Genomic DNA, 281253 nt, shown 5'->3' with positions numbered 1-281253 from the left:
ATTTTCATATATAAAATCGCACAATATTTATTGTATCATACAAAACTAATAAAGTTTTATTTAATTTCATTACACTTAATTGTATAAATAAAGTTGCAACGTTTAACAAAGATAAAGATACTTTGCTTCCGTTTTCTATCTGTCGTTCGCTCCAGTAATCCACAATCCATTGCCACTAACACTGCTAATTTTATTAATTTTTTTTACTCTCATATATCTATCAATATGCGCCTATTTTTCATTTTTTTTAAAACGAAAATATGCTACTCACAAATTTATTTGTACTTTTACTTCGTTTTCCTGTTTTTTCCTGCTTGACTTCTTGATTCTGCTTCAGAACGTTCCTTCTCTCTAATTTGACGATTTCACTACACTACACTTTTAGTAGACGTTTCCTTTTTTTCTTTTTTTAGGTTTCCAAGGAATACCTAAAAAAAGAAAAAAAGGAAACGTCTACTAAAAATGTAGTGAATAGGCCCAGTGTTACTCGGGCAATAGTAACGACAGCAAAGATTAAGATTATTACATTATAGCCAATCTCATCTTTTTTCACAGAATGCAAGAATTAGGTTTCCCTGTTTCCAGACTAATTAGAGAATTTTTAGATGGGTCTGAAAATATGTTCGATTTTTCGCAAAAACGCATTTGCGCCTGTAAATATTGCGCGTCGCTTTTTCTTAACACTTCCATTGTTAACATTGGGTTTATATCCCTGGGTTTATATCAGGACTCCATGATGGCCGATCAATTACATTAATTTTTTTTCAGCAAACCAATTTTTAGTTGATTTTGATGCATGAATGGCAGCATTATCTTGGAATTGCCAATTTTCTCTCCCAATACGTGATCCAAAAGTTATTAAATTTTGATATTGTTGGAATCAACGATCTAAATTATTGTCAAATGTGATACATCGTTACGTACAACAAATTGTGTCGCGATGTTTTGTAAACGTTCTTCCGTTACGTAATAAAAGGTTAGTGACGCTGCCCTTCGGGGACAGTGACCTCGTTTCACACTCCCCTTTCCAGCGCTGACCTTTCGTGAGTCAAGACAGTGTAATCTGTGTATTCTTTGTTGTATAACCAGTTACTCGAGTCTAACTAGTTTTTACTAATCTCTCCGACAGTCTCTAAACTAGTCTAACAGATACAACAATTCTTGATACAGTGTAAACAGAGAGGCCTTAAAACTGAAAACAAAAGTCGCAGTCGCTAAGTTTCTAAGTTCAAAAAGTGAATCGCCGCGCCTGCGAATGACTCGCTTTGATTTAGAGAAAATTTATGCAGATACACCGAATGTCCATATATATATATATATTACGAACTTATTTCATTAGTAAGTGCATAGTTGCAAAATAATTCATTTTTATTATTTGGGCTACAAACAGTTCAAATCCGCTACTTTTGGAGCACAACCACGCTACTTTTTAACCTTCAAATCTGGCAACTATGGTTCCTTCCACTAGCTCTATAGCAAATCAATATGTTTGGAGTGAATTTTTTATAATTCGTATTAACTATGTGTGTCAAATGGAAAGTATTAAGATTAGAGATTCACTATTAAAACAAATGTTTACAAAAATGTTTATATTTAAAGGACACCATATAACATTTTATTTTTAGCCAGTCTGACATCATATCTGAAGAAATTGCGTTATCATGTTTGCTTTATATTAGTATCTATTTCTTATCCGTTACCAACTAAAAAAGTCTACATTCATTTACATTGCAATTTCCTACGTGTGATAATTATCGAAAGCATATTTTAATCCATAAATATTAACTTACAGCAATTTTTTCGAAATGAAGTATACTGTCGTACTTTGCAAGCGGCGAAATAACTCTGGTAGAGTATAATTTTAATTAATTGTAATTAATTAAGAAGTTATTTAATAAATATTTCAATAACCAGTATAAATACTGTAACAATAGGCCTAATTAACTTATGATAAATCGAAATTAGAGTTAATGTAAAATATTTTATTTATTCTTAAATAAAATATTTTACATTAACTCTAATTTCGATTTATCATAAGTAAATCAGCCTCTCACTAGTGATGGGCACAATTGACTAAAAAAGACGATCGATTTTTCATTCGATTGTAGCAAGAACAATCGACTGAAACAATCGGTTTTTTCAGTTGGATTTAGGGTTTCTCATTTCCCGGTCTTTTGCTTGTCCCGGGATTCCGGGATAAAACTAAACTGTTTCCCGGGATCCCAGGATAGAATTAATTACTTTTAAGATACACAAAATATCTTGAAATCAAATGATACACAATGGAACCTTGCTTAACGAGCACCTCGCACAATGAGCATTTTGCATAACGAGCAAAACAAATTGTAAAAATTTGACTCGCTTAACGAGTGATGAGGAGAGGAGAAGTCCCGAATTCTGTGCATGTGGCATGCTCCATCAGTCTGTGTTTAGCACTCGTTCCGCTAGCATCTTACTGTCGTTTGCGATCACATATTTTTCCAAACTTGTGTTCACACATATTACTTATAAACATCAACAACCATAGTCTGTTATATAATAAACACACCAAACGATATGCCAAATTCTTGGGTCATTAAATTTAATGACCGATTCCAAATTAAATTTTAGAAATGTCTGAACTAAAAATTAACTATTTATAATTATTAAATTTAACACGAGATGCAAACATAACTGCCTACCTCTAGTCTAATTAATTAATTTCTAATATTCAATTATAGCCATTACATAACCCAAGAATTTGGCATATCATTTGGAGTGTTTATCAAACATATTAGCTGTGATTTTTTTTGTTTCTGCAAATCGAATTCTCATTCCAGGATGGTTCATTCCGCGCTAGAAGAAAAGATGATGATGATTCACGCTCCTTAACAGTGTATATTGTATAATTTTTTATAAAGCAGATACTTGCTCAGCAAATAATTAGTCTAATTCACAAAACAACACCTTTACTTGTTGCTGAGATAGTTTTATTGAGAGAACTAACGTTTTCGGCCTACTCAATAGGCCATCCTCAGGCTTAACTTTCGAAAACGGAACATTAGCGTTCCATTTATACATTTGTTTAAAAATTCAAAGCATCAGTAATGGAAAAAAAATAAAAAATAAAAAAAGGAAGAACATGGTAATATATACAAATATAAATATACAATAAGAAGTAAAAGATAAAAATGAATCTACCGCTTTCTCCCATTTAATTATTGAGCCTTGGGTCTGCGCGAACTGTGACAGTACTGTTGCGTTGGAGCCTTTCCTGACGTCATACTTATGTTCTTTAAGTCTTATTCCTAAATTTCTTGTTGTGACTCCAATGTAGTCTTTTTCGATTCCTAGTTCCGTGTTCTCGTAAGGGATTTTGTACACTCCTGCTTTTTCTTCCTTTTTAATGTGATCTTTATCATTTCTTAAAAACGATTCCACCCACATGAATTGAATTGGAAAGGGCATTCTCGGTAGCAGGACTTTTCATTAGTTAAATAAGAACTAGATCGAGTGATTGGAGTATGCAGTTTCCAGCAAACTTTAATGAATTTTTTCTATTTGTGAAAATTTCTACGTAATTCAAAGATAATTTTTAATATATATCTTACATAGCATTATTAATATGATTTTGGAGGTTGCAAAATGTATTAAATTACAGTACTTTAAAAATGAAAAATAATTAGTGGAACCTCGCTTAACGAGCATAACTTGTTTCAGAGTCTTACTCGTAATGCGAAATACTCGTTAAGCGAAAATTTTTTCCCATAGAAATTAATCTCAATAACTAAAATTGTATGTGGCGCCATCTGTTATGAGATTTTGTAATAAAACTTTTACTATTTTATAATACCGTATTTCGCTTATAAGGCGATCTGGCACATAGGACGAGGTGCGACTTTAAAGATCAAAATAAAAATTAGATTTATTAATACAATTCTAATTTTATATCAAATGCACGTAAATGCGCACACACAGTCCCACAAAAATTACTGGCATTTTAAACATTAAGAAAAAAATCTTTAAAATCGACTGTTATATATACTTGTTATTCTTTGTTGTTATTTTATATACACAAATTTCACTTCGTGGCCGTTTTGAAATGACCACAACGCGTTGTGGTCATTTTTTTCGCTCAATGAGCGATTTCGGTCTTTGAGCCTAACATATATACATGACAGCCAGGAAAGTAAAACAAAGCAGTGTATTTAACGTGTGATGACAGCAGCTATATGTGTGTCACAATATTAGGCATGCTAGCAAATGAAACGATATTGATTATGATAGCCCCAGTTTGGGTTGGCTCAGATATTTGAATGAAGTAAACTGGACAGATCCAGTTCAGTCCCTCGCCATCTGGCAGCTCCTAATGCAAGCCTTACCAATTTCACGATAAGGAAAAGTCTCTCTTACTCGTTTGTCCCTGCAGAGCAGAAAAAGTTAAAAGCTACAAATTTGAATATTTTTTTAAATGTTAATTAGAATTATTTAAACCAACTTAAATAATGCAAGGATCTTGTCAGAAAAAATTTCCAGATATATACTTTATTAAAAGAAAATATCTGTACATATCTATATATTATTGTCTCATAAAATGTTTATATATATCCACGGAGGCCAAACTGTGGCTCTTGAGCCACATGCGGCCCTTTTCTAGTATACTTGTGGCTCACTGCAAGATACTTAAATTTACACCAAATTTGTTTTTATTTTAATTTTGCTTTTATTATTTTTTATGTATGATTCCTGGATAATATAAAATAAATAATATATTGTTTGAAATAAAAAAGTCAAAATATGGCAACGTTATACATTATTTATTGAAAAATAAATGTAATATTTATTAAATATCATAATACGTAAAAACATTAGAGAAAAATAATTATAATGCTTATTTATCTAAATCAACATTAAAAATGAATATATAATGAATAACAATCTCTATAACGTTAATAGTTTTGAAATTTATATTTCCTTATCGACAATTGAAACTAGGAAACGTTTTAGCATTTTTTGGTTTTTAAATTTAGATTATGCTACTTAATACGGCAACTATAATTTATTTATTATTAAAAGAATTATATTGTATTATAAAACATAATATAAAATGAAATAATAGCTAAAGTGTTGTTTTTTTTTTATAAATATTTAAATGAATTGCTGTGGAAAAATATGTATATATGTATATGTGGCTCTTCAACGAATTCTGTTTTCAATATATGGCTCAAGTTCTAAAGAGTCTGGCCACCCGATATATATATATATATATAAATTGTTAAAAAAACTAATATATGATGTGAACTTTATTCAACAATCATCATCTGACCACATACAATAAACTATTATTGCTTCTCAGTTTGCCATGTAAAATGAGCAATAAAGAAACTTTGTTATAACACTACTGTGATCAAAAGTATCATTTCAACTGGGCCCGTGCGAGAGGGCACTGTCGTCTTTTTTGGTATGACTATCATCTAGCAGCAATCTGTATGCCTTCGTCTGTTTTCATTTGCAAATAAACGCTTGTTTTGTATTTAAAGAATTTTTGCGCTGCGTCTTTTCAAATGTCAAATGTAATTGAGCAAAGAACGTGCATTAAATTTTGTTTTCGCAACGGAATTACTGCTACAAAAACGATAGAAATGTTGCAAAAAGCCTTTGGTGATGATGTCTGCCAAAAATAAGTTTTCGAGATGGTACAAGATGTTCGAGAAAAGCAAAGAACCCGTCGAAGATGAACCATGCTCTGGTAAACCATTCATTTCAACTGATATAGTCTTTTACAATCTACATTTAATATTGCAGATTTTTGGGAAAATTAGATCTTATTCCTGTAACTATGTTCATTCCTAAAATTTGGATATGTTGTCAAATCATACTATTATAACAGAATTTAGATCGTTTGTACAAATTATGTTAATTGTAGTTTGATATATCTGAGAATAATGCTAAAATTGAATGTTAATACATGTTATCAAAAGATCTACTGTATTTCTATCATTTAAGCTTACATAAAGTTCATATAAAGCAATGTTTCTCAACTCTTTAGTAATCGACACCACTGCGAATCTCAAAACATTGTCTCACCCCCATGAGTGTGTTTTGAGATTCACAAAATATCTTCTCTCGCAACCTTTAACACCACCAAAATTTAATAGCATCAATGCCCTCATATACAAGCCACTATGCCAAATTTTGTTTCTAAATCTTTATCCCATCCTGAGATATTAAGCAAAATAAACGCCAACACGCACAAACGGAAATTTTTTTCTTAACTCTTTCCACCCTGTGGGCACTAAGAGGGTCTCTCTCAGCAAGCGCATTATGGGTTCGGCCAGAGCCAGAATGGTGTGGCCAGGTGGTGAGGGATGTGGCCCGACATATCAGTCGTGTTTATGCAGCGCTCGAAAAGCGCTTTACAGCGAACACTCTGAAACCCATTTCTAAATGAGCGCTGCAAGAGATCGCTGCAGCAAAAATAAAGCAGCTTTTATGTCCGCTACACATGTAAAGCATAATGGACGCTTGTGTGTATAATACGATATTATGCTGTAAAAATAAAGTCTAAGTGACTGTTGATAAAAATATTATGTAAAAATTAAGAAGAATTTTATAAAATGACTGATAGTTATCTAAAGAATAAGAAAATACTATATTTTAAATATAATTATACATCTCCTATCTCTTTACTTCGTTCACATTTTCGGAAAGAGAAATGCTCAATTCTTTATATCTCTTTATTTAAATATTGTAGTTCTTTAACCAAAGCACTACTTTCGGCTGTAACTGGAATTAAAGGATAGATTACTGCGTCCATGTTTCGCTTGAGCAGAAAGCATTTCTAAACTATGATGTAGCGACGTGCAGCGATAGCTGCTTGTGGCGTCATTTTCGCTACACTCTCGCTGTATAAAGAAATGCGGCCATCCGGATGGACCACCCCCCCGAAAAATTTCTAGGGACTTTTCGACCCATCCAGAACGGTAGCTGCCACCTTGACTGCTTGGTCATCCAGCTACCGGCATAAGTGCATTGCAATGGGAGGGGATTACTTTGAAGGGAATGAAATAAATGTTCATGAATAAATTCAAATCTTGCATTTTATTGAACCATTCCTGATACTTTTTGATCACGAGGTATTTAAGTACATTAACTATAAGTTTTAATTTGAAAATTTTAATGAACTAAATTAAACTAAACTAAATTTTATTCCTTAGCAAACCAAAAACTAAAAACAGCAGCAATCATAGGAGGAATTACAACTGGAGCTATTTTAGGACCTCTTGCAGTTGTCGGTGTTGTTGGAGCATTAGGGTTTGGTGCCATCGGTGTCACAGCAGGATCTATAGCAGCAGGAATCCAGTCGGCTGTATATGGAGGGAGCGTTGCCTCTGGAAGCATTTTTGCTATTTGTCAAAGCATTGGAGCTGCTGGGCTTGGAATTGCTGGAACAGCTTCATCTGCAGCAGCAGGTGCTACTGTTGGTGGTATCTTTACTAGCTTAACAACAAAAATTATTGGATCTAATTCAAATAAACTAAAAATTTCAGTATCTGGATTAAGTAAAGTATCCCCTGATAATTTGGTTGCATATATCAATGCACTTATATCTGATTCCAATAAAGCTATCAATATTATTATTATTCAACTTATGGATAAGTCACCTTTTGAAGTAAACAATTATTCAGCAATATTGAAAACTATTGACACATTTGTGGACGCCGACACACTAGATGCCGACAAAACTGCATTTAAAAGCACCGATGTAGTGTTTCTTTTTGATGAAACAACAGACAGAAATGATAATTATAACATATTTAAAGATTTTGGAAAAGATCTAGAACAATATGCTAAAAAAACTGTTAAAGTAATTATAGCTGGCAGCAAAAAATATTGTGAAGAGAACTGCAAGACCTGTTGCGATTTTGCTCCATCAATTCCCAAAGAGAATTTCTTAACTACTATTCTAGATTCATAATCAAGTAAAATGAATGAATTTAAATTGTCTGAAATCTAAATTAACAAAAGTATAAATGTGAAATTAATTTAAAATTCTAAATAAAAATATGGTAAATTCATTCTTTACGAGTTTGTCAATAAACAATTTCTTTTTTGTTTAATAAAGTAAAAATTGCATTACAAATACTAGTCATATCTTGCTTGCTCGATTGGATATGGTGAGCAAGCAAGATACGAAAATTGCATTACAAGATATTTGTAATGCAATTTTTACTTTATTAAATTGTAATTTCCGCCAGCCCTTTTTACAAAAAAATTTCTTTTTTGTTTTACCAGTACATTTAAAAATGATTGTATGATTTTGGCACACTGTTCCTAAAACAATTGCTGTAGGATAAATTACAAATGGATCTTATCAAATACAATATAATGAAAACATTTACATAATTGTAGAACTAGTTGCAAAATCTGAAATACTACTAGATTCTTTTAGGAATTTATTGATATGTAATTTTAAATATTCTAGTAGATTAGTATTTTGGTTTTTATACAAATACAAATGAAAATTGAGAATTTATTATATAAATATCTGTTTTTATATCTGTTCCATTAAAACTATTTTTTTAATTGGTTTTATTAATTCTTTTGAAAAGGGTTTTGTGACTTAAAAAATAATGTATAACAGGATTATCAAAGTTTCAAAAATATAATATTTAAATTGTTTGATGTGTTAAGATATTTCAAAAGAATCACTAAAAAAACTGGTAACTATTGACAATTCTAATTGACATAACCTCATGCTGCTATAACTATTCTTTCTCATAAAGGGATTTGTGTATTGTTTATTTTGCTAGTTCACTTGTTTAAAAACTTAAATGAATAAATATACAACAAGAAGTCAAAAAAATAAATAAAATGTTATATTCTCATATTTAGTTATATTCAGTTGACTTATTTACAGTATTATTCACTTCACCAAACTGAAATATTTTTATTTTAATATTTTCATCAATTACTTCTTTTGAAATATCTTTTCCCAAAGGACATCTGAAAATAATTATTATTACATTAGTAATTATTTTAACAATTATAATGTTTTTAATACTACTATTATATATGATAACAATCTGGTAAACCAGATGTGGCTGAGACACATGCCTACTGCTTTTTGAGGCTCAAACTACAAATTTCCTAGATTATCTAAGCCTGGATATGTTGAACCCTGTCCCTCTTGAACCCTTCTGACCACTTCACTGCTGGCAGAATCAGCAATAGTTGGTCCATCCAGGTCCACAGGATATTTAAGAAAAAAACCACTCTTCATAAAACTAAGTTATTTAACATATTACATACATATTACTGTGTATAAGATCTCTGTTTTTATAAATCTACTCATCAAATTTGTTTCTATTCTCTCTTCCAAAACTATTTCAAAAAGTAGTAAAAATAATTTTTTATATATGAAATTTCCACTTTATGATTAATGTTCTCCATTTTTAACATTTTTTTTTCAACCAGTCCCTTCAAATCCTTGTAAACGGCAATGCTAACATTACCACATTTAACATCTTTTGATTTTGCACATTGCACATTTAATTTCATTCAATTTTGGGATTTAATGGATTGAAAGCTCTATCTCAGATGAAGTCTCATTTCAAATGACATTATAAAAACAGTGCATTTTGTTTTTTGAGTATTCAGTTGGTTAGGAGAGTTATAAATGTTCAACAAATTATCAAGTTTGTTTTGCCACGTTGTGATAATGCGAGACCAACTACATATACCAGACCTTAAGCCAGGAATTGGGATGATGAGAACTTTAACAGAAATGAGAAGACGTCAAAACTTATAATTTTAAATCATTTAGAGAGGAAGTTGTGAAGAGGAATGACAATCTTGTTTCACAATTACTGTAAAAGGACTATGTGGTGATTGTGTGAATAGATGATGATTAAGTGGCACATTCGCTAAGCTTCAAAATAATAAATGATTTGATGGTGTACAGTACATGTTGTATAAGAATATATATTTGCCATCAGAAGTTTAAGCCAGATTTTAGAATCTGAAAATCAGAAGGAATTTAAATGTGACAAGTGGGGTAAGTTTGATTGCTTGGTAAGTCACCTTTAAACATTAGAGACAAAATTAACTTTCCAAATAATCTTTTGAAAGACTCACTCTTATTAGAAACTGACTTGAATGCAGAAAGTATTAACAAAATAAAATTTGCTTTGGAGCAGTTGGAACTGGTTTTAGCAAAACAAGTGAGTATTCTCTAGAGCTGTAAATATGGGCTGCTGCTATTTCATATTCCTTTCCTGATAGTTAGTGTAGTGAGGAATACAATTGTAATGACTACCTTATCCAGTGTACTTGAATAAGTTTTAAACAAAATAGATGCAACAATCCTTGGATTGGATCTAATCCAAGGATTGTTGCATCTACTTTGTAAGTTAATTTTGTCTCTAATGTCTAAAGGTGACTTACCAAGCAATCAAACTTACCCCACTTGTCACATTTAAATTCCTTCTGATTTTCAGATTCTAAAATCTGGCTTAAACTTCTGATGGCAAATATATATTCTTATACAACATGTACTGTACACCATCAAATCATTTATTATTTTGAAGCTTAGCGAATGTGCCACTTAATCATCATCTATTCACACAATCACCACATAGTCCTTTTACAGTAATTGTGAAACAAGATTGTCATTCCTCTTCACAACTTCCTCTCTAAATGATTTAAAATTATAAGTTTTGACGTCTTCTCATTTCTGTTAAAGTTCTCATCATCCCAATTCCTGGCTTAAGGTCTGGTATATGTAGTTGGTCTCGCATTATCACAACGTGGCAAAACAAACTTGATAATTTGTTGAACATTTATAACTCTCCTAACCAACTGAATACTCAAAAAACAAAAATGCACTGTTTTTATAATGTCATTTGAAGTGAGACTTCATCTGAGATAGAGCTTTCAATCCATTAAATCCCAAAATTGAATGAAATTAAATGTGCAATGTGCAAAATCAAAAGATGTTAAATGTGGTAATGTTAGCATTGCCGTTTACAAGGATTTGAAGGGACTGGTTGAAAAAAAAATGTTAAAATTGGAGAACATTGGAGATGCAAATTTAGTAGTGAGTGAGAGGTTGCGAGAGATAGTTCTCACAAAGGAAAACCATGCAGAAGCGAGAAATATCGCTGGTGAGAGCAAATTCCTGGTTCTTGTACATATTTGACAGGATTTGATATTTATTGCATCTTGCCTCTTCTCACCACATATTCTTACTCGCTCAGAAAATTCACTCACTCGCATCTACATAGTCGCACCCTTAGTCTCTTGCAATAAAGGTACTCATGCATCACATAGGAAAAATGTGCCATGTTCATAAAGTTAGCATGGTATGAACCCAAACAGCATAAGAATCAAATTCACATGCATTGCATAATGAATGAATTCCCAACAAAGAAATGCAGATAACATGCTAATTATCAACAACATTTGAAAGTATATCTGGATACACAACAGTCAAGACAAAAAAAAAAAAAAACACTTAGAAATTGAGCAGGGTTGAATTTTTTATCATCCTTATAATTCTGTGTGCTAACAGCTGCTTTAAATGAATGCAAGAAAATAAATTCCTAATGGCAGCTGTATGGAGAAACTACCATATGAAAATTTTGTTATAAAAAATATAGTATCATTTATCATAAAAGTTATTTGAATTTGATTAAAATTTATCATCATCAATAAGAACTTTTTCTTAAGTACAGTACAAATATTTGTACAAGTATTTATACATATAGATGTATTAATACCATCTATCTGTATTTATTTTTAACTTATTATATTACACTGTTCTGCATCAAAATCCTCCCATGAAAGAAAATGTGATTTTTTAATGTATAGTACTTGAGTGTGCTGAATATGAATCTGTAGTCCAAAATCTTCTCTTACCCACAGTTTTTTTTGTTTTAAATAACATGTTTTTGCAGAAAAATGGCAAATTTTTCTGCAAAAACATATCATTTAAAACAAATTGACCTCTTTTAGACAAATTTTCTATTACTGTTGTTTGAACTGTAGTGGAAACTTTAGGAAAAAGGTGTCCTGTTACAGGAAAAGGGAAACGGGAAATGTGAAATTTTTCAATGGAGGACAATCTTGTCTTTTGCAACAAATGTGCACAATAGCACATTTGTTCAAAGAGCTTCAGCTGTCACAACATTCTGCATAGTGGAGACTCTTTATCAACTTATCAAAGTTCAGCCTTAAAGGAGTTTTTCTGTACAATTGCAACAAATGTGCTAACAGGTCTTCAAGGAGGATACATTAAATTCTGCTGTTATGACAACTGATCAAGAACCACTTGGAAAAAAGTGGCCTGATCGTACAGCAAACATACAAGGTCAGAAGAATATTGCTTTTCCTGCTCTGGTGGAGAAAACTAAAATCCTCTTTCTTCTTCTTCATATCAAACTCAGTTCAAGAAAAACTTTGTGAAAGATATGAACAGAGAAGGAGAAGGCTTTGCTTACTTTAAGCAAAAGTTCTCTCATCTGAGTGATGCAAAAATAAGGAAGGGAATTTTTGTTGGTCTCCAAGTAAGACAGCTTTTGAAAGATCCTAGTTCCAAGGTCAAATGTAACCCAGTGGAAAGGCCAATATGGAATTCATTCAAAAAACACAAGGAGGAATTTTTTTGGGGAATATACTAGATAACAACCATGAGGAAATCATGAAGTTAGTAACATCCTACAAAACACTGGGTTGCAATATGTCAGTCAAGATGCATTTCCTGCATTCCCATTTAAATTTTTTTCCTGCCAACCTAGGAGCTATTTCTAATGAACAGAGTCTGACAGAACCTTTGTCCTTCTCAATTGGAAAAGCAATATGGTGGAAGGTGGAATGAGAACATGTTATTACAGAAAATGCTTTTAGCCCTAAGTATAATTAAATTAATTAAAATATCTATAACCGTGAGGCAGATAATAGTAGGGCTTATCACACCAATGATAACGGGCACAAATGCTCAAGAATCAAAGTAAAAACATTTAATAAAACAAAAACAGGGTGTACAATAAGATGATTACAAAAGTATAGAAACCAAAAAATCCAAAATGGAAAAATCCAAAATGTATTTCGGATTTTTACTATACTTTTGTAATCATCTTATTGTACACCTTTCTATACTTTTGTAATCATCTTATTGTACACCCTGTTTTTGTTTTATTAAATGTTTTTACTTTGATTCTTGAGCGTTTGTGCCCATTATCATTGGTGTGATAAGCCCTACTATTACCTGCCTCCCGGTTATAGATATTTTAATTAATTTGAGAACATGTTAGCAAATTACAGCTGGAGTCTACAGTTAGACTTCAGAAGAAGAATATAAAAGGAAGTAAACATGTCATTAAATGTTTCAGTTTTTAAATATATAGAATTAAGAAAAAGGAGTAATTAACAATAATTTATTTGTATCTAATTAGCCAATTAGCAGTGTGTGTGGCCAATAAATATATTTTGAACAGAAAACATTTTTTTCAAAAACCTCATTTTTCTCAAAAGTGCTGGGTGTTAGGCCATTCTGTTGTTAGATTCAGATTCAGCACCATTTAAACTATAAAAACCAGTGAAAATGTTTGATGGGAGCAGAAATAATTTTTTTTGCAGAATAGTGTTATTATGCTTCAAATTTAAAGTCATATTTGTAGTCAAAACTAAATTTAAAAAAGTTCATTCTATTTTTAAATAAATTAATTTACTAACTTTGAAATAACATTAACTTCATCTATACTGTTTGTTATTCCAATTCCAGCTTTCAAACGTTCCATTCCATTCCTGTATAAAAATTTTCATTTCAATTCTAATAATTTGAGTTATTTTTTATCATAAATACAAAGCTGAAAAAATTTATTTTCTAATAGTACAGTTTCTAATAGTAATATTTACTAAAAAATTTACAGCATGTAAAAGTTTGTTAATCTAGCATTTTATAGCCCAGAATGTCTGGCAAACTTGCATGCTAGTATACTGCAAATTCGAAGTTATTTGGACATGTGGTTATATTGAGATGAAGGTAGAAAAGTGGCCATGCATCTCATTGCATGTCAGGAGGTTGACCATAAGATCAAGAGCAATATGAGAAAAAAATTACTCATTTTGTTATGGCACCTTGTTTGTGGTTGGTCAAATGCTTTCACTGGTACTGGTGCCTAATATATGTTTATGCAAAAATCTTTTGGGATTAAGCTGGAAAACATCACCCAATGTTTGCAGGTTTCAACAAGAATTTAATCCTCACCATCTCTAAGGCAGCATCTATAAAAGAAGCTTTTCTCCAAAGTAATTCTAGTCATTTGAGAACTACTCTGTTTCTCTCCAATCATTAAACATTTAGCAATGTCGGCGAATAGAATAAACAGGCTGATACAACTTTTAGGTAACATACCTCATCTCTAAACCAAACTTCAGGCACTATTAACCATCAATATTGACTATCAGCTTCCACTCAATGGTGAAGCCAGCATTTATGCAACATAAGTAATCTGATCATGTGCAGGGAACAAAGTGGCAAAGGTATGAAAAAAAATATACATATACAGTTATAAAATACTGCCACTTAAAACTTGTATATACTTGAATTAAAAACACTAAAACTTATAATCCAGGTGATTTTATAAAAAGTGCAAATATTTTTGCCAGTATTGAATGGGCATCGTCAGGCAAATATTTGTACTTTTTATAAAATCAGCCGGATTATAGGTTTTAGTGTTTTTTAATATATAAGATTAGGTTAGTTATACACCCAGACAGCTATCTGAGTACATAATAATATGTCATTGACAAAAAAGTTATTAACAATAATAATAATAACAGCAGAAATAAAGCAACATGATACAAATAACAATTTTTGTTTATCATTTGCACTAAGTGCATATCAAGCTGGGGTAAAAGCTTATTCGGCTGATGGGAGACTGTGGACAGTCATCCCAGTTGGTGCAGAAAGTGACCTATGGTTTTATCTTCTAAACTAATTGGTCTAGAACAGTGGTTCCCAACCTTTTCTAGGATGCAGAACACTTTTGTGAGCAATTTTCTTTAGTGGAACACTTTCTTAAGTTAATATGAAATACATAAGCTTGTCATCAGTTATTTTATTAGAATTGAGCAGTTATAATTCAAAATCTCTACTCATATTATTAACGCCAATTCTAAGACAGGAAAAAATATACCTAAATAACTTTAATGGGAAACTTGTGCCTGATGTTTTTTACATATTTCATTCAGTTTTTATCATTGCCTTTATCTTATTCGAAACAGTAGTACACTCCATAAGTACGAGTCGTACATATATATTTAAGTTTATGAAAATTTTATGATTTTAATTTTTTGATATTCGGCGGCTCGAATACGATTGTACACTTTCCGATTTGCGACTAAATCTGTGGAACACTTGGGAGATGCTTACGGAACACCAGTGTTCCGCAGAACACCGGTTGGGAACCACTGGTCTAGAAGGAAAAATTGAAGAGCAATTCAAGAAGTGTAATTGGAACATATCTGCATGGTAACAGGGGTTGCAGGTTTGAGTCCAATTATGGGCTGATCTTTTCTTTTAGAACATTCTAAAGTTGTATTAAATTTAATAATTAAAATTTAATTAACTAAGATGGAAACACAATTAATTTGGACTAAAGGTAGGCAATTATCATAATCTCTATATACAGTCAAACCTGTTTTTATGCGGGGGATAGGGACCGCATTAAAAAAGACGCATTAAAAAAAATCGCACGAAACTTCACGAATGGCTGTAAAAAATAGTTTTCGCAACACAATTAAAAAATATTTTTTTTATGCGGTCAACAGGGACCGCATTAAAAAAAGTCTCACATAGAAAATAACTCAAAACCGTACGAAATAGAATTTATTGACAACAGATGTCAGCACTTGACTGCATCGTCTGGTCTATCGTCTGTTTTACATATTTTTGTCCAGGTGGTGTTTTGTTGACTTAAAAACTAAATTATTTCATTTTTCGCATATTCATGCAATAATATTACTATAATAAGTGCATTTATGCTATAATAAGTTTATTTAGCTATAATAAGTCAACGTGAGACATGACGAATCGCACGAGACTAGTCGCCAACTACACCGCACAAATAAAAAAATCGCACAAAAATAACCGCATAAATTAAAAATTCGCATTAAAAAAATCGCACAAATAAAAATCGCACATAAAAAGAGCGCAATTATCATAATCTCTATATATTTAATTAGCCAAGTTATGACCTGATGAATATGGCATTATCATTTGGTTATAGGACAAATGCAGAGAGAACTTGAGAGTATGGAGTGCAAAGGATGTCATTTCATAAAGATTTTTCATAACATTGTGAGAGTAATTTTGACTAAATTGCAGTAAATGATGCACATAAGTATTAGAATATTAGAAGTTTTGATTTGATGGAAATTGAGTAAAAAAATAAAAAATAATTTTCTTAAAAAATTCTCCACAAACTTAATGTTAATTTTCAAAAATGTATTTGAATATCTTACAACCTAGATAATATAATGAAAATTAGTTAATGAAATAAAGACTATTAGTAGATGCTTTTGATATAGTGAGTATGTGCTCCCACAAGAGATTAAAAAAATTTGGGGTTTGGAAAGTTCTAGAATGTTCTAAATGGTTTTGGAATGATTTTGAGTGAAAAATAATTAATTAAAGTTGATGATAAAAGAAAGGTATCTCTATATTTAATACTTCCAAAAATTCTCTTATTGATATTTTTAATGTTGAGGATCAAGAAATATGTAAGAACAAAGATTCCCTTGTAATGAATTGCAAAAAAATTCATTCAAACTTCTCAATAAAATATATTTATAATGAAAACCAATTGATGTTAATTCAATTTTCCTCCTATAATCTAAAAATCATTTTTTTTTTTATTTTTCACATTACCCTCTTGCTAGGTGCACATTCTCACTTATATCAAAATTTACTAATTGTCTTTATTTCATTAATCAATTTTCATTTTATTAGCTAGGTAAGAAGGGATTTAAATAAATTTTTGAAAATAAAAAATTCTGCATAGACATAATGTTAAAGAATATCACTTTTTATTCTTTTACTCTATTTCTGCTAAGTCAAAACTCTAATATTCTAGTATGTACTTTTTAATATATGCAACTCAAAAGCATTCTTCTATTTACCAAGACTTAGTTGAAATTGTTCACACAAAGTTATGAAAAATCCTTATGAAATGACATCCTTTGAGTTTGAAGATATTTGGTATTCTTGCACTTATGATCTTAACAGCCATGTGTGACTTAGATATCATTTTTAATAAATCATTTATTGAAAAAAGCAAAAATGTTCAAAAAATTACACCTACTTGATAACTAAAAAGAAGACAAATCACTATATCAATTTTTATTAGATCATAAATAACATTATAAATGCAAGAATACTGAATACATTTCCAACCATTCAAATTCATAATGCAAATTTGATGTTTTCATGATCTATTATATCCTTTGCTATGGAAAATTCTGATGAAATTAAAGAAAATAAACACTAAGATAATCTATCATCTAGTTATCATCTAGATCCTCCAGCAAATGCTCAAATTCAAGCTCTATAAATATTTTATCATATACAGTGTACAGGTGTGTTGAGTTTTGCAAACATTATGAATATGAGCATTTTAATGAAATATTGCCAAAAAAATAGCCAATAAATAACATCGAATGAACTACTGAGTAATTACTATTAGTCAGAAGTATTTATTTTTATTTTATATTATCTGATTCAATAAAACTAGAATTTCCATTAATTGTAGTCTCATTACTTTCACTGTATAATGTTATTAGTACAAGCTATTCCCAAAGTGACTGCAATAAGCAGCACCTATTGTATTTCACTATTAAAAAATAAGATACTCACCAAGCAATCATGATACCATTATCATTGCATAGTTTGGGAGGAGGACAGGAAAACTGCCAACATGATTGACCACATAATTTATTTAAAGCTGCTCTAATATAAGCATTGCATGCTACACCTCCAGAAAATACCAACGTTCTTTTCTCTTCTGGTATTAAGTTTTTTTTTTCACAGAATATCATAGCTCGCTGAACTTGTCTAACCAGATGTTTTGTAAATGCATGAAGTATTGAAGCACAGAAATCAGAAATATTTGGAATTAAACCATCAGCAAAAAACATCTAATTAATAATGTAAAAGAATTAATTATTTCTTCAATATTTCATACTTATTGATACTGAAAGTAAGAAATACAGTAAGATCTTGTTTTATATGAGATTGATATACACAAATTCATGTCTTTGCAGATGGTAAATGGTTAGGTTAACTTTTGGTTGCACAGAAATAATTCTGACTCTAAACTAAATACACCAATCAAAACCTCGACAATCCAGTAAATAATGTAATGCAAATTTGACAAATGTTTTCAATCTTAAACAAGATCTGCTTCAGGTACATTCTAAATTTAGAATGCAAGATCAAAAATGTTTGTCAAATTTACATTACATTAAATTATTTACTGGATTGTCAGGGCTTTGATTGGTGTACTTATAGTTATCAATCCAGTTAACATGAAGTTAATTTCACTCCGACTATTAATTCACATGCTGATTATTATTATTATTATTATTATGAAATTCAGTATATAGTAAAAGCATAAATAAAATATTTAAACACATTTTAATATTTTTTGTTAATTATAAATGGTTGCATAAGAGTCTAGCTTGAAGTGGAGCTTGCAAAATTTTGTTTTACACAGTACCCAATGACACACAATCCTCTGCATAAAACAAGATCATACTATAATATTGAAATTATATTAATCTATTTCTATTAATGTTTAAATTAAATATATAAAACTGTCTTATTTAATGTACAGTAATAAAAATATAATTTTCTATTTACATTTTAAAATTAGAATAAATCATTAAATTTCCCATTGAATTTAGTAGCCATTAACGGTTCATTATGTTTTGTATTGGACTTAAGTGGAAAAATTAAAGACTATTTAAGCAGATTTATAATTTATTAAAAATTTTTGTTTTTTTTTATTTACCAAATTATACAGTTTTATTTATTAAAATTCAAATCAGCCAACTTATCAAGTAAGTTTTTATAAAACACAAAATAAACCTTGTGAACCATAATTTACATATTATTGTATAAATAATTAATAATTGGCCAGAAGATCTTTTCAACTTCAACTGACTGAATAAATAAAGACTAGTGATCTTCAGATGTGTAGTTTTAATCCATCAATAAGTTAAAAATAATAGTTGTCACCTTTCCATATCATCTAACCCAAAAAAAAAAATTGTAAATTACCTGTAGGAAATAAAAAAATATATTGCAATTACTTTTTGTTTTATATAACAATATCACACTGTTATACAGGGTGTCTGAAATATTACTGTGCAGTGGCAAAGGCTTAAGTTTTAATAAAAATGAAGTTTACGTACAACATTGCTGGCATTTACTGTAGAAGAAACTGCAATGTCCCCCAGAGGCTCCAAACTCCAGGGGAGTGAGGACTGGAGATCTAGACAGGTCAGATTCCACAGGAGATTACGCAAACGAAAAGAACTCTTCCAAAAACACAATTTCCTTCCAGTTTCACAAATGCATAATTCTTATTTGGATTGGTGAAACTGGAAGAAAATTGAATACAAGAATTAAAAAACATATAAATGTCATTAAGAATAATTTCATCTTGCCATCAGTAGCTCAACAGTGAAAGTTAAAATATTGTAAAAAACAGTATAAAATATATTATAATTGAAAATAACCATATAAAAAGGAAACTCCAAGAATATAGAAATTATAAAAGTATCAGAAAAAAACAAATTAATAACAATGTGGGTTTGAGGTTACATGAAAGTTGCAATGGGATTACAGACTGTATTCAGTGAAAAACTTCTCAACAGATGGCACAGCTAAGGAACTTACGCTTCTCATTTTTAACTTCCTGTTGTTGCTAATCAAGGTTATTGTGAGTGTGAATATTTCTAGAAATATTGTTTATGGTGTTTTGAGATAATGAGTGCAAATTTGCATCATAAACATAAATGCAGTACAGTATGTTGCATAGTATATTGGTTTAATTTCATAGGTCAACCATCCAACGATCTCAACAGTCCAGAGTAGGTATCATTGCTTCCTCATAAATCTCAAGATAATATAAAAGATAAAATAGAATGCTACAGTCACTATAAAAGACAAAATGCAGATAACTCTTTCAAAAGTGTGAAAAACAACAACAGTAGTTGAACCATCCTCTAATCATTCCACAGAGGAAAGAAGCACTGAGGAACCAGCATATCACTTACAAAATAATGCAGCTGAAACTGCACTCTACATTAATATCATATTAGAAGAAAATATAAAATTAAAAAAAAATTCTAGTTATATCCAAACAATAGTGAATCTAGGGGGAAAAAATGTTTAAGCTATGTTTGAACAATGTGTATTCATCTAATTGTGTGATCATTATGTGTATTCATCTAATGGGTCTGGAAATTCCAAATCTTTTAAAATATCAAGGAAAAAAAATATAATTTGTTTCAGTATCCTACGAATTAAAATAATTTCCAGACATCATTCACTTGTGTGTTGTTTAATTACAACTAACTGGAATCATGGAACGAAAGTTCAAGCAAGTCTTTTGTACAAAGCATGTGCATGTTTTTGATTATCCAAGAATACAGTCTATATTCAGATCCTTAAGATCAAGATTAACAGAATATATTGGCATCAAGGTTGTAATAACATCTAAGCTTGTAGCATTTAAAGTTGTATTAATATTGTAAAATTGTGATATAGTTCAAACAACATAATGTAAACAGGTAAATTAATGTGTACATTATATAATTAATTGTTTTTGACAAGTCTGTATTAATGATGATAATATAACAGGTTAATATGAATTTAAGTTTACCTATCCTAACAAAGATAACTAAAAGAAAAATTAAAAATTGAGTAAAGTAAGTCATTCAAAATTTTAATTTATTGAAATTAAGTCATAAATGTAACAAATAATAATCTATTAGTGATAGCACAAATATTGTGTTTTATATAATTAAAGAAGACAACAAAATAACTTGTATCATTTGTAATATCAGTCTGTAAACTGAGTTTGTTAGAATATTTTAGATATTTATTGTGTTTAATGCTATATGTTTAACCTTCAATGGGCTAATGAGGGGTCTATGCATCCAAAATGCTTTCCTCAAGTTAAAGTTTTATTTCAATAATTTGAGTCTGGTTCCTTTTCATCTTGATATGATAAGTCCTATCCATTGTAGCCAAATTCTGATAGGCTATTTGTTTAATATGCAAATCTTTCTTATTACAGAGTATTTTGGCACACTCTTTTGGCAGCTTAATTCTATAAATAGATGTAGGGTAGACTCCTAAAGCTTGACACTGCTGAAAATTTCAACTTTTCCATCATTCTAAAATCTGAATAACCAGTTTTCTGTATGTTTTGGCTGGCATGGCCATGAATACTACTACTATTGTAACTGGAGAAACACTGAACTTATGCAATACACACAAATTTATGTTAGGGACACATTGTTCTATAGCAGCGGTCAGCAACTTTTCTGACCTCACGGACCACTAAACTTACAATTTTGAATCCCGCAGACCACTATCATGAATTTTTTTAAACGACACAAATAATAAATAATGATCATAAAAGATTAATTTTATTATATTAATATGAAACTCGCATGTTTAATTATAACAAATTAATGCAAGCCTACAGTTCATTGCTGCTTGTTTGAAAAAAGTTTATGGATTCTTAGCACTTTCCACAAAGGACGACAATCGCACTCACAATATTGTTTATTGTTCAATATTTATTGATAACAGTCACTTCGTATTTGATTTTAGATTCGAATAAAAACCCTCAATGAGTGAAAAAAGCAACTAAGCATTTTGCATTTCTTTCATAATACTTCACATAACCTTCAGTTGATCAATGTCAAAATTTCTCCATAGCCACCCAAATTTTCTCACAAACCATCAATGGTCCACGGACCACCAGTTGCCGACCGCTGTTCTATAGTAGTCCCAGAGTTCCAAGGAAATTACAGGAATGTGGCCCAGTTCACTAATACGCAGTTAGCAAAGTGCTACACATGGAAAAGGCAACCATCTTGACCCATCCACACCTGCATTATTTGCCTTTACCAAGCCACCAAGACACACTTTTACTTGACTTTGTCAATTAAACACCAAATGACATACAAAAAGTATTCTGTATTGAAAGAAAGTTGAAGAAACAATCATATAAACAAATTGTCAAACTTTGAGTTAAATTTTTTCTGACTGCTACAATTGTGGGATAAAGTCTGGATAAGTGATTGGGTTATGCATGTTCAAGTAAGTCCTAACAAACAGCCAAACTTTAAAATTTACTTAAGCACATGTAGCAGCCTTAAATACAAACTTGAAGAATTTTTTAAAAAGTGTGAACACTTTTTTAAAATTCAGATAAAATGGTGGTTTTAAAAATGCAAATTTAATGAAACATGTTAGATCAAAACTTGTGTAAAAAGAGAATATGGTGTATTTGAATAACACACTTTGATGAAACAAAACTGTTAACATTCTTTAAAAGTACAGTATTTAAAATATGTAAAAATATTCTTTTAAATACTTATATATAAATATCTCATGTACAGTACTTTCCATTTAGAGAGTGAGTATTGAATGTATAGGATGCATTACAGCTATTATAATAAATAATTTACAACAGCTCTGTTGCCACTAATAAATCATTGGAGGCAAGACTGACAAAGTAAAAAAATTGACTGGTATTTTTATTTTTTCAATCAACACTAGGCCTATTAACTACACTTTAAGTGTAAAAATTGGTAACTGTAACCTAAGTTTACATAATGAAAGCAAAAGTGTATATTATATATACTGCTTATGGGCACTACTGACTATGATGAGGGGACTTAGCCATCTTGTAGCTCCCATAGCTGCAGGACTGATATATAAATTAATACAAAATTGTGCTGATTAATATTTTCTTTTGGGGATGGTATGAGCATTTTAAAACAACTCTTGTTTCTGCCAATCTTTTTACAGATTTCTAAAGTTGACAACCATAATTAAAGTTAATTATTTTAATTAAACAAAGAAAAGAAAAATGTTAACAAGTGTAAAAAATGAGTACAACATTACCACAGTTATATTAAAATTTGTAATAGGTTTAAAAAGCTGAAAAATACTCCAAATTTCAGACTCACTGTTTTCTTCCTCCTCTTTAATAATTGCTCTTAAAGCTTGTACTTTTAATCCAGAAAAAGAAAAGTCACAACTTCTAAATTTATACAATGGGAGTGTAAAATCGTAAGCATTAGGATTTCCACTTTCACTTAGGTATTCAATAGCTCTTCCACCACACATTGAAGAACATTCTGGAAGATTCTTGAGCTTTAATCGTCTTGCAATCTGAAAAATATATTATTAAATAAATATAATCCATTTATGCTATTTATCAGAATACTAATTATTCATAAATTTTAAATATTTGTTCTAAACAATAAGATTTATTGCATTAAAAAAGTTAGTATTACAGAATGTAGAATTTTGTCAGTCATACTTTCTATGAATTTGCCTGAAATGAAAAACAACTTGAAGTAAAAGTTGCATCTCACTAAGCAAAAATTTAGGCTAGATGGTGATATAATGCAACTACTTGACAGCCTTGGGTGGCATTTTTTCTAAAAAATTTTTCTTAAAAGTACTTTGAATTCTTTATCATAAAAACAAAATGTGTGAGCCTGCAAAGATGCAGGAGGTTGTAAAGGCATAACATTATAAGTTTTTGTTTTCATTATTAATTTTATGTACAATGGGTTAACATTCACAAAGCTTGCCTTGCTATTATTTTATAATCTGGTACTAACAAGAATAACAGATCAACTTTTTTTAAAATTTGAGATATATTGTGAGGCCTATAATTTATGTTATAAATGACTAAGTTAATATAGTTCATAGAAGTAGAATTCATTCTTTAATTAAAAGATTAAAGAGTGTATTTTAATTCTATAATTAATTAATCACCACTTTGAACAAAGTTTAAGGTATCAATTGAAAAATTAAATGAATCTTGGATTAGTTTTCAAGATATTTGTTTAAAATGTTCAAACATGGATTCATGGAAGTAAAACATATGTAATTAAAACAATAAATGTATAAGCAGAGATATATGAGTCAATTCTTGGGTAACCAACACAACCTTCAATTAAAATAAAAAGCTGATCCACAATAATTTGAAAAATCTTTAAAAGTACACTTTTTTTTAAAAAAAACTCTTAACCCATAATGGAGCAGCCAGGTGATGAGGGATGGGGCCTGACATGTCCAGATGGATGACCCCTAAATAATTCTTGTGGTTTTTTTGACTTGTCTGCATTTAATCCTGGGTCCCCAGAGTGGTGGGCTGCCACCTTAACTGCTTTGCCATTGATACGTAATGCACTGCTATAAAGTTTAATTTAAAATAGATCTAACTGAAATATTTAAAAATCAATATATTATGCAATCAGTATTTCACAATTTTCTAAAGAAGTCCTTCATGCAATAAAATATGCAAAATATTTACTAATTTTCAATTTCATATCATTAAACAGCTATTCAAATGAAGTGGTATGTTCTATATAATATTAAAAATTTTCTATTATGTTAAATATAATATTAAATTTATCTTTTAATTTGCCTTTCTACATCTATTTAGTTGATAATTTTTAATTATTTCTTCCAATATTTTTTGCTATGTTCTACTATACTATATACTCATGGTGATCAAACTGCAGTTATTCTATATCCTTATTGTGGCTCCTACTCTTATATACAGTATATACATTGTATATAAAATACCAATCTAATGTAGATGCAGCTCTCACGTATTTCTGATATGATATATGGCAATTATTGTGATAAGGTGTGGCCAACCTGTTATATACCTTATCAAGAGCTTCACCCGGGGGATTATCTAAGTTTTTTCCAAGAAGTAAAAACTTGTCAACTTCTTTAACAACAGCAATTTGACAGTGACCTCCTGAAGCAAGAAGCACGAGGAAAGGAAACTGTATTCTGAAATAAAAATGAAGGTTCTATGAGTAATAAACAGTAGGAATAAAATAGAATTCATTCAATACAAAAAATATTTTTCTGATGTTATAGAATTAAAGTAAAAGTTTTCCAATTATTTAATGATTAGTTATAATAAAATATATTTTCTAAGTGAATTAGCCAAGAAAGATTTGTGAAAGTAAGATTTACAGCATGGAAATAGCTTATACAGAAAAATCAGTCTGTTTTCAAAAAATGTCATTTAATTTCAATATAATATGCATTTATAAAATGTAAACACTCCATGCCAAGCAATGATACAGAATTAGCAACACAACTGTATCAGCATTACAGAGATAATTTATTTAAGCAAGCACTTTTGAAAGTTTATAACCATCCTCTTTAGGCTGTATCATCATACACAAAGAACAGAATACTACTTTTTGAAAAATGGAACACAAATAGTAAAGAACATTTTCCAAAATCATTCCTCACACACAAGCATGAAATGTAATTGAACTATATAAATTACAAAATTTCAAAAGACCAGACTACACAATGAAATAAACTCAATAAAAATCATGCTGAATCAAAAAATACAAAAGTAAATTAAAACAGAAATGCCATTAATGAAATGGGTATTTTGTGTTAAAAAGCATCACAACTTAAGATTTTATAAGCTTAAATAGCACTATCCACAATTCTGGGATGTCAAGCATGGGGAAGTTACATGGTGACACTGACACAAGGAAGAGACTTTCAGATAAATAGCATTCTTTGATTTCCACAATGTCTTAGGAGTGAGGTTTGCGATCAAACTTATCCACTATTACTTGTTTAGCCAGCTCTGTTGTACATCTATTATGCACCACATCCTCATGATGGAGGATGTCCCAATATACCAAAGCAGTTGACCAAGTTAGTGAATTTTGTAAAGGAACAGCATAATCCCAGATTTTTCAAGGAATAGGAAATCATCATTACAACACCTGTGCAATGTGATCTAAACTGTCAAAAGTACTCACTTAAATAAATTGTCTCTGTAATGCCAATAGATAGTTTTATTGTTAATTCTGTATAATATGCATTAGTTCTTAAACACACAAAAGAAGGGAGCTTTTCCTTTAATTTTTATGCAAGTAAATGTTGATGCCCTTTTAACAATTCACTATTCAAATATTGTCATTTCCAGTAAATCTTTTTCTTTTGTTATTACACTGGCATTCCAACATGTTGAACTTTACACCACTGGTGAAAAATATTTGCATTAAATATTAAAAAATAATTGGACCAATTGATTTCTTGAGGTAAGAAAATGATTTAAATATGGCAACTTGAAGAATATAGATTCTAATTACAGTAAAACATCAAAAATCTGGACCCATCCGAATTTACAAATTAGCATTTTAAGCACTGTAAACTTCAAATACACTGTATAAATGTTGTAAGTTCAAGCCAGTATTTCACTAAGAATGTAGAAATATTTACAGATTCAAAATATAATTTTACAGAATCACCATATTTAAACAAAAAATATACTAATTATAAATAAATAAATTCTTTGAACCTGTTAACCGGAGTCTGAGTTTGAAGAATTTATTTATTTACTTATTTTACTGGTGTGTGGAGAGATTATACTAATTATAACTTTGAAATTAAAAAATTCTGAATTCATGTTAGAATATCAACAATGCAAGGAAAGAGAAAGAAAAAAAAACACACACACACAAACAAGTTACCGTTGAAAGTGGTTAATATCCATTTTTCAATGGATGTGTCTGGATTTTTGACACTTCACTGTATATTCTTATGACTATTATAATTCTCCTTAAAACTTTCTTTTCAATAAAGGAAATTTTAAGAACAAATCTGAACACTTAAGGAAAATCGGTGCATTAATTATAAGGACGAGATTACGCTTTCACTAGCATGGCAGGCCCTTATGAATGATAGTTTATGTTAGCCAGTACATGCGCATCAGTATTACGTAAACGGGAAACGTAAATTCGAACATAATTTCGACGAATTTGAAGTGATTCGAACGGCAGTTCCAACGAAATTCGTATTACCTGAGGAAGAACAGACGTTTGTGGTTCGAAAACGTTCGTATACACCTATTTGTGTTACAAGTTTGGACAAAGAGGGATTACACACTGGTAAAGGTTAAGAGGTAGTTATTATTTTCCGGTGTTGAGATGGAATTTAGTAATTTTAAGAACACACAGTAAATGAGCAATTTATTATGACATTATCACAATGCCAGGCTGCAATTTTTAACCATAGTTTTAATTTGTTTAATTTAAAGTATATGTTTTCCACCTCAAATTAGTAGTGTCTTGCCCATGTACAGTACATCATACTTTTCCTTTAACAATAGGGTCATGCCAGTCATCTATCTAACACATTTTATGGGGAAAATTTTTGAATTGAAATAACATGACTTCCAGTTTGCATCGGAAGTTCGTATATAGTTAATCAGGGACTCCTGCCCCTAAGGTTTCCATATCTGGTTTCAGCTTTCATCTATTTAACTCCATTCTTGAGATTAAGGAAAGAAGGACAGACAAACATGGGCAATAGTGGAAATTTATAGGTCTACAATTTTTTCAAATTGCAGCCCAATAACAAAGACCAACCTTAAAGTGACATTTTAATCTATTATTTTAAGCATTACAAATAAAGTCACAGCTGTTTATTATCTTCAAACACAGTTCACCATCTTCAAATTTTATATCTGAACAACAGGGCACACATTGAGCAACATTCCTTATATCAGTAAACAGCCACTGCAGAAGGCATGTCTCTTCCAGAATGAATAGATGTGTTTTCATTGTGTTTTTGTCATTTTGTGTATTTTCTTGTAAAGTACCTCTGGCAGAAGTTTTCAAACTAAATTTTTTTTTGTAAAATCCTTTACTGCATCCACTTGGTTACAGCTACAGAGTGCTCTGAACAGAAAAACTTTACGGCCATCCTGTATATATAATTTATTGATACACAAAAATTTATAAGCAATTTCAACTAATTCAACTAACATAAATATAGCATATGAATTGAATATAAATACAAACAAAGCATTGTTAAATTAACTTAATTTAATTACGTTTTTTACTTTTTGTAATAAAAATATGAAATTTTTTTGAAAATTATCATCAATATGAAGAAGATTCCATATCATAATAAAAAGAAAAAAATAGCTATATTATTGCAATTATAAAAAAGTATACAAATTTTTATGTTCAGTACACATTTATATTTTTTCCTGAAAAGATTATTGAAATTTTTAAAAATAAAAACAAACTTACAATTCAGTCATTCTGACAACTAAAGCATGAGCTTCCATATGATGTATAGGTATAAAGGGCTTTTTACTCTCATTAACAAGAATTTTACTATAATTAAAACCAACTAATAAAGAATGCAATAATCCAGGCTTTACTGTAGTGGCAATTGCAGATATATCCTAAAAAAAATTTTCAGTATATTTGAATAATATAAAATAAAATTGAAATAATATAAAATTAAAAACCATTTTATTATATTATAATATAAACATTAACACTATGAATTAATGGTATAAGCCAGAATAAAATCTAAAAAATAAATAAATAAATTACAAATTCTAATTTTATCTATTACTTGTACTAAATCATTAACTGTTTTCTATGTTTTATATTCATATGAAATATTTCATTTATTTAAAGAAAAACTAAATTATTCAAGTAAAATATTTTATTGCTTTTGGTTTCCCTGTTATCTATTTCATACATCAAGAATAACTATGGATCTTGTTTTCCTACATTACTTATCACTATATTCTACATAAAAGAAGCACCTACTGAAAACAATCATGAATTTTTATTTTTATTGTGTATCATCATTTTGCTTTACTTGGTCTACTTTAAATGTCAGCCAAAAATGTGTCAAGAGTAATTGGTTTCACTACATAATATAGTCCCAAATGTTTTATTCTAAAGTTTATGATATAAAGAAATTCACTTCCTAAGAATATATTCTATGTATCCATAGCAATATAAATTTATACTGTAAATAATAACTATCTTTTCACATAACATTATTCTTAAATATAAATATCCAAGCAGATTTCCAAACACCAACTTGTTATAAAATAATAGATCCCTTAATTTAATGGACTAATTGGGAGAAGCTGTGTCTGCCATTGTTAGAAGTTCATTAAATTGAATGTGTATTAAAAACATATATTAATAATAAGCTTACAAAGTACAGACATATTAAATGTTGTTATAATGTATAAATATGAATAAAACAATATACATTGAGTAAATTGCACTCATTGATTCCTTGATCCACCAACAAAGTACAGATCATTTCATATATCTTGGCTGAGCAATGTGCCGTACTTGGTTGGGCTCTACAGACATTTTTTGTTAAATTTAAAGATTTTCATAAAATGTAAATCCTTACATATATTTATTCAAACTCTTAATTTAAGTAATTACTAATATTAACATTTTTTAATGAAGTAAGCTATGAAATTTAATGAAATCATTTTTAATTAGTGTGATTATAATTCAGGTGATTATTTCAATTATATTTAATGTTATCAACACATCCATGTTTAAATAATCGTGAACTACTTATATTGATTTTATAACAGACAACAAATTCATAAAAATGTGAAATGTCTTTTTTCATCAATATAAAGTTGTACTGTTTACAAGTTGGTTATTCTAATAAATATCAATATCTTCAGAAAACTGTAAAATGCTAAAATTTATTCATAACTTTCACATCCTTGATAAATTTTGAAAATAAATTTCTTATTGCTATGAAAGTAATAGCTTTGTATACAGGGTGTATCAAAAAGAATGACCTGATTTTAAAACTTTATATTTATTGATGGAAACATACTACAAAACAGGGACAAAATGCAAAATACTCACCAAATCTTAAAGTTTCAGCTATGTTATTACAAATACTCTGTGTCCACCAGTAGCCAAATGTACAATATCTAGATGATAGCTAAATTCTTCATACACATTACATAAAATATCTACATTGACAGAAGTCACAGCAGCTCTTATTCTGTTTTTTAGCTCATCTAGGTCACGAGCTAAAAAAGGGATGAAAACTTTCCTTCATATATCCCCACAAGAAAAAAATGTCTGGAGATCTTGGAGCAAGGGCATCACCAGGGGGGGCAGAGGGGCAGCTACCCTCCCCTAGAAATTAGAAAAAATGATTTAAATGCTAAGTTTTAATTAAAATAATCTTCTTAGACTTCTTGTAAGTTAAAAAAAATGTTTTAATTAAGATATTTCTTTTCTGGTACATAGTAAATGATTAAAACTTTATGAATCATTTTTATTTTACCTACATACAATTCATATCTTCTATCAATTTACATCATCTTGCCCCCCCTGGCCCATTGGCTGGCATCGTCCTTGTCTTGGAGGCTAAGAATGGGGGGCAGTATCTCGGGGTCCGATGTGCCCTATCCATCATTGAGGCAGTGTGTCGAGAAATTGTCGTACATTGTGGCATCTAGTGGCGATTCTCTAAAATGGGCCATGCCCATTTGATCAACACACATTTCTTTCCTGGAATGTCTCCTGTTTCGTAATTATAACACACTAAAATCAGGTCTCTTTTTGATACACCCGGTATTTTAACAGATGTCCACTGCACTTTCAATATGCCACGTGTTGAGCATTGGCCTAAAAATGACACCTAAGTCAACCTAGATTCTAGGAGCCCTAGACCTCAAAATCATAAAAATATTCACTTTACTCAAAAACCTCATAACTGATTTCAATAGTTCTTCCAAAGCTTATTATATTTAAACTCAAAATTTAACTTTAATTTTCAAGTATTTCATTAAATACAAAAAAAAAAATAGAATATAGTTTTATGAATATAAATTTATAATATATTAATCAACTATGAATGCATTAAAAAAGTTATATTGCATCAGTAAGTTAATTATCAGAACAACACTACAGATCAGGGGTGGCCAACAAGTTAATCAGCACATCATTTTTGGTTGATCACAGAAAATGTGTCTGTTAAAACACAAATGTCATGGTATCAGTTTAATAGGAATATTAAGTCCATATTTTTCATGTAGATATCTTTTAACTACTCGTAATGGATTGGTAACACTTCATAAAATAATGTGTGATGAATACAAAGAAGTGCTCTTTGCATCAATGGTCATTCCTAGATTATGTCATTTTAGTAATTACTTTGTTGCATCCTAAGCAATTTCAGTTGAGTGCAAAATGATAGCCAAAGAGGAACAAAATTTATGATTTGTGTAAAGAATGGTATGAAATTTGATATGGTATAAAATAAATAGTGTCATTTAAGTTATGTTTTAGTGTATTTACAAAAAAAGCGATAATCTGCAATGTTAATTATTATCCAATAAATAAATATAACTATATTTTGCAGAGTAATTTTATTTGGGTGTATTATTAAGCTTTTATAGAAAAACAGAGATGTGAATTAGATCATTGATGCATTTAAATAATAAAAGTTGATCACAGTAAGTTGGCCAGGCCTGCTATAGATAAACATTGTTCACAAAAAATCATATGGTGACATCTATTTTTTCCCTAAACTGATGAAAGTTCATAATGCTACTCTTACAGAATTAGAAAACAATTTACATTCCCAAGCAAACTTTAATTACATGGATATAATAATCCAAAATTATGTAATATAATTTGCTTAAAAAATAACAATGTAACGAAAAGATATTTTTAAAATATCTTATTAAAATAAATTGTATTTGTAACATTTTATATAACATAATTTTTAATAAATACAAGTTTAATGCTAAGTTTCATTAATTTATAAATTGATCTAATTAAATTTTTCATTTTAATAAAAACTTACTTGCAAACTCATGCCACTTTTCTTTAATGTATTAGTAATTACATATTCTATCTGGTCTTGATGAAGAGACTTGGCTAATCGTGGTATAACTCCTCCATTACTAAGAAAAAAGTTAATAATAGTACACTTATTATTTCTTATTCAGTTTGAATCAATATAGACTAGGACAAACAATTTAATGCAGTGAATGTTGTCATTTTAACACACTTAAGACTGTATTGCAATAAATTAAAAACTGACTTTATTTTTTATTTTTTAAATCTAATTATATTTGAAACTAGCTAAGAATGTCTAGCATTGCCCAAAAACTCAGGGAGGGAGTTGAGTTGCCCTCATTATAGAGGAGCATGTGTTTCCCTTAAGGTGGCAGAGAGTAACTATGAAAAATTTGGTGCAAATCAGAGAGTTTGGCAATTTGTGGGAATGAAATCAGGGGAAGGAGTGAGGGTCTGACTTGTGAGTTTGGAATATATTTTTGGAGTATATTTTTTGGTAGATTGTAGAGACTGACTATGCAAAATTTGTCCAGATTGCTCAAAAAGTTTGGGAGTTTGAGGGTAGGGGAAGAAAGGAGGAGTGAAGGGTCCAAGTTTTATGGTAGCCTATGTTTCCCATAACTATATGGAGTTTGGTCCAGACCAATCAAATAGTTTGGGAGTTTGTAGGGAAGGTCAAATCAGCAGGAAGGAGTGAGGGATCAAAGTTTTAAGGTAGTTTACATACATCGGAAGTAATAAGGTTTCCAATTGTCCCTTGACATGATGTAATTTGTGACAATTGTGATTTTCTTTTAGTCATTTTATTATTGATAAGGCTCATTTGGGATTGTAAGATTGCAGAAGTGAATGACACTGTTGGATCTTAACAGAACTGTAGAGCATGCCCATCAAAGCAAAAAAGTCAAAAGAATCATACCTCTGCATGTGACTTTGCAAGATATAGCCTACCAAAATCAGCCTACTTCCAGGCACTATAGGGAGTCATGCTGTATGTTTCACTAAGCATGTTGCACATTTAACAGACAGCCTAGCAAGGTGGTCAGACATTCTAATGATATTTATCAGTAAAGAATAAAGAAAGACTGACATGCAACCCTTTGTGAGATATTTGCCTTCAAATATGAACACTAATGGCAACAGTTCCAGCTGCCATCTTGTGGATGTCACATTTGCAAGCAGGTTGTTTTAAGCAGTGATCACACGTAGTGATTTCCAGCAGTGCAGCAGACCGCAACTGCATCAAACATGAGTCACATGCATCTTATTTTTGTCACATTGTTCACTGGCATTGCAACTCTGAAACACGTGACCCTATAATAAACCAATAAAATTACAGCAGCTTGTTTTTGACTACTTTTGTGAGTTTACCAACAGTTTACATTCTACTTCAGAGTAATTATGAAATTTTAGCCACTTTTCTTATTAAAATGGCAAGCAGTTCCTTTTCTGCAATGAATAGAAGTAAAAAGGTGAACATTTTGTTAGAGCTGGAGAGAATACACAAAGAGTTCATGCTGTGTTAAAACTTAGCAAAATGAAAATCAATGGGCTAAACAATCATGCTTCCACCAGCTGATGAATGAAATTAAGGCTTTCAGATGCTGAAGGTTATCAGAGATATATCCATATGGATACGAATACTTTCTAAAGTATTTTAAGGAGGATAACCTCAATAATAGCTAAAGAATACACATCTTCAAAGTTCTATTTCACCCAGAGAACGTCTTTCATTGACACTTCATTATTAAGTGACCAGTAAGAATAATATATAGGGTAGATGTACCAGTTTTGGCCAGTGTACCAGTTCTGGCCAGAAAACAAATTTAACTTAAAAATATAATCACCACATATTCAAATCTGTCCAATGAAACAAACTTTTATTGTTAACTGTTCACACAGTTAACAATAAAAGTTTGTTTCATTTGTGATTATATTTTTAAGTTAAATTCGTTTTCTGGCCAGAACTGGTACACTGGCCAAAACTGGTACATCTACCCTATTTTGTATTTAATTTATATTTTATACAATCTTTAAGATTAAAATCATTCATATATAATTTAGGCAAAACATTTTGTAGTTTGGCATACCAATTTAGAGTGGCCCATAATTCAATATCAGTCATTATCCCAGAAGTTTTGGATGCTACTTATCAATCTTATAAAAGTGAATATTTGAGGGTAAGTTTTGTTCAGAGGATAGCTTAAATGATTTAATTCATTTTTAATGAATATATTTTTTCTTTAATATAAGTATTTATTTTATTCAATTGTATATTATTAAAAATAATCAAATCTTTTAAAATAAATCTAACAATAACTTTTATAAATTCAGATTTTATTTATAATCAAATATAGCATTTAATGCAGACGTATACCGTATTTTACGGACTATAAGACGCACTTTTTTCTTTGAAAAATTGCCTCCAAAATTCAGGTGCGTCTTATAGTCCGTAAAATACGGTGTGTGTATATAATATATATAGCATAAATGTACTGAAAAAATATTGTAAATAAAAGAAATATTTTATTCATTGCAACAATACACTATAATAATCTCTACTGCATGCGTATGTGCCATGTTATGTTTCCATAAGAAGTAAACAAAGCTACTTGCATGCAGCGCACTCTCTCAAGGTCTCCTGTGCAGAGCATGTGTGTTTCATAATTGTGTCTTGCTGCACTGTACAAGCCTTGATAAACCGTCATGTCAAATACAAACACATCACATCACATTACACGCAACGGATTGGCTCAACTCGGCATCAATCGAAGATGGAGATTATGGAGAAGCGTCCTTCTACATAGAAGGACGCTTTTCGAGGAGGTCAGAACTTACAAAAAAACTGTCCACCCTAAAGGAGGACGGTTAGTCACATTAATTAATATAAAAATTGCAATGGCGTTAATGAAGGCGCCGACCAACTGCAAGTTTCCTTGTTCGAGGCACTGGCTAGAATTTGAGTTCCAGAGTTCACGAGTTGGTTTGAGGTAGGTTTCATCTCTTTCAGTTCGTTATGATTTTTATATAATGCTTCAAACATCTCCCGAGCCTTACTCAAATTAATTTCTATCTGTTCTCTAATTTCTCTTTTGAGGTTCCTACCGACCTCTAAGGCTGAAACTGCAGCCTCTGCAACTTCAGTCAGGTGAGTGCATTTGGAGTGTTTTCTAAATCTAGCTTAGTAGTATCTATTTAATCGCTATTTTTCTTGTTAATAGTATCGATTTAACCGCTATTTCCTTCTATTAGACGATCTAATCGCTTTTTTCTGTCATTTCCTGTTTGGATTTCATCACTAGACAGGTGGATATGCAAATCGCTTCATTTGCCTGTTAGAAGTATCTAATGTGGAAACTCGATGTTTTCTGCCTCAAAAAGCCTCTATTATCGCCTACTTTTACTCTCTAGCATCAATCATAGCATATCTAGCCGTTTCTACTATTCGAAAACCCCTAAATCTATTCGATTTTCGTCTTTTTTCAGGGTCCAAACTTCCCAATCGGGAATCTTGTCGATCTTGTCAAGCGCAGTTCGAATTTATCTAATAAAACCACTAGGTCTGTCCTCTTACTCTTATACAGTCTTATCCAAAGATGATAATAAATAACCATGAATTCATTGTTTTGCTCGAACATTAAAATCACTTACTCAAGGTGAAATTGTTGCTGTGAGCGAAGAACATCTGAAATGACGTTACCAAATTCGTCAACAATTGCAGCACCTGTATCGTCACAACTAGTTTCGATACCTAAAACAGTTCGATATTTCCTTTCACAATATCTAAACGAATAATTAAAACCTCTTCCATGTCCCGATATAAAAATTCGATTAACTGGAATGAGCATTAATAAAGCTAGCTGTAAATTTCACAACAGTTTATAATCAATTTCAGTAAACCAAACAGCAACACGTGGAAAAAAAAACTAGCGCCGCCACAGTTAAACCTACTAATGTAAATTTTTGTTCAAAATATTTAATTATTAAAATACATTTAAAGTAAAATTAAACATCCTGTAAATATTTAAAATTTTTAACGGGAAATAAAATATTAAAAACAATATTAATAAAATACAGTTTGTAATTATAGAGATACATATAATTAATTAATTATGAACAACCTATACATTAATGTTTTAACATGTTTTTCCACATATACAGTTTTTGGTAATGGTTAATCATACATACTCTGATTTTTTTTAACCAAATATAATATTTCTATTATTCTTTCATATTCAACATGGTTATTTTATCGTAAGTCAAGAATATGCAGGAAAACATGTTGCAATATGAAAGATAAATGTCGACTTAATTTTGACACTCGTATGCATCCGTCTTAAGACTCCAGTCTACCATTCTGGGTGATCCGGGAAGGAATCCGGATGGGTCGAAAACCCCAGGTGGGATGGTTTCTACCGGATATGTCGAGCTCCATCTCTCATCGCTTGGCCGAATCTACAACAGACTTGATATAAAGGTTCTCTTAGTGCCCACAGGACAGGAGGAGTAAAAAAAAAGAAGATATATTAAGCGTCGGTCATCCGACCAAAACCTTTTTGATTAAAAAATAGAAACTTCTATGTTTTGGGATGACTTTAATTATATTTAAAAAGGCTTTCGTCAACAATAGAAATTCAAATAATATATTTGTGAAATTTCATGTATAAATTAGCACTGTCTAAAAAAATTATTTTTTGGGCTGCAATTTGGAAAAAAAAAATTGTAGACCTATAAATTCCCACTGCCGTTCGTCCATTGTCCGTCTGTCTTTCCTTAACCCTTAGGCACTCGCCGGCACATATGTTATCTGGCACGAAACCGGTTTGGTAGGTACTGTACCTTGACTCTCGCCGGAACATATCTGTTCCGGCGTTTTTACTTTAATTTTTCTTGAGAACAATGCATTTTATACATAAGCAGATCACATTATCGTTTTCTTCTGTTTTTATTCTACATCGTAGTATACTTTTTGGATTTTATTTTTAAATAAATTCGTTGCTTTAGATTTTTTAAATAAACGTACTGCTCAGATAGAAGTGTATCATGTTTAGTATTGAAGTAAATGTTTTTTTTTTCTTTCTGTCACTTTAATTTTTTTACTAATTTTTGTTATATTACAAAGTTATATAGTTCATTACATATTTTTATTATATTTTTCATGTTTTCTGGTGATTGTTTTTTTTACGCCAGTTTAAACTTTTCCCGGAACATAAATGGGTTTGCGCAGTATGTTCCGGGGTATTACATTTTATTTTTCTTGAGAACTATATAAGCAGAACACGCCATCGTCGTCTTTTGTTATTATTTTACATAGTTATTTGTTATTCGTCTTCGATTTTCAAATAAATTCGTCATTTTTGATTTTTTAAATAAACATACTGCTTGGATAGAATGGGTCATGTTTAGATTACAATGAAAATTTAAATTACAGTGTAATTGTTGTATTGTACTTGGGGAAATGTTTCTAAGACTTAACAATGTGTTTTGTCAGATTGCGTAATTAAAAAAATATTACAATTAATTAAATTTATTTGCCCTAATAAATGTAAATTATTTATATTATTTTGTCAGTTTTTGTACTAATTTACGCTCTTACATATTTGTTATTCATCGCTTTCTGTAATTTATTACATTTTTATTTAATTTTGTTAATTATTACCAAATATAATAGCAAGAAATGTTGTAAACAAAAACACGTGTTTGTGACAGGTCACGTGACCGCAGAAACCCCTGCGGCAGGTCAGGTGACGCCATTCTATTTCCTGTCACCTTCCTATGACGTAGAAGCTATTTAAGAAATAAAAATAATTTAAAATATTACGTTATTATTTAAATATTACATTATTTAAAAGCATTATTTCAGTAAATAAATTCATTTTTCATTATTTAGTTATTTACCATTAATTGAATTTAAACATAATAAAATAATGAAATTATTATTATTATAATTATAAAATTCATAAAAGTTATCATAATAAAACATAGATAATACTTTCTACTTATTATTGTGTAATATTTAATTAGTTAATTTTTTTTTTGTAATATATAAAATACTATTTGTGTATGTAAAAGAGTTACTATTGTGATCTCTAGATGGCGTCAATGTAAAAGTTTGAAAACTTTCCCTGGCGCAGAAATGCGCTGTCGTTTTTAATTTTATTTTTCCTGAGAATTATACATTTTAGACATTAGCAGATTACACCTTCGTTTTCTTCTGTTTTTATTCTACATAGTAGTATATTTTTTGGATGTTATTTTTAAATAAATTTGCCATTTTTGATTTTTTAACGTTTTTACGTTCGTGAATTCGATTACGTTCTTTTTTAAATTAAAAAATTCAAGTAATTCAACATAATTCAAAATTTGTGAAAATACACAATTCTCAATGTTACTTGTAATTTGGTTCATAAGAATATTTACTTTTTTTTCTATTATTTATGTTAAATGATTTTTTCTATTTTTAAATTAATGTTTAATAAAAAAGAGAGGTTCTAAAAATGTGTGTATAAATATTGTACTTGTTTTAATGCAAACTCACAAAATTTACGCTACAGTGTATTAAAGTAATTTGAGCAGGTCTTTAGTTTACATTATCGTTAAAAGATGGCATAGCTATAGCAAATCGTAAATTTCCATTAAAACACCAGAAATTATTTTTTTTACTTCAAGTTACGATCTACTTTAGTAATTGCATTAATTACCTTTACTGACGGGCGATTAACGCTTAATTGTTTTTAATAGGATTTTTTTAATCAAATTAATTAAATTTACAATTAGTAATGCTTCGAAAAGTATTGTCACAATAATATACTCGACAATTAATAATATTGTTAATTATTAATTAGCTATTTCACGAGAATCAACAACTAAATAAGCAATGACTGAATATTACTGATGTTTAGCATCATCCTTTTGCTTATAATTTCACAAAGTTTGACAGAACAACAGAATATCAACAATGAAAGGATTTTCACTAATGTAACGAATAGTATATTCGGCCAGGAGCGTGGCCGAATGGCCGAATATTCGGCCAAACTATTCGGTTGGATTAACGCACATACGAAAATTGGCGCGCAAACCGCATTATGGCAAGGATCGCGCACCCTGCTCTCTATTGGCCCGCTGTCACTACGATTTTTTCTTCCAGTAGGTCTAAATTATTTAAATTAATTAATTAAATTATAATTATTAAAGTTAATATGAGATGGAGCCTAACGTCTACCTCTACTGCTAAATTGGTTTATAATTTATGTAATAGCCGTAAATAGCCCGATATGATTCGGCAGTTGTTGGTATTTAGATGTAAGTTATAACTTATAAGTTATTTTATTTGCAATCGATCTTTTTAACTCTTTAAAATTTTGTTTTTACTACGTATTTGTAGACTGAATAGTACCCTAAGGATATACTTTAGTGGAGACATATGGTCTAGTTTCTCCCCAGTTGTGGAACAGTTCAAATATATTATTGGGGGGTTTCTATTTGTGAAGTTTTGTGATATTTTGTTGCTATTGTTTTTGTCAATATTTTTAAAATTAACATGATTTCAAATGTTATCTTTTGTATATAATGAGAAATGCTCATTCTTTGCTTTATATATAAAATAAATTATATATTACTTACTCATCTTCTAGAAATAGATAAATAATTCTTTCATTAAATACGATAAGTTTCAATAAAACGTTTCGTAAAAAATATTAAAATACACGCGAATACGAATATAACATAATTAACTAAACAATAACATTAATGCCCGATACATTCTAACCTACACGCCATCAATGCCATAAGATATCGGGCTAGATAAAGGCTATAATAATATTTAATTACGAAATAATTTAATACTAGAGTTAGATGCTATTTCTTATTAACTTTAATAATTATAGTTTAATGTTCAGCATTAATAAAAGTTACCAAAATGATTAATTTACTGTGTTTTTGTTATTTCTTACTCCTGTTTTCAGGTATTCGGCAGAATAGGCCGAATACCGGGTAGTAACCGAATATTCGTTACATCACTAATTTTCACCAAAACAAGCGACATCGATTACACGTTCATTTTCAGCGTTTGTCACCTTGTGTTACAGTTTAATCATTCCTTATCTTAGCCCCACACATGCTCAGGCATGGGCTTCGTTCATCACACTACGGTTCACCGTTAACGCGCGTACCTGCTTGTTCTTGTATGTATTGATTATCACTTATTGTTATACCACTGTAGCACTGTATATCCACTGTATAGCCGCTTCCATTTGCACCCGTGTAACCATTTTCTTGTGTAGTCAAATTTATTTTCTTACTATATAACATATTGTTTCAAATAAAATCCCGGTGCGGCTGGTGACCTCCCCTTCTCACTTCTCTTTCACATTTTCATCCCCTTTGGCCTCTGCCACATATAACTTTTCCTTCTGTCTAACAGCTTCTCAATCCTTTTCATCCCCTTTAAAGGAAATACCATTGAGTAATGCCTTCTAAACTTTCCACCTGTAATTGACATCGATTACGCAGTTACCAAAGTCAAAACGCGTGAAACACTAATTACAGTTCACAAGATTCAGGAAAGGAGAAGAGAAAATTAGAGTGTAAGTTCGCCGACTTTTAGGGGGGGATCGTTAATCCCGCGACAGGATGGTCTAGGGTCGTTCGCGTGTGGGTGTGAGGGAGGATGACACAGACAATAAGTGTCTCACAAAGAAACCCGTTTATTTAAATATAAAACAACTCACACTATGCACAGATCGTTACAAAGGTAAACGTTCGAACGTTTTTGTGCCGATGTGTTTCCTATCGTCGCTCGATAGAAGGCCCCGGGGCAGCGGCAGGTGCAGCGACTCGTCGGTTGGCGTCGGCGGACCTTTCGATGGACACCTTGGAACACCTCTTGTCTCCCTTGAAACCTCTCGGAAAAGTCTCTTGTCCTTCCAATTCGGCGATTACTTCAATCTCTCTTTTTCGTATTGTTCATGTTGATTGGCTCCACGTCCTTCCTTTCTCTCTTCTCGATTGGTCCCTCGCTTGTTTCCAAGCGAAAAACGACCCCTGTTCGAGTCACGAGAAAGAACCGCCTGTACAAATCTACTTGACACCCTCCGTTTACTCAGGATGGAAAGAATTGATGGAACTTTGAAACTTGCGCTCATATTTTCCCTATTGTCGTCTAGTCTGAGAGATTTTTGAAATTCAATGCTTTGATATGAAGTTCCTTTTTATTGAAAACTTTTCCCTTTTTCGAATATTAATTGATCTAAATTTCGTATACGAGCGACTTGTCAAAGGTCCATCTATACTGGAGGACATTCGTCTACAATCATTACTCATTACAATTATTGCGTTTTATTTTACATTAGGCCTTTTTGTCTTTCGACATCTTTCTCCTTTTTTTTCATGCGTCGCGGTTTCAAATGACTAACGCGTCAAATCCGATCTTGGATCGGTTTTTGTCCCTTGTAACAATGGATGATTTTCTACATTCGTTTTAACAATCTTCTAATATAAATAATTAATGTTAACCCGTTTTTGGGACTTCACAGGGCTCCCCGCCATTTAAAAATGTGGCTTCGAGGCTAGCGACATTTTTCCTGGCGGCTCTAGAAGCTGTCAGTCCACGCTTCCGTCTTTTCGGAAGTGACATAACATCAACAATGGTCTACAGTTTTGTTGTTCTTTCGCACGTGTCTGATCTCACGTTACATTGAAATCGGGTGTGTGTGTGCGCGTGTGTTTTTTTTTTAACATCTCATTCTCATTTGATCGTACAAAATTTCAATTGATTGATGAGTTCGTGTAACATCTCTTGACTTCTGTCAAGGTACGGATTATTTTGACAACATAAAATTATTATATTTTTTTTCATTTGGCGTTCGAGCAATCCATATCAATCCCTATGGTTCCAATTTTCTTTCAGAAGGCCGAAAAGGGGTTTGTCTGGTCGGTCTGTCACTCAGAAAATAAGTTTCTTTGCTACTTCCGGGACACGTGGACGTGTTGACTTCATGTCCGATGGTCACGTGTCTTCCGAGGTGCATTTCTTTTTTTTTCTTTGGAAGTTTCCGGTTTCCAACAGAATCTCGTCAAGTACTTTGGAGCGACTGTTCTCCATTTTGTACTAGACAAGGAATGAAAGGATGTCTGCAAGGACGGTGGGTGTCTAACAACCTGGTCATCCTCTGCAGGCAGCGCTTTTTCCGGGTGAATACGTGACAGTTTCTGCTATCGGTTTCCGATGCAGATTACCGCAAATCAAGGTCACGTAGTCCTGAGGGGACATTTTCCTCGATTCTGTTGAATGTTTGACTCTGGGTGGTTGATTTTGATGACGACTTCGACATCTCCGAATATCGTCATGTTTCGTTGAGTCCACTCATTCGACTGTTACAATTCCTTGTGACAGACCTGATTGTCTCGCGCGCGTTTAAAATAGGAGGATCAATTTTCCTCACAGTTGGACTATATGAATCGCTCAATCCATGAGGGATTTTGCTTGATTGTTTTTCGCGACAATGTTTTTCCTGCTGAAGTTTTGTTTCAGATTCGGTTTTAATTTTTTCGGTTTTGATCCACGTGTGTGAATCTTGATTTCACATCTCATTCTTTCCAACAAAACATAATTCCTTTTCTCGACAAAGGTACAAAATTCAAAATTTCGTTGGCGACACATATCAACAAGAACGAGTAAATTTTTACAGTCTTTTCTCCATTATCTATCAAAAAGGTTCACATTACTAAAGTTCCGTTTACGCGACAATTTGTCTAAATGCGCACGCGTTTTTACATTGGACCTCACTCCATCTGGACGATGATATCCTCTCTTTCATAAGAAAGAGAAGCTACCATTTACAACTGGTGAATAATCCGATTGGAGTGTTAGGTGGCAAACGCGGGAGACTTTCAGTTTGTGGCATTTCGGACTCGTCCGCGTCTTGCACCATCGTCACTTTCGGCTGAACAATTCCCGATGATTTAGGGAGGACCCAGGGATAATCACTCACTGGTCCATGACTTCGGAGTGCATAGTGGTGTGCAGGTGGCGACAGGGTCGGGGGCTGATCAGCCTCTGCTTCTCTGGTGGAGCTCGCGATATTTGTCTGTCTCTGCTGCAATGATTCGAGAGATAATCTCATCCCAGGGGTCGACTGGTTCTATCTGTGGTTGGGCTACGATTTGGGGTGACAAATTTATGTCTTGCGCGTTTGTTTTGTCTTCTCTCGCCTCTGGTGGTGCAAATTCTAGCCTAGCGATCGCTGGTTTCAATCTGTTAGCATGTGTGTGCAATTTCTTTCCAGATTGGATGTGTTGTACTATGAAATCTACGGGACTCGTCTCTGCAATTATTCTGTATGGACCGTGCCACCTAGGGGCTAATTTCCGCTTTAAACCGGAGGGAACAGCTACTTCGTTCACGAAAACTCTATCTCCGATTGAAAATTTATAGGGTTTATTTTTGCGCTGATGATATGTGTTCCTATCATTCGCCGCTTTCTCCGCGTGCTCTTGAGCTAACTTGTGAGCTGAGGTCATCCTCGCTTGTAATTCGCTCGCATAATTTTCGCTTATATCATATCGGGGTCTATTGGGTTCTGTCACTATGTCAAAAGGATAAGTCGGATCGCGTCCATATAAAAGGAAGAAGGGTGTTTCATTGGTGCTCGAGTGTACCGTTGTGTTGTACGCAAAGAGAGCATAGGGGATCATCTCATCCCAATTTCTCTGATCCGCGTCAACATAGTGCGTTAGAATGTCGATCAATGTTTTGTTCAATCGCTCGACCATTCCGTTACATTGGGGGTGATAAGCTGTAGTAAGAAGCCTTTCCACGCGTAGTAATTCGCAGACCTCCTTCATGACTTTAGAGACAAAATTTGATCCTCTATCTGTGAGCAATTGCTTTGGGACTGAATGTCTAAGAATAACTTGGGTGACGAACGCTTTCGCCACGGTTTTTGCGGTGATATCAGGCAAAGGGATGGCTTCTGCCCATCTAGAAAAATGATCAATGAAGACTAATAGATACTTGTTGCCGTTGTAAGTATTAGGAAGGGGACCCTGGATATCCAGCGCAGTGCGTTCGAAGAGTCTCGATACTCGAGGGAACGTCTGCAGCGGGGCTTGATGTCCATGTGGGGGCCTTCTCCTCATTGCACATTCCTGGCAACTATCACAGTAATGCGTAATGTTTTTGTTCATCTGAGGCCAAAAGAATTGTGTCTGCAATTTTTTTTTCATTTTTTTCGCGCCTAAATGTCCCGCACTTGGGATATCATGAAATAATTTTAAAACATAGTCGATCATGATTTTGGGTATGACCAATCTATCCCATTTTTCGTTTCTCTCGGGATTTTCTTTCCTATGATAGAGCGTATCATCCGCGTCTAAATAATAATTCCTAATGTCTGAATTTGTTCCAAGGGAGAACGGGTCTCCCTTCAGTTGTTGTCTAATCTGTTCACAAAAGGGGTCCTTTAATTGCTGCTCTTTTATTTGTGCTTTACTGTATATCGGTTGTATTTCGTCTATTTTCGTTATGGGCAAGCGGCTCAGCGCGTCAGCATTCGTATGCGTTTTGCCTGGTTTGTGTATGATCTCAAACTGATATTCCTGGAGCGCTAGGTTCCAACGACTTAGTCTAGAACTTTCATCTCTAACATTAATGAGCCATTTAAGGGGTCTATGATCTGTGATAATTTTAAACTTTTTTCCATACAAATAGGGTCTAAAATGTTTGATTGACCAAATTACAGCTAGACATTCTTTCTCTGTGGTACTATAATTCCTCTCGGCTGGTTTGAGCAACCTGCTTGCGTAAGCCACCGGAAGTTCTCCACGCGCATCTTCCTGCGACAACACCGCACCTATCGCAGTGTTAGATGCATCGGTTGCCAATATGAAGGGGCTATCGAAGTCTGGTGATCGTAGTAATGGGGCTGATATTAATGTTTCTTTTAACCTTTCGAATACTGCTTCATGGTTCTCGGTCCAATGGAATTTCTCATCCTTCTTCAGTAAATCGGAAAGGGGTTTCGAAATCCTTGCATATTGAGAAATATGTCGCCTATAGTAACCTGTTAATCCTAAAAATGCTCTAACGTCCTTCTCACTTTGTGGTCGGGGAAAATTTTTAACGCACTCTATTTTCGTTGGGTCGGGTCGGATGCCTTCTTCCGACACTTCGTGTCCCAAGAATTTTATCTGTCGTTTCAAGAAACTGCATTTTTTGGGTTTAAGTTTTATCCCTGCACTTGCCAGACGTTGAAAGACCAATTCTAAGCGCTCTAAGTGCGATTTGACGTCAGAACTAAACACTAGGATGTCATCCATATAAACCAGACAGATTTTGTGTTTTAAGCCCGTTAGTATCAAATCTGCAAGACGTTGGAAGGTTGCAGCTGCATTGCAAAGTCCCATAGCCATGCGGTTAAACTGGTAATGCCCTGACGGGGTACTGAATCCTGTCTTTTCTTTTGAGTCTGGGTCTAATGGTAACTGCCAATATCCACTTAGGGTGTCCATCGTGGAAAAATATCTTGCCTTTCCTAGTAAACTTAATGACTCTTGAACAAGGGGCAAAGGATAAGGATCTATTTTTGTAATTTTATTCAATTGACGGTAATCTACAACCAATCTATAGCCTTGCGGCCTCTTAGCGACCAATAAGGCCGGTGCTGACCAAGGGGAGGTAGACGGTTCAACCACCCCACTTTTAATCATATTTTCTACTAAATCGTCCATTATTTCTCTTTGCGCGTAAGGGATTCTGTATGGGGCACGACAAATAGGAGGGTTATTCCCTGTCTCTATTTTATGTTCTATTAAATCACAATAGCCCAAGTCGAAATCATCTTTCGCAAACACGTGTTTATATTTGTATAGTAGGTCCAATAAAGGGGTTAGTTTGTCTTTTCCTATTTCGTTAAGGTTAAACAGATTTGCAAACTGAGCTCTAGTTAATTCATTTTCATTTGATCGCATCATTTCATTTCGCTCGGCCTCTTGCTGTGTTTCTTGTTCCGCTAAGACAAAAGTTCCTACTTTACTTCCCTTATTGATTTTTACAGGCCGCGTTTTTGTATTTAAAATTCTAACAGGTATTCTACCTTGCTTCCGGGTATTTACTAATGTACTCGCAACAAAAACTCCTTCTCTTTCAAAGGGTGTAGGTTCAACTACTCCTATCTGATTTGTCGCGTGTGGATGGACTTTTCCCTCTACAATAACCTCTGATCGCGGAGGAACGACGTAATCGTCTGTTAACGTCACTTCCTTTGGGATGTCCTCTCTCTGCTCTATGCTATTAACTGCTGTTTGTTTTTGTTTTTCCCGTCTTAAATTTCGCTTATTCTTTTGCACCCGTTTGTTTTTCTTTTTCATTTCCGCGTTTTTTCTAATTTTATTGTCTTTATTACTAGCTAAATTTTCATCATTTTCTGACGATGCTCGTGTCTTTGAGTTAGCCTGCTCGCTATTAACTTCAACGCTTTCCTTTGGTTTGGAACTGTCGTCGGTTTCTTTTATTTCGGTTAAACCCGAAAAGGTCACCGTGTCTCCTGACGGGAAACTAAGCTTCGCGTTCTTAACCGAGATTGTAACATCGTATTTTTCGAGAACATCTCTACCTAAGATTCCATCATTAGGCTTAGTAATCTCGGGGTTCACTACATAACAATCGTGGAAGAAGATCAAACGCCCGATTTGGAGCTTTAACCTGAACTTTCCGAATGTCTCGATAACATGCCCGGTAACGCTAATTAACTCTACTGCTCTACTTTCAGCGCGCGGTAATTGTGTTATATCGGGAAATAGAGCTCTAGAAATTAAAGTGACAGCTGCGCCTGTGTCTATGGTCAGCTGAAGCTCTCTACCTTCTACCTTGCAAACCATTGTACAAGGAGGCAATTCTCTACTCCTTGATTTATTGATTCCTACTAATTGGGTTGCATTCGGACCTACTGATGGTTGATTTGTTTCGAAATTTTGTTCTCTAAACGTAACCGACGTGACTCTGTCCGAGTCTCGCGTTTGCCTATTGTCTACGCATCTATTTTCCGATGCGGGCAGTGCTAAAAATCGAGGGATAGCCACGTTATTCGGCGCGCGCTCCATCTCGAAGCTGCTTCCGGACCAACCCAGACCATAACAAGGGGGGTAAAAGGGTAACGGAACACCTTGTCCATTGTTTTCGTATGCAAATTGTCTAAATTGTGTAGGGAAAAAGGGTGTCGGCTCGGACCGATTCATTCTAAAAGGGTTCGGCAGATTTCTAACGGGGTTTTGCCATTTGGGTGCTTCTCGACTCTCTCTCCACCTCTCGTGATATTGAGGAGAAACATTTCCTCCATACCACTCGAGGGGTGTTGGCGTGGACTCTCCGTGTCCTGCCCAACTAGGGTTCCTTGAGTGAAAGTTTACAAATCTACTCCCACCTCCTCGCCAAGGGGACATCAAACCTTGTCCCGAGTTCCGATTAGAAGGGAAGCTGTAGCAAGGATATCGCGCGCGGGGTTGTCCTTGCTGGGCAGCAGGCTGTGATCGCGGGGGAAATCGATATGCTTCGCGGCGCGGGAGGCTCGGGGGATAACGCGGATTTCTCGTCTCATTATTTGTCCTTTCAGTTCCTTGTGTCCGGTTAACGCGGGAGGGTTCCTCTCTTGGGGACTTATTTGTAGGCTTGGGCGCTGACGGTTGATCGAGTCTTTTTCCTAAGGTTTCTAATTGTGTCGACAGTTGCGCGATTTTTGCATCGAGAGCCGATTCTCTCCGCGAATTGACATCTTCTGTCTGTGCGTCGTGACTCTCTACTGCATCGTCTATGCTGGCGACTACATTTCGCGTTTTTCCCACTAGCTGATCTATTGTTTCCTCGCGGATTGCTACTCTCAGCGCTTCCGCAAAGGTCGGAGGGTCATGGGTCATCACCTTCCTCTTTAGTTTATCGGACAGTCCATGCAGGAATTGGACACGCAATTTTTCATCCAGTTCCTGTTGCTGACAGCGCTTGATAACTGCGTTTTCCTGTTCATTTGCGCCTGCATGCTCTATCATTGTTGTGCTGGCCAGACTTTGCAATCGGACCGCGAATTCTTGTACCCTTTCGTCTCTTCCCTGCGCGCACGCATGAAATTTCTGGACCCTAATCGAGTAAGGCTCTTGATCAAATCGAGTGATCATCGAGCGTTTGAACTGCCCGAAGTCGGTCACGCACTTCATACTGAGATCGTGCCACGCAAAATCTCGAGCTATGCCTGCGAGCTTGCATTTCGCAATACTCAAGCACTGTCTAGGCGTCCATCCTGCTAGACTCGCGATCTCTTCTAGCGTGTCGAAAAAGTCCGTGACACGTCCTGTTTCACCCGCGAAGGTCGGGATCATTCCTCCGAACGCGGAAAAGGAGGAAAGAGAACCGCTATTGCCACCGTCCCGAGGTCGCGTGGGGACACTTGCGTCTGCCTCCATTTTTCAACCCACTTTGGAAAAAAAATTTCTCTTGTCAGCGTAACTTACGGAAATTTTGGTGGGATTAAAATATCCCAAGCTTCTGACACCAGTGTAAGTTCGCCGACTTTTAGGGGGGGATCGTTAATCCCGCGACAGGATGGTCTAGGGTCGTTCGCGTGTGGGTGTGAGGGAGGATGACACAGACAATAAGTGTCTCACAAAGAAACCCGTTTATTTAAATATAAAACAACTCACACTATGCACAGATCGTTACAAAGGTAAACGTTCGAACGTTTTTGTGCCGATGTGTTTCCTATCGTCGCTCGATAGAAGGCCCCGGGGCAGCGGCAGGTGCAGCGACTCGTCGGTTGGCGTCGGCGGACCTTTCGATGGACACCTTGGAACACCTCTTGTCTCCCTTGAAACCTCTCGGAAAAGTCTCTTGTCCTTCCAATTCGGCGATTACTTCAATCTCTCTTTTTCGTATTGTTCATGTTGATTGGCTCCACGTCCTTCCTTTCTCTCTTCTCGATTGGTCCCTCGCTTGTTTCCAAGCGAAAAACGACCCCTGTTCGAGTCACGAGAAAGAACCGCCTGTACAAATCTACTTGACACCCTCCGTTTACTCAGGATGGAAAGAATTGATGGAACTTTGAAACTTGCGCTCATATTTTCCCTATTGTCGTCTAGTCTGAGAGATTTTTGAAATTCAATGCTTTGATATGAAGTTCCTTTTTATTGAAAACTTTTCCCTTTTTCGAATATTAATTGATCTAAATTTCGTATACGAGCGACTTGTCAAAGGTCCATCTATACTGGAGGACATTCGTCTACAATCATTACTCATTACAATTATTGCGTTTTATTTTACATTAGGCCTTTTTGTCTTTCGACATCTTTCTCCTTTTTTTTCATGCGTCGCGGTTTCAAATGACTAACGCGTCAAATCCGATCTTGGATCGGTTTTTGTCCCTTGTAACAATGGATGATTTTCTACATTCGTTTTAACAATCTTCTAATATAAATAATTAATGTTAACCCGTTTTTGGGACTTCACAAGAGGATATCTTCAATGCACTAGAGAAAAATGATCCTAAGGATGGAGAAGGACTAGAAGGATATTACTTTATGAGCGCGTGTGCCTTTTTCATGTATTGTGACTTACAAAAAACAATCGGAAATGATTTTTGTTATGGTTGTCTCGTCACCCCTACTTCGATTACGCATTCCAACCTTCTCGAAAGATCGTTTAGCCTATATTATTATAATTTAAATTAGTCTTCGATTAATAATACTTCGAACCAGTGGCGTGCCGTCATTGGAAGCGGTGGAAGCGCCGCATCCACCTTTCAATGACCTTCCCTTGTATTTTCTAAAATATAAATTTTCATATTTTAACGTACTTTGAATTAATTAAAATTAATATTTTATTATAACTGCATTATGTAGCTTATTAAAAAATTTTATGCTATATGTGAAAAAAACGATAAGATTGCTATTGTATATTCGAATGTCAGTGGCGGAATGGAAGCGCTCCCGAGACAGCTTTCAAGGCGAGAATAACTGAATGGTGTAAAGCAGCCAGAGAGCATTGGCGCATGCGCTTTACAGAGCACCAACCTCAGTCGGTTTAGCTGGTGGAAGCTACACACGTGTAACGCTTCCAACGATTCTATCCCTTAGCCACTGAGTAGGAAGCTTTCTAAGTGAATTGTTTAAGATTTAAAAAGTAAAGAGTATTCAATGTTATTTTTATGTACGTTTTATTGCAAAGTTATATTTAATTACAGTATAATTAAAATAAAATTATAATTATATTGACAGATTTTGAGACAAAATCTTTAGAATTTTTATCACTTGTAGATGTTTTTCATAATATTAAAATTATTAACAATTTTTCCGAGCGTGTTTTAATTCTTTAAATTAAGTAAATTTTATGGGAAATTTTTTGATTGATCTAAATTACGTAGCGAATCGCAATATTTATATTCATGTCTGGACTATATTGATAAGTAACTCTTAAACATAAAACATATTATAATTGATGTCAATCCGAACAAAGACATACTAAAAGAATTATATGATTTAATATTATTAATTTTTATGGTATCATCTACCAGTGCGTCTGTTGAGCGCAGTTTTTCGACCACGGAGCGAATTCATACATTGGCCAGGAACACTCGGTCGGAGGAAAAATTGTCGTCGCTAGCGTTGCTTTTGATATAAAAAGTGCTTTTAAATACGTTGATGGAGTCGACGACCAGCGACTTTTATGATAAAGTAATTAACGACTTTGCGGAAAAAATCGCCGAATAGAGTTAGTTTATAAAAAAATTTAAAAAGTTTTTCTATCGTTGTTTGTATCGTATCGATTTGTATTATGTATGTATTATTTGTATTTTAGAACTAAAATACATAAATTGTTTATTTTTGTCATTTCCAGTATTTGTTTAAAACTTTTATGGAAATGTGATGTACCGGACAGGTCTGACCCGTCACGAAAGACGCGAAAAACGGTTAATTTAGAGAAAAATTTATTAGTTTAAAAAAACATAGGTAAAAGTCGCTTGTAGTCGGACACCCATTGTTTATATCAAACTGCCGGGCAGAAACCATAAATCGCGGAAGGAAGTCGTCCTATGATCGGTGGAAGATCGAATTCGTCTTCGATTTTGACTTTTCTCCCGCTCCAGGTAAGAGTCTCGTAACGTTTAGTAACCAGGGACCAAGCACTCGGGAAACGTGTTTGAGGGAGAACGACCAATCAAAATGGACGAAAGAAAGAACGGAGATTGATATAATCTCCTACAATCGAGGACACCTGGCACTCGGTTAACGTTCCGAATAACCAAAACACCGTGTGTCAACGCGCAAAAAAAAAAACAATTTCTCGTCTATTGTGCCAACCTGTAACCCGTAGGCCAGATGGCCGAGCGGTCAAGGTGGCAGCCCACCGCTCTGGAAGACCCGGGTTCGAATCCCGACGGTCGAAAAATCCCCAGGAATTTTTCGGGGGGTGGTCCGTCCAGTTACGTCTGGCCCCCGTCCCTCACCACCCGGTCGCCCCATTGTGGGCTTGGCCGAACCCATAATGGCTTGCAAAAAGAGGCCCTCTTAGTGCCCACAGGGCGGAAAGAGTTTTAAAAAAAACCTGTAACCCGTGCCACTTCGGACTTAGACCGGGTCCCCGACTCCAACGGACGAAGTCTCCCCGTGCCTTACAGACTCGTTAACGCCACTGTCCCGGGGCCACTTTCGATCGACCATCAAAGAACCACATCGACGCTCAGGACGTCGGAACGGCCGATTGTCCTAAAGCAAACTATTTTGTACATAGTGTATGTTTATTTTATGTTAAAATAAACGGGTTTTGTCAGATACTTGTCGTCTTTGTCTCTATAGCCACCACCTATGTACGAATGAATCCTAGATTATTACTGAAGCGGAATTAACTGATTGCCCCTGGAAGTCGGCTTCTTACAGAAACACAGCTTCCCTATCATCAAATGTCACGGCACGCCACTGCTTCGAACCAAATATTTGGTATCAAAGGACGACGCAATTTCTGAAATTACTAAGACGCGGCTGTTCTGTTGGTTTCGTTAGAACTACATTCATTCTGAGATACAAAAATCGACGAATCTATATCTATACTACTATATAAAGAGACAGCGTATTTTTCGTTTTTTTTTTTTTTTTAACTCTTTCCGCCCTGTGGGCACTAAGAGGGCCTCTTTTAGTAGGCCCATTATGGGTTCGGCCAGGCCCACAATGGGGCGACCGGGTGGTGAGGGACGGGGCCCGACATATCCGAACGGACCACCCCCGAAAAATTCCTGGGGATTATTCGACCCGTTCGGATTCGATCCCGGGTCCCCCAGAGCGGTAGGCTGCCACCTTTACCGCTCGGCCATCCGGCCGTCGCGTATTTTTCGTTTGTGACCACTAACCGTGAAAACTACTGAACCAATCGTTTTAACTGTGGCATATTTCTCAGTGGCGTGCCGTCATTGGAAGCGATGGAAGCGCCGATTCCACCTTCCAATGACCTTCCCTTGTATTTTATAAAATATAAATTTTCATATTTTAACGTACTTTGCATTAATTAAAATTAATATTTTATTATAACTGCATTATGTATCTTTTACACATTTATCGTTTTTTTCACATGTAGTATAGAAGAATTCAGTGGCGGAAGGAATGTCGAAACCGGGCCAGTTTCCAATCAGCCAGATTATATAGGCATTGGCACATGCGGTTTACAGAGCACCAACCTCACCCGGTTTAGCTGGTAGAAGCAACACACGCATAAAGCAGCTAATTTTATATCCCGGACCGGTTCTGAGCTGTTAGCCGCCTGCCTGTCAACTTCCAAGCAGCCAGATTATAGGCATTAGCGCATGCGCTTTACAGAGCACCAACATCACCCGGTGTAGCTGGTGGATGCTTCACACGTAAAGCTTCTAATTTTATATCCCGGACCGGTTGTTGGCTGTTAGCCGCCTGCCTGCTAGATATTCGGCCGCCTTCGCCCGATTATGTGAATCATGAGTAGACTAGATCAACGGTGGGCAACCCCCGGCCCGCGGGCCAGCTACGGCTCGCGAAAAGTTTCTATCCAGCCCGCGAGATCTTTAATAGGTTATTAAATTGGAAAAATAACTAATTAATAGTTATTTTTCCAATTCTTTGTAATTTTCGAAAACGATAAGAGAAATAAATGTAGTAATTAACTTTTTATTTATTTATTTCATATTTGCAGACTAAAAAAATTACAGACCACAAGAAGGCGTCAATTAACTACTACGGCCCGCGGTAAAAACGTAAAATTTATTCTGGCCCGTGTTATAAAAAAGGTTGCCACCCTTGGACTAGATTTATAACTTAACCCAACCGATAGGAGTTTACTGGCATGTTTTTATGATAGTTCTGTATAGTTGACAGGAGTTTAAAAAAAATTTATTAAAATATTTAATATATTTATTCTGCGTTTATTCTGCTCTCCCATCTTATATTACTTACGGATTTCAATGTTAAACCAGTGATATTACGATTATAGTATGTCCCATCTGTAAGGGGATGCAGAAAAAACGTGTACAATTCTAGTAGTGTTAAAAAATTAATTGTTACTTTCGCAGCATCATTTACAACCAAATTTAATGAACGAGACGTATGCAATGGTACGAAAAAAAGCTCTAGAATTTATTTTCCTTAAATTTACGATTTATGTATCGCAGTGGCGTGCCGTGACATTTGATGACAGGGAAGCTGTGTTTCTGTAAGAAGCCGACTTCCAGGGGCAATCAGTTAATTGCGCGTCAGTGATGGTCTAGGGCAGTGGTTCTTAACCTTTTTATACTCGCGGCCCACCAAATATTTCATAATTTTTTGTGACCCCCATTTTTTAATAATAATTTATATTTGATAATTTATCTATAATAAATTGATTTTTTATTATTGCTTTATTTTTTATATAATAAATGTAAATCATAACTTTATTATTTCATTATCTATTTAAATAACATTCAAACTTCACAATTAAACATGAAAACTCATTAATTTTTAACAGAAAATAAAATAAGAAACATGCCGATAAATCGATCCAATGTCGATGCTAAAACTAAACTAAAACTAAAACGCCCACTTGTGGTAAGGATTTTGCATAACTTTTGCAAAAATATTTAAATTTTCAAAGCCTACTATTTTTCCTAATTATTTTTAAAATTCCAAGCATTAATAGTTTCTTAAAATTGCTTTGGAATAAAAGAAGTAAATACTGCGGTGTAAGTAGCATATTTGCATTTATTTCTTCTGTACTAACAAAGTTGTATGTAGGAAGAAATACAAAATAAATAAATAAAAACTAAATAGGAAAACTATCTTTCTTAGTTCACTTTTCAATACGATATTCGGATTATACATCAATTTTCTTTTTATTATATTCTGAAGGAAATTTTGCATAATTTGGCGGCCCCGGCAAACTTCTTATGGACCCCCAGGGACCGCGGCCCCCTGTTACGAATCACTGGTCTAGGGTCCATTCGTATTCATTTGTTCGATAAGCCAGTAAAAACTGTAGACTTCTCTAAATGTATTTTTAATATCACAATTACATTCTGAATCGCTAGCCACGATATAAGGGCTAAAATTAAAAATAAATTATAAAAACTTACTCGATGAAATAAAATGTGCGGTGGATATACATACCTGGTACAATGTATTGTTCGATTGTATTAATATACTTTTAAAGAAAATTATAATTAAAATATAGCTTTGTAAAGAAACGTACATAAAAATAACATAAAATATTCTTTACTTTTTAAATCTTAAAACAATCCACTTAGTCAAATATCTTGATACGAGTAGCTAATGGATGGAACTAGTGACGGTCCAGGTAGGTGTGTAGTGAGTGTGTGCGTGCCAAATCCCGAGGGTGCCGATACCGGTCAATGTCAAATGCCTCTTTTGTCGCATCACTAGTATATCTCAAAGGACGCCACAGGGCTGTTGTAAATTTTAAACGTTTCTCACCGTAGCTGTAAAAATCTAACTATGTTAAACTTAATAGTCATTCGTTTTCTAACTAATTCGTTTTAATACCAGGTGTACACGGAAATCAGTTTCCCACTGTGCTGAGCGAGTGATTGGTTCTGTTAAGCTTTTGTTGAAGTAAAATTCTGGCTCTTTCAACAGGATTTTATTTATGTCCCCATTCCCTAATCTCTTAATTATTTAGTCACTTCTTAAGTAGAAATAAGTCGAAACCAGTTACTTTGTACCTGAATATCTGTAGTCTTGGGAAAACAGTGGAAAGACAAATTTTTATGACAACGGATATATAAATCGTAAATTTAAGGAAAATAAATTCTAGAGCTTTTTTTTGTACCATTGTATGTACTGTACGTCTCATTCATTAAATTTGGTTGTAAATGATGCTGCCAAAGTAACAGTTAATTTTTAACACTGTACTAGAATTGTACACGTTTTTTCTGCATCCCCTTACAGATGGGACATACTAAATCGTAATATCACCGGTTTAACATTGAAATCCGTAAGTAATATAAGATGGGAGAGCGGAATAAACGCAGAATAAATATATCAAATATTTTAATGGAGTTTTTTTAAACTCCTGTCAACTATACAGAACTATCATAAAAACGTGCCAGTAAACTCCTATCGGTTGGGTTGTTATAAATCTAGTCTAGGGTGGGCAACCCTTTTTATATCATGGGCCAGAATAAAGTTTACGTTTTTTTCCGCGCCGTAGTAGTTAATTGACGCCTTCTTGTGGTCTGTAATTTTTTTAGTCTGCAAATATGAAATAAATAAATAAAAAGTTAATTACTACATTTATTTCTCTTATCGTTTTCGAAAATTACAAAGAATTGGAAAAATAACTAATTAATAGTTATTTTTCCAATTTAATAATCTATTAAAGATCTCGCGGGCCGGATAGAAACTTTTCGCCAGCCGTAGCTGACCCGCTGGTTGCCCCCCGTTGATCTAGTCTGCTCGTGATTCACATAATCGGGCGAGGGTGGCCAGGGCCGGATTTTAGGCGATTGGAGCGATTGGTACCAATCGGGCCCCGCATCACGTCAAAATTTATATATTTAAAAATAGTACATGTTACAAAAATAAATATCTAGGTATATTATTATTAAAAAAAAAACCCAACATATTTCAATATGTAAATTAACAGTTAATTTTGTTATCTAAAGTTTGAGGGGCCCCGCAAAAAAAAATTCAATCGGGCCTCGCACCTATTGGATCCGGCGCTGAGGGTGGCCGAATATCTAGCAGGCGGCTAACAGCCCACAACCGCTCCGGGATATAAAGTCGCGTACTCTTTATGCGTGTGTCGTTTCTACCAGCTAAACCGTGACGTTTGTGCTATGTAAAGCGCATGCGCCAATGCCTATAATCTGGCTGCTTGGAAGTTGACAGGCAGGCGGATAACAGCCCACAACTGCTCCGGGATATAAAGCTGTACTCTTTACGAGTGTGTCGCTTCTACCAGCTAAACCGGGCGAGGTTGGTGCACTGTAAACCGCATGTGCTAATGCCTATATAATCTGGCTGATTGGAGACTGACCCGGTTTCGACATTCCTTCCGCCACCGAATTATTCGAATATACAATAGCAATCTTATCGTTTTTTTCACATGTAGTATAGAAATTTGTAAAAGATACATAATGCAGTTATAATAAAATGTTAATTTTAATTAATTCAAAGTACGTTAAAATATGAAAATTTATATTTTATAAAATTCAAGGGAAGGTCATTGAAAGGTGGAATCGGCGCTTCCATCGCTTCCAATGACGGCACGCCACTGATGTATCGGTTGTCATAAAAATTTCTTTCCGCTTCTTTCCCAAGACTACAGATATTCGAGTACAAAGTACCCGGTTTCGACTTATTTCTACTAAGAAGTAGTTAAATAATTAAGCGATTAGGGAATTAGAAACAAATAAAACCCCGATGAAAAAGCCGAAATTTTACTTTATCAGAAGCTTAACCGAACCAATCTCTTGCCGATACAGTGGGGTCTGATCTCTTCGTAATATTAGACGTAATAAAGACAGAAATTTTTCCGGTTCAACGAGAGTGACAGAGAAGTTGTAAATTTTGGAAATTTCCATGAACACTTGGTCCTAAAACGAATTAGGTAGAAAACGAACGACCGGCAATCTGTTAAGTTTAACATATTTAGATTTTTACAGCTATGGTGAGAAACGTTTAAAATCTACAACAACCCCGTCGCGTCCTTTGATATATACTAGTGATGCGACAAAAGAGGCATTTGACATTGACCGGTATCGGCACCCTCGGGATTTGGCAACCCGCGTGCATGCACGCGCCGCACACCTACCAGGACGTCTCTGATTCCATTCATTAGCCACTCGTAGGGAGCTATTTCACTAAGTGGATTGTTTCAATATTTAAAAAGTAAAGAATATTTTGTTATTTTTATGTACGTTTTTTCACAAAGTTATATTTAATTATAAGTTTCTTTAAAAGTATATTCGTACAATTGAAGAATTTTTGTACTAGGCATGTATATTCGTCACATATTTTGTTTTACCAAGTAAGTTTTTCTGATAATTTTAATTTTAGCCCTTATATCGTGGCTAGTGACTCAAAAATTTATTTTAAAAAAGTTTTGGCTCGAGACCATGTAATGAAAAAGAAAACATTATTAAAAGAGAAAGACCAATGCCTAAATTAAATATAAATACATCGACAAAAAAATTTCGACATTTTGACGATAAAATTTATGACGAATGACGATTCTTTCGTAAAACTGAAGCAATTTGGAAATCAAAGCGGAATAGAATTTAACATTGGTAGACAATATAAAATAAATATTGAAAATTATAACAAGATAATTACGATTAATAGATATATCTAAATTAATAGATGTTATATGTTTTTTCTCAAAGCAAGAATTGGCATTTAGGGGCCATAGGGAATTTATTGAATCTAATAACGGAGGTAATTATATTGAACTTTTTTATTTATTAAGTACGTCAGATAATCTATTAAAAATACATTTAAAGAAGTATATGGTTTTTACTGGTTTATCGAACAAACGAATACGAACGGGCCCTGACGCGCAATTAATCGATTGCCCCTGTAAGTCGGCTTCTTACAGAAACACAGCTTCCCTATCATCAAATGTCACGGCACGCCACTGATCTGTAGAGATTTCCGAGAAAGTCAGACTTCTCAGGTTAAAACAATAGATGAATTTGATGCTTAGATCGAACATCTTCGGTAGGAATCGAATTGTCAGCCGATGTTGACTCATCTAACGACCTGGGTTCCGATCTCGTTGCAATTCGTAGCGAAGGGGGGACCAATTAGAGAGCGGAGGCAAGTCGGCATTGACCTATCGGAATGTTCGATCTGGGACTCAAAGGAAAGTTATAAAACACCAAGAAAAAGAGGTGGTGACGCTCTCGGTTATTAGTTCTCTCAGTTCTTGGATCGTCTAGCTTGGACGGGTGTGCTTTCGTAAAATTAGGAGGGAACTTTTCGGACATCGTGGAAACAACCTCCTCTGTCGTGTCGCCTAGTGCCATCCAGGTTCCTCGGAGAAAATTCGCCTGAAGTCGTGCCCAACGCCTCGGGGTCTACGATCATTTCACCGTCCACATTGAACTGTAGGAAAAGAAATCCCGAACATTCGAACTTTATTTGGACTTAATTCTCGTGTTTTGTGCTGTGTTACCCCTGTATTCAAGGAAATATTGTAAGAAATTTTTATTTTATTAAACGGTTTTGAGATGGAAAACCTGTCTCAGTGAAATTCTTCCACTCCCACACGGCAGTGTTGACCGCTCGATTGTCGTGACATCTTTTCACCCAATTGGCTAACCTCACGTTATTATTACATAACTAATAATTCTGCTCTGTTTTAAATGGTCTAATCTCTTTCATGTCTTAAACAAAATTGAAATATAATTATTTACATCAAGACATTAGACATCTTATGTTGCATCTGACATATATATTATGATGATAAATATTAATCATGATAGAATTATTGTCGTTAGTCAGCGGTTTTACCTTTGTTGCTTCATATAGTCAATAATAATAATAAGTCGTTTCTAATAACAAAAAAAATTTAATAGTATATTATGATCTATCACGTGATGTCTCCAAAGTTCAGAGAATTCTTCGCAAAAAGAATAAATTCTCAGGAAACACGTTAAAGATGAGTAGTCACGTGACCGAATAGCGCCGACAAATGTCACGTGACACTCCGCGACAAAAACAAGCTTAAGCAATGGCGTCTTCGAATGGGGTACATTCGATAAGTATTCCGACAATTTTTGTTCGTAGCATATTTTATATCGATCATTTCCAACAAATTATACGTGTTTTGGAAATATTCGAGTGAAATCAGTCTAGATTTGATTAATTTTATGGACGAAAACCTCTCAAACAGTCGTACACCCTAAACTGCACAAGTGCCTCTGCGTCCAATAACAGCCAAGAAATTGGGTACCCATCTATCCTATAATCCTTCTTACTTCCCCTTTTTTCTTCTATCCCTTTCTAGTAGTTTAAGTCCGATTAAATTTTGCGCGCGTTAGTTAAGTAGTATTGTTGGGCGGCATTTGTAACGGAACTGTACTACGCGGATTACGGTTACGATACCAACACCGAGGAACAGCAGGAATCTATAAAGAATTTGTACCATTTATTTCCGGCTCAGTTCTAGGTCCAAATGACGCGGTTGGGACTTTAACAGAGCTGTAGAGCATACTGATAGGAACAAAAAAGTCTAATGAACCATGGGTATACGAGCGCGCCTTCGCGAGATATAGGCCCCCAAAATGACTATATGTGAACTTTTCGAGACCCTCAAATATGTAGTAAAATTTAAAAGTGAAAATTTTCGCAAGTACAACTAAAAATTGCGTTTCGAACGCTTTCTGTTACAACTGACTAGAGACTCCTAAAAACCCCCTAAACACGAGGGTGCCACCTCTCGACCGCCACTTCCGGGGAGCTCTGTCGGGACTCGCGCCGCTCTCTCCGCTAAGCCTGTTTGCGCGTTTAACAGGCAGCAAGCCCTATTCTAACGACAGTCGTCGGCAAAGGCCAAAGAAAAGCCCGATTAACAAGACTAATTAGGCAACGCTTTCTCCGACGCCGCTCCTATGTAAACAGAGCGCGCTTCTATTTCGAGCTATCTCTAACACGTTCTAACTACCGAAAAGGCCAAGAAAACAGATCCTGTACTCACCTTCGACAGAGTCTCCTCCTCTCGCTACCTGACGACGTCTAGCCTGTTTCCGATCTTGTGTAGAACGGGGTGAGGTCGCCGGTCGCCGCCTCCTCCTCGGCTATGTCCCGGAGTTCGACGACGACGAAGATGGTGTCCGAACAATCGCATATAATCCAGGTTTCGCATACAAGTATCCTTCGGTCACGCGCACCATATATATATATATATATATATATATATATATATACATACACACACACAAGCTTCACTGTTTGCTGGGCATTCTTCTTGTTGGTTAAAACGCTTGCCCGACGTTATGCAAATGGAATGGATGTTCAGATTAGGCACCCATTCCATTCCAACGACATCGGGCAATCCTTTAACGAAATCCTTGGCATAAAAACTTTTCCTTGCGTTAACACTCAAAGCTGCAAAGAGCAATGCTTTTCGAACATCAGATGTCTTCTATTCAGCTTCGATCTAAACCCGATCGCGCTTCTATTTCGCTATCTCTAACACATTCTAACTACCGATGGAAAAGGACAAGAAAACAGATTCTGCACTCACCTTCAACAGCGTCTCCTCTTGTTTCTCCCGCGACGTCTTCCTCTCGCTACCTGGCGACGCCTAGCCTGTTCCTGATGTTCTGTAGGTGAGGACGGGTTGAGGTCGCTGGTCCCCGCCTCGGCTAGGTCCTGGGAGTCGATGACGAAGGTGGTGGTGGTGGTGGTGGTGCCCGATGTTGTCTGAAAAAGCACATAATCCAGGTTTCACATCCGCCAAGAAGTATCCTTCAGTCGCGCGCACTACACACAGGCTGCACTACTCACTGGGCGGTCGTCATCCCCCTGCCGTTCCTCTTCGTCGCCCTCGTGCACGGGAACATCGAAATAGGGCACGTCTGGCGGCAGATGTTGATCCACGGGCACACCGATCGTCTGGAGTTGGAGACCCTGGCGACCGGGGCTCGGGTAGACGGCCACGATGTCCCGTAGAAACTGCCGGAATTTGGCCGATGTTGTCGGCCACTGGGACAGGAACCGCGTCCTGTACACGTAAGTGCAGGCATAGCTTTGCAGGCTCCTGTCCGTGCGGAGCGGCTTTATGGATTTCTTCAGCCAGCGATTTCTGCACTCGATGTTTTGAGTATGGGCCTCGGGATCATCCGTGTCCACGAATCTACCAAAAAAAAAAAAAAAAAAAAAACATAAATGTCGCTTCTCCATAACGCCCGTCCATTTATTTCAATTAGCACATAGCACAGTTTCATGCTTCTTACCTCCCGGGGCCCCGCCGGCTGTGGTTGACGATCTTATGTCCAGAGAAGCCCAAAAAAGTCGCACAACCGCGATACTGGGCCGCGCTGTCGGAAACGATGATGGAACCGGGAGCGATGTATCTGAGCATGTGGCTCCACAGAACACGTCTGCTTTTGTTGTCCACCTGAAAGAATACGAGAAAATATAACACGTCTAAAATGCGCCAATGCCTGCCGGACAGTGTCCCTTCCACGATAACTAAACAATAAAAGGAAGTAATGTTTCGCTACTACTTACATGCCAGTACATCAGCTCTCGCGTTTCCCGACAGTAGGCACCAAATATTGTAATTTGGGTACCTACACCTACGCGGCCGCGGTTGTATTTTCGCCTCCGGGTGAAGGTCACATCGATCTGAAAGAAAGAAAAAAAACATTAATATAGAGAGACATTTCGGCAAAGTCAGCAATGTGGGTCGACGGTCACCTCGACGTGAAATCCTTCACCGCCAAGCTGGATGTTCTGAGCATGGGAGACGAAAACTTCCGCAACTTCCCGGCAGAAGTTGTACCAATCTACCGCTGTCGCGAGGGCCACGCGGCATTGCTCCACGGCGGTGGTGACCGGCAACTGCATGACCCACGAATATACCAAAGTCAGCACCTGTAAAATACAAAGAAAACACATCTGTTATACATACGTCATCGTAATCGGCACGATCAAATTACAGAAATCGGCAATCGACTGTAAGTGTTTCTCAAACTTTTTGGACCGCGACCCCCCTTCTGCACTTAAAAATTTTAAAGGACCCCCAAAGAATAAGTATGTGTCGAAAAACATCCCGGAGGGAGGGGGTTAGGCTCGTATTTAAATATTTATATTATTTATATGTGCAATTTATTTAAGTAAAACTTATTTTATATATTTTTTATTTCTATTATTTCTAAACATGAATCCATAGTAAATTTATAAAATATTTGAAAAAATTGATCTGGCATCAATTTTTCAGCGACCCCCCAAATATTTTTCACGACCCCTTGAGGGTCGCGACTTCCACTTTCAGAATCACTGGACTGTAATATCATACTTCTTGCGCTGACAGTTTCGCCCGTTCAAAGAATGTGTTGTGGGTACATGACAGGCTACCGGTGCACACGGCCCTCCTGACGGTGCCGCCTGTCCGTCGTTTCACTGTTTTCTTTTGTTTCAGTTTTTCGCAGCGGTAGACGAATCCGAACCTCTCAGATGGAGCCGGTTCCTTTTGCATGGAACCTGCAAAATTACGACAAACACATTGAAATTGCTTAGAAACGTACCGAAACGCTGCGCTGCGAATATCGGCTGCTCCTGTACAGTACATGCGAGAATCAAGCGATGCTTACTTCCGCAACGAGGACACGGCGGTATGGAACCGGTGAAGTCCGGATGTGGCACAAGCCCCACAAGATGGCAAAATTTCTGGGCGGCCTCTTCGGGGTGGGGAGGTAGGTACGAAATTCGAATAAAGTGATGTTCTGAAATATGTCGTCGGGATCCACAACGGGAGACGCTGACGGGTCGCACATGAATGGCATTCTGCAAATACAAGCCAAATACAAATACTCCAAATACTGTAAAATACTGCAAAGACAGTAGAGCGCCGTTAAGCCGCGGGCCAGTAACACGCGAATTGGCTGAAGCCGCGGAAAAAACTTGTATCCCAATTTTGCACTATCGCGGATTAAATATTTAAATGCTGGCTTATAACTTCAAAGAGGTATGTATAGAAGATTAGTCTTATATTTATCAATAAACAATAAAATAACTTACAATGAAATTCAAACTAGAATAGCGAAGATCGAGAATAAGAACTAGAATAACGATTATCGAGAACTTAAATCACTTCATTTCTTGTAATTTATGCATTATCATAAAATCTTTCCGCCGCGGCTGAAATATTGAACCATGGGTGTACGGGCGAGCCTTCGCGAGATCCAGGGCCCCCAAAATGACTATATGGGGAATTTTCGAGACCCTCAAAAATGGGGTAAAATTTAAAAATGAAAATTTTCGGAAGTACAACTAAAAATTGCGTTTCGAAGGCTTTCGGCAGTCTGGACCCCAATCACCGCGGGTTAACGGCGCTCTACTGTACTGTAAAAATTGTAAACATAGTGCAAATACCTGTAAACAGTTGTGAAACTAGGAACAATGGCGCCAAGGCGGCCTACAGGCTTATAAAACTTCGGTAGGCCGTGCCGCGGTCACGTGACCCGCGGCCGGCTCGCCATTGGCCGCGCGAGGGGCTGCTTCAATTTCGCGGCCGAGGTGGGGCCGCGTGGTCGGGCGCGCTGCATCTCTGGCGGAGGTGGGGCCGCGTGGACGGCCCGTCATGCGCAGTGCGATCCTCGGGCTCGTGCGTTCCTCCGGTTCCTCGAGCGACCTGGCGGGCGGGTGCGTAGAGAAGTGGAGTGGCGCCTGCCGGGACGGAGGTTCGAGTCCCCGCTCAGGTAAGAGGTGTAATAATAATAGATACTTGTATTTACAGGCAACAGATGGTGACTCCGGACGGTTGCAGGCGGGAGATTTGGCCCGCGGGCCGCGTGCAAGGGGGAAACGGCGGCGGCGGCGCGGACAGGAGGGGGAGGCGCGCGGGGGGCTAGGAGAGGGGGCACGCTTTTTTTAAACAGAGAGGTGGAAAAATCGAAAAAAAAATTGGGTCACGTGACCCGGCTTTTTTGCCCGCGAACCCGTATGACGTAGGCGCATCTTTCGAGGGCTATATCTCGCGAACGCGCACATATACAGGTATGGTTCCTTTGACTTTTTTGCTCCCCCAGGGGGTCGACAATTTGCCCCCCCCGCGTCATTCGGACCTAGAATCTTGCCTTATTTCTAACGCAAAATTAAATTTATTTTAATTGATCAACATGTGTACGTGTTTTTCTTTTGCGTCGTACCTTTTACATGATAATGATAATAATAATAAGCGCAGAGCCCAAACGGTTAGGAGTTGAAATTTGGTACACAGGGTACAGTACGTCATGAGAACGTCTAAGAAGGGATTTTTCGAAATTCCCCCCGGAGGAGGGAAAGTGTTAAGGATTACCCCGAAGAACTCGGCTTCTATTGTACTATTTTAGATTCCATTTTTGCATTTATGCGGGAAATCGAACTTATTTTTAGACGCTTCTAAAAATTCTCAACGATATTTGGTGTTCCAAAGTATATAAAGTTAACACGGGGAACGCCTGCGCATAAGTTCTCTTTATTCGAACTCTTCGTCTTAATGTTCGATTTTATGTTCGAATTTATATTTGTGAATGATTCTGGAAGATCCAGCTTATTTTTCGAATTTATTAAACCTTATTAAACCTGAAGGAAAACCCAGAAAGAGTTACGAAAATGTTTATTAATCATTTAGTGGTACTATGCACCTGTTAGTGGTTGCAGTAAGTCTTATTTGTCGTTTTTCCGGTGTGGTAAGCAAATATCTAAAAATTCTTCAATTAGTCTCGGAAGAGGGGGGACCTAACTCTTTCACTCGATGAAAATGGGTAAGATTGACTATAATCTAATAATCTTAATCTTTGCTATCGTTACTTTTTGTCCGAGCAACGCCGGGCTCATCTGCTAGTCTATATATATAATCGAGACGAGTTGATAATAATAATAATAATCAGTGCAGAGCCCAAACGGTTAGGAGTTGAAAGTTGAAATTTGGTACACAGTTAGGGTACGTCACGAGAACGCACGCTAAGAAGGGATTTTTCGAAATCCCTCCCCACGGGGGAGAGGGACAGGATTAAGTCTTAACACTTCCATCAACGATGGAAGTGTTACGTAACAATGGAAGTGTTAAGAGAAAGCGAAGTGCAAGACGCAGATACAGTTTTTTTCAAAATCGAACATATTTTTAGACCTATCTAAAAATTCTGTAATTAGTCTGGAAACAGGGAGGACCCAATTCTTGCATTCTGTGAAAACGGGTAAGGTTGACTATAACGTAATAATCTTAATATTCGCTAAAACGGTTAGGAGTTGAAAGTTGAAATTTGGTGCACAGTTAGGGTACCAGATATAAGTTCCAAAGTGTTAAGTAACAATGGAAGTGTTAAGTAACAATGGAGAACAAGACAAAGCGACGTGCAAGATTTACGGGCTCTGGAAAAAAAGAAAAAAGAAAAGAGTAATATGTAGGAACATATTCGACTTTCAAATTTAAACAGATTAGTTCGGTTTTTCTCGACCTTTCTTCTTTAGAACATTCGATTTTCAAATTCGATCTTTCTTTAGAAAAACTTAATTCGTTGATGAAATTACTTTCTTTTTTTGTGACTATAATGTCTATAGTGACTATCTTAATCTTCGCTATCGTTACTTTTGCCCGAGCAACGCCGGGCCTACTTGCTAGTATATATATATTTTGTATGTATATTTTCAGAAATTTATTATATAATGCAGTGATTTATAATACAACACACCGTTTCTTTTGGTGAATGCAACGGAATTTGTTGGCGGTGTGGATTTTCGTCAGACCAAATACCACAGTCGTGTGTTCACACCTCGTGCAAATTAAAACGAGTCTTGTCGCAGCACGGAATTTTTCACGACCATGCATCATTAATCCATCATTTGAGCTGCAAATGTTTTCGACTTATATCATTATCACCAGAAAACAATTCTTTACTGTGAAGTATCTAATGTGAATAAAAATTCAAGATTTATCGTAGAACGTTCCACACTGTCATGTAGGGCATGTCTGATTGGCCTGATATTGCACGAGCACAATTCAATTCTGCTATACAAACTCCAATTGGACTCGTATTCAACATTGTTGTAGGTTACTGAACGAAGCGTATTACTCTCTAGTGTGTGCACTTCTTGAATTTAAAATGCGCTCTCGAGAAAGATTGTTTTTCTTTTTCAAGTGTATAAAATCGTTTTATGTTTCTACTGTAATTAGCCTACCTTTAGGTACAGACTAAACGATTAGGAAAAATATTTATCTGTACCCATTCATTATATACTCGTGGACGGCCGGAATGGCAAGGCGTGGGCTTATCCCTCTGGTTGACCCGGGATCGAATCCGAGCAATCAAAAATCCTCAGGAATTTTTCGGGAGTGGTCTGTCCCAGATACGTCGGGCTCCGACTATCGCTACTAATCTCAACAAAATTTGGTATACAAGCTGTCCTGAGTATACAGTTTCGATTTTAGCGGAAAATTTATCTCAAAATTTGGTCGCTAGGTGAAATTTGGCGTTGCTGTTTCCTTAAGTTACATATTATGTACGTTTTCTAGCGAAATTCGGGTATAACTAAGTCAGAAAACGTTCTTCATAATTCTTCGATTGGTGTAAAGTCACGGTGCTCACTTTGCCTGATGGTGGGAATGGGTCATTTGTTAAACTCTTCTATCAACGAAACAGCAATGCCAGCTTGGTACTTATTACGTAAGCAAAAAGTTGCAGACGTGGTGAAAATTGTCTGATTACTGCAAAACTTCGCATTCTGCTATGTCTCAGACAGTGTAACTGATTACAAATTGTAGTTCGATTGCGGCAAGGTAAGGCCACCAGAATGCCTTAAAATCGCTACCCTTGTACGTAATAATTTACAACTTTATTAGAGAGGTTGCGGCCGAAGTTCAAACGTTAAACTTGTACGGCAAGCAGAAGTACAAGTTTGACGTTTGAACTCCAAGTAAAACATGTGCCTCACGTTCACGTCGCACACTGACTCATGGGATATTGTTGAAGAATGGCGGAAACATTTAACAACGATGAATGTTACCAGCAAAGGTAAATAAACAAATTAAACTATTTTAAAATATTTATAGGGTGTTTAATAACACTAAATAATTATTTTTGACTTTGATTAGCGTCGTGTCTCTTACCGTAAGAAACAATAGGAAAGTTCCAATGCGTTTTTCCTGTTGCCACGACATACTTCTGTTGAGGAAAGTAGTGGTTGTAAATCCGTATGCGTATGAAAAACCGAAAACTGCTTGGAAAAATATATCTGAAAATTTACAAACGTATTACGCTGTGGACGATAGAAGCATAGGCGTAGCTAGGGGGCGGTGGGGGCGGCCCGCCCCGGTGTCACCCGGTGGGCCTGTACCTAAACAAAAAAAAAAAAAAAAAAAAAAAGGTCAACGGCTCGCCTCCCATGGCAGTTTCTTCGCTATGAGGAGATGCCACGAGAGCTCGCACCAGCTGAAAATCTTACTGTGATTTATTCTATAAATCTAAACTCATACGTCGCGACATCGCATATTCAATAAAGCGTTCAAGTTGCTCGAGTGCGAAGATATTACAATTCAACAGTGTTTTATAAAAGAGTTAAAAAGGGTGACACCACGATATCCGCACCGGGTGTCACCCATGCTAGCAACGCCACTGGAGAGAATATGCCATAAAAGGACAAATTTATTTCTATAGTATTATGACCTAACTTTTGGGTAGTAGACGGCCATCTTGCCACCCAGATATAGAACCTACCCTATTAAATTATTTTAAATAGAGTATATTAAAACTGTTTTCTTTTCAGAATGACCAAGCCAGTTTGCGAAAATCTGGAACAGAACAGGAATTTACGAAACGTAATGAACTTCTACAAGAAATAAAAGAGTTAAAATATGAGGCCCAGATAACAACTGAGAAATCAACACCACAAACCACTGCTGGGCAGCAAGTCGGGGATGCAGCGATGGCATCTTTAAGAGCATCATCTCCTGAGTTTCATTCTGGTAAATATAAAAACTTAAAAATTCTTTATAATGTAATTATTACAAGAATTGTATAATAATTATACATTTCTAAAGATATATTATTTTTAGATGAAGATACTAATTTCTCAAAAAAAAAGAAAAGAAAAGAAAGAAAACAAAACTTTTTTGTCTCATACTTACAAAGCCAGCAAGACCAACAGCTTCAGTTGAAACAAAAAGAATTAAATTTAAAGAAGGAACAACTGCAGGTAGAGTTGAAAAGACTGAAACTGAAACAAAAAAATTAGATTTGGAAAAAGAAAAATTTGATTTAGAGAGAAATGAGAGAAGCAAGACTGAAGCAGGACTGAGAGGAAAGAAGATTGTTATTAGAATTACTTATAAAGTTTTTATTTAAAGTTTTTATAAAATTGAAAAAAATTCTTTATTTATTTATTGATTACATTCTAAGTATTTCCTTTCCTTTCCTTTCGACAGAGGCGTGTATGGCAACTAGGCCTTGTACGCCGGAAGAAACAGAATAGGAAGAGTCGGCCTTATAGAAGACAGCCAATCCGAGAAGACAGATGAGAGGTCACGGACGCGACCAAAGTCGGCCTTATAGGAGACGGCCCCCGCGAGAAAGGGAGATAGGAATGCCTTCCGGGAGGACTTGGGGGGAAGCTGGCCCCTATTCAGGCGTCATGCGCAAGGAGGAAAACCCGGAAAAACTCCCGCTGCCAGCTCGTCCGAGTGAGGCGCGAACCTCCGATCGAACTCCGGTTTTTAGGGTCTGGTCTCCGCCAGTATGAGTGGAGACGGAGTCCACTCGCCCACATTCTAAGTATTTGTCCAGTTTGGGGTGTAAACATTTAAAATAATCTGATGTTGCACTACCGTATAAGCAATTTATTAACTATTTGTTTAACATAAACTGTTTTGTAAGACACCATAAAACATTTTATAAAATTAATTCATCATAACTCGTTAATATTAACGAAAAGTTTGATAAAAACATAAAAAATTGATTGGAAAATTAAAAAATTAATTCATTTTATGTTTAATTGAATTCTGTAATTAGCATTGTTATTGCAAATCCAACAGAGCCCTAATTGTTTGATATCAAACTAGACGAGCAATCATTTGTTGTGACGTCGCAATGCCGGGCTGCAATTTTTCGTCACAATGCATTTAAGTTTAGTATTATTTTGCCCCTGTAATCATACTTTTCCTGTTAACAATGAAGTAATGCTAGTCATCTAACTCCGTTCAGGAGAAAATTTTTCAATTGAAATAATATGATTTTCAGCCTAAAGCAGAAGTTCCTATATAATTAATCGGGGCATCCTGCCCCTAAACTTTCCATATCTAGTCTGGACTTTCATCTATTATTCCAATACCATTATGCAGTGTTGTGCAAATGCCGCTGTACAACAATGTACCAATATTGTAAAACAATTTTGGTATAAAAAGTAAAAATTCAATATTGGAGCAATAATGGAAATAACAAAATGGAAATAATATTGAAATATTGTAATTTAATATTCAACCAATAAATGCCCAATATTTCTATGCTACTAAGGCATTGGATTTTTTAATTTAAAATGTTATTGAATACAGATTCTCATCAATTTTAGTGACGAATTTTTACGCAAAATGTTTTGATCAAAAAATTAAAAAAGTCGTCTTTAGAATGAAATTACACAGATTTTAATAATTTCCTAAATAGGCACTTTTTAAATAGAGTAAGGAACGTATTCTTGTTCTATTTTAAAAAATACCCAGGATCAAGATTTCGCTTTAAAACTGATGTTAACATGATTGATGCGGTTAAGGCGGCAGTTAAGGGGATTGGATCCGAGAGAGCGACTCCAGGAAGTTTTAATGGGCGGGAAGTCTCGGATAGACCAAACAACGAACTAATTGATAAAACCACTGGACGCTAGTAGTTGCTCGCGAGTTCGCGCCTTGCCAATGGGCTGTCCACTTAGGGTTTTCCGGGTTTTTTCACGTGTCTAATGCCGCTTTCACGCAATTTGGGTGTTTGCCCGGGATAACACCCAAATCATGGTCAATGTCAGTCAATGAGTAGCAAGACATTGCGAGGCATGACTTTTCACACCACAAGTGTCTGTGTCATAAAAAGTTTCATGCCTCGCAACTGGATCAAATGCGCATCGTCACACGATCCGGGTATTTACTCGTCTGTGCAAACACCCGGATCGTGTGAAAGTGGGCTAAAACCAGTTTCCTACAGAAAGTCCTCGTGGGAGGCATCCTTCCCATTCGCAGATTGCCCATATGTCGCGTTTTCATGTTCCATTATCAAACCGTCCTAGATATCTTGGGCCTCGTTCCTCACCATCCGGTCGCCCCATTGTGGGCATGGCCAACCCAGAATGAGTATGGGGGAAAAAGGCTTCTTAGTGCCCAGAGAGCAAAAAGAGCCAAAAATAAAATAATGATAATAGTCAAATAAACATAATTTAAAACTCTCTTCTTACATAACAAGAAAATATTTACATGAAATTTAAATAAATTGAATCTATTAAATATCTAAAATACTATCAGAAACGTATTTATTCGAATAACGAAGTCTACTAAAAAAAAAAAAACAATTAATTATAACAAGTTTGTAAGCAATTTTCTATTGTAATTCATCTCCTGTGTTACGAGTTGTTTTGTACCAAGGTCCTTGGTTTTGTACTGCACAAGCTCCTATAAACGTCACAAACATGTGACAATGACGTCACGAACTATGCTGTTGTAGAAGAAAGAGAAATTAAAACAGAAGGTAAACAATAAATCTTATTCCTTATATATGACCGATGATCTCAAATAATATTAAATCAAAGTAGAATTGTTTAGAAAATATTTATTTATTTATTTTTAATATATATGTGCAAACAATCAACCATTGTATGATGAAGTGTGTTAATGGACCAATCATTACTAGTGAATTGTGGATAACTTTTTTAATCACAGATTAAATCATTCTAAAAAATATTAATAAGCTTTTATTATACTATAGGGAAGTAAATTTGGGGACAGAAGAACAATGAGATTTTGCTGCTATTAATGCAACAATTTGAATTCTTCAAAAACTGATAATTATTTTGAAATTTTTATCTACAAATAGTTTGGTTGTGAATCAAGCATTTAACATTTAATACTGAAATTTTAAAAGAATTCAGTAATTACACAATGTTATTTTTTTCTTTCTTTCTTAGCATTTGTGAATTTTACTGAAATAACCAAATATTGTAACAATAAATGAAAAAAAGGTTTTATTTAGTAAGAAAATCAACACTTTACATAAAGTTCTTTTCAATGTGGATTTAAAAATTATTTACAGAATTGCAGATAATAGTTCTGTAGAATGTGCACTTTCAAAAATATTTACAAATTTTATAGGGGAGCTGGCCAAATTCTTGAGCTTCTTTTCACTCTGTTCCTCTCCGTTGTGTACAATGATGTACTTTTGACAAATCTTGTGTACTTGTATATACAATAGTTCATGAACCCTCCTGACATTGAAGAAAAGACAAAAAAATTCTTCAGATATTTTCTAACTGATAATTTACCCATATGACCATAAGTAGACTCAAGAACAAATTTGTATGTTACTTATACTACTAAAAAAAGTTTACCTTGACCCTCTTCTTCTTCTTCATTGTGTAGGATGATGTACTTTTTGCAATCCCCTCTCTCTCTCTTAAACTGTGCATATAATTTAAGACCCCTAGCCTATATTTTTAGTTTGTAAACCTAAACAATATTACAAAAACAAAAATATATATATATACATTTAAGAAATACAATTTGCTAAAATTAGTACTAAAAATATTTTAAAGTAAATTATGAATATTGTACTTATGTGGTCTTTAGTATATTTTACAATTTTCTCATTTGAATTATTTGACTATGTTTAATGCTTTTAAATTCTTTGTTGCAATGAAAATAAATATTTTTTTTGATAGTATTATTGAGCTTCTAACTTATTTAAAGAAACAAAAAGTATTTGTAATTTCATTTAAAATATGTTTTTGTTCATATTTTCACAAATGAAATGTTTTCATAAATGTCCTTCAACAAAGACTACAAAAACAAAAGGAAACAAATTAATATATCATATGATAAATATTTAAAAATTCATAATAATTAAACAGAAAATTGAATTACTTATATTAGGACAATTGTATTCAACTAGCCAACCTTAAATAATTCAGAAAATTAAAAAGTATTTAAATACATTAGAGTATCAATTATCTAAAATAATCAAGGTGGATAATTTCAGATAACTGACACACTTGGTAGAGAAAGAATGAAAAGTTACATACTTTAAATAAAGCAAAAATATTAATTTTTAATTCTATTACAATAGTAAAAAAAAATTAAGGCATAGCTTTAATACAAACAAATGATAAGAAATTAAAAATAAGCATTAATCTTTCATTGCAATCTACAACATGCTGACGAAACTTTGAATTCAAAGTAAAAAATACATAATAAATAAAATTAATATTAAAGTATAGTACTCATGAAAAACTTATTTCAAAACAAAATACTGTAATAAATAAGTCATTTATTTTGCTTTTTTTAATAGCTTTTTTTAATGCTGCTGAATTCTTTAATTGTCATGAAAGTTAAAAACTCTGCTTCATGTTGCATTTCTAACCATGTTAGTGTTGTTTCTAATGCATCAAATGCTTCATTACATGTAGGCAGAGTGAAGTGCTTGATGCTTTAGAAACCTGTGACTCATTAATTGTGCTTTTCTATTTGTACTGTAACTGTAACAAAACAATAATAAAAAATTTGCTTTATTGGTGATTGTTCAAATAACAGGATTTTCTCATGCACTTTTGGGCAATTAAACCCAAAATCAGGGGAGACACAAGTGAATCATCACAAAAAGTTGACCAATCTTGTTTTGTATTTTGTCTCTTTCTACTCTGTGAGCACTAAGAGAGCCTTTTTAGCCACTAGAGGACTCCTTATAGCCAAGCCAGATTGCAAAACTAAAAAAAATATTCATTAATAAAACAACCAGCAAATTTTTAATTCACCCAAAACAAAAATTAGAACTTATTGCCCTTAAAAAACAATAAAAGCCCACAAGGAGGTGATATTGCCTAGGTTGAGAAACTCTGTTCTAGAGCAATACTCACCTCAGCCATCTGTCCATCCAATCATTTTAGTCATGAAAAAACATTTTGCTTCAGATTAACAAATTTGTTGATAGTTTGGCAAAAAAATAAGACTTTTTGGTAAAAAATGCTTACAATTTATATTTGTCTATTTGTTTTTTGAAATATTTCTTAATACGTAGACTACTTTTAGTATGAAATATTAATTAACCAAAATTATGAAATTTTTTCGAGATCTTTATTATTTTATCTTAAAAGTATATTTTCCTGAATATCAATAGAAAAGATTTTATTTTGATATGTGAAATTTCTCATTTTTTGAAGAAAATGTTATTTTTTTAATTGCAGATATTTATATTTCATCAATGAGTGAATCAAATAAAATATTTAAATATATGTTGAAGTTTTCAGATTATTTCAAATTATTTTATTTTTCACATTATTATGTTTTATTGAATTGCAATTAGGTAATTTTACTACAGTACAATAATTTTTCTTGTAAGCTTTTATTCATTTGTTTAATTTTGTTTTTGTATACATTATGTAATACAGGGTGTCCTATTTGGAGTTGACCCTTTAAAATTGTGAATTACAGTGGGTGATCAGTTAATGAACAGTTCAGACTGCAAACAATGAACACTGGCAAAAGATTTTTATGTTCGGACAACAAACATGTTTGGATAAACACAGAACAAACAAAAGAAGAAGTAATGTAAAATAATGAATACTGATTGGTCTTCTCTTGTCTCCAGGTGATAATTCAAAACCTTTTGGAGATCAGGAGACATCAACATTGACACTCAACTCAATATTTATCAGATATTCCTCCGAACTTTGAAACTCTCCCTTGTAATTCCTTTTGTTTACCTTTCTGACAGAAAGAATTTTTTATAGTCTTCATGAGACTGTTGGGCACTCGTTAAGTTTTGTGTTAGTTTTTATTTTCGACAGGTGGGAGTTTACTGTCCCATTGGATATTCATTAATGTTTTAACACCAAATTTTGAATTCCATCCAGGCCTCACATTTACATAATTTTTTGTGTGCTAGTTGATTTCTGTTTTCTGAATTTTTGTAAGTGCTTTCCTGAACTTTTTATTTAAAAAAAAACTGATAATATTATGGAATCTAAAAAGAGTGGAGTGCCAAGAACTGTGCTCACCATAGAAACCAAGCAAGAGTTAATAGCCAAGGTAGAGAGTGGGAACAAGATGTTTCTAGGCAGTGTGGTTTGAACAGGTCTACAGTAGATACAATCTTAGCTAAGAAAGATATAATCAAGAAGACTCAATGTGGTGATTTCTTATAACCGCGAACGAATCAAAAACAGGGCGAGACGAAAGTAACAAGAACATTTATTAACTCATACACATCCAACTTGGATCTTACACGAAAAAGCGCCTCCTATCGTGAACAATTGACAAATATGATTAACCCTAACACTCCTCCTTAATCATATTACAGCGTAACCTTTCGAATATTACACGATTCAAAGGTTTTGTTAATATGTCAGCAAGCTGATCGACGCTTTTAATATGTTGCAGTTCAACAGTCGTGCCAATATGCTGCTGAATAAATTTTCTCTGAATCTCAATATGCTTTTTACCCTTGGTTATCTTTCCTTGGTGAGCGTTTTTAAGCATGTGAATTGCCGACTGATTGTCGACAAGTAACGGGGTGGGTTTATCATTCTTTAATAATCTCAGTTCAATTCCTATTCTTCGTACCCAGCAGATATCGTCGATAGATAAAACTGCTGCACGGTACTCGGCTTCAGCTGTTGAGTTCGCCACGAGACGCTGCTTTCTTGAATACCATACAATTGGACCTCCTCTCATGATAAGAACTCCACTTGTGGAATGTAGACTATTGGCGTCTCCTCCGTAATCCGCATCTGTATATGCTATCAATTTCGGATCTCGGTTAAAAAATATTCCAAAATGTGTAGTTCCTCTCAAATACTGAAAAATTCTTTTAATCATCTTCCAGTGACTTTTCATGGGTCGATTACTGAATCTGCTCAGATAATTGACGGCGTAGCTTATATCTGGGCGGGAAATTGTTGCTAAATAAAGTAAGCTTCCGACGGCTTCAAGGTAACGATTTTGTTTTTCTAGTGGTTGGTCATTGACAAGATTTTCAGAATTCGTTTTCATTCCTGGCTCCATCGGTGTATTCACGGCGTTCACTTGATCATACCCAAATCGTTTTAATATTCTTTCTGTGTAATCAGGTTGACTCACAAAAATTCCCTCAGACGACACTTTGATCTTCATACCTAAGTATGTCATGTGTGATTGTAAAGTCCTTTTATAAGTAATTTCAAACTTGTCATTCAGTAACTTCAGAATCTTGAAAATGTCCTTCTCATTTTGGGCGGCAATGAACCCGTCGTCTACAACTAATATTATTATCACACTTCTGTCGTTGTTATAATAAACGCACGGGTCGTCGTCGGTATTAGCGAATCCTATCGTGAGAAAAAAGTCAGAGATTTCGTCGTTCCAATCTTTGGCGGCTTGCTTTAAACCGTACAGACTCTTTTCAAGCTTGCAAACTTTTTCTGTCCCATCAGAGAATCCTTCCGGCTGGTTCATATATATCTCTTCTTTGAGATTGGCATGTAGGTAAGCTGTCTTGACATCAAAAACTGTTACTTTCATTTTACTGGATGCTGCATGACTGAGCACGAGTCTGATAGATGCATGTCTGGCCACGGGACTGAAGGTGTCTGAATAATCGATGCCTTGTCTTTGCTCGAATCCTCTCACAACAAGTCTGGCTTTCATCCTGCCGTCCTGCTTACGACGTAACACCCATCTGCATGTAAGAGGTTTTGCATATTTTGGAGGTTCCACCAAGCTCCAAGTCTTCAGTTTGATCAGGCTGTCGTACTCGTTCTGCATAGCCTTATACCATCCTCTGTCCTTCAAAGCCTCCTTAACTGAAATATCCTCGGTTTCTCCTATCATGGCATAGTTGTGAATAAGTCCCATCTCATAATCGTTGAATCTGGTTGGAGCCTTTAGTTTTTGGCGATCTCGTAAACTTCGTTGAGTTTCCTCTGGCGGTTGTGGTCTTTCATTGGTTTCTTCTAGAGTGATGTATCGTGAATGATTCTGTAAACATCTATCATCCGAATCCTCCACGGTTTCGTCTTCAGTTTCAGGCTCTTCTATCTTCTCTCCTGTTCCTTTTTCTTTCATGCAGGTCTCGACTTTGGCAGTGCTTCCTTTAGTTTCAGACTTTTCATTGAAAATCACATTGTCAGAGCAGACAACCTCCTTTTCATCTGGCAAGTAGATTCTATAACAGGGTGAATTGAGATCATATTTGACGAAGATTCCTTTCATAGACTTTCTCTCCATCTTTCTCCTTTTATGATCCTCAATCAACACGTAACACTCACAGCCAAAACTTTTTAATTTTGAGATGTTTACCATACGTCCAAACCAAAGTTCGGCAGGGCTTTTGTCATCTACAGAGCTCTTTCCTGTTTGATTAATGGTGAATACAGCGTAGTTAATAGCTTCAGCCCAAAGATTCTCGTTTAAATTCCTGGCATGTAAAACAGATCAAGCTGACTCTACTATGGTGCGCATCTCCCTTTCTATTCGTCCATTGTGCTGCGGTGTATATGTGTTTGTTCTGGTATGTAAAACTCCAAGCTCCTCCAATAACTCTCTGGTAGTCGAATTTTTGATTTCTGTCCCGTTGTCAGACCTTAGGCTTTTCACTTTTCTTCCAAATTGATTTTCAACTAGTTTCATGTATTTATCCAATGCTGCAGGGGCTTCGTCCTTGGTTCGTAAAAAATAAACAGTTCTAAAATGAGAAAAGTCGTCCTTGAATAAGAGAAAATATCTTGCTTTTCCCAGAGATAAGGTATCCATTTCACCTAAGTCAACATGTATCAGATCCAATACTTCCTTCGCTACCTTGTTATTTCTTGGGTGAGAGATACACAGTGCGGCAATTAAATTCCGGGACTGAAGCTATATCTCAGCAACCAGTAGCAACATCTGTTTAAATTTTATGTCATATGAAGTTTGGACATATATGAACATAACCTAAAACTTTTATTTAAATCGGTTGACATTTATCATTGTTTTTGATATTTTGTTTATCAGTTTATTTTGTTACATGTCGGAAAACAATAATGGAACAACGTGCTGTTATTAAATTTCACGCTAAACTTGGCACAAGTGCCACAGAAACGTTCAAAATGATGCAAAAAGTGTATAGAAGTGAGTGTTTATCACGGTCAAAGACTTTTGAGTGGCACAAGCAATTTTTGGAAGGCAGACAATCACTGGAGGACGACAAATGTGTGGGAAGGCCAATAACAATTCGAACAGCAGATTCGATTCAAAAAGTGCAAGAATTTGTATCCAACGATCGCAATGCAACACTGAGAATGATGGAACAGGCATTAAACATTAACAAAGAGACAATACGACAAATTCTTAAAGAAGATCTGGGCAAAACAAAGGTCTGTGCTAAATTTGTTCCGCACACACTAACCAAAGAGCAAAAATTGATGAGACTAGAACATTCCAGAGAGATTGTACGAGCAGCGAATAACAGCTCAACCTTCCTCAAATCAATTGTTACTGATGACGAGACCTGGTGTTTTCAATATGACCCACAAACAAAACGACAAAGTGCCGAATGGAAGTCAAAATCATCACTTCAAGCCAAGAAAACACGAAAAGTTCCATCAAAAATCAAGACGATGTTCATTGTTTTCTTCGATAGCAAAGGCATCATCCACCGTGAGTTCGTCCCACAGGGTCAAACAGTTACTGTTGCTTTCTACTTGGGAGTTTTACAACGATTAATGAGAAGAATTCGTCGAATTCGACCAGAATATCGCAATTCTGATGACTGGTGTTTGTTACACGATAGTGCACCGAGTTACACATCATTGATTGTTCGTCAATTTTTGGCACGAAATCAAGTCTGTGTGTTGAATCATTCGCCGTATTCCCCCGATTTAGCACCATGTGACTTCTCTTTATTTCCAAAAATGAAAATGAAGTTGAAAGGATGCATTTTTAATGATATTGAAACCATCCAAAGAGAGTCTACGCGCATATTAGAGGCAATACCGAAAATTGAGCTTGAGCAGGCATTTGAATCACTATTGAATCGCTGTAAAAAGTGTATTGAAGCAGGAGGAGAGTATTTTGAATAATTTAATAAAAGGATTTGAATAAAATTGTTTTGTTTCATTTTTATAGATCCAGTCCCGGAATATAATTGCCGCACTGTGTATGATGTTGTTTGCCGTAGACACAGCCAATACAAACGTTGTTGTCCCAGTCATCAATATATCTTATATTGTTTCTGTCCAAAATACTCTTGCAGTACTTCACATTCTGATGTGCCAGTCTTTCGTGCCAGACTTTGATTGAGTTGGCCATCATGCACCTTCCTGTGACCTCTCTGCGGAACATCATTTGATATAATCCTTCGAGTCGTTGTGCTACTGCTATTTGCTCCTTTCTATCAGCCGTTTCGATAACTGACGTGTTGGCATTGGCAATCTGAATAAACCCTTTATCCAACATTTGGGTAACCGAAAATAGATTGAATGATATATTAGGAACATATAAAATGTCTTTCACGGTTGCTGGATACCATTCCCTTCCATTAAAGGCCTCGAGTTCGACATCACCTACTCCGATTCCATTGATTTCTGTGTTGTCTCCGAGTATCACTTTCGTATACTCCTCCAGCGCTTTGTAGTTTGTCAGCCATTCTTTCCTGAAGGTCATGTGCTGTGTGGCAGCACTATCTTGATACCAAGTATCCTGTCGGTTTCATCTTGAGTTCTTGTCATTTATTTTCGTAGACGTCAATCCTACAGTGACAAGAGTTTGTCGTCGTCCTTTGGTCTTATCTCCTTTGTTTGATTCGTCTGACTTCTCATTTTTACATTCCCTTGCAAAATGGCCCTTTTGATTGCAGTTGTTACAATTGTAGGTTTTCCTGCAATATTCGAAATATTTCTGACACGGCTTATTCTTGCAATATTTCTTTACATGTCCCTTTTGTCTACATCTAAAACATTCGACTCCTGAATTTTTCTGCTGACTTCTGTCCTTGTTACCTTGCGTTTTCTGTTTTGAAATGAGGGCATTCTGTGCGATTGGTTCCTTCTTGTCGTCTTCCTTCAGTCTGTCTTCTTCCAGTCGAAGTCGCTCAATTAAAGTGTCAATGTTCTTGTCTCGTTGGATTAGCGTTATCCCATGACGTCCTGAAGTGATATAGTTTCGGTGGCAGTATTCCGAGCATTCTTGTTATAATCCAGCTTTCCTTAATTGTTTCTCCTTCAGCTTTTAAGTCTTCTGCATATTGTTGAACTGATAAGCAATTCTCCACTACAGACTTACTTGAATCATACTTATAATTAAAAAAAATTTCTCTGTAGTCTTTCAATTGTGAGATCAGACCTTTTACCATACAAGGTTTCTAGTTTGTGTATCATACTATACGCAGAGGTGCAATTTGCAATTTTCTTTGCGATATTACTGCTCACATTTAGACCTATACAAGTTTGAGCGTCTAAATCCTTTTTAATCCACGCTGCGACATCTGCTGCATTATTCGCATCTTCAGGTTTAAGAATGATTCCGTTCACAACGTCGTACAAGTCCTTCGATCTCAACGTAAGATTTAGCTTAAACTTCCATGAGATATAATTAATATTTCCCTGCGAGTCTTCTGACAAAGTTTCCATTTGAGATTTCATGATATCCATATTGACAGACTAAATAGTTTACATAATTAGTTTTGTGTCTTATCTAAATACACTTATGGTGATAACGGGAAGCAATTCACGATCACTTACGAACACTGACGAGGTTGACCGACGAGTGAAGTTCGTCAAAGATGGCGATTGCGGACGATGAACGAAGATGTGGCTGACACGTGTCTCGACGCAACTTGCGGTTCTCAATTTATGCAATTTCCTTTCTTTCAGACAAATTCAACTGTTGAGATTCGTTCACGGGACCTGGGCCCATAACCTGTGGTGATTTCTTATAACTGCGAACGAATCAAAAACAGGGCGAGACGAAAGTAACAAGAACATTTATTAACTCATACACATCCAACTTGGATCTTACATGAAAAAGCGCCTCCTATCGTGAACAATTGACAAATATAATTAACCCTAACACTCAAGCAGTTAAAGGAGTAACGAAAATCACATCTGAGAAACAAAGATGAGAAACATTTTTTCGTGGATGAGAAACATCCTTGAAAAAATGGAGAGACTCCTTTTAATTTGCATAAAAGAAAGGGAAATGAAAAGAGATGTAACTAGTATGACTATCATTCAAGAGAAAGCTAGAGAAATTTTGAAGAACTGAAGAAACAAACTTCACATTCATCACATCAGGAGATAGAATTCAAGACTATCACTGAATGGTTGCAAAGTTTAGAAGGAGATCTGGCATTAAACATGTGGTAATCCACAGTGAGTCTGCTAATGAAGATAAAGAAGAAACTGAGAAGTTCTGTCTCAAATTTTAAGAACTCATTAAAAAAGAATGATATTGTCTACAACAAATTTTCAATTGTGATGAAACTGGTTTATTTTGGAAGTGCATGCCAAACTGTACCTGCATCATGAAAGATGAGAAAAATATTCCTGTACATAAACTCATGAAAGACTGATTGACATTACTTTTGGGAGCTAATGCAAGTGGTGATATGAAGCTTATCCTGCTTTTTGTCTATCACTGAGAACCCTAAAGCATTCCAAAAAAATTCCATAATTAAAGAAAGACTGCCAGTGATGTGGAGATCGAATGAAAGGGCATGGGTCACGCTGGCTCTTTCCAAAGAATGGCTATTTGAAGTTTGTGCTCCAAGCATCAAGGATTACCTTCAGACCAATGAATTGCGGATATACTATAGATTACTCCCTATGGAATTTCGTGTGTTTGGATATATATCTGAACTCGGGGTCGAGACGAGTTCAACGATACTCTACTTTTGGACCGGAGACGAAAAATAAAAAAGTTATCATACTTTTTTCCAGCGATCGCGCGATGATAGGGAGTCGCGTCGCTCTCCTCTAAGTCGGCCTTGCTATCGCGATCGGGAGTCCCGTCGCTTGCCGTTAAAATTGCCTTTAGTAAATGTTTTCCCCCTTTTTTTACTTTGTTCAAGAACTACTGTGAATCGATCACTAGTTTAGCACATGGCGGCATGTGGGAGCGCCCATACGAGAGGTCAGTTGGGCCGCCACGTTCGCTGCCATAAGTAACATTAACCGAAATGGCGATCGCGCGATGATCGGAAGTCGCGTCGCTCTCTCCGCTCTCGTGTCGCGTGTTTAACTCTCCAGGAGATGACCGTAGTCTGACTTCACGGTTTGCAGACTTTACTGCAAGATGGCAATACTAGCAACTACGGTGCCGTCTGCATGAGAGCATTAAAAAAGTATGGTAAGTGAAAAAGTGTGATAACTTTTTTATTTTTCGTCTCCGGTCCAAAAATAGGGTACCGTTGAACTCGTCTCGGTCCCGAGTTCCAATATATAATCAAAGTCCTGAAATTCCATAGGGAGTAATCTATAGTACATCCTGAATGGCCATTGAAAGCACTGTTGATGCACCAGGATACCCAAAAGACCTTGAAGATAATTTGCTGGAAGACTTTCCCTGGTTGACAGTTCAGTTTCTGCCTTTGAATACCACTTCGTTGATTCAACCAATGGGTCAAGAGGTTATTGCAGGTTTCAAGAAATTATACATTCAAGCACTGTTTCGTTGGTGTTTTAAAACATGCCAGTTCTCCTCAACAATGACATTAAAAATGTTTTGGAAAGAAAAATTTGATATTCTTGAAGCTATCCTGCTCATTCAAAAGGTGTGGTCAGAAGTCACTTAACAACAGTTGAATTCTAATTGGTGAAAGCTGTGTCCCTGTGTCCTTCCTGCATTCAGGGAGATGGAGATGATGTCCATGAAATTATGGATGAAATTGTAACTACTGCTAGAGATCTTGAATTGGAGGTGAATGAAGATGACATTGAAGAGCTCATAATGGAATCTGAAACTGATCTGATGACAGAAGAACTCCAAGAACTCTTGAATGAAGAACAAGAAACTCAGCAAGATGTGTTTTCTTCTGAAAAAGAGGAAGATGAAAGAGGACCAATGACAATGACATCTGCTATTAAAGATCTTTGAAGAAGTGGGAGGATATCAGAACAAGTCTTAGAATGACATCCAAACCAGATTGAGGTTAATAGGCTTGGGATCTCACAACAACAGTGCTATTAATTACTTCTGAAAAATCTTGAAGAAGGGAGAAAAGCAATTGACATTGGACAGATTCCCATAAATGGAAAAAACATGACTAATAAAAATGCAAGATTGTTAATATATGTATATTTATTATTACATATAAATAAACATAGTAAGAAAGTATAATTTTTATTCTTTGGGGTCTCCATAATGAATTAATCAAATTCTCATAAAAATCTATGATAAATTGATAATAAGTTAACGAACAATTCAGGTAGCAAACATGGTCTTGGAACGATTTATGTTCATTAACTGATTGCCCACTGTACTCTGGAACATGTAAATGTAAAGCATACTGTAAAAAGCTGAACATACCTTATTTAATGCCAAACAAATCCACATTACAAAAGGTGTTGAAAGTGTCACAACTCTAATATATAACAAAATTTGTTGTGTTTTATAGTTCTTATACTAATTTGTAATTTTTAGAAATTGTAAATAATGAAAAAACTTGCAGTATTCTGTTAAATTATCTGATATAACAGTAATTGTTTTAATTGATGATTCTATTCAAAATCTACATTTTGATTAAAAAAACTATGATAATTTTTGTTTTTTATTATTTAATTAAAAAGGATATTTTACAAAATACATACAGTATTATTTTTTATTAAACCTTAAAAATCATTTATTATTAAATTAAGTTATTAACATAAGCTTGAAATGCATAAAATATTTTAAAAATGTGATCTCATTATTATTGTACCATAATGTTAAATTAATATTGTATATCATAATTTATTAGATTGCCATTAATTTAATTTAATTAAAAATATTTCAATTAAATTAAATTCAGGTTATTTACGAAGGCTCGAAACACATCTCGGCAAATAAAAAAAGGGAATTAAATAGACATAAAGAAGGCCTTGTGTCATTTATACTACACTTCAATGTGAGAAATAAAAAAATAAATGTATTTTAATCAATGTTGACTAGCAATAAAAGAAAGCAAGCATTTTATGCAATTGTTCTTTTTGCTATTAAACAGATCCATTTATCTGCTATAACAGAACTGATCTCAGACATGAATATGATTTTCATGTTTAAATGAATCTCTGTTTAATCTCACAAAAAAAATTCTTTTTATCACCACAAATGTTTAATGTGATTAAATTTTTAAATTTTGAATCTATATTATTTATTATATTAACATTATACAATAGAAATTTATTAATCTGGTTCCAATAATCTGAAATATTCTGCAATCCAGCACCTGCTGAAAAATATCCAATTTGGAGTTGGCTAATAATAGCTTGCTAGTATTCTAGAAATTAGAATTTCTTTGGACGTATGGTGTGCTAAGAAATGGACCCTGGGTGGAAATTGAGGCAAATGTGTTCATGCATGTTACTATTAGAGGTGTCAAATTATTGATAATTTAAAAAAAAATAAATTATAAAAATTTTTAAATTAACAATGAATTATCAATAAATTGATAATTTTTATAACTTAAATAACATAAAAATAAAAAAAATGATATTTAATTTTTATAGTGTATTACAAAATGGATTTCAGATGTCATATTGACAGTTTCACAGTTTTAGAATAAAATCTTGTTTGTTTTTACATGACATAATTTGTTTATTTTTTAAATGCACCCTCTAGAGAGGTATGTATAACCTCACTTCAAGCTGTCATGCTGGTTTCAACCATATGGAAATATCTGATTTCGTGGTCTCCCTGGATAGACCAACATGCTGGACAGTCTGTGAAAATATGGTAACATTAAAATGGCCATCAGTCCTGACTTTTCATCTATAGAAAATTGTGGAGTAGAATTAAAAAAGCATCGAGAAAAAGTCCTCAAGGAAAGCAAAAAAAATCGAGCAAATTTAGGATGAAATCACTCCTAATGAATTCAAGACTCTTGTTGACATGATGAATGATCAAGGGTGTATGAAGTGTGATATACAGTGGCCATCAAAGGTAAGTGGTCAGGTGAAATAATGCCAAATGCAAACACTAAATGCAGTTTTTTGCATTACCTGCCAATGCAAATTTACCAACAGTAGCACTTGAAACAATTCAAGTACATAGAAAGAACACTATAATATCAATTATGTTATAGTTTTTGACAAATAATAATCTTAAAATTTATAAAACTTTGCCTAAGTGACTAAAATAAGTTGTTCAAAAGTAAGTAGTCACATCAATAAATTGTCATACAAATCAAAGAAAGAATCAACCTGATCAGCTAAGATCATTTTAGCATTGCTAGAGAACACTTAGGTGAAGTTTCAATAAAGTTATGTCATGTTGGGCAAGTTGGGTAGAATAATCAAGCCATAAGATACTGAAATCTGGAGAACTTACTGTGTTAGTGATCATTGTGCTGTGAAAAGCATCAGGGCAATCACGAGAGAAATTTATTTTCCAAAGATGTTCACAGGTAATAAAGATGGAGAGACTTGGCACTGTCCAAAATCTTTATTGTTCTGGCTGGCCACAATGCACAATGTCACAAGAATTCTGTATCTTCTGTGTGAAGCCTTCACTAATCCACAAACTTCCTCTTAGGCTATCCAATAGAGCTCTGACAACTGTATCAACTGTCCATCATTGACTCGATGAGGTCAGTTTTAAAGGATGTTGAGTATTGTTCATTTTGAAGGTGAACATTATGAAGAGGCTAGCCTTTACAAATGAGCATTTAAAAAAACCTCCTGAGTTTTGGAGTAAAGTGATTTGGTGTGACTAATTGAAATTTGAGCTTGCAGACTTGAGACATCACCAAATTGTATGGTGAAAGAAGAACACCACCTACAAACTAGGCAACTGTAAAAGCATTCCCAATACATGATGATACAAGGGTGTTTCTCTTGTCATGGACTTGGCTGTGTGGCAGAACTCAGTGGTTGCATGGATGCAAAAATGCATAGAGCAATATTAGAAAACAGTGTTTGTTCTTCAACAGAAGATATGGGCATCAAAAACGATTTTGTGTTTCAACACAACAACTCGAAGAATTTGTCCAAGCTTGTCAAGCATTTTTCAGCTTTCAAGGGGTTTTGCAATATCTTTGGGACAAGCTGGATCGAAGAATTCTAAAATTGAAGAGGAAAGAAAAGCTTAAAAGTCTACTGGACGACTTTATTTGATGAATGAAGCAAGATCAACATCAAAGCTCTCAAAAAACTGGTGGATTTGATTCCATGGCATTTAAAAGCTGTCATAGAAGCCAAAGATGGTCCAATGCAGTATTAATCTCTTGTTTTTTTTTTTGTATAGGTAGAATAAATCTGGTATTATTCAGACTGACTACTTACTTTTGACATCAGGTGATATATCAAAAAAACCATTTATTTTAAATAAAGCAATAAGTGTAAACTTAACAAAGACCACAGAAAAAATGTGGGATTTGAATAGTTTCACAATTTAATCCAATTTTCAACAAAGTTTAGTTTGTGCATGCAAACATTTTTCTCTATTTTGCAGCCTGACCATGTCTGACTATCACTGTATGAAGGCTGTTATACATGCCAAAGGTAAAATAACTAAATATTAACATACTATTCAAAGTATTTTTTGTCAGAAATGGCTCTGAGAGTTTTTTGTTGCACATTTTTTTTTTCAACTGCTCATAATTTATTTTATGTATTGGCAAAATGAAAATTTTTTTATGTAAAAATTTTGTTATAATAAAAGTTTACTAATATAAAATAATTAGTGTAAAATATTTTTCTGTTTGATATTATTAAAGAATAAGCTAGAGATTGATTAAAATGACATTCTGTCCAGGGTTTTTTGTTTGGCCGGGATTGTATAATTATCATGCATTAATATTTAATCTAAACTTTTCATTTGACCACAGGGAATTAAAATATTCTTTCTGTATAAGCTGTAGTTCTTGGCAAATAAAACATTAACTCTATTGAATTATTAAAATCTTGGAATTCAAGATCTTTTTCATGCATTACATTAAATGTTTTGACTCATCTGTTAGCTACTGTATTTTATGGCATATAAGGAGCACTCCCACTTCAACATAGACTATTTAGGAAAAAATACTTAGTGTATTTAATTTAAGCCACCATTCACCTTTGGCACTCTGCCCCAAATATTTTTATTGTATTCTGATTAAAAAAGTAAAATTAGAATGTACACTTTTATTTATCAGGGGGAAAAAAAAGGAGTTTAAAAGAAGTAATATACCATTAAAATATAGTGAAGTATGCTAGAATTGGTTCTAGAACCTTGTTTGTTACAGCATCTGTTTTTCTAGTATACATTGAAATATATGTATTTAGGTGTAATCCATTCTGAGTCCCTAGCCTAGACCAAAGTTACCATCTACATAACCATTTAAACAGAAAAAATATAATTCTCAATGTCAGATGTGGTAGCTGTATATAGACATTTATTCACATCACAGAAAAAATATAATACAAAAAAATGTGTGAAAATAATATAAAATTATTTATTTAACTTTTTATACATTATACATATATGTTTCCATCTGTTCTGTGATATTACAATGCAAACTGCTTAATCTGAAGATTCCTTTACAACCTACACACTTTTTATTTTTTTCTTGTTTTTTAAAATTTTTGATTTAGCCATAGCACTGTTCTTCACTTTTTTCACTTTCTCACTTGGAAATTATTTCTATATTAATGTGCAAGTTAATTTTATTAATTTAATATTTAATCTATTTAATATTAGCTTTCTCACCCTGTTTTGCTGGTTTCTGGCTAAAATTATATAGCAGAATAATTTTAAAAAATATATTTCTATTGCTAAAGATGCAAGAAAATAGATATTTGAACCTTAAAAACTATAATAAAGACAATGACTAATGGTCTAATCAAGGCAGGAAAACCTTGATGTGCCATGTGCTATGTCGGCCACATTTGTTGTAACTATTTGATTTTGTAAATAAAAACTGTTGTAACATCATTCATTGTCACATACCCATTGTATTCTCATGAATGAATGAAAAGCCTGCTTAGTTGTAGCAAATAATAATAATAATACTAATATGTTTAATTAAACAATAATAAGAAACTCAACATTACTTTAACATTGGGGGGGGTGATATCAACACTAAATCCGGAACCTGTTACTGGTGTAAATCATGTGAAAAAAACCTTTCTTCACAAACATTTTCGAATTTTTTAAAATAGTTCTTCCTTGGGTAAAAGAATCCAATGGACTACTTCAGAAAAAAGAACATAATGATTTAAAACAAAACGTTTGTGAAGAAAGGTTTTTTTTCACATGATTTACACTAGTAACAGGTTCCGGATTTAGTGTTAATTAAACAATAATATTTTAATTCAAGAATTGAGTTGGACAGAGGTTATCTGCAGACTACTGAAAGTTGTTTGGGAAATTCATTAGTTTATGGGAGATTTTGCAACAACAACAAGACACAGGGTGTTTTTTCCCCTTCCTTTTTTTGTACAAGAGTTGCATCTTATATTGTAAAATATGGTACATCACTTTGAAGGAACTGCAAATGAAGTGCATGGTCAATTGTCCTGTCATTTGCATTTTTCAATCTTTTTTTAGATCAGTCATCAGAGTCAAGTTTGGCAGCAAGTTCTAAGCTGGTTTGTTGGTTAGCTTTTATGTCTGAATCGCTGCTTTCCTATGTTATAGCTTTAGGCTAAAGACTATCTCTCTCTCTCTCTCTCTCTCTCTCTCTCTCTCTTCTCTGTCATCTAAACAGTTGATGATTTCTAATTTTGATTCTATTGTTAGCAAATTATAGTTTCTTTTAGATGTCAATACCATATGAGCACTTTCAAAAATCCAGCAATGAGATACACACTAAGGCACACAACAAATTACAGTAATTTTTACTTTCCTGGCTATTATATATAACAGGGAAAGTATGGCAATTGGTCAAAAAATGGCCCTCAAGATTTTGGACTCTGGACCTTGAAATGTTGAGAAATGCAAAATAGCATTACTTGGAGGTTTCTCCTGTATGTTTGTGTGTGTGTGGGTAACATATGCTTTTGTTCACCCAATTTGATGCTTAATAATTCCAGTGCCTTTTGTTAAAAATTTCTGAAATTTTACAGGGAGGTTTTTGTATTAGGAGGATTGATACAATTATATTTTAAGGGAATGGGGAGATAGAGGAGGGTCATGTGTCATATTGTGAGTGGTTAGACTTAATGATTTTACTCATTATTAGCATTTACAATTTTTTTATAAACCCTCAAAATTATGCTTTTTGCCATTTTATAATAATTAGTAACATAAAAAGTTTTTAAAATAAAATGTCATAACAGATGGTGCCCACATAGTTTTAACTCTTGCCAGGAAAGTTATTCAACTTCTTGCTCAAGTTTTTTTGTAATAGTAATGATCATTTCATAAAACCAGCTTATGCATAACAGTAAAAGGGTAAACATTTTCAAGCATTAAAGTTCAGTTGAAAAAAAGAAACTCAAGCAATTTCATTTTTATATCTAAAACATCTGTAGGAACAACACTTATGAAGTAAGATACATCAAATTAAACTAATCAGATGGAACTGAATTCTTTCTTTGTAAAAGTTTGTTGTTTCAGAACTATTGATGTGTTTCTATATTATTATGTATTATGTATATATATATGTTTCTATAATTTTGTAATTCATTTATTCAAGAGTAATTTTGTAAAGATTACTAAAATTTCAATGCAAATTTTTTCTTTTTCAACTATAGATAATAAATATATGAACCTGCTAATATGATTGAATGAGATTTGATCTGAAATTGGTATAGTATATATAAATATATATATTTTTGATTAATTTTAGTTTTAGGTAATTTTAGTATTAGAAACAAATTCATAATCAGGTACATTGCAAGAAGAAATTTTCAAGTTTAAAGAGTTAACATTAAGCATTTAAAACAATATTGTTCAGTTGTTTTGACTGTTATAAACAATCAATTTAGTTAACCTACATGCTTTTTATTTTTTCTATTTTTTTCCCAAATTATTCTCGTATAATTGATAATTTTACCATAAAGTAAGCTATTTATCTTAATTAACATACTAATCTATATATTAATTTAAAGAGGATTTGAGACTGTAAGACTTAGTTTGAGTAAATGGCTGGGACTAAAAGTACAAGTTCAGGTATCAAATTAAAGCTTTTATGCTGTAAATGATGCTGCTGAAGAAAGATTTGAGAAAGGTGCGATGATTCAGATTGACAATGGCAAAGATACAATGTTAAATCTATGCGAAGGCAAGTTACAAACATTTCAGACAATCACACACTATCTAGTGAGTTAGTTTTTCTTAATCATTTCAACAACCTGTTGCTCACTACTGCTGTGAATTCTTGCTTTGTTTGCTAATTACATGTTATTTAAAAGATATTTTGCATTATTTTTTTTCATTAAATTAGTTTTGTCAATATTGACCACAATGCAGTCTCAACTTTTAGCACCATTCACTGTTTTATTTTACTATTACTTTATGATGAGACCAAAATGTGATTCTAATCATCCAATTTATTTAATACTGATTGATGACTTTCTCAACAAATCTAGTAACTAAAAGAATAAACTTGAACATAACAGGGAGATTATAATTAAAGTTGCCCTACTCAGACCTGTCTAGAGCCCGTTCTTGTGGACTTATTTTGATGAAACTTGGTATATATGTTATATGGAACATGGGGAAAAGGAAAATGCAAAAAAATATTCAGTTTTCAAAACACCTTACAATGCTGTAAGGTGTTTTGAACATGTAATTGATGCAAATGGATTGCACATTGAACAAATGTTGTGAATAAAAACTTTTTGCATGTTTCCGTTTTGTGTTTCTTGTTCTTCATGTGCCATTTTTTCACCTAGTGGTAAAAATTTGAACTAAATAATTTTTTTGCGTTTTCCTTTTCCCCATGGTCCATATAACATATGTATCAAGTTTTATCAAAATACCTCCACGAGAATGGGCTCTAGACAGGTCTGAGTAGGGCAACTTTAATTATAACCACCCTGTACAACTGTTGGTAGATTAAGAATTTGATAACACCCAATGAGGTGTGCTGACACTACCCTCACCATTAATCCAAGACCCTACAAGTTGAACTTGGTTGGCCTTACGAATGCTAAATTGCCATTCTGGGACCTGGGTGCAAAATTGAAAGCAAATTGAGAGGGAGAACTTGTGGGAGGAGCCTCATTGTACCAGAGAACAGGTAGATGCAAATCACCTGCAAATGCACCTGGAAAAGCTATACTGATGATTTTTGTGTAGATCGTCAAATTTTAAATGAGCTCATTATATTTTAATCAAATAAAACTGTCGATTTTGATGGGTTCCTGCTAGTGTGTTTTATTAGTAATTAGCAGGTATGTCTGGCATTGTCTGCCAAAAAGTAAAAAGGATAAATGTTAAAATTAAAACCATACATTACAAGTTTGGTTATTTTTGGTCAATCATTGTTATGTTTATCATGAAGTGTCAAGGAGATAAAATCAGGGAAAAACTAGGGTGTCCAGATTTCATGGATGTCTATATATTTCTCTCAAAGTCCCAGAGAATAAGTATGAAAAATTTGGTGGAGATCAGACAAAAGGTTTAGGAGTTAATAAGAGGGGATAAAAGTGGGAGGGATAGGGTATTCAGGTTTTCATGGTACTCTGTTTTCTTCTAATTTGAGCTGACACATAATTTCACCCACTTAAATAGTATCAAAAACAATTTTGAATAAAAATCTATTTGTTTTGTCAGATCTTTTAAAGCTCAGTTTTGTTTTTTTGTAAAAATAGAAATGGTGATTCAATTTATTTGTGCACATGTTAAGTTATTTGTATGTTTTAAGTTAATTTATTTTCTTTACATTGTTTGATTGTTTTGTATTCATTAAACTTCCATCGGAGGAATGTAAGCTCTTACTATGTTCCAATCAGAATAGCATTTGCTTGTTTGCAGCATATGTGCATGTGGTATACGGGCAATCAAAAATAGCAGTTAAAGAGCAAATCATACTTTCTGGGTTGTGTTTAATTAATGTTTAAGGAGCATAGTCATTCAGTGATGTTATAAAGACAATATTGCACAAACACCCAAAAAAAAAACCCAGTTAAAACACCTGATTTTACTATCACAAACATTATCATTTATCTACAGCAAACATCATCAGGTAATGGAATATAATTAAATAAAGCTCTTTTAAGCATAAAATTTGAACCAAGCAGAACATTTCTGCAAAAGTTATAAAGATAAATGTTGAAGTATTTGGTAACATGAAGTTTAAAATTGGAGTAATGATATCATATTGAAAGCATGGTGGAAGGGGAGCAATGTTTTTGTCCATTTCCCACTGCTTCTGATGGCCTTTTCTCAAAGTGGTGTCTCTGATGATATAAAATATTCCTCTAAAAAAATGTTTTTTGAATAATGATTATAAAATTTTAATAATAACTGCATTTAATGACCAGGGGTTTTTATTTGTTGTACAGATGGGGAGCAGGCCAAATGCACTTCTACTTAAAAGGCCCACAAGAGATTACTTCAAAAGTCTAATCTCTTTAAAACAGACAATAGACCTCTGAAATGGCCAGGAATAGTAAACTTATGTCAAGTGTGTTCAAAATGATACTTGGAAGAATTTGTCTGACTTATAATATGTAATGTGGAAAATGAATTATATACTTCTATCAGAAGAACCCAGATTCAAGCACTATGAGGGCAGATTCTGTTTTTTTCTCTAGCAAGTCCTTAGTCCCGAACTCCTAGAAATCACATGCAGAAACAGATGATGGAAATCTTCAACTGGAACATAAAATGGTATCACTTCTACTGCCAAAGTCAACAGAATACAAAGTTGAAGACAAGATGACAAAAATTTTCAACTTTTGAAAGTGAAACAGTAGAAATTACACCAATAGGAAGGCTATTTAGTAATAATATCATAAACACCATGTGTGAGGATAGCATTTGAACTGTGGCAGTCAGAATGCCTAGAAAGTGTGGTTTGTTGTATTTATTATCTGAATTAAATATTAATTGGTCAAATTTACATCAAAAGGTATTCATCAATGTGTAGTTACAATTTGGATTCTAAAGTATTTGATATTCCTAATCTTGATCTAATTGACTATTTTTCTTGCACAAATTCATCTGTGGCTTTCTTTTTTACTGCCAATATAATCAGAAGTGAAGAATGAAAATTCAATTGATACACACAGCAACATTCTCCAGCACCATTTTTACCAGACAGATGGACGACAGAAGACATATATTTTGGCTTTTCATATTCTGGTTTCCATATGTGAGTATATTTGATGCAGAAAGACAATGGAATAGTAATTCTTAACTTATCTAGTTTCTGTTGTCCATTTTCATGTGTGAGTACTAGGCTTAAGCATATGGAGTAAAAGAGGTTATTTAATATATAATGAAAAAAGAATAATTAATAATTATAATAATCCACTGTTAAATCTTCAAGACATTTCAAAAAAGAAGAGAGAAAGCTAACTGATATGTGGAAATTTATCTGATCTCAATATATATTATTTCAGTTCATTTAATTTTTTAGTTTGGTTTTTTGTTTAGATGTATTATAACCAGTGGTGATATTTGAAATAGTTAACAAAGGGTTCGCTAGCAGAAAATTTTTCCCTAACAATCACCGACAAACGAAATGGAAGTTTTTGCTAGAAATAAATACAATACCTTTTCTTGCGATATATCTAATAATCAGCGGCATATTTGGAATGTAAGGAGCCCTGGGCAAAGACCAGGTAACAATAGTATATTAGTGCTGTCAACCCTTTTTTTTTTTTAGGGAGGGAAATTTTTCACCCCGAATGGCACTGCTCATAATAGACAGATGTCATCATCTCTCGAAATACAATATCCTTTTTATTTCGCTGTCCATAGCCCTGTGAAAAGTGTGAAACGTGATAGGAATACACAGACACGTGAATTCAATTAAAACAAATTTAATTTTGCGATAAACAATCTATACAGATGAGTTCTTTTGGATTCCCTCAGTCCAATTTCTCTTACTGTCCGATAGTAACAATAACCCAAGTAGCTTACCTTCTTGGCAACTACTTGCCTGACAATACTAATGAAACCTGCGCAATCCTTAACTAAATTAAACCTAAGGATAGAAAAGTATAGAGATAGGGAAATGAGAAGAATTGATAGGATAGTGGGGTACCCTTGTTCTCGCTGAACTCCGATGCTGGTTGGTGCTTTGTTCTGCATGTCTCTGGGTTCGTCAATGTTTTAAATTTCTTCTACTATAATTTCTTTTCGGTGTCTCTGATTCTACAGTCCGGATTCTCACCTCACGACTCTCTATTCGGCCCTCGTGGAATTCCGTCTCACGAGCTCGCTGTTTTCGTCCGTGCTTCTTCGTGTCCGGCCGGAGAAAAAGTGACCCTTCGTGACCCAGATTTGACTCGTCCTCCCCTCGAAGTCTTTGTCCCACACAGCCCCCTGGTGGGTGGGGAATGGGAAGCCCCTGTTCCCAGAAGCCAGAACAATGAACAAAGGAAGTTAGAAAGAAGGGTTAAGAAAGAGAGAAAATTATTAAAACTAATTAAATCTATAATACATATGTACAAAAATATATGGCATACAGCCACAGCCCGACACATGTTCCACAGCCATCTTGTATTATCTTGTGCGCATGAGATTGTGGGATCTCTCTTATGACTGGATCTAGTTTCAAGAATTCTCTTGAATCGATCGCGATTAAACCTCGTTTCAGTCAAGATTGAAACGGTCAAGAGAGATTGCACCAAGGCATAGTCCCCGACCTTGCTCACAATCTAGATTGAAATGCTCGGTGCGAATGGGGTATAAGGCTCTAGTTTAGTAGTGTTACAGAGTATAATACGTATATTTTAATATATTTTTTTTAAAAAAACAAAACCACTGAGAAATGTTACGTGTGTTTAACAAGGTTCAGAAAACTGAAAATTTTAACAACAGGTTCGGCTGAACCTGTGCGAACCCGCTGAATATCACCACTGATTATAACTTATATTCAGTTTTTTCCTCTCTAATTTATTCTAATGTAAAATTGTTCAATTCTTTATATATAAAAGGATCATGTAATAATTTTTAATCAATAATTGATGAGTAAAAAAGTGATATGAGTGTTTCTTACTAACATTTTTACAGGTGCTCCACATAGTCTCAGGCCAAGTGTCTGGCAGTTATCATACTCCACTGGCAGAACTGTTTTTAACAGAGTGGATGGACTGCTCTACTGCAACTAGAATTACATTTCCACAAATTCTCACTAACCTGTCAACACAGTCCAGCATTTGTCAAAACTAACATCATCTAATGTTTTTGATCTACTCCAAAGGTCTTATGAATTTGTGTGGAAGTCATCCAGTTTTGAGTAGAGTAACTGTGTGAGGTTCCAAAAACGGGTTGAAATTAAACATTTATTATAGAAATTTATTAAAACAAAAACTAGAAAAAAAAATCTCCACCATTAAAACCAATCGGAGATTGGATCAGCTGTGCTAGTTATATGAAACCGAGACGAGGAAAAAAAAATATTATTAATGTAAAACATGATGCAATAAATGTAAACGAGCATCCTCCAGTAGAGATGAACCTTTGACAAGGCACTTGTATACAAGCAATTAGGACAGGAAAATTTTGAAAAAGGGGAAAGGTTAATTATAAAAGGGGACATTGCGTCAGCTCGTTTAAATTCTAACGTCATAGACTAGATGACAATGAGGGAATATGAGTGCAAGTTCAGAGTTCCATCAACACCTTCTGTCCAGAGTTAACAGATGGTGTCAGCAGTGGCATAGCGTAGTGGGGGCGGCAGGGGCGGCAAAATTTCACAATAAATAATAATATCTTGTAAAAATATCTAAATAAGGGGGCGGCGAAATTTTCCTTCGCCCCGGGCAGCTGACACCCAGTAGCGTGGGTGTCAGCTTCCCGGGTGACGCCACTGGGTGTCGGGTAGATTTTCTGAAGCTGACCCTTCTCGTGACCTGAACAGGTCTTGTCTTTCACTTAGGGACAGACGAGGGACCAATCAGGGAGCGGGAAGAACAGACATGGAACCAATCAGAACGGACAAAAGGGGGAAAATAGAGATTGATATAAGCCCCGGTTGTCAAGGTCATGAGACATTCAGTTAATGGAGTCCAAAGCGAAAAGACACTGTGTGTCAACACACGGAAGATGGAGTTTTCTGCCCTTGTGCCAATACAGAGATCCATGCTGCTGACACCAACAGATGAATTTCCTCATCTGCTGCTACCCTGGGGCCCAACCTTTGAGCGATGTTAGAAAAAACATCAACACTTTAAACTTTTGAACCTTCAACTATTTAAAGAACTTTGTGCATAGTGTATGTTTCCTGTCAAAATAAATGGGTTTTTTGTAAGATACTTGTTATCTTTGTCTCCTTTGCCACATCCATACACGAACATCCCTAGATCATCCTGACATGGGATTAACGATCCTCCCTTAAAAGTCAGCTAACTTACAACTGTTAATAGAATTACATCTGTTGATAGGAATCATTTAACTCATAAAGGCTCCTTTAGTTTCTGGAAAAAGTCAAAATTCCAGACGAGACATGTTGGATGAATAAGACAGATGGATTGCCCAACCCCATTTCTGCAGCAGTGCTGTTATACCAGCAATATGATAGCAAGCATTTTATGTTCAGAATTAGCTATTATTGCACAAGTGAATGTCTCTTGGGACAAAGTGCATGATTTAAGGAATGTTTTACATGATATCAATTCCTATTGAGAGATGCAATTCTAACTACAATAGAGCAGTCCACACATTCTATCAATGAAAATGACTCTGCTAACAGTGTGTGGTGCCTGTCAGAGTATGATTTGACAATGGATGCTATACACATGGTCAAAGACTATGTGAAGGACCTGTAAACACTGGTAAGTACCACTCACTTCATATTTTTTTAACTGATTAATTGGGAAAACGTGTTTTGTTTTTTCCTAAAGTAAGACTGTTAGTTTTATAAGGTCTCGAATAATGGAACCCTATAGTCCTGGGGTTGCTAACTCATTAGATCTGGTCTTTCAGTTCAAGAGCAAAATGGTATTTTAAGGAACTAAGTACCCTAACTAAGGAACCAATGGTTAGCAACAACCAATTGATTAGGCTGGGTTAAAAAAACAAGCTGAAGAGGACAAAAGAAAAAATAAACAACAATACATTTTATTGTGTGAGTATACTAACACAACTGTGTTTTGTAGTATTTATCTAAACAACAAAATTAATGACAAAGATCAATTATAACCACAACTCATACATACAGGGTAATGGAAAAAATCTACTTTTAAATGATAGGAAAGAAATTTCCAGTTGTTCTTTTCTTCAAGTGCAACATTGCTCCTTCATAACCTAACAAGAAAACTTTTCTTTGGTTTCATGGTCAATCATCTACTTATACTATATGATGGGGTGGTGTCACTGTAGGTTTGGGTGGTGCTGTTTCACATGACAGTTATTTATGTAAATTAGTTGGTTATAGGTTGGGTGTGGTTCAACTCAAATTCTCTCTTCCCTCCCAAATTGATGAGAGTGTAAAGTCTCTTCCTCCTAATTGAACATAATACTCAAAAACCAAATAAAATAGGAAAAAAATGAAAGCATTACTAGTAGTAATTGTAGTATTTTTCTTTGAAAGTCTGTATGTAAACTGTAAATAACAGCTTGTATTTTTTTCATTTCTATAAATTAATTTGAAAAAAAACCCAAGGGCATTCTTTAGATCTGAAAAATGAACAACAGGAATGAAGAACTATATATTATAATTTTAATAAAATAATAATTTCTATAGAAAATGATTAGATTAATAAAGGAGTTTGATAAAATCTCAAGAAATATTTTAATTATCTAAATGTATACAGCTTAATTTTTTCTAAAATCTAATGGGCTGAAATTATTTCTTAAAGATATATATCATGCAAATTATACAAAAAAAAATATTTTTATTACAAATTGTTATATAGATATATAGTGTCTTTTATATTATTGGTTTAATTCTTTAAATGTTGTTTATTAATGACTGTATTTGTGAAGGCGCGGAAACTAAAATGAAAGTACAGTAGTGAACCGAAAATCGGAATCAATTGGGGACTGGGGTTGTTCAGATTAGGGATTTGTTCCGATTATGGTTTATGTACGAAAAAATATATTAACCTGTCTGATGTTCAAATTTTTCTATGTTGCGTGTCGCTTACTGTCAATTTTTCGCCATTGTGTGTCGCTTCGTGTTGAATTTTCGTCGATTTTAAGCCTAACGAAAATTTTTATAATAATAATCGAGGCTATCGTATCGTTAAAAATTATTTCTGCATTTTGTACAAACAAAATAAATATATTGAAGAATATAAAAACATGAAAATTATACTTTAGAAGTAAATTTAGTATTAAAAACGTTCGATTCAGCACGACACAGTCCGACTGAAAATCGTGCCGATTACCAGGGTGCCGATTTACGAGTCTCTACTGTACTTGAATTAAAGTTATTTTATTGTTTTATGTATAATTTAATATCTGTAAAGTGAGTTATTTATTACATAATTTGTACAGGAAATCTTCCTTAGTTCAAAATTCAAGGGATGAAAAAATCACAGCTTCAAATTATCGAGTTTTGAATTATCTAAGATTTACATATTTATGTACACTATACCAAATGCCACATAACTGATGTAGTTTATTAAGAAAACAGAATACAGCTACATATACAGAATGCTATTTTCATTAGTTAATAATAATGATAATATAAATGTGAAGGTAAACAGCATGTGTCCGGTGAGAACCTCACAGGTTGTCAGATAAGTTGTTATAAAAAGTAAAGCAGAATTTCTCAAATGTAGCCCAAATTATTTTTAAAGTAGCCAAAAAAGTAGTAAGTTTCTCAAATGTAGTAGCTAGCCCTATAAATATCTCATTCTGCTACTTGTAACCCAATCTTGCAATTCAAACTAATCATATTTTATGAGATATGAGAAAAATAGGGTAGTCCATGGGTAAGGTGACATCTGAAAATGTATTACTGTAAAAGCAAAGCCATATTGATCAGATCAGAGTTGTTTTTGGTTTATTGTTTTCTTATAGCATGGGGCACTTCAATCTAAATGAATCAATTAACATAAGCGTATTACAATTCGGACAGAATTTTCACTTCAAATTTTGAACTAACCGAATTTCTTAGCATGTAAATCTCTATATCCCAGGCAGGGACAAAAGTACAATTATGAACGAATGGGATTTCAAACTATCCGAGCCCAAATTAAGGATTTCCTGTATATCTTATTTAGAAAGCAGAAATTGTTTTAATTTAATTAAAATACTAGTAGCAATTATAGCATTAAAATTATATGGCAAATTTATGTAATAAATTTTTCTTCAGTTGTAGGTAATGAATTCATTGACCCAAAAAACCCCAATTAGTCTTCTTCAAGAACAATGTGCTCGATTAGGGATGACTCCAGATTACAAATTAATGAGTGTAGAAGGAGTGGTGCATGCACCTGTTTTTATGTACAGAGTACAAGTAGGAGATGAATCAGCCACGGCAACAGGTCAGAGTAAGAAGAAAGCAAAGCATGCTGCAGCCAAAGCTATTCTTGAAGTATTAAGTATGAAGGGATTCTTTGGTGAATTAGGATTGTATTCAGATGGTGTCCCAATTGATATATCTTCTCTTGGTTCTGAAAAGTAAATTTCATACTTTTGATCTTTTTAATATTTAATAGTTTAAATATATTTATTATATAAAAAAAATTATGATAAATTAATTTTCCAATAATTAAACAGGGAATCCACCCAAAGCTCAGTAAATGAAGATGGTATACCTGGAAATCCTGTTGGAAAGTTACAAGAACTGTGTATGAAACATCGTTGGCGTCCTCCATATTATGAAACAAAAAAAGAAGAAGGTCTTCCACATGAAAGAACATTTGAAATTGCATGCTATGTAAATGAATTTACTGAAATTGGTAGGATTTTAATTTGCTTTGTTCCAAGACGAGATCTGCTCAAAATTAAATTTACAAGAACATCTTAAATAATAAAGTTACTATAACTTTAGTTTTAGTTTCTTGTATAAAGTGACAATTAAGATAGTTCATTGGAAATTAAAAATATAATGATAACAATTATAATCTCTGCAGTATAATTTTAACAAGGAAAGGACACAGCTGACTTGTCACTAATTTTGATGAGTCTTGCTATAGAACAGCTGCATAAACACATGTTCAAGCATTTGTGTGAATGGACCTTGATAATCAAAATATTGAGCTCTAAAATTTCAAAATTTTTGTGGTATATTTCTTAAATGGAAAAAAGGCCCCTTATTTGTAGATCCAGGTGGTCTTGATTTTGAACAAATATGCTAACATCTATAAGTTTCAAATCAACCAGTCTATTATTATTATTTTTAAAAAACAATTTTAAGTTTTCTTATATTTTTTTATTATATTAATATGCAGTAACTTACAAAATATTTTAAAAATATATTTTATTTCTATAACATGAATAACAATATGAAAATTGAAAATAGAGAGGTTGTGGCCGAAGTTTTCATCTGTAAAACATGAATGTTGAGCACCGCTATCTTGTAATCCTAGAAGTTTGACAGTGGCGTTTGGAATGTTGAGCATGGCGAGTAGAAGTTCAGCTTAAGCGTCTGCATTTTTCTGTGTTTTGGGTTAAAAATTATGACATATTATTAAAATAATGATTATTTAAGCATTTGTGAATAACATTGTAAATAAACAGATGATTTTAATCCAGAAATTATTTAATTATTCAATTTTTTTGCAAGTGATGTGAAGTGCCTATAGAATTTTTATATATTTGTATTCGTAATAGCTTATCATAATTCTTTAGAAGTAGGTTTGTTCTTTCATGGCATCTTCTACCATCAACAGCATAATATGTTTGTAAATTTCTAAAAATAATTTTCCGAGCTACTTTCAGATAAGCCACTACTTCTCTCAACAAAAGTATGTTGTGAGAACAGGCAAAATGCATTGGAATTATCCTACTATTATATATCATACAGTAGGAGACATGATGCTAATTAAAGTCAAAAGTAATTATTTAGTGTTATTAAACATTCTCTAAATATTTTTAAATAGTTTAATTTGTTTATTTACCTTTGCTGGTAATCTTTTTTGCTCTTGAATGTTTCTCCATTTTTCAACAATATCCCTTGAACCCTTGAATCAGTGCACAACGTGAATGTGAGACACAACATATTTTACTTATAGTTTGAACGTGAAACGTGTATTTGTGCTTGCCACACAAGTTTAAAGTTTGAACTTCAGTGGCAACCTCTCTAATAAGTAAATGTGGATTTTCATATTAATATTATACATTTTTAAACTTATCATCATATTTTTGAAAGAATTACTTACAATGTATTGGATGATGCAAATTATAAAAACATAAAATAAACAAATACAAGTGTTTAAATAATAGTCACAGCCTAATTATATTTGTAAAAGGATTGCAGAATTGGTGAAAAGTATATGACCCATTTCTCATTTTGGAAAATAAGGTGAAATTTAATAAACAAAATTCAAATTGTGTATATAACTATTATTAATTTTAACAAAACTTAACTTATTTTAATTATTTAGGTCTTAATGTTTTTTGAAAGTAAAAATGGCAACAGAGCATACAACTTTATGTGAAGAAATGCTGTTCATGAATGCATTGCCATTTGAAGTCATTAAAGTATTTTTTGTAAAGTACTTATATGTGTAGAAAGTGTCTGTTTTTATGATGTGTATCATCTGATGCCTTGTAAGTAATTCTTTTAAAAATACAGTGGAACATCGGTATACGACCTTAATCAGTTCCTGATGTTTGGACTTATACCGAATAAGATGTATACCAGACCAACTTTTCCTATAAGATGTAAAAATGATTAATCCATTCTCATGGAAAAAAAACTCTTTTTGATATGGTATATTAATGGGGTTGTAAAATAATTGAAACACTGTTTGAGCACATTAATAAAAAAATAAATTTTATTATAGATTTTTAAAGTTATTACAGTATATTGTATTATGTTATTTAAATCATTAAATCAAAATCAAATCAAATCAAATCAAACTCTCCTTAATACTAAAATACAAAAACAAAAAATTTACTATTCTATGGAAGAAGAGTTCCATTCTGGGTTTTTTACTTTTCCACCTGTTGCTTTTCACTAGGATCAGCAACTTTTATTAAAAATCTGTCCAAAGAACTTTGTGTTTGTCTTCTCCTCAGGATGTCTCTAAAGTGTGACATTGTCTGATCTTCCCAAGCAATGCTATTGCAATTTGTTTGAACTTTGTTAGGGTGGTATTTTTCTGCAAAAATTTTCACTTCTATCCATTTTGCAAGGATTTCTTTGATTAATGAAGAAGGAGCTTCTATTTCTACCTCCTCTGAGTCAGAAGAGAGTCTATCCATTCTAGTCTGATGCAAATCATTCTCCAGTTCCTGTAACTCCTCAGTGGTCAGTTCTTGATTGTGTTTTTCCACTAATTCTTCCACATCATCATCACATACATCCAGTTTCATAGATCTGGCCAGAGAAACAATATCCTCTATTATAGAGGCCCTAGATTCGACGTCCCTTTCAGTTACTGCTTGTGGCCACAAATTTCTCCAAGCAGAATTCATTGTTCTGTGGGAAACTTTCTGCCAAGCTTTGTCAATGAGTGATATAGAATGTACGATATTAAAGTGATTTTTCCAGAACTCTCTCAGAGTTAATTCTGTCTTGGAGGTTACTTGAAAGCACCTCTGGAATAACATTTTAGTATAAAGTTTCTTGAAATTACTTATGACCTGCTGATCCATAGGCTGAATGAGAGGAGTTGTATTAGGTGGGAGGAACTTTATAGTAATGAAATCGAACTCAGGCAAGACATAATCTTTCAAACTTGGTGGATGAGCAAGTGCATTATCCATTAAGAGAAGAGCCTTCAAAGGTAAATTTTTCTCTTCTAAATAACTTTTTACACTTCGTCCAAACACAACATTAAACCATTCAGTGAAATATTGCCTTGTTACCCAAGCCTTGCTATTTGATCTCCACATAACAGGCAGCTGACACTTTTGGACTTTGTTTTTTAAATGCCCTTGGGTTTTCAAGTGGTAGATCAGTAAAGGCTTCATTTTGCAATCCCCACTAGCATTGCCGCAGAACAAAAGAGTTAGTCTGTTTTTCGTTGGCTTGTGCTCTGGCAATGACGTCTCTTCTTGTGTGATATAGGTCCTGTTTGGCATTTTCTTCCAAAACAGACCAGTTTCATCACAATTGAAAACTTGTTGGGGAATAAAACACTCACTTTCTGCAAACTCTCCAAAATCTTTAACAAATTCTCATGCAGCAACTTTATCGGCACTACCTCCTTCCCCATGTCGTACAACATTGTGAATATTGATCCTTTTTTTTTGAAATTTGCAAACCACCCATGGCTGGCTTTAAACACCTTGCTTTTCTGGCTAGATTTTTCATGAGATCAGCATGTATCATTTTAGCTTTCTCGCAAATAATTGCTTCTGATATGCTGTCGTCAGCACACTGTTTTTCAGTTATCCAAAGCAAAAGCAATTTCTCAACATGATCTAATGTCTCCAATCTCTGTTTAGAAATTGATTTAACCCCTTTTGCAATGTTAGCAGATTTAATAATGTCTTTATTTTTCACGATTGTCGATATTGTCATTCTCGGAATACGGTTTGCAGCAGTTAAATCTCAAACATGCATGCCACCTTCATATTTCTCAACAATCTCTTTTTTCAGTTCCATTGTGATTCTAGTCATTTTTTTTTAGTTTTCTGTTGCTTTTCATTTGCCTTTTTGCAATTCATGATTAATAAAATTAATAAAATTTTACTTACAAATTAAAATCAGAAGAAATTTAACAAAGTTATAGACTGTGGCACCGCAAGCGTCTAGTCTGGTCTAGTACACCGATAGTGCTACTTGTTCATAGATGGCACATATAATTGAATCAAGTCTTATACCAAGCGAAATTTATTTCATCCAAAGAGGATATATTCCAAATTGGATGTATTCTAAAGCAGACGTATACCGAGGTTCCACTGTATGCTAAACATTTAAAAATAAACAATATTAATGCGAAAGTCCATGTTTATTTATTTTCAATTCTTTTATTCTATTAAATTCATGTTATAGGAATAAAATATTTTAAAAAAGATTGCATAAGTTAATTTTTTTAATATTTTTATTATTATAATAAACAATAAGATTATTTTAAAAAAAATAATAATAATAATAAACGACACAAAACTTCATGCATCCACACAAAAACAACTTCATCAACTCTCCTACAAATCACACATTCATACACCAAGGACATACAAATGGAGTTTGGCCTAGACAAATGCAAAACACTTCACATAGAAAAAGGAATCCTGAAGAAAGAAGATTTTGCACTTGGAAATGGAGATGTTATTGAATCCATGAAAGAGGGCAAGTTATACAAGTATTTAGGATTCCAACAGGTCAAACTAACAGAACATACACAAATAAAGCAAAGATTAATTAAAGAATACCAAAATAGGTTAAATGGTATTCTCAGAATGCAGTTAAATGCAAAACACACAGTTGAAGCAATAAACACAAATGTCATCCCAGTACTCGCATATTCTGTTGGAGTTATACATTGGACTCACAGATCTCGAGAAACTCCAAGGAAAACAAGAACAACACGTAATAAGCATAAACATCATCATCATAAATCCACCACAGAAAGATTAACCTTCCATGTAAAGATGGCAGACGTGGCCTGATCGACATAGTTAACCTTCACTACAAACAAATACAGTCACTGCAAGTGTTTTTCCACAGAAAACAAGAAACATCACAGTTACATAAAGCAGTAACTCTAGCAGACTCAAATAACACACCATTAAATTTACACTCACAACATATGGACATGAAACAACATATAAAAAGCATAGACACCATTAAGCAATTGTGGGCTCAAAAGGCACTCCATGGAAGGCATCCTTATGACCTGGCACAGATTTTGTCAACAAAATCTGTGCCAGGTCATAAGGATCAAACAGCTGGTTAGCTCGGGAATGCCTCTTTGGGGAGATAAAAGGATTCATGATTGCCATACAGGATCAGGTCATAAATACTAAAAACTTCAAAAAACACATACTCAAAGATACAACACTCACAAATGACATATGCAGAAAATGTCATATCGTGCCAGAAACTATACAACACATCACCTCTGGTTGCAAGCTGTTGGCACAGACAGATTATTTACATAGACATAATCAAGTAGCAAATATAATACACCAAGAGCTTGCAAAGAAACACAAATTAGTAGACATCCACAAACCATACTACAAATACATTCCACAGACAGTATTGGAAAACAACACGCACAAAATGTACTACGACAAAGCCATAATCACAGATAAAACAATTTACCACAACAGACCAGACATCACACTCATTGACAAACACAATAAAATCACATACATTATAGATATATCCATTCCAAACACTCACAATATACAAAATGCATGCACTGAAAAAATTAGCAAGTACACAGAACTCGCCCAGGAAATAAGGCATCTGTGGAGGATGGATAGGGGTGCTAATTGTGCCTGCTGTCCTCTTCTCTACAGGTGTGATACCACACACACTACACAAAAGCCTGGGCACATTATAATTGAATAGAAACACATACATCACACTACAGAAGTCCACTATATTGAATACATGTCATATTGTGAGAAAATTTCTGAATACAGACACACACACTGATACACTTCTTTAATTTCTGTTTTGGTTACTATGCCTTGACTTTGGTCCAGCATAGTACACAGCCACCAATGTTAACTGAGTATATCTCACATAACCCAAAACATAATAATAATAATAATAATTAATGGTACACTGATTGATTCAAACCTTCAACTTTTCCATTTCAAGCCAGATATGCTAGCAATTACACCATGAACTACAAATAAGGGACCCTTTTTCTCTGTTTAAGAAGTATACTACAAAAATTTTGAAATTTTAGAGTTTAATATACAATACTTATTCTCGCAAATGCTTGGACATGTGTTCATTTATTTTCAAGGTAGATGTTCTGTAGCAAGACTCATCAAAATCAGTGACAAATCAGCTGTGTCCTCCTCTTGTAAGCTATATAAGACTTCAATGTTTATGAATATTAAAAATTGTAAAGATTTATAAAATTCATTTTACTGTTTTGCTTCAAAAAAACAATTTTAACTGTGTCTCATAGTAAGAATTTTCTTATTACCAATAACAATTAGTTTCATAATTTATTCACTTTGATTTCACTAATTTGATATTATATCTAAATATCAGATAGTGTACTGCATTTAAAGTGGTTTATGTTTATTTATTTTTAGATTTAGACTATATATAACTAATCTAATTATTTTCATTTAAATTAAATTTATTCTGAGAGTTATTTTATGAAAACTAAGAGTTAACTGGAGAGAGAGTAAAGAATTGGCTGCTATCAAATATATTAATATAAAGTAAAACATTTTTTCTAATGAATTATTTGGGTATTTTCATTTTGTGAGTTTATGCTGTATATGTTGCACAGCAATGTGCAGCAACATTACTTGCAATTTTTATTATTTTTAAAACATAATGTTTCTGTAGTTTAAAAAAAAACCTGTTAATTTTATGTGTTTGAAATTTTGAGAAAGAATAACCTCTCTATATGTGCTCATTTTAATTTAAAATTAAAAAATGATGTTCCATATTCAATAAGTGGAAAGTGACTTTAATATTATAAAAAATATTACCTTGTGTTTCTGACTCCATATTATTGTCTTTATAAAATGCTTAATTTCAATAGCCAACTGTTTAAATTTTTCACAAAGGAACATTTTTGTCCAGTTTTAGGACAGTTTCAGCTTCTTAACATACAGAAGTTGCTGTTCCAACTGGATTTGAACATTGTTTATGTATCTTCATTTTATAAAGTTTGAAAATGATACATTTTCAAACTTTATAAAATGAAGATACATAAACAAATGGGCTCTACAATGCACAATTTTAATTCAATGGGCCCTAGAAAAAGAAGTAAAAGTATGTTGGAAACAAGTTGTAGTATTTAGAAGCTGGTATGATTGAAATTAAGCATTTTATAAAGATATAAAAATTAGATTGATTGTAATTTCAGAAATTTACAGACATTGCTATATTGATAATTTTTTCTTAGATATAGATAGATAAATATTAATACTTTACTAATTTATTCAATATTTTATATGAAGACTCTTTATTCAGATTTTTTAGTACATTGTTATAAGCTTGGTTTTCAACTTATTTCAACTTATTTTTTATGTACTTTATTGTGTTTATTTCTTTATATACTAATCATTTAATATTGCATTCTTTATTGAATGTGCAGATAATAAATCATAAATGTTCATTCTTCTAATTTGATATTATCATATCGACCATGTTTCAGATGCAAGTGATTTTACACAAAACTATTTTTTAAATCTGCTCTAGTAGCATTTCAAAAATAAATTAATTCATTTGTTAGAAGCAATTTTATTTAACAAAATGCAATATATGCCATGCAATATAAATATGAATTTATTTGTGTTCAATGAGAATAATGTTTGTAGTATAGTATTGACATACACCATGATAACTCTAAGAATATATTCAAAATTCAATTTTTGGTGTCATTTAGGTAACACAAAAATAACAGTTTTTAAAAGATATTTTAAAAAATGTATTCACAAGTGAAGGGAATTCTAGAACGTATATTTTTACTGTATTAATGTATTCATTTGCGCAATGAAAATTGTGTGTTTTTTTTTAATGTAATGAATATATAAAATAAACAATGTAAAATAAAAATTATTTTAAAAGTAAGATAGTGAGAAAATGCAGAATTTAACACTAACACACTAAAAATGTCAGGAAAGTGTAGGAATATGTTAAGACTTTATATTGAATTAGCCAATGGTCTAGAGCAGGCCTGGCCAACCCAAATTGTTTTGCGGGTCACTTTGATCACATGTAACATTACGGTGGGCCACAAATTAGGCAAACATGCTTTTAAAAAAGTAAAACAAATACAAAATGAATAAGATTTTATTGTTATACCAAGCGTTCATACTCGCACTTGCGCATTATAACAATGACACATGCAAATTTTCATTTATTTAATTGTTTTGGTATACACATAATGGGAAACAAAAGTTTTAATAGATATATAATATCGCTTAGAGGGCCACACAACTTAACGTGATGCGTATGGGTTGGCCAGGCCTGGTCTAGAGGACAAAATATAATGATTTGTATTTAAATGACTTAATAGAATGTATATATAATTCCAGTTATGAATGTATTTACATTGATGATATTAATGTCAAAATACTTGTGTATGCAGATGATATTGTTTTGATTTCTAATTCAGTTAGAGGTTTACTGGGACTAATTAATATTTTAGATAATTTAAAATTATTTTTTAATAAATAATTAAGTTTTTTAAAATTTAAAGTTGTTGTTTTTTCTAATGGGAGTAAATGTTCAAAATATGATAAATGGTGGTTTAGGAATAAAGTAATTCAAATAGTTTCACAATATAAATATTTTGAAGTGATATTTAAATGTAATGGAAAATATAATATTCATATTCAGATTTGAAAAAGGAACACCTATATCAAAACTGATAAGGTAATACAGATGTATAGATCTGTCAAATTATGTAATATGAGTGATTATTTGAGGATTTTAATGCTGTTGTTACTTCCTCTCTGTTATGTGTGGGTGAGGTTTGGGATTTTCAATCAGAATATTTTAATATTGTGTTGGCTACATTTATTAAAAAATTGTATGGCTTGTCTTGCACTTTATGATATTCGAATCTTAAGGTATGCACGTTATTATCTTTATCTTTGGTTGTCCTAAATTGGCATTTGAACTGGCTTTTAGAATGATGGATTTGGTTGAAAAACAGTTATTCGTGTGTCTTAACTGTTAAGTTTTTAAGAGATGTTTATGTTATGCTTTGAATAATAGTAATTTTATATGGTCTAAATATTTTTTGAGTAATTGTGTTAATAATAATATTAATTTTGATGAATTATTAAATAATTTTAATAATTGTTATTTATTAAAATTAAATTATTTTGATTGTTATATTTTAGATTTGAATAAGTGTATTAGTTTGAGTTGTTATAATACTTGGTATAAATATTTAAATTGTTTTTAGATAGATATGTTTACAACAATAGTATTACTTGTAATATATATTCTGTCTAATGCAAGTTAGATGTTGTTATTTTCTAAATTTTTTGTGTAATTATTGCTCTGTGCAGATGATCAATGTTTGCATTCTTATCATGTGATAGCTAAATTTGTGACTATTTTTGCAAAATTTTGTGAATATGCTTTTGGTATTTCTATTATTTTCTTTAAACAATTTTTGGAATTTATTGGTAATTCTTACTATTATGAACTATTTTTAGATAAATTCTGTTGTAATATTTTGTTGTTTTTTGTTTCTTACCTATTACCTGGACAGTTTGGCTTACATTTTGGGTTTGTTTCATATTCTGGATTACTTGGTTTTCTCATAGGTATTGTTATTTCATTACTTTATAAGTGTGTTATATGCTGGCAGATTTCAGGAGACTATCTGTTGGATTAACACAATATTAATTTTTTTTCTACTTTTTTAGGTGGTAGTTTTTCCCATGAATTTCATTATTTGATTCCATTTTACTAATTATAGTTTGTTATGTAATATTGCAGTGAATTTGTTTTTGTAATAGTTTTTTTTTTTTTTTTTGTATTCCCCAAATCATGGGTAAAACCGCTCTGGTGAATAAATAAATAAATAATCAGTTATTTAATTTAATACTTACCATTTAATTAAAATTCATACAAAGTTTCTGTAATTTGTCCATTTTCACATTGCAGGAACAATTCTACTTGGCAAAGTTGATCTTTTATAGGCTCTTACCACCTCAATATGATAAAATTGTAAAATGTCCCCTGAAAATGATTATAATTTTAAATAATTCTTTAAAGTTATAACCAGTGTGTATAATTTGAAAGCATAGGATTTCTAGGCTTTTGGATAATTCAAGTGAGAAAATTCTAACCAAATTAATAGCAAGGTTGAGGCCAAAGTTTTAAACGTGAAAGCGCCGCTTTCCTGTAAGCCTAGAAGTTTGACAATGGTGTTTGGAAAGTCAGTGGAGTCATGCTCGACATTCTAAACGCCATTGTCAAACTTCTAGGCTTACAAGAAAGTGGCGCTGAACGTCCGACGTACACGTTTTTGCATTTAAAACTTTGGCCTCAACCTCGCTAATAAAGTAACTATATCCTGCATGACTACTTTCTTTGTGAATTGCTGACAAGCTAATTTAATTTATACAAAAAATTATATTGTGGAGATTCCATGTAAGACCAATTATGGTTGAAAAGTTTTTTGCTAAAACTTCGAGTGTCTGAAATAAAATGTCCAGTCAGGCGACTAACAGGGATTCGGTTTAAAAAATAAAAATGTTGAAAAATTGAGAGGGAGAAAAATGTTAGGGAATCCTCATAGGATGACTCACAGCTTAAAATAGAATTAAATTTCACTGCCACTGAAGATACAAACATATTACTTACTTTTACATGCAAAATTTATGTTAAAATAATGGATTATATCAAATTTATTCTATTGGATGTCATTTAAAATTATGTTAAAATCTGATGATTATGATGTAACTGACAACTTGCTGAGAGGTGATTGATGTTGGATGTTGAGTATTAGGTATGGGATATTATTTTGTTACTAAATTGAGTCTACAGCAAAATAAGAATTAATTAATTAAAACCTGGACAATGAATTTGTTTAAAAATTTACTTAAAGATACACAAAAGTATTTAGATAAGAAGTCAACTTTGCCAAAGAAAATTGTTGTTCTTGTGACACAAGAATGGATGAATTGTAAAAACTTGTGTATATTTAAATGAATTTATTGTCCAGGTTTTAATTAATCAAGAATTTTTGAAACCATAACTATTGTCAGAGAGAGTTTTATAGTTTTAGAATATTGTGGCAGGGAGAGCCTACATAAAAAGTTTGACTTTGTCAAAGAAATTTGTTATTAAAGAAATCCTGTGATGTGAGACAGTATGACTTGTAAAGACTTTTGCGTATCTTTAAGTGAGTACAGTAGAGCATCGATTATCCAACCCCCGATCAACCGTCACATCGGTTAACCGACCGCATTCTAGTCGGCAAATTCAAATGTCCGCTAGTGATGTGGTGCTACAATATTTGGCTATGTCTTGGCTACTTTAATATTATTTTTGTTAAATTTTTGCATATTTTAGCTGGAAACACTGGCTCGACCATGAAAGGGAGGCCAGTATTTAAACCAGTCTTAATTTTCTATTTTTTCTTTATTTCTGTATTTATTTTGTGCAAAATAAAGAAATAATTTAACGATGATTATTATTTAAAAAAAATTTTGTTAGGCTTAACATCAATGAAAATTCAACGCAAAGTAGGTTAATAGCGATATACTAATATGCTTATTACATGGGATATACTAATATACTAATACACTATACTAATAATGTATTTTTTCATACTTTTCGGTTATCCATTTTTTCAGTTATCCGACCAACCTCAGTCCCCAATTGAGTCGGATAATCAATGCTCTACTGTATTATGTGAACTTTTAAAATAAAAAAGTTGGATTACTGGAATTCATAGTTCTTGAGAAATAAATAAATTGACTTTTGGCAAAATGACCTGAGGAACTTCTGAATAAATTTAAGATATTAAATTTTGGAGATATGACTAGCAGATTGATAATCTATACATAATTTCCTGCAAATAATCTGAAACACAGATATGTTTTAAAGCCAGTTTGAAAGCAAATGTGGTTTACACAATGCTGTAAGTTATTTGTTTACTTTAAATTGCAATTATGAGCTCACCCAACAGCTTTGCCTTTGTCTAAACTTACTAAGAGCATCTTTAAAAATTGTGAAAAATCTTTTGTGTTGCACATATTAATCTTCTATCAGAATTTTTCTGGAAACTATCAAAAATGCATATACAAATATATATGTCTCATCTTCAGTTCTCTCCTGTTTTGTACAGCAACATTTTAACTAATGACACTCCCACTTAACCTTTCATTTGGAAAGCTGAAAAATTTCTGGCAATTTACCCCTTTCTATATGATCACTCTCACTACCCCTTCTCTATATGATCACTATGTAGAGGTCAATTATTGATTTTAGTGTATGTTAAATTCTCTGTAGTGAATAACAGCTAAGTGGTTGACTCTTGAACTTGTCATTAGATATTGCACATAGATCCTACAACAATGATAACAACAGTAAGTTTTCAATGGTAAAGCTACACCTATAGCATTGCCATTAAAAACTCATCTTGTCTCCAGATATCGATATACTACAGATATTATTCATGTTAAAATACTTTTCTATTTAATTTTTTGGAGTTTATTTTTGCATTTATTATTATTATGGTTTTTATGGATTGTATGCTACTCAGTTAAAATTCATGTCTAGTGCTATGCTAAACCAAGGCAATAGCATCAAGGCATAGCTACAGAAAAACTTATGCAAACATCACATAACTACAATATGTCTCTGTGTTTGAGAATTTCCTAATTATGTGGCATGAGTTTAGTATGGCTGCTTTCTATAATGCGATTTATATGCTGTTGTTAAGGCCTAAATGCAGGGGTGGCCAAACTTTATGATAGGAGCCATGTATTGCATATTAGAAATATATGAGAGCAACATTCTCTATTAGAACAGTTTATATATATATATATGTTACGTAGTTAAAATACTATAGTATACAGAAGCAGCAGTAAGGGTCTAGAAGAGTTGCAGTTTGGCCACCAGGAGCCTAATGTTTTAAGACTTTTGTGTAATGTATATGATATGATGTGTGACTCTTGTGCAAGAAAGGACTACCGGTATTATATGTACTGGTACCTTATCCATCCTCTACAGATGCTGTATTTCTTGGGTGAGTTCTGGACATTTGCTAAATTTTTCAGTTGTGTATGTATATATTGGTGTTTGTTATAGCTATGTCTATGATGTATGTGATTTTTTTATTTTGTTTGTCAATTAATGTGATATCTAGGCTTTTATAGTGACTTGTTTTTGTTTGACTATGACTCAGTTACAATATATTTTGTGTGTGTTACTTTCTGTGACCATCTGAGGCATGTACTTGTATTTGTAGTATGGTTCCTAGGTGTGTGTAGTAATTTGTGTTTGTGTTTAAGCTTTTGATGTATTATGTTTGCTATTTGGTTTTGTTGATATAAGTAACCTGTTTGTGCTAAAATCTCACAGCCCGATGTGATGTGTTGTGTAGTTTCATACATGATGTGGCATTTCCTACAAGTGTTGTCTTTTATGATGTGCTTTCTGTAATTTTTTTGTATTTCTGACCTGATCTTATATGGAAATCATGAACCCATCCATCCTTCTGAAGAGGCATCTATGAATCATTTCATCAGTTAGATGTAGTTTTGACATGATCCTGGTTGAGATTATTTGGATTCCTACTATGGCTCTCCATTTGAGTCTGAAACTATTTGATGATGTCTATGCATTTGTAAACTGTGTTAGATCCAGGTCAGTTTTGTATTGATTTAATAGTATATTATTTTTGTCTGCAAGAGTTACAGCTTTGTGTAATTTTTATGTTTTTGTTTTCTACAGAAAAAAACTTGTAATGTAGTGTTTGCTGTGTGTTGTTAATGTTTTTTGTATTTTTTTGTTTTAGTTCTGTTTATGTCATATGTATAATTCCAAACGAATATGTGAGTACTGGGATGACATATGTCTTGATTGCTTTAAATATATACTTCGCATTCATCTGTGTTGTTAATATTGAGTTTTATCTGCTATTATATTCTTTTGTTAGTCTCTGTTTCATTTGTAACATGTTCTGTGAGTTTGCCCTGCTATAATCAACATATTTGTAGACTGCCCTCATCAATGGATTCAATGACATCTCCATTTCTGAGTACAAAATTGTCTTTCTTTGAGATTCCTTTTTTCTATTGAAGTATTCCTCATTTGCTTAGGCCAAAATCCATGTTGGTGAAGTAGTGTCTGTGTGTGTAACTGATGATGCAATTTTGGCTGTGCTTGTATGAATACATAGTTTTATATTGTTCATGTACTGTACATGAACAATATAAAATTGTGTTATTTTGTTGTGTTTGGCATAATTTCTGTATTTAGTATCATTTAACCTATTGGAGTGAGTTTAAAGTCAATCAGAATCAGAGTGGACTTAATGAAACTCCCTGTAAAATGTCTAGCCTAATATGTATTTTGTTTATTTTGATGTGTGTTGTGAAATCTTAGGTATATAGCATTGTTTTCTAAAAATGTAATGAGTGTTGGATTTATATTGTGCAGGTATAGTATATGTAATAACCATAAGTGAGCAAGGCTGTCGAATGCCTTCCTGTAATCTATGTATGTCCCTTGCAGGTTTCTATGTTGGTTCTGTGCTTGTTATAGGATGACTGAATCTATGAATAACTATTCTTTGTATTCCTTGTGGTTTATGATAGCCTTTTTGTTGCTCTGTGAAAATGTGTTTAATGTGATGCAAAAAGTGAGGATTGCATTTGTATTGTGTAGGATGTAGGAAATCATGTGATTGGTGTATATTGTATAGGGTCTTTGATGTTATCATTTTGGATTTTGTGTATGTGATGCTCTATGTAAGAAATTTTGACATTACTTGTGGATTGTTGATTGTGAATGTAAAATGTTTGGCTAATTCCTGGTGCAAGATGTAAACTTCTTGTACCAGAAATTGTAAATGTTATCTGTACTAGTTATCCTCTAAAGCTGAGTATCCATATGAGTGAATTTGGCACATGATTTGAATGCTATGCATGCACAACCTAGAAAAAATAAGTATCAGAATTATATGGTTAGGCATGAATTAGATGCTTGAGCTGGATGAAGTTTTTTCTCGTATGAATCAACAATGAGTGAATGTCATTATACAGGTACTCCTCACTTTATGACCGAGTTCCGTTCCGACGACTACATCGTTAAGCGAATTGGTCGATAAGTGAGGAGCTTGTGCCGGGAATATAGGATCATTGTAAAATTATACAAATTATGCAACAAACTTCAAATTTATTCATAAAAAGACTATTATAGTATGCTGTTAGCCTACTATATTGCTATCAGACTATAGCACTATAAGTACTGTTAGACTATTATAGTACAGTACACTTAGTGCGCATGTCACCATCTGCCACTGACTGACACTCAAGCTGAGAAAGGGGATTCCCCGAATTGCAGGTCGAAACTCGATTGGTCGTAAGTGCGAGTGGTCATTAAGCAGATAGGTTGTAAAGTGAGGAGTACGTGTATAGTTTGACGTCATTTTCTACAATATAGCTAGGTGAATGAATGCAGCAACTGAGAATTTAATAGAAATTTGCAAGTCTCCTGAAATTTTTGATAGAAAGGATGGAAAGTATAAAGATGAAAAATGACAATAATAATAATTCAATACTTTGTTTTGTTTTTCTTTTTTTCACAAAGAACAGGCATGTTGCCAAGATGATTGCATCGTCATCATCCATCTTTGGTTTATTCTACTTTTGTCTGCTAGATAGTAAATGAATGAAGCTAGTGAATATCAGCAGTGCAAATTGTGTGGTAGTCACATGATTGTATGCTGGCTTGGGTAAAATCACTTATGTGGATATCCAGCTTAAATATATGTTCTTTGCATGGCATTTTGAATGCTGTGTGTGGTGTTTATTTCAACACACTGCATGATTGGTGTATTCTGCATGTTTTCTTCTTCCTCTTTGATCCAGCTTGCTTCATTTTTGTGCATGATTGGTTTGGACCAAAGAGCAGACTGATTGTTTGTTCTTTAGTCTCATCATCTGAGTGTTATTTTTCTGTGTTATGCTGTTGTCCTGACTGTTTTCATAGCATACAGGTTTTGTGTTGTTTCAGTTTTTGTGACTTGGCAGCTAGTTTTATTTGAGAGTGTCAATGTATTCCTGTGCATGTATATTGTGTTATTTGTGCTGTGTGTGTTTTAATTTTCTTAATGTTTCATTTTGGGATTTTTGTATTTTTATATTGTATCAGCCTGCCTACTTTATTTGTGTTCCCAGTTGTCTTTGCCAAGCAGACTTATGATTTGTCTGTTTTGAGTGTATGTCTGTCTATGATTGTATTTTAAGATTATGGTTTGTAACTAGTTTATTCTGTGTAGTTACTATAATGTATGAATTGTGATTGAAAGTATTTTGGTAATATTTGTGTATTTAGGTAGTGTAGACTTTTCCATACTCATTTTGATGTATGTATTTTGAATATTTGTAGGCCTTGTATGCATCTAATTCAGTATATTTAATGTGTTAATTAATTCTATGTCTATAGTTTCACTAGTTGTTATTATTGTTCATATATGTTATGTTGCTTACATTTTTGTGAGTAATTGTTGTTAAGATATTGTCAGTGAGTATGTGATCTCATTGACAAATTAAGAGTTTTCATTGTTGAAAGAGTACTGCATTACTGCTTCTTAATATATACACTTTGATTTATTTTCCTACATAATCACCATTTCTTTGAAGAAATTTTTCCCATCACTCTGAAGGTCTGAATACACTTCTGCAGGAAAACTCTGATCCCACCATCCAATGACTTTGGAACATTCCAATATGCATCAAATAGCACATCAGTAAACTATGATGTATTAAAATGTATTTTGATATTCACCAACAATTGGGTGCAGTGAATGATGTACATTTCAATCATTGGGCTGTAAATATGGTAAGCTCTGTTGAAACATTATGGCTGGTAAGCTTATATTATTAACACTATTTTTACTACTCATCTGTATTAACCCAAAGTTATTTTGATAAAATAAGTCTGCAAATGCCAATATAGGACTGTTTGCTTTCTCATCTAGTTCAGTTGCCAGATTTTCCAGTAAAAGCTTATTAACCCTAGCTCTAAAAATTATTTCTTTTCATATACATGAAAATGAAATTGTTTTTACTTCTCAGGCTACAAGAGGATTTTGAATAGGAAAACCAGTCAAATAACTTTCCCTTTGGATGATTTTGTCTTGAACAGATTATGCAGATTTTGGCCGATTTCGTGTTTAAAGAATTAAACTGTTCACTGGTGCATTGGTTGATGCATATTGGAATGAACCCACTGATTCACAACTTGCTGGATTGTCTCTCTGTTCTTATAGTGTTGGCCTTGCATCTGGTCCTTCACAAATTCTAAAAGATGATAATTGGAGGGTGCCAGATTCAAATTGTGGAAGAGCTTTCCATTTCTTTCAAGGTGAGAGAAGCCAAGTGGGATGAGCATTGTTATGCTGCAGGATTGTTTCCAGAATGTTTATTGTGCACTATACAACAGAACTGTAAACATCTCTGTATGCACACTGATAATACCTTGTATGAAATCTAAGAAAAATGTTGGAACATTATTCATTTTCTAAATCAAAGAGCATAGCATTTATAGGATTACTCACCAAATAAATTGCAATTTTCTGCAATGCAATAGTTAGAATATTACAGTAAAGGTAATAATACAATAGTAACTTGTCTATTGTCTTGTAGATTCATTATAAACTGCTTGATATACAAATTCTTTCTCTTGTAATATTATTTTTAATTCTCCTTTAAATTATTTAAATTTTATAAAAATATTAATGTTGCTAGGACAACAGAGAAGTATTTTATTATTATCATTTTTTAAATCTTCAGGTTGTGGAAAATCTAAGAGACTGGCTAAACGTCAAGCTGCCCATAACATGCTAGAAAAATTAAAAACAATGATTACAGATAATGCAGATCAGCCAGCAGAAGAGGTAATATCTTAGAAGCAAGTAGAAATTATTGCAGTATGCTTGGTATTAATTACCTTATATGAATTGATTTTAGTCAAAGCAGAATGGCATATCGTATCCTGACGTAACAGAATTATATAATTTGAAAGAAAAAAAAACTACAACCTCCCTTTCGTCGAACTATGCTCAAGAACTATCTACTTTTTTGAAAGATTTGAAATTAAATACAAAAGAAACGCTTATAAGTTTGCAATCAACAAATCTCAATGGAAATAGCTTAGATTTTGTTCGCATGCTTGAAATGATCTCCGAAGAGCAAGACTTCCCAATTAAATATACCATAGTTAGTGATCTTAGTATTAGTGGTAAGTTCATATTGTCACTATATACACCCATTGACAAAATAAAGTTATGCACCAAGAAGGGGGCATTAGAATTGAATGAAACTTTATTATTGCAAATGTAATGGCCATGGTAATAAGTGATTACAATATTATAGCAAAGAGACAATTCCCTGTTAAAAATTGAAAATCTTTAGTACCTTGTAGACCCTCCTCTTGTCTGGAGATTTGTAACAATATGGTCAGGCATAATCTTGTAATAGATTCATAAATGTTGCAACTGCTGTTCCAGGTCTTCACACTCACAGATTGCCAAAGCTCCCATAAATACTCGATGGATGACATAGCTGGAGACTAACCAGGCTAAGGAATTGTGGCAACATGGAGATATTCCTGAGAAATCCTAATTGTGTGACCAAGCTTTTATCTTGCTGGAAAATGACTGACTGTTTTCTACCCTTCTGTGATAGGCAACATAAGGGTGACTGATTTTCTGAACATATACCACTGTCCATCAATGTCCCTCACACCACTACTAGTAGTGATCAATTGTCATAGGTGATGGCTCCCAGATTAGCATACCAGCAGTGGGCCACTGAATAGTTTAAGTAGGGTTGAAATACTCACCAGTGGCCCTCCACATATTTACACAGTAGTTGTTTGTTCCCAAACAGAACACGGATTCATTGCTAAAGACAGTATGCTGTCAGTTCATAGCAGTTTGTGCTTCTCTGTCATAGGATCACTGCAAGTGAACCTGACAATGTTGGGTGATAATGGTGCAATGTGTAATGGTCACTGTGCATACAAATTTTCCTCTGCTAGTCACATACCCCTGCCAGTGGTGTGTGAAAACACAGGGTTCTATAGTGAGGCTTTTACCTGTTTCTGGATGGTAAACAAAGAATGCTATTGCAGCTGTTCATGCTTGTCTCATGATCACGTGATTATCTCTCCTAGTGTCTGCAATACATGTGTGCTCTGATATATCCATTGCCCTCAATACCTTCTCACAATCGGGTTAGAACAGATCAGATGGTGGGCAATTTGGCAAAACAGCCATCCTGCTTCCCTCAGCTTAGTGATGCAACCTTTCTCAAATTCTGTTAGCCATGCAACACAGTCTTTGACTGTCACAAAGGCATGCTTGGCATCAAAGATCTCAATGTACACACTGATAATTCTAAACAGCCTCTGCAAGTGTTTTTATAGGATACTGGGATAGCAATTTTAAGGCACTCTGGTGGTATTACCTGGCATGCAATTGGACCACAAATGTAATCATTTACATACCTGTGTGAGACAAAATTGTCTGATTACTGCAAAACTCTGCCTACAACTATCTAGGTACATAACTTTTTTGTCAAAGAGTGTAGTTGAAGAGTTTGGGGTATATCTGTGATTTATTATATTTTCATGTATTTGAATGCTATTATTTACAAAATTGCAATACTGTTACAAAACTATTTATATAATGCAATTAATTAACATTTTATAATATTTCCTATTTAGGAAAATTTCAATGCTTGGCAGAATTGTCTTCCCATCCTGTCGCAGTATGTTTTGGAACAGGAATCTCCAAAGACGAAGCTAAACAAAATGCTGCCAATAATGCTTTGCATTATTTAAAGATAGTAACCAAAAAATGACCAATGGTATTTCCACAGTGCTAGTTGGCACATGAGTAATTAAATTCCTTGAAAGGTGAGAATGAAGTAAATTAATTATTTTGCCATTTTAAAATAATGAATGACATACTTTAATTTAAATTTTCAGCCGAAAGTTGAGATGCCAGTTTTATCGCGGGCGTGTGTTTCGAGTCCGATTGGCCATTCCTGATTCTGTGCTCTCCTGTTAGAAAACTGCTTCCGTTTTCAGATTTGTTTTTAATTTAATGTTTGATCATTGTCAAAATTAAGAATGTGGAAATGAAAATCGAATCATATCTGCATTCAATTATAACGTGTGACAATACTAGAAACATTATTTTTTTATGTTAAAAATTTTGTAAACTGGGAGTATGTATTATGTCATGCTCCAGAGTCATACTTAGACAACTGCAACTTTTATATTTTTAGTCTCAGACAAATCAAAATTTTGATTTAAAATGTTGGTAATTTAATTAATAAGATCATCTCAACTCTAATGGAGTGATTGAAAATTATTGGAAATATTTGAAAATTACAAATACATGTCACATGTATACTTAAGATTTTTTGGAGAGCAAAGTAAAGGCATTAAAGTTAGATTACAAACTCAAAAAAAGGAGTGATTTTTCATTAATAATTTCTGTATTTTGCAATTTATTTACTATTATGCTATTACCAAAATATATATCTTGATGTCTCCTCTTTTGGATATAAATTATTAACTTTTCCATTAATTGTATTGTGTTATTTATTTTACACCTTACAAGTAAAGCCTTTAGTAAAATGCCTTAAATTCATATAAATTTTATGCTTTCTCCTTATGAGATGTGATATTTTTAATGAAAATGCAAAATCTTTTTTTAAAATGAAATGAATCAATCTAATATTTTGGAAATTTTTAACAGCCCATTGTTGTCATTTAATATAAAATGTAGGAGATCCTAAAGACATTAATGCATTTGTAGTGACATATAAATGTATTTTTTGGGAGAAAGGATGGCAAATATCTGCATTATTTCAATATAAAAGTTTAAAGAAGTTATGGCAAAGTTAAATTCAAAATTGTCATATACAAATTTCAGTTGTAAAATTTGTTTGTTGGTTGGTCTGTAAAAAATTTATATATACAGTCGAGTCCGCATAAGTCAACATCCCAAGGGGAAGTGGAAATGTGTCAAGTTATCTGATGTGACGACTAAAGCAAAGTCAGAAAAAAAACCACAAAACTACAATTAGGAAAATACAGTAGTGCGTTATTCAGTAGTATAGGCTTACTATACATTGTGTCCTCCATTTACAATTACTCTGTAGATGAAAAACTGAAAAATTTGTTTAGTGTGTTTGTTTTGAGCACTTAACTGTCTCGACTTTCTTTTTCAACGATCTTGAACGCCTTGAAAACATCTTTGCAATTGTCAATTGTTGGCAAGTAACGTCTAAGGATTCTTAATGCCTCTAGCATGAGAAAATGCAAAATTGGATTCTGGTGTGACGTTGATGTAGATTGTATATTTTCTTTTTGTTTATCTGTTATTATTTTATACATAAAAATACATAAAATGTTAATATATATATTAATAAAAATGCCTTAAGAAATCAATTATTAATAAATAAATCAACTCCCCCCTCGTAATGAGTTTGCACCACATGTGCAGAGTGAATTCATTTTTTCAGGAGGGGGTGACGACTTATCAGAATGTGGGACGGCAAAAGTATGCCGACTTATCCAGTGGTGACGAGTTAAACGGTGTCGAGTAAACCGGAGTTTTTTAACATTAATGCCTATGTAAGTCGGCCGGGACCACAGAAAACTGACTACTTAACCGATGGTGTCAAGTTATCCGGGTGTCGACTTATGCAGACTTGACTGTATATATATATATTATATATATATATATGTGTGTGTGTGTGTGTGTATAAATTCTAAGTCTACAATTGTGATGAGAAATTTCAAAATGTTAGTTTTAATTTATGAAAACACTATTTTTATTGACAGTGCATATGTGTGCATAGTGTGTACATGCATAACTGCTTCTGCCGATTAAACATATGTACATTCAATTATTATTTTTAGGCTGAATAAGAATGTAATCATAATGCTTGTTTAAGAATTATAGATTAATAAGATTATTCTTACTTGAATGTATAAAAAAAAATTTGAAATAAGTGGCAGTGCATGTCGATGACTGCCTGCATGCATTGCCATTTGTTTTGCTTTTTAAGGATCAAAAATGGACATTATGCTTATTTTGTAAAACTGTTTAATTACAGATTGATTAGATTCCCCTGTCGGTGTTTCTATAATTGCCACACTTCCGTATCTTTCAATGGAAGTGGGGGTTGTGCACAGAGGCAGGAATGGCCAATGCACCTAGGATACAATGCATCTGTTACAAAGAGCATTAATTTACATCATTGCAGAATTTTCTGTAGAATTTTTCTGCATTTATCACATATGGATTGGCATTAAAATCCATCATAATTGAAGATAAGCAAGAAAAAACAATCGTGGTACAAATTTGCTTATTATCCGTATAAGCGGTAGAAAGACAGAGTTCTAATATTAGGTAATTAGAATCTCTTCAAGTGTTTCTTTTTGTTTTTTTTTTATTGATAAATGCACATTAAAATGAGAATAAATAAATATAAAAGGAAATTTACAAATATTTTCTTAAATCTTTTATCAATGTAATAATAATTTTCACTTGTGGTGTATGTTTTAGCACAAATCTTGTGACAAATAAAATCATGTTAGAATGTTTTTATTGTCTCTTCATTCTGTCTATCTAAACATTTCATATAAATATATTAAAATTTTATATGTAGACAGACTGATGCCAGAATATGTTTTGCAGACAATTTTTTCTATCTGAAATATAAAGAAACCATAATGAGAATAGAATAGTTTATTTACTGATATGATAAACATAATTTTTTTTCCTTTATTAAGCTTCCACATATATTCAATATCAAAATTTCTGATGATTTATCACGATATGAAATCTTGGTTTATCCCTCTACCCAACACAATTTGACAATATAAATCATATTTCACAATATGAGTGCATTTATATAATCATCATAAAATAAACTTGGCACTTTGTTTTTATCAAATGTTTTTTTTGTATATTAGAAATAAAACGTTGTTTCTTTTAGATATAATTTACATTAAAAAAAATTGAAGCGTGTCTCAACGTTAAATTTAAATTTATACCGAGGGAGTTGCTACAAATTATTTAACACTCGTCGCCACACACACAAAAGGCATAAAAAGTTTTAGGATCAGATCCTGTTGATGCCGAGTCGACGAGCGAGACAGGAATTAATTTTCAATTACAAATTTTGTAGCCACGAATTACGGGAATTATATAAACTTCGCCGTAATCTCTACTGCTCCGAACTCCGTAATACTCGCTCGTCATTCCTTAATGCAGCACATTGGCAAATTTCATAGATTGTACTTTTTTATTCATATTTACGTAACAATATTTTAATGATTTCTAAACTTTTAGATAATTCAATTTTGAAATCCGAAACTGCACCATCACAGTCAAAACTGTAATTGGTTTTGCATCTTTGACATACAGCAGCAAAAATGTTAATATTCTAATATAATATATATAATTTCTACAATTTTCATATTTTCTAGATATGATTATTTTGAATTTACTTCAGAAAATAAACATTTATAAATCATAAAACATCACCTTTAAAATTTGTAGTTCTGGTCAATGAAATATTTAAAAACAAGGCATTGTGTCAGATTATAGACACGTCAAAATTTGTGTGGAGCATTTCATTATATTACTTGGCATATAAAACAATAAAAAGTTTTTGTTACAATACTTGAAAAATGAATGTATTAAATATTTCGTCAAATGAATAGAGCGGCAATTGACCAGATTTCAAACTGAGGTAGGTTTAAATTTTTTTTTTTTATCATTCTTTTGATAATGAAATCTTTATTTTTTAACCTCTCGGAGATTACAAATAGATCATTATGATTATGCATTGTTCACGTTAAAATTAAACATTAATAAACTTGAAAAACATACAAATAAACTTCACGACAAGAAATTATAACAGGTAATGTATATACAAATGCATATACAACAAAAAGAATAAAATATGATAAAAAGATAAATGTACAAGATGTTACACTAAAATTTCTACATACAAAAATTCATTCTCCAACAATTTTTACTTTTCGCTTTTTCACTTTTTTTTGTGATTTTTCTTTTTTTACAAAATTCCCATTTGTGTTATTGTTTAGGAATGAAGTTTGTGAAATTGCACCAGGAAAAAAAAGCAAAGTGCAAATCTTTAACAGATCACATCTATGTGTTTTTGATGGAATTTCAAGAACATAATTGGAATCAGACAAAAAATATATATATTAAAAAAATGTAGACAAAAATATTTCACTGCATCTAGTTTGATTTAAGCCACAATCAAAACGGAAATCTTCAAACATTGCATAGTCACACAGTTTAAGCGTTTTGAAAGAAAATATTTGTGGAATTATCAGACAACACAAAACAAAGTCAACCATAATTAAGCAACTAGTAAAGAGTATCTCCCTGCTCGGTGCGGCAATGTGACACGGGAAAGGACAAAAGTCTGACGTTTCGTTTGCTGTAGATGCTAGGCATCGTAACAGTTCACTTTTTAAACAGGTTAGGCACAGTACCCATTGTCGGCTCGGAGCAAGCCTCGGAATTCTGTGCGTTGTGGAATGGAAGCTTTATATTCGTGGCTTATTGGCCTTATAAATATTCTGTTTCTTCCATTACAGGAAGGATGCAAAAACATTTATGTGGTATAGAAACTATTTACAATCTGACACGTAATCTCTTCATATGCAAGCCACTTATTTTTGGCTTGTAAAATAGTACTTGTACAGTTTATTATTTTTTTTTGGCCCTGCCAAGATAAGGCATAATGGCACTAAGAAATATTGGAATGACGACTGTATTTGGTGACTTACCGACGTGATTTTTTTAAATTTAACGTAATCGTCCTTAATGCATTTTATTCTAGATAAGTGGAGATGCAATGTTGTATTGTACTTGTCGATTTTGTTCATCCGCATTTTTATCAAATCCAGAAAAAGAAAAATAAATTTCCTTTGCTATGTGAATACTTGTGAAATTGTAATGATGATTTTTACTATTTTTTTCTTTTTTTTGTAGTATTTTCTGGAAAATATATTTTGAGCTTCCTTGTTTTGAAATTTCAATGAGCATATTAAATAAATTTTAATATATACTCTCCCCTTAATATATATATATCTTTTATGTATATTTATAGTATCTATGTGTATGTGTGTGTTGTGTGTGTGTATTTTGTTTGTGTCTATATATTTGTATTTATTAATATATAATATATATCGTGTATAAAACATTTAACATTAATGCCGATAGGTTGTCGTAATAGTCCACTGTCACTATATCTAACCCAAAAACACACTAGAAAGCAACTTCGTAAAAAAGAATCACAGATATAATAAAACAATGCATTCCAAACTGATCTTGACAAATACTCAAATAACTATACCGAAGTTATACACTAGATGACATTATATTTAAGTAAATCAAAAAAATATATATGTGTGTGTATATATATATATTATGTAGTAGTGAAATAAAGCTCAATTTAAAAATTACTATCAGCAAGAATACAAGTCATTCTATTGGTATCCAACTCTAAATGCATTTACATAGATATGTATTGTTAAACTAGACAATAGCAGAATAGTCACTGAAGTCTTTCGTTCTGATCATTAGAAAACGAATGAGACGACGACATGGGTTTGACCGTACTGTCTTGCGGAGAAGTCTTTAAGAGCGGATAGAAAGCCGAGCTCTGACTCGGCTGCAGTACAAATTTCATACTCGGTTTCAGGGAGACGCTACTCGGCCTTTCTTTGGATGAAGATCTGAAACAAAAGCAGTCATTAGAATATGTGGAATAGAAACATTTAAAACTTAGCATTACCAAATTTTGAAATTGATATTATTTAATATAATTTGAAAGTGTTTATAATCAGAGTATCAGTACATTAAAGCATTTATAAGAATATTCAAGTAATTATAATCAATATACAGTTTAACCTGATTATAACGTCATCGGACGTAACAACAACCCTAATATAACGTCAAATTTTTATCAGTCCCACGATTTTACTATACTAGATAATGTTAAAAAACCCTGTTTTAACGTCATACTTGAAGCACTCCCAAATTTAAATAAAATTTGTAATCTAATTTTGTAAAGAAAACACTGTGTGTTCAGTCCTAGAGTGTCAGTGTCAGAGTCCACTTCCTAGAATGACAGGTGGTGAGAGTACCACCCACAGACTTTGCTGGGGTGAGATTTGCCACATTTTTAAATGACGTGTCAGTTATTATGGTATTATGTACTCGTGACGATCGGTTATATCAGTTATTATGCACTCATTTTTAAATTATGCTAAATATATTAAAAATAATAGAATATTTAACAAACATATTTTATCAAATAGTTTATAAAAAACTAATGTACGCCAATTAAAAATGATTCAATTATTTCAACCTTTGTTGCCTTTTGATTCGACATTATTCTCAAAACCAGAAGTTCTACCATTATTGAAACTTAAGACAAATAGAAATTTCTTATAAAAGGTAATTTTTGAAATTTTTATTACATCGATGTAAACTTAGACATAATAATGTAAATAAAGTTGATTTTAAACATGTAGTTTGCATTTTTATACATAGGATAATGAATTATAATCATCATAATAGACACAGTATACTATATTACCATTAAGAAATAATTTTATGGTAATACATACGATGTTAAATTAGAATGGATTTTATGATAGATTCTTAAACACACTTGGTACTTTTTATGGGACTGAAATTACGACCCTGCAGGTAACAACACTTGGTTATAACGTCAAAGAATTGCCAGTCCCATGGATGATGTTATAATCGCATTAAACTGTAATACGTTAAACTGTTATTAGAGTAATATGGAAAAAATCTAATAAAAAAAATGTTTATCATGATTTTTGATTTCTTATATTACTGAACACATTGGTTTGAGACTGTTTTTATAATAAATGGCTGCCAGATATTATCATCAGCCACTATCTTGCAGGCCGGCAGTATTTTTTTTTACAAATGGTAATGGAATTTTACAATTTATAAGAATCATTATTTTGAAGTATCAATTTTCCAGATTAATTATCTGGATAGCATGCCTGGCCAAAAGGGCTGGGGAGAATCCCACTCTTTTGGCCAGGCATTGCAATGTACACTGGTGTGCAAAACTTAAGCAACAATTGTTCTTTTCCATAACTCTACAAGAGTTCACCTGGGAGACATGAAATCCAGAATATACACACAGTATTTTGTACTTAGAGGATAATAAAAGTATACTAGTGCAAAAATGAATAGAACACATACAGTATGGAATCATAGCCAGCTTCTTATTGCAGTCTTGCACTACGCACACTGATTGCACACATTTTGTGTGCCCTCACATCACCTGTGATGTCATCTTCTTGCATATGAATCACCTTTCTACTGAATTGCGTGCTCATTGTACTGTTGCATCAAGCTCTTTTCTACAATTTCATGGCTGTCTGCTTAAAAATTATATCATTGCTTAAGTTTTGCACACCAGTATATAACTCAAAATTAACATGTCAGTACTGGATGAGACATGTACTTTTCATTCAACTGTGAGTTTGGCCTATTACAATCCTAAATATTTATAGACTTCATTCCCATCCATTGATTCACAATGACATCTCCATTTCAGAGTACAAAGTCATCTTTGGAAGTCCTTTTTCTGGGTGAAGCATTCTGCATTTGTCTAGGCCAGCGATGACAAACCTTTTTCTGAAAATGGGTCAAAATTGAATTCAAAATTTATTAATTACAAATTGTAGGTCAAATATTAAAAATTATTAAATTTGAATAATTAAAAAAATATAATAATAATGTGATTATAACAAGTATTTCATTTAATGGGAAATCTGTTGTTTATTTCATTATAATTTTATCTTAGGTTCATAATTAGTGACCTTTAAGACAGCTTTACAATCCCCACTTTGCATATGTAGTGTGAAAGTTTTGAAACTATCAAATATTTATTTTTTAGTAATTTATACAAACCTAATACTTTCTTAAATATTCAATATGGATACCTTGAAATTGTTGCACAAGTCACAGGTTTGCCATCACTGACCTAGACCATACACACTTATTCAAGTGGATTAACTTTTATTAGTTGATTTAGCTGTGCATGTGTGGATACATTGAGTTTTATGTTAGTTATCATATACATGAGGTGAGATATGTATTGTGTTAGTCTGTTGTGTTTGATATATCCATATTTAGCATTGTTTAACCTATTAGACAGTGGGTTCAAGGCCAGACAGAGCTAAAGTGGACTTACAAATCTCCTTGGAAAATATCTTGCCTTATGAGTTGTGAAGTCTAGTGTAGTATTGTATTGTGTTTTCTAGAAAGATTGTAAGTGTTGATGTATTCTGTACAAATGTAGTGTATGCAATAACGATGAGTGTGGAATGCTGTCGAATGTCTTTTGCTAATCTATGAATTTTAAGTGTAGGTTTTAGTGTTTGTTATAGAATGATTGAATCTATGAGTATTATTCTCTACATTCCTTGTGAATTTTTTATTCTTCTGTTCTACATGATAACATACACCCATTGCCATAAAAATTAGAATACCAAGAAGAAGTCATATGACTGCAAAACTTGCTCTCAAGCAGATATGGAAATGATTAGAGTTATAATGTGATGGCTCATTGCATAATGTCAGCAGAGGGTGTTGTTATATTGCAACCCCCTTGGCCTTTAAAAAATCACACAGACATTCTGTCTGTAGTTTACCTGCTGCAGAGTGACACTATCACTAGAAATGCCTTTACATCACAAAGACCATATGAACAACTAATTGAGTTTGAGAGGAGAAGGATCATCAGGTTGACACTTGATGGTCATCTCACTGAATAGCCTGTCACCTAGGCCATTCTAACAACACTTTGAGGTGGTGTTGGGACCAGTGGACAAGAGATAGTTCACACATGGCACCCAGGATCAGAACATCCTTGGCAGATCACTAGCCAACAGGACTGCCTAGTCCTCTGACAAGCATGCAGACAGCTGACTGTATTGTTTGCCATCCAGACACAGGTGGTGCCATCATTACAGGCTCATGTCTGTCCATACCACTTCGAGGTACCTGGGCGAGGAACATTTGGTACTGCGGCAACTATTGTGTGTGCTACCATTGACAGCTACCCATTGTTGCCTCCATTTGGAGTGGTGTCACTCTTGATGGGTTTGGACCACAATGGAATGGAACCAGGTTGTCTACAGCGATGAATCCAGATTCAGTTTAGACACTGATGGCAGCAGTGTCTTTGTATCTGGAGGCCCCATGGTGAACGCCTCAATCCTGCCTATGTTTCAGAGCGGCATACTGCCCATAAAGCTGGTTTGATGGTCTGGAGTGCCATCACATATGACAGCCTCTAGTAGTGATCCAAAAGACCATGGCTAATGGTATGTTAGTGACATCCTGCAGTCACATGTGTTGCCTTTCATAGCAGGGTTTCCAAGAGCCATTTTCCAACAGGACAATGTTTGACTACATTGTGTCATAGGACTAGCTCCCTCCACACATTGCCACACTACCCTGGGATCACCTGGGACACCAAGTTGGACAGCCTAAGAGTTTGGCCGAACTAGAGAATTATTTGCAGCAACTGTGGACTGAGATGCCACAGGACACCATATGGCACCTGTATGCCTCCATACCCACCTGTATCACATCATGTATTCACACTAGAAGTGGCCCAATAGGGCACTAGAATCTGCTTTCGTTTGTAGTTTTTCCTGCAATAAATGATCCTTTTGTTTTCATTTGTAATCACTACTTATCACCATTACACTCACACATGGGCAATATCATTTATGCACTAATTTTTAACTTAATTGATATATATATATATAGATCAATTATTTGTATTAATATCAACTTTTCTACAGAAACATACCTATGGTATTTTTATCATTTAACATTTTTACTGGCACAAATGACAATTTTTTATGCCTGCTATTTTTGGTAGCACTGACCTGAGAATTTCTCATACTTAAAAAAATTTGAATACTATTTGCTGAAACATTTTTTTCTTAAATAGATGTGTCTTGTGGTAATCTTTATTTCATTGTTTTTTCAAATTAATGCATTTTTATTCTTTATCATAAAATTTATAACATTACTCAATGTTAACATATAGTTTTGTCCATAATTTTTAATTACATCAGTAAACATCTTATAACAAATCATAGTAAACTGAAAAGTACTTATCACACTTACATTTTAAGAAAACAAAAAAAAAATTTAAATATTCAAAATAAAGAATTTTAATTAGATGATTTATATAACACCAAAAAATCCAAAACTATTGAAACTTGTCACCAGGCTTTACCAAGAACAAAAACCTGCTAGTGAAAAAGTTAATCATAAGCAAACTAATGCAAAATAATATTCATATTTCCACTTTATCATCTACATTTCTTTCAATAATTGTTAACAATAATAAGTATGAAAGACTAGCAAACTGGTCTTAGAAAGTATTCTTATTGGACAGACTAAAAACAATTTAGAAGTTCATGTCACATATTGTGAACATGTGGATTTTATAAAACCTAAAGCTTCATTTGTAATTGACATGTTGAAGTTTCTATTAAATCTAAATACTAAAGAGAATAAGTCAAAACAGTTGTATAGTGGAAGGAATATATGCCAAAAATAGTAATAATAAAAATTGAAAGAAATTTGTTCCAAACTGTCAATGAATCAATTACAAACATAATATTTAATTATTTCTTGTGCCATTTAATTTTTTGTTTTTCTGAGCCATGGCTCCAGAATCCTGCTGCATGCCATAAGAAATTATTTCCTGTGCCACACTTGGTATACATGTCTCAATTTAGTTTAGGTTAATTTTTATGTATCAAGTAGCCTTTAATCTCTTTGTTTATATAATACAATATACTTTCTACACATATGTAGTACATAATTTTGATTTATGACTCATTGATGAATGAGAAGAACATAAAGCCGTAAGATTTTATTATAGTAATATTGGTGAAACAACACATTTTAGATAATTTGCTGTGTTGTATAATAATTGTGTGTGTTATAATGTTCATCATGTTATTTGTAATGCTGTTGACAGCTAAGCATATGATTTAAATATTTTATTGATTTTTATCATTTTATTTTTATTTTAATGATATTATGTGGTTTATGAAGGTTTGAGTCCTGTAACATTGTTAGAAATTTTTTGCTTTATATTTGATATGATTATCTAACTCATTATCATCATTAACACATTTTAGGAGGCATATAAGGCAATAAAGGTTTCAATTGTATAATAACCCTTCAATAAAATTATGTACTATACATGTATAGAAAGTATATTGTATTATAAAATTTTTAATTTTTTTTGTCTTTTATTTCTTTCCTGTTTAATATACAGTATTTGATTAATTAAAAACAGTAATTATTCATTTACAAAATTAATTATTAAGATAAAATCTTACATTATTAAAGATTAAGTAACACATGACTTTACTAATAATATTTTTAGTAACAAATACACATTTAAAATTCCAGCAAGTTTATTACTTTTTATTTTATTTCATCTTTTATGAGGTCTGTTCAAAAAATAACCAAACTTTATTTTTTAAATTTTTATTCTTCAAGTTACAGATTATTGGTCCTTGTCCCCTTTAAAGTACTCCCCTCCCCTATTCATACACTTATCCCAGAGGTGTTTCCACTTTGCAAAGCAGTCCTGGTAAGCTTGTTTTGGACTGTCCTTCAATGCTTGTGACAAATTTGTTTTAATGTCATCAATTGTGTCAAAACGACCTCCTTTCAGCACTGATTTTAATTTTGGAAACAAGAAAAAAATCTCAAGGAGCCAGGTCTGGTGAGTTGGGAGGCAGGGGAGGACAGTCATTTGATTTTTGGCACAAAACTGGCAAATTGACAAGACTGAGTGAGCAGGCATGTCGTCATGGTGAAGGAACCACGAGTTGTCTTGCCACAACTCTGGTCTCTTTATGCAAACTTTTTCACGCAATTGTTTCAAAACACCTGCATAATACTGACAGTTGACTGTTTGACCTTGAAGCAAAAATTCCAAGTGCATAATTCTGATTTTCTGAACGTGAGGGTCATCTTCAACTAATTGACTTTTGAATCGGGTAACCATTCGGGTAACTCCACTTTTGAATCGGGTAAACCATTCATAGCACTGTGTCCAACCTAGAGTATCACCTCCATAAGCTTGATTCAAAAGTTGAAATGTTTCTGTAAAAGTTTTCCCCAGTTTCATGCAAAACTTCATGTTGCATTGTTGCTCCTGTAAATCACGCATTGCAAAAATCACCATAAACAGAAACACCTTTCACTCAAAAAACAACAACAAGAGAATGAAATGAGATATCAACAATCTGAAAAAAGCAACTTACTCGGTAGATTATCACGAACGTAGCGTTGTCAACTTTACGACACTAGGACACACTGTTTTTTAGTTAATTCAAAAAGTTCAGTTATTTTTTGAATAGACCTTGTATGTTTAAATTTTATAAATAATTGTATGTTCTAATGGTTTTGGATCGAACTAATGTTCTATGATTTAAATTATTCCTGTTTTATTCTTTTATGTATGTTGACATTTGATTAAAAACCCAATGAAGGTCTTTAAACATGGCCAAAAATGTTTATTCTAGTCACTGGAATTTTAAAAGTGTATTTGCTACCATTAAATATCTCCACTTGGTTCTTCAATAATTATAATAAATATATACAAAAATACTTTTTTTATTATTCAAAATTCTATAAGAAAATGCAAAAATTCAACAAAATTAAGGTATAATATATTCAAAAGTCTCAAACCTTGGTTCATCAATAACTTTCACTTTCTCACAACCATCTGGTGGTTCACGTGCTAGAAATTTATTGATATGAGGACTTGTACCTAATTTTGGAACATTTTCTGTATCTGGAGATGCACTAAAATTTTCATCTGAAAAAGAAATTTTTACATTTAATATTAAATCAGTTAAAACTTTGGAATGAATACTTTTAATATAGAATGATTTTGATTTTGTACTACCTATTTTTACTAATTTTTCTATGCTTTAATTAATCTTAAAAAAGATAAACTTTGATAAACATCAATTTTCCAGTTTTATCAATTTTATCTTAATGATACTTCTTTTTAGTATCAACAAATTTCAATTGCAATAGTTCTGCAATTTAAAACTTGAAATAATTTAGACTTGTTCTATTGTTTAATAAATAATATAAACAATTTTTCATAATGTAAACTGCCATTGTAAGAAAATTAAAAAGCAATTCTAACAGGATTATTTCAAAACTTTAAATAGAGTTGTGATAATTTTATCAAGAAAATTAATTCCAAGTTTGTAAACTATTTAATTTGCATCACATAAATAAAAACAAGAATTAATTCTAGAAGTTAATAAATCTAACCTCTATTAACAGATGAGTAAGTATCAAGTGATCCTGGAAAAATGGGTACTAATGGAGATGTTGACTGACTCCGACTTCCACTGCTGGAGAAACTCTCCCTTCCTCCTAAAGGTGTTTGCGTATTCACACTATGAGTTGTATGAAAAAGCTCAGCAATTGGGGCACGATGGCCATCTGGTGTTGGTACTACCACCTAAAAGATTAAATTACCATCAAAATTTTATTTATACTTGTAATATCTTTTCCTCGGAGTGTACTTTCTATTTTTTTTATATAGGGTGCCCAAAAAGTTACCATGCAGTGAAAAATTTGTAATGACACCAAAGTTATACATACAGTATTGCATATGAGACAAAGTTGTATGCACTACTGTAGTGTAATGTTAATGTCATTACAAATTTCTCATTGCACAGTAACTTTTCAGACACCCTAACAAACAGTATCAGTGGGAAAAGAAAGCTTCTCATAAAAATATGTTTTCAGGAAACAAATTAAATATATGGCTGCTCACCACAACTTTTTCAAGGGGGCAGCAAAAAGATATACTTCCATTACCATGAAATTATACCACCTCTGGACCCTCATATGATGGGGTCAGGCAGATGCAGTGAGCCCCAACGTAAAGCTTAGTTTACATTAGTCAAGTAAATGATAGCTTTTAGTGACTTGCCTCTCTATTCTTATCCATTTGGACAATTTTAAACAACTAAGCAATTGGGTGAGTAAATAATCAAGTAAATGGACAAGTTGATTGGTAGAACAGACAACACAATAGCTTGCCCACTCACCCATAAAATTCAAGGTCACTTACAACTTCATTTGTGCCAACATTGCATCTCTCATTTGAGTGTCTTGTTTCTGAATTTTAGGAGCAACCATACATAAAAGTGTTTCAAATTTTTGTGGAGTCACTCATAAACTTCTTAACATCCTCAGCTGCAAGTTCTCAAGAAGAAGAAGTGAAGATGCACCTAAGCTGTCTTTCTTTCCTATCCATTCATGTACCCACAACTTTTTTCTCCTGTTTTTTCCTCTTCAATAATGTAATTTCATCCAATAAAACATTATAAATTCTTGGTAAACACCTTTTTTCAATATAAAACATATATGGCACTGGTCCACATCTGCCATTTTCTGAGAAACTGTCTCTTCTACTGTCACATTAAAATAATATTGTATAAACACCAACAAAAAAATTAAAGGAAAGTCAAGATTGGCTTTTGTTACTGGGTCCAATTCCTAGGCCAAGTTACTTGTACAATGTAAACTAGGCCCACAGACTATCAAAATTCAACAGATAAATCAGGCTACAAGAAGACTTCAAGTCATTTGTTAGGGGCAAATGACATGTTTACATCTGGCAGATGCCCATTAGATATGTTATACATAAACATTTAAATATCTAAGATAAATAAAAAAATTCATAATTAATAAAGTTCAAAAACAAATCTACAAACCAAGTTCTTTCAAATCAAATGTTTGATGTATATTATATGAAAATTTTGTAATATAATTATAACTGAAATTTTAATTATTTGTGTTTGTTATACATAAACATTTAGATATTGAACATATTATAACATTAAAACTAACTCATTAATTTATCCAGTTGGTATCCTGTGAGTTTATAATCATTATAATAAATATCAGTGATATCAAATGAAAAAAAATCTTGAAATTTCTTTTGTATCAATGAGTGATCAATTCTCAAAAACAATATATATATATATAAAAGAGGAAAAACCTGTGAGTTTAAAAATGTATTTAATATCATGTAAAGAAACATTAAATACATTTTTAAACAATTTCTTCACAAGTCAAGTGCACTTCACAAAGCCTTGCATTTACACAGTGCACTTAGCAAAAGTAAGAGCACTTTGAAAGTTAGTCAAATTTCTTTAACATGTTTGCTATATAAAGAGTTTCTTTGGTAAGAGTTTATATGTTATTTGTTAGATACTGTGTATGTAAAATTGGATTTAGAGATAATATTTAAGAGGAATTCAATCATAATGCTAATAAAGTTAGGTGATTAGGCCTCCACCATTAGGTCAAAAATTATGGCAGAAACATTAGGATTGGCTGTTGATTATAATTAGCAACTTCTTTGATACAAATTAGGTGCCTAATTATTTTATAGCTCAAGAAAATATCCCTGTGACTTGTTGGATGAATTAACTAATTTGAATATTTGAAGTAGAGAATGATCTGATGTGTACCATCCTTCTCAATCATAATCTGAATAGAGCAATGATGATCACTCACTAACTTTTTATAATTTAATTTAATTTTTACACATTCAAGAACCCTTTTACAAGGGTCATAACTTGATAAAATAAGTTCACAAGATTACATTCTATGCAAGAGAGATCTAAAAATTGATATCACATTGACAGAAAAACCTCATCCTCCCTGATTAGTTTTGCTTTTATTTTTCAATATCTTAAGTATATTTGTAAACTTATGTACTAAGAAAACCTTCTAATTACAGTAATAATAGTAATACAGTATCAGGTTTTCAGTTTTTAGACTCTGATAGAATGGAGTCTTCATCATGAATGACTTAAGGAAATTGCATTTTTATCACAAAATTTCAACAACAAAATGAAAATAATAATAATAATAATAATTGTTCTTATTTAATGACTTAGAGAAAAATATAAAATATATCACAAATGAGTAAATAAATTTAAAATCGTCTCTTGTATATTTATACATTTATATATAAATTTTTCCCTTGCATATATACAACAAAACATTTCATAAATTACCTTAAATTAAAAAGAAGTGAGTTATCTAATTGATCCTGATGCAATTAAGCTCGGATATTCCGAGGTAAATACATTTGCTAATCAAATAAAATTACAATTCGCAGATCGCTTAATTTATAATTTAATTTTCTGAAGTACTCATAGCAAAATATAATTAATCGGATCACTCTTTTACACACAATATCCTAGTGTTCTTTAATTATAAAAGACAAATACACCTCAAACAATTTCTATAATTCCATTGTGGTTATGGCAATAAATAACGTTTTACTATACAGATGTAAAAATTACAATACTTACACAAGGTAACATGTTTAGCATTATATTCTATAATTTTAAAGTGATATAAGGTTTTTTTTTTTTTAAATATACTTTAAATCTAATTTACAAGTTTCCATGCAATAAAATAGATTTTATTTGGTGTTATACTTTAAAATTTTTTTATGCTTAAAACTTTTTCTATAATCATTACTTCAAATAAATTCTGTATGATTTACTAGCAAAATGATTTGCAACACATGGAAGTATGACTAGTATAATTTCCATAGAATACATTTTGTATGAAATATACACAGAGATATGCAATTGTTTCCTCCCTTTGATTCTAACAATCACTTATACAGGATGTTGACAAAGACATTGCATCAGTTTATATCTTGCCCCCGCCACATGTTAGCCAAACAAAACTGTATAAAACTAATCAGTAGTGGGCCATTCAATGGCATAGTTGCCATCCTGTACTCTAATACACTTGTATCTAGCAGAAGTGATTATATCAATTACCTATACTCTTGTGCAGAGTACAAGATAACCCACTACCGATTACATATAGTCTTGTGCATTTGTATCCAACTAACATGCAGGAGAAGCAAGACAAAGCCTAGTTTTTGCATACACCCTGTATCAGAATACTTTAAATTTTGCATCATAGGAAACAAATTAAATAACTGCACATTCAAATTATACCCTATTTCTTCTATCAACTGTTATCGTAGTAGACATTTTGTTTGTGATGTTATATGTTGTGTTTCTGATATTGTCATTTCTTTGATTCATTAAAATAAAAATTCTTTTAAAGAAATTATCAATATACCACTTGCGTATTCAGAAAGTAGTCAAAGTTTCTCATTATATTTACACCTGTACTTGTCAATGAAACAATTTCTCTTTATTTTATCTTCAAAGACAAATTTTAGATAGTTTTTAGCATCCTCAAACATATATAAGTTTAGTATTTAATATTCTACATCATAATCATCACATCTAATAACAAAGTAAATTTTATATGGCTTCAACTGTCCAAAATCTAAAATGAGTGGAATTTTATCGCACAGTACAAATTTAGGTAACAATTTTTTGTGATTTCATACTTCATGTAAATAATTATCTTCATTCTTAGGACTAAATTATCTCCAAGTGTTGCAAATTTTTTTGCCGACAAGGTAACGTAGTAATCGGGTGCAAAGCCATACTCATCATCATAACATTCTATACTACTGATTTTTCAAATCAGATCAAGCAGTTTACTAAATCTGCAACTCTTACATCAGTTTTACAATAGTTTAATAACAAAAAAGTATTGTAAATTAGGTATTTTATATTTCGACAAGGCATTAAACTTAAATTGTGATTTTCAAGCCTGTTCGTAACTGCACATGATGCCAAGCATGACAACACCAGACCACTAAAGAGTTACCTTCTTATAGAAAAGAATCTATAAACAAAGAGTTAATTTATTTAATAATTTCAATGATTAAATAGCATAATTTTATATATTCTGAAACTAATTTTTGATTGTACTTTATGTATAGTTAATGATAAAGTTGTTCCTGTTGGCAAAACAACATAAATGGCATTAATTGTTCCTTATTAAGTTAAAATCACATCACATTACTAACATCAAAGAACTGAAACTGAAACTTCTTTGTACATAATGAAATTTTAGTAGAATTATCATCTTTTTTGCTTTATTTCAATTTGCAATTTAAGTTTTTAAGATTTAATTTGGTACAATGACAAAGTCTTAAAAAGGTATAATTATGCTTGTTTCAAGATTATTCTTTCCAAAATAGGTATTTATAACTAACACAACTAGGAAAAATAAATTACTTACCTCTCTTAAAAACTCTTGAGTATTATTAAATAACTTGTTTATACAATATTTTATAGAATAATAGTTATAATCACAGAATATTTTTTCATAACAGATTCAATAAAAATGAATCAAAAATAATTATTGCATATTGATTAAATTTAAAGCCTTGTGACTTCATCTTTGTCATCCTCTTCGTCGTCGACTAATGGAGTCTCTTGTTCTAGATCTTCGGCACTCATTTCTTTTCTATTAGGTATGGGAGAATGCGTGTGCGAATCTTGACTAGATGACTCGGAAAAATCTGTGCTTTCGGATAATCCGGTACTAGACTGCGACTCAAGACAGTCCCAGGATCCTTCCGGGGTAGACATAACTCCTTCTCCTGCAACGTGTCTCATCCCCTTTTTTGTTGCTAACGAAGTTTTCGGTAAAGTTGCAAACTGTTTGTGAGTACCTTGAAATGACGATTTGAATCCTGGATCTGAATGAATAGAACATGTCATTAAACTGTTTTTCTCCCAAGAAGATTCCAGAAGACTTGAACAACTACAAGAATCTTCTAAATTTCCACCAACTCCACAAGCCAAAATATCTGAACCAGTACAGCTATGTATACTGCAAGGACTAGAAGGTGTAACCGAACATAATCTTGCAATCAGAAATGGACTCGGTGGCACCCTAACACCTCTATCTTTCCATGCTTGAATTAACTGTTGTTCTTTTTCACATAATTGTGTAATTACAATAATTTTAATTTTCTTTCACTCTTTTAATTGCAAATATTTCATATGTAGTTCAACTTTATGTACACAGTCTTCAAAAAGAACCACCATTCTCATTGTTTTCTCACAACTCTGGATGTAACGAACAAGTGTCTTATGATCAACTTTTTCCATATCGTGCCCATTGATAGATAAAATGACGTCACCTGGTCTCATTCCTGCACGAAAAGCAGGACCATCATATTCCACATAGTCGACATAAGTTATTAATTCAATTTCTCCATCCTTCTTGTGATGAATCCCGTATGTCTGAAGAGTAAAACCAAAAGAGCCATTCTTTCTTTCCACTATGATAGTATGCCTTCGACGATCTTCGTCAGGTTTCGTGACTATTACTCTATCATTTTTCATTCTTTCTAAGATTTGATGCTGTGACGCTTCCAGATGAACAATTTGAGAGTCCTGTGAATGTCGGTGGCGCCGATGATGTTTCTTTGGATGTTTCTTGTTAGGTTTAGGGGACATTCCACCACCCACGAACATAGTCGACGTTGTGCGGTTACGAATTGCATAAAAGGAAAGTGGTAATATCTATCGAGTGACGAAAGGAAAGACATTCACGTCCTTCCCGATCGGAAGCTGGAAACCCTAACTTTTTATAATTACCTTTTGCTAGTTTTGCATTATCCTTAAAATTGTTTGAAAAAGATTATTTGATATTAAAAGTTCTTAATTTGACAAAAAAAATATCCTTTTTTGAATTTTATTAGAATATGGCACGTTTTACTTTATATATAATATTTATCATCAAAACAAGTGTTTGTGCTCCAAATTCATACATAATGGTAGCAGTGCTTTATTTGTATCAGTGTATCTAATATAAAAATGCAGCCAAACTAAGTAACCATAAAATTAGAACATAGCAGCCAACACAAAACAAATGCATTATCTGTAGTAAATAACATTTCTAATGTGTTAATCAATATCTACTTTGTTCTCATCCAATTAATACCATTTATTACTATTAATAAAGCTTTGAATCATTAATTTAACAAATTTAATTAATAAATGCTTATTAATAAATTACATCACTCTTATGATTTAATTTATGTTTACAACAAAGACATTGTTATTCATTACACTTATAAACCATGTAATATATTATTTAGTGTTCAAATATTATATTTAGTTTTCTTACAAGCATAATAATTATCACATTGATAAATTTGAAGAAGAATACAAATTGTAAATCAAATATTTCTAAATTCAAATTAAATTAAATCAATAAACCTAATTCAAAATCAAATCAAATCCCATAAACTTCCAAGAATTCTACATACACACATCTGAATCTGTATGTTTACACACATACACATTAACCCTCATTCAGATTCAATTAGATACAGAGTAATTTAAGTTAAATCAGACAGTACAATACCCTAATTTGGATTCAATCAGAATGTAAAACTGATAATTTATTATGAAATAAAATTACAATATTCGATCTGAAATTAAATTTCCTGTTCAAAAATTTGTCGAACATTTTATTATATTTTCATTTTTCTGAAGACGACCTTTGGAGTAGGTTTAAAACATTAGAAAGGTGATACTGTATTTTTGATTCTTGCTGGATTGAATCCTGAAGTTTGTGGAGATTATATTTCAAAATGAAATTAATAAGTTTTTATATTTGAACAATTAATCAAAAGTTAACTACAACTGTGGCTTAGAACAAGAAGGGCATGTCTCAACTAATATTTCATTATACAAATACAAATACAAATATCTATTAACCTGACGTTTAGATTAATGCCAAATGATTTCTGCATTACATAGGGCTATAATGCTACTATTTAATAATTAAATGTCAAGAAATTTGGCCTAGAGATAGGCATTAGGCACCATCTCTTGATAAATTTAATAATTATAATTATTTAAGATAATTTAGAAGATTATGAAAGAAAATAAAAAAATCAACCCAGAGCAGGACTCAAACCTGCAACTCTCACATAGATGGCTGTGTGCCATGGATGGTAATTACAGAAGCCAGCCCCAGTTGGTATATGAATGACCAGTATGGTTATATCTAAATTAATAGTTATGGAAGTGAAGATCAGACAGAGGTCTGGGTAGCATAATTGGCAATGCATCCACTTGGCATGCAGGGTTGCAGCTTTGAGTCCCACTCCAGGGTGATGAAGAGTGGTTTACACCTGAAATACTTTCAAAAAAGACAATATAAATTGATTAATTTTGCTATGCTCTTTTAAACATACATCCTGTATGTTAAGTCCTACATTTGTCAAATTGTGAGATTTAAGAAGTAGAACAATTGAAGAGAACAAGAAGCTTGAACACATCATGCAAGTACAACAAAACCAAAATGCAGGAAATGTATCAAAGATCATTGAAGAGTTAGATAAATTGAACTCAGACATCTGGTATCTGGGTAAATGTCAAAGTATTAAGTTTTATACTTTCCTTAATTTTACTGCACACTTTATTATTTAACATGCAAAAACATGATGTAAGAAAAGTTACTAGAATTATTATGCAATCCATAATTAATTATAAAAAGTACAAAAATTAAAAAACTTAAAATAAAGCTTAAAAAGATGCAAATATATTTTTAATCTAAATCTTCAAAAATCACATGCCGAGAAAAAATTTAACAAATATAGTTAAAAAATTAAATGCACCCACTGCAAGTAAACAATTAGTGGGAAAAAAATCTAGTCATTAATAAATCTGTGTTATACCAGATTTTGTTCTTAAATTTTTAAAACTTTAAATTATAATTGTCCAGGGAAGTTGAACAAAAATGAGTTATTAGTATAATAAGAGATTAGATAACAAGAGCAGATTTGGCAAAAATGATAAAACAATTCAATAAAAATAACAATTACAAAAAAAAATATGCTAAATTTCAAAATTATATTAAAAGAATTAAAGCATACTTTAAAGACAATAGTTTAAATATAGTTCCAGCTGATAAATTAGAACAGGTGGTTATCTTAGAAACAGATATCCTGAATGAAATTAAAGCAGATATCACATTAACTGATAAGTATGTTCAATTTCCCAAGGATCCTAACTAGTGATATCAGATATTGCCTAGAGAGGAAATTGTAAAAGTTACTTAAACCAAACAAGATTAATAAGAGCAAATATCAATTTATTATGTAATATAAAAGAATATTTGGAAAAAAAATTAAAAGTTATAAAAAATACATTTACAAATACAGTAGCCCCTTGTTATATTGCTCTTGTCAGAAGACAAAGAAAATGCGCAATATATCCGAATACTAAAAATTCTGGGATTTTACTAAACAGATTATACATGCTATGGAATCTCTATCCTCTATTCTTCCATCAGCAAGTGTTTGATATAAAATAAGCTTAGTTTTGCAATACTGAATTTTATTCGTGGTTATATCATATCATATACTTAAACAGATATCACAAATATCCATTTAGCATTATTGTTTCTTTAAGAATGACATTTAAAGACAAATACTGTCAATATAAAAATAACAGTTGAAATTTTATTATACAATACTATAATTCATAATAAATCACTTATTAAAAATTTGTGTAATTTATATTTTTCAATAAAAATTATAAATATGGTAATTGAAAATTTTAAAAATAAATATTGAATGTATAATAGATCATCAAAACTTATAAAATTACAGAGAGTAAAAATTCTCTAAAAAAGCAAAATAAAGTTACTACTGTATAAAAATTTTAGAACTTTCTGTTCTGAAATAAAGAAATCTTTTCCTTAGCATTACTCAGTGAATTTGAAATTTCACACCTTTACCTGAATTGATAGTATTGCATCAATTCATATAAAGGTGTGAAATTTCAAATTCACAAAACTTGAAAATGAGGAGACTGTACTTAAAATCAATAAATAAACGACTTTTAATATCAAAAGGAAACATAAATGATAATTGATCTGTCCAACTGTTTTGCTTTATTTAGATCTTGACAAATTTATTGTTTTGTCTCCAGATGTAGTTTCAGGGACAACATTAGAAATAAAATACCGTATTTCTTAGGTGGGGCATAGCACAAAAAAGGTTGGGAAACACTGTATTAAAATTTATTATAACTTGAGTGCTTTTAAAATTTCAGGGGAAGCATGATATATCTGAATCTGAAATATAACGAGGGACTACTGTATTTTTAAAATGAGTAAAATTTTCATAAAATATGTTTTCAAAGTTCATCATATTTTCTAAAATATGGTAAAAAACAATCTTTAGGAAACAGACAATATAAAAGGTGTAAAAATACATGTAGAGTTATGCAGGTTACACTGTGGTGTTTTTAGTCAAAGCCAATCAGACTGTATATAACCATTAAAATATTTAAAATAGAAAAGCATATCAAAATATTTTGTGTGTTCTATAAAAGAAGGAAGCCCAGTCTGGACCTGGTAACATTCAGATGATAAGGTAATAGGCAAATAAAAAAATATATATATTTGCCAGCATGTAAGACACACCCCATTTTCAGATAGTATTTTTCAGGAAAAAGTGTGCCTTATATGCTGACAAATACTGTAATTATATTATTATATGATATTCATATAAGAACTTACTCTTTCTAATTCTGGATCTTCAGTACTGCTAATTCCTTTCAATACTAATTTTTCTATTTCCTAATTTAAAGATTTTTTTTAATGTAAATATTACTTAAACAAACAATTTTTAATATTTAATAATAAATTTACAAAAATTGTAATTAAAATGTTAAATTACCTGATTCAACCCTTCTACACTATTGCGCATCCTTGGCATCGGAGGTTTCGAGGAAGTGCTTGGAATGGGAATTGGTACTGCATGACTCATGTTAGCTATGAGAGGTGGATGTGAGGGATATGCTAATTGATGGGTTGCAACACCTGTATGAATGGACGGTAAATTAGTGGTATTGGGATAACTAGTGCAGGTAGATGATATGGCTGAATGGTCTCCTTGCACAGGACTATGTCCTCCAGCTCCCCTACTATTTAATGTTGTCCTCTGAAGACGCTGCCTTATTAACTAAGTAGGAAAGAAAAAATATACCAAAATTCATTATATAAAAATACTGACTAATTTCTAATTATATTAATTCTTTCACTATTATAAAATTCTATCATTTATATTATCTCATATAAATATATGTTGTTATTTTTGTGAATACAATTATTATTATTACTGTATTATCAAATAGATCAAATGTAAAAAAATGACAATCCTTTAGCTCAATTAATTAATACACATTCATTACTGCACTACAACTGGGAAAACTACAAGTAAATTGTATTTTTTAAGATTTTTAAATTTTTTTCTTACTACAGTAGAGCATCGATTATCCGACCCCCGATTAACCGACTTATCGGTTAACCGACCACGTTCTAGTCGGCAAATTCAAATGTCCGCTAGTGATGTGGCGCTACAATATTTGGTTATGTCTTGGCTACTTTAATATTATTTTTGTTAAATTTTTGCATGTTTTAGCTGGCAGCACTGGCTCGATCATGAAAGGGAGGCTAGTATTTAGACCAGGGCTAATACACTATACTAATAATGTATTTTTTCATACTTTTCGTTTATCCGACTTTTCAGTTATCCGACCAACTCCAGTCCCCAATTAAGTCGGATAATTGATGCTCTACTGTATTATTATTGTGCCATTACTGCACACACACAATAAAGATTAAAACAAAAAGTGAGAATCTTGGTATTCATCTATGTGCACTCTTCATGAATCTTACCAATATATTTTTTCAATTTCAAAAGTAAATGATTTCAGTTTATACTTATTGTTCTTTCTTCTCTCTGACTATATCGTATTTTCATGGATTGTCTGGCATGTTGGACTATATGGGGAAGGCTGGTTTAGATTAGGTTATACATCCCTCTCCAGAGAGTGCATTAAAAAAAAACAAATGAGTTACATCACATAAAAATAAACAACTTTTTTTTTAAACTGTGAAACTGTCAGCATTACATCAAGAACTACGATTATGTGTTTAATTTATTCATTTTGTCTGCTTTCTAATGATGTAAAATACTTGTGGAATGCCAAAAGTGCATTTTTTTAAAGTTTATTTTATTGTAACTTGATTCAAAAATGAAAAAATAAACATATTAAATTTCAGAAACTTGCTGTAAATTATCTCAACTTACACCTATTAACATCCACTCTGTGTGAAATTTGAGATGGTGTTATTTTTTAAGGTCAGGTAGATGATCAATGCAGCCCACACTGACTATCTACAATTACTACTGTCAATAAGTCATTAATTGTTTTATTACATTGTATTGTAAAGGAAAATTATCTTCCAGATTTTAACTCAGTCAAATTACAATGTTGTTATTTTATTGTACTCAGAAGAATGTTTTCTTTAACATTTAATTAACAACTAGTTTTGTTAGATCTGATTAATTTTATCTTTTAGTCACTTAACTGGCAAGCCAGAAACACACGGGTTACTGGCATGCTAGTCTCCCACAGTTATATGCAGAATACTGTTCATTCTGCAGAAATACAGTATTTATTATGTAAGTACTTTCATTTACTGCTTATTTACTTACATTTTCTACTTTTCGTGGTTCTTTTTAATTGTACATTGATTCAGCTAATGTTTTGTTTATGTAATACTAGCTGACCCGGCCACGCGTTGTTGTGGCTCAAAATGTATCTATTATAAATGTATAACACTTCCCCCGTGGGGGGAATTTCAAAAAATGCCTTCTTAGTGTACATTCTCTTGACGTAACCTATTAAAACGCAAAAAACCGCATCTAAAATAGTATAAAAGAAGCCAAGTTCTTCACGGTAACCCTTAATCCTGTCCATCTCCCCCCAGTGGGGGGAATTTCGACATGTATATTATATAAAAACACGTGTGTATTCAAATGCAACATTGTGTCAAAATTTCAAAGGAATTGGTAGGAACAAATGAACGTTACATTTTATTTATATAGATAGATAGAAAATGATCTGCTTTAGTCCATTCTCACAGAAAAGCATAATGCCTCACAGAAAAGCAAACTTAGGTCGTCAGAGTTAGCACCATCTGTTGGACATAAAAGCCTTAATCCATATATAAAGATATTTTTGGAAGGAGGGAAATGGTGGTCTTCACATATGCCACAAACCTTTGCAGGAGTGTATTAAACAACTTTCCAAAGTTTCATGGCAATCAGATAAATAGTGTAGTAATGCATGAAGGACAGACAGACAGACATACATTCGTTTTTATATAATTAGATTACAAAAATCATTATAAAATGCTATATGTTTAAGGTGGCTGGCAATATCCTCACTCCCGGCTGAGAGACGGCTCTCTGTGCCTTGGTTACACTGATATCATATGTACTATGATATACTGTGCAACTATATTGCATAAAAAACAAAAATAAAATAATCATACCTGATCTAACTGTTTAGTTTTAAAGACAACTTTCTTTTGAGTATAATAAAACAACTCAACAAAGAAAAAGAATTTGTTTCCATTGCTCAAACTGAAAACTATTTATGCCATACAATTCAATGAAAGAATGGAATAGAAGCATATCAGACTATGTGCATATAGTCATATATTTGTACTATTTTACATTTGAACTAAAAATGTTCCTCCCAAACAAGATGGGCTCAAATTGGGTCCCTGGTGGCTAGTGAATTAGCAGAATTATGTTTGACATTTGTCAAGACCAGTTGTAGAGCAATTACATTACAGCCATGTACAGTACATTAATGATATATTTATTATATGGAAGGACATGAAAATGTATAAAGTATTTATGAAATCAATCAACCAAAACAAGATTGGCATTACACTTGAGGTAGAGCAAGCTCATAGGAGTTAAGTTCATTTTTTGAATATTTGTATCATAATTGAAGATGATCAAGTTAAGATGGTAGTGTATAGGAAGCTGGCTGCTGTCCTGTCCTATATACATTTCCATTCTTTGTATAGTCACTATTTGCCCATTGTCAATACATGACTTAAAAATGAGGAGGACAAATGGCCTAAAGATATGTAGAGTGTACAAGATTCCAGTTGCCATGACTGAGTATTAGGCACTCACATATCAAGTGATACATAAGGCAGTACTTTTCACACTGAGAACTAGGATAGGCAAACACAGGGTTGATCCAAAAAAAGGTAATGCAAAGGCATCATTGGTGGAGGAGGTAATGGTTCACATGTTCAATACATCTAGATGGCATTAAGCTAAAGTGATTGTTCTTGAGACAAAGAACTTCCCAATAAGAATCACCAAGGAGTCAGTCATAGTACTTTGACTGAACTCCTTCTGAATATTCAAACAAGAAATGCTGACCTTGACCTCTGAGTCTGGTTGTTCTTGTACAGAAGAAGAAAAATCAGGCAGATAGAATAATCAATCTTCCTTACAGATTCCTTACAACTTTTCAGATAGAATAAGTTCTCACTTATGATGTAGTATCATTTTTCTACATTTTTGTGTTATATTTTATTACATTAGTTGCTTACTTTTACTGTTTACTTTTAAGTTTATTTCCTGTCCATCAACAACTAATGTGGTCTCTATTTTAGTATTAGTAGCAGGTTTACAGTAAAACTTCAGGTGGTTGTGTTGTTGTCTAAAGGAAACTTTTAAAAGTTTTTTGTGTTTTAATTTAATTTACCATTTTGAATGATTTATGAATATTTGTAAGATCTTTAAATTTGAATGTATGATGCCTCCACTCTGGGAGAAACAATGGTTTAAGATACTGACATGTTCTGATGTTTGATTTAGAAAACTGAAGCTGAGACAAATAGTCTCAAAAAACATTTCATCTTTAATAAAAATGAACTCCTTGATAAGTGTAGTGTTTATTTTTTTGTGTGTATCTCATATTTTATTTCAACATATGATAAGAGTGACAATGCTGAATAGAATGTGCAATTTTTCATATTAAAATAAGTCTTATCTTCCAATAGATAGTGCACTTACTATCAAAGGGTCTATTAACTTTTTCATCTTGCAGCTATTGTTTGTTAGATTAAAAAAAAAAAAATAGAAAATTGTGATAATAATAATAATATCACAATTTTCAAATAAAAATATTTAGAAATCTCTATCTTATACTATAAGATTTTGCATAAATTATTAATGAAAAAATGCAACATAGATCTTTTATGTTTTGGGTTTATACTGCCAAATGATCTGCTGGATTATGTTTCAAGCTATATTATGGCTAAGAACTAATTAGATACAAATCAATTTGGCTAGAGGTAGGCAGTTAAGCTGCCATCTCTATAAATTTAACAACTAGAATTAAATTTGGAATATTCTGGAAAAAGAATTGGTCTGAAATAGCATTAATATAGTCCTGACAGGTAAACTGGCAGATCATTTGGCAATATGAGTATAGTGGTTTACTTTGGGTTTATAAGAAAAATTATTCTCAAATTTTTGGCTTTATAATTACAATAATATTTCAAAAAGGAGGGAAGAGGAGGAGGAGAAGAAGAAGAAGAAGAAAAAAAAAATTGAGTATTATTTGATAAATACAGTAAATATAAATATAACTAACCTTCACTTCTAATTGATCTGAAGCTGACATAGGGCTTTTCTTCTGTAATCCTTTCTTCTCATCTATATCATCCCATTCTTCAGGAGTCTGAAAATATAATATAAAATATTTTTAAAAATTTAAAATTAACATTTTCTAATTTAATAATTCATTAAAAAAGAAAAAAACAGAATGTTAATGTTGTGAGGAGAATTCAAAATTAATCTTGAATGGTAATAGTTTTAAATCTTAAATTAATTTTAGTAATGTACAGTTTTGCATAAGTAATTTTTTTTTAAATATCATATCTTTAAACAGAGATGTTCATGTGTAAATTTAACTTTTCTTTTAAAAAAATCTGTTAAATTAGAAAATTAGAAACTTTAAATTATTTTAGAATTAAAAATTTTGATAAAATTTCATAGTTCTCAGTTATAATGAATTCTGTGTCATAATATTATAGCTAATATTGGAAAGTAAAAACATAAATTTGATTTGTTTGCAATTTTATAATTAGATTGTAAGATTTTCATATACATTAAAAAGTATTATAATTTCTACACATTTTTATTCAAATTACTTTTCTAACAAATTATTCACAATCTACTCAGTACAAAAACAGAAATAGATTTGTTAAGAACCACATCATAACAAAATTATATTTTTATTTTGACTATTTACTGTTTGTTTGAAAAATTACTTCATAGATTCACAAGTATTTTCATATCACAGTTAATCACTATTTGCTTTCACAGCATTTTCAAAAAGCTTGTTAAATCTATTTTCTCAATTTCATGAAATGAAACTGTGAAATTTTCTAAATTTCTTTTAACTTCCATGAAATTCATTTCTTTAACAAAATTAATAGCCAATTATTGCAAGTATATAAAAATTTTTGAGATCTAAAAATTTGCATAACTTAGAAAATATGAATATATTTAAAAAATATATATGTACTGTATATTGATCTTTATTTATATTTTTACATGTAAAGCATGGTGCCAAGTAAGGAGGAACTAATTCATGTTATTTTGACAGTGGAACTTGCAGTTGGTAAGAAGTCATTGAAGAGTTTAACAAGTTGTATCCAGATACATGTGTAATTGTGGAAAGTCTGGATACAGACTGTCAAACATTTTTGTTTCTTGCTGATTGCAGATCCCCACCATGGAAATAATGTGAACTTGTTCATTACTTGGCACATGCAAAAGAATAAAGAAAGAAAGATTAATACAATTCCTATGGAGCCAGACTTAAGGATACATATATACAGTATATGAAATATAAATATGTATTATGTATATTGCATTATATTATTATTATATAATTATATAATAAATTACACAATATATTATTATAGTGCACACACCACACACACAATATTATATAAATGCGCATATGAAATAAAAATTAATGAAAAATTATTATTTGATTAAAATTATATGTAACATTAATCTGTAACATAGTAACACATATAACATGTAGCAAGTAAGTATTAGTACCAACAAAAAATAACTTTTTATTGTTTAAAAGTTGTGATGTAAAAAATTGATAATATAAGTAATTATTTAAAATATTTATACTAGGATTGAGTCAAAAGATTACTATTTTAAAAATATATTTATCCTTAACCAGCATATTCAAACATATCAATAATACAAAGTTGATATATCTTGTTATGTATGTATGTATGTATGTATACGTGTGTATGTATATGTATGTGTGTATATGTATATATATATATATGGATAGCGGAACCCCAGGGGGCACCATCCGTTGACAAGAGGAGAACGAGGGAGCGGGAACAAGTAAGGGGAGACGAGACTTGAGGGAAGCCAGATGACGGTTGAAGAAGAAAGGCGAGAAGACGAATCCAGACGGGACTGCTTCTTCCTCTACTAAGACAAAATGATTCAAATTTAATGATTTAATGTTCAACGTTTGTATGTTCGTGTCGTTAATTGTAATGTCTAGTGTCACTATTAAATGTTAGTTTAGCAAGCAATCAAGGTTCTTTCTTGGACTAAACACAAGTGAAGTTACAAAAGTAGGAGACCAGACAGAAAGAAAAATCCTACATATATACATATATTTTGAGAAGAAAACTTTATTCCTACTATTGTATCCATTTAAAAAATTATTTAAAAGTTTAATTTATAATGAAAATTATGATTCATAAAGTAATTTCTACAGTATATCACTCAATCATACACAACTTTGAATAGCAACAAAATGATTTATTCAAAGGAATATAAGTATAATGTCAAGGAAGAAAAAGGAACAAATATAATATTAATAAGTCACTATCTTCCATAGTCTAAGCTGCTTATGCCTAGGGTTACCAGGTACTCGGGGATAAAATCCAGAGTAAAATGAGTTCTTCCTGAAAGATACTGAGACATTTCAATTCCAGGACTGCAGAATGTGTATTTTTACTCTGTCAGTATCAGAAATATATTTAAAATGCAAAAAAAAAAAAAATACTTCATTGTAGGAACAGTTTTTAGAATAAAGTTCTCCTGTCGCTAGATGGTGGTCGGAAAAAATCTGGGACAATCCTGGAAAACTGGGACATCTGACAACCTTATTTATGCCTTGATGATTTGGTCAAGGTTCAATGGGATAAAGGTAAGGTCATCAAGCATATCAGAAACAAACACTGCCTTAGACACATTGAGGCCCTAGAAATCTATAAATCAACATATAAGGGAAACTCTGTCAACTTCAAGGATCTAAACACAATATACAAGGGACATCCAAAAATAAAGAATGTTTGGCTATAAAAAATAAAAAAAGTAATGACAGGAAAAAAAGTTTTATTAAGTAACTAGTACAAGACCAGTTACTTTTCTACATAGTCACCATTATGATTAAAGCACTTGTCAGCACAACACTAGTTTTTAGATTCCTTTATCATAACCTTCCACTGCTAGTTTCTTCAGCCAGTTAGTGACAGCTTTCATCTCATCATCCATTCCAAAGCATTTCAAATCCACCCAAAACCTCTTTCAGCTTGGAAAAGAGGTGAAAGTTGCTGGGGGCCAAGTCAGTACTATAGGGTGGTTGAAAACATCCTACCCAAATTTCCAAAGAACAGCTTCAGTGCATGCATTGGAATGTGATTGCAAGTTATCTTCCTTGATTAAACATTAAACACCATTTTCTCACACTTGCTTCATTCATAATGTGATTGCCATACACTTCTGTGATTTGTTTATGAATTTCTTTAGGACAGAATTCATAAAATTTCTATATTCTTTCTTTGCATTTAGAAAATGAATAACACTTTGCACTTGGTGGGATTTTCAATTTTTGTACAAATTTTAACCCCTTGACAAAACAATAACAATAAGCCTGTATTTACTGAAACTTTACATGTGCTATGCTAACACATCAGAGAACAAATTGACCTTGAATCAATGGCAGTAATTGACCTCTACAGAGTGCTATGCACAAATATCCTTTATTTTCTGGATGCCCCTTGTTCATTGGAATACCTTGTTTGAGGTCTAAACCAGCATTTCTCAAACTATGGGTCATGTTAAAATATTAATGGGTTGCAAAATGATACTATCTTCTGCAGAAATATTTGTAGTACTTCTATTACTGAAATATTCTGTAAGAACTAGGGACAATAGATGCATTTGTTAAGTACTGAAAAATTTTTAACAACTTTTTTCTGATGATTATTATTGGGTTGTTCAGAAAGTAATTTTGTTTTTTACCACAAGAGGGATTAGTTGTATTTTTACCCACCAATTTTATTCTAAATCATATTGTCATTATATATTTTGACAGCTGACATTTCAAGGCTTATTTGTAAAAAATTTTGTTTGATTTTTAAAAAAAATACATCTTACAAAAATACAAATTTTAAAATGTATTTTTAAAATTTTGTTTGATTCCTTGCAGTTTTTTTTTTTTTTTGGTGATCCATCAAATATGGAAAATCAAAAGCAGCATTTTTGGCATCTTTTGCTTTTTTATTACCAAAAAGGTAAGAATGTTGTTCAAGCAAGAAAAAAATTGTGTGATGTGTATGTAGATGATGTATTGACAGAACAACAATGCCAAAACTGGTTCACAAAATTTTGTTCTGGCAATTTCAATATTGAAGATGCACCACATTCTGGAAGGCCAACTGAAGCTGATGAAGTCAAAATAAAGGTACTGATTGAAGCAAACCGCCAAATAACAACACAAGAAATCACTGAGAGATTAAATTTGTTGAATTCAACCATTTATGATCACTTCAAATGACTTGGTTTTGTTTCAGAGCTCTATATATGGGTTCCATACATTCTTAACTCTTTCTTGACCATGGTACTGATTCATCAAAACCCTGTTAAAAATCGATTTTTATAAAATTTATCGGCAACAGATGTCAGCACTTGATGGCAGAGTCTTGTTTATCATCTGTTTCACATATTTTTGTATTTTTGTACAGGTGGTGTTTTGTTGACTTAAAAAATTTTAATTGATGCTTTTTTTTCTTAATTTATTGTTTCCTGGTAATTTTTTATTTCATTTTTAGCATATTCATGCAATAATATTACTATAATAAGTTCATTTATGCTATAATAAGCCAACGTGTTATAAATATTCAAGTTGTGACCTTCAGTTCTGATATTTTATATATATTTTTTTAATTTTTAATTTTTATTTTAATCTAAAATATCAGCAAATGTTACATCTATTACTACTGGTAATCATATTTTTATTACAAAAATTTATATTCTTGTTCAATATGAAGTGAATAAAGTATATTAGTTCATTATATTAGTTGGTAGCAGAATTCACAACGAATAAATGTACATGCATAATTGTTATATTGAGTTGTACAAAACAATATTCTATGTCTTCCTGGCTCAGTGCCAGCAAAAAACTAGGTAACTAGACAATGCTAATTTTGACAAAAAGTTACAAATTAGCAAGTTTAAATGTCAGTTCTGATATATATTATTTTTTTCCTTATAAATTTTTCTAATAAAATGTATTGAAAAATATCGTATTTAAAACTAAAGATATTAATAAATGTATGTGATTTTTTTCATATGAATATAATGATAATTTGATTTTTGGTGAATTTTTAAAATAATATCGCCTAACTGACCTTGACTGATCTATATTGCCCTTGGCCATTTTACAAAATAAACGTAAACAAGGGGGCATAGCAAAGGGTCAAGAAAGAGTTAAAGAAAGAGATTTGCTCCGTTGCATTGACATCTGTGATTTGCTTCTCAAAAATCAAGAAAATGATCCATTTCTGAAGCAAATCATAACTGACGACGAAAATGGACTGTTTATAACAATGTCGAACACAAGCAATCATGGAGCAGAAGAGATGAGCCAGCTAAAAGCACTTCAAAAGTCGATATTCATAAAAAAAAGTGTTGCTCTCTGTTCAGTGGGATTTTAAGGGAATTGTTTTTTTCAAGCTTCTACCAGACAATTCCACAATTGATTGTAGCATATATGAAATTCTAATTACAATTTTTAAAAAGTACATTAAAAGATTCCAAATGCACAGTTTAAATCTTACTGCATAGTTTTTACAACAAATTGAAGAGATGTGACAAATGTTATAATTTTAACTTGCTAATGTATCTTAACATATCAAAAACAAATTTACAAGGAAGAGAAAACACATATTTTTAATAGAAAATAAATAGACAAAATGTATAAACCCTTGTAATTTACAATTATTTTGTATTATAATTTCATTAATTTAAAAAAAATTCTCATTGTAACATAAATCAACCATCTGCAAATATTAGTCAGATATGAGCTGTTGAGCCATGTAGTCATTGGTGAAATGTTCCACAAAACTTACTCATATGCCACATAGCATTTTTTTGAAAGTTCTTGAAACTACTTGAGAAGCATGCTTTCTCCCTTTTCTCAATAAAGGTATAGTACATATCAATATCAAGGCTTATTCATACACACATTATTATTAAAATCTCTGAGAACCACATTGTAACTCCCCTTGTAAATCTATGTGCTTATTTTCATCATTCATATAGGTTGATTCAAATTAGAAACCCAGACCTACACTCATTTTGATGAAAGTTTGAGATGCTTTATCAAAACATGTTGGCAATTGCTTTTAATGTTTTGATAAAAGAAACCATACTGATTGTTAAGGAAAAAAAAAAAAACTTTATTACAAACATTTTTTGCCTACTGTTTGGCCAGCTTCAGCTAAGTACAATGAACTAAAGTGAAGAGCACTTCAATGATAAGATCTCAAGTCTGGTCCACCACAGTTGTACTTTTCATTTAATTGGATGTGGTCAGCTGATGTGGCTAAATGGTAAGCTGAGAACATTTCCAATAACTGGCTTCCTTAATAAGCAGTGTGAGTTTTCTTTTATTTAAATATGGTACCAATTTTCATTCATTTTTATAATATAAATTACAGTTGGATACCAGTTCTTTTTCATCTGTTGAATGTTTAAATTTTACAAAATATTTGATTTTGTAAAATTGTTGAATATCAAATTTTGAAATTCTTTGAAAATTAATACTTTTACTAAATTTTAATACTAAATAGGTTTCATTGTATTTATTTACAAATATTTGTTTATCTGATTAGAATTACATAGAATCTCTATTGTAGTTTTTAATTCATAATTTATATTTTTTGAGTGATGCTTTTTTTACTTTCATTAGCCATAATTTAGAGTTGGAATTTAATTCCAATAATGAAATCAAGCTAATATATTCTCTGCTAAACTGTATGAAAGAAGAAATTTTTGAATTTGAGAATGTCTTTCTTCATTCAGTTTATCAAAGAATACAAAAGAAGCATTCATCAATCTAATACAATTCCAAAGTTAATTTACATATAATACACATCCAGAAAAATTTTTAAATGATCAAATAAAATTTGAAATAGCCTTAAAAGTCACAAACTGCACCCTTCAAAGTTATACTTTTTAACAGTATCAAGTAAGCCCTAAGTTGAATAGCACAGAAGCTATTATTTCCAAAATATATGTGAGGATTTTATAATAATTTTATTTTGCATAGCTGCTTTCCCATGAAAATTTAAAACTACTGTGTTATATAATGCTTGCCACAATTCTTCAAACACATTAGAATAAAACCATGTTATTTAAGTACCTTGCTGCCTGAGGATTGCTGCAATTCTCCAATAGTGTTATAGTGAAATACAGTCAAACCTGTTTTTATGCGCTCTTTTTATGTGCGATTTTTATTTGTGCGATTTTTTAATGCAAATTTTTAATTTATGCGGTTTTTTTTGTGCGATTTTTTATTTGTGCGGTATAGTTGGCGACTAGTTTCGTGCGATTCGTCATGTCTCACGTTGACTTATTATAGCTAAATAAACTTATTATAGCATAAATGCACTTATTATAGTAATATTATTGCATGAATATGCAAAAAATGAAATAATTTACTTTTTAAGTCAACAAAACACCACCTAGACAAAAATATGTAAAACAGACGATAGACCAGACGATGCAGTCAAGTGCTGACATCTGTTGTCAATAAATTCTATTTCGTACGGTTTTGAGTTATTTTCTATGTGAGACTTTTTTTATGCGGTCCCTGTTGACCGCATAAAAAAAATATTTTTTAATTGTGTTGCGAAAACTATTTTTTACAGCCATTCGTGAAGTTTTGTGCGATTTTTTTTTAATGCATCTTTTTTAATGCGGTCCCTATCCCCCGCATAAAAACAGGTTTGACTGTACATTATTTTACAGAGAATGCAATGTTGTACAGTATTACATTACATAAGGGTGCAGAACGCTATTCAATATGTGATCATTACAAATACATAGGAGTGGAATTAAGCCAAGATGGGAGATATAAAAAAAACATTGTAGTAAAACAAATAGTAGTAAAAACAAAAAAAGAATTTAAATGGAATCTGGTGAAATACAAAAGAAAGAAAGAAATATATAACCATAGTGAAAATTATATTACTGTATTTTATTGAGCCAAAACATGAAAAAAAAGAGTTGAAATGAATGCACTAATGAGATCACACTGAATATTATGCATGGAGAAAAAAAGCTGAAGGCAGTACAATAACTAGTTTTTCACATGTCCTGTGCAAGACTATTTTTACCCTCTTTTTTGAAAGGAAAGAAATACAATAGAAATGTTGATTAATTTTTAGCTTTAAACTAAAAACATTATGAAATTGACCCTCATGGCAGCAAAATTTAAAATTTAAAAATTAAAATATAATAAACATCATTTTTTGATACTCCATTTCAAGGCCTCCTTTATACTGGGTCTGTGCATGTGCACACATTGTATCTGCCTAGTTATGACACAGCTTGGAAGGAATCAATTAATGATAAAATAAAAAGAAGATAGTTAATATAGTATGATCATGTGAAAAAATTACAGAATACAAATTGCCAAAGATTGCCATGAAACAAAGTGAATAAGAAGAAGATTGAAAAAGACCTACAAAGAAGATAATCAAAAAATAATAGAGGTGACACATATCAGACTCCAGAAACAAATATTTGTTTTAAAAAAGAGAAAGTGTGTGATTGTATTTCCAAGTACCATGCAACAAAAACTTTTATAATACTTGTCCCATAGATATTAAAAATTTCTGGGGAGAAAACAGACATAATTATTACTTATCTTATTATTATTATTAAAGTAATCTTCACTATACTTAAAGAAAATTTTAAATTACCTGTGTAGCTCGGTCCATCATCAATCTACCACAATGACTGAAATAAAAGGCATCTTGCTGCCACTGACCAGCTAAATAAATAGCATCTAACGATGCAGTTCTTCGAATGTATGGTGATGAATTTACTGGTTTCAAGTTAAGAGTTTTGGCTTTTTCCACTATGATAAAAATAAAATTTATAAAAATAAAAATCTTAAAATAACTATAATTTGTGTTTATGATCTATTATTTTTAAGTTAACTATAATTACTAAATGTATTCACTAACACCTTACTTTAGGCAGAAATTTAAAATTTTTAATACTGAAATCAATAAATAGATTATTTAACTACACTATTTTTAATAAATAAAATACACACACAGTTTATATAATTTATGCAGATGTACAGTACATCAACTCAACTTACAACTTGATTATGTTCTGCCAGATAGTCATAAGTCCATTTATTCATAAATCAATCATTATATAAAAAGTACATAGAGGATGCTTGAGTTTAAAACTTCTTAATATTCTTGAGAATAAACACACTATGATTTATATTCAGAATAAACTAAATGTAAATTAAGAAATAAATATTTGCATACCTAAATATCCCACAATAACAACTTTACTAACATTTTCAGTAAAGTTAAATGGCCTTCTTCAGATAATATTTAAAAAAAACAAAAAAAAAAAAACAACAACAAAATTGTAAAATGGAATGTCACATATATCAACAGCCATGAAGTGTGCAGGGCCAGTTTTGGACTGTTAGCCACTTGCATGATACAGATATTTGGCTCCTCTTATCAATACTGATTGCAAGTAAATTCATAACCTAACCCAATATATGAGAGCCTACTGTTATGATTTATGACAGTTTCATAGAGTTGACAGGAGTTAAAAAATTCCATAAAAATATTTGGTATATATTTAATTTAATTTTATTCAAACCAAGCCACCCCGTGGATAACATTTGCCTTTGTCAAAGTTATATTTTTGTGCCACTATAAAATAAAATTAAAGAAATTTTTCTTATTTAGTATATAAATACTATATATTGTATATGTATGTGTATATAAAAATTAATTTAAATATAAATATTTAAATTAATAACATTCATGTGCATCTCTTTCTTTATTTAAATTTCCTTTTGGTTACTTTAACAATAAAACAATGGTGTAAGTATTGCTTTAAGATTATTGGTATGGAAATAAAAGTCCATTCACAATAAATTACATAAGTGTAACCTTAAACTTAATCATAAGATGTTAACATAAATAAAGCTTGGCATTTGCAAACTTTAAAAGTTTACAAATTCCAAATTTTTATACTTTGTACATGATTTAAAACAAGAATCGTCATAGAGGTTATGGAATTCCCACTGTTGAATTTTTTCTGATTCAATGGATCACCTGTTGCTTGCACTTTTAAGTTTTATAACGCAAAACACCTAACATGTATGCTCTGGAATTATTTATATCCATTAACTGTACAGCTATACTATATCATCAGTCATCACACAAATATCAATCTATTTCATTGCCGACCACTATATTAAAAATAATATTAAATTATACTTTAATTTTATTTTGTAAAGTGCACTATTAGCCACCTACAAATTTGGCTGCCTGCATGCAGGCATGCACTATACACCTATCAGAACTAATCCTGAAAACATGTATCTTAGCAATATAGGGTCTTCCAAAAAATGCTACAATTTTAAATTATTGTAATTATGTTAATTATCATCCAAGAACATTATAATGTACATTAAAACATTGGAAAACCATCCAAGTTTCACGTTTACCCATTACAATTTCTCAATGTCTGTACCTCATGTCACACAGCACACATCTGACTGATACTCAAATTCTTCCCATCTCACTACAGGATATCCATTGTCACTTCTCCCACTAAAGCCACAATTGTATGGTTTCTGCAGATTACTTATGTTCCACAATGACAAGTAATTCCAACTTGTAAACTGCAGAACACAAAACATCTTCTCTGTTACAAATTTTCCATTTTTATTTATGGCACTTCTTTGAGGTAATAGACAAAAGAATTTCAAATGCAGATGGAAGATGAAACTTGGATTGTTACTCTATTGATTGGTGTAAGTCACACACTTTTCATATAAATAATTAACATAATTACAGTAATTTCAAATGGTAGCATTCATTTTGGAAGACCCTGCACATTTCTAAGAATATTGTATAAAATTTAAAAGTTGTCATTGTCAAAAAATTTATTGCTCAACCAAAAGAGAAGTGTTGATAATAGTGTTGAGGATTTATTATTCACAAATTCATTTATCATAGTTTTTTTTGAAAAAATCTAAGTTAAAAAATCAACCTTTATTTTTGTTTTTATGTTGTTTACTTTCAGTTTCTCAAGATTCTGCATTTGTCATATATAAGAAATGCAAAAAAGGATTGTTATTTTCTGTAAACGCCAGCAATGATTAAAGCTTGGACTTTAGAACTAATTCAAAAACATTCTTGTTTGAAATAAATTGTTTCTAAATAATCTTTGAAAATGTTCAATTTAGACTTTAATGTTATTTGCAAACATTTGGTTTAAGCTTTGACATATCATTTAAACTTCAATATATCTAACAAATTCAATTGAAGATACTCCAAAAATATAAGCAAGCAGGTAATTTTAGACTTCTTTAATTTCTTGATATTTTTGTGCTCAATAACAATAACTAATATAAAATGAAAAGTCTACAAATTAAAATAAAAATTTATAGTAATTATATACAAAGATATTAACTCTATCAAAGATGTTTATCTTGGAAAAAATATTTGTAACTATTTTATATTAAGTCTTTACTTTGCTAAAAACACAATAGACATTTTAAGCCTTTTTTTAAATACCTAAACAAAAGTTAGCAAAAATATTTATTGATAAATTTCCAACTAAGAAATTTGTTTTTTCATTAAGTAACTTAAACCCACCTGTGTATTTGTATCTAAGTTATTAATATGAGCACCGGGAGGTTGTAAAATAAGTATCTCTATTTGAAGCTGTCTGCAGCTTGAAGGAGTAATGCAAATGAAACCAAAATTGGTACACTTACAATTTAAGAAGGGGGAAGAAGAATGGAAGAAAAAAAAATATAGTTAAAAAAAACTGCTGCTAAAGAGCCCTATAAAGTTTGAAATGTAATGTATAATACAATAAAAAAGAATTAAGGTGCAAAAACTAATGGCATAGAATATGGAATATCCAACTTTCGAGCATCTGCATGCACTAGGACTGTCCTCTGGAGTCATTGATTCAAAAATTGCACTGGCAATGTCTTCTGTTATTACAGTAAACAATCCAATCTCATCAAATTTTGTTGCCATTCTTCTCGGTGCACACTGCATCAAAGGACCTTTTCCTTTATTCATTCCTTTCACACACCTAAATTCATGTAAAGCAGCTGTAGCATTTGAGCTGTCAATGTACAGTAGAATACTGGTAGTTTTAAAAGTAAAGCATAATCTGGCAAACTGAGAGACATATTGGCCACATAGCTTGCAGACACAAAAGCCAGATTTCTCTTTTGTTAGGTTTTTCCTAATCATGTCAACATTAGTTGAGTTTTGTATTTTAAAAATAATTGTGTTATTCTAATTTTTACTGAAATTTGTAAAATAGTCCTTATTTTTGTAGAAAATCCAGTACTGACAGTTAGTGTGTTGTTTTTTTACTAAAAACTCTGGTGCAAGGCATCTGTTGTCTGACCTTTTTTTTAGCTGCAATAACTTTGTTAGAATGGCCAATACTTAGATATAAACACACAAAAAAAATGCCAAAACCATTAGGCTTATGCAACCTGATGATGTCCATTTGAAATAAACAAAAACATTTTGGTGTTTTTGTGTGTTCATATTTTTGAGCTACTTTGGAAAAATCTTGCATGTCTTCTGATGATTGTCATGCTGAAAGTACTCGTCCTTGATCTACATGCCATTTCTGTATCCACAGGTCACATTCTTTTAAAATCTATTTTTGACAGATATTGAGTAAATGTCATTGAGAACTGTGTGCCTCCTGATCAGATGTGAAGCATTTGCTTTTCAGAAACTTTCTTCAGTTGTAAAAACAAAAAAAATTACATTGGTCTGCCCGGCAAATGTGAAGAAGATATAATTATAATGTAAGTATAACTGAAGTTGTCAACTTTAATTATAATATTGGCTACACAGTATTTTTGAAAGTGTGTGGCTAGTAAATTGTTGTAATGGAGAAACCACTTTACAGTAGCAAAGTCTGAATGTTTGTTTTTTGTGAATGATACAGTGATATTTCATTTTGAAAATCTTAGCCTATGGTTATGCTTAGCTGTACCTTATTCATCATTGTTCCTCAGAACAGTGCATAATTACCTTGAGGAACACAAATAAAACAAGAGCCATGTCTCTTGACATGGCTTGTTTCATTTGTGTTAAAATGACTGTCATTGACAGACATTTTAACACAGATGTTAACTAGGAACATTGTATGGCTTTGTCATATTGCAATAGAATTGAGACAGAGCCACAGAAAGAGGCAATCCTTACACCTGATGGCCGTAGAGGAAGCAATCCAAGAATATAGTAATTGACGTTAATTGCTTTGTTCTCAAATTTTTTTTCCCCCCACACCCATTTTTTGTTAGGCACATGTTATTTTTATTTTTTTCCCCTAAATTCCATTACACACATTCAATTGTGTCAGGGAGAATGGACATTATCAGTTTGACCCCAATATATCTCATGGACTCCCATTTTTTATTAGCTTTTTAGATTCCTTGTCATAATTAATGGAAAATGGCAGAGAAAATACCAAAATAGAAATTGATTAATCAAATTTTGAGAAAAAACAAATTCTGTAAGTCACATATGAGGCCTTGCTAATGCTCTGCCTCAATAAAGAATTATATTATACAAAAAGCACGAATGCCAGAAACTGATCAACTCCTATTGAGGCAGTCATAAGACTTCAATGGAGTATGAAAATACCATTTTTTTCAGAAGTATGTGGGGAGAAAAATGTGAATTCCAGGAACTGAATAATTAGTCTTTTTATAAGAAAAGAGATTTTTCTAAAGGTAAGCTCAATTTATCAGAATTTTGAAAAGAAATGCATCAGTTTTCCTCTTTAAATCCTTTTCAAAAATATTTCACATAACAAAAAAGCATACAAATTTTTTTGGATAATTCCAGCTAAAAATATGATGACTTGTTTTTATCTGCACTCAGAATTACTTTAAATTTCAAACATGTCTGGGATATAAACTTCATTTGAATAAACACTAAAATGGCTTCTAAAGCATCATTATTTGAGTGTTCCTACATTTGGACAATTCTTTGAAAATATGATGATTTACTTGACAAGCGATTAACATTTGTGGCTTTGTTTTATGCAATTAATCTTTTAAGACAAAGCCATAAATGTTAATCGCTTGTTTATCATCTAAAACAGAAAAATAGCATTATTGATTTTTCTTTAAATTTATTATGGCATTTCTGTTTATTAATGTGCAAAGCATTTCACACAAACTGCCATATACAGTAACCATTTGTCAAAGGTTGAAAATTCTTGACCACAAATCAAATTTGGTATTCTCCAATTTTTTACTTGTGACTATGCATGGACTTGAATAACTTAAGTCAAAGATGAATCATAAAAGCATTTAATTATCACTTTTTTTTATAATCAATTTCAAAATCCTTAGATGTCTGGTATTGGGCAAACTTCCTCTACTCTTTTTGAATTCTCCTGTAAAAATAAAGTTATTAAATAGAAGTCACTAGACACACAGAAGTGTTAAGTGTTGGAAAAAAGTGTTAATAATTAAACCAGCTTTTACATCAGACTCGTCAATAGTTTTCATTGTTGAGTGTTGTGAATGATATATCAGTAACGTAGACTGATCAACTAACAATCATCACTGATTTACATAGCTATCTTTTTACAAAATGAAATAAGATTTTGTATTAAAATATTGAAAAAAATATATAATTGTCTTTCTTCTTAGTAAATTCTACACACAAATTTAATTTTCAAGTGTAAGTTAATATTTATTTGAAATGGCATCTGTTAGAGGAATCTCAGCAAACAGTACTAAAATTAAAGCAAAAAGGCTCAATTCACTTAAAGTACTTTAAACAATACATTGAGTTTAGGAATTTACAAAATACCTCATATGTGTTGGTTTGTTTTGATGTATGTGTTGAGAAGTCTGAGGTGTAGTATAGTTTTGCAGTGTTGCATCGTACTTTCTAAAAATGTGAAGAGCATTTGTTATATTTTATACAGATGTAAGTTTCTGTGTATGTTGTAGAATGACAATCTATGAGCAACTGTTCTTGTGGTTACTATGATGGCCTTCATTTTCTTCTTTTTGAAGCACAAGGATACAAATAAGTGAAAACTGCTCAATAAAATTCTGAAGGAAACTGGGGCTTCCATTTCTTGGTGTTAAGCAAGATGGCATAACTTTGAGTATCCACGTTATGTATGTAGAAGATTCATGCTAATATTTTGGCATTAGTCAAAGTTGGCATTATATCAGGCACTAAAATGGGGGTTGATTGTATTAAATTATAATAGCAATTATGTAATATTAAATGATTGGAGGAAATCATAAAATTAATGATATCTATTCATTTTCTTTAAAAAACAGTTTGTAAATTTGTCTTGATTTTATTGCAGTATAGTCTCTCCTTGACTTACAATGAGGTTATGTTCCAAAAAACACATTATAAGTCAAAAATAAAAATATATCATATGCAAGGTTATACAGTACACAATGAGTTTGGTGTATTGTTGACTGCAACAGCTGATACTCATGAGTGATTGCCATAACTGCCTTGCTTAGATATTATCTGAAGTTTCTCATTGAGAGTAATAGCCGCCTTCTTGTTCTCACCAGTAGCAGGAGACACAGCAAAGAATTTTGCAGATATAATGGGTATACTGTAAAAACACAAGAAGATATAAGGTGGTTTATATAAAAAAACAGTCTCAAGAAAGACCATCAACACATCAGTAGAACAGCTTGAATTCAAATTCTGACTATCTCATGCTTCCATTACATTCACATCAACCACTATATGTACAAAATATTGTATGTCAAAACATTGTAAGTCAAAGAGTAATGAGTGTCTGTATATAAAGCATAAAATTGAGCTTTCCTGTATTTATTAGCCAGTAAATTTAGAAAACAATATTCAGTATGTCATTAGAAACAAAGATAAATTTCAGTTTCAGAACTGTCACTGTAGAGTCGAAATAGCACCTAAATTCAAACTTTCCTGCAAATAAAAGGATAATTTCAAAGTTCGAATGTTTTCGGCCACTAATTTTATCGGCCCTCTTCAGGAAATATAAAACAGAAAAATCGTTTTATAAATGGAACGTAGCTGTCTTGTAAATTTTTAAAAGATCAAAAATGGCTGTGATATATCGTATGACGTATATATGAGTCTAGATAGTATTTCCGTGCATTTCATACATGAATGACATCAGTGTTGATGCAGGTTCCACTCCTGCTCACCCTGTAGATCCCAACCGCTTCTAAAATTCTAATATTTTGCCAGTCGAAGACCTTGTGTATTAGCTTGGCCTGGTCCCAACAGGGGAAAACCCCCAGATTGCTGGCGTAACGTGCTAAAGCAGTATTGATGTTTCTTTTTAGTACGTCATATCTGTGATCCTTTAGTCTGGCTTGCAGCAATCTGTACGTTGATCCTATGTATGATAGTATTCTGTCAAACCTCTCGATATGTAGTGGGATGTGGTAAATTCCAGGAACCATTGTGCCCTCAGCGGCGTCCTTTGTGTTAGACAGAAGGCGGAAAACGCTGGGTTTTCTTCTGTACATAACAAATACATTTACATTATTTGCAATCCTTCTATATATGCGAAGCAGCGATGGTTTGTAGTTTAGGACCACCTGATTTGCTTCTGTTTTGTTAACATTGCTAGATGACTGAGCCAGATATTTGGATGCTAGATTGTCGATAAAAGTGCGGCCATATCCATGGTTGGGCACTACCTGTTTGAGATGCTCCAGTTCCTTGTTGGTATCTGACAATTCTGTAGAATGGGAGTAGGCTCTGGCTACTAGTGCAGAGAATGCAGATGCCTTATATGACCATGGGTCCACTGAATTGGCAAGTATGAATAGGGGGGTGTAAGTAGTTTTGTGGTAAATTGTGGTGTTGAACTTGTTATCAGCAACTTGAATCTTGATGTCTAAGAAATTAACGATATTACAGCTTTCCTGATCCAATTTTAGCATTAACACATAGCTGTTATTATTAAACACCTTTAACACCTCCCCAATATCCAATCATCTTCTCCATACAATCAAAATGTCATCCATATAACGGGTGTAAAGAAGGATATTATGCTTGATGATTTTTAATGATCACTCCTCCAACTGTCATAAGACCAATTCACAGAGATCCCCTGAAATGGGGCTACCCATGGGTACTCCCTGTTTTTGGATATAAGTGTATCAATCAAAATAAAAACAGGACGAATAGCATAGTGAGTGAGTAAGCTCAAATACCTGAGAGTGGTACAATTGAGCATCAGGAGTAGAGCTTAGAAAGAAATTTCTCAATTCACAAAAACAAGGTTCCAGCCGTATAGATGGAAACATGGAAACAAAATTGAACACGGTAATATATTCGTCTCCATTTAAATTAATGGCAGCAAGCTAGGAGAGAAGTGCACCTGAATTGGAGATTGTGTATGTATATGAATGAAGGTGGTGCTTTAAGAGGTGATGTATCCGTTGTTCCAATAAAAACATTGGGAATCTGGCTTTATCGATCACTGGACATAATTGTTGACCAGGTTTGTGTGTTTTAGCAAAGGCAAACAGGCGTGGGGTGTCAGGGGAGCTGACCACCGTGTGCTGCAGGCCAAGTGTGGTTGCAAGGCCAGTACGTGTGAACACGACTTTGTAGCTTTGTTATATACGAGGCATCCGAGAGCTGACATTGCATGTCCATTATGTAGTGTTGCAATGTATCAATGTAGGTAGACCTTTTCGTGACCACGACTGCCTTGCTTTTATCAACCTTGACCAATGTGATGTTCTGTGATCTGAGCCAATTTCTACTTAATTCGATGTAGTGCAAAAAAGTATTACTTTCTGAATGGTGTTTGTGTTCCTCAATAGCAAACAGTGCTTTCCATCTAAGATATTCTCTGTGGGAGTCTGGACACTTATTATTTCCAGAAGCTAGTAATTTCTCCATATTCAGTATAACAGAGAAGGTGCTGCAGGTTGAGGCACGAACATCAGACCAAATTGGAAGTTCTTTCGGAAGTATACAGGAAGTGAAATGTTGTCCCAGCAAACTATAACATTGTTGATTTCTGGTTTGGGACATTTTCTTTGCATTTTGTTTATCCACGTGTAGTGGTGATATTCGAAATATTTAACAAAGGGTTCGCTAGCAGAAAATTTTTCCCTAACAATCACTGACAAACAAAATGGAAGTTTTGGCTAGAAATAAATACAATACCTTTTCTTGCGATATATCTAATAATCAGTGGCGTATTTGGAATGTAAGAGGCCCTGGGCAAAGACCAAGAAACAATAGTATATTAGTGCTGTCGACCTTGTTTTTTTCTTTTTTTAGGCAGAGAAATTTTTCACCCCAAATAGACAGATGTCATTCTCTCTCAAAATACAATATCCTTTTTATTTCGCAGTCCATAGCCCGACACATGTTCCACAGCCATCTTGTATTATCTCACGCACATGAGATTGTGGGATCTCTCTTATGACTGGATCTAGTTTCAAGAACTCTCTCTCTTGAATCGATCACGATTAAACCTCGTTTCAGCCGAGATTGAAACAGTCTAGAGAAATCGCACCAAGGCATAGTCCCCAACCTTGCTCGCAATCTAGATTGAAATGCTCAGTGCAAACGGGGTATAAGGCTCTAGTTTAATAGTGTTACAGAGTATAATACGTATATTTTAATATATTTTTTAAAAGAAACAAAACCACTGAGAAATGTTACGTGTGTTTAACAAGGTTCGGAAAACTGAAAATTTTACCAATGGGTTCGGCCGAACCTGTGTGAACCCGCTGAATATCACCACTGTCCACGTGATCTTTTTTTCATATCTATGTTGCAACCTACATCAATTGGATGCTTCTAGATCAATGACCCTCACATTAACATACTTCAGGATGTTGCTGTCCTGTTGATATAATTCCTCCTTTAAGTTAATGAGGAGCTTCAATCTATGGTACATAAGGAGTCTGGTACGTCTAATTGCTTTTCTAAGACAATGAAATCGCACTTTCGGCAGAAGTGCATCACAGTCGTATGGTAACCTTATATGGAAGCTTTTAAAAATTTACAAGGCAGCTACATTCTATTTATAGAACAGTTTTTCCATTTTATATTTCCTGAAGAGGGCCGATAAAATTAGTAGCCGAAAACATTCGAACTTTAAAATTATATTTTTATTTGCTGAAAAGTTTGAATTTAGGTGTTATTTTTGACTACTTTCAATTTCTTTCCAAATTACAACAGGAACTTTAAAAAATGTTAATACTATTATGAATGCACTCTATTCTGAATGAATGATTCTATTCAAGTATGAAAATATTCAAAAATTTATATAAATATTAATCATTTATAAAGCAATAAGATGCAAATACAATAAAAATAACAGCACACACAAAACTGGAATGGTACAAAAATGAAATTAACACCTATATACGATTTCCAGCAAATAACTGTAAAGTTCTAATGTTTTTGGCCACTATTTAGAGGCCCTTATCAGGAAATAAAACAAAAAACAGTTCTATCATTCAACATAGAATACCATTACTTATAAAATAGTAATTCCAAATATTCAAAACTTTGTACGATATATGTTGTGAAACTCAGTTTAAAACATAAAAATAAAAATAAAAGAAAGGCTTTCAACAATTTAATTCTTCACATGGCATGATATTAAATAATAAAATTAAAAACATTAAATTCTGTATGAATCTATAAAATATTTCCATGCTTGTGGTACTGCAATGTTGTGACAGTTAATGCAACATCCTTTCTTCTCAGCTATATAGATTTCTAATGCATCCAATGATTGTAAGTTGTGTCAGTCAAAGACTTTGTGTAAAAGCATTGCTTTATCCCAGCAGGAGGAAACTTCAGGTTTGGCAGCAAAACAGGCAAGCACTGTGTTGAAATTTCTCTTGGTCATGTTGTATTTGTGGTTACGTATTCTGGTTTGCAGGGATCTGTATGTAGATCCTATGTATGACAATCATGTATGAAACCAGCCATCTTGTAATGGGATAAGGTTAGGGATTGCAATTGCCGGATCCCTCATCCAGCAATCCAGCTGGATCCAGCGCATTCTTCGGCCTGCTGGATCCAGCACCAGGTGTTGGATCCAGCGCTGCGGATCCGCAAATACTCGATTAACTTTCTAAATAATGCCACAAAAGTCTACGTTGTCACTTTGCTACATGCGCTATCGCTCGGCGGCAAAAGTGATGTTGCCGTTCAGTGCGACAAGTGCTACACACCCTCTCTACACCGCACCTCCCGCTCTTTTTGCCTCTGCTGATCTAACTGCCAGTTGACTTTCCGCTCTCGCTAAATAAAGTGTCTTCGCGCTAAATAAAATAAGTAACTCCTCTCCTAGTCCTGGTGCATAATTCTAATTTACGGTCGGTTGTGACGTCAATGAATCACGTGACGGAACGATTTATGATTATTTGATGGCCCTGAAACCAATGCTGTAACTAGGGTGGTGCCAGCGGTGCCCAGGCACAGGGTGTAGACCCTGGGGGCGCAGAAATTACCTGGACCAAGTTTTGGGTCATAGTTTTGGTGCTTAGTTACAGATGCTCGTACCGGGTGCATAAAAGGTTAGTTACGGCGCTGCCTGAAATCAACTAACGTAGAGGCAGAAAGGGCCTTCTCCGCAGCGGGATATATATGCAGTTCATTAAGAAGTAGGTTGGGAGACACCACCATCAATACCATTTGTTTCTTGAGATCCTACTTCCAGAAAAGTCAAAAAAATAACAGAAGTGACTGATTTAATTTTATTTAATCCTTTAAAATACTTTATTCAAGACAAGACTAATATTTTAAAACTTCTACTCTAATTCTATTAAGTAAGAGTTTTTAACTTTTCTTCTATAAGTGGTTAGTGGGCTAGGCTAGGCAATTTTATTGTGAAAATTAGTGAGAAACTGAGACTACCTAGTTAGTTAAATAGTTAATTAAATGAATGATTATCAGTATCTTAGATATATGATGATATGAATGTAAGTGATTCTTGATTGTGATAATAATAACTAACTATTAATTACTTACTCACTACTTTACTAACATGAATAATTAAATTAGTTATAAATAACTACAGACTTACATGTAAAGCTTATATAAGAAAACTGGTAAGACTGATAGCCACTTAGCCACTGATTATCCGTTCTTACATTATTATAATATATTAATATAAATTAATTAGTAGAATTACCTTTGCTATTATTTAACTTAACTTAAAGATTACATTATAATTATAATCTAACTAAACATTTAAAGTTAATTATCTCTATCTCAAGTGTTAAACTGAACCAAAGTTAAGTTTACAACCTAAATGTGTAAGAAGTTTTACTGATTTATAGTGACCAGTCTAAATAATAAAAGTTTCTTAAGAATTTAAATAAAAATGTTTTATTTCTTTAAAAAAAACCATAAATTGCTGGATAAATAGATAGATAACACTTTATTGCACCAAAAATACATCTGCACTGGATCCATGCTTGCTGGAATGATGTTGGTCCAGCAAAAATCCAGATGGATTGCAATCCCTAGATAAGGTATATACCCAGTGCTTTAGCACCATCCAGACTATCCTTTGCATTAGATAATAGGCAGAAAACGTTAGGTTTTCTTTTATATGCTAACATCAAATTTAAATCCCCAACAATCTTACAGTAAAGTTGATGCAGACATGGTTCATAACTTAAAACTACACGATTAAAGTCTCCCTGTTAACATGCATTCTGGTGGTAGCTAAATTAGTTTGATGTGTAGAAGCTGAATTTTGCTGTTGAACACCAACAGTGAAATTGAGCACATTAAGCATATGGCTTCCGCCCATGGGTACAGTCATTCTTTTTAATCAATATTCTGGCTTCCGACACAACTTACGATCATTGGAGGTGTTAGAAATCTATATAGCTGAGAAGAAAGGATGTTGCATTAACTGTCACAACATTGCAGTACCGCAAGCATGGAAATATTTTATAGATTCATACAGAATTTAATGTTTTTAATTTTATTATTTAATATCATGCCATGTAAAGAATTGAACTGTTGAAAGCCTTTCTTTTATCTTTATTTTTATGTTTTAAACTGTGTGTCATGACACATATCGAACATATTTTTGAACATTTGGAATTACTATTTTAAACGTAATGTTATTCTCTGTTGAATGGTAGAACTGTTTTTTGTTTTATTTTCTGATGAGGGCCTTCTAAATAGTGGCCGAAACATTAGAACTTTACAGTTATATGCTGGAAATTGCAAATTGGTGCAAATACAATACTGTATATCAGGGGTGGCCAACAAGTCGATCGCGATTGACCGGTCGATCGCCAAGCCAATTTTGGTCGATCGCTCGCGATGTCTTGACTTAATGTATTATATTTGTAACCGAACACAACAGTATGCATGCAGTTATGACTCGACTCATAAGCAGTGCACCACGTACTGAAACACAGTGTATAAACATAGTATGTATTTCACACCTCCCCCTCCCCACTTACACTATGCCTATGACAACAAGTCGATCGCGACGCATTTTTAAGATAAAAAGTAGATCTTATGTATACAAAAGTTGGCCACCCCTGCTGTATATGACATAAAAGAATTATTCTTGGAAGAAATTCTACAGACGTGCACTGCAACTTATATGAACTAAATGTAATGCAAACTACAGTACAGTACACAAGTGCCGGAAATATTTTGCAAAAATTTAATTTAATTTCATCCATACAAGTGATATAAAATAAATAATACTACAGAAATACTGTAATATATATATAATTCAGAGTTTTTATTACAGCATTTATCATTAGACACTAATTATAAATGGTATTCAAATGTATATGAAGTCAGATGCAGAGATACTGGTTAGAACTGTAACTGTATTTGTATATATTATATAATTATTCTATTTGGTTTCAAGAGCATTTAGATCTTGAATATAATGCCAAAAGATTCTAATAAAAATTACATTGACTAGAAAAGTAAATTTTGGATTTTTTAGTAAGAAATGTTTCAATGAGGTTGGATTTTCACTTATTCATAATCAGCTTTATTTACATACTCTCTCTTTGAGTTTTAAAGTGCTTTCCATAAAGCTCTGGACTATTCAAATTTCCTCAAAATCTTTCTTTCTGATAACATTCTTTAACTTTTCATTAGCTTCTTTAAAGAGAATATCAGCTGATTCCTGAGCATTTTTTTCTTGGGATATCAGTTTTGTTTATTCCTGAAGTTTTTGAACAGGCCCTTTCAAATTCAGAACTTCCTGCAACTCTCTGTAGCTTCTCTTGTTTAGCCTTTCACTTTCTTTTTCTTCATTTAATTGCTTCATTTAATGGCTTCCGCCCATGGGTACAGTCATTCTTTTTAATCAATATTCTGGCTTCTGACACAACTTACGATCATTGGAGGTGTTAGAAATCTATTTAGCTCTATATTCAGCATTTTTCTTCTAAATAAGTTTCATATGATTTTTGAACACCTTAGTCAGTAATTCATTTGTAATAGGTACCTGTCCCACTTTGTCATATTTTTTTTAGAGAAACATGAATTATTAGTCTGTCATTTAACATTCATTCTGGAATCAGTGATTCTTCCTCAGTGAGAATTCTCCTTGAATATGAAAATATTTTTTTCCACATTACTATTGCCATGGGTAAGGATAGACATACTTTAAGATGAAAGATTCTGTTTTCTGTACTCCTAGGCTGGTACCACCATATTATTGCATGATTTTCAACTGGAGATTCATTTGAAAACTAAATAAATAAAATAAAAAAACAACTTTTTAATTTAGTTTTCAAACTAATCTCCAGTTGAAAATTGTATGATAGTATGGGGCAGTGCCAGCCAATAAGCATGCTTTAGTTTGTTTAAGAAAGATGCCCTAGGTGATATAAATCATTTTTTGTATAGAATGTCCCACCAAACATGATAAATCCTAATCTGTTTTTTAGGGATAACAACTTGTATGTAGAATGCACATTCATCTCTAATATCTATATCTTTTACTCACAAGAATGGAAATAATTTGCTTACTTCTACTACTGAATGTAAAGTTTTTGCATGGTATATCTTTTTTCATGTGTAAGCAACAGAAATGCAAAAGATTGTCATTTCTTTTCATTATAAGTTTTTGCACATGATAATTATAAGATACAATTTTTCATAAAATTCAAAATCATTATATAGCAAGTCTACCTTTTTCACTCAATATTCTAATCTGGTTGATAGTTTTACAACTGTAATCTATTTCTGAAGGTTTTGAGAGATTCTGATGTATTATCTTTTAATATATATATATATATATATATATATATATATTTTGACCACTAAAAAAGTGTAATGAAATATGAATACAGTTCAGATGTTTCCACAACAAAACTTAATTCCACATTAATACACACACACTTTATGGTTTTTAGTTATTTTATATTTTCTGTGTTTATTAATTTCTTCCCAAACTGGAACAGAAAGTAAATAATACTCTTCAACTGATAACCACTGCTCTAAAAGTCTCTTTGCTGTTGTCCAATAGTCAGCTATCTACTTAAGACATGTGTAATAAGGTGCTGCTTTGATACACCTTTCTTCCTCTGCAATTTTTCAAAATCTTCCGGCTTGAAAAAATTTTGTTAAAAAAATTATGTAAATCATAAATTAATTTACATGCAGCATTACCATATTCTTGCAAGTCTTTTAAGAAAGCATTATAGATCACATTAAGTGACATTTTCCAATGTCTTAATAATAATAATAATCCCATTTCACTCTTTTCAATCAGCCAAGGTGTTTATCAAATTTTACTTTCTTTATTGACATTTGGACCATACAAGTCCAACATCAGCAATTTCTTTACTGACAGTCCTATGTTATTCAATACTTTTTCAATCTGAAACGCAATATCTTCTGCTGTAAAATAACCAAGAAAAGCTGTTTGCAAATGTTTGCATATAACTTTTGTTTTCTGCTTCTGACCAATATCTTATTCTGACTTAGCGTTCTTTTTTTTCAACAATATTAGTTGTTTTATCAAACAGTAATGTATAACAGGATTTCCTAACATCAGATAGAAAGTTTTCTAAAATAGAATCCTAATGCTTCAGAAATAAAATACAATAATTTACCCAATTAAAAATTTTTCTGCTAAATATTACTACAGCTGAATTATGCTGCACTAAAAATATTGCTTGAGATTATTATTCATAATTGCTGCCATATTGAACTAAAATATTCAGAGACCAGATGATTTCAGCCTTTTTAACAACTTCCTTGTTGCTAATATAAACTGAAATTTTTCAGCTTGAGATTGAGATGTGCTCATGCTAGTACTGTTATTAGCCAAATATCTTAATAATGACCATTTGCTAATTAATTTTACAATAGTTGTCCTTATGCATATTGATGGAGACACACGGGGATAATGTTTTGAAAACCTTTTGATCAACAAAAAATGTTTTTCTCAAAAACTGTAGTAAATTTTCTTATCATTCACGTTCTTGCATCAAGGAAAAAGTTTGTCTTAAACTATCAGTTCTTCTGAACCATCCTGAAAGCACATTGTATGGTTTTCCCATTTTCCTACAGTTAACCTGTAATATAAAAACTATGATAAGCACTTCAGTTTTAAAATCCAAGTCAAAACTAATAACAGATTGAAAAGAATTACACATTTTAGTTGCCACAATATTAATATAAAATTGAGAACAATATATAAAAATAAAAAGTAAATAAATAATACTGCCATTTTAAATTTTAATTATCATTTTTTAAATGTTTATTGTGATAATTTTTATTTCATAATATAAAAATTAATTTTTAGAGTTATTTTGATTTTAATGTTGATAAATTTAAGTTTGTCCTTTTGTTGACACATTTATCATAGATGAACAATAAACAGAGTATAAATACAACAGTTCCTAAATGAATAAAACATAACAGACTGCAAAATAAACTTTTAAATCCATCAAATATGTTCTATCACAAAAGCTAATGTATTCAACCTTGATTGAATGGTCACCTTCAGCTTCTAATAGAAACACCAAAATTCCAAAACAGAATCAGAACAAAAACACTCAAAATTACAAAATATTCCATTACATTTCAAACCATTACATTAAAATTTTAGCATTTATAAAGAATTTTCAGAAATTCTTTATAATTTGTCATGAGGTACTTCATCCAACTGCTATATTTCAGTGGTATTTGATATTAGAATTACTGTTTAAGCTAATATCTATATGCAATTTAAAAGTGTGGCATCATCTGTTCTGACAAACAATTTAAACTGTGACACAAGCTGTTCCAAAAATAATTAAAATTGTAAATTGATAGCTTAAGTGTTCCATCAATGTTTAAAAATGTTCCAAATGTTTAGAATATTTTGTAATTTTGAATGTTTTTGTTCTGATTCGATTTTGGAACTTTGATGTTTCTATTAGAAGCTGAAGGTGACCATTCAATCAAGGTTGAAAACACTATCTTTGTAATAAAATCATTTTTGCTGAATTTAAAGATTTATTTTATAGTATCGGTTATAAATAGAGCACTTTATAGTTGTGACAATCAGGAAAATTATTTATAATTATTAAAAATTTAAAACATTTTATTCAGTACTTTTTGTAATTAAAAAATATATTTCAAATTATTTTTATATAATACAATAACTATTATATAAATATATGATTCAATGAACACTATGAGAAATAGATCTCTAATGTCCTAAGCATGCAATCAAAACCAAACAACTAGTTGGAATATTGTATAAAATAAATTTGATTACTTTAGTATCTTGATTTCAATGTGATATAATTAGTGCTCAAACCTCTCAGAAATTAAACATTTATGACAAAATTTAATTAAACTATAATTCGATTATCATACAGGTGCTACCAGCAAGTTTAAAGAAAAAAAAACATTCATATTCTGGGTTTCATAGCTACAAATAGGTAGATAACTCCTACAGTTATATTAAACAAGTTGAAAGGCCCGATGCAGGCACCGGGGCATACTAAATTACAAATAAAAATAATAATATACTGAGTATTATACTGTAAAAATATAAAATAATTTATATTGTTAATTTAAATAATAGCTAGGAATGAGCCTACTGGCTGTTTTTGGCATACCATCACAGAAAGAGACTGCCCATTTTTTCCGCTTTATATAGTATATTTAGTCTGGAAAGTGATAAAGCTTAATTTTACACTATTTCCTATTATTTTTGTGCCTAAAAATGATCAGTGGCACCAGAATGCTGTTAGGGTATAAATGTTGATAGCTGCAATTATGATTCAAAAACATTTTGTACACACTGTAAATAAGAAAATATACTTAGAACTATTTAATAAGCACTTTTATTGCATACCATCTGTATGATAATTAAACCTGAAAAAAGGAGAAAAAAATGAAGCTATTTTTATGTTGCTCCCAGATAAGACTAAAGATTGGGCAAAACTCCAATTGATTGTAACTAATTGTGCATAACAAAAAATAAAATGGCAACATCTGCTTACAAAAAACAGGAATATTTCAAAGAAATGTAATTTTTTATACATGATTATCATAGACCAATGGTTCCAAAACTTTGAAAGGTTGTGAACCCTTTCATAAAAGATATATGAGGCAATTCTAAATGAATAAAACAATTTTTCATAATTAATACAAAGAAACTATTATAGAAAAACATGTTAGCCATCAATGGATAGGAAAACACTCTAAGTTTACATCAGTTCTTGTCATGCATGCTCATGCATTTTTCTCACAGTAAGGGATACTGCTGTTACAAACTAATGAGTATCTAGGAGGAAGGATATGCTGTGTTGGAGTTAGCAAAAAAAAATTCCATTACAATGATGCAATGGTATTTCCACACACATTTTAGTAAAGATCCGCTAAATCAGAACAACATCTACCATCAGAAGAAGCAGTACACCTTGTATAACTCCAGCATATTTAATTAACCAAAAACATTTTCAACCTACTTCCATAGGCCTTCTTTAGTTGGAACATCAAACTTAAACAAAAAAAGAACATTTGGAAAACAATAAATGCAATGGAAATAATTTAAATTAAAAAGAACGAGAAAAATACTCAAAATCAATAAAACATTCATACAATTCAAATACAAGGGATATAATAAATAAATAAACATATATTATAATCAAAATTTAAAAACTTAAATACAAGCAAACATAAATAGTAAAAAAATAAAATAAACAATTATTGGAGATCAAGCTGAAGCTTGTATATAAATTTTCATGTCATTGATAATGTGTCAGCATTCCTGTAATTGATACAAAGGTGTTTTCTATTACTTTAAAAATTTTTATTAACTCCAAGAACTTGATAGAGTTATGGCTCCTGGCAGACCTAATGATCTTAGCCTCATCCCATTTTATACTTACATCCTGCTGGGAGGAATAATCTCCCAGTAGAATGTATCAAATTAGCTGGAAACTCATGTTGCTTGGCAACCTTCTCAATATAATCCAGTTTGATGTAAATGTCAATGATATTAGTGCAGTAGGTGTAAGCTTGTCTTATTAATTACCTGAATGCTAAGTTTCACAGAGAACAGATTGAACAAATTGTGTTGGGATGAGAACAAACACAAGAAGAAGCGACATAAAATAATGAATACCAATTGGTCTTATCTTGTCTTCAGGCAACAATTCAAAACTTTTTGGAGTGCGAGACATCGACATCGATGCTCAACCCGGTACATACTGATCGGATAGTATTCCTCCAAACTTTGAAACACTCCCTTGTAATTCCAGCCCTTTATTTTTCTGACAGAAACAATTCTTTTATAGTATTTGCGAGACTGTCAGATGGGCACTCATTAAGTTTTGCATCGGATTTTATTTTTGAAAGGTGAGAGTATAATGGAAAAGGTAGAGAGTGGGCAGATGTCTGATGTTGTTGGGCAGTATGGCTTGAATAGTTCTACAGTAGGCCACAGTTCAATCTTATCTAAGAAAGATACAGTATAATCAAGAAGATTCAAGCAGCTAAAGGAGTAACAAAAATCACATCTGAGAAATAAAAACATTGAAGAGCTCATAATGGAACCTGAAACTGATCTGACGACAGAAGAACGCTAAAAACTCTTAAATGAAGAACATCAAGAAACTCGGCGAAATATGTTTTCTTCTGAAAAAGAGGATTAATGCTGATATCTGCTCTTAAACATCTTTTGAAAAAGTGGGATGTCAGAACAACGGTCTTAGAATGGCATCCAAACCAAGTTGAGGTTAATAGGTTTGAGATCTCTACAATTACAATGCTATTAATTACTTCTGGAAAATCCTGAAGAGAGAAAAGAAATTCACATTAGACATATTTTTTAACCCCCACAAATGGAAAAAACATGACTAATAAAAATGCAAGACTGTGTATATATGTATTTTTATTATTACATATAAACAAACATAGTAAGAAAGTATACAATTTTTTTTATTTTTTGGGGTCTCCAGAACAAATTAATCAAATTCCCATAAAAACCTATGGTAAATCGATAATTGGTTAACAAATAATTTGGATAGCGAACAAAGTCTTGGAATGGATTATGCTCGTTAACCGATCACCCACTGTAATTCAGTTCAATGTAAGTGTCAACAACATTAGTGCAATACGTATAAGCTTGTCTTATTAATTACTTAAATGCTAAGAGTTTCACAGAGAACAGATTGAACAAATTGTGCTGGGATGAAAACAGGTCAATAAGTGGGCTTACAAGTAATTGCCAGTGTTACTCTCTTGCTCCAAGCTTAATTCATCCATCATGGAAGGCTTCCTGTGTTTGCCTGTGCAAAAATGCATAAATTGGGAATGCAAATATATCCAGTAATTGGGAATGCAAATATATCCAGTAGTTGGGAAATGTTCCTCATTCTTACTTGAGAAGCAGCTTGTCAGGTTTTATAACAGTATAGCCTCACAGTATACATTTACCATCAGTAACTCATTACAGTTGTTGGACCATCTTAATAACATTGAACTTTCAGGCTCTCTACTCTTCTATTAAGCTACCTCCTTGTTTTTGTGCTCTTAGAGATTTCCTTCTCACCAACATCGAGGATGCCTATAAGTATCACCAACACATTCTGGAACTCTCTCATCTTGCATGTTACACATTGTTTTTCACCTTTGACAACACCACCTTCATGCAAGGAAGAGGTGTTCCCATGGACAGTCCCTCCTAAGGAATCTTATGCAAGCTAGTCATCCGCTGTTTAGAAAGGTATATACAGCCGGAGTTTCTGCATCTCAGCATGGTGGTGCTAGATATGTCAATAATGTTTTTATAAAAAAAATCTACACACTCTGAACAGTTATGGTGTGTTATGGTGTGATAACGAAACATCAAAAAAATATCAGAAAAAACAAACATTTTCGAACACCTTCTGGGCTCTGCATCAGGTTCTTAACCGTTCCTAGATGGATATTAGATTAACGAATACCATTTAAATAACAGTTCGATCGTAAGTTCAAAAGGAGTTCGAAAACGTTTGTTTTTTCCAATATTTTTTCGATGTTTCATTATCACACTGTAACTGGTTCCATGTGTGTAGATTTTTTTTTTTTTAAAGTAATTTCAGTGTGGTGAGTACTTATTTAATGTTTTTATATTGTAGTGCAGGAATCCAGCTTTATATCTGTTTCTACATAACCATGAAATTTATTACTACTTTAAAATTATTAATAATTTTTATCAAATTTGTTGGTGGATTTATAAAGGTGTAAGTTTTTTATGTTTCTACATAAACTCAATGATAACCTTTATGGTCGCCTACTAAGCTTGGAGCAAGAAAGTAATACCTCAATCCATTTTTTGGATGTATCCCATCATTTGCAAAGATGATGGGATATACACCAGCATTTACTGTAAGCCCACTTATCGACTTGTTCTCATCCCAACACAATTTGTTCAATCTGTTCTCTGTGAAACTTAGCATTCAGGTAATTAATAAGACAAGCTTACACCTACTGCACTAATATCATTGACATTTACATCAAACTGGATTATATTGAGAAGGTTGCCAAGCAACATGAGTTTCCAGCTAATTTGATACATTCTACTGGGAGATTATTCCTCCCAGCAGGATGTAAGTATAAAATGGGATGAGGCTAAGATCATTAGGTCTGCCAGGAGCCATAACTCTATCAAGTTCTTGGAGTTAATAAAAATTTTTAAAGTAATAGAAAACACCTTTGTATCAATTACAGGAATGCTGACACATTATCAATGACATGAAAATTTATATACAAGCTTCGGCTTGATCTCCAATAATTGTTTATTTTATTTTTTTACTATTTATGTTTGCTTGTATTTAAGTTTTTAAATTTTGATTATAATATATGTTTATTTATTTATTATATCCCTTGTATTTGAATTGTATGAATGTTTTATTGATTTTGAGTATTTTTCTCGTTCTTTTTAATTTAAATTATTTCCATTGCATTTATTGTTTTCCAAATGTTCTTTTTTTGTTTAAGTTTGATGTTCCAACTAAAGAAGGCCTATGGAAGTAGGTTGAAAATGTTTTTGGTTAATTAAATATGCTGGAGTATACAAAGTGTACTGCTTCTTTCATTTGGTTACTTCTCCAGTTTTGTGAAATTATTTTGCTTCTACCAATTGTACCATCAATTCAAAGAGACTGGTTCTGTGATTAAAGGGAAAAGCATAGGATGACCACATTTATCAGATGTGAATGTTGGCAGAATCAGAGAAGTCTTTACATGAAACCTGCAGGAATCTATGTACCAATCCATTCGTGAGCTGCAACTGTCCCAGACAACTAATAACAGTCTTATGAGTGGAGAGTTCTTTGTAAACAGCTTTCCATGAAACCATACAATTGTGGTTGATACAAGCCTTGCAACCAAATGACAAAATTGTACATCATCAGTTCTTGTGGAAATGAAAGCAGACATGGAAGAGGATAAAGATGAAGAGGATGGAAGAGGATAAAGTTTTGTCAGAGAAAATTAGGCAGCCTACATAGGCTGCCTAATTTTCTCTGACAAAACTACATTCCATTTAAGTGGGAAGATCAATCATCATAACATTTGAATATTTGAAAATATTCCACAGCCATCAAAATTGCCTTTAAGATGACTGTGGAACATTGTGGCTAAGACAGAACTACCATAAAACAAAAATTCTAAAGGACATGTTTAAAAGAAAGTTTAAAATGATAACACACAGTATAGTGTGCTTTTTTTTCTTGTCTTTTATTATTTAACTTCAATATGAGACAAATCATTCATATTAAAATATAACTACCATACAATAATACACAATTTTATTTTTAAAACTTTTGTTAAGTATTAGCTGTATAATAAAGGATGTAAAAAATTTTGTTCTTATATGTGATTAAATTCACTAAAATATAAAAATAAGCTCAAGTGATACTATAAATCTTTTATATTCATCATTTTAAATTTGAAATGGCTGTGGCTGTCCATCTTATCAAAGTTTTCAATCATCATATAATTGGGATTCTACTGTATACACAAAATTTACTTTCATGAAATATTCCTGTTCTTATTTTTGTAAGCAAATACGTGCATTTTATTCTTTGTTCTGCATAATTAATGATAATCAATTGGTGTGTTTTCCAACATTTTTTTTCTCTTTATTTAATAGCTAAATAATTGTTTTTATTTAGAGCAGCTTGTAGGCTCACAAATTGCATATGCTTGATTTGACTAATAGAATTCTAAAAATCTTGCAGCTTGTGACTTTATGATCAATAAATATGAAGAAAAAGCAAAATGACCAAAGACAAAAATGACACACATTTCACAACACAATGAAGACTATACATACCTTTCTCTTCTTATCACTGTTCACTCATATCACTGGAGAAAAACCTATGGCCAGAATGTGAAAATTATAGAAAATGTATCATATTCAGTTGATTTCAATGCTGCTAACTAAAGAAGCTTCGTTGCTAGAAATTTGATTATTTTTCTCAAAAGGGTAAATCAAAACTGCATCATGACTACTAGGTAAGTATCATGTTGAAAAAGTCACCTAAAACTGGAAAAAAGTCATTCCGTTCATAAAATCAGTTGCTTATTTGTATTGCTTTTACTCAAAAAAGTCACCATAATTGCCTTTATGCAAAAACAGTTACAAATAGTAATGGTTTAGTCACCTGTGGAAACCTTGCAGTTTACATCAAATTTAATTTTAATATTCATAAAATAACAGACATTTATTTGAGTAGTTTTTTATTTATAAACTTAATAATTTAGGTTGATAAATTCATGATGATGTATTTTTATTATTATATGACGAAAAACACACATTTTACATTAATACATTATCAAACTATAAAAAACTGAAATTATAAAAATAATTGTCTTCAAAATCTAACTCAGCTTTTTCTCCCCATCATATCTGAAAAGGTGAAAGTCATAGTCTACCCACACAAATAAATAATTCATCACAAATATACATAACAAATAAAACAAAACTTAAGGCCAACTTATATTATCCATTCAGACACACAATGGTAACACTTCATTTCTCACGAGACAAAGATTGTCAAATAGTTTTAAATGTAAGTGTTTATACATAGTAGAGCAGTTCCACTCAGATAAGAAACTTCTGACATTCTTTGCTCAAATATTTTTTCTGAACAAGCATGAATTACATTCAAACAGCTTTTGGCTTGCAGTAAGCAACCTCATCCAAAGTACAATTTTATAAAATAATAAAGTAAGTAATGAATTTCAAAAAGCTGAGGCAACTTTACCAGTACTCTAAAGAGGGTCCAGTCTTTTTTGTGATTTTTCTTCTTTTAACATTTTATGAATGTAATCATAATCTAATAATAATGTTACTACATAAATCTTTAAAAAACATGGTCAAATATCACAAAACAGTCACAGGCTGAAAATCTGAATGTATTGCCTGTACAAAACTGGCCATATCTGAAAAGATAATAGAGAGGTTGCGGCCAACATTTACAATGCGAAAACGTGTATGTCGGATTGTTGAGCGCCGCCTTCCTGTAAGCCTAGAAGTTTGACAATGTCGTTTGAAACGTCAGTGGAATCATGCTCGACATTCCAAACACCATTCTCAAACTTCCAGGCTTACAGGACGGTGGTGGTGTAAGTCCGACATACACGTTTTTGCATTGTAAACGTCGGCTGTAACCTCTCTATTGTGAATACATGCATGTCAGATGACGACATTGTCAAAATGTTACCATTATGTGTCTGAACAGATACTATATAATAGATCTTTAGTAGTAACAAACAATGTAGGATATGTGCAAAGTGATATTAATTATTGGAACATTATCATGGAATACTGAAGAAGCAGAAACAAATTTAAATATTTTCATAACTAATTGGAATATAAACATGCTCTTTACAACACCAAAAATTTATAATAAGAATAAAGCAAACTGTATCAGCATTAAAATCATTTACTTGCAAAGTATTTAATTAAAAACAAGTACTTTTGACATTAAAAAATATCATCTTCAGGTTGAGCATATACCATTTGCTATTAAATTTTTAAAAAAGTATGTTTAAAAAACATACTTTTTAAAAAATTGTACTTTAAAAGTACTTGTTTTTAACTAAATACTTTGCAAGTGAACAACTTTAGTGCCAATAGACAGTTTTCTTTATTCTTTTAACTAATTGGAAATATAATTCTTAAGTTACTGATTGACACTGAAACTAGAGTTTCTACAATTTGAAACAAATGTTTCTAAAGCCTTAGGGAAAAAAAAGCAAGCCATGATGGAAGATGAAAACAACAGACACTACTACCATCAAAAATAGCATAAACAAGTTCTTTCAACAAAATATTTATGCTTCTTAAAATTAGTGAACAGCCTATTTTGCATATAATTTAACTTGATTTTGTTTTAACTAAAGATTGAATTTTGTAGTCACAAAAACAAAAAAAGTAACAGTAAAAATTTTGAAAATTAATCTTTATTGTTAACATACACAACAAAAAATTGGAAGAGTATGAACAATTAGTTAACTTTATAATTCCTTTACTATTTTAATTTACTATTTGCTGTATTTTTAAAATAATAAATAATAATATATAATGCTAAGTATATAATATTAATACCTATTTAGTATTACACCTATATATTTTTTTAATTATAATTTACTTTATTTTACTATTTTAATTTATTTTAAATGCACTAGTATAGTGAACCACTATATACGTTTCTGTATATTTTCAGTTACAGTATTGTTATATAATGAAAATAATCTCTCAATGTCAACTGTTGTTACAAATGAATATTTAAATGCAGAAATGATGATTGGATCTGTATTTCATCTTAAGGAAAACTATTACTCAAAAGATTAATAAAAAAACAAAAATGTTAGTACAAAACTGCACTACAGCATATTGTACTTTGTACTGTACTTTATAGTGTATGAAAAAATACAGTATACAATACATTGTAGTACAGTTTTGTACCAACATTTTTTTCAAATAAATTTTTAATTTTTCAAATAATATCAATAGCTTTCCTTTTGTTCTGGGAATTTTTAACAACCATTCTTGAACTGTTTTGATAAGAACAATTTATTTGATGTTTAATGATATTGATAAGAAAATCATACTACATATTTATAAAGACCAGATCAGCATTACAAACATTCTGACATAAAAGCTCTTGAACATTTTAGTTACTATACTGTATATTAAAAATAATAGCAATATTAATACATTATTAACCTTGTGATGTGATGTGATGTGATGGTCTGTCAAAACAGAAAAATATTCATTTATTTTAAAATTATATTTTTTCTAGTGTATAAAATTCCCTTACTTTTTCAAGGAAAAAAAAATTAAAAAGTATCTTTTTTTCTTCACTTTATGGATAGCTCCCTACATGTAGGCAATTTTAGACTTGACAATTCTACACTAAGATTAGTGAAATTTAACACTATCAAATGGTAAATTAATGTTAATGCTTTTTATTGCGAGAGTTCATTTGGAATACAAAAGTTTATAAGTTTGCTAATAAACAAAATGTGTCTGAAAGTTCAAAAGTAGTACAATGGAATTTGTTCAGAAGGATTCTAGAGTCATGTCTGAAAAGCTATACAGATTTTCAAATTTCAAGACTCAAACTTTTGTAAGTTCACCGACCTTTAGGGGGAATCGTTAATTCTGCGACAGGATGGTCTAGGGTCGTTCGCGTGTGGGTGTGAGGGAGGATGACACAGACAATAAGTGTCTCACAAAGAAACCCGTTTATTTAAATATAAAACAACTCACACTATACACAGATCGTTACAAAGGTGAACGTTCGAACGTTTTTGTGCCGATGTGTTTCCTATCGTCGCTTGATAGAAGGCCCCGGGGCAGCGGCTGGTGCAGCGACTCGTCGGTTGGCGTCGGCGGACCTTTCGATGGACACCTTGGAACACCTCTTGTCTCCCTTGAAACCTCTCGGAAAAGTCTCTTGTCCTTCCAATTCGGCGATTACTTCAATCTCTCTTTTTCGTATTGTTCATGTTGATTGGCTCCACGTCCTTCCTTTCTCTCTTCTCGATTGGTCCCTCGCTTGTTTCCAAGCGAAAAACGACCCCTGTTCGAGTCACGAGAAAGAACCACCTCGACAAATCTACTTGACACCCTCCGTTTACTCAGGTTGGAAAGAATTGATGGAACTTTGAAACTTGCGCTCATATTTTCCCCATTGTTGTTTAGTCTGAGAGATTTTTGAAATTTAATGCTTCGATGTGATGTTCCTTTTCATAATTAACTTTTCCCTTTTTCCTAATTTTAATGATCTAAATTTCGTATACGAGCGACTTGTCAAAGGTCCATCTATACTGGAGGACATTCGTCTACAATCATTACTCATTACAATTATTGCGTTTTATTTTACATTAGGCTCTTTTTGTCTTTCGACATCTTTCTCCTTTTTTTTCATGCGTCGCGGTTTCAAATGACTAACGCGTCAAATCCGATCTTTGATCGGTTTTTGTCCCTTGTAACAATGAATGATTTTCTACATTCGTTTTAACAATCTTCTAATATAAATAATTAATGTTAACCCGTTTTTGGGACTTCACACTTTCAATGTAGTAAAGTTGCAAGAGATTTAGAAAATGCAGTTGCCTGTTATCAAGAAATATATAATGAGAAAAAATCAGCACATAAACAAACAACATTTGAGAATTTTTTTTAACATAGGCACTACTGCTGCATCCAGTTGGCCTACAGAAAAGAGTGAGCATTCAGACAAAAACATTTAAAGTAATTTTATTTATTTTTTCTTTGAAAAAAAAGCTAATCTCAATAAATATAATATTTTTATTTTTATTATAACACAAATATAATATTAATAAAAATTTTGTTGCCAAATATTTTTATTGCTTTTCAACATTTTCCTATCTAAAATCCTGAATGCAAGAACATAATTATACATTATTCATTATTTGTAAGAAAAATTAGTTTCCACTTTATTCTAGTACTAACTCTAGTTCTAGAAACCAATTAACTTGTAAAGTCAGAAACTACTTGTACATGCATGCATGCCTCTACTTATTGTAATCAATTTGAGATTTGCTTATACTAATAGCAATAACCAAGCAGAAATAAGTAAATAAAACTACAATTAATAGAAATTCTACTTTTATTAACTGACATTAAAAAGATGTCAAAACAACTAAAAAATTTTATAAATAGAAGATTTATTGATTATAATTATTATTAATAGTAATTCATCCATAGTTGTTTGCAGTATCATCTTTAGCAACAGACAGATTCAAGGATGTAGCCACAAGGAGTATCAAGAAGCAGCATTTCCACACTAACGCTCTTCCATCCCTCACTGTCTGCTGGTCTTCACTGTCACCCCATATGAGCTTGAAAGTAAACAGCATAAAAAGAAATGCCACAGGCAGCTGACCATTGGATAAAACAGAAAACAGGAACATCAGACTCAAATTACTAGGCTACATAAACAGCCATGAGGTAAAGGATAAAATTTAATACTCTTGTTCAGCTTGTCTTTTTTTATTGAGCATTGTCATGTATATCACTGGTTTGTATAATAACATATTGCTAGTAATCTTGGATGATTGCATTTTTACTGTAGCCTTGCTACTTATGCTATCATATGTAAGTCTATGGAAGCAATCAGTGATGCAGGTGTCCAACACTTAGAAATTTCTGGTTACATCCCTGTATAGTATAATTGATGTAAGAAATATTAGCAATTTAACTGCAAGCATATACATGATAAATGTTTAATATTTAAGTACTGGTTAAGACTGCACTATCAGTCTCAGTGTGTGACAATTGAGAATGATAGTGCAAAAAAACAGCTTAAAAACACCTAGTCACCTGAAGATAATGACAATAAAAAACTGATTATGACGATTATAAGTATGTTTTAACTTATGTTTTCGAACAAGTTAAATCTGATAACATTATACAGCTGATAACAATAAGTCAATTCAACAAAAATAAAAGTGAAATTATATATAAGTTTACACACACAATCATTAACAAAAAAAAGTTATGTACTAAGAAGGTTAACTTTTTGTAATAACCTAACCAGTTACTTAAATTTTAGGGCTTATCAGCTGGTTATCACAAAAAGTTCATGTAACTAAAGGGCAAAAAGCAATGAACAATACAAGAAGAAGGTGTTAGAATTGAATGAAATTTTATTAATGAAAATATAATGGTCATGGTAATAAGTAATTAAATTATCATAGCAAAGGAAAATTTCATATGGAACAACAGAACAATTTAAAGCAACTGTTACGACTTCCTTTTGTCAGGATACATATGATAACATGGTCAGACAAAAGCATACAGTGCCTGTATGCTATCTTGCAACAAATTTGCTTACAGATGTTGCAGCTGCAGTCCAGATCCCTCACACTTGTAGATGCCTAAACTGATATCACATCTGGTCTCATAAATGCTTGATGAATGACAAATCTAATCTAGAGACCAGGCAGGCCAAGAATTGTAGAAATGCGGGCGAGACATTCCTAAGAAACTTAAGCTGTGTGCAACCATGTTTTGAACAAGATAATGCAAACTGTGTGTATTATCTTGTTCAAAACTTAAAAAAATGGCTGTTTATAGCCCTGTGTTGCCATATGCATACCCTTATGTGTTGCCATAAAAGGCAACACATAAGGGTGAAGGATTTTCTAAATATACCAATGTGTTGTCTATGTCCCTCACAATATTAATAAGGATGACTGACTGTCATATGAGATGATTCCACAGATCAGCATGCCATAAATGGGAGTACTATGCCATTCAACCATTATAGGCAGGATTGAAATATTCACCAGTGGTCCTCCACACTCTAAAACTAATATGGCTGCTTTCAACTACTGCTGAAAATTGCCATAGATTAATAATTGACTATGCATGAGCATCACTAGTCACTGAACAAAAATATTCAACAAATTAAATATGCTGTTTGTCAAACAAATTGCTTGTGTTTTATCAAGGAACTGATCTTGAGTCCACTACTTTAATTGTATGCAAATTTGCGTCTATGTCGAAGAAGACCAGTTTGCTTCAATAGCAACTCATTTTCACCAAGCTTACCATGGTGGTTGTCCATTCCCAAACAGAACCAAGATTTGTTGCTAAAGATTATATGCTGCCTGTCCATAGAAGTCCATGTTTGTTTGTCATAGCACAACTATAAAGGAGGTTGATGATGCTGGATGCTAATGGCAGGATGTGTAAAAGTTGCCATGCATGCAAATTTGCCTCTGCTAGTCAGCTACCAATGGTACAGGAAGTGACATGGTTCTGTAGCGAGGCACCTGTCTCTGAATGGTGGACAAAGATATCGTTGCAGTTGTTCATGCTTGTCTTGACAATCATTCTTCTGGTGGTCTGTCTGGGAAGTCTAGGCAGACCACCAGACAGAACCTACTCATAGTGAATGTGCCCTAATATATTCACCACCCCAATACCTGCTCATAGTCAGGCCAGAATGGCCCAAATGGCAGGCAATTTGGAAAAACAGCTATCCTCTTTCCTTCAGCCCAATGATGTGGCTTTTCTAAAGCTCCATCAACTGTATATAATGTCTTTGACTGCATCATACTGTCTTTATCATACTGTCTTTGACTGCATCACATATCTCCCAACAACAGATACACTGAAAATTATGAACACAGTAAGACTCTGCAACTCTTTTTATAGGATACTGGAATAGCAATTTTATGGCATTATAGTTGAATTACTAGCATGTAATTGATTCATAAATGTAATAATTTACATAACTTACCTGTCTGAGACATAGCTGTATGCCTAGTTTTACAGTAATTTTACAATTCTATCTGGGTGTATAACTTTTTTGTCAATGACTATATAAATGTCTATGGATCAAATTCTTCAAAACACACACTCAGAGTTACAACACAAATTTTATTTGTTAAATATTGTATAATGCAAGCCTGAAGAAGGTAATTCTGTGCTAAATGAAAAACATTAAAAATACTAATATCAAATAAAATTATCGCTATAAAAACATTTACATCTCAAGAATATACTTTAAATGACAAAGGCAAAAACATCTTCATTTTTATCAAGTTTTATACATTTAGTTACAGATATCATATTATACATTAATATCATTTCTAATTTTTATAAATGCTTTTTGATATTTATATGATTATCTAAGATATCATGATAAAAGTTATATTGAAAATGCTAATATATACCAAAATTTGAATGCACATTTGATGCCAAATTATATAAGCAATGCAATAAACAGCTGAAGACAGTAATGCACCATTGAAAGTATTTGCATATACATTTTGTGTTTACAGTCAACTTGGATTAATATGAATTGATAAGGGAACAGTAGTTAATATAGTTCACTTTATCAAAAATTCTTATTAATAATTTTCAGGGTCAAGATCAAGGTTATATAATTTAGAGAGTTAACACTTAATAGGTGATCACAATCTCTAAATTATAATATTTTGATTTAATTTACTAAATAAAATTAAATACAATTAAATTTATTTGCAAAACCAAATTAATGTTCTAAATGATTTTCAATTCAAACATGGTATTTACAATTTAAGTGTGAAGCAGTATATCAGAGTTATTAAACAAAATAAAGCTAAAAGAAATCTATAATTTTTTTCTGTTGAAGATTGTTTGAAAAAGTAGAAAATTTTTTTTGGCACCAAAAGAGTGAAAAAAAAGGGAGCCAAACTTATCATCACTGTATGCATCCTGTGATATACAAACTGAGGGACTCCACAAAAGTATAGAACCACTCAAAAAATTGGTCTTTTGAGGTCAGAACATGCACTAATACATAGCTAAAAATAAATTTTTTTATGTGTAATTCAGCACCTAACTTATAAAAACATAATTTTAAGAAACTAATTCGTGACTGACTGCAGAATAGTGATGAAGTCAATTTATATACTGCCACATAAATATAGAATTGCCGTATTTCTTGCAAATTTTAAGTGTGAAAGTATTTTTTTTATCATGCCTCTTGGTACTCATTTAACAGATTTTGAGAAAGGACAAATTGTAGCTTTAAGCAACATCGGTTTAAATCATCAGGCAGTAGCAAACAGCATCAAGTGTTCGAAAAAGGTAGTTTAGCATTAATTGTCAAATCCTGCAAATTATGGACCAAAATGTAGAAGTGAATGTTCTTCAAAGCTTACCCTGCAAGACCACAGACAAATTATTAATGCAGCCTCTAATTCCACTGTGTCCACATGCAAAATTTGGGACTATTTGGATATTCAAGTACATCATGAAACCGCTCAAAGGGTTTTACACAGCAACAACATCGTTCGGTCTCAAATGAGAAGTGCCTCCACTCTTAAGCCTGAGCACAAAGCTGCCCAATTTTGCTAGGAAAAATATGGCCACTCAATGGAATAAGTTTTTTGTTTCATTTAGACCTATTGTGCTAGCATGAGAAATAACAACCTTTTTGTTGTATAGGTAGTAATCTTTTTGGAGAAAACAAAATTTGACTTGGATGGGTCAGATGATTTAGCATTCTACTGGTGAGATTTACAAAAAGAGCCCAAATACTTTTTGTGAAGGAATTTCAGTGGTGGAAGTGTTATTAGTAAAGGAGGTGTGCAAATAAATTACTAAATTAAACTTTTTTGTAGTATTTAATGCTTTTTGCATTCATTTACTAGTCAATTCTATACTTTAGTGGTGCTTAAAAGCAGGTTTTTTTTTACAGTTTCTGCTGTTTGCTGCGATATAGGAAACTATGAGTTTCGACAAATTATGTTTTCATAAATCCTAAATAATATAAGAAAGGTAGCTACATCATATGTGTAATTCCTAATCTTCGTATAGTAAATTTGCAGTGGTTCTATCTTTTGTGGCACACTTTAAGCATGTGTTTGCATGGGACCGCATCCATTTAAAAGAGGACATCCTTAAACTTTAACACCTATTTTCTGAGTACAGTAGAATGGTCCATTAAAACCAAATGTTTGAATTGAGATTAAACCCATCTTCGCTTACTAGAAGAAGAAAATCTATTCTACCCAAAATTGAACATTTATTACAGTACCATTATTTTTTATTGTTCATGTCAAAAGGTGTAAAAAGCAACCATTATTGAAAATAGGGTTATTTCTTGAGGGTTGTAAAGGTAGTTTACAGTTTGGTTTAACAAATTCGCTTTAATGCAAGAATTTGCTTTATTGGTGTTCATTTTAAGGCAAATTGACAGTGTTAAAAATTTTAATGCTAAAAGACAGTTTTTTATTGTGTTGCTTCACTAAAATATAGTTTATTCAAAACAAAATCATTAATTTCATACTGTAAAATATTTTAAATTTTTACCTATTTTCGGGTTAAAAAGTACTTGAGTATTTTAATTTAAAAAATTCTAATATAAATTTAATAAAAACTATATTTTACGATAAAGTAACACATTAATTTTTTACTAACATATTTTTTTGATAACTGCGTTATGAAAAGAATATAAAGGTAATATTTTCTTTTTCTAGTTTTTCTAGAATTAATATGACTGAACATTCTATTTTCATGTTTTTACTGTCATATTTATATATAAAAAGCATCATATTATGTTTATATCTTAATTCGTGTTATCATATTATACAAATCATATTACAAAGGGTACTAGTTATATGAGATTTTTGAATTTTTTTTTGAAAATAGCAAAGACATTATTAGAGAATATAAACTGAAAAATTTTATCAACAAAAAATATATATATTAATATTTTAATGATTTTAAATAATAATTTTTATATAATAAAGTTAATATTTTAATATAATTATATTTAAATTACAGTGGAACCTAGCTTAACGAGCACATCACACAATGAGCATTTCGCATAACAAGCAAAACAAATTGTAAAAATTTGCCTCGCTTAATGAGCAATGTTTCGCATAATGAATGATGAGAAGAGGGGAAGTCCCAAATTCTGCGCATGCAGTATGCTCCATCAGTCTGTGTTTAGCACTCATTCTGCTAGCATCTTAATGTTGCTTGTGATCACATATTTTTCCAAACTTGTATTCACACATATTACTTATAAACATCAACAACCATAGCCCGTTATATAATAAACATGCCAAACGATATGCCAAATTCTTAGGTTATTAAATTTAATGACCAATTCCAAATTAAATTTTAGAAATGTCTGAATTAAAAATTAACTATTTATAATTACAGCTGACCCTTGATAATCCGACATGCTCAGTAGTCCGACGCACCTCCCATCAAGGTTACCGTAGTCCCCGTCCTGTTACGTGTCTGCTTGCACAGAAGGATGTCGTGACATGAATCTCCCCACCCAATTCTTACACGATGACACACATTTCTTGTGTTTTCTGTGAGCAGTTCTGTACGTACTGTATTATTTATGCCTATACATACTGTATGTACATTTATTGGCTTTCATATTTCTTTTAATAAACATGTTTTAGTTAATTTTGAGCATCAAACACAAGACCGTGTTATTTATTAAACACTTGGCACTTTTCCACTTCTATTAGTTGACTAATCAACTAATAGAAGTGGAAAAGTGCCAAGTGTTTAATAAATAACACGGTCTTGTGTTTGATGCTCAACATATAAGAAAACACGGTTTCAAGAATACCTAAACTATAAATGTTTTAGTTAACTAAAATGGGTGTTTCATTTCCATATTAACCTAGGCAGCATTTTACTCAAAATGTAGGAATACTGTAGGCTACTGCTAACAAAACAATGCCAAATATGTAATCACTTTCAGTAATCCGGACACTTTTGGTAATCCAACATCCCTTTGGTCTCATACCTGTCGAATTATGAAGGGTCAGCTGTATTAAATTTAATACGAGATGAAAACATAACTGCCCACCTCTAGTCTAATTAATTAATTTCTAATATTTAATTATAGCCTTTACATAACCCAAGAATTTGGCATATCATTTGGAATGTTTATCAGACATATTAGCTGTAATTTTTTTTTTTTCTGCAAATTGAATTCTTATTCCAGGATGGTTCATTCTGCCCTAGAAGAAAAGATGATGATTCACACTCCTTAACAGTGTATATTGTACAATTTTTTTGAATAAACAATATACATAAAGTAACGATAAAGGTGTTATTGGATGCAATGACACACCTAACAATTCTTATGAAACCAACATTAATGTCATCATTGGAAAATGCAGGTATACACCATACATCAATGATATTCACTCCAGCTAAAAAAAATAAAAAACTTTTTTTCCTATAGTTGCAACTTTTTACATTGTAACAATGATAAGCAATTAGTTAAAACAGTTGACATGCACATTGGAAACCGCTAGTTAATAACATTGGAGATTTTATATTAAAAATCTCTAGTTTTACAAAATAGCTTTTATTTTTAATTGCTTTAATAATGAACAATTGAATTACAATATTAAGCATTAATATTAATTTGTAATTTTACAATTAACCTTTTGTCAGGTGCAACCCCATTCTCAAGATGGTATTTTTCTTTTTATGTACACCACATCTTCCAAGTGTATGTGATCAGCTGGAAGAGTAGGTGTATTCTTGAAGGAATATGTGCACTAAACAATACTAAAGTAAGGAGTGTTTTGGTTTCATAAAACAGTTACTTTTTTCATAAGAGATATGTATTACCTGTCTTCATTACGTATTGCGCCTGCTTGTGTTACATGGATGTGTGAAAAAGATGTTAGTAATTCTTTCATTTTTTCCTTTCTTACCTGACTTTTGTTAGTAAAAATTAAAAATTACTTATTTTTGAATAAAAAGCAAACATTTATTTGTATTATAGATAATTGGTAAATAATAAGTTATAACTGTTTACATTATGCTTGTGTTTTTATATTTTTTATTAGAAAAATAGATTACTTCATTTTTACAACTACTTTATACAACTTTTATGCTTTTAATTGCAAGTATGATATTTTTACAAGACATGCCTTGCATTCTTCAAGATCATTTGGAAGAGAAGGAGAGAAATGACAAAACTACTATACAAGATGAAAGTGAAGACAACCTAGGTGCAAAAAAAATTTTAGCAAGTGATCATTAAAATAAATAGCAATGTGTGGTTCCTGTGACAACAACTCTAATAGCACTCAAAGTAGTGATATGTTATATTGTATTTTTACCCTATTTTTCCTTATTGCTTTGTATTTTTTTAATTTTTTTCATATATATTATTATTTTTTCAATAAATAATTATAATGTATGATAACAAATAAAAACAATGATAAACATTATTTAATCTGAAAGAAAAAATTGTCCATCCCCAGGATAGGTTGCACTGACAAAAATTTAAAAATAAACTGTTTCCATTGAAATCCAAGCAAATTTTTAAATTTGTAAAGCTATTTGTATCCAGCTTCTAGATTCAATTTGGTTGCTATGTCAGCCTGTTATATCCAGTAACTTTAATCATTATTCTACCAACTCTAATTGATGTCAAAAATGAGCATCAATTCTTTCTTTAAGCCACGGTAGATATGTGCATCCCTATGTATTGGGTTGAACTGAAAGTTCATTCAAGTGTCCCCTCTGTCGTGCTTATCAAGTTTTAACTTGTTTAGGTGGACATTATAAATATTTGCATATTTAATACGTAAGTTTAGTTACAGCTATTTTTTAAAATTCTGTTAGCTTTTAAGCAAAAAAAAAAAAAATAAATAAAATTAAAATGAAAGGTAAGAAAGTGCATTTTTGATATCTCATGCTCTATTATTTCCAAAAAGGAAAAAATGCGACAAAACTCAAAAGATATGTGCTGTATATGGGAAGGATGCAGTTACTGATCGAACATGCAGAAATAATTTTCAAAATTTAGAGCAGAAGATTTTTCTCTCAAAGATGCATCTCGGTCAGGATGGCCTTCAACCATAGAAGATAAGTCCATAATGGCTTTAATCCAAAATGATCGGCATAAAACAACATGAGAGATAGCCAACATCTTAAAAATATCCCAAACATCTAATGTCAGACATTTGGCTAGTCTTGGATACACTTCCCATTATGATGTTTGAGTTTCAAATCAGTTAAGTGAACGAAACCTTATTGAGCATGTTTCTGTTTGTGATTCACTTTTAAAATGCAATGATGATGATCCATTTTTAAAGCAATTAATAATAGGTCATTTACAACAATATTCAATGCAAGAGATCTTGGAGTAAGCCAAGTGATCCTCCAGTGCCACAACCTAAAGCTGGTTTGCATCCCAGAAAAGTAATAATTTCAGTTTGGTGGGATTGGAAAGGGGTTCTTTTATTACGGGCTTTTACCCAACAACCAAACAATTAATTCCCAATAAATGTTGTCTCCAACTGAATGAATTAAAGGCTGCAGTGCATCAAAAAGTCCTGAACTTGCAAATTGACGGAAAGTGCAAGTGCTCATGATAATGCAAGTCTGCACATATCGTTAAACGTGCGCCAAAAACTTCTAGACTTTAACTGGGACATTTTGAGTCAGCCTGAATATTCTCCAGATATTGCTCCTTAGACTATCATCTTTTTCATTTGTTGCAGAATAATTTAAATGGCATAGAATCTAATCTTTAGAAGGTATCAAAAATCACATTGATAATTTCTTCAATCAGAAACCCACCCAATTCTACACAGATGGAATTATGAAACTACCCATCATATGGCGTAAGGTTATCGAACAGAAAGGTGAATACATTGTGGATTAAAGGTTATTTATTTATTCCAAAATAGTATATTTTCTTTCTTTCTAAAAACCGAACAAACTTTCAGTTCAACCCAATACATTTCTTCTGTGATTTCATTCTTCAAGCCACTATATTTCAATAAAGTATATGTTTAGAGCAATACATAAATTTATTTTAAACATATCCAAACATAGTGAAATAGCTGGAAGAAAATTTAGCTTTAGCCATTTGATGGTATGACCATTGATTTTTTCATAAAGTTTGTATTAAGAAAAGTGCCAATATAACTGGGTTTGACAGTATTTTCTTAAAAATATATAATTTACAGCAATTATCCATTTCAAAAATGTTTCATGAAACAATAATAATTTAATACTAATTTGGAAGTGATTTTATTTGAATATCTATAATAAATTTTCTCTCTATTATAAAATGAATTTTTAAAAATTAACATACTAATTAATTTTATATATAAAATGTAAATTTGTAAGTTATGCTTTGAATTCAAATTATGTGAATTTAAATTTATGAAATAAATTCAATGCTCATAAATAATACAACAAAAACTATGATTATATTAAATCTTTAAAATGATATAATTAAATACTTTTGAATTAAATCAAATATTTTATATAATTATTTAAAAATAAAAAGTTTCTAATGTGTGTATGTGTAAATGTTTTAGTTTGATAATTAAGAATAGTATTTATTCTTCTGCAAAAATATCAACTGTTCTTAAGATTTTACTAAATCTTCAAAATCTGTTAATATTTTAAATTTAAAATCATAATATATTATTCCATATCCTGAAAAACATATAATTGGAATTAAAATCATAACTGTCAAAATTTCTCTATCCATTTAGTTATCAGTTGCATTGTTTTTTTAACTTTTTTTTAATATTTAAAAAATAAAAAGTTGAATTATTTAATGCCATTAAACACTAACAATACAGTGCAAAAAACTTATTAAATTCAAATAAATATTTTATCAAACATAAAACATATTACAAAAGCAAATAAATAAATTGAATCATGAATTAAAGTTCAATTCTGTCTGTTTCAGTGTGTCAATCATAAAAATTTTTGAAAATTCTTATTCATTAGATCTTATCTCTAGCTCTGCTAAAAGTAAAGAAATTACTCTGATGTATTTTATTTATTCCATTTCTTTTATAATCTTTTGGTACCTTCACACATTTACAATACATTGTGCCTAAGTTCTAATTAATTAATCTCCTTGCTCCTTACTTAAAACTATATGGTGATTTTACATATTTGAACAATGTTCTCATCACACTAATACCAAACACAAGAATCCTCATTTAAAAAAAAAGAAAAGCAAACAAAGCTACTCAACAATCATAACAAAATACGTAAAATATAACTTGGTAAGAATCCATCAATAAAGTAACTCTGCCACATTTATTTATAATAGAAATTTGTATAAAAAATAACAACAAAAACAGCTACTTATTAGTACAAAAAATTCAACACAGATATTATATAATACTGAATATGATTTCTCAGTTTATTTAAAAAATATAAAAGATACTTACATATAGGAAGATAACATGTTTAATTACATTCAATAATTTTATAAAATTAAATAAGTAGAAAGTTATTAAGAAAAATAATTTAATCAACAAGCATAAATCTTATGCAAATTATAAAAAACACAAAAATTTAAAATAAAATATTTTATCAATTCATAAATCTTCTAAAATACAAAAATTCATTACATAATAATCATTTAAAAAAGAAATTTTTATTAATTTAACATTTAATGATAATATTAATTTAATAAAACAGAATACAATTAAAAAAAATAAACATATTATATATATAAGTAATTTTTGAGACAAATGATATAATCACTATCATCTAATAATTATTTTAAAAAATGCAAGCAAATACTTTTCGATTAAATACAGTAATAGTAAATATTAACTTTCAATTAGAAGTTCACATGTTAAATTAAAACAGATTTTCTCACTTTAGTGGTCTACATCAAATTTTTAATTCTATTTATGACTTGAATTTAAGAAATGTACGCTTAGCAATATGTCCAATGATTATTACTGTAGCAAATGAAATGCATAATTATCTTAGAAAATTATTTATTGCTATGATATAAAGCATTAGAATATGCAGAGTGAACACCAATCATTAAGCAATCAATAATAAGTCTATTATTTTTAATATTAAATTTCCAACTAAATTAAGACAAATTAACAAGTTATACTATGCATAAGTATATTCTGTTCCAATAATAAAATATTTAAATTATTTAGCACTTTTTTTTTATAAAACTAATTATAATCAAATTAGGAATTCAGAAATTGACAAATTTCAAGAAAAAGATTCAAATATATAAATATTAACAAAACAATTCTAATCAAATTGTGATAATTCAGACTTGATATAATTTTAATATATTATCACCACCTAATAAGTTTTATTATTCTACAACAAGATCTGTAATGTAATTTCTTTAAAATATCATTTCAATTTACTAAATAAATCAGACTATATCAATCTATAAAAATGAATATATATTAGATATATATTTCATAAGTCATATAAATACAGTTATTAAATGTTGATATTCTTCATTTAACTGCGATTTCATTAATTAAAGCATCAACAAAATATTAAAAAAAAGTACAAAATGATTTATTTCAACATTTCTAAAACAATTATTTTAAAATTTTTTGAAATATATCTTGAATTACTATTTTAACAACACTTATTTTATTATTCCATGCTGATAATAATAATGATAATTTTGTAACAAAAACAATCTTTTTATTTCATTAACTAACTTGAGAAATGAACTTGCTTTGTGAAAAATGTTTTGCATTTTTCTCAAAGCAAAAAAATTATATTCTGTCAAAACTGAATTCCATGAAAATTAATTCTCTATGAAATTTCATTATAAAAATTAATTATTATTTGGTCTTTTATTAAAATCAGTTCTAGTTAATATTTAGAAATGATCATAGTATACAAGTATAATATACCTTATATTTACATCATCTGTATACATTACAAAATGTTTGTAAATAGGAAAACAAAAATAAATAATCATTTTCTTTATATAAACAGTGTCAAAGATTAATAGCAAATGTAAAAGGCCTATGTAATCTCCAACTTTGTAAACCAGGCAAAAATTGTTTTTGTATGAAAAGAAATAAAAATGGAAGTCAACGATTTAAAAAAAATTCAGCAAATTAATCACTTGATAAATCTCGAGATTTTTCTATAATAAATAAACACATTGAAATTTTCATTCTTCAGATTCGTGTTTTAGAAAAATATATAAAATTTTAATAAAAACTGTTAAGTTCAGAATCATTAATTCTTATTTGATTATTAGATACTGTAATTATTTCATGAGAATTTCAGTAAATATTTACAAATATTCACTTATCAAAATCAACTCTTAGAAAAGCAATTATAGCAACTAATGGAATATTCTAAATGATTTTCTGATCTCATAAAATTTAAAAACATTGAATAAATATGAAAGCATTTTTAAAAAAATTCCATATTATATTAATGTAGATCATTTTAAAACTGAAATTTTTATTGCAAAAAAAAAAAACACAAGGAAAGTTTTCTATTGATAAATTCAAGGAAATAATTTAATGAAGAATGTATCGACTTATAATACTGAAGTGAGGTTAGTTTGATCATTCATTTGAATATTCACTAATGTTTTTAAAAGACAGAATTGAATTGATGTCTGGATACTGATTCTACATTACCTTTATGGTAACTAACAGTAGTACACCCACAACTTGAATCTGGAGAAAGTCTGTTTCTAAGTCTCGAACCTTCTACTTGATAATGTAATACTGGTGATTTAGTAGAAGTGTTTTTATTAGGACTATGACTTTGTTGCATCAATGTTATTGGCAATGTTGCTTTCATCGGTCCTTGCTTTGTTGTTGATGGACTTAACGTACGACGGACACGTTGGGAGGGTTGGTTCGACATCATTTACGCTTTTTGCGCACACTATGCACTTCTTGAAACAATACTATAATATCTTACGTGATCTTAACAAACCAGAAGAGTTTAAAATTGTTCACTTTAATATTAATTAAGAAAAAGACTTGTCGCAACTAACAGAAACAACCACTCGACCGACATCTGTCCGTCAAGTGATACTCTCGTTCTCAAAACAAAGGACACTCTCGTCAACTCTAGAATTGACGTAATGTAATATATAACAACGGCTATTAAATCTCATGATATTTTTTAAACATTAACGAATAATTTAAAACGTTAACGTATATCTATCGAGAAAAATTACTCGAATAAAATAACTTTCTAATAATTAAATCAATACTTTCCTTTTTTTACCAACAGATGGCGGAGAGTATGACGTCATCAGCGTCGTCTGCTATTTCCCAAATGTCATTCACAGATCAAGGGAAGTGAATTGGAAAAGTTTTTGCTCTAAAGATGTTTATGTTTATTTTCTCTATTAAAAAAATGTCAAATTAGGCATTTATTTCGTCGATTTCTGTATTATTAATTATTATTATTATATATAAGTAAATTCGATTTTTTTTTAAAAAATTTAATAAATAAGCTTATTTTAAGAACCTTAACGTTTAAGGCTTGTGATAGTGCACACTTTTACTTCAATTTGACGTATTTTTTAAACTTGTTCATTGTAAAATTGAAGAGATGACGTCAAATTGACGTTAAAGTGTATAGTTTCTGGACAAACGAACACGGCTTTAATTTCTCAATTAAGAAATAAACGTATAAAATTTTCTTTTAACAATGTAATTTTATTATTAATACTCCTTTCAATTTGTCCTTAAAGCTTTCTATTGAAACTTAGGTATTTATAATATCTATTTGTCTCATCGGTGTCAGCGATGAGTTAAAACTATTGTTCTGTTCTTTCATCTCACTTTAGATTATTTATAGTTTATTTATTTAATTGGTTCAAAAAGTAATCCTATCTGTAAAATTCATCTATCTCTCTTATGTATATATATATATATATATATATATATCATACTAATTTAAATTCGTTTTAAAAATAAATAAGTAGGCCTATATATATAAATTCTTATCCTCAAACTTTAATAACAAAATAAGAAATACTAAATTTAAAAACTAATAAGGTAATTAAACATCATAATTTATATTAAAAATATGCGTAATAATAGTTAAAACGCATAGCGTTATACATAAATTGTTAAATTATATATTGATATATTCGGGGCTATCGAAAGCTTGGTACGGAGTCTGGGTATAGAGACGGCCCTTTTTGTTGCTTGGTGGGCCTTTTTTTTTTTTTTTTTTTTGTAACAATTGAAATGCGGAGAATGTTTCTTAAATATTCGTCTTAAATGTTTTATTTTTTGTTAGTAAAAATAGCTAATTTATAGGGGTAGAAACTACTATGAGGCACCTAAGTTTTCTTCCCAGCTTTCCCATCTCGGACGGCCCTGCGTATATTTTAAACAAATTAAATATATTTCTGGTATGAAACTCATTCTATTTTATTATTTTATAATTAATTTCTTCAAATTTTCTCAATATAAATTTATAATCTATCATTATATTTAACATATAGTTTTTTACATTTTATTTTTCATTCCTTATATTATTATAGTTTTTAAGAGTACAAAGTAGATGCACTATACACAAAACATACAAAATTAATTTAGGTCTATTAAATGGAAATAAAATTTAAAATAAATTAAGAGTTATTGAGTTAAGTAGTACGAAATTTGTGAAATTTTTCAAAATTGAATTATAATTTTTAAATAAATTTCATAGTTTGAATTATTTTACAATCCTACATATCTAGGCCTACTTGATACAGATTAGCTTATGTATTCGTATTACACACATTATCTTAAAATAATATTTAAGTGAAATTAATATAAATTTAGAAAAAGATAAAACACATAATTATATTTGTGAGAGGATCTTCCTCATTTTTCTTCAAGAAATCCGACGATCCATCTTTTCCAACCGGACTTTGATAACTTTGCGTTATTGCTCCTGTGAATTACAAGTGCTTCTTGGATTGCCTTGGGCATCACAGACTAGTTATTTCATAGGTAACGACATAGTTGATGTACAGGATCTCCACCCAAGACTGGGTCATCGATGGAACCAGATAAAACGTCACAGGAATCTCGAATTATTATTGGTGGATTCGATATTATTCAATATCAAACTTCCTTCAAATATAAGTGAACATTGGAGCAGATGATTATTGTTACTTAATCTATTTGGTTCAGAGAAGGCACTAAACGTAAGTAATTACATTTAATCACAAAATTTAACTGATTATTAATTTAACGAGACTTTTTATACTCTTTTAAGTTAGCAATAATATTAACTTCTTTAAAAATTCTCTTATTTATTAAATTTTTTAAAGATGATGCCAAATTATGCTACTGCGACAATGGCACTTCTACTATTAGTAGGAGGCTTTTATAGACACGAAAGGCAAAAGAAAGAATACCAATCGTTAGAAAAAGAAGAAATGATGAAAAGAGAATGTATGTATAAAGTATTAGATTTATTTTTTGAGATTCTATTATTGTATACTTAAATGTCTATTAAAGTCTCTTTAAAAAATCGATGAACTGAAAACATTCCGTATATAATACAAAAACTAACCAGTCACACCTGTCATTTCATAGCAGAGATGTAAAAAGTCATTTCAGTTTTATTCAGAACACCCCTTAACTAGGAAGAAGATCTAAAAACTCTTCCTAGATTTAAAATAAATCTAAGAGCTTGAATTGTACAGTATTATAATTATTAGAAACTAATTATTTAAATCTGGCAAATTAATAAAATTCTACAGTAATATTAACTAAAGAATAGTCGTGTATTTGTACGAAAAATTGCAAATTAATCATTTATCATTTAGATCTGCATTCAAAATTCTTGAGAATTATTAAGCTTTATTTTGTAGAAGATTAATTATGTATGATTTTCCAAATAAAGTCAGTGATTAAATAAAATTCGGTGACATAATACACAATTATAATTGATAACATAAAGAAAATACTTTTTTATTAATGAATAAAATCGGTTTAAATAAGAATTACCATCTTATACATATAATTCCTATTGAAAGAGCTATTTATGTTTAAAATAAAATGAATACGGTAAAATATAGCTTTTTTTTTGTTTTTTTTTTTTAAGTAAAATTACTCACATAGAAGTATATAGGCCTATATAATATAATTACTTAGGCATGTACTGAAATATATTAGTGAAAGAACAATCAGTTTACTTTTAACATGCATTTGTTACCTGTTAAAAATGATCCTAAATTATTATTTTCCTCATAACATAGTAAATTCATTCTTGTAAGAGGAAATAATAAACGCCCTATTTATGGGATAATATAAGCTTACATCAACATAAATTTCAAATAATTAATTTTAATATATGATAATAATCTCTATTTATTTTAAACAATATTTTTCACTAAAAATTTGTCATTATTTTATAAAATCCATAAAGGATAAAAAAAAAACTAAATAAAATTAAACATAATTGCAATAATTATCATTTTGCAATTGTCATTTTATATTTATTAACTTATTAGTTAACTTTAATTTTTTATAAGTTGATAAGCTTTCATTTTTTATCTAGAGAAATTTCATATTCTTAATCATTTCGGGTGGTTTGGATATGATTCGATAGTAGGTGAAGATGAAATACAATTAATTTAATTAAATTTATATTATCTAACTAAAAATAGGGTGAATAAGCCAATAAATGACCATGACATAAATTTTTAAAACAAAAATACAAATTATAATTGAAGAAGCGTGATTATTATAGGTCATGTACCCAAGAAAATATTAGTCGATTTAAAACCGAACCTAATTTTAACTCTCAAATGAAACGATAAAAATCAACAAAAACGCAAACTGATAACATAAATAAAGAGTTGCATTATAAGCCCTGGTTGATTTTTTATGAAGTGTTTTTCTTTATATTATAATAGTTGTTATTATACTGATCCAAATGAATAATATTTAGAACTTCCTCTTTCTTATCGTTAACGAACAATGAAACTCTTAACAGCGGGAAATTTAAAAGAAAAAAATTCCCATCGCATTTAATTGGTAAACGGTTCCAGAGTTTTGACTGCTCGAAAAATCTGAAATTTTAATTTAACTTTCAATAATATGAAAGTTAAATTAGGATTTCAGAGTTTCGGAGCAACTAAGCATATTCAATCGGCTAAAATGAACTTTGATTGTTTGTTTAGTGTAGAATTTCAATAAGTAAGTAATAAGAATAAATTAAAAACAAAGAATGTGTAGTAGGATAATGTTTTAGTTAAACTGGAAAATTTGATGCTTGTTATGAAGACATTTCTTAAAATCAGTAGTGCAAGGGCAAGGGTTATTTTTAGAAAATTATCAATACATTCCAGTCATTATAGCAATATAGGCCTCAGTTTTTTACTATATTTCTAATTATGGGCTAACGAGTCGAGGGAAGAAGGGGCAATTGCCCTCCCAAATTCGGGAAAAGCAAAAACATAAAAAATAAAAAATAAAATCAGAGAAAGCAAAAGTATTTAAAAATTATCAGTGATGAAAAAAACAAAAAAATCGGTACTTGCTCAATCCCCATTAAGCACAGTGTACCCATACGGCATCTTTGTCACTGCCATTTCTGAAATGATTTTAAGTGCGGTATTTTAATACCAAACATTTTACAATATATATGTTATTTTGTATAATATTTATTACTTAGTTATTAGTAATTATGTTTTAATCGTTGTACGCTTTTTCTAGCGGAAAAAGCCACCTCTCAAAAACTCGTGTGTTATTACAAACTAGAAGGAAATTATAGCTATCGCCTTCAACCTGAAGACATCGATCCAAACTTGTGTACCCATTTGATTGCAGGATTTGCTGACACTCGTTATGACCTTATAGTACCTAGATCTGCAGATCATATCGATGGCTACAAACGTTGTTTGGATCTAAAAAATCGTAACCAGGATTTAAAAGTACTTTTATCTATCGGTGCTACTAGTGGAGGAAGATTTTCCAAGATGATTAATTATCAAACTGGTAGAGAAAGGTATAATTTATTGTACAAATATAATAATACGTAATATAATGTAGTATAATATTATAATAGTAAATAGTGTAATTTATTTCTTATTTACTGTTTTGTGTTTGAAAATTTCTGTTATGGTGAAGTTAACTAGATTTACAAAATAAAATTTTAATATCTCATATTAAGTTTGATTTAATTAATTTACTTTCCTAAATAAAAAGTAAACTGAATAATTTTATAGTAGTAAGAGATCAACTCTATTTTGTCTAAACTTTTTACGATTTTTTATTACATAAATAAAAATGTATTATTGTAATAACCTGCTTATTATTTTCAAGGACAAAACTCGTCAAATATTTTACTATAAGCAATATATATTAAGCCTACATTCTGTATAAATATTATGTTATCATTGATTGCAACATTAATATTATCATTAAATTTGAATATTCATTTAAATTATCATTTTCATTTTAATCGAAAGTAATAATTATATATAATCTTTAGGTTTATTCATTCTGTCATATATTTTATTGAAAAATATCCATTCGACGGTTTGGATTTTGACTGGGAATTTCCAGCATGGGAAGGTGGACCAATCACCGATAAAATCAATTTTATCACTCTACTAAAGGTAAAAATGATTACTTTCACATATTAAAATTAATTTAAAAAATTAGTTTATTTCAATGAAAAGTAAAAAGTTAGTTTTAATAAATGAAGTCAAATTGTTAAGAAATATTTCTAGAAAATGATGATGAAATTTTAGTATTAAATAAGTGCAGTTATAATGTAAATCTATTTTGGATATAGACAGGGCCATCGAGAGCTTGTATGTGGCATGAGCAGGGCCGGATTAAGCCTCTAGCGGGCCCTAGACAAAATTTAAATTGGGGCCCCATTTAAATAAGTTGCTTCTAAACAAATCTTATATAATGTGACATTAGCGTAGCTAGCATGGATGACACCCGGTGCGGATATCGTGGTGTCATCCCAAGTCACACCGTAGTGTCACCCTTTTTAACTCTTTTATAAAATACTATTCAATTGTAATATCTTCGCACTCGAGCAACTTGAACGCTATACCGAATATGCGATGTCGCGACGTATAAGTTTAGATTTAGAAACTAAATCATAACCATATATCAGGAATATTTCTAGATGGTGCGTACATTACTTCTGACGTACGGGTTGCTGTTGACTTTTTTTTTTTTTTTAGTCGGGCGGAGCTTAGGAATTCTTAAATACAGCCTTTGTGTCCTATCGAATTTCTTAAATAATTTTTAACTCGTTTTGAAACAGAGAAATCTTCTGCACTGAAGCCGGGCCCCTCCGAATTACGGGCCCTAGACATTTGTCTACTTTGCCTACTCGATAATCCGGCCCTGGGCATGAGGGTAGAACGGATCCTTTAGCGAGCCCCTTTTACTATTTTTAAACAAATGTTTCTTTATTTTAAAAATGCATTCTTAAAAATATTTATGAATAAGCCCTACATCATATCACTAATGAATATTTAAAGTGTATCAGTCTAAAAGTTAACGAGAACTTAAAGAAAGTAATTAAAAATTAGCAAAAAAAACTTAACCTACCTCTAAAAATAGAAAAAAAAATTTAAAGTCAATTTTATCACAAAAGTAATATTTATATTTAAATTTAGTATATATTTAGTAGTATCCTTAGTTATCTCAGAAATTCCGAAATATTTAAAAAAAATATTACCAACTAGACTATTTAACGTTTCGATGCCATTTGTATAATATAAACCATAAAATCATCAAATAAACTTCGACGATCTTGCTTCTTATCATTCATTACTTGCATAAACAACAAACAACTCACTTTAAAACGCAAAACAGTTTTTATGAAACACGAATCGAATAATAAAGATTGGTCTATGTACTTGTATTATTATCTTGAAATAGGATAATCAGTGTTACTACAGGTCGTTCAATTCATTTTTTTTTTTTTTTATCTTATAGAGCGTTTATAAAAATAATAAAAGAAAGAAAATGACAATTTCATTACAAACAACGATGACCTTGAAATTTCCAGAAATGACCTAAAGCAAAAAAATTTTTTATCGTTTATTGCTGTAAACCAAACAACTTCTCACTGATATATAAATATATAATTTATCCCGTAGGCATGTATGGGCTTTAAGACTTCCTCGCATATTGGCCTACATTAACGTGTTTATAATTTATGTTAAGGCAATGGCTTGTAATCGATAGATTTGTTATAATATTTAAATGAAAAGGGAATTGAACTAAAATTTTTTTCGAGATACTATTCTAAATCGCCTGAGGTCAAATCAAAAACATAGATTGTTTTTACGATAACAGTTTTGATATTTAGGATTTAATTATTTCAGTCGAATGAAAGAAACATTTATAACTATTTTAATTATTGTAGAACAGTTATAAATAAAACATTATTCATAATACTCCAGTGTCCCAGTGGATAAAGTCATGAACACTGGTCGCGGATTCGCGCCTGACCAACGGCTGGCTATATGGAGTTTGCCGAATTTTCTTCACGTGTCTAACAAAAACATCTAAATAAAGCTAATTTTCCATAGTAAGTATTCCCGCGAGTAAGATGGCTCACGTGTTGCGTCGCCTTATCTCATCCATCCATGTCCGGATGGCCTAATTAGTTATTCAACCGGGGTGCCACAACACTCCAGGAGTACCGCAAAATACTGTATAGTACTGAGCAGCGTCTTAACTTTTCTTGTGTGTATTACTGAAAGTAAGTAAGGCCAATAAGTCTAATTGACAAAAAAAAAAAATGAGGGTGCTGCAAGGAAAACTTATGAAATTACAGTGCCACTATTAGAAAAAGATTTGAAAACACTGGGTTATGGCGTCCGTCTTCCGCACTGGGGACCAGGGAACGAATCTGGACCAGTCGAAAAACCCCAGGAATTTTTCGGGCGTTATCCGTCCTGGAGATGTCGAGCTCCGTCTCTCACCATCGGGCTCTCCCATTGCGACCCTGGCAGAATCCACTATAGCTTTATTAAGAAGTGCCCACAAGGCGAAAGCCTTAATCAAGAAAGAATAAAAATAATTCCAATCTTAACAATTAAAAATTGATAAGGTCTGCTATAAAAGTTTTTAATAAATTATTTGAAAGACACTTAAAACACAATATTTCCACTGTAAATATTTATATTTGATTTTTTTTTTTTCAGAAAAGGAAAATGTCTAAAATCGCCATTTATGATCTAAATTGTTTTTTATTTTCATATAAATGAACTTATTGAGAGCAACCACGAGTTTCTAGAACATAAAATTTACAGATCTCATTGAAGAAATTTGTAAGATTTTCCTACCTGCAAGAAACTAAAAAACAATATTCTATATCTTTGCATTTTCAGACAACATAACGACAAAAAAATAATATGAATTAAAAACAACTCAAAAATATAATTAGTGAATCAAAATTTAATTGTGTTATAAAAGGATTTAAAGTAAACGTTTCTAAAACTGATTGGGATTATTTGCGGGATCTAATACCTTTTTTAACGCTTTCCGCCCTTTATATATATTTAAACTCTTTCCTGTGGACAATAAAAGGATCTGTTTAGCAAGCCCATTATGGGTTCGGCCAGACCCATAATGGAGCGTCGTAGTGGACCCGACGTATTCGGAACGGTCCACTTCGAAAAATTCCTGGAATTTTTCGGCTCATCCGGATTCTATTCCGTTCTACCGTTAGTCTACCGTTCTGGATAGAACTAACACATCTGACAATTAGTCATTATTGCTATTGTAAGAGTGTAAAATATTTTAAAGGAAACTAAACCTTAAAATCTATGTAAAAGTTTAAAATGTCATATGTTTTCTACAGGTAAGTTGATGAAGTAAAAGTTAATTTTCCTTTCTGGATTCGAATGCATTATATCTTCAATCAATTCCTTACAAAATTTTTTTCTACTCATCATTATTATTTGAATTATCAAGATTTATCACAAGAATTTTTTCCTTCTTTTAAAAATGGCTTTAGTTATTGCATAAACGCTATTAAAATTATGTATGATTTTTATCAACACAGGACGACTCAAAAGTAGTTGATAAAATTTTATGAGGTGATCAATTATTCAATTTACAGTATAAAATATTAATACATTCCTGTCCGATTCTCAAAGATAACCAATTTACAAAGAAAAATCTTTATTTCAAATCAATTTACTATTTCAACATTAATTAGTATAAACTATTTATTATCACTATTTATTAGTTTACAAACAGGATACATTTAGGTAACACTTAAAGAAAAACTAAATTTACTAGAGATGCTCAAAATGACTGTCTTCACTAGCTATACAAGCTTCACATCTACGGATAATATTAATAGAAGCAAGTAAATTATGAAGTTGTTCGGGTCTTTGACGTATTTCTACAGCAATTTCGAGTCTAGCTGTGTTAGCGAAGGAGAAATCTACAAATGCAGCAACGTCATAATCAGTAATCCTAAACCCAGGATTTCGTTTGTCCATACTACATTTACCGAAGCAAATGTAGTTGCAAACGAAACTAACACTTGCAAATAACGTGGCAGTAGCCAATTTATTTGTTTTGTCGTTGTCAGTGCTAGCTGGACTTAAAACTGTAAATGATTTGAAATAAAGTTTTTTTTTTTTTTCTGTAACTCCGTTATCTTTAGAATCGCAGAGAAGTATATTAACATTTTCTATTGGACATTGAATAATTGATCATCCCACAAGTTTTATCCTTTACTTTTGAATCACCGTAGGGAACCCTGACATTTAAAAAAAAACACAAATGATATAAAATAACAAACAGAAACGTTTATTTTCAAACTCAAAATAAGTTTTAGAACTTCTTTAATCATATTAATAAAAAACAAACATTTCTTTATCATTTAAATAATATTTATACAAAACCTTTAGTTTTTATTTTTGGCAATGGAAAAGACGGTGGGTAGCCCCGGACATATTTATTAATTTTAACAATGGCGTAAGCGTTTTTTAGCCTTTCAAACGTCACAATAATAATAGTTATTATTTGATGGATCAATGTCAACATAAGCTTTGTGAGTCTAATCTTTACATTTATGGCATTCTCTTCAAAAGTTTTCCCGCAGATGATGCATTATGTTTCTTGGTCACGATCTTCGCGAAAAAGACTGAGCATTTAGTTTTGTTTTTGGTTTTTTATCTTTTGAAGTTTCCCTTTTTTCTATGTTATTTTTATATGGAGATGATGTCAAAATCTTACTTTTGTGTGTTTTTTGTGAGTGCTCACAATGCACTTTTTAGACGCATCAGGAAGAGGTGACAACTGTTTCAACAAATCAGTTGTGTTAGTTGAAGGTGCTGGTTCAGAAATAGGATGTGACATGGATGTGTAGATGGCTGACTGACATTATTTTCCGTCAAGGCTGATTCGTGCTCAATATCGGTCATCGAAGCTGGTAAAAAAATCTAAACCTCCAAAAATGTCACGATTAAAAGGATAAATTCCCGTGCACTTAAATCTATTTTGGGCAATTTCGAGTCTAGCTGTGTTAGCGAAGGAGAAATCTACAAATGCAGCAACGTCATAATCAGTAATCCTAAACCCAGGATTTCGTTTGTCCATACTACATTTACCGAAGCAAATGCAGATTTAAAGGCTTGAAAAATGTTCCATCGAGAACATCGTTGCAGCTTGTGCATAGTGTGTGGCGGCGTACTCGGCATATGAATGTGATTCTTACGTGCATACTCTATTACTGCCAATTTTTTGGGACTAATATGTCCATCTAAGATTAAGAGGACAGGATCTGTAGGATAAACATGCTGTTTGAAATGGTGCAACCACTGCAAAAATATGTTACCATTCATCCATCCACTCTTCCGTGGAACTGTGATACTCTCTGGTGGAGCTCCAATCCTCAAACGACTAACTTTGACTATTTTTTCCAGGAAAAAAGGAAAAGAGAGGATATAAAATGACCAGTAACATTTATGGCAAACATTAATGTGATATTTCGTCCCTTTTATCCGGGAGGTAATTTGCCTTGTTTCTTTCCTTTTGTGGAAATGACTCATTTTTGTGCACATTTGATACTGCCGTTTCATCAGCATTGTAAATTCGAGAGCTAGGAAATTCGTATTTTTATAACAATTGATTAAGCTGGTCATAAAAATGGTCAACTTCTGCCTTATTAAACTCAACAACTCGCGCAATGCTGATTGACTCCAAAGTTCTTAGAACATCTGGATATTTTTTCTTACACCTGTAAAAAATCTTTTCTTACCATTCTCTTCTCTTTATTAAATCGATGGGGGGTTTTTAGAGTTTCTGCAAAATCGAACGCCAATTTTAAGAACTCCAGTCTAGTTAGTGGTATTAGACGGTTGTCTAGTTCTTTCACATGCTTATAAAGTTGCATTGAATAATCTTCGGAAAATGTGCACTGAAAACGATCTAACTTTGGTTCAATAATTATCTCTTTGCCACTGTTCATTGCTTTTACACGATCTCGAAGCGAGCTTTTTGGCAAATCATCTCTCTCAGCTGCTCGTCTTATCGATAACTTGCCTTCTGTGAGATATTTAGTTGCTGCTTTCATTTTATTTTCGTCCCACTTGCTCCTTTTACTGGTTCTGCCCTTAAATTTTGGCATTTTTGTGCTGGTTCTGTAAATAAAGAAATACATTTTAAGCATTGCCTAGGATAAAGGTAATTGCACAAAAACTATTTTGTTTGTTAAATTTAAAACTTAGAAAAGTGTCCGAGGGTATCCGACTGTTTATAATCTAAGCTTTCATTAATTAATAGTAATTAAATTATAAATGGAATCAAATAAATACTATTATAATCGATACGTTTAATGGTCAGTAACACAATCAATAAATCGAGCCGAAATACTTACAGTTTGTATGTGATATTCTCCTTTGAAGTTTGATAAGTGCGGATGAAAAATTGTTGACGGGAACAAAACTCACTGTAACATGTAACTTGCTCGGCGCTCAAGTCACTACTAATTTGCATTTGCGTTGTGGGACACGTTTAGATATACTCCTTTATATTTGATATGTGCTTGATTGCTCAATAGTTCAAGTGTCCGGGGCTACCCGCACTTCCTCTAAAAGCAAGGCCGTATTAGTAATTTCACGCCTCGGGCAGACTCAGTGTATGATGCCCTTATGGTTTTTTATACCTACGTACTTTCTGATTTATATAAGTACGACCGATTGTGACATCATCGCAATTCTGGGCTGCAATTTTTGTAATCAAATTTTAATTTAAAAAATCACGTGGCTTTCTGTCGAGACTGGAAGTTCGTATATACGTAATCGTGTCTCTGACCCGCAAACTTTCCATATCTGGTTTCGATTTTATCTAACTCAGTTCTCGAGATTAAGGAAGAACAACGGACAGGCTACAGATGGACGACAGTATGAATCTACAGGTCTACAATTTGAAAATTGCAGACCTGTAAGTATTTTTTCAAATTTAGTAATTTCATAACTTCAATATTTCTATTTAAATTTTTATTAACATAGATATATTGTATATAAATAAACACATAAAAGTGATTACAAACATTTATTAATTTCAAACTATAATTTTAATTTCGACAGTTATAATTTAGATATAGGCCTACTGTATTTTGTTTTTTCTTCAATTTAAACCTGGATCTTAGATCTTGATTTATATTTTCTGAACAACGGCATTTTCAACAGATGACAAGGTTAAAGAATTTAATCACTTACTCCATGTTGTCAATCGCAAATATGTTTCCATAACTTTTAATTGGCTAAAATTTCAGCTATTGTTACCATTACAGGGATTGTCAGCAGAATTCGCGATGCAATCCCATGTATTTGTAACTATATTCTGCAAGTTGCTTGCTTTTAAAAACTGTGGAGTTTCTAACAGTAAATTGATGTTTTCCGGAAGTGAACTGTTAGAGATTTAATTTCTTCAAAGAGTTCGTTTCAGTCAATGCCATTACTATTATCTTCAAGACGGCTGGATGGCCGAGCGGTCAAGGTTGCAGCCTGCCGCTCTGGGGATCAGAGATCGAATCCGGACGGGTTGAAAAAGCTCCAGGAATTTTTCAAGTGGTGGTCTGTCTGGATACGTTGGGCCCTATTCCTAACCACCCGGCCGCCCCATTGTGGGCCTGACTGGACCCATAATGGGCTTGCTAAAAAAAAGGCGTTCTTAATGCTTACAGGGCGGAAAAAAGCTTTTAAAAAGCACGTAATTGTGTTCATTTTTTAAATGTAAATCACTGTTACGTAAACAAATTTATTACTACGCTTAATTTAAATTAATCCAAAGTGATTCCAACTGAAGATGGGAGTATTCTAATGCAAGAGTTGAGAACTATTTGATTGCAAAAGTTCTTGTTGGCATTCTTGGATACTATCCTTATGGGCTCACGACAGTGAACAAGCCAATTTGAGTAGCAAAAACTGATGTCTCACTCTATTGTCGGAAATCCTAATTTAATTTCAGTAATACAGAGATCAAGTTATCCCGTGATTTGGCTTCTCAATGAATTTTAATTCTCTGATTAATCATAACCAAACGGTTGCCTTAAATAATCAAGCTGTAACTCCATATTTAATCATTAATACTAAGTAATTTGTTGCAAAAGGTAGACGTTAGGCGCCATCTCTTAACTAAATTAATATTTATAATTTTCTTAATAATTTAGAACCATCTGGAAAAATGGGTTTAGAACCGGGGCGGGTTTGAATCCGCATCCTCCGCTTGCCGTGCGGTGCGCTTGCCAGTTGCACCACCCGGACTCCGAGCAAGCCTTCACTTCCAGAAGTATTTAAATTTAGATATAACCTTACGCTGTTAATCACGGAGCCAGCTGGAAACGACTCCTACGCCCATGGCCTAAGTATAACTCCACAATCAGCCAGCTAACGTTTTACCCGGCGAGGTAGGCCTATATAAGTATATCAAACATCGCGAAATCCGATATACATAACTATTAATCAAACATTGCAAAACCGATAACTTAAAATCTGTAATTATCAACAATGTTAATCGACTTGTTCTCGAATACTCGGTACTTGGTACGAGGCAGATTGTCAGCATGTGCTACCTCATTCTCATTGTTTTCACGAATTAAATTCGTTGCTTGTTCTTGAGAACTCATTCGATTCTTGAAAATTCTCTAATCTTAAAAGTACTCGATGTACCCCCAGTTAATTTCGACAAAGACTAATATTAATAAAGACCTTGGTCCGTACGTCTCCTTGTCATGTAGCCTTCGTTTTTCTGATAGGATTCGAAATCGTTCTCGGAATAGTTTGTCACGCTTTACGATGATGGTTATATCCGGGGGCGATTTAACTTATTTGTTTACAAATGAAATCTTAATTTTACGCTTTATTCAATTTAAGTTACGCTCTTCGCAAACGTAACGTTATTGCTCACATGACCCTTCTCAGAAATAGATTGGAAATCCTTGATCTAGACTAATGTTGAAATATTTATCAAATTTTGTGCTGTCTTGTGTCAAAGAATTTCTAAGTACTTAGCGTTATCAAAACCTTTTAGCTTTCTTTAGTTTTTCTAAATTTTTTGAAAGACTGTATATAGCTAAAGACTTGTTTGATTTAAAGGCCAGTCTCTTCTATTAGTTGGTGTTCTTCGTCATCATCGTTATCGCCTTTAGTTTGCGAGTCTACGATTTCGTTTATATTAACAATTTCTGTGGAAAAAATAGACAATCAGAAAAATAAAAGTTCAAAATAACGATGCAAAAGTACATAGAGGACTCAGTTCTTTAGCATGTTTTGAAACTCCTTCCAATGAAAAATAATTTATTTCCTGACAGATGACACTGCTTCGATGGAAATACAGAACACGCGATTTCCGGCTTTTGCATCTACATTTCCTGGTATTTGGGTTCAATAGTGCAGTTTCTTCTATTCCATCCGAGTCTCCAGGTTCCAGCTTTCAGATAATATTTGTTATGGTAGTATAATCGTTTTGCTGGAAAATACTTTAACTTACCACCTCTGGAAAGTTTCCGCATTATGCAGGTTTTATTTATATAAACTTTTATACGTAAAAACACAGGTTTTTACATCCAAATAGCAAATTTATTCATTTATTTGAGTATGTAACAAGACTTAAAATGAAAATTAAATTAATAAGTTTTTATTAAAACGTAATTATTATGCAATATTAGACTTCTTACCCTGTTTTACGTCTTGAACACTACTGTTTATGAAAATGAGTTTCTCCTATTTGAAATCATCACATTCGTTTAGAATGCTTTCTCAAGCTGATAGATTATATTTTTAGTGATAACGGGATTTTAATTTCATTCTTAAACCAATTTATTTTAATTATAATTTATTTAAGCTTGTCTAATTGGTATAGAAATGAAGATAGGAACGATCAATTGGTTAAGGAATTTACATTTTTTTATTTTTATTTTTTAACTCTCTCTTCCCTTTGGGCACTAAGAGAGCCTTTTACCCTTGTGGGTTCGGCCAGGCCCACGGAGCTGTCGGATGGTGAAGGACAGGGCCAGACATATCCGACAGTCCAACCCCGAAAAATTCCTGGGGTTTTACAATCGCCCGGATTCGATCTCAGGTCCCCACTCTAGGGACCTGAGATCTTAGGCTGATGTCTTAACTACCTTGGAAATCCGGATATGATTAGATTATTTGTGATACAGCTTTTCGCGACATTTACTTGTTAGGAATATCATATGCCTTGTGTTAAAGAATTTCTAAGTATGTAACCTTATCAAAAACTTTTGGCCTTCTTTAGTTTTTCTAAATTTTTTGAAAGCTCTTATGTAGCTAAAGACTTGTTTGATTTAATGCTTACCAAACAGATACCGCATTTCTGCATAGGAAGGACTTCATTGGACAGCTTATATCGTACTGTATATCCATTGTAAATGCCTTATATGTTTAATCTGCTTCTTGACAACTATTATCTCCGATATAAAAAGTATCTCTTAATTTTTTTCAGGCAGATGATGCCTGAAAAAATTTAGTTGATTCGACATATGATAAAATCACGCAGCAGAGTATATATATATATATATATATATATATATATATATATATTTTCATTTTTAATTCATTTTTATCGAACAGTCACTATTATCCTTCATATTGAATTTCTGATTGAATAAATAAACTCGTGTTGTAAAAACCGATTGATCAAACGAATCTCAGGTCATAAAAAGTTAGACAACCGGCTAGTACCTCCTTAATAAACAACTTGAATAGTCGACACTACCATAGGCTAATCTAAAAAATCGTAATAAATCACAATACTGAGCATAGATCCTCGAAAATAAAAATACTATGTACCGTACAGGTACAGTACATATATATATGTATATTGGAATGATCTTTATTATAGAAGCTAAAAATAAAATTTATAGGAAATATTTTTTATTCTTGGAAACTTTTTAATTATCAGAAAAATGTCTTAATTCTGGAATATTTTTCGGTTTATTTTAATTCAAGTCAGCCTACCGCTCTGAGGAATCGGAATCAAATCTGGGCAAGAAATCCTAGGAGTATTTTATGGGCGGTCTGTCTTGAGGCCTCTTACGAGTTAGTGCCTACAGGGCGGATCCAGGAAAAAAATCTATATCTATAAAACATATTTTTGTAAATAAAAACACTCAGAATTTTATAATTATATTATTAAAATTTCAATTATGCGTCATTATTAGTCAAATCTTTGAAAAACGGCCGCTGATGGGAATATTAAAAACTGGCTGATTTCTGGAGGTTATTTTGTCTGCATTTTTGTTTAAATAAAAAGTTTCTGAAAAAATGGTCACTGTTTAGAACTGACCATTGTTGGGAGGTGGCCATTATTCGACTGTATTAATTTAATTCCTTTTTGCAATCACATAAATATCACGAAATGTATGATAATTAGGATAATTTATTTATATATTTCAGTCCAAATCATAATATTGCATCGTATTTTTACAAATAATTTATGCATTTATTTATTTACAATATTCTTACTTTGGTGTATGACGTAACAGAATGACTATTAGATTATATGCAACCGTCTATCTTAAAAGTACAAAATACACTTTAGTCTTTAAAAAATAAGCATCAACATTTATTAAATTATCTATATATTAATTGGAAGAGGATTTCAGTTTGTCCGACTTAGTTTCAGTAAACAGTTGGGACTAATAATACGATTCTGGCGTTACATGAAAGCTCTTATCCTGTGGATCAGTGGTTCTTAACCTTTTTATACTCGCAACCCACCAAATATTTCAATTTTTTTGTTACTCCCATTTTTTAAATAATAATTTATATTTGTTAACTTATCTATAATAAATTGTCTTCTTTTATTATTGCTTTATTTTTTACATAATAAATGTAAATCATAACTTTATTACTTCATTATCTGTTTAAATAACATTCAAACTTCACAATTAAACATGAAAACTCATTAATTTTTAACAGAAAATAAAATAAGAAACATGTCGATAAATCGATCCAATGTCGAACTTAACTAAAACTCCCACAACTTGTCGTAAAGATTTTGCATATCTTTTACAAAAATATTTAAATTTTCAAAGCCTACTACTAAGCCCAGGGCCGGATTTACCAATCCAGGGGCCCTGGGCACAAATTCGGTGGGGGTCCCCCTTTTAAGAGTAGGCAAATTTGATGATTTAGAAAGTTTACACAAAATACTGTACTTTCAATTAGATTTGAACTAGGAAGTTGTAAATTTCATTTAAAAATAAGGTTATTGTAAACATACATATATTTTATTAGCGTAAAACTAATTATTTTAATTTAACTGAAAAATACCTATGTGAAATTTTTTCCCGAAATTTTCCGATTTTTCATAGGTTTTTTCCCGGGTTTGGTTTTCTCTGCCTGTTGCCCTCATGATTAGGCCACACTAGGCTGTCGCGGTAATAGAAAAAAAATTATGTTTAAACATAATTTTTTTTTAGTTTTGCAGGGGCCCTGGGCACAGGCCCCAAATGCCCTTATGTAAATCCGGCCCTGACTAAGCCTACTATTTTTCATAATTATTTTTAAAATTCCAAGCATTGATAGTTTCTTAGAATTGCTTTGGAATAAAAGAAGTAAATACTGCGGTGTAAGTAGCATATTTGCATTTATTTCTTCTGTACTAACAAAGTTGTATGTAGGAAGAAATAAAAAATAAATAAATAAAACTAAATAGGAAAACTTTATCTTTCTTATTTCACTTTTCAATACGACATTCGGTTATACATCAATTATTATTATTATTATTATTATTATATTCTGAAGGAAATTTTGCATAATTTGGCGGCTCCCCGGCAAACTTTCATGGACCCCCAGGGGGGCGCGGCCCCCCTAAGTCCATAAGAAGTTTGCATCACCTACAGTGTAGATGATGATGCTGCTGCTGCTGCTGCTGAAGATAGATTTGAGAAAGATGCAAACAGCAGAATGGCAAAGGTACGATGTTAAATCTATAAGGAACAAACTTGTGAAATGCTCGCGTGCCATCTAGCGATTTAGTGTTTTTTAACCACTCGCTAATTTTTGATCTTTTGCAATTTTTTAAACATTACTAAATTTAAATAAAAAAAAATCACTTTTATTTTTTCACAGATTTAACATTAAGCGTTCATACAATATTGTCATCGTTAAACATTGGTGACTGTTATAAACAAGTTAATGGGAATGAGCTTTATGCCATATGAATTTGCAATTTAGAAAATGCAAAGAAGGCAACTAGCTGCATGCACCTTTCGTTGCTCGGGCTTTTGAGGGAGTGGGGATTGGTGAGGTTAGGATTTTTTTAATCATCCTCTTCCAACACAAACTCACCAATCCTCCACTCCCTCAAAAACCCTGAGCAACACCGAGTGCACCTGCTAGATTTTTATTAATATTGTAATTTGTATAAATACAGTATACATAGTAAAATACGTAATAAAAGAAAAATAAACAAACATTTCTATATTTTATGATAAAATAGTTTTGAATATGTAGAAATATTATATACAGTCATAACAGCGGCTATTTTTTAAACATTTTTTAAATAAAAATGCATACAATTCACTTCCAAACAACGGTTATTTTTGTCTCCGTGGGCGGTCGTTGTTCAGAGGTTTGATTGTATGTATAAGTTATATTAAGACCATTATATATTATGATTTGTTTTTGCCCAAAAATTTCTTCATTCATTTATAGAAAATATAAAAAAATATGTTGTTATAATTTCAAATATAATAAATATTTGTTCGATTGTTCAAGAAAGTATTTTTTATTTTATTTTTTTAAAGAACTATAAAATTATTGGCATCTAACTGAATTTTATTGTTATTGAGAAGTAAATTAAATAACCAAGATTAAGAATCAAATAATTACCAATTACATGTTTAAAATTATTTTATCTGAATTACAATTTATTTACTGATAAAAAGTTTTAAAATATTTTTATCTTGTTTGCAACTTTCAGTTATTGTTTATAATGAAATTCATCAAATATTTTGGATGCATTTCAGTTTCTGCTGGCTATCTTTCAGGTGAATCCTATTTTAAGTTTTCTATTTTCTTATCATGCATGAGTTAAAAACATTTATTGTAGATATACAGAGTGTTCGTAAGTAAAGAGTAGGTGTTCAGTTATGTAAGAAAAAAACTATTGGGTAAATCTCAACCAAATTTGGTATACTTACTGTCCCGAGTATGCGGTTTCATTTTCGGGAAAATATGTTGAAAATTCAGCCGCTAGGGCAAAATTTGGCACTGATCTTGTCTTAATGCGCACATTACGTACGTTTTCCAACGAATTTCAGGCGTTAAGAAACAAAGTGCATCATCGCGTTCACCTGTCTAATTGTGAAGAACGTTTTGATTCCTTTTATACCCGAAATTCGTTAGAAAACATGCTTAACATGCGCATAGGGAGACATCAGTACCAAATTTCGCCCTAGCGGCTAAATTTTGAATAAAAATTTTTCCGAAAATCGAAACCGCATACTCTGGACAGTAGTCTATGTAGGCTATACCAAATTTGGTTGAATTTATCCAAGTATTTAAATTTAAATTTTCGTTGGATTATGTTAATATAGGCCATATATTAAAATAATATAGGCCTATATATTGTATACATTGCATATAAAAATACATAATTACATAATTTATCATTAGACAAATATAATATTGCATTCAATGTAATCAAATTACAAGGAAAATTCTGTTCATTAATAGATCTAAATGAATGTTTATTCAGTTTATTGCTTACAATTGAGATAATTGATTTAAAAAATGAATTTTATTATATTATCATCTTTATGGCTGACTAATTATACCGTTTAAAACAGACTCAAAGAATAAAAACCAAAGATTGCCTTGAATTAGGATATCAATCATAATTAAACTTTCTTCTCCCTAGAAATAGAAACAAATAAAATTTCACGCTTGATTATCGAGTTAATAATGAGGGTACACTGGTCTGTTGAACGCACGAAAACAGTCTAGGTCAAAGTAAAACATGCTAGTAAATTATTCACTTTTGATAATCTTAAATCCACCCATCACGTCGAGGCCTTTCTTTTATGGTGCCCTATTTTTTTTTTTTTTTTTTTTTCTTCTTCCTGGCTTTCAGAAAGCAATGAATTTGATTAAAGTCTTAACGTCAGAAAGTTAATTATGGGAGATGAAGCGCAAAATTCGTGAATAAGTATCTTTTGTTTGTTATTGTTTACGATGATTCTTATTCGCATTCATCGTGCAAAACAGTACAAGACCAAAACAGACAGGAACTCGTCATGACCTAATTGTTCAACCCTGTAATTCTCGGAAATATAAAGTAGACTGACTTTTATTTTAATATTACTTAAAATAAAGTTAGACTTTTTACTATATAAAATTTAAAAATCATAAAGAAACCTATTTACAATTTTTTTGTTTTTACTGTTTCCGCTCAGTAGGCACTAAGAGGGCCATTTTTAATAAAGTCATTCGGCAAGGCCCACAGTGGGAGAGCCGGGTAGTGAGGATGGGGCCCGACGTATCCGGGACAAACTATTTATAACAGTATTACGTAATAGTAAATAAAATGTCATGAATTATCCAAGCAATCTCTAGGTTAATGGCAATGAAACGATAAATTGTTACATAGTATTGATCAGAGCCAGACTTGTGGATTTTGAACTTTGTGGCCCTATTCTGACGAGATGAGGTCTCTCCTCCTTCGCCAAATAATTATGTGCAATATATATAGACGGTTTTTGTGAATAGAACAATGCCTCTCGGAACGTGAGGCCCTAAGTGACAGCGTACTTGGCTTATATATAAATCCGTCCTAGCATTGACTTTTTAATATATATAATTAGACGGATTTACGGATACCAATTCTAAATTTTATTATTATTTTTAACACATTTGAATTTGAATTGTAAAATACTACACGATCTTGACATCGTTTTGAATTATTAAATACATTTAAAAATATGATGATAAAATTTATCATTACGAACGTACTGTACAGTATAAAAATAAATTAATTTAAGTGGAATTTATAGCAAATTTTGAACCACTTATTATAAATTCAACTGACAAATGTTTTAATTTTAGGAGTTCGTCGTCTTATACGATCACAGTCGTCTTGATATCTTGAACAATACGAAAAAAACAACAAATCCAGCAACGAGCTGGATTTGTTTGCAACTTAACTTTTCCGGCAGCATTTGATGGCAACATCTATTATCATATTTTATTTTTTAAAATGTTATATTTTTAACTATTATAAAATGGCAAAAAGCTTAATTTTGACTGCAGGGATGGGTTTTATAAAAAAATTGTAAATGCTAATAACAAGTAAACTCGTCATTAAGTCCGACCCTACTAGAGATACACACGACCTCCTTTTATCTCTCCACCCCTCGACCTTTAATCAACAAAATTTAATAGCATCAATCCCCCTAATAAACAAACCTCTTTGCAAAATTTCAGAAATTTTCGATAAGTATAGGAGTTACTAAACTTCAAAACAGAGTGAACAGAATTGTGCCCTCCACACACACACACATATCCATACACACAGAAAAACCCCCGAATTGTTTTGCATTTCTCGACATTTGAAGGTGTGCTGAGTTCAAAAATATAAAAATCTTAGTGTGTCATTTTTGACCGATTGCCATACTTTCCCTATGTTATATACGACAGCCGGGGAAAGTAAAAATCATTATATAGTCGAACTTCTAATAATGGCCATCTCAGTGGCCTTTTTTCGGAAAATTTCTTTTTTCTGAACAAAAGCGCATACAAACTAACCTCCAAACAATGGCCATTCTTATGTTCTCGTCAATGGCTGTTGTTCAGAGGGTTAACTATATAATATTCTAATATACTCTATCTATTGCAATTTGGCTATTTAAAATTGTATATTATAATAGTATAACTCTATATATCTAGGACCTGCGGCAAGTATTCGAAAAAATGAAAAAGCCATTTTTATTAACCGTTGCTGTTGCTGCTAGAGAACCCATTATTTCAACATCATACGACATTCCTGCTTTAGCAGAGTATGTATAAATATTATCATAATTTTAATAATAATAATAATATATTTTAAAAATTATTTATTGAAGTAATAAAATGTTAAATTATTTTATTCTATTTGATTCGATTCGAGAAATATTCTACGTCGCTTTAGGCAAAATGGAGAATATTTCTCGTTTAAAACATTTTCTGGTTATTGTATTTTTGTTCTGTTTGAGATGAATACGTATTTAATAAGTTATGCAAACCTACAGACATAGTGGGGTGCGAAAACAGACTGACACCCAAAAATTTTGGTAACAGCTACAGGGTAACATTGCGACATAATTTGTTTCCGGATGCAATTTCATGCTTGTAAATTTTAAATACAGTCAAACCTCTGAACAACGACCACTGACGGGAAGATAAAAGTGTCCACTGTTTAGAGGTGGCCGTTATTGGAAGTTCGACTGCATTAGCTATTTCTTAATAATAATAACATAAAAATTACAAATATAATAAAAGTAGTAGCCTAAAGTCTGTTTATAAAAACAAAAATAGCCATTATCAACTGTAGAAGTACGATTCCTGATAATCTTGTTTATCTTTATTTTGTATTTATTTTATCCGCGTTAATAACATGTTGATTTCGATTAACTATGAAAGTGCAAATAATAAATTTATAACACAACTATATAAATATTCATAATATGGATTGAAATACATAAAAATTAAATGCATAAACAAAAACAAAAAAAACTATAATCAAAATAGCGTTTTTCAATCGGTAGTTCCTGGATCACTAATGATTCTTGCTGATAGTCGAGTAAATCTTGAGAGGCGCGAAGGTTTTGCCTTCTGGCTAAGGCTGACCTTATCCACGATGTAGAACATTGAACGATTTCACGTTTAAAAAACAATAAAAATGTATATTGATAATATATAGAATTTAAAATATCACTAAACATGGACGAAAATTTCGTAAATAAATTTGCATTTATCTCACATAAAATTTAATACAAGACTCGTTTTTAATTTAAATGTAACTTATAAATTAGTATATCGAGTTTTAATATGTAAAATATCATCCAATACTTATTTATATTTAAAAAGTACAATTTGATCCTACACAGAATTCTTATCAATTTTCATCAGATCTCACTTCAACATTATGACAACGAACTGATAATACACAATGTCGACTTTTAAACAGGGTTTCTTTTTAAATATTAAGCATTAAAATAAATGTACTGATAAATTAGTATAAAAAGATTAAAAAGTAATTGAATAATTTAATATTTAACTAAACAGCCCATTATTTACATATAGGCTACAGTTTAAGGGGGGTCGCGAAAAGTGCAGGGAAGGTGATCGAGGAACTGCCTTTTTTTATAGTCATATGAATAAGCCTACGTACTAGTCGTGTGAATAAACTATCAGAAAATATTTGCAGAACTTTTTAAAGTCTTTTCTTCAATGTCGGGAGGAGTTCGTGAACTATTGTACACGTAATTAAAGGGCAGAGGTTTACCACGATTACATCGTTGTACACAACTGGAGGAGGGTCAAAAGTGACTCAAAAACTGTACACGTGATCAATGCTTCACATTCTTAAAACATTGTTTCTCAAAATCTATAATAATAATAATAAGTTTTAATTGAAAATAAACATTTAGAAATTTCTAGTTTATTATATCTCATTCCTTTTTCAAAATATAAGTTTAATATCGCATATCATTGTAGTTTTTTTTTTTTTTTAACAATCTAATGTTTATATTTTAAAAATTAACCTATAAAACCGTATGAAGTTACATAATTAACATGTAAATTCACTCAGGTTTGTATTTCTTAAATTTGCTACTTCCCCATAGGATAAAAATGAGATGATTTATGAATTTACTTTTTATGTTGTAATCACATTTTCCTCTTAGATTGAAAGAATAAAACAGATTAAAAGATAACTTTTCATTTAATAAATTTAAAATTTTGAAATATTTTATGCTTCACCCAAATGTATAATATTAGCTTAAATGCAGTCGTCCTTGACACAGAGATTCTCAAATGGAACAATAATGAGAGGAAGTGCAGGAAGCATAAATGATAGCGTTTCTAACGGATGGCTAGAGAAATAATTGGAAAACACTAATGCAATAAGTTTTAAACAGGTTCATGTATCTCGATCATCTAAAAGATTAGAATTTTTAAAAACTAATTGGTTGCAAAATTAGAATCACACTCAAGCGTTTCCTTAACAAAATTTATTAAAATTCGATTAAAAATTAATAATTTATCATAGTGTAACAGCTCCTTTACTTCAGCTCCAAACTTGTCACTTGATGAAACTGTATATTTAATTTAGATATTGATTACATCTTTTTTAGAACATTACATTTAAAATACATTATATGAAGTCACGTAACGTATGCATTTCTCTCAATTAACCCGCTTCGAATTCATACTGAACACTCATTATTCTCAAATCTGCGAATATAACATTTTATCACGCATTCGAATATAGTATTTTGTTGAAGAATATAAAAGGAAATAACAGTTTACCTATATTTAATATAATTTTATTGCAGTAAACTACGTATTCTTACTTTTCCTTATGACTGCATTCCAACTAAACAAAAGATCATAAATCATGAAAGTGAAGTTAAACTTACTGCAAGTTTATTGGCCTCAATGGGTTACTCAAGTTACACAAAACAACAAAATATATACAGTAGAATAATTACATTTTCCTCCCCCTAACATTTAGTGTCCTAAAATACATTGGCTAATTTACAGGATTTGTTTCATTAGAAGCATATTTTGAACAGAAGCATATTTACAATTTTTAAATTATAATATATAATTAAACTTTTAAAACTGAAACCAAAGTAAGTGATGAACAGAGCTAGGAGTCTAGGCGCGTACTAAAAAATCACAGTAATACAGTATTGTACAATATATATACCGATATTAAATGCATTAGTTATAAAAATGGTAACTTTTGATTTTAGTATAATTTTTAGCAATACTTTTTAGTTTGTTATAAAATTAATTTAGCAAATTTCAAAATCTCTAATTAAACATGAGATCGCATGCGTTGTCTCAATTTTTATACGGATTTAAAAATTTTTAACGCTGTTTAAACTGAATAATTATGTTTAATATTAATATACCTATCATAAATTATTAATTTGAATTAAATAATACAGTATTTAACAAGACATTTAAAGTTTATAAAATTACTGTCTACGTCATCATCAATATTAATCTGATACTCGAAATTGGGAATTTAAATATTTCTCTAGTTTGATACTGAAAAATAATTCATTTTAGTCTAATTAATTTTGTTAAAAGTTCATATGATAAACTAATGTTTAATTATTTGAAATCATATTTTAGACGATAAATTTAGCAAGTTTTTTATAGATTTATATAAAAATAAAAAAAGCAGCTCATTATCTCGATTATACGTGTATATATTGATATAAGCCTATTTCAGTGCACAGGCTATGAATTTATACTACTACAGTCATCATCATCATCATCATCTGCCTAATTTAAAGTGTTCTTTCTTATACTACCTTAAGTTTGGTTAGGGCCATATTTAGACATTTATTACTGGGGAATTGACTGATACGATGATTCATATAAAGTACAGTAGAGCATCGATTATCCGACCCCCCGATTAACTGATTTATCGGTTAACCGACCGCGTTCTAGTCGGCAAATTCAAATGTCCGCTAGTGATATGGCGCTACAATATTTGGTTGTCTTGGCTACATTAATATTATTTTTGTTAAATTTTTGCATGTTTTAGCTGGCAGCACTAGCTCGACCATGAAAGGGAGGCTAGTATTTAAACCAGGCCTAATACACTATACTAATAGTGTATTTTTTCATACTTTTCGGTTATCCGAATTTTCAGTTATCCGACCAACCCGAGTCCCCAACTGAGTCGGATAATCGATGCTCTACTGTATTAGACTCTCCCCAATTCTTCTTCTTTATATTGCTGTATTTTTCCTAATTCCGAAAAAATAAGTTATATGTTTTTTTAGTGGCGTGACTCCCCCTCAAGTCCTCAAGTGTTTCGTTCCTGAGTTTGGTCTCTATCATACTAACAATATAATCGTATTCTCACACACTATTCAAGTGTCTCGATGGCCATTCTACCAATTTTGTAGTTATTTGTCATTCTTCTGATAAAACTATGCTGATGTGATATACATTAGAACTTCATTTTAATTTATGAAAATATTATTAAAATTAAAAACAAAAAAACTAAAATTAATAATAGCTTGTTTTTTGGAACATTTATCCTTTTCACCGAACTGAGTCCGTTTATTAGTTTATTTTTCATTCACTAATAGTCAAGTGAAAAAAAATGTAACGCTGGTTTCTTTTAAGGGACCTTACATTACTTACATGTAGAATACAGTTTTTAAGCCACTTTTGAAACCCTTTCCTCCTTGCTGTGTACAATGATGTAGTTTAGGAAAACTCCCTCTCATTTAATTACGTTTACAATAATTCACAGACCCCAGCATATTAGTAACGAGCAGTTAGATGAACCCCTAAGACGACGAAGTTCCCGGCCACATGGTCTTTTTTTTTTTTTTTTAACTCTTTCCGCCCTGTGGGCACTAAGAGGGCCTCTTTTAGTAGGCCCATTATGGGTTCGGCCAGGCCCACAATGGGGCGACCGGGTGGTGAGGGACGGGGCCCGACATATCCGAACGGACCACCCCCCGAAAAATTCCTGGGGATTATTCGACCCGTTCGGATTCGATCCCGGGTCCCCCAGAGCGGTAGGCTGCCACCTTTACCGCTCGGCCGGCCACATGGTCTATGCTCATTCATTTAATACTACCTTGGGTGAGCGTATGATAACAAAAATTCAAAGGAAACTATCATCAGAGGTTTGCCTGGAATGGGAAAGTGGTGGTCGGACTTCCTGAAGCGGAAACCAAAGGACCAGACTCGTTACGCAATGGGACAAATGATTCAATGACGGTGGTCTTTACTTTTAACTTTTAGGCAATAGTTTGCGTATAAATTGCAGTGGCGTAGCGAACATAACTGGCGCCTCTCTCCCCCTCCAGAAACACATATAGTTTGTCTTGGAGACCATTTGGGCGCCTTTCTGCGAGTGGCGCCCGGTGCATGATAAACCCCCTCGCTACGCCACTGATAAATTGCGTTGACTCACTTTCATTTGACTCGTTCTAATACATTGCAACACATTAATTGTAGAAAAATAAAACTTTCCTAACTTAATAGGTTATAATTTTACTTTTTAGTTCTTTAAGAATAGAAATTTCTTCACGACGTGCGACTCTATTGCTCGACTTTCGGACACAGTTTAGGAATTCATTATTTCCGAAACTCAGGGTTTCGAGAAAACTTCTAAATAATAAATTCAATCGTATTCAAATTCATAAACTATAAATAATTAATTAGTAAAAAGTAATACTTTTTTCTTAATTTTAACTTACAGTATTTATGAATATTTTACATCAAATTTAAAAAGTTCTTCATTATCTGTAGTTAACAAGTAATGAAGAACAAAATATAAGAATTAGCAATGGATTTTAGGAAGAAAATTTCATGGCTTTGTAGAGTCACAATAGATTAGATTAATTTAGAGTAGTGATTCCCAAACTTTTTCGAACCACCACCCACTTAATTCACACTTATTTCCCAACGCCCCAACCCATTTTCCCCTGCATGAAGAAGGTTTGGAAATAATCTTAGAGAAGCTTTTCTTCGATCCTCACACTTTGTATCCTTACCATACATTATTCTCCGCATCTAAAAACCATTAAACACGATTTTCTTCTTACCCATTTTAACAGGAAAGGAAAATATCAGCGACTCAAACCCTCGTCTATGATCACCTTTTGGTCAAGGCTTTGCCTCCAGCGCCCACGTGCTTCTTTTCGCCCCCATACATTTACCGACCCCAAGGACGGTAGCTGGTTTAGAGCAAACTACTCTTATTCTAGATAATATGAAAATTATTTTCGTTACAAATCTGAAAGGGAGAAAAATTAAGTACTCTTCAGAGCGGAAATATATGCTAAAAACAATGAATGAAGCCTGCATAAAGATATAAGCAATATCAGAAAGACAAGTATTTTACATTATCAAATACTGCAAAATACAGTGGTGGATCTATATAAGGGTAAATAGAGCTTGAACCCAGGGTCCCAAGACATGAAAAGTATGCCATTCTTAAATAAGCAACAGAACATAGAAATGTAAAACAAAACCAATATAGAAATTTCTTGTTAAAATTGAAAAATAATTATAATGTGGCCACTGGCCACCTAACTTATAACTACTTAATGCTTTCCTTAATTAACTTAATGTTTACAGAGGCAGATCCAAGAATTTCATTTAGGGGGTGCACTTCATGTCAATATCTCCCATTATCATGTAACATAACTAAATCTAGCTTTGTAGTTATACTATAGAAAAATCTTTTCTACTTAGGATTTTAGAGTGTGTTAGAAAGTGCTACAACCCCTGGTTTATAACAGTTAATAATAATCAGTGGTGTAGCTAGCATGGGTGACACCCAGTGTGGATATTGTGGTGTCACCCTTTTTAACTCTTTTATAAAACACTGTTGAATTGTAATATCTTCGCACTCGAGCAACTTGAATGCTATATTCAATATGCGATGTCGCAATGTATGAGTTTAGATTTATAGAATAAATCACAGTAAGATTTTCAGCTGGTGTGAGCTCTCGTGGTGTCTCCTCGTAGCGAAGAAACTGTCATGGGAGGCAAGCTGTTGACCCCCTTTTTTTTTTACTTTTAGGTACAGGCCTACCGGGTGTCACCCGGGGCAGGCTGCCCCCACCGCCCTGCCCTAGCTACGCCTATGATAATATTACTGAATATATAAAATGTCCTTTTCTTTAAATTTATTTTAAAATTTTAAAAACAGCTCTAAAGAAACCTTAAGTTCAGGACTCCTAGAAAGTTAGCTCCACCCTGACAATGACAAAATGAATATAGTCAGATCTTGATTTGCACCCTCATATACTGACCACTCTCAGAGTGTCAATGAATACTCATGAACAGATCTTAGAGCATGTTTCAGTCTCTCTGAGTTACTAAAGTCACTCTGTGAGTTGCATTGCTCATCAAATCACATGACTTTCAAACTCATTTGTGTAGAGTTTATTATTTTATGTAATTGTTATTGTTTGAATTTCTTCAGTTTATTCAATTTAATGCCAATTTCAGAGGTGAACAAATGGTGGTATTATATCAAAGTTTGACTGTAAACATATTTAATTTGATATTAACTGAATTATATTAATTTATTTTGTATACAGATAAATATTTAATATAAATCTGTACATTTATACAATTTAAGTGTCTTTATACAATTGGTCCTGTCTACAACATAAAAAGCAATCATCTAAAGATAAATTGCAAATTTTAGTTCATTCACAAAAACTTCAATTTTCAAACTTAATACGAATAATTAATGCAATAATAAATCATACTTCAAAAATTAATTGTGAAATGTGAGCTTATTGTGGGAAAGTACAAGTTGTTCCATAATAGAAAATTCATAAGATTTCATACTTATCTTGGTTATTTTATTTTCTAGTGCAGTAAATGTGAATTTTACTTTGAGAAACATAAATAATTTTCAGAGTAAAATTACATTTACAAGGTCTAAGAATTAAATAATGAGACAGATGTTATACTGACCAATACATAAATGCAGTACAAGAAACAAAAGCATTCCAGTGTGTTCTGTAATATGCAGTCTGGCAACACACATAGCCTCATACTAAGCAAACAGGGAATCTGCTGTTATTTTGCTGTGATAGTGTAAGAGCATTTTCATGAAAGTGTCATGGAGTAGAGTGAACACATACATGCAAACAGTAGAGCTTCAAAAAAAAGGTGATTTATTAGATCTTTTGTCACTTATATTATTTGCCAATATATACTTTAGCAACTAGAATTAGTGAATTTTTAAGAAAATTATCATAGTAATTACTCATTTATTCTCCAAGACAATAAGTATGTAAGTTACTTCTGAATTTCTCACAAATAACACACAAATTTGAATGAATTACAAAGTTTATCATCTCACAATCACAAAATAAACAGGAAGACATGTAGCCACAGTATATTTGAATATCCAGACAAGAACATAATCAAAATGTCACAATGTAATGCAAACTGTTACTGTAGTACTTTATTAATAAGATGCAATAAATAAAAATGTTAATTCTTATTGAATTTTGTAATGACAGCTGCACAATATGTTGAATTGATAAAAGTCTCTAAACTGAACAATTGCTTTAAACAGTAGAGATAGTCTACCGTTTAAAGCAATTGTTCGGTTTAAAGAGACTTTTATCAATTCATTGTTAATTCTACTGAATTCAACATTCAGTATGAACTGTCCAAATGAACTGTTTTGAAACTAGTCTGGCATCTGATATTTATAAACTGGGTTTTACTGAAACTGATTTTGTTGAAAACTAGTTAACTGATTTCACAAATTTTCAGTTTTTGCCAGTACTAGTTTTTACTTTGGATCTTGTCTTCCAATCAAACAAAACAAAAGGGGAAGTCCTGATATTAAAAAAAAAAAACTGAATATTTTCAATAAATACTCCAATTTATTATTATAACAGACAGGGCTTTGGAACTGGAGCCAGTCAGAACTTCCATTTTTCACTGTAGCTTAGCCATGATCAGGATCTCTGCTTCAAATCCCTGATGGCAAACATGAATAGAGTATTTCTATTCATATACAGTAGTAAGTTTGTTTTTTTTACTTTCCTTGCTGTTATATATAACAGAGGGAAAGTATGGCAATTGGTCAAAAATGACCCCCAAGATTTTTACATTCTTAGACTGAGGAACCCTGAAACATTGAGAGATGAAAAAATCTTTGGGGTTTTTTTTTTCCTGTATGTATAGGTATGTGTGAGTATGTGTGAGTGAGGGCACAATTTTGTTCACCCTCTTTGAAGTTTAATAATTATTACTCCTGTACTTTTTGTTGAAAATTTCTGAAATTTTGTAGGGAGGTTTATGTATTAGGGAAATTGATGCTGTTAAATTTTGGTGGTTAAAAGAAGAGGGGATGGGGAGATAAAGGGAGTTAAATGTAATATCTTGAGTAGAGTCAGACTTAACGATGATTTAACTCATTATTAGTATTTACAATTTTTTTATAAAACCCATCCCTACCCTCAAAATTAAGCTTTTTGTCATTGTTATATTTTTAATTATTATAAAATTTTTAAAATAAAATATAACAACAGATGGCACCATCAAAATTTTAAAAGTTGCTGGGAAAGTTAAGCAACTTGTCTCTGGATTTTTTGGAGAAATATCAAAATTATTGTGATCTAAAACTGAATATTTTAGATCTAAATAATCTTGATGACTGCAATCTAGAGTCAATATATAACATACCAATATTAAGTTTTACTAAATTATTCAATAATTAATAAAAAGTGATTAAGAATTAAATTTTTAAAATTTAAAATACTTTTAAATCACTATAAAATTGAATTCATTATTTTTTATTAACAGAGTGGTGGATTTTGTTAATTTGCTCTCTTATGATTTTCATTATTACCATCCTGGATTAAGTTATACACATCATCACAGTGCATTATACAGAAGGCCAAGTAGCACGGGACATCACTTTACTTTAAATGTGGTAAGTTTATCTTTAAAAAATTAAAATATTTTTCAATAAAAAACTGTATATTTTACAATAAATTAGAATGGCTGTTTTTACTTTTTGTTTGTTTTTGTTTTTGTTTGTTTAAATAAAAAGTTTCTGAAAAAATGGTCACTGTTTAGAAGTGACCATGGGAGGTGGTCATTATTGGAGGTTCAACTGTATTATTAATTTAATTTCTTTGCACGATCACATAAACATCACAAAGCTACTCAAATTTAATCAGGATAATTTATTTATATAGTTCAGTTGAAATAATATTGCACCATATTTTTATGTGTAACAAAGAATATTCAAGTACAAACAACAACAACTTTGCAACAACTATGCATTTCCTAAATAAAAATATATTATATATATTTACTGGCATATAAGATAAACCCCATTTTCAGATAGTATTTTTCTTCCTGAAAAATACTATCTTATACACCAGCATGTACTGTGCTACTTTATTTTTTCAAGTTGAATTCAGTGTAATGAAAAATTAAATAGGCATTCTTTTTTTCATCAGATAAATGTAATGAATACTAGACAAAATTACAAATAAAGAAAATGTTTGGATCTCTGATCTCTGACTACTCAGCACTCTTGGGTAATGAAGTCTCAAGTGCATTTTAGGAATGCAATCAATTTTCATTTTATTTCCATTAAAACCTAATTCAGTTTTTCCAGTTGCTTCTGATTGCTCTACAATCAGAGGTCGGACCCATCTTTGCTTACTGAGAGAACCATAGACCCAAAGTGAATCTATTCAAATGTGTATGGGAAATTTTGAAAAATGATAAAAGATTGCAACAATATATTTTAATGATTCAAAATATTTTCATAAATCTTGTCTGTTTTCTTTTTAAACTATTCTGATAAATTTTATATCCTTATTCTTTCTCTTGTGGAAATTTATGATTTTAAACTTACAATCTCTTTGCAAAATAAGCTAATCATATTTTCAAATAAACTGAATATTTAATTTATTCATATATCTTTTACTATGTCATATTACTCACATATAAAATTTCATTCAATTCATGCATATATTTTCAAGCAATTTTTTCAATTCAAAGTTCAATTTTTTTTTTATCATTAGGCAATGATAAAAAAAATACAGCTATTGTAATTCAAAAGAAATGTTAATAAATTTTAACAAATCATCCAAATTATAGAAAGATGATAAAGATATACAGTTACAAAAAGATTTCAAATAACTTTTCAGATCTCACATATTATCAAAACAATTATTTTTAGTTGTATTTTTGTTATCTTTTAGCAAATTTAAAACAAATCACCTAAAATTATAAGCATTTGAATTGTATAATAATATATTTTCTGACATTATCTAATGATAATAATATAGATTAATTTTATTTATGAATGATAACTCATTTTGTCGAAAGTCAACTAAACTAAAGTCAACTAAAAAGTAAACTTGATATTTTAATTATTAAAATAAATTATTTTAAATGATGAATATAAATATATTACAATTATTATTGTCTTTAATTCATAAATACATTATATTGTATTAACTAAAGTTAATGAATGAATTTTCAAAAATACATTGTGTGTTATCTTTTGAAACAAATCCATTCTTTATCCAACAAAACTATAATAAAATTTAATACTTGCATTTTTCTATATCAATTTAAATCATTAATAAGTTTTATGAGTTTTGGAAATTTCTGAATCCTCTATACAATTAAACAATATGCAATAAACTAATATAAACAAATAACAAGGAGTATAATTTCTATAAGGAGAACTGAAGAAGTGTACTCACAGGCTTGTTATTAAAATTTGAAAATGATTTCAGTTTCCTTTTAAGATTTCAAATTCTGTATAGTTTGCATTTTTATGATAAATTATCTTGTTTCAGTTATAAATCATTCAGTTAGAGTTACTATGTTATCATTAACAAAATTATTCAGTTATCATTTCATTTATATATCAGTTACAAACATAGTAGTCTATTATAAATACTTAATTATCTGGAAGAATCCATAAATTAGAGCATTATTTTTATACTTTTCAACTACCATCCCATCCCCTGGTAATGATGTCGCATGTATCCACCTCTAAAATTATGTAATGCATATCCTCGATCAACATCCTTAATTGTATAAGTTGTCAGAAAAGTTACTATAGAATGGAAAAGGTTTAAGTAAAGTTTTAATAAAAGTGAAGTTTTACATATAGTATTGCAGCTTTTCCTACAGCAAATGTTGAAAATGTCTCTCAGAGACATAGCAGGACAGATTCCATGGGAGATTATATGATTGTCAAAGAAGTCTTCTAAAAACTGTAGTCCAAAAACCAGAACATCCATGAGCAAGCAGTAATGCCACCTACTGCAAAGTGAAAATTAGAGACACGCAACTTACAGGTCTCGTATACAATTCCAAACATATAACTTTAATGTCATTACAAGTTTCTCACTGCACAGTGACTTTTGGACAGCCTGTAGTAAAGACTAATACGAGGCACAGGGTACTAAACATTATATTTTTATATTTTCATGTTCATTTTTTGACAAATTAGACAACAAAACTTATTCTGAGTTATCACCATTTGGCAAAAAAGCTGCCAGTAAGCTTAATCTATAAATATTTAATTAACAAGCAACACAAGTCTATTTAAAGATCCTAGCATTATATAACATTTTTGTAAACAACTCCATCTCTTTTAACATATTATAACAATTACCTTCACACCCCATCCATATCTGCCTTATGTATGATAATTTATAGACAGCTCTGCTATATTTATAAAAACAGCTTAAAAATAAATTCTGCTAAGATGTATATTTTGAATTATACAAATTACTTGTGTCATTTCCATTATTTTATTTCAGGATATGGTAGCAAGATATTGGAGTTTGTCTGGAATGCCACGAAAAAAAATTATGATTGGAATTTCTACTCATGCCCAAACATTTAATCTTGCATCTACTTATGCACATGGAATAGATGCTCCTGCAAAAGGACCTGGTTTAGGCTTTGGACGCTTACCTTACAGTAAGGTTAGGACTTTTCTAAATATAAATAATTTATTTAATTGAAAATATTTAGAACTTTATATAAAGTAAGAAATGAAACTTTGATGTGATGATGGATTGTATTGAAAACTTTATTGATATTAGTTTTTCACAGAAAACAATGTATTTTATAATGAGAACTCTTAAAATTGGTCAAAATTTTTCTGTACTTTTATCATTTTTGGAATATAAAATTACAATAATTTATCCTGGAGATCTGTGCTGAATTGTTTATCATATTATCAATGGTGTTATAAATTTATTAACAACTCCAACTTATTAAATACATACCTAAACTGCTTTACTGGAATCATTACAAATAACTTAACAAAATAAAAAAATCTCATAAAATAAAACACCAAGTACTTTTGGACTATAAACCAGACTTGGAAACAATTAAGATAATTTATAAGTCTTGTTATCAATTGTCTGTTACTAACTGATAAAAGTGAAATAACAACTTAGTAGTACAGCATTTGAGTTTGGTGCTACTAACATTTTTACATTGATCAGAAATTCATTAGAGAATAATTTAATACAAAGCAAATTAACCATGTTTAATAGAAGAAGACAGCGTTAAAGTTTAATAAATTCCATCAAAGATATTTAATGACTTGACAAACATTTTCAGTCTAACTTATATGCCAACTTCAGGTAAAAAAATCATAAATACAGTTTCAACATTCTAGAATAGAACATTGAACTTTAAGATTATCTTCCTCTATTGATTTATTTTCCAGTTTCTGAGTTTTTAAATAAGCCACATTTTGTGCATGAAAAGAAGCTCTCTTCATGCACAAAATCTGGCCCTTAAGCACAAAATGTGGAAAATGTGGAAAAAACCAGACGTGGAAAAAAACCAGAAAATTCAGTGGTCAGTTCATTGGTTGGGCACAAACTCACTGACCGACTATTGGTGTTTGGTGGTTTTATCCACTAGGCCACTAATGGGCACTTTGATAAACACAAACACAATACACAGTTGAATAAATGATTATTATTGTTAATATGTAATTTTTCGCAGCAAGAATATGGTAAAAATAGCTATTAAATAAAGTTAGACTAAAGAGGAATAAAAACATATTTGATTTATTGTAAAACTATTGATATTTTTAATCATTCACTAACATTGGCTCCAGCAGGTATGTCTATTAGAAAAAACAAATGATTCCTATCACTTTGAGAAACCTTTGTCAGGTTATTATATGTTTCCATAAATCAAATGCAATTAATTGAAAAAATTAAAAAAATAAAAAGGAACAGTCTATACAAAATTTTAATTTTTTCTAGTCTATCTCCAGTCATATTATGGAAAGTCAATCAATCAATCAATTCTTTATTGCATCAACCTTAGTTTGTTACAAGGGGTAAAGTTAGTAATATTTAATAAATTAATATAATAAATTAATTATATTAATTTGTTAAATATTACTAACTTTACCCCTTGTACAAGATAATACAAAATAAAATACACAATAATAGTCAATTTTTGAAAAACACAATAAATTATTATATCTTTCCAGGACTTAAATTTCATTAAATATTTTTTTCCTGCTTGCTTCAAATTTCACACAATGAAGAAAATACAAATTTTCAAGTTTCATACACTTGCAGTGGCGTGCCGTCATTGGAAGAGGTGGAAGCGCCGCATCCACCTTCCAATAACCTTAATTTTATTTTCTAAAATATAAATTTTCATATTTTATCGTACTTTGAATTAATTAAAATTAATATTTTATTATAACTGCATTATGTATCTTATTAAAAAATTCTATACTCTATGTGAAAAAAACGATAAGATTGCTATTGTATATTCGAATGTCCGTGGCGGAATGGAAGCGCTTCCGAGACAGCTTTCACGGCGTGAATAACTGAATGGTGTAAAGCAGCCAGAGGGCATTGGCGCATGCGCTTTACAGAGCATCAACCTCAGCCGGTTTAGCTGGTGGAAACTACACATGTGTAACGCTTCCATCCCTTAGCCACTGGGTAGGGAGCTCTCTGACTGAGTGAATTGTTTAAGATTTAAAAAGTAGAGAGTATTCAATGTTATTTTTATGTACTTTTTTTGCAAAGTTATATTTAATTACAGTATAATTAAAAGAAAATTATAATTATATTGAACAGATTTTCAGACAAAATCTTTAGAATTTTATAACTTTTAGATGTTTTTCATAATATTTAAAATTATTAACAATTTTTCCAAGCGTATTTTAAAACTTTAAATTAAATAAATTTTATGGAAAATTTTTTGATTTATCTAAATTACGTAGTGAATCGCAATATTTATATTCGTGTCCGGACTATATTGACAACTAACTCTCAGAACATAAAACATATTATAATTAATGTCGATCCGAACAAAGACGTACTAAAAGAATTATATGATTTAATATCATTCATTTTTACGGTACCATCTACCGGTGGGTCTGTTGAGCGCGACTTTTTCGACCACGAAGCAAATTCATACATTGGCCAGGAACACTCGGTCGGAGGAAAAATTGTCGCTAGTGTTGCTTTCGATAGAAAAAGTGCTTTTAAATACGTTGATGGAGTCGACGACCAGCGACTTTTATGATAAAATAATTAACGACTTTGCGAAAAAATCGCCGAATAGAGTTCGTTCATAAAAAATTCAAAAAACAAGTTGTTCTATCATTGTTTGTATCATATCAATTTGTATTATGTATGTATTCTTTGTATTTTAGAACTAAAATACATAAATTGTTTGTTTTTGTCATTTCCACTATTTGTTTAAAACTTTTATAGAAATGTCATGTACCGGACAGGTCTGACCCGTCACGAAAGACGCGAAAAAACGGTTAATTTAGAGAAAAATTTATTAGTTTAAAAAAACATAGGTAAAAGATCGTTTGTAGTCGGACACCCATTGTTTATGTCAAACTGCCAGGCAGAAACCATAAATCACGGAAGGAAGTCGTCCTATGATCGGTGGAAGATCAAATTCATCTTTGATTTTGACTTTTCTCACTCTCCGGGTAAGAGTCTCGTTACGTTTAGTAATGAGGGACCAACCACTCGGGAAGCGTGATTGAGGGAGAACGACCAATCAAAATGGACGAAAGAAAGAACGGAGATTGATATAATTTCCGACAATCGAGGACACCTGGCAATCGGTTAATGTTCCGAATAACCGAAACGCCGTGTGTCAACGCGCAAAAAAAAAAAAAAAACAATTTCTCGTCTATTGTGCCAACCTGTAACCCGTGCCACTTCGGACTTAGACCGTGTCCCCGACGCCAATGGACGAAGTCTCCCCGTGCCTTACAGACTCGTCAACGCCACTGTCCCGGGACCACCTTCGATCGACCATCGAAGAACCACATCGACGCTCATGGACGTCCGAACGGCTGATTGTCCTAAAGCAAACTATTTTGTACATAGTGTATGTTTATTTTATGTTAAAATAAACGGTTTTTGTCAGTTACTTGCCGTCTTCGTCTCTACAGCCACCACCCATGTATGAGTGGACCCTAGACTATTACTGACGTGCAATTAACTGATTGCCCCTGAAAGTCGGCTTCTTACAGAAACACAGCTTCCCTATCATCAAATGTCACGGCACGCCACTGTACACTTGCATACTACAATTAATACAAATTCTCTCAAAATCTATTATTAGTCTACTATTATATGTCAAAATATAATTTTGACCTCATCTCAGTTGAAGAATTAATCATTTTACATAATTTATATCCATAAACAAATAATCCTCACACATAAAAGTTGTTTTAATACTACAGTATAATTGAAAATGCTTGTTCTTTTCCTGCAAAGACTAATCTTTTTGTATGCTTTGTTCACAATATATTTTTAGTAATAATGATTGGTAGCTTTCAAGTGGTTGGTTGCCCCTTTTATCTCCAATGTAAAAATCTGTTAAACATTCTGTCTCTATTGGAAACACTTTATACACATTCATGAACTGTTCATCACTAATAATAAAAGAATGACCTTTAGAAAATTTAGCTGTGTAAAAATTAAACCATCTTTCCAAGGGAATTCTTGAACTATAACCCAATTCACTTTTACATTTAAAGCTATTAATTATTTGCCAAAATATTTTAGAATTATTGTGTGTCATCAATCTCCTATTTAAGTTCCAAAAATAAGACTGTTTTTTCTTTTGACACAATAGTTTATACTCTTTTAAATAATTTTTATACAAAACATAATATTTGTCTGTATTCAACTTTTTCACCTTAAACAATTTCCAGAATTTTCCTCAAGGTACATTCACTATCATATCATATATTTCTTATACGGTTTTACTAGGAACAGACTTAACATTATAAATTAAGTCCAGAACATTGCTGTAACTATATATTCCATTAGATCTTTAGATGTGAGGTTTCCTTCATATTCATCTGATAAAACATTATCTAATATAACAATAAATGGAGATTTAAATTCATCCTTCCATATTGCACATTTATCAAAACATTGTCTATTAAAAACTATAAATGATACCAAGAGGATCATTGATAGTAAAACAGGTGAATGATCAGAACCTATCTCTAATAAACACACATCATTTATATTATGAGATATTTTTTGTGACACTTTCACAAAATCAATTACACTGCTTCCCTTAGTTGCATGGTAAGTAAAATTATCTTCTTTATCTCCTGGCAATAAACCATTTAAGCAAACAAGATTATTCTCACAAAAATGATTAAGAAATTTTCCTCTATCATTAACGATAGAATCTTTTGAAGCCCTCAAAGCAATTTGCTGGTCACTAGTGAAACTTGACAAATAATTGGGATGTCCCATTCTAGTGTTAAAATCTGTGCATATGATTAAATTAGTTCCATGTAGCAAGTAATTTTCTATAAGCAACAAAATATTCTTGAAGTCATCATCATAATTATTGTCAGGTAAATATATAATACTATTAGCTGTATTTAACTCTTCAGTATCTAGTTGTAAAATCAGTACTAATTGTGACTGAGATATCAGTTTAACTTCAGGGACTGCATCTAATCTAAGCCTGATAATTAAACTAACACTGGGTCTTCCAGGTCCCTCACAGCTATATACTATCTGATGATAAATTTTATAATCATCAGAAAACATTGATTTAATTATGGGAGATATATGCCATGTTTCTACTAGACAGAATACATCCATTTTACATATCAAATTCCAAAAATTAGGGAAGCAATATTCATTATTTAAACCTGCAATATCGTCAAATAGAAGTTTTATGTTATCTTTATCATCCAAGTACAACACTTTATATTCATCATCCTTATCATTTGTCATCATTGTAAACTATATTCCTAAAAAAGATTGTTCTCCATCTGTCTGGAAAATTTCACCTTTATAATTACAGGCAAATATCTTATTGTCTACAGTTAATCTGTTATATCACAATTTAATATTTCTAGCTCCTTTTGAATGTATTTCTTTACTATAAAGCCTTAATTTGTTTCTAATAGTTCTAGTATTTGTCAAATTATCATCATTAATGAATATATTTAAACCTTTTAAATTACTAACATTTTTATACACTTTTAAATTATCTTCAAAACTACACAACTCACAAATAATCAACTTTTCCATTTGGTTTAAATTTTCCAATTCTAGAAGTGTATATCTGAAACCCTTACATTATCTTTAAACAGTTTTTGAACCTTAAATAAACTATCTTCCATTTTATTGTTATCCTCTAAACCTGAGATTACATTATTTTTTTCTTTGCCTTTTAATCTCATTAACTTTTCATACAAATTATTGGGCTACAATTTGAAAAAATTGTAGATCTATAAATTCCCACTGTCGTCTGTCTTTCCTTAATTTCAAAAATGGAGTTAGATAGATAAAATCCAAGTCCACATATGGAAACCTTAAGGGCAGGAAGTCCTGATTAACTATATACAAACATCCAATGCAAACTAGAAGTCACATTATTTCAATTCAAAACTTCCCCTGAAAGCAGTTAATAGATGACTGATATTGTTAGAGGAAAAGTATGATGTAAAGGGACAAGACACTACAGTATTGTTTTTGTTTGTTTTGTTAAGTTATGGCAATGCAACACTTGGGCAATCTGTCTAGGGGATGCCTTCCAGGAGGTCTTTTAAAGGGTCACTGGCCCTATTCAGGCATTACAGATGTGGAGAAAACCTGGAAAACTATGACGTGGCCAGCCTGTCCTGGTGAGGTGCGAACTCACGACTGAACTCCCAATGTTCAGGAAATGGAACAGCTTGGCCACCAGTGGCCAAGCGGTTCTGTTTCCACTACAGTATTAATTTGAGGTGAAGAACATATATTTAAAATTAAATAAATTAAAAATTGCAGCCTGGCATTGTGATAATGTCACAATAAATAATTGCTTGTTACATATTGTTAAAATTGACAAATCAAATATGGAAATTGATGCAATCTTTTTCTCTATCAGTTTCAAGAACAGAGATCCTAGATTCAAAATCTATAATGCAATATCTATATTTTCAATTCACATTTGCATTCTATCTAAATGTTCTAAAAGTATTTGTAATTTACAGTTTGAAGTGTCTTGTAATTTCTACAAAAGTCTAATTCTTTCTTGAACATTAATCTCCTTTTTAGTAATTATATAAGACAAGATCAATTATTTCATTGATTCACCTGAGACATTTCCTTCACTTCTAATTCATTTTCTTACATTTTATGGTGATATATCTTGAGATGGTGGTGAAAAAGTTTTCCAAGATGGAAATTGTGTCATTTTCCAAAAAAGAAAACAAAAATGAGTCAAATCACAAGAGAGCAAAAACTTCATGCATACAGCTGTAACAGTCAGACAGCACTCTGTATTATGGAAAGTTGTGTACATACAATAGTTTACAAATTTTATTATATTTCATCACTACATACATTATGTTTTATTTTTATTGAATTTGAGTATCATTACATTTCATATAGAATATATTTTTTTTTTTTTAAATTTGTTTGATGAATTGCATTTGATTTATGGAAAAATATAATAACCTGATGAATGTCTCCGAAAGTGATCAAATACATTTGTTTTTTCCCAATATATGTTTGTGGTTACCTACTGGAACCAGTAAGGAAAGTGTCTGTGAGTGATTACATTATTTTCCAGTTTTTATGGTATTTTAAATTACAAAACTGTAGCATACATAAAAAAAAATCAAGTATTTACAATTGAAATAAATCAATAAATTAAATATACATTTATAACAATAGATAGCAAAGAATTTATATACAATAGACCCCAATTTAACAGAACTTCAGATCTAACAGACAAAAAATTTGTCCTAGAGGTAAAATTTAAATTTTTTTTTGTTTGCAAATAGATGCTAAAATATTGGAACAATTAGTCAACAAGTATAATTACTCAATGTATATTTATGAATAAAATAATAATATACATTATAACAACATTTTAACACATCTTGCACATTTTAAGTTCTTTATTAATGTACATTTTTATAATACACTCAATTTAATGGACTTTCAGCAATAGCATGCATATCTTCCCCAATTAGTCCATTAAATTGAGGATATATAATCAATTTCTAAATTAAAACAAACTGAAACCCAAAAACATTTGTGACTCTATTGAAATTTGCTGTAATCAAACAGTTAATTGTTGTTAACTGAAAATTATTTATATATACATTTTAAATTTTTTTAAAATAGCTTGATATGGAATGAAGGTTTTTTATTCATTAGTCTAATAAAATTACAACCTTCCTTTAAAATTTTATGTAAATTATTTTTGATTCCACTGATCAGAAATAAAAATATATTCTTTTACAGGTATGTTATTTTTTGCAAAGTAGAGCACATCGAATATTTGATATATTCGCTAGAGTTCCATATGCTTATAAAGGACATCAATGGATGTCTTTTGATGATGAAGAAAGTGTTGCAGAAAAGGTAATTTACTCCAACAGAAAATACAGTATTATCCCTATTAAAAGCTCACACTTTTTCTATTTCTTTAGTTAAAAATGTCCTGATAGGGGCCTAGGGTTTTTAAACTAGACAACAAAATGTATAGCCAAATATAAGAAGTTGTTTCCATTTAGAAAAAAATAACTACTGGTACAAACAACACTAGCTGATTTAAATACCATAGCATTACATAACATTTTTGTAAACATCCCACACTTTATAACATATTGTAATCATTACCTGCATATCCATCCACTCATATCTGCATTATGTAATTAATAGACAGCTCCCATAGCAACAGTGAGGACCAAATTTGCAGTACTTTTTTGATAAAATAGAGACAGAATCACGATGAAATATTTTCCTATAAAAAATTACCTTCAAACAAGAAAAATACTATACAATAAATAATGTTCCTAACAGACACTATTTTACAAAAACTGTTTAAGCCCCATTGGCTTCTAATAGGGATAATACAGTAACAATTTATTCTGCCAATGAAATAAATGGAATATTGACATCTTTGTTTTCAAATAGGCTAAATGGGTGAAGAGAAATAGTTTCGGTGGAATAATGACATATAATTTAAATAACGATGACTGGCAGATGAAATGCAACAATGAAACTTCATTTCCTTTACATAGAACTATAGCAGATATATTTAAATAAATTATTATGTAAATTGATAACAACTGAAAATAAAATGAAAAATTACTATTTATATCATAAAATATGTAAAGTAAATAATTTTGTAAAATAATGAGTTATACAAAATAATGTAATATTCTGTTTTGTAAAATAAACACTGTCCTACTTTTTTAATATTCTCTAAGACATTTGATTTTGTAAATTGAGTGGCATTATAAATACAGTATTAATCCATTATTATTAATAAATTTTTATTCATTTATTTGATTTGATTTATACAGGACTGAATTATTAGTAAATTCCAGTTTTTTTTTTAACTTCACAAGTAACATTAAAAAATAATGAAAATTATTTTCTAAAAAATGAAGACTTTATAAAGTTTGTAAACTTTTTAATGTCTTTTAACCAATTTTCATTAGCATAATTAACTAACTCTGTAATACAAATCTGGTTAAATTAGTCATAGACGATGTCTGTCATATTTGACTAAGTGCTTTCAGACTTACTCCAACCATCTTCTGAGTGTCCAAATATGAATGGAAATTCACATGGGAATTTGATCAGTTGTGAACTCTGTAGATGGATGGATTAAATATGAAAGAGCTTGATCATGTATGGCTGCAAGATAATAAGAGAGAATTTTTGATTTATAGTTATATTTCATTACTTACGTTATTTATTTTTCCATTTGTTTCAGTTATTTTGAGTTTTGGGGTCAAATTGTGTTAAATCTTGACTGCTAGCTTGACACTTCCCAACTAGAGCTTCATTTGCATAATTTTATACCAACATTTGAATGAATGGAATTGCATTCTACTAATTAAATATTTGTCATAAATAAAAAATAATTTAGGATTACCAATCAATGAAGTGGTAGACAATGAAACCCACAGCAGCAAACCTACCAGTTTGCTTTGGCAGACTAACACTCCCCAGGACCTTTCCCTACACACCAAGCGAGACATCAGGACCTACTCCTGACCTGGCCTACTATCCTTTACAGTTAAGGCCAGGATTACATTCATCCCTTCCAAAACTGAACCTACAAATAGCATCCTCCAGGTTTGCTGAGATAATTCTGTGCTATCTCTGCACAGACACTGCTACATTACACCATTTTCTATATTCCAGATCCAGCAGCCCCTCACCTTCATGCCCCCATTGCAGGGACATCAAAACACACTATATTTTATTTCATATATGTGAAAATTACAACAAACTGAACTGAGATCGAAGAAATACAAAATTATGTCTATCGGGGTCAAAAATAGCTATGGATAACAATATCATGAATGAAATAAACAGAAGAATTAGGATCGAATGGAGTACTTTTGGTAAAAATAGTGTGAAAAATTGGATTTCAACGTAAACAATTTAATGTTGTAACATCAACTTTCACACCTGACAGTAAATCATTTGCTGTGTTCTCAACGGTAAAAGTGATGCTTTCTCATAACCTTCCGACCTACTATTTTGATTTCTCCAAATCAATATAGCCAGAAACTGCAAGTTTAATCAGTCGTCGCAAGTTCCTCGATCAGACCACTCATTTTTCCGTGTTTTATAATTTATGGATACCCTGTGCTCCTTGGGATACATCATTTTTGGATATCTCCTTACTTATGGCCATCATATTTGTTGTACACTCAAAACCTGTCCTCCAGAACTTTCTTCCTTTTTCCACACAACCGGCTCGCATCAGATCAAGGAAATACATTGTATACAATTTATCAATAGTGAGTATAATAAATTGAGCTAAAATAGGTGTAGATAGGTCTAAATTCCCAGTTCTCAAGAGAGAGAGAGTTCACGAGATACGCGCAGAGATAAATACCTTGCAGAGGATAGTGGTTGCGATGTTCTGAGGGTAGAGGATTTTGATCTGATGTGAGCTGGTTGGGTGGAAAAAGGAAGAATGTTATGGAGAACAGTTCTGAGCGTACAACAAATATTATGGCCGTAAGTGAGGAGGTATCCAAAAATGATGTATCCCAAAGAGCATAGGGTATCCACAAATTAGAACACAGGGAAAAAATGAGTGGTCTGATTGAGGAACTGGCAACAACTGACTTGCAGTTTCTGACTATATTGATTTGGAGAAATCAAGATAGTGGGTCAGAAGGTTATGAGAAAGTGTCGCTTTTACCGCTGAGAATGCAACAAATGACTTACTCCCAAGTATGAAAGTTGATGTTATGACGTTAAATTGTTTACGTTGATGTCCAATTTCTCACAATAGCATAATTCTAAAAAGCAACCTGCTACTGTTCCTGAAAAGAAAAGTATTCAACCAGTGTGTTCTATCAGTGCTCACTAGGGTTTCTCAAACAAGATCCCAGGATATGGCTGTTTTTTTAATCCGGGAAATATCCTGGGAAATTCTTCTCATCCCGGAAAATCCCGCAAATTTCTTAAAAGTTCACTTTTTTCTTTTTTTTGTGTTAAGGTTGAGAAAATTTTGCAAATAGAAAGTATTATCTAAATATGTAAAATTACTTGTCCTGACTGACTGACTGATTCATCATCGCCCAGAGTAAACCGCTGAACCTAGAGAGGTGAAATTTGGTACACAGTTAGGGTACATCATGAAAATGCACAGTAAGAAGGGATTTTTCGAAATTCCCCGTGGGGGAGAGGGAGAGCATTAAGGCTTAACCTGAAGAATGGCTTCTACTGTACAATTTTACATGCGATTTTTTGTTTTCAACTATGTTTAGTCTTCATTGAATACTTAGGAGTATTAAATTGATAACATTTCAGACATCGTTATAAATATTTTTATATATTTCAATTTTTCAACCAAATGTTTGAACCGTTTTAAATTTGAATTTGTTATTGCATATTGGTTCGATTATAGAATGTTTGTAAACATTCCAGAAAATTGATCAAATTGAAAACAGTTTGTTTGATTCTCATCATTCTCACGGTAGGTGTTATATAACAATTACTATGGTTGTTTAAATACTGAATATAAATGCTGTTTGCTTGCAAAATCCGCACGGGTGAAGTTGCAGGTAACAGCTAGTTAACTCAAACTGTCAGAATACAATTGTATTTATTAATTTTAAGCCTGCATATTAGTTTTTTAAATTTTTGCTTGTTATGACATCTCACAGATTGCCAATAATCAATATGTATTTGTGGCAGGACTCTGAAAATTCTTTACTTGTCTGAACCTGTAATATCTTGAATAATTGCACCAATGCTGTCTTAATTTTAACTATGTCCAGTAGCTGAAATAACTGCATTATGCCAGGTTGTGCAAATTGGGCAAGAATAGAAATGAGTACGAAGTATGCAAGTATGAAGTTTTTATTCATAAACCTGATTATTAAAGCCAAACGAACTGCCAAATTATTGAGCTATAAGCTTGATACCGCTATTAAAGCAGCTGAGGTAGACAAATCAATACTTGAGAGCAAAAGTACTACAACGCATCTCGAAAACGAAGTAGAAATCTTCCAGGCTACAGGTGGAAAAATTCACACCACCTGTCTTCTCTTAAATGTATTAAAGACAATTCCACCCACATCCATTGAATTGGAAAGGGCATTTTCAGTAGTGGAACTTTTCATTATTAAAATAATAACCAGATTCAGTGATCAGAGTATTGACCATCTTTGGTTTTCAAAATCTTAATATAAAATATTATTGTAAATTTTTATATATTTTATTTAAAAACCAAAAATTACCTTCTAAGTTAGAAGTTTGATCTAAGTTCATTTTTTTCTTTAAATTTTCAATTCAATTCAAAGGTAGTTTTTTGGTAAGCAGTCTCCAACAAACTTTAATAAATTTTTTCTATTGGTGAAAATTTCTAAGTAATTCAAATGTATATATTTACATAGTGAAAACATACTCTGTTTTGAGACCATAAGAATCAGAAGAAATTTTGAAAAGATACTAAAATATTTTAATAATCCCCAATTAGTAATGTAATTAACATGAAAACAGCTAAAACTAATAGAATCGTTGAAGTGAACATCTATTAATACACAAAACTGAAAAATGAATATAGGGGTATTTGTGTTGGAAAGCTTTTTCACTTATAGAAGAACTATGTTTTACAAAAGCTATGAACTGTGAACATGCATTTCAACAGAATGATTTGCAATCTATTTCATATTTGTTGATTGTCACTGTATATTTTGAAGAATTTATTCCACTGTTTTTTAAATCACAAAATGGCTCTAGTCTCTCTGTCAACAAATTTCAATAATTGGCAAAATGTTGCTCCAAGGAAGCTGTTAAGCTGCTGGCTTTTGCTATAGAACCTATACTAACGAAAATGAAATTGGAAGAAATGATACTTTTGTGACCTAAGAAAGCCATGAAAGCCAGTATAGCAAGAAAAGCTATGGAATACCCCTGACAATGATATTTAAGTTTGATTTAAATTTTACTATTGTCATTTTAGTTTTCTCTTATTTTTATTTTTTTCAATTCTTTTTATTACCAAAAGCATGCATTACAATTTTAATTATATTTTAATCATTTTAATTTATCACCATTTAATTTTCTCAAAATTGTATTAATAATATACCTTTCTGTTTTATAATAATGATCTACTTCTTAACAACATAAAAAAAAAATAGAATTGTTTGATAAATACTCTAATTTGTTTTAAAAAATTCCACTTACTTAAACCTTTAACCGGTGCTTAAAAACTTTAAAAAACAAACGTTTACTGAACACCTTCCTTTTTTAAAGTTTTTATGCACCGGTTAAAGGTTTAAGTGTGTGGAATTTTTGTTATACACACCCCTGTGCATAGAAGTTACTCTAATTTGTTCTTAAGAAAGAACTTTTTTCTAGTTTAAAGAATAAGAAAATAGTGTTATTAAATAATAATTTTATTATAGAATATATTTGGACTTCATTATCTTAATTCTTATAGAAACTTTTCTGTCAACTTCATTTGATAATATTAAATTTATATGTCTATAAATGATCTGTTTTTACTGTTATAACATTTTTGAAAATTTAAAATAATCAAAAAATTTTCCCAAAATAATTTTAATTGAAAATTCCTGCATATTTTATGATTTAATTACTATTTTTTAAATAAATTTGCATGGAATAGTTAGCAAATTAAATATCTTCTACACTGTTAAATCAAACAATAATTTATTTAAACATTAATTTGAGAAAAATTTAACTAAGTTTAATTTAAACTCTTTTTATTTACTAAAAAATGTTTTCATAAATTTTACTAATATTACATATATACACACCATACAGTGAATTCTTAAGTCAAAGTTTAAGGAGTAAAAAAATATCTCAATGTTAAGTTAGAGTTTCAAGTTAATGAGTTTAAAGTTTAATGCCCAATTTTCTCAAATTTTTCTGAGGTACTATCAAGCTGTTTCTTAGGAATCTGTTCATAGAATGATTAGAAAATTGCATACAGTTTAAGGTACTTTTGAGGGTGTTGTCAAGATGCTCGTGTCCCAATCAGAATGTGAGTAACTTACTGTAAAATGATGTCAATGCAAGGTTGTAATGGCCTGATATTATATTCTACATGGAACTGCAGTGTTTACCTTAACTGTCTGTATTTACACAGAATATAAGGAAAAATGAAGATCACAGGATTTATCAAAGCAGTGTTTTTCAACCTTTTCTATCTCACAGCCTACTTGAATCTATAAGTAAATTCCCATGGAAAATATCACATGATTTGAAGTTGTGTTTGTAAACATTCTATCACCATATTACTTGCCACTTAACCTAATTTTTTTTGCCTATATTTTTTGTGAATTTAAATAGAACAGTATTATTGTTCCTTAAAATAGCAGCAGGCGACAACAATAATTATTTAAATTAATAATTTTCATTTACATCAGAAAAGCAATTAACATTTAAGTCTTAACATGCATTTAAAGGTGGTATGATAATTGCCTTTAGAAACCTGCCCGATGTCCTGCTATTTAGAAGTTAAAATAATTTGAACTAAATTATAGATACATTTTTAATTTAAAGAAAATTTCATTTTAAATGAGATAACTCGGTATTATACGCATAAAATTTTGCTTATGAATACATATCTTTTACTACATTATGTATATGTTTGTTTATTATAACAATGAAAAACTCGTATAATCAATTTAAAGAGGTTTTAATTTTGTCATTTACACTTATTGTTCTTTGGGTTTCTTTAAAAAATAATTTATTTAATAACCTTCAAAAATTTTTGCAGCACACTGGTTGAAAATCACTGTATCAAAGGGTAGAGGGTACAAAGGAAAATAGGTTTGAGTTAAAAGTACTGAAAATTTCGACTCAACTAAACCATATTGTATGGAAAACCATATATACTAGCTTGGGACTTGTTGACTACTTCAAGTTAACACAGATCAACTTAATAAGGTTTTACTACATATGCTGTAATTCTCATATCTATTGTAATTTTCTAATATTTAAAGTAAATTTTATCACATTATTTTTAATTATATTTAATAGTTAATTTTTCATTTTACATCCCAAAATAGAATAGCTCATATTTAAGAATACTATAAATTAGTATAATGATTTCAAATTTTATTGTCTAAATTTTCTAAAATTGATAAGAAAACTCTTTAGTATCAAAATTTTTGCCATAATTCCATATTTAAAGCAATATGCAAATCATCTACAAATGATATTTTCAAATGAACATAGCTACATATATAATCCTCCTGATACTTGAATTATTTCTCCTGTAATATAAGAACTTTTACAAGAAGCTAGAAAAGCACAAACATCGGCAATTTCTTCAGGTTTTCCTTTCCGTCTGAGTGGTGTCTGTTTTAAAATATTATCCATGACTTTCTCTGGAACAGTTGATACCATGGGAGTGTCAATAAAACCAGGCATAACAGCATTGCATCGAATTCCGTATCTAGCCAACTCCTTAGCTGCCGTTTTTGTAAGAGCTTCAACACCAGCCTTTGATGCAGCATAATTGCATTGTCCCATATTTCCTACTTTACCTACAACACTGGATATATTAACTATACAGCCATTTGTTACTTTTTCCTGGATCATGAGTTTACTTGCTGCTTGCATAACTAAATATGTACCTTTTAGATTAACTTTAATAACGTCATCAAACATTTGTTCTGTCATATCTATCAAAAATGAATCTTTTGTAATTCCAGCACAATTCACTACTACATCAGGAGTAGAAGAAAATTTGGAATTAATTTTCAAAAACAAATTCTGAACAGAGTCTGATTGAGTTACGTTAACTGTTTCTGCTTGATGTTTATCACCTGTAATTAAAAAAATATATATCAATTAGAAAACAATAGATTGAAATAAACTTTAATTTAAAAAGTATTTTATTAATGAAAACTCAACAAATATACCTAAAACCAGTAAAAGGAGTAAAATTATTTATTGAATACTGAACAGAACAATGTTAAACAATCAAATACATTTAAATATAAAGTTCTGTTTTGTGTTTGTTAAGATATACCTGATGATGTTTGTTAGAAACAGCCAAAAACATTTGTATCATTAAATAATTTTATTCCTTTTATTGGTTTTGGGTATATTTGTGTGTGCTTTCATTACATACAACCAATTTTTGATGAAGTAAATGTAATAAGTATTTTTTATTTCCCTACATAGAATAAAAAGCATTTTTATACCAGTGGCATAGCGAGGCAGGCAAGGGGATGTATCATGCACCAGGTGCTACTCGCAGAGGAGCATTTAAATGGTCTCCAAGACAAACTATATGTGTTTCTGGAGGGGGAGGGGGTGCCAATAAAGTGTTGTGCCCTGGGTGCCAGTTATGTTCGCTACACCACCGATTTACACTTTATTCCATACTGCTTAATTTTTATTTATTTATTTATTAATTATTTAACCAATGTAATTAATTTATTGTATGTAAACTTTAAATTTCATAAGATTCAGGAACACTGTATACGTTGGGTTCATTTCAAATGTTACAGTGGGCTGAAGTTGGTCCGAATAAAGGTCAGAAATGTTTTGCCATAACTTAACTTTGGTTTCCTTAAATAACTACGAGGGTGATTTGATGGGACATATGACTCAAAATGAGAAACATGAGTTAGTACATGGTGTGTACTAACTCATGTTTCTCATTTTGAACTCATTGCATGTACTAACTCGTTTTCACTAACTTTTAAGTAAGTACCATTTAAAAATAGGACTGCTGCAGTGCTACGGTTGGTGTTCCGCAAATGTGCGCTGAGTACCTACATCTGTTGGCTAGCCACAGATGCAATTACGGAAGCAATTGTTCATTTTATGTTTATTTGTGTGTGTTTAAAATGCCTCAGACAATTAAAAATCCTGCCAATCGTGAAGTACACGTGTGTTATAATGTTGGATCTTGGTTGTATTTAAGACTCGTAATGTTTACAAACTATTTATTATAAACTATTAATTAAATACATTACAAGTGGACATACACATGGTGGGTGGTATGACAGACAACTGACGACCGATGCTCTCGTTCGCCGCTGGTGTCACCACCAGTACATATCGTAACAACGTAGTGATTTGTTTTTTTAATGCAAAAGACGTAAAAGCAGCTGACATTCATCAGCCGATTAGTGAGGTGTATGAAAAAAATATTATGAGCGATGGAATGGTAAGAAAATAGTTTAGAGCATTTAAAGATAGCCATACTATTGTCCATGATGAGGAGTGTAGTGGGTGACCGTCTGTCATTACTGAAGACTTGGTGCAGAAAGTTGTTGCAAAAGTTCGAGAAAACAGACGCTTTACGATTTCGTCATCCAAAAGAAAGAGTGTGGCAAGCTCAGTAAGGGGATTGTTTTGCTTCATGACAATGCCTGACCACACATGGCTCAACGAGCCCGAGATCTTATCACATCATATGGCTGGGAACAACTTGATCACCTTCTGTATAGCCCTGATCTAGCGACTAGTGACTAACACTTGTTCCTCAACTTGAAAAGGCATCTAGGCAGTCAGCTCTACGACGATGATGTCAAAACTCTGTGCAGCAGTGGTTGGTAAATCAGGTGGCAGGTTTCAATGAGGATGAAATTCAGAAGCTGGTTGTACAATATGAAAAGTGCCTTCATATTGGAGAAAATTATGTTGAAAAATAGATTAAGGTACAGGCTTTCATGTAAGAATAAAATTATTAAAAAAATTGCAGTTGTGTTTTTTTAATATCAAAACAGTACTTACTTAAAAACATGCCTTGTACATTATTATTTTTTTATTTTTCAGCGTATTCTTGTAATTCAACACACTTGTACCAGCTTTGCTGAAATGCCATTATGCCTGTTCTATAATGATCAGCTTCAAAGTCATCAATATACTGCTCCATTGCAGCAATAAATTCTTCATCTGACTTAAATTTCTTTCTGTTCCGGCAAGGAAAAGTTTGAGCTTGGAGAACAAGTGAAAGTCACTTGGCACTAGATCTGGCAAGTAGGGTGGGTGGAGACAACTTGAGATTGCAACTGATCCAATTTCTCTCGAACAATATGTAAAAAACAATTAATTATAAATACTATTGTCCATTATACATAAAGAATAATTTCATTAAAGCTTTAGCCAAAATATGGACAAGAACCACAGATTTTAAGAGAGAGTTTTGTGAGGTTCCAGGCTGAATCCAAACTTATTGTTAATCAAACTTATTGTTAATTTTTAGTCTTAAAAATATATCTTTAATACAGAAAAGAAAGTGTGTTAAATGAACATGGCATGAAGTGACGTGAACATAAACAATGCAAGTCTCGAGTGTGACTCTGATACATGTTAAAGAATAGATCAATGTCAGTCTGGAGAGTTTGAACTGTGACTCTGGACGCTTGTATATAAATATCGAAGTTAAACTGAGTCGGGAAACTGGAAAGTTCAATGAAAGAAAAATTTCACATTTAGTAGTTAAAATTCCAAAATGTCAGAATGGAGACCATAATGATCTAAAATATGAGGGTGGGGTTTTCAGGTTCCATCAACATCTCCCTGTCAGAGTTGAGAGATGGTGTCAAGTTGAATACCCAGATCAACCTCTCTTGTGACTTAATCTGATCTTATTTCCACCTGGAAACAAGAGAGGAGATCAATTGGGAAATGACAAGAGGGACACAGAACCAATCAGAATAAGAAATTCAAGGATGAAATCATTTAAATACCCTTGATTTCAAGGACAAAAGCAGGTTTCTGTCATTTTGTACATCACCAAGTGACCTGTGCACTCCTTTCACTGTGTGTTGTGTGCCATCATCCTGTCTTCGCTCCAGGTGATCATCATCCTCATCCGCCAGACTTACCCACAACACTGCTCCGGAGCTGCCGACAACTCTTCGAGAATCTACCATAGAAGATCATCATCTGAGTAGGAGCATCTCTCTGAAAGACTTTGTAAGCCACCAGTTTGCAAATTTTAATAAACGGGTTTTTACTGTAATGGTGCTTGAGTTAGTGTGTGTCCACCACCATCCACATACAGTCTTTTATCCCTCAATCATTTTGACTGGAGTCTGACTCACCCTTCCCTGGTTGGCAAACTTTACAGTTTAAAAGAACAATGTCAACTAAAGTATAAATTTTTAATTTAAAATTTTCAAAAAATATAATACTCAAACATAACCAACTTTGAGGAACAAGACATGACAACAATAAAATATTCACAAATAAATAAATTTATTTAACCTTCAAAACTTTTTACACATGGATTTCACCTTTAGTTCAGGCCTCATCAGTGGAATTACATCAGCTACTTGTTGGTGTTTTATACCATGCTATCTTATCCCAGCATGTATCCAGTGCCATCCCTTTATTTAAATTAACATTATTTACATATTTTATTATACTATATTGTTCTTTGATTCTTTGTTTAATTGAATTATTTTCCTTATACAATATTTTTATATTATTTTTATCAATTTGACAATTATATTTACTACAGTGTTGAAACTATAGCAAAGAGAAAGAAGATGAACTTAAAACTCCAGTAGTAGTATATAAAATCACTTGTACACGTGCCCAATCAAAATGTTCACAAATAAATAAATAAATTTATTTATTTGTGAATATTTTATAGTTGTCATGTCTTGTTCTTCAAAGTTGGTTGTGTCTGAATATTTTAACTCGAGGAAAAAATTTTTCTTCTATACCAAATTTTATATATAAATTTTTACTTAATGGATATTCAAATAAATCTCTCTCCCTTATATGCATGGTTTATTTTAAAAATATAAAAATTATTTTAATAAACTTAATATAATATTAACCACAAAATTAAAAAACAGGATTAATGTAAAATGTGATGATCCAGAAAACAATAAATAATTTAAATATTCTAGTAGTAGTTTATAGGCTAAATTGTACTTGTAGAGAAAAAGTATATTATGTAAGAGAAACTAAAAGACCATTGGAAGCAAGATTAAAAGAGCATAAAGTGGCAATAAGATTATTAATAGAAATAGCATAATTCTGTAAAGAGGAAAATATTCAAAGAACATATCACAATGAATTATTGTGATGATAAGAGTAATTTAAATAAGGGAATGGAGATAGATGACATATGGTGCGTCATAGTTAAGTATAAAAAGTATTGTAAACGTGGAGCAGGATAACAAAGACTCTGTTGAATGAATACATTATAATTGTACACAGAAGCCCAAGATTATTTTGGAAGAAATTTCATTAATGAAAATTTAGACTATACAAAACAAAGTTTGAGTCCTTTTGCCTGTTAATATCCTTTTATCCCAGTCCAGGAACCACAAAACAGCCAGCGACTTGAAGCAAAACTTCTAAAAATAACTGATGAATACAATTAAAAAACTTACAAATTAAAAATGATCTTGACGTCAACCCTTTTTTGTAGGCTACGATGTCTACAAACATTAAAAATCGTTAAAATTCTTCACAACAGCATTCATGTTATACAATCACATTTAAGCTGAGAGTCTTCTGATGGATTTTGGGGAGCCTAGAATTAATTTGCATAATTAATATGTATTATGTAAAGTTTAATGTATTTTGTCTACAAAGTAGACCCTGACCAAGTGGCTACCCCATTCTCTCAAATGTTCAATATCTGTAGAAGTGCAGGTTACTTTGTTCATGTCAGGCTCTGATATGAAGTCACTCCATTTCCCAAAAAATGTTTAGAAGATAGTGCAAAAATACTTTGCTCCTTTTCCAAGAATTGTTCTGTCTGTACATGTACTGTCAGGAAAAGTTCTATGACAGTAGCAGACCTCTTAATATATGTGGGATACAGGTGGCTGAGTACAAAAAAAACCTGCCCAGCATGTCTTCCAGTTTGCTTCAAGATGGCCACTGGGAAGAGACATCAAGTAGCACAAGCAGAATGAAGTCCTCAATATAGCCCAGCCAATTAACTTGTCTAAGGAAAAACTAGTCATTTATGACCTCATCAGTAGTATAGAAGAAAAATCAATGAGCCCTCTGTGTTCTTTTTATACATAGTATATAACTTTTACTACTAGGTCTGTCACATAATGAGGACAGCATTTCTTTGTTCACTGGGTTAACATGTTATTGTTTACACCTGCAGTAAAAGCACAGCAGACTAAAAATGAGATCTCAATGTGAGATGGAGATTCATCAGAAAAGGCAAATTTGTCTTTATTATCTCCAAAAATCCTTCAAAGACCCAGAAGTCTATCACATAACATTTTTCTCAAGAGTTCAGGGTCAACATTAGTTGCTGAAAAGTTGGAGACATTCTGTCAGAGTCAGACCAATGGGAGAAAAGACAAAAAAGTTCATAGCTATGTTAACCAAGAAGGGAAGGTTGAACATGGGAACTTAGAAAAAGCTCTCAATTTGTAAACTGAGTAAGCAAATGCTTTTGATGCTGTTGTTGCAGATGAGCTAATTAAGCTTCAGGTGAAGGACTTATTCACAAAGTTCAACATTGTAGACTTTCACTGCACCAATAGCTGGCTATACAAGTATAAAGAGTGCCATGGGATTGCAAAAAAATTATTACTGAGGAAGGCAGATCTGTCAATCTGTAAACTTTTGTAAAGGGCAGCAAAAGTTGTAAAAAGCAATGAGTGAGTACAATTTGGATACAGCATGAATGAAACCTGTTTATTTTTCTGTTTCTTTTCCAATACAACATTGTCTTCTCAAGAAGTAGAGAGATAAAAAAATATGAGGAAAGGATTACCATCATCTTTTGCATAAATGCTGATGGAAGTGACAAAAAGAAACTGATGGTAATTGGAAAATCAAAGAAATTGCAATCTTTCAAGCACTTTAATCCAGTTTATTATTGTTGGAACAAGAAAAGTTGGATAACATCAACTGAGTTTAATGAATGGCTGATTGAATGATTATATTTATCAATGAAATGAAGAGTAAAAGACAAAGTTTTACTCATCCTGTCATCCTGGACAATGCAACTTGTCATACACATGACAATTTCAGCAATGTATGTTTGTGCATCTTACCTCCTAACTCTATATCAAAGCTACAACCAATTGATGCTGGTATAATCTGATTGTTCAAAGCACACTACAGAAATAAGGGTTGCAAACTAGTCATACACCAGATCAAAGCTGGAGAGCCAGGAAGGAGAAACTGCAATTGAAATTTCCTTCTTACTGATGCCATTCAATTGATAACAGAAGCTTGGCAGAAAGCAACTTCAGTGATGATTTCCAATTGTTGAAAGCATATTGGTCTCACACATCCAGATGTCACTGAAGATAGACAGCACTGTCACCAGAAATCCAGGAACTTTCAATTTCTCTGGCTACTGTATGTCCTTTAGTTTGAGCAGATGATATTGTGAGATACTGGGAGTTAATCGAGAAAAAAATTATAACAACTAATTGTTGATATGTGAGAACGTCAGTATGTAAACAAATCTCATGGTGCAAATCTGACAACAAGTCAGATTCCCACCGTCCTAACTGGCCTGTCAATGACACATTTGAAGTGCCATCACTAGAAAACAAGGTCAACTGACCTTACTCCCACAGTTTATGGGGATATAATAGCCGCGCACCCAATCCTCGGCACAACTGTTCACCAAGAAGTGTCTTTTACATTGTGTGACGTATCGTCTAGATCATCTACTCGTTCCCCAGATACCCCCTACCGACCTCAGCCAGATCAACGATCATCTAGCCTACATTGTTTGAAACAGATCAGAAGTATCAAATTCGGGTATACTATAAATTACTCCCTATGGAATTTCATGTGTTTGGGTATATATCTGAATTCAGGGGACCGAGACGAGTTCAACAATACTCTACTTTTGGACTGGAGACAAAAAATAAAGTTATCATACTTTTTTCCGGCGATCGCGCAATGATAGGGAGTTGCGTCGCTCTCCGCTAAGTCGGCCTCGCTATCGCGATCGGGAGTCCCGTCGCTTGCCATTAAAATTGCCTTTAGTAGACGTTTCCTCCCTTTTTTACTTTGTTCAAAAACTACCGTGAATCGATCACTAGTTTAGCACATGGCGGCGTGTGGTGGCGCCCATACAAGAGGTCAGTCGGGCCACCATGTTCGCTGCCATAAGTAACATTAACCGAAATGGCGATCGCGCGATGATCGGAAGTCGCGTCGCTCTCTCCGCTCTCGTATCGCGTGTTTAACGCTCCGGGAGATGACCATAGTCCGACGTCACGGTTTGCAGACTTTACCGCAAGATGGCAATACTAGCAACTACAGTGCCGTCTGCATGAGAGCATTAAAAAAGTATGGTAACTTAAAAAGTGTGATAACTTTTTTATTTTTCATCTCCGGTCCAAAAATAGGGTACCATTGAACTCATCTCGGTCCCGAGTTCAAATATATAATCAAAGTCCTGAAATTCCATAGGGAGTAATCTATAGTACACCCTCAAATTCTTTCATGAGGTACTGTACATAGAATTGTAAACTCTTTCTCTCGGTCAATTAGCTTATAAATGCTTAGATAGTTGTTATCGGTCAGATCTTAGATGTATTATCAAACAAAGACAAATATTGTAATTGTATATAGACTTAATGCTGTAGCTTCTATGTACACATTGCTTTAGCTTATTAAATTGTTGTATTTAGTTGAAGTGTCTAAGTCTTGCCTTTTTCTAATCATGGACGCCTGTTGACATACCTGCGACTCCGCCCTCTAGTTGTATATTATACGTCACCATCGGACATCTAGAACTGCATATTAAGATGCGTTATTTCTTAACTGGTGTCAGAAAAAGAACCCAATGTAAGATCTTAGGTTCTTATGTCAAACTATGAAGAAAAGCCATCCAGTGACAAAGTGAGCAGGCCTTACCGACCCGTCGCCGATTAAAGGGGTTTAAACTGATATTAATGGACCCCCAGTTTCTCACAATATCCTTTAAGTTGAAGATGACGTACAAGTTCTCAAAAATATTTTGAAAGCTAGAACTTTTTCATCCAATAACATGCAACAAACCTTAAACACTCTTCCAGCAGTAAAATGTCACAAAAATCCTGTAATCATTGATATTATGATGTACAAGAACAGTCTCAAACATTCTAAATTTGGAAATCTCAGCATTTATGTTTCTTCTATGTAAGCCTGGTGCAGGCCTCTGAAGAAGTTGAAAATATTTGCTATTGTAAAAATTGAATGACATTTTTCTGCTGGAAGTGTTTAAGGTTCATTGCATGTTATGAGATTGATGAATTTGTGCAGAGAGAAACCAAAGATATGGCAAACAGGATAACAATGATGAAGAAGTTGATCCTAGAATTTCTTTCATTGGAAAAGTGCTGGAGTATCTGGGCAAAATTCAAAGGAACCTGTTACTGATGTAATTTGTGTGAAAAAATCTTCCTGAAAATGTTTGTGAAAGGAAGGTTTTTCACACAAATTACACCGGTAAAAGGTTCCAGATTTAGTATTTCACCCCCAGTGTCAAGGAGAGGTTGAGTTTCTTATTTAAAATTCAAAGGTTTTGGGAAGCAGAAAAGAGCAAAACCTGGACATGTCATGGCCATTGCTCACATAATTATATGTGCATGCAATTGTATATCATGAAAGAGAACTACAAGGCACAAAAATATGGCAAATAAAAATTAAATATTTTTTAAAATCAAGTTGGTTAAAAAGTCATATCTCTGCTAAATGTATCCATTATAATTAAATCAATATCTAAGATGAGTTTGAAGTTAATACTATATCCAGTTTAACCAAAACAAACTTTTACAATAAATATTAACCTCTACACAACCTTTAAATAGCAAAAAAAAAATTTTAATGACTAATATTTATGGTCATTTTTAAAGACCATTCTCAGGTTACAAGCTAAAAATCAAATAATTTAGGAATGCAATAGAAATAACAGAACAACAAATGCTAAAAAATTTTAAATTAAAACAAAAAAAAAATAATATAGCAAAATGTTTTAATGACTAACATTTTTGTTCATATTTAAAGACCATCCTCAACGTTACATGTATCCAGTGTACATGTTAATAAGACTTACCAACAAAAAGATTTTTTATTACAGTATCTCTCTAATCTGCCATCCTGTATCCATCCATTCTGAACAAAGGTGGTTAGATTGTGTTGACTGTATATACTCAGCTATCAGATCCTTACTGTTTATCATTTGATCCAATAATAAATTCTACCATGTTTCACTGAAAATAAGACCGGGTCTTATATTAATTTTTGCTTCAAAAGACACATTAGGTCTTATTTTCAGGGGATGTCTCATCCAAAGGCACTTGCTCGGGTATTTACAAATACTGGTTAAATAACATAAATAATTATAATTTATATTTAATTATATATTAATATTATTATTTTATAATTCAGTACATCTGTTGTGGGTTACAACAGACATATTAAATACGACCATCTGGCTATCTTAACCGGGGCTTACTTTAGGGATAGGGTTCATATTATGAGCATCCTGAAAAATCATGCTAGAACTTATTTTCTGGTAAGACCTTACCAGAAAATATGTCCTTGATTATCCTCATTATAGACTTGATGGGTATAAAACTACAAAATATTTTTTGTTGGTCATTTCCTAGTTTAAAAGCTGGAATAATATTCAGAGGCTATTGACTATATATTATGCTTAGTTTTTGTCAATTATATTAAAAAATGTTCTCGTAAAATAGTTTTACTTGCATTAAACATGGGGTAGCCACAACTGGTACACAGGTGGGCCAGAACTGGTATAGGCATGGTCAAAACTGGTGATTTTTGCAATATTTTAAAAAATTCCAAATTTTGTTTATAGAATGTTAAAATTAATAACAATTAATGTAATAAAGTGAAAGAGAACATGTTTTTTCATTGTTTTCACTATGTTTCATTGCTTTAAAAAATTGTAAGAATATAAAAACATTTTTAAAGTTGGAAATTGTCTTAATGTGGCCACAACAAGTACAGTACCTGTACATCTACCCTATTAATTATTATTGCATTTAACAGTCTAGATGATTATTGATAATATGTCTATTGTTTTAGACTGTTCTGCAGAAATCCAGGCAAAATCTTAATTAAATAAATTAATAATTTGCTGTATCCTAAGTTTGAGTTACTGTTTTGTTTTACAGCATGTAGCTAGGATAATTTAATCAGTGTGTGTTGTTATGGTCCGTTGTGTGGCTCCATCTAGTGGGAGAAAATATTTTCCTTTGGACACAACTCTTCTATGGGATTTCCCCATTTGACTAGGCTATTTTTATTGTAGGCTGAGGTGAAACTTAACTTTTCTTTTAGTTGCTAAACTGGCAAATCAAAACTGGCTAATCGAGATAAAGATCCAATGAAATTATGTTTTAAAACGGGGTGAACATATTTGATAAGATGAAAATAAGATAAGAATACTTGAGCAAAAATCCACCCACTTCCATTACAAAACATAAGATTTTGGATAGTGGAATAGTTTTTTCGTTAAAAATTTTTGCATTTTATGCTTTTCTTTCGCCCCCACTAGATCAATTCCTGTATAGTATTGTTCAAATATGTGATTAATTATGTGACTTCTACTAACCTGATATTACTTCCAAAGTATTTAATGCAGCTTTCTCGTCTATATCAGCTACGATCACTCTGGCACCTTCTTTCGCAAACAGAGAACAAACTGCTCGACCAATGCCGCTTCCACCTCCTGTAACAAGAGCTAATCTTCCTGCCAGCATCATTTCAAATTAATGAAAATTTCTTTACAGTGATTTTACCTTTTCCTGTTACGTTTTCACACGTGATTTCTTGTTTATCTTTACAATTCCATGACGTAATACTATAAGTAGCCACCTATGGTTGCTATATTATATAGAAGAAATATTTGTTGTCTGATAAATTTGCCAAATTGATTTATAAAATGCTATTAAAAATCCAAAATTAATCTCACGTTTAAATTCAGTTATTTATTCGAATAAATTTTACAATTTTTGTCTAATGTTGCCATTTCTTAAATTTGTTATATTAAAATTAATTTAATACAAATGTAGGCTACAGTACTTTATGACGCATACGTAGAATATTATTACATTAAAAAGGATATCACATACTCGAAACAGTTAATGCCTTATATATTCCTAAAATGCATTTCGGCTCCTGGTGTTAATGGCCCTCTTCAGTTAGGTGAACAGCATTTATAAAATATAAAACAAAAATTATCCTAAAGAATTTATTACAAGATTGTAAACTATTAAGAATCGAAATGTTTGACGGGTGGATGGCCGAGCGGTCAACGTGGCAGCCTACCGCAAGGTGGGCATGCTAAACGAGGCACTCTTAGTATCCACAGGGCGCAAAGAGTTAAAAAAAAATATATATATATATATGCATAGACGCACGCAACTTTTATGAAGGAGTATGCTGATGCCGCAAATTTTGTAACAATCGGCATTTTAGTGAATACTTCGGTCTCCGTTCGGTCAGCCAGCGATAAAAGGATAAAAGATAAATAAAATTTTTTTAAAAAGTTTATACAAAATTATAAAAAAAATATATTTAATATTTCCGCGACACGCCTGAGACACTCTCGTGACACAATTGTTGCGGCAAGCGGGCTAGGAAACATTGTCGTATTATGTCCCAAATTCATCAAAATGATAAGAAACTGAAGGCTGAATGTCTGAGCAGATAAGCTGTCAGCTTACCGCTTTGCAGGACCCAGGAACGAATCCAAACGGATCGAAAACCCTCGAAATTTTTCGGTGTGGTCTGTTCCGGATATGTCAGGCCTCGTCCCTCACCACCCTACCGTCTCATTGTGGATTTGGCCAAACCCATAATGGGCCTGCTAAAACAGCCTCTTAGTGCACGCAGCGAGAAAGGAGTCTAAAAAAAAAGAAAAAAAAATTATAAGAAACTATTTTACTATGCGACCACGCGACCATCGACCTGTGTTAAAGCCATTTTACCAGGCAATCGGCCAGTAGGTTAAGATTAATAATTGTAGCATAAAATTTTCACAATTTTCTTTTTCAAAAAAAATTATTTCTAAGTATTTTTTAAACATTTATTTTTCCTAGTGTTCCCTTCAATTTTTTTTTTTAATTTCAAGATTATATATCATTGTTTGTAGATGGCACTAATAACTTGAACGAAAATGGAGTTATTTCTGCAACTTTGAAATTTATTAAGGAAAATGGAATTTAAGTTTAATTTTAGAAAACCTGAAGGAGAAATAAACGAATGGCTGTCTAGTGGAAACGACGAAGTTAATAATCATGCAGAACGATTACAGAAAGAAGAAAATATAAGAAAGTTTGTTGAAGTTATTCCGAATAATTCATTAAAGGTATAATGGTATAATTACTAATAACAGATTCATGCTCGTTTTCTCCAGAAGGTGCACATTTTAACGTCAATTTTACGTCATTCAGTTTGACAATAAAGTTGAAAAATTGACGTCAAATTGACGTACAATCTATATTACCACCTCTCACGAATTGAAGACCAGATATGCGCAAACACGATTCCCTCGGGTGGCCAAACTGGTCGATGTTAGGGACAATTGCAGTCGAGTCTCTGGTTTGCATGGTGAAGGGCATGATTATCCCTCACACCAATCTCAATGAAGTAATGGAGGTTGATCCCAAATGCAGCTTATATACAGTGAAAACACTGGGAATATACAAAACTCTTCAGTTGGGCAATGATGCAGGAGGCCAGCAGTCAGGCATCATTCAGTCCTCATAACATTGTCCTGAAAATCTTCATCACCACCTTCCCTGATAACACTGGACAACAAAAAAATGTTTTTGAATGTTTCCTTTATTTCATGAGTGGAATCTTACTAATTTTGGGGTGATAAAATTGAATATGACAAAGAAAACTTTTTATTAGCTCTAGTTTCTGTTATATACAAGAGGTGGCAGTATCTGATTTTAATGGCTTAAGAAGAAATGACACATTTTAATTACATATGTTAACAACATTGAAAGTGTTTTTGAATTTTTGAAAATGTTTGAATTTTAAATTCAAACATTTCATCAAGCCATTTTAACATCACAGCAAACAACCAGATTGTTTTTCTTCTCAAAAAAAGGAATCAGATCCCTCTGACGTTCTCTACTGTGAGACCCTGACATCACGTTGGAGAAGACTCTGTTGCTGTAGTCTTGACCCTGGAAGTTCCACTTTATTCTTTAACAAGACTAGATCTTGAATGAGATCACTCAATTTCACTTAATTCAATCTGCAGTGTATCATTTTTTATCTCAAAATCAAGATCATGGAATGTGAAACGCTTGTTGGGTTCTTCTTCTCCCACACTTTCTTCATTTTCTACTTCAAGCTCATAATATTGGAATGGAGTAGGAACTGGTAAACTATCTGAATGTAGAATAGGTCGAATTGCAGATGGAATATTTGGATATTGAACTGTTTCTTTTTTCTTCATTGAAAATCCTGCCTTTATAAGTGGAGTCAAGCAGAAATAGCAGTCATCTGTATGGTTTGTAGGCTCCCGCCAAACCTTAGGGACAGCAAAAGCCGTAGATCATTTTTTATTTTTCAGTCATTCTTGTAGTATAACTGAACAAGAGTTGCAACGTGGAGCCCATGACTTATCCTGCCCCTACTTTTATACCCAAATAATGGTGATAGGCAGTCTTCAGAAGAGTCATCAGATTGTGTTTCTGTGACGAAAATGTTATTTCACTACGAATATAACAAAAATTGTTCACTAAATTTACACATTTTTGTGGCATTTTGGTATAACCAGTATTACACTTCAAAAGTACTCCAAAACCAGAAATTTTAACCAAGAAAAACAGAAGCAATATTAAACTGAAAGTCATAGCTACATTTATTATGTTTATAACCTACAAACATATGGAGAATGTTTTGCTATTCAGTGTGAGAAGTGTGACAACTCCCAAAAAATAAATTTTCTCCAAAATACAAATGCATATTCTAAAAAATAACATATCACTGTATCTCCACAGCAAGAGCTAATCGGTCATTTTTATGGAGATTTTTGAATTCAGCAGATGAAAATACATAAGAATATGCTAATTTTGAGCCCGAAACAAAATCATTGTTGTCAGTGTAATCAGTCTGGCAGCCCGAGTCACCTCCTTGTCTCCTATTTGCCCGTGGGTCACTCATGGTAGCTATCGACAAGGCTGTGGACAGAGCAGCCTGCTCGGGAAAAATATCGAGATCTACGTGGCAGAATAATCTCCCGTGAGACTTTCTGAGGATCATTCACCATCAGAAAAGGCACCTCTTGACAGAAACATGATTAGTTGTGCTTCATAACAAAGCGTGAGAACAGATTTTGGGCATCTGGCCAGATTCCAAGAGATTATGTGATTGGCAAAGAAGTCTTGTCTTCTGAAAACTGTAGTATAAAAACCATAATGTCTGCAAGCAAACACTAATGCCATCTACCACAAAGTAGAAACATGGAATATACAACTAAGCAATGCTGTACATATGACTTTAATGTCATTACTAATTTCTCACTGCACAGTAAATTTTCAGACACCCTGTATTATGTTATAATTCAGAGATCCTGTTATTTTTCTTTAAATTTTTTGCTAATATTTTTTATTTACAGGCTAAAATTAAATATTAAAAAAATGTGGAATTCATTACAGCTACTTATAACAAATGTTCTGTATTAGTTACTGTGTAAGAATCAAAAATTAACTCTTTTTAGCTTTTATCATTTTGGTCATTTACTGTATGATATATAATTTATTGTTTAATATTTTAAATTTTTCAATTATTAATTAATCTTAACATTTTTCAGATTGAAGGTGATAAATATAAAATAAATAATTTGAGAGTTGGAGACTGTTTTTTATCTTACATTAGTAGTGAAGATATCCAGTCAGATACACTGGATACTATTCAGTTAGCGAATAAAGATCACTCTGATTTAATTCCTGGAATTTATGAAGGTAAACTTTTATATTATTAATTAGACTTATAATTTGAATTGCATTAGGATTTATTGATTATATTAATTTGAAATCTATCCTTGTAGCAAATTTCTTTATTGTCTATGAGTTAAGATATAAATAAAAGTTTACCTATAAAATATATCAACATCTTTTTTAAGTTTTTTTTGAGGTCCAACTCAAATTTCCTCTGAAGCATTATAAAGATACAGATTTAGAACAAAAATAATAGTAATGAGTAGTAAGTTGAGACAACTGAAGAAGGTGAGGCCTCAGCCATAGCCAATTGTGAATAATTTGTGTGTGATAATATAAGCGAAGAACAGAAAAAATTAATCTTTTAATAAATACACTTGAAGATGAATTTAATTTAGTTTTTAATTTAAAATCATCTGAAAATGTGTACAATTATTTGTGAAATTCTCATATATATATATATATATAATATTTTTAATGTAAATACAGTTCTCTCTTTTCTTCCTTACTATATCATCTATATCATAATTTATTATAATTATTTATGTGAAATTCTCATATAAAATAGTAATAATCAATGATCAATCTGTTTAACAAAGCATAATTAATTTCAATGTATTACTTCAATGGCAAATTTAACATTTTCATTCCACAATACAACTTGAAATCTCATGCCAAATATCACATGAAAGAAAGTAAAAACAACACTGAAAGCAGTGTTAACAGTTTTTATTTTCACTAACAAAGAACTTATATTCATCATCTTCAGGCAAACAGGATTTACTATAGAACAGAATATTCTAACATTAGAATATTGGTAATTTTCAGCAAAACAAAATGAGGAAAATGGCAGGCTCTTTTTCTGATTCTCTCTGTCCTGTGGGCATCGAGAGGACTGTTTATTAAGTTCATTTTGGATTAATCCAGGATCACAAAGGGACACCAGTTGGTGAGGGATGGAGCCCAATATATCTGGGATGGGCCCCTTGAACAATTCCTGGAATTTTTTTATCTGTCCAGATCCATTCCTGGGTCCTCCAGAGCAGTAGGTTAACATCTTAATCACTTGGCCATTTGTTGATTGAAAGTAAAATGGCAGGATGTGACACTGATCTCTCTTTGTACTTTCTTTAAATATGATTGCCATGTGTTATTTTAAGTTCATATAATTTAAACATAAATTAATAGTCACTGTTATATGATGAATAAATTGTTATAATTCATATATTATGTTGTTACAGGAGGTTTGAAAATTTGGGAATGTACATTAGATTTAATTAATTATTTACAAGAAAATGATATTGTAAAGAAAGGAATGAACATTTTGGATGTAAGTATAACAACAAATTTAAATTCTTTTTGATATTTCCTTTATTTTTAAGCAATTTTATTTTAACAACATTATTTATACACACAAAAAAGAATAAATATTAAGTTTATGTTAAAATTATATCACAAACAAAATAGATGAAGACCAAATCTAATATGACTGATATTTAAGTTAGATGCAAATTAATAGTACTATTAAATTTTGGTAAATATATATGCATAAATTAATGTATAAGTAGTAGTGGTTTGGGAAGATTTGATCACAAAATTAATTTTCTTATATTTTTGATAAACAAAATATAATAAAACTGCTAAGGGGGTTAAAAAAATCTGTTGTAAAAACACTTAATCATGATAAATATAAAGAAGTTTTATTCAATACAGAGCTGTTAAGACATCAGCAATACAGAATTAAAAGCAAAAATCATGTAGTAACGGCATATCTACAAAGTAAAATTTCTCTTTCTCCATTTTATGATAAAAAATTCATTCTAGATAATGAAATAGATGTGTTATCGTTTGGTCATTTTATTTTTAATTTTTGCAGTATCATCATCATCATCATCATCATCATTGGCCCAATATGGGTTTTTGATGGTGTGTAAAAAAAAACTTACCAAATTCACACCATGTGCAACAAAACTTATTCTTGTTTGAAACAAGCATGTAATAAAGCAGCAGCAATAAAATTACCAAACAATAGACCCTATGAGTGCAAGTTTTTTATAATTAATGAAAAAATTTCCTTTCCAATCATTCCTAAATATTTTATAAAGTGTGACTGTTTGAAATGTAACAAATAAATATTTTTTTTTAAAAATGTAATAAATATTTTTCTAGAATTTGTATATTTTAAAAAATGTAATAAATATTTTTGAATTTATTTTTCTAGAATTTGTATATTTTAAAAAACTATTCGAATCTAAAAATCACAGAAAAAGCTTCTGCTGGAGCAGCTGGATATGCTTTATTTTGTAATTATGACATCATAATTAACCCAAATGAACGAAAACTAATATTTACAGATCTGGCTATTGAAATGTCCAACAACTGGTGTGGTAGAATAGTCCTGAAATTTTTTGTAACTTTAAATAATAATATACTTAATGCATGGGTAATTGATTGTGACTTCCATGGAAACATTGGTGTATTGATGTATAATTTTGGATGAGAAAATGTTACTATTAGAGCCAGAATGTCTATTGCTCAAATAATTTTTGAAAAAAATATGCATCCAACTCTTATAGAAACAACTTCATTAGACTTCACTGACAGAGATTTTTCAAGAAATTTTTGGAGAATGTACTGAAATTAACTTTTCTCGAAAATAATGTTGTACTCGATTTTAAAACTGTATTATGTACCAGCGGCATAGCTAGGGTTTTACGGGCTCGGTGCGGAACCAGATTTGTGGGCCCCCAAAAAAAAAATTTTTGGCAGAGGTATCCTTTTTCGGTAATAGTAATCGGGAACGTTCAAACAAAAACAAGTAATTTTTTCTGTAAATTTTGGCTTTTGAATTTATTTATTCCGTTTTGTGCGAGGTAAAACAAATAATATTAGGTTACATTTAAATTTTAAAAACTTACTTTACGAGCTTTCTGACTAGCAAAATCAGAAATAACAGAATCAAAATTGATGGAATCAGTAACTTCATGTTCAATGGATAAAATGGCAAGGTTCGTCAATCTCAGGTTGCTCATTGTCGATTTCAGGTAGTTTTTAAGGCCCACCAGTGGCCAAGTGGTCTTTGTACCCTGAACACTGGTAGTTTGCGCATCGCTTGAACCGGCTAGCCACGTGGAGTTTACTGGGTTTTTTCCACGTCTGTAACGCCTAAATAAGGGCCGGTTTCCCTTAAAAAGGTTTTCCAGAAACCATCCCACCTAAGGCAGATCGCCCAAGTGTTGCGTTGCCATAACTAAACAAACAAACAAGGTAGTTTTTAATTAGCTTCAGCTTGGAAAAGCTTCTCTCACAAATTGCAACACTAATTCCAATTGTTAAGAAGATTCAGAGACCGATTTCTATATTCAGTACTGAATCGATCAATTTGTATCGATGATTAAAATTCATAGGCTCCATTGGTCCATCTTGACAAATCAGGTTAAGTTCTGAAGATACAGCAATGTTAGGTATTTTTTTGTTTTGTTTATGTAAACAGACTAAAATATTTTTGTGTAGTGTTTTATATAGTGTATAACTAGATTAGAGTTTCTTGTTTTCCTGTGTAATAGAGACCCCAGCAGCTCGAGCAGCCAAATGCCAAATTTTGCTTTGTTCTGATTGCCGTGAAAAATTTTTCAGGTCTTTTTTTCCTGTGATTTTGGGGCCCCACACTGGGCCGCTTTCCAGGGGCCCAGTGTGAACAGCACCTACCGCACCCCCTAGCTATACCACTGTTATGTACTCAATTTAAATCTGTATTCAATTTGAATAAACAATATTTCCTAATATAAAAGGATTGTTTATTTCTTTATAGACAATACTCAAACCCACTTTGACTGGGAAACTTTCTCGTCTTTGCCATTAGAAGAACATACTGTTCGTCATTTTAAAAATTATGTTGACTAGGATATCATCAGTCAGCAAAATGATTTATCTCACACATTCATTTCAGAATTTGCAGATAAGTTAAATTGGAAATACATATGGAAAAATTACATATTCACCATCTCGTTTATCACACAACATATTGATTACGCAAAATGGGATTTAATTTGCCAACATCAGCTATTAGATGAACATTTCTTAATTAATTTTTCGGAACATCTTGATTGGAATAAAGTTGCTGAATTCCAACCTCTTTCAGATAATTTTGTTATCCTCTCCATACATAAGTTAGATATAAAAAAAGTTTTAAAATACGAAAAATAAAAAACCACAACTTTATGCAAATTACAAGATTACTTAAACTGGAATTTTGTTTCTCGTTACCAAAAACTTAACCAACAATTTATTGTCGTGTTCCAAAATCAACTTTCTTGGTGTCCCATTTTAAAATATCAAAAATTAAATCAAGAATTATTGTCAGCAATTGTGAAAATTTATTCCTGCACTTACTTGCAGAAATGTGTCTTACTTTAGATAAACTGAAGGAAAAAGTGGAAACACTTAAATAAACTGTAACGTAAAAATCTTTTCAAAATAATTTCAGTGTTATATTATTTTGTGTATCCGAATATCAATCAAGAAAATTAATTTCAGTATTGATAATAAAACTATTACCCGACAAATTATTTATAATCTTAATTTACTCAACAAATTTTTGATCTGAAAATAATTTTATTAAAAAATTATTTATATCCTGAAAAATTATTTGTGAACTGAAATAATTCTATTCGACAAATTTTTATTTGTAATCTTAATCTAATTTACTTGACAAATTTTTGATCTGAAATAATTTCATTTGAGAAGTTCCTTATTTGTAATTTTAATTTATTCAACAAATTTTTATTTTAAAAATTATCAGTGCAACTTAATAAAATATTATTTCATCAGATTTTAAAAATTATTTGTAATCTTAATTTAATTTACTCGAAAAATTTTAATTAAATTATCACTGCAACTTAATTTTATAATAATATTAAAACAAATCTTAAAAATTAATTTTGTGATCAAAGTGTGTCAAGATTTCTCTTGATTGTGATCAAAGCTTCCCAAACCACTACTACTAGTATAAAGTTACTGAATAATCAGTTTGTTTAATATTATTTTTAATACATATTATATAAACACTTAATTCATATTCTTTTAATAATATGTGTATAAAAAATATGTCAAGCAAAGGCTTGATATATGCTTAATGTCATTCATCCATTCCTGAAAATTGGACATTCTGCAGGAAAACATTAACTGGGAGTCTATTTCTCAATATTTTAAATGGGAAAATTTATAATACATTACAATAATAATCAAATCCACCATCAATTTCCTAAACCATAACCAAAACATAAAAAAATACCTATACATAAGTAAAAGGTTTAAAATATTTTCTAACACCAAACAATATTTTAAATGAATGTTTGTTTTGTATGAAGTAATGCACACAGTCTGCATGCCATAATACAAGCATTACATTACATGTTATCACATGGAAAATAATACATAGTAATAGAGAGATTTGTTAGGAAACAAAATGCTGACAAAAATATTTTAAATGGAAAGCACATCTACAAAAAAAAAAAAAAAAAAAGCTAGGAATAAATTGCAACATATTTTTTAAAAATGTCTGACACTTCTACTGTAAATTGTAGAATTGATTAATTACTGTTTTGACATCAAGAAAGCATGACCATACTTTCTTACAGGAGTTGTAAGTGACGGGAGAGGAATCAGAATAATTACCATCCAAGATACACTTTCTTTCTTGACATTTGGCTGTTTTCTTGTTTGCTCAAGTTCAGTTTTGTGTACAGTATTGTGTTGGCATACCATATTTGCATGCTTGTCAAAAGGGAATCAGTACCAAAGAATGTTGGGTCACTTATTCATTACCTTTAGGTGTGCTCATTCTTAGTAATCTCTCTGTGCAAGGAATGGCTGGATTAATAAGAGTCTAGTGTATAAATGTTGGTCAAAAATGTACTGAGGGATGTGCATATTCTATGAAGTTTGAGTATTAAAATCAAAAGACAAGACATTTTACTGGAAAAATGTTAAATGGGGAGAAGGCTGCAAGGTATGCCTGTGCATGCTTCATATACATAGAAATTTATTAATCTTTTCTAATTTATTTTATTTCAGCTAGGTTGTGGAGCAGGACTTGCTGGGATTTTTGCTTATTTAAAAGGAGCAAATGTCGATTTTCAAGATTATGCAAGTATAACAATACATTTAATTATAGGAAATTCAAATTACAGAAGAATCGTTTTAATGGATTGCTTGGGCTGCTGAAAACATCTGTTGCTATGAGAATCCATTATATTGTGAACAACAGTTTTCCTGCACACCCAGGAAAATATCCATTGTTCAAAAAAATTTCTGTCTTAACCCCCTACATATAAGAAATACTATTACTTCAAATTATTCAATCTCTTATCTCTATTCTTTATTCTATGGAAACATCTATGTTAACAAGATCGTATATTATGCCATATGTGTGTATGACAAAGCTAACAGAAACTAAATATACTGTAAGCACAAAAAGAGGCAAATTACATATGCTCATTATCACTTTACTTGATTTCACAATTTGTTAAAAAACTCATCTATCTTGATTTGTTTCCATGCTGCTTTTCTGCTTATTGAATACAACAACCATTGATATTAGCAATGTCATGTATTTGTTCCAAGACTGCATATAACTTAATAGATAAACACTTACTCGAAAACCTTTAAACATGGAGCCAAATTTATTAACTTCAAATGTTTTCGGTCTTGTTAAAAGACCTTTCTCAAGAAGAAAAATATGTTGTAAAATTTGAAGACAGTACGAATGCAAAACAGAACGGCTTTAGAACATTTTTGAACGATATTTCATTGCAAAATTACTTGTGTCATCGTAATAAATAACTAATATAACAATATGTGCGCAAAAAAGGGAAGGAAAATAAAGAAAAGAACGAAAAAATAAGAATAAAAATAAAAATAACAGTAAACATCGGGATCGGGATGAAAAAATATACAAACAAAGATTCTTGAACTAAACAAGTGAAGTGCTATATAAAGAAATAAGGTTAAAGGCCTTTGCGCTTTCTGTTTTAAAGAAGGTCGTATTCTGAACTTTCGGTTTCTTCCGTTTTCATGGGTTTAAATTAAGGTCTCTCCATCAACTTCCAGGAGTCCACTAAAGTTTTGGCTGCTTGGCATTCAAGCTTAATTTAAACCCATGAAAATGGAAGAAACCGAAAGTTCAGAATACGACCTTCTTTAAAACAGAAAGCGCAAAGGCCTTTAACCTTATTTCTTTATATAGCACTTCACTTGTTTAGTTCAAGAATCTTTGTTTGTATATTTTTTCATCCCGATCCCGATGTTTACTGTTATTTTTATTTTTATTCTTATTTTTTCGTTCTTTTCTTTATTTTCCTTCCCTTTTTTGCGCACATATTGTTATATTAGTTATTTATTACGATGACGCAAGTAATTTTGCAATGAAATATCGTTCAAAAATGTTCTAAAGCCGTTTCGTTTTTGTATTCGTACTGTCTTCGAATTTTACAACATATTTTTCTTCTTAAGAAAGGTTTTTTAACAAGACCGAAAACATTTGAAGTTAATAAATTTGGCTGCACGTTTAAAGGTTTTCGAGTAAGTGTTTATCTATTAATGTCATGTACTGTACAGCCTGTTCATTTATTCTGAAAGTTGTCAGGAAAGTCTTTACGACTTGGAAATATAGCCTTGCTAAATTTTGGCACTACACTTGAACTAGCCTCAGAATATTCACTAGGTGGTCCTTAATCATATCAGTTGATCAGCTGATTCTCTCAGCTGATACAATTCTTCAATTATACATATCCCAGATGTAACAAGTGCATCATCAAACTCTACAAATTTCTGGAAACATCTAAATATTAACTTAAAGTTCAAAGAATCATGAAGTTTACAATAGATGGGGTTAGAAAAAATCCATTATTCTGAGTTACTGATTTACTAAAAGAAAGTAAAATTACGTTGATTTGGCAGGACCTGGGAAAAATGTATTATTCTGAGAAATTGTTTTTTTATGATCCATTAGAACAAGATTCTACTGTATTGCAATGTGCGTATATGTGTATCATATATCAGTGTGTACGTACAAATGCACACACTGTATATATTCTTTCTAATTTCATATAATATTTAAACAGTTAATGTATTCTATTAGAATGAAGAAGTCCTGAGACATCTAACCATTAAAAATGTGTTATTAAATGTAAATGAACAAATGACAGAAGTTCCAAAGTTGTGTAGATTTTTTGCCGGTGACTGGAAAAGTATTCATGATCATTTTAATAAAATTTTTTTGGAATGTCCAAAGTAAGTGAAAACAATAAATATATTTAAATATCAGATGATAATTTATATTTTTATAAATAAATAATTTTGATTTTTTTAGATATGATATTATTTTAACTTCAGAAACAATCTATAATCCTGCAAATCAACAGGACTTACTTCAACTTATGAAAACTACACTGAAATCTAATGGAAGAATGTTAGTATTAAAAAATCAAACTAACATCATATTTTATTTAAATATTTTTTTTCGTTTAACAGTTATTTAGCTGCAAAAACATATTATTTTGGAGTTGGCGGTGGGTTGCGTCAGTTTGAAGAGGAAGTTGGGAAAGAAGGAGTATTTACTGCTGAAGTTTGTCAGGTTTTTAATATAGGTAATTATCATATTTTAATTTTTGGAATTTTTGTTTAAAATACTAATGCTTCATTACTAATTATATTTTCAGGTGTTCAAAGAGAAATTATACTTCTCCAATTCAGATAATGAATAAAATGATTTCAGTTTGTTTATTTGATATTTTAAATCTTTATTTTTTGAAGCGTGAGTAAATCATTGAAAAAAGCATTTCATGGGTGTGAAAGGTGACATTAAAAAATTGTATTGCTCAATTTCATTACCATTGTATACAAAATATTTATGTATGTAAGTGTTTTGTCCCTACATCAACAGTTGTTATTACTTTTTATGCATAATTTATAAAAAAAAATTTGTTATTAAAAAGGTGAATTATATTGTTATGTATTAAAAATATTAGATATTTATGTGTATATAATTACAAGTGATTTCCTACTTCTTCAGATTCACCTTGACAAGTTTTTTTAAAAAATTTATATATTTATATATTTGGAATTTTACAATATTTCAAATACATTCATACACAGTCCTGGAAAAAAGTTTGAGATCACTTGGGTTTTCAAACTTTCCTTAAAATTAACTGATCTCCAGTAAATATGTTGTTATTTAAGTAGTAAAATAACTGTAAACCAAATACAAAGTAAAACCTTATTTTCATATTTAAGAAATTCAAATATAACAAATTATTGCTCACAATTTGTCTGGAAAAAGTTTGAGACCAGGAACAAAAATGTACAACAAAAACAAAACATAGTGGGAAAAACAATGTTTAATACTTAGTTTGTTTACTATTAACCCAAATAACATCAATCAATCAATTGGTCATGGATATAGTAAGAGTTGTTGGCCTTTTAAGACCAATTTCATCGCAAGCAATCACAATTGCTTTTTTGAGATCAGAAACATTAAATTGTATTCTATTGGTATAAACCACTTTTACAAAATCATCCTAAAGGCTTTCTATTGAGTTTAAATCTGGACTTCACAATGGCCATGGCAAAACATTATATCAATGTTTTGCCATGACATTGGCAAAACATTTCTTCTCATTACTAAAAACTGTGATTCCATAAATCTGAATTCTCAATATAAAATAAATTGCAAAGTCCAGTTGCCTTTCCATACCGGAAATTGATAATTTTGGCTGTGCCTGCATTTTAATTTCTGCAAAAGTCTACATAATTTGCAGACTTTTGCAGAACATATTTCATTGTTTTTGATATTACAGGTAGCTATAGTGAAGCTGTAATCTGACTAGATGACATACCAGAAGACATAGCTGTTCTCAATATTGCTGTCTCTGACAAAGTATCTGCTGTCTCAACATTGCAAATCGCAGACATCTCTTTTTGGCCTACCACAATGTTTAACTTTGTCATAATTGTCAGGGTCTTTTAAGTAATTGTGAATTTCCATCTTTGATCTTCCTAGTAGGTCTGCAATGACACATTCGGAATTCCCACAGTCTCTGAATGCACATATCTTGCCTTTTTTTTTATCTGTTAATGTTTTACCAGACACCATCTTTACTGAAGATTGAAAACACACATGGACATATGCAAATTAAGTTACAATGTCTACTGTATTTTAGAATGTTGTAAAATATTAATTTTTGATATTGGTCTCAAACTTTTTTCCAGGCAAATTGTGAGCGATAATTTGTTGTATTTGAATTTCTTAAATATGAAAATAAGTTTTTACTTTATATTTGGTTTATGGTTATTTTAATACCTAAACAACATTTACAGGAGATCAGTTAATTTTAATGGAAAGTTTGAAAACCCAGTTGGTCTCAAACTTTTTTCCAGAACTGTATTATTTGGATTATTATAGAGATCTGACTGATCATTGGTGTATGTGTTTAAATTTATTTTGTAGAAAAGCAGAAAATTCTGCTAGAAAATCCATCTCCTATGTCAAAGAAATGAATAGCACCCATAGAAAAGAAGATAAAAAACACGATACAAGGTAAACATAAATAACAATGAGCAATTACTGTATTTATTGTGACATCATCACAATGCCATGCTGCAATTTTTTAATTTATTTAATTTAAAATATATTTTCTTCATTTCAAATTAGTTCTGTAGTGTCTTGCCCCTGTACATACATTTCTGTTAGCAATAGACTTGTGTCAGTCTATTTTTGGCCTACCATCTTACTCTTTTCAGGGGAAAAGTTTTGAATTGAAATAACATGACTTCTGGTTTGCGTTGGAAGTTCATATATAGTTAATCGAGGTCTGCTGCCCCTAAGCTTTTCATATCTGGTCTTGAATTTCATTTATCTAACACCATTCTCAAGATTAAGAAAAGACAGATGGACAACACTGGGAATTTATAGGTGTACAATTTTTTCAAATTGCAGCCCAGAAATAAAACCAACACACAAATTAAAACACATACAATCTTTACATATTTGCTTTTGATCTTTGTACAATAAAGAGTCTAGTAAACAATGTTCCCTCTAATTTTTTGTAGATAAGTGGAACATATATTTCTCTGAGAGAAAAACATTTTTGCTGAGCAGATTCTGAGCAAAGAATTTTTCTGAATATACATATATAAAATCTTATTTTTCCTTATAAAAATTAAAATAATTAATTATAAAGTAGAGATTAAAATTCATTTTAAAACATACTTCCATACAAAATATTATCTTTTGTCAATGATTTAATGTATTTGATCGAAATATACGTAGCAATAATCATGTTGCAGACAGAGAGAGAAATAAGTAAACAACAATTCAAATCAGTGTGCATGCTCGCCTTCGCGGCGCACAAATTCTCGTGCGTGGCAACAATTTGAGCAGTGCACGGCCGCGCAGCTTAGAGAGAACATTGCTAGTAAAAGAACAATGCAAAAAAAAACTGGAGCAGCATGAAGTAAAGCAAGAATTAGATGGCAGAGCTGGCATCAGCCTAAACTTCGTAACTTTCTGTATCTAGGTCTATGGAAAGTATCTAGATATAGTAATTAAAGCTACAAGTATATCACATAACTTATAAAACATCAGTTTTCTGTAGTAATTATTGTTTAGAAAAATATTTTTTTAATAATTTCATTGAAATATTGTTACAAAAGTACATAGTCAAAAAATTATAAAAATAGTTTTTTTTTATAACTTTCCAAAAGTTTTATACAAGTTTATTTTTTAATATTTAAACTTTAATTATTGTTAATACCTGGTAGCATGAATGAGAATAATTTTCAATTGATAAATAATTATTTTAGTTCATTTTCAGTTTGTTTATGTTTTATTAATTACAATGGTTAATTCTTTAGTGATGATCATTAAACAAATTTTTAATCTTTTTTTTTTAATTAAAAAGTTTTTAAAAATTATTTGAAAATTAAATCTAAAACAAAATAGCCCATATAAAAACTTAAGACCAATTGTCTTCATCGTTATTTAATATTAATTTGTTATATTTTATTTATTTTTTAAATATTTTTTAATCTGTGCACAATTATAACAATTAAAAGACAGACGGTTTGCTTCTACATCACATATTGAAACTTAGACCTAAAAACCAGATTACTTTCCAGGCATATTATGCAAATGATTAAAATATATCAACTATATATTCTGTAAAACCCCCTCTAAAAGAGCACTTTTGGTTCCGAGCAAAAGTGCTCTTTTAGAGGGGGTTTTACTGTAATTTAGAATTTCAAAATATATATTTACATTAGCAGAAACGCTTAAAAAGCAGACGGTATGTTCGGATTCCGAAAGTAAGGAAATCGGACACAAGAAACCATTTTTTCGAAGAGTGGAGGTTCGTCTGTTAATAGTTGGGAAATGCAAAAAAGGGGGGCAAACTACGAGGAAATTTTTGTTATTCAATTAAGTTAGTAGGGAAACTCGAGTGGAGTCTGATCTAATATTGCCACATCCAAAACGCGTCAATCCTTTTGGAGTTTTACAAGAATTGTTTGCAATTATTACTATGCGTTATGGAACACAAACGCAACTCCTCGACATTTTTCGGAATACTTCCGAACAGTTTTTTAAAAATAAAATTTTGTATAGTTGGCAAGTCTAGATTCAAAACGATAGTTACAGATAATGCACTTTTTATTGAAATAAATACGGTGTGTTGACAAGAATGGGGGCTTATAGATTGGGGGAGTGGGCAATCTTTTTAAGTGTACGTAGGAAAACCGCCAAATCTGATGCAAAATTTTCTCACGTGCCAATGGAAATTTTTTGGAGGATATTATTTAGTGTCTTTTAAGAATCAAGAGAACCTTTTCAAATAATCAATAATCCATATACTCACACTTTAGAAACCCGATATATTTTTTCGTGTTTCACGAAACACAAAAAATATATAAAAAGATGTTGGATTAGAAATCACTGCAATGTAAGTAATCGCTAAGTAAACAGTCACTGACTGACTATATATACAGGAATCAGATTTACCGATTTTCGGGGGTCGATTTCTCCGCTCCCCAAAACATCCGAAGTAATTCCGAACATCTCGTTCGAAAGAAAATTGTTTTATTAAATAATGAGAAATTTCAAGATTTTCTATAAAGCGGTTGCCTAAATATAAGCAATTAGTGAAAAAATTTGCCAAAACTGCTATTTTTTTCATATTTCAGCACTGCAGACGTAGAGAAAAAACTACTGGGTCTAGAAAACTCGAATTTTAAACTTAAGCCTTTCTCATTATCAATGAGGGGATCGCCAAACTTTCGGGTCGATAGGTCAAAGTTCACGGGGGTTTCCCATAGAGCGGATTCAGTTTATGGCTTAATTTTATGCTTATGAAGATAAAATTGCGTGGAAACATGAATTTTATTCAAAATGTTACTCAGAATTACAAAAGTTCAAATTTATGCCAATTAAAAATTTTATAATGATTTTTCTAAACGGCGTATCGAAAGCGTCAATGAATATTGAAAGCATGATGTACAGAATAATAGTATGGTCACTGCACTTCCTTTATTCGTCTAACAAAAACCTGTTTGTAAGATGCCACTTTTTCCCGCTAGCAACGCTCTGATCGCATGTCGCACAATTTCTGTAATATAGACGCGGAAAATAGAGATTTTTTATCCAGCATGGTTTTCTGCCGTTTATTTCACAGCAATTTAACTAAGGTGAATACAGATTATTGCGATAAATACAATATTTCTATCTAAAACTACAAATGATGTAAATTCCAGTGGCCTGCGGTTACATTTGATGATAGAAAGTCGTATTTGAATAAAAATTTTAAACATATTGGAAATAACAAAAGTTTGTTTATTTTAATTCTAAAATAGATAATTACATGAAACAAAGTTATAAAAAGTTTTTTATTATTTTCTATAAACTAACTCTATAAGGCAATTTTTTTTCCGCAAAGTCGTTGATTACTTTATCATAAAAATCGCTTGTTGTTGATTCTATCAAAGTATTTATAAGCTCTTTTTCTACCGAAAGCAACGTTAGTGACGACAATCTTGAGTGTTTCATGCTAATGTATCAATACGCTTCGTGGTTGAAAAACTGCGCTCAGCAGACGCACTCGTAGACGGTACCGTAAAAATTAATCGTAATCGCTTTTGTTAGAAACTTCATTGCAGGTACTTACACAAGAAGCGCTCTGTTATCCAAAGTCGCAAAAAGTCGCCGAATTTTTCATTTCGCTAATTTTCTCTAAAAATTATATTACTGTCAAATGTAAAACTCAGATTAGACCACTTCTGGCATTTTTACTTACACTTATTTTTATTTTTTCTACATAGTAAGTTTATCTACAAACTATGATATTTTCATATAAATAATTACATTTTATTTTTGACACAGTGCGGCGGCGGGTCGGATGAACTGACCTCGCGAATCGGATCTGGCCCGCGGACCATAGTTTGGTGCCCCTGGTGTAGTGGGCATAAACGTAACACAAAAACGAAAATAAAAACAGAAATATGGAACACGCTATTTAAGCAGTTTCTGCATTTATAATACAGAACCCGCTTAAACTCGTATACCGATACCGTGAAAGTATTTTTTAACAAAAAATTGCAGAACTAGTAAGATTTCATATTGGAAAACGAAAAACTGGTAAGCAAAGCAACAGTAACAGTTTTACAATGGCGATACCCGTTGTTGCCACCTTAGATACAGCGCTCTTGGTGGCAACAACGGGTACCGCCATTTTACTTTAATTTGTTCGATTATTTCGTATACAGTACTGTAGTAGGAAATAATCGTAAAAATAATTCATAAAGTCTTGTAGTTAGTAATTCTTTTTTCTGTTCCGGAAAAACAGTTACAATCCATTATTAATAAAGCATCGATAAGAGAAAGTGGACTAAATGGCCCAACAGTGGCCAAGCGGTTCCGTTCCTTTAATACCGGGTAGTTCTGGACGTGAGGTTCGCGCCTCGCCAGGATGTGGTTTTCCGGGTTTTCTCCACGTTTGTAACGCCTGAATAGGAGCCTGTTACGCTTGAAAAGACCTCCCGGAAAGCATTATTCCCCGCTCTCACGTAAGGCCAAGCCGTTAAGCTTCGGCCGGATCATCGGATACTCACAACATCGCTCTATAGGAGTAATATAGCCGGAAAGGCTGACACTCCATATAAAACAATGAGACATAGAATAAATGGGCTAAATACGATCAAATGTCATCTACTAGCAGAAAGTGGATTATTACAGATTTTACAACATAATGGCGTGACCATGTTATCAATAGATCGTGATTGAAAGCATTTGGTCGGAGGTCACCGAGCGCCGACCGATCTTGTCGTGGCGTAACAATACAATTATTAAACAAAAACATCTGAGATGTTAAACAATTACGTCAAGTAATAATTTATAACAATTTGATCGTCGTCTAAATTGTTATAAATTATTACTTGGCGTAATTGTGTAACATCTCAAATGTTTTTGTTTGGATATTTACAGTCGAGTCCGCATAAGTCGACACCCGGATAACTCGACACCATCGGTTAAGTAGTCAGTTTTCTGTGGTCCCGGCCGACTTAAATAGGCATTAATGTTAAAAAAACTCCGGTTTACTCGACACCGTTTAACTCGTCACCACT

At 31.9% G+C, this 281253-nt stretch overlaps 8 protein-coding genes and 1 pseudogene across 10 annotated transcripts; 4 read left to right on the top strand and 5 right to left on the bottom strand.

The window, feature by feature from the left end:
* The first annotated feature begins 1725 nt into the window (after nucleotides 1–1725).
* On the top strand, nucleotides 1726–8022 carry LOC136988164 (uncharacterized). The gene is made up of 2 exons (XM_067285993.1): nucleotides 1726–1848; nucleotides 7197–8022. The coding sequence occupies exons 1-2, from the start codon at nucleotides 1806–1808 to the stop codon at nucleotides 7955–7957; spliced, it is 804 nt and encodes a 267-aa protein (XP_067142094.1). The 5' UTR covers nucleotides 1726–1805; the 3' UTR covers nucleotides 7958–8022.
* Nucleotides 8023–8848: 826 nt separating this feature from the next.
* Nucleotides 8849–35884, bottom strand: LOC136988260 (tRNA N6-adenosine threonylcarbamoyltransferase, mitochondrial-like). Its single transcript, XM_067286118.1, has 8 exons — nucleotides 35617–35884; nucleotides 31970–32069; nucleotides 28393–28550; nucleotides 24979–25108; nucleotides 23254–23461; nucleotides 17897–18173; nucleotides 13714–13785; nucleotides 8849–8985 (listed from the first exon to the last, which is right to left on the bottom strand). The coding sequence occupies exons 1-8, from the start codon at nucleotides 35811–35813 to the stop codon at nucleotides 8871–8873; spliced, it is 1257 nt and encodes a 418-aa protein (XP_067142219.1). The 5' UTR covers nucleotides 35814–35884; the 3' UTR covers nucleotides 8849–8870.
* A 24809-nt stretch (nucleotides 35885–60693) lies between these two features.
* Nucleotides 60694–61750, bottom strand: LOC136988202 (uncharacterized). Its single transcript, XM_067286037.1, has 4 exons — nucleotides 61693–61750; nucleotides 61416–61579; nucleotides 60967–61315; nucleotides 60694–60882 (listed from the first exon to the last, which is right to left on the bottom strand). The coding sequence occupies exons 1-4, from the start codon at nucleotides 61702–61704 to the stop codon at nucleotides 60706–60708; spliced, it is 702 nt and encodes a 233-aa protein (XP_067142138.1). The 5' UTR covers nucleotides 61705–61750; the 3' UTR covers nucleotides 60694–60705.
* A 9037-nt stretch (nucleotides 61751–70787) lies between these two features.
* On the top strand, nucleotides 70788–119862 carry LOC136988254 (protein Loquacious-like). 2 transcript variants are annotated; one of them, XM_067286111.1, is made up of 8 exons: nucleotides 70788–70883; nucleotides 89224–89277; nucleotides 98913–99220; nucleotides 99320–99501; nucleotides 117356–117459; nucleotides 117533–117803; nucleotides 119292–119483; nucleotides 119556–119862. In XM_067286111.1, the coding sequence occupies exons 3-7, from the start codon at nucleotides 98922–98924 to the stop codon at nucleotides 119426–119428; spliced, it is 993 nt and encodes a 330-aa protein (XP_067142212.1). In that variant the 5' UTR covers nucleotides 70788–70883; nucleotides 89224–89277; nucleotides 98913–98921; the 3' UTR covers nucleotides 119429–119483; nucleotides 119556–119862. The 2 variants fall into 2 exon arrangements, with proteins under 2 accessions (XP_067142212.1, XP_067142213.1); XM_067286112.1 differs by lacking the exon at nucleotides 89224–89277.
* Nucleotides 119863–122316: 2454 nt separating this feature from the next.
* Nucleotides 122317–199537, bottom strand: LOC136988182 (protein FAM117B-like). Its single transcript, XM_067286012.1, has 8 exons — nucleotides 199105–199537; nucleotides 156853–157010; nucleotides 148182–148268; nucleotides 143381–143665; nucleotides 143221–143280; nucleotides 133024–133216; nucleotides 132424–132553; nucleotides 122317–125366 (listed from the first exon to the last, which is right to left on the bottom strand). The coding sequence occupies exons 1-8, from the start codon at nucleotides 199337–199339 to the stop codon at nucleotides 125186–125188; spliced, it is 1329 nt and encodes a 442-aa protein (XP_067142113.1). The 5' UTR covers nucleotides 199340–199537; the 3' UTR covers nucleotides 122317–125185.
* Nucleotides 136613–139248, bottom strand: LOC136988184 (uncharacterized; annotated as a pseudogene).
* A 1683-nt stretch (nucleotides 199538–201220) lies between the features above and the next one.
* LOC136988183 (acidic mammalian chitinase-like) lies at nucleotides 201221–243431 on the top strand. Of its 2 annotated transcripts, none has more exons than XR_010882729.1 (9): nucleotides 201221–201629; nucleotides 201756–201879; nucleotides 204151–204442; nucleotides 204929–205055; nucleotides 221856–221965; nucleotides 231501–231630; nucleotides 234500–234662; nucleotides 242480–242599; nucleotides 243155–243285. XR_010882729.1 is itself a non-coding variant. In XM_067286013.1 (9 exons), exons 2-9 carry the CDS (start codon nucleotides 201756–201758, stop codon nucleotides 243284–243286), a joined length of 1203 nt encoding a protein of 400 aa, XP_067142114.1. In that variant the 5' UTR covers nucleotides 201225–201629; the 3' UTR covers nucleotides 243287–243431. The 2 variants fall into 2 exon arrangements, 1 of the variants encoding a protein (XP_067142114.1); XM_067286013.1 differs by having other exon boundaries at nucleotides 201225–201629; nucleotides 234500–234667; nucleotides 243155–243431.
* Nucleotides 243432–249366: 5935 nt separating this feature from the next.
* Nucleotides 249367–261487, bottom strand: LOC136988285 ((3R)-3-hydroxyacyl-CoA dehydrogenase-like). The gene is made up of 2 exons (XM_067286168.1): nucleotides 261237–261487; nucleotides 249367–250518 (listed from the first exon to the last, which is right to left on the bottom strand). The coding sequence occupies exons 1-2, from the start codon at nucleotides 261385–261387 to the stop codon at nucleotides 249926–249928; spliced, it is 744 nt and encodes a 247-aa protein (XP_067142269.1). The 5' UTR covers nucleotides 261388–261487; the 3' UTR covers nucleotides 249367–249925.
* Nucleotides 261488–262768: 1281 nt separating this feature from the next.
* On the top strand, nucleotides 262769–274366 carry LOC136988284 (histidine protein methyltransferase 1 homolog). The gene is made up of 8 exons (XM_067286167.1): nucleotides 262769–262994; nucleotides 265458–265608; nucleotides 266826–266914; nucleotides 271660–271731; nucleotides 273725–273876; nucleotides 273956–274054; nucleotides 274117–274232; nucleotides 274305–274366. Exons 1-8 carry the CDS (start codon nucleotides 262842–262844, stop codon nucleotides 274340–274342), a joined length of 870 nt encoding a protein of 289 aa, XP_067142268.1. The 5' UTR covers nucleotides 262769–262841; the 3' UTR covers nucleotides 274343–274366.
* The last annotated feature ends 6887 nt before the right edge of the window (nucleotides 274367–281253 follow it).

The sequence above is a fragment of the Centruroides vittatus genome, unplaced genomic scaffold (assembly GCF_030686945.1).
Source record: "Centruroides vittatus isolate TY-2023 unplaced genomic scaffold, ASM3068694v2 scaffold_324, whole genome shotgun sequence".
Taxonomy (NCBI): domain Eukaryota; kingdom Metazoa; phylum Arthropoda; class Arachnida; order Scorpiones; family Buthidae; genus Centruroides; species Centruroides vittatus.
The sequence above is the reverse complement of the archived record's forward strand: the minus strand, read 5'-3'. Positions and strand labels throughout refer to the sequence as shown.

Bases quoted from the DNA above. Each gene is read 5' to 3' on its own strand.
- LOC136988164 (XM_067285993.1), top strand. From the start codon at position 1,806: ATGAAGTATACTGTCGTACTTTGCAAGCGGCGAAATAACTCTG. The intron at 1,849-7,196 runs GTAGAGTATAAT...TTTATTCCTTAG, and splicing joins CAAGCGGCGAAATAACTCTG to CAAACCAAAAACTAAAAACA.
- LOC136988260 (XM_067286118.1), bottom strand. From the start codon at position 35,813: ATGCTCATTCCAGTTAATCGAATTTTTATATCGGGACATGGAAGAGGT. The intron at 28,551-31,969 runs GTAAGTTTTTAT...AATTTTTTTTAG, and splicing joins AAAGTGGCATGAGTTTGCAA to GATATATCTGCAATTGCCAC. The intron at 13,786-17,896 runs GTGAGTATCTTA...ATTTTTATACAG, and splicing joins AATGGTATCATGATTGCTTG to GAATGGAATGGAACGTTTGA.
- LOC136988202 (XM_067286037.1), bottom strand. The intron at 61,316-61,415 runs GTAAGAAGCATG...TTTTTTTGGTAG, and splicing joins AGCCGGCGGGGCCCCGGGAG to ATTCGTGGACACGGATGATC. The intron at 60,883-60,966 runs GTGAGTAGTGCA...GTGCTTTTTCAG, and splicing joins AGGGGGATGACGACCGCCCA to ACAACATCGGGCACCACCAC.
- LOC136988254 (XM_067286112.1), top strand. From the start codon at position 98,922: ATGAATTCATTGACCCAAAAAACCCCAATTAGTCTTCTTCAAGAACAA. The intron at 99,221-99,319 runs GTAAATTTCATA...ATAATTAAACAG, and splicing joins TCTTCTCTTGGTTCTGAAAA to GGAATCCACCCAAAGCTCAG. The intron at 117,804-119,291 runs GTAAGTTCATAT...TTTCCTATTTAG, and splicing joins TAGTGATCTTAGTATTAGTG to GAAAATTTCAATGCTTGGCA.
- LOC136988182 (XM_067286012.1), bottom strand. From the start codon at position 199,339: ATGATGTCGAACCAACCCTCCCAACGTGTCCGTCGTACGTTAAGTCCA. The intron at 132,554-133,023 runs GTTAGATTTATT...TTTCTTTTTCAG, and splicing joins TTACTCATCTGTTAATAGAG to ATGAAAATTTTAGTGCATCT. The intron at 125,367-132,423 runs GTTTGAGACTTT...CTTTTGTTTCAG, and splicing joins AAAGTTATTGATGAACCAAG to ATCTTCATCCAAAGAAAGGC.
- LOC136988183 (XM_067286013.1), top strand. From the start codon at position 201,756: ATGATGCCAAATTATGCTACTGCGACAATGGCACTTCTACTATTAGTA. The intron at 201,880-204,150 runs GTATGTATAAAG...CGCTTTTTCTAG, and splicing joins AGAAATGATGAAAAGAGAAT to CGGAAAAAGCCACCTCTCAA. The intron at 234,668-242,479 runs GTTAGGACTTTT...ATTCTTTTACAG, and splicing joins GACGCTTACCTTACAGTAAG to GTATGTTATTTTTTGCAAAG.
- LOC136988285 (XM_067286168.1), bottom strand. From the start codon at position 261,387: ATGATGCTGGCAGGAAGATTAGCTCTTGTTACAGGAGGTGGAAGCGGC. The intron at 250,519-261,236 runs GTTAGTAGAAGT...TTTTAATTACAG, and splicing joins TACTTTGGAAGTAATATCAG to GTGATAAACATCAAGCAGAA.
- LOC136988284 (XM_067286167.1), top strand. From the start codon at position 262,842: ATGGAATTTAAGTTTAATTTTAGAAAACCTGAAGGAGAAATAAACGAA. The intron at 262,995-265,457 runs GTATAATGGTAT...AACATTTTTCAG, and splicing joins TTCCGAATAATTCATTAAAG to ATTGAAGGTGATAAATATAA. The intron at 265,609-266,825 runs GTAAACTTTTAT...ATGTTGTTACAG, and splicing joins AATTCCTGGAATTTATGAAG to GAGGTTTGAAAATTTGGGAA.